Genomic DNA, 240,316 nt, shown 5'->3' on the forward strand with positions numbered 1-240,316 from the left:
AATCGCAAAGCTTAGAAAACAAAAAGGCAATGCATTGCTTGACAAAAAAGGAAAAATATGTATCCTCCTCAGTGTGAGTATTAGCTTTAAAAGAGTTTGTTTGCCAAATAACCACCACCAAACACAAACACTCTTCTTACTGCCCCAAGATGGAATCCCAGGCGGCCTCACTTCCTGTACCTTTATAGCTTCCTGGTACCTCACTTCCTGGAACTATTGCTCACATGTTTTTTCCCCACAGCTCCCCCTATGATCAAACATCGTCAACAGAAAATGGATGACTATGATTTAACTACACAAAACACCTCCGTACACTATGTTTCAGGGTTAAATTAAATACTCAACCATAGTTTAACCAATATCTTCCCTTGTTATCCCCCAGTATGTTTCGTTTTCTTTCAATACTGATACAAGGACAGGAAACACATTATTTCACACATTTATGTGGCAGTGTCACAAACAGACACAAGAGAAAGGAAAACAGGGTAGAAACAAAGAGGTTCCTTCCTTGTAAAGTGAAGAAAAAATACATACTATACTAGTATACTGTTTAACAGTTCAACAGCAAATGCAGATGTGCAGCAGTAGAGACAGTAACAGATATAGAACTTAGGCCTTCAAGCTAATATTATTTCATGCAGGTGGAACACAAGGAAGTAGACCCACATAAGGAAAGTATTCCATATGAGGAAAGTAATCCGCAAAACAAAATGATCCATGTGTAATACGTACTTTAAAGGTTGGGTTATCTATCCTCTTAAAAATATCAAGTGAGGGGCACCTGGTAATGTTGGATTAAAGTGCTCTAAACAAACCACCACAAAGCCACATGACGTAATCCCAAAAGTCGTTCAGGTAGTTCACAGGGGAGTTTGGACTCACCAAATGTATTTCTTGATGCGCTCGCCTCGCACTCCAGCCTGGTTATATATGCTAGTTTATATACTAATGAATTTCTTTATATTGAATGTTGGGTTTGTTCCCATTTATTCTTTCTGTAATACCTTATTTTGTAAATCACCAGTCCCTGGTTCCAGCTCGCTTTGAGACTCGTACTGTGACAGGACTTGTGAAGGGCCATGCTTACTCTGTGACTGCTGTAGATGAGGTAAGCAGAGAGGGTAACGCTTGCACACCAACTTCACAAATGCAAAAGTACCGGTATTGTTGATGATTAATGATGCATAGTGTTATATAAAACAAAAAGTGAGGTGAAATACAGAAACATTTCAGATAAAATCTTTACTCTGTCTCTGCCTATATATGTCCACACACTTGTGTCTTATTTATAGGGCATTGGTAGTCTCCGTATTCTGTCTTCTTATGTCCATTTTTCTATCAAGTGCTTTGTTTTTCCTTCCGTCTGTCTCAATGAAGAAAGAAATAAGTCAAGTGAGCTGCCTTTGATTAAATGATAATAATTTCTCAGTGTAAACAGACCCAGCACAAGGAGAATAAAGTGCGACTGGTACGTCTCAGGAACCCATGGGGTCAGGTAGAATGGAATGGACCTTGGAGTGACAAGTAAGTGATATGCAAAAAAATAAAGATTTGTTTTTGTGCCTATATTGATAGTTACAGTGAAGATGGACAGGAAAGAGGGAGAGAGATGGGGAGAGACATGCAGCAAAGGTCGTCATGAACGGGACTCGAACACGTGACACGCTGTCAGGCCAGAACCTATATGTGGCATGTGCCTGGACCACTAACTAGGCCAGCGGGCGCCCCAATTGTTTTTCATTTCTAACTTACGACAACACATTGACTTTGTACAGTGAGTGAACCACCATTTACTCACTAATAATGTAATGAATGGCAGCGTCTCCGGTAGGAGACTCAAGGCTTCATGGGGTGTGTAATTGAAAGTACGTATCTTTTGGGGTGAGCTACTCCTTTAACCCACACATTCCAATTTTGGGGATATCATTATAGACAACATTTTAAATGACAAAGATTGAATCAATTCCTTTGATAATAGCTGATCTACAAGCAACACATCAAGTTGCAAAGCATTGTTAGCTTGTAGACGAGACTTTTGTGGTTAATTGGCTTAGTCATGGTTCAAGGTTTCTTTATTGTTACATCGTGTGTACAGGTACACTGGTGTTCTCCGTGGTTAAGTGGATAAAGCTTCAGTGTCTGTATAATTGTATAAAAGGGTACTTTAAATACAGGGACATATAGTGTGGTTTGAACCTGGGAATTGTTGCATCATAGGATTACCACTTTGAATTACATATTTGCCTGTGGTTGAGTCACCAATTATTGAGGGGCGCTATCCCCTCCAATGTCTGACTTTCACTCGTCTATGGACTTTTAATGTTTGTCTTAAGAAACGAGTGCAGTCACTATGTAATGTGTCCTCAAGAACCACCCGTAAATGTCTCTATGGAGACCAGTTTCAGAGAGTCCTGAAGTTTGTTCTGAAATTTGTTTGGAGAATAATAAATGAAAGCAGTGTTTCTTTGATATATATTGATATATCTAATGTGTGTCTCTGAACGTGTTGAATTCTAAAAGTGAGGATAGATACAAAGGAGGCACACCACACAAGGCCTTGTGTGGTAGATTCACAATCAGAAATACTTCATAACTAAGTGCATTAGCAGCTATCAAGAGTCAAAGCCTATTTTCATGCTTTCCAGACACCCATTTTCTGTTAACTTTTCCAACAGCTCTAAGGAATGGCAAAATCTGTCTAAGTCTGAGAAGGAGAAGCTGCAGCATCAAAATGCTGAGGATGGCGAGTTCTGGTAAGTTTTACTGATTGATTAACCTGTTGTGATTAAGGATGTCATGTCACACACCAAAATCGGCTATTTGCGGTGTGGTGCACAGCCATGTATAAAACAGGCATTGCAGTGAAGAAGTTGTTCCTTCTACTTCTTTCGTGTATCATCCTCAAATGTCCCCCTTCCACTCGGAAGAGTTGTTCCTTGAAGGATTAGTTTCTTGCACCCATCAGAGGTATATGTGTGATCGAAGACGAAGGAGATCTGAGCCAGATACTTCATCCTGTACCCTGCGTCTTCCGTGCAGGATGTCCTTCGACGACTTCAAGAAGAACTACACCAAGATCGAGATCTGCAACCTGACCCCCGACGCCCTGGAGGACGACAAGATCCACAAGTGGACCGTTTCTGTGAACGAGGGACGCTGGGTGAGGGGATGTTCTGCTGGAGGATGCAGGAATTACGCAGGTACACAGTGTGCACGGTGAACTCTAGAGTGGATCCATTTGGTGTGCATGAGGGCTTGGTCAGGTTCAGCTTCATGTAAACAGTGGTGGAAAAAGTACTCACAGGTCTTACATAAGTAAAAGTATCAATACTGCAATGTAGAAGTACTCTACAAGTAAAAGTCCGGAAAGTGTATTGGTATCAAAATGTACTTAAAGTACCCAAATTAGAAATTACTCATGTAAAAACTATCAAATTCGACACCCGCGTTCCACACACCCGCAGGGAGTGCAGTGCCCGGCCTCGAGTCGGTGGCATACACCGTTGTCCAGAAACACCACAAAAGGCTCTGCCAGTGGGCCTAATGAGGCCAACTCGTCTCACCTGTGCAATTTCCAGCCTCTGCCTCAGCCAATTGATTACTTAACCAGTCCACTTTTCACAGTCAGTTTGCACTCTTCAGACACAGGCAGACAGACAGATACAGAGATCTCCATGTGGGGCACAGACATACAGTATGACAATGGGTATTGCATACTACAGAGATCTCATATACAGTATGGGCACAAAAGGGACACAGACAGATAGTTAAAACGGGTGCTATGACAATGGGTATTATTAGGTTACCCAAGTTGCATCGTTCCTAAGTACTGTAGGCCGGGGCACGTATAGGTCTAGTTAGTAGTTATGCAGAATCAAGGTTCAAGCTTTATTTTGTCTCCCGAGGAAGAAATTTGTCTTAGACAAAGGGCCGCATGCAAGCGTAGCCCTTATGCCCATGTCGCCGCAGAGCAGCGCCACATGTCCCATTTCAAGTCTTCAAATGTATAAAGGATTATTTTGAAAATAGCCGATCTACAACCTCCACAATGCGTAGCATCACGATGCATTTTGAGCTTGTAGAGATAGGCTACTTTCAAATGGCCTTTATATAGGGCTGAAATACACCAGTAAAGTAAAAGTAACGTAAAGTAAAACGGTTTGATGCTTGATGAATTTATGATTTCTGAAGGGTTCTCTGCCATATTTTGTACAGACACATTCTGGACCAACCCTCAGTACCGCCTGCGTCTGCTGGAGGAGGATGATGATCCAGAGGATAACGAGGTGGCCTGCACATTTGTGGTGTCTCTGATGCAGAAGAATAGGAGGAAAGAGCGCAAGATGGGAGCCAACCTCTTCACCATCGGATTTGCCATTTATGAGGTATAATCGGCTGTCTCACTAAACTGTCTCACAACTGTCTTTGTAGTTTTGTCTTTGTGGAGAACCCTCGCCTCTCTGGTGCTGAAGAAGTCTAAAGTCAACCATATGCTAACTATTAACATTTAACTACTTATTCAGGCAATTGTTCTATAATATAACATTGAATACTTTATTTTACATATACTTTACACATTACAGAAGCTTTATACAGTTATACTGTACGTGTATGGCTTTCCTGTCATACTGACATTGTCTCTGTCTGCCCATAGGTTCCAAAGGAGGTAAGGAGGAAGCCTGACTTGCAGTGGAGCATCCGTTTGCCAGCTATTTCACACCCTGCACTATGTGGATTTCAGTCTTTATGACTAACTTTATGTGTATCTGTATGACGTATGTATTAACCCCTTTAGGCCTGAGGCAGATTCTAAAAACCACCTTCTATGGCAGGGGTTCTCAACCCGTGGTTCGCGAACCCTCTGGGGGTCGCCAAATATAAAAAAATATATATATAATTTTGCAACTGAAAGGCTGGAAAATGGAAATGAAGAGTTTACATAGTACATGCATACATTTTCTTAATGATTATATCTGGTTTCAGTATTTATTTATGATGTACTTTCGCTATTATTAATTAAGGTTATTTTTGCAGTCAGTTTGTATTGGGGGGGGGGGGGGAGGGGGGGGGTCGCGATACATGGCCAAAGCATTTCCGGAGGTCCCCAGCCAAAACCTTTGAGAACCCCTGTTCTAAGGTATAGTTACAAATAGAGGTCCCGGTCATTCTTTTTTATTGTGTCAAACATTCTCTGTGCTCTTTCCCTCCTCCTCTTTTGCAGATGCATGGAAACAAGCAGCACATGCAGAAAGACTTCTTCCTGAGCAACTCTTCCAAGGCTCGCTGTAAGTCCTACATCAACCTGCGCGAGGTCACCCAGCGTTTCCGTCTGAGCCCTGGGGAGTACGTCATCGTGCCCTCCACCTATGAGCCCCATCAGGAGGGCGAATTCATCCTGCGAGTCTTCTCTGAAAAGAGGAACACCTCAGAGTGAGTGGGTGAGGGAGCCAAGTGGGTGGCTGGTGGCAGGAGGGAAAAGCCGGGGCTGGATGTAAAGGGGAATGTGTACTTACACTAAAGTGTAATTGTCCCTCCCCCTAACATAAGGTCAACCTCATATAGCTTATAGCTTTGTTACTTGTAGTTATTAGAGTTTTATGCATTTCTGTTTGTGTTTTGTTTGATAGGGCTGGGTATTGAAAAACAGAGTGTATGGATACTCTACCATGTTTTGGTAGCAATATTCAATTAAAAACATCGAAAGGTCTCAAAACACTCAAATGGTTTTATTTTTGTGATGAGAATTAGTAATATATGGTCATTTGGACCAACAAAATAAATGTACGATTCTATGACAAGATTCTAAGAAACTATATGAAAAGCAGTCCCAAAACTGCAGAACCAAAATTGTATTAAATTAAAAACAATATCCAGCCCTATATATTGGCATGTAATGTAGCACATTTCAATTGATCTAAGCAGTATCCAGCTGTACTGGTGTTTCCTCAGTTAGCTTGCCCTGCATTATGTGTTTTACATTTTGGATGTGGGTGGATGTATTGATCATGGGATAGCTTGGGGATTGTTGGGAGGGTTAAAAACCACCAAGGACAAACAATTTTAACGGCGATTTGATTTGTAGAGCTGGAAGAAATCGGCCCCAGTTCGAAGCTGTTATGGAATCTTTTTTAGGACAAGCGACTTCAGATTTGGGCATGCTCCGGTAAACATCTCCTTTTAGTCCATGAATTACCCCCCTCCCATGCTGCAACCTCAATAACACCACTTAATGCTGACCTGGAGGACAAGATGGCATCCAGAGGTGGTCTTCTACCTATCTGATGGACTGGGATCTGAATTACAAGCAGCAAAATGGAGGTCCCTTTCAAGCTAGCTATGAAGTGGAAGTGCCCAGCAAACCAAGCACTTTGCCAGTTTTTGAAGAACAAATATTGGCTTTTAGAGCATATCTGCTCATAGGTTAAATAGTATTTGCAATTAATTCTTTATCCTGCTTGGAGTACCATATTGATAGAGGCTGCCGCTAAGGACAGCGCAATGAGTGGCAGAGGGTTATTTCTGGATTATTTATGCCAATTTTGTATGCTTTTGTGATTGACAACCTGGATGCTATCAGACACTATCTTAATTGTTTACATTTTGGGAATTATTTGCAAATACTGTTTGGCCCAAGGCACCTCCCAATTAGAATAACAGAACCTCAGTGGATAGGTAAATACAAAGTGTCCAAGAGGAGAGCAGCTGAAATCAAGTGGCAATAAAAAGACATTGTTTTCAAGAGGAAAACTAACACAGTTTTGGATGGAAGGAACAACAGGTGGTACTTAACTAATGTGTTTTCTTCACAGCTCACTGACACGGTAAGAGTTTGTGGTATGATTTTGCTCGTTATGAATACGGGCCATAAGTCTTCAATCATATACTACATGTAAAGATAAATATATTGTTATAGGATGAGAAAGATAATTCCATTCAAGAATGACTCAGGACATACTCAGATTTACTGTAGTGTCTGATATCATGTCATAAAATACTGTTTTGATTAGCCATTGATAGATTTATGGTCCAAACGCAATGGTACGCCCTGTTCATGTCGCCATGGTGACTGCTGTTTGTTCGTCTTCATCCAGGGAGATAGAGAACAGGATTGAGGCTGATCATCCAGTGGTGAGTTTTTCTCATCTCTCCCCCTCTGCCTTCAGACTTTTTACATTCAATAAAAACAATTCTGACACCCATATTACATTTTATGTCTCCACACAGTCCTGGAGGCAGACCTAGTCTATTCCAGCTATTAGTAATTTATGTATTTATTGTGTTAATTTCATTCTAACAAAAATATGTGCAGATCTTTGACTTTGACGTCAGAGAATGATCTGCACATACTGCATTTACTATATTATGAATCTCATTTCTTACCAAAACGTTGCATTGTGCTGACAAAGGGTAGCCCTCTGAAGACTTGTTCTGCCTCTCAGACACTGTCTGTTTCTCTCCACATATTTCTTCTGCCTCCCATTATGGACCCACACCTTCTCAGCCGGCACCAGCCTTGGCGGGGGAGGAGAGCGAGGAGGACCAGCAGTTCCTGACCATCTTTCAGGAGATAGCTGGAGAAGTGAGTACAGTATATGGATGGGTGACAGACAGCTAGCGTTGGATGGAGGGACTACTGCTCCTAGTGTATCAAGTATCAACGGGGGCTTCATTACTGACATTATTTTCGTATGACACAGTATAAGTTAAGCTTTAGTTGATGATTGACAACAGAGTGGAAATCATTTAGAACAAATTAAAGTTTGGATTGGCTTAGGTTTGGGTCTGACTTCGTAATAAGTCGGGTTATTGTGATGCATCTAGTGTGTTGGTGGAGTGCCCAGTGCCTGCCACTTCTCACTGTCAACATAGCTATAGCAGAATGTGAAAGGCAGAGTACATAGCCTCTCTGTAGTGCCTCCACGTGTCGAGACACGGTAGCTGGTCTGCTGGATACAGCTCGGACCCTGGCTGAACTACACTGAGGACCAGGGTTTGGCCCCCAGACATATGCAGGCCCACCGGTGTGTGGACATGCCCTAGGGCCCACGAACCAAACCCTAACTGTGGGTTAATATTGCCACTGCCGGCCCAGGCCACCAGCGTGGTGGTCCGGGCACCCTAGGCTGCAATGCCAGCCTGACAGCGAGTGAGTCGCTGGTCCTGACTACCTTTGTTGCATGTCACTCCCCATCTCGCTCCCCATGTGGAGTCTGTGGGAAGGGAGTAGAAGCTAAATATTTCCAGTGCAAGGACTGTCAGAAATGGGTCCATTGGAGAATTGGAGATGCAGTGGAGTAAAAGGCAAGCAGAAGTGAAACATTCCAGTGCAAGCCAAGCAGTGCAGGTGCAGCCGAGCAATCAGGGCTTGTATTCGACAGGGAGACGTATGGTGGACAGTTTCTGCTACCTGGGACTAACTGATGGGGGGTGGACCTAGCAGTGACCACAATGTGAGAAGTGTAAGGAAGACATCCAGGGAACTCATGACCTTTATAACATCCAAGGCCCCATCCCTGAAGATGAAAGGTCAAGTGTACTGTATGTCAGAAGTGGCATGACTTAATATGTAAGCAAGACATGGGCCCTGAGGGTGGAGCATGAAGAGAAGCTGAACAGAGTGGAGAGGAGGATGATCAAATTGTTGTGCGGTGCATGTGTCACAGAGGGAGAGAAAGACCAGTGCAGAGCTGAGACAGAACATGGGAGTGGTGGCCAGGTGAGGAGTGGTTACACTGGCAGACTGCAGTAGTACAAACACGTTGTGAGAAGGAAGGAAGATAATGATTGGGTGAAGTAATGTTGATTAACTTAGAGGGGACTCTGCATCGACCATGAGATGGACTGTTCAGGGTGGTAGGAAGTCACAGTGAGAATCCAGTACAACCCAGTGGTGCCTGGAAAGCAGACTTTAAACAGATGAGGTTTGGGGATAAAGCAAGAGAGGCAAGGTTGAGATGGTTTGGGCGAAGGATGCTGAAGATGGAGCTGCCAGGCAAGAGGAGAAGAGGAAGGCCAAAGAGGAGGTTTATGGATGCGGTGAGAGAGGACATGCAGGTGGCTGGAGTGACCAAGGAAGATGCATAAAACAGAAACAGATGGCTTATTCTTTTTTTTTTTTTTTTTTTTTTTTTTTCCTTTTCCTTTTCTTTAAACAAGACAAGACAAACCCAAAAAAGAAAAGACAAAAAACAGCAAAAACAAACCCCCCCCACCCACCCCCCACCCCAACCCCAGAAAGGAAAACTACACAGCTCTCATTATTCAGTATGTACACAACACCTCTTGACAGCAACAACTCGGATAAATACATGAAAATAACAATATAAATAAAAGAAAACTCAAACTAAATCAACTCAGAGGAGATATTGAAGGTAGAGCCTCAAAGAAACTGCCCCATATCTTTTCAAAAGTGGCAGGCCTTCTTCTTACATTGTACAGTATCTTTTCAGGGGTACAGTATGATGAAAGCTCATTCAGCCAGTGTCTCTGTGAAGGTGATTTTTCAGATTTCCAATTAACCAAAATGATTTTCTTCGCAGCTGTACTGGCGAGTAACACAAAGTATGCTTTGTTGAAATTTGTGTTGATCAATGTAACGTCACCCAGTAACCAAATTCTTGGATCATGTGGTATTTCAACCTCTATGATATCAGAGACCGTAGACAAGATGAACTTCCAATAATCAATTAAAAGTGGGCAGTTCCATAACATATGTAATAGGCAGCCTTCTGTTATCTTACATCTTTGGCACATAGGGGAAATGCTTCTATCAATCTTGTGTAACCTGAGCGGAGTAAAGTAAGTTCTGTGAAAAATGTTAAATTGCATCTGTCTATGTTTGGTGGAAACCAGAACCCTCTGAGCTCTCTCTAAAATTATCTCCCAATCCACATCATCATAGGTGCATCCCAAGTCTGTCTCCCATTTATGTTTAATGTTCAATGTATTGTAAATTGGTAAATTATTGTTTAGAATACTATATATGGAGGAAGTTAATCCTTTAGTTGAGGTGATAAGGGTACAAAACATGTGATCCTCCAGGGGGGATTTTTCCGGGATATTCGGGAAATCTGTAGATTTTGCTTGAATCCAATGTCTAATTTGAAGATATTTAAAGAGGTCATGGTTACGTAACTTAAACTTGGCTGATAATTGTTGAAAGTTTGATACTACATTATTGCTGTATAAATCACCCACAGTCCTGATTCCATTATTAACCCATCTCTGCAATACACCATCAGCTATGGGGTAAGGAATATTAGGGTTTTCCCATAATGGGGTCTTTCTCATTAGAGATGTATCTAACCCCAATAATTTATGAGATTCCTGCCATGCTTCAAAAGCGCTCAAGATAATAGGATTTTTAGTAAGTAAAGAGAGGTTCTTCTTCGTACCCAAAAAAGGTATGATTTTCAGGGGAGTTAGGCCCAGGTCTAGTTGTTCTATATGTAGCCACCTAACCTCACCAATCTCAGGGTGCAACCATATCCATAAAGGACGGAATTGTGAGGCCAAATAGTAACATCTAAAATTAGGGAGATTAAGGCCACCCTTATTGTAAGGGGCTTGGAGCGTACTTAATTTGACCCGCGGCGTTTTGCTCTGCCATAAAAAGGAGGAAATAATTGTGTTAAGGTCTTTAAAAAACCTTTTAGTTATAGAGAATGGGATGCATTGAAATAGATAAATATATTTTGGTAACACTATCATCTTAACTGTATTCACTCTTCCAATTAGAGACAAAGGCAAACCAGACCACCTTAAAGTGTCGGACTTAGTCTTCTCCATAAGAATTAAGTAATTGTCTTTAATTACCTTATCCCGCTCTTTTCTGATATTAACTCCCAGATATTTGAACCCGCTAGGACATATTTTCAAAGGATCGATAAGATCCCCTACATTCAAATCTTGTGTATTTAGAGGTAAAACCTCACTTTTAGTTAGGTTGATCTTATATCCTGAAGCTGCGCTATATTCCCGTAAACACTGGAATAGAGGAGGGACCGAGTCAGCCAAGTCAGTCAGGTAAATCAAAACATCATCTGCATATAAGGATATTTTGTGCTCCGTTGTACCAAATTTCACTCCAGAAATCTCATCATTAGTTCTAATTGCAAGGGCAAACGGTTCAATGGCAATTGAAAACAACATAGGTGAGACGCAGCATCCTTGTCTTACACCTCTAGAAAGCAAGAAGGGGTCCGATAACAGCCCGTTAGTGAGAATTTGAGCTTTTGGAGAAGTAAAAAATGTTTTAATATATTTTATAATTTTTTCTCCAAAGTTCATTTTTTCAAGAGTCTGAAACAGGAAGCTAGGTTCAATCCTATCAAATGCTTTTTCGGCGTCCATAGATATTATTAATGTGGGCTCCTTAGTCCTCTGAGTAGTGTTCAATATATGAAACAATCGACGTACATTATCCGACCCTTGTCTTTTTTTAATAAACCCCGTTTGATCTGGATGAATTATTTTTGGTAAAACAAGTTCCAATCTGGTTGCTATCATTTTAGAAATAACTTTGTAATCTGCATTTAAAAGACTCAAAGGTCTATAGGAGCCACATTGTTGTCTATCTTTCCCAGGTTTAGGCAGTAATGTTATAGTTGCCAGTTCTAGAGTTGGGGGTAGAGCCTGACCATCCAATGCGTCCTTAATCATATTTGTCAAAGGAGGCAGCAATTTGTCTGCGAATGATTTGTAATATTCAATCGGAAAACCATCTGGTCCAGGAGCTTTATTATTTTGTAGAGAGTTCATAGCCAGGAGAACCTCCCCCTCCGTTACATCAGCATCTAAGCATTCTTTTTCTTCTATATTGATCTGAGGGAGAGGTAGGCCCTCCAGAAACTGCTCCGCAGCAACATTATTGTTGTTGTTATGATCAGATTTATATAAGGTTTGATAAAAGCGTTTGAATTCAGAGTTGATCTCTTTCGGACTAGTCAGCACTCCACCCCCTTCAGTAACAATGGAGTCGATGATCCTGTCTGAATCCTCCTTTTTAATCTGCCAGGCTAGAAGTTTTCCAGTTTTATTTCCATATTCATAATAGTGATAATTGGTCCTGGCCAAAGCAGCCTCCGCCTTATTAGTGCACAAATTATTGTATTGAATCCGCTTAGCAGTCAAAGTGTTAAAAGTATCCGTCCCATTGGTTTGAGAGTGTTGTTGTTCTAGCCCTCTTATCTCCTCTTCCAACTTCAATAGGATTTGTCTTTTTTCTTTTGTTTTGTGAGCACTATATGACAAAATATGCCCCCTCATATATGCCTTTAGAGCCTCCCATATATTAGCGTGAGACGCTGAATCTACATTAGCCACAAGAAATTGATCAATTTGGGAGTTCATAGAAGAAATGAACTGGGGATCCTTCAGCAGAAATGATTTAAATCGCCATCGAGGTGAGGAGGGGAGTACAGACTCCATTTTCCATGTTAATTTAACTGGGTTATGGTCAGAAAGTGCAGCCGGTAAATAGGCACAGCTCGTTACCCGTGTAAGTAAATTCCTCGGGGCTAGAAACAAGTCAATACGGGAATAAGATTTGTGCATATTACTGTAAAAGCTATAGTCCTTCCCATTGGGATTGAGGGAACGCCAAATGTCACACAGACCTAATTCTGCCATGCCTTGGTTCAACACTAGCGCCGCTCTGGATAGTGTGAATGTCCTAGGATGTGAGCGGTCAAGTGCTGGAGAAAGCACCAGATTAAAGTCACCTCCAACAAGGCATCTGCCATTGATGGCCGCCATTTTCAATAGAAAGTAATTAAAAAAGGCTGGATCATCATGATTAGGACCATATAAATTTACCAGAGTTACCCTGTTTGTGTTTAAAACACAGTCTAAGAGCAAAAACCGTCCATTCCTATCTTTTTCCACTGAGATCAGCTTGAACATTACATTTTTGTTAATAAGTATGGCAACTCCCCGTGCACTGGAAGTATAAGAAGAAAAAAAGACATGGCCAATCCAATCCCTCCTAAGCTTCATATGTTCCAGATCTGTAAGGTGGGTTTCCTGTATAAAGGCAACACTAGCGGATGATTTCTTTAAATAGGTAATTATCTTCTTCCTTTTAACTGGCGAATTAATTCCCTTTACATTCCAGGAAATGAAATTTAGTTCACTAGCCATTTAAAAGTGTTAAGAGTATATTATCATGGATAAGTTCACTCAGGAGTACAGCGCAACAGAATTCCAGTGTATTTGAATAGTATTGTGCTGTCAATAAGGTGCAGTAGTTTTTAAGATTCATTAGAGAGCCAAAAAAGTAACCTTTCAAAAACCCAGAAGCCCACAAAAGAAAACCCCCCAAAAAACATCCAGTACAAAACAATAACAAAGACAAGAAAACAAACATCAGATGGGCTACTCTTACCTAGCGTAAGGTTGCCCTCACAGTTACTATTCATATCTCTATATAACAACCTCAGTATATGAGAGAATATAAATATTTCTCATAATTTAGTGAACAGAGGCCCCCCTCCTATAGATCCACATATCCCCTGCTATATTTTTTTTACAGGGCAAAGAAAGAAAAACTGCAATACACCACTAGATGGGGCCATCCACCAGCCTATATAGGGGACGCAAAGATCCAAGAGTTTAAAACAGCCCAAAATATTTTGAAATAAGTAATATATGCATACTACCGTAAGGCGGCGCCAGTTACCAGTTAAATTAAATAAATGCAAATTTTGACCAGCACCCCCAAACCACAGTTTAGCGTGCAGACGTGCAGGCACTCTAAACACCCCCGCCCTCAATAAACATACCCCCGCGGCAGTGCAAACTCACACAGAAGCCCATCAGAAAAAATAAAACCAGCCTAAATAAAGGCGCGACGAGTGAGCAAAACGGGAGGCGGCATATGATAATAATCATTATAGGTCTCGGGCCTGGCTAATGCCGTTAAACATCCAAATCAAGCTATTATCAAGTGGATTATATAAATTAACAATTTGGAACGCCCGTAGTGTATCAAATAAGAAGTGGATCAGGATGGAGGCGTCGCAATCACCAGTATAATTCAGAAAACAAACTATCGCGTCGAACATTCCAATCCCCTCTCCCCCCTCCAAGAGAGGAAAAAAGGAAGAAAGAAAAAAGCAACAAAAAAGCAACAGACGTATCTGGTATTACACGTTTAGATAATAAAATCAAAAGTGCTCAGTATAAAGAAATGGTCCAGAACGAGCAGCCCAGCGGGGCAATGACTTGAATAGAAAACAAAAATAAAGTTACATATTTTAACGAGATGTGAAACCAAATTAAAGCATCGGGCAGCGCCAGTGTTGAAAAAACAAACCAAAAAAAAAGTGTCTAGGCTACTTGTTTCTTAAAAATAGTTCAAAAAATATCCCCGTGAATGGAAGGGGTCTCCTTATACGTAGTGTAAGTCGCATATATGCCTACATAAAAAAAATATAACAAATCTATATAAAAAAATATATGCAGTGTATAGACGTGATGATGACTTACTCCCACTCACTGATCACGAAGAAACGATTCGCCGCTGTCCTTCGATTGTCCGCTGAGTTAAACATGCTGGGAAAACAAATCTTGATAGAAGAATCTAATCCAAGTCCTTCAAGAAGATCTCCGCTTCTTCTGGAGAATAGAACCACTTGACGGCTCCTTCGTAGGAGACACGCAGCTTTGCCGGATGATACAGGCGGTAGTCCGTGATGTTTTTATCCAGTAAGGCTTTCTTCACATTTTTGAATGCATTTTTCTTGCGTCGGGTCTCGGCACTGCAGTCAGGATGGAAAAATATTCTTCTTTTCTCAAGGAAAACCTCTCCCATCTCCCTGGAACGGTTGAGGATCAATTCTCTGTGCTTGTAGTTGAGGATTCTCGCTATCAGTGGTCTAGGCTTGTTCGCCGCGTCGTAGGTGGGTTTGCCAAGACGATGACACCGCTCAACAACGAATGGGGTATCAAAGGCAATAGGAGCGAGGACTTGTGGAATAATGCGTTCAAAGAATGCAGCCGCATTCTTCCCTTCAGCTTAGATGGCTTATTCTGATCGGAATTATCCGCAAGAAGAAGTTATGATGGCTTGTGTAAACAGTAAAGTAATCTTCTCCTGTTTTTCTCACAGGAAATGGAAATCACAGCAAATGAACTCAAGAATGTCCTCAACAGAGTGGTCTCCAAACGTACGTCTACTCAACTATACACTCTACCACAATACTTTACTTATACAGTAAATCTAATTAGTGTTTTTCAGTATTAATCAGGCAAATATATCAACATTAATTAAAAAGGAAAAAATGTGTTTCTAAGATGCAGTTACTTGTGTGTTGTACCTCTCTCCTCCAGACAAGGACTTTAACACTGAGGGTTTCAGTCTGGAGAGTTGCAGGAGCATGATTGCTCTGATGGACGTATCCTTTGTATCGAGCGCATCGGGCTGGCTGTCTCTAGAACGCACAACCTGCTGAGCCCCATGGCAGGGTCTATGATCCACATTGAAAACACTTTAAAATGCCCATGACTTTGTTTAATTTCCATTTAAAGCAATATTTCTCTTTGCTGTCTATTTTGATGTTCTATTTTTTTTTACAACATGTTGACTCTGCTAGGTAAATGTGATTGTGGTCTTAACTGCCTCTGTTAGATGGATGGAACAGGTAGACTCAATCTGCAAGAGTTCAGACTTATGTGGAACAAGATTAAGCAGTGGCAGGTGTGAATACCTCTATATCTTTCTTATTCATCCTTTACTGTGCTTATAGCTATTCTAGGTACGAGACACAGCTAAGCATCATCTGTCTTCTCAAATTACAGTTGAAGCCTTGAGATGAATTACTGTATTGTCCGCTTTGGGGCTCAGTTATGCATATTTCATCTGCATTACACACTGAAGTCTTTTACAGTGAAGCACATATTAAGTCTAAGATCAGATCAGGTGTATTGAAAACAAATCATAATCACCCTTAATACGGATGTACACAATTCTTCTGAAGGTCAGCTGTGAGCATTACAAGGTGCATTAGATTTACAACTTCTCTTTTCCAGGGAATCTTTAAGCACTACAACTCCGACCAGTCTGGCAGCATCAACAGCTATGAGATGAGAAACGCCGTCAATGATGCAGGTAATAACCAATGCAAAGACTAGTCTTGTTGATATAAGCTAAGGTCATAACATTTGGAGAGGTTGTTAAAAAATAAAAACTCTATGGGGGTCATTAAAATATGTTATAGACCAGTGGTTCCCAAACTTTTTAGCCTGTGACCCAAAAGAGAAATTCGATGTTTGCCGCGGGACCCAAACTAGTGAAAATAGCAGATCTACATGCTCACAACTTCTAAATGATTGAAATTGTTTTATTCATGGAATTTCTTCGATTGGTTTACAGTGTGTGTGTGTGCTGTGTGTGTGTGTGTGTATATATTTCTAAACAAAATCTTTTGATGATTTTCTTTTATGTAGGAAAAAAAAACAGGATTTTTACTCGAGTCGTGACCCATAAAAACAGGTCTGTGACCCACTGTTTGGGAACCACTGTCATAGACCATATAGGAACTGTTTGAATTGCCTTTTCTCCATGCCTGACCTCTGCCTGTGAATGTTGTTGTCACTGTACAGTCATGTGTCTTGTGTCCCGCTCAGGCTTCCGTCTCAACAACCAGCTGTACGACATCATCACCATGCGCTACGCCAACGAGAACATGAACATCGACTTTGACAGCTTCATCAGCTGTCTGGTGCGGCTGGAAGGAATGTTCAGTAAGTCTGTAGTCGTAGTAGTCCAGGAACAGGGAATCGGGTCAATAAAGGCCTCATTTCAGAACAAAAACTGGAAGATGGCTTTTTGCTTTTATAGCAAAAATAGCCGATCTACAAGTTCAGAGTGAGCTCGTAGATCTGCTATTTTGGTTATTTTTGAAAATATAAAATGTCCAAAATCGGGACACCAGATTGAAAGTGGCGAATGAATCTACGGAAGAATCTATGACAAGAAAACAACTATATGGATAGTTATATGCCATCCTGGGACCCCAAATGACGCCCCTGCAGGTCAACACAGTGCACCGCTAAATGCCTGTGTTTCGATTACTGTTGGAAATCCAGCCCAGTTTGGCTACACATGTGAAGTGACCTTTAGTATACCAAATTGAGTATCCCACAAAATAGAGGTCAAACTATATTTGACACAAAAAATCACTGTCAACTGTATTTTTTAGCATCCATTGTACTGAATGATTTACCTAGATAGTCAGATTTGGTCGTACCACATTGTTGGGAATCCAGTACAGCTGCTGTATCATAGTATGTATTGTTTTCCTTACAGGGGCATTCCAGGCCTTTGATGTGGAGGGAGATGGTACGATCAGACTCAGTGTCCTGGAGGTAAGCACTTAACTAGCTATTAACTGTACCCAATGCTATTGTTTCATGTGAATAAGTTTCAATCTTTGTTATGACATAAATTACATCTGTAAATATCTTCTCTGACATGTGCTTTTTAATATTTAGAATGAATGCTTGTGGCTCAGACTTCAGAAAACATAAATATCATAAGCCTTTGTTTGTTAGTTTATTTTATTAATTGCAAAAGTTCCATTGGAAATCTGTGGTGGGATCCCATGACAGATGTAACTTCTAGATTGGCCTACAAAAATACTTAGACAGTATCTTTAACAGAAAGTTTTAGTCCACTCCCTCTTTCCAAATAGTCAGTTTCAAATGATAGATATCCCATTTTGAGATGCCATGCACTTATTTTGTTGAGCTAACAGCTGTTGTGTCTCCCCTTTGCACGCAGTGGCTCCAGTTGACCATGTATGCCTAGAGCAAGGCTCATCTTTTCCCAGGTGAGCCCCACTCCACGAGGACCAGAAACTGCCAGCCTTTACCTCATTATTCACTGTGCCTGAACGCCGTTAGGAGCTCATCCATTTCACCTCCACTTCCTCCTTCAAGCTCCCACAAAAACTTTGCTCTTTCCCACTCCCAAAATGTCCCCTTATTCTGTATTTTGCTCCCTCAGTTCGCTCACACTTCTTTCAATTCTCATCCCTTCTTCATCTTTCTTTATACTTTATACATGCCTCCTTTTCCCTCTCCTGCCTTTGTCCCCCAAGTACCAATCAGTATCACCCTTGAGTCATCAGCCCTGTTTTACCTTTTTAATATATATATATACACACACATACACACACACTCACACACACACATAATACACCCCTTCCCATAACGCATGTACCGTACTTTTCTCAGGCATCAAACACACACACAAACCTCTCTTTTTCTGTCACGATACCTCACAAAGACTCTCCCTAAGTTATCCATCTCTGTAGTATGCATTGTTCATCTTTCTGACTCAAAGATCCACCTGGTGCTCTGGTTGTCGCCTGCTTCTCCAGCCCCTATCTATACAGTTAAAATAAAGCAGACCACCAGTGGTGCGAGGCCCCTTCCTTCTCCTCGTCTCATGGACAGGCGACTTGGTTGGACAATGGATGATGACTTGTGGGAAAGAATCACTTTAGCAGTAACTTGCTCCTCCAAACCCTCTCTATAACTAACATTTCCATTTCCGATATTAAGTTAACAAACCCATGGTCCTACAATACCCTTTTCGTACAACAGTGCAGCAAAAAGGGGGCTCTCAGTGGTGGACAATGGATGAACTGCTGCATTGCGGGAAAGGAGCACAGTACTTCCAAACTCAGGCTTTCTGTTTCCAGCCAATGGTCATTCCCCAACTCCTACCCTCCCCATCCATCAAATCTCTTGACAAACTGTACAGTCTACCAAGTCTTATAGCTCTGCATGTGGATCCACAGAAGACCCTGCCAAAGAACACATGACTCTCTACTATGAGAACATCGTCATTACTGTGGTTGGAGGTTGGACTTTTCTTTAAGGCAGAGTTGAGGGCGATTTATGCTTTGTTGCGTGCAGGTCTGGGCGCACCGAAAATAGTCGATCTATGCGCACAACACGTCGCAGCGCGAAGCGTTGTGAGAGTGTAGATTGGCTATTTCCGTTGCGCAAAACAATGTGCGATGAAGTATATCAAGCCCTTTACCATTATGACAAGTTATGAGGTTCTAACAGTGGAGTTGTGGATACAGCTAATCGGGTTGGACTTCAGCTTTTTCGTGGTTTCCAATTAAACCTTTGGGTCAAATGAGTGTTCTGCATTTATAATGATTTTAAACCAATAAAGAACTGTGTAGTTATGGTTTGTCTGCTTTAACAATGGCTTTGACATTAAACAAATTATCTGAAACAAATGCATGATACAGTACACACATCTTGACTAAAACTGAAAGAAACTCAAAACGATGTTGCAGAAAACCTTTTTATTATGTTATCACTTTGTTTTTACATTGTGTTTTCTTATAAAATATCTGTTTATTAGTTCACAATGTCTGGTAGTAACTAAAAAGGAAAAAAAAACTGAAGAAACTTGGGAATGCCAGGCAAGAGGTACACTGCATGCTTTTCCTTATGTTTGAAATAACAGGGTCCAGATAAGGCCTGTTACCGGAAAAACTCTGAAGATGGTGATTTGTGAGGACTGCCGGGTTAACTGGGCAGAAGACAAACCCCAAACATGATTGTACACAACCAATAGCTGCTGCTGCTGCCATCGCACAAAGGAGGACAGGAGCATAGAGCAAACTTTTACTTTAAAATTAAAAACAAAAATCTGTCTGTTAAAATATCGCCTTAAATCTGGGTGAGGTATGGCATGGGAGATGAACCCTAATTCTGTTCTTCAAGCTCTACCCTCAAACACCTCCTCTCTACACATCTCTTCACCTCCACGCAAATGCCTCTTCTTCAAAAACCAAACAATGGTAAAAAAACACCCAAGCTCTCACGCATTCTACTTGATGCTCAGTGTATGAAACATAAAAACAACCGAGTTCTTTAGAGGAATCACAGGCATCAATATTATGTCATACAGACTAGTACACTCATTCATGAAAAATATATAACTTACATCCCTCTTATGTTGACTACGAACATCAACATGTGTTTACACACATAGATCCACAAACACCATTTCTCAGCTCTCCTTCACAGCAAACACAAATCCTCAAAAGGAAATGTAAGACCAAGTCACACCACACCATAGCCCTTCAACGCCATTATCGATGAGCAACACAAAAATAAATAGTAAATGTCAACCTTACATTTACTTTATTGCTATATTTACTATTGCTAACAAAAAAGAATGTTCGCAAAGGGTTCTGGGAAGGAAAATAAAAGTTAACACTCAAAAGAAAACCATTTCCACATCATTTAACTCCTTAAAACGGCCAACTATTAAAAATGTCACACCATATGGCATTGCACTGAAATATGGCCCAAAAACTGCAATGAAATCTCAAATTGTTTCACTCCCTTTTAAGGCCAGTACTATATTTGAATCTGAACTTATCTGAACCTTGAGTGATTAAATGGCAAATGAAAAAGAAAACCAAAGAAAAGTTGCTCAAAGAAAAGTTGTTGTGCCACGTCACAACTTAACTCACACTTAATAAAAACATCCCTTGACCCATGCCATATAGTAGCCAGCCAGCCTGTAAAACAGAGGCTTAATGTACAGTAGTCAGTACTTGCAGGCAGTGAAAAAAGAAAAGCGATGCAATCCTTCAGTTACCTTACCGACAACTGCCCAAGTTTCTTCCACTTAAGAAAAACAACAGTTCTGTGTTTCCTTTGTCTTATTTGGTCAGTGATTAGAAAGGAACTACTAGTGGTGTACATGAACAGAGAGAGAAATAGAGCAAAAGATGTGATTGCCAAAGTAAGAAAAAGTCAGCACACAACCTTTGCTTTATTAACAGTAGTAGTGATATCACGGTTGGATTCCAACAGAGCAGGTACTGGAATCGACAAACAGAACAAAAACACTCAACAGCATCAGCATTAACGCTGTCAAGTTGAGTGGGTCCCAGTAAGATATCCCCCCAATATGGGAGGTTGAAAGTAGGGGGTGAACATGATTAGATGACAGCCTAACACTCACGGCTCCAGTTCAACCTCCTCGTCAGCATGTTTCTGCATGTGCATGGGAGTTCCCTGCAGGTCAGAAGGATCAAGTCAAAGCAAGATAATTGTTATCTTTTTTATTTTCTTTAAAATAAAATAGGTTTGATACAACACAAAGTACAGATTGGTGGAGATGAGATCATATTTAAAGAGCCACATTTCAACATTTCATACCTGCTTGGAGCAATTGCGTCCGCCAAAAAACTCATCACAATTTTTCCAGCGACATTTGAGGAGGCTGGCATTGGAGTGATCATTGACCAGATGCTGCTGCAGATGTTCTCTCACACCAAAGATCAGCGAACAGCCATGCCACTGTCAATACAATAAACAATAAACACAAACTGGAAACTACCCATCTGAATCAAGTTATTTGTAGTATGTGCCTTGACCATCGACACCAATAAAATACAGTATAAGCTTTTATGTGGGGAAGAAATGTAATTTAATTACCGGTAACTTCTATTACGGAACCTTTGCCGATTTCAACCTAAAGCCCATTGTTCTGATGTGACGGTATCAATAACATTAAATGCGATCTGGGTGTTTCTCTGCTAAATGTTGATGTCACTATTAAACAACAATAATAAATACTCAGAAGGCAGGGTGTTTTTTGCCACACTAGATTATCTCTTTACATCAGAACAATGGGATTTATTTTTTCAACAATAACCACATTTACTCTTGACGAATTCCATGTGATGTGATTATGCACAATAATTTGTTGTGCACCCCACTCCCATCTCTCAGTTCCTTGATTCCAGTCTCTTCTCTTACCCAACAGCGGTAGTTCTGCATCAGGTTCAGCCTGACAGCCTGCACACTGCCATCATAACAGCCTGTGTAGATCTGAAGACACAAGGACACACGAGTGAAGAGTAAATTTTACTCATGTAACCATGGCTCTATGAACTAAGTTACTACGCAATTCACATGCTATTGGGACACCTTAAATATGTGTCTAGCATAGACCTTAACCCATTTAGACCTGAGGCCAATTCTAAAAAAGCCTTCTAAAAAGGTTTCTAATCTTCAAATTCGTATTCAATTATTTTTTTAATATGTTGCTACTAGAGACCTGTGGATGGAGTTTTTTTGTCACCCGCAACCCACATGTACACATTCATTATCCGCCCGTTATCCAAACGCATTAATTATATTATCCTATTTATATTAACCGCAACGCCACCAACCGCAGCACAGGGAAGCACATGGGATTCTATACTGCAGTCAGTTTAAACAAACAATGTCACTCACCACTGTCATTCAAGAACGTTAGTGATTGTATATCCTTATCCAGGGTAACAAGCCGTCCGCTCGGACTTCATTCACGTTCTCACATCCCAATTCCTTTTCATAAGGCATATCCAGCCGTCGTGGGCACGGTTTAGAACTTAAATCACTCTCAGCTCACGCCAAACTTGTATTCCTCCCTTCTTTATATAGTTTTAAGTTTCTATCTCACTATAGCTGCTTGTAGCTGTCCACCGTGTTGTTGTTTTTCACATTAACCCATTTTGACCCGAGATCAGATTCCAAAAATGTCTTCTACATCCTGACAGTTTTCTGAAAAAGCTATGTTTCTATGTCAGTGGTTCTTCGATTTTTCAAAAATAGCAGATCTACAAGCTCGTAGAGTGCCACTCGGTGGCGAGCTATGAGCTTGTAGATCTGCTATTTTTCAATAGCTAAAGCATAACATAATGCTAACACCAAAAGGGGTTCCCGCCCAAGGACCCCAGCCAACGTGTATAGGCGACTAATTTGTGCCAGATGGACAATGATGTAATATTAAAATACTAACACACGCACACCGATATATTGTGCGTTTTAAAAGCTATAATAAGCCTATAGATAGATAGATGCCATTAATTACATTTTCTACTAGTTTTAACAATATCTTCTGAAACAGGTATAGTGGAAAGGTCAGTCTTACCATGCTCTTGTGTATGGCCATGCACATCACCATGTCCTTGTGTCCACCATAGACCTGCAGTCGGTCATGGGACTGTAAACAAATGAATCAATATAATCATGAGTAATACAAATTACAAATCTCATTTTGTATAAATCACATCCATGTACTATTATTTAAACCGATGTCATGGTTAGAATTATGGTTATATTTATCTATTTTTTTTGTTTTGTTTTGTTTCTGTAACAACGTTCTTTTGACGGGGTGGGGTTGTTAGCCCCACGCCCAACCCCCAACCTGGAGGACCAGGTGCTGCTTTTCGTCTGGCCTCTCCCCTGAGACCTGCCCGGCTTGGTTGAACCTGCCGGGGGTATGAACCCCCTCCGGTATAGCCCTCAGAGTCACGGAGACACACAAGCCTTCCTACCGCGACAAGGTAGCAACACAAGGAAAGGTTATATATTCATCTATAGTGAAGGTTTATCCAAAAATGAGACAAATACAATCCCAGATCTGAAAACGTAATTTGCTAAAGAAAAACATTATACAAATGTTGTATAGTGTTAACTCCTCAGTCACATCAGAACAAAGGGATTTAGATTCAAAATGAGCAAAAGTTTGCATGAATGGCCATAAATCAATTTCTAAATCCCTGATGCTGTCACAATTTGTTATTATTGTTGATATAAGCCCAACAAACCTACGGTGAGGCCTTTAGGAGGGCCATTCAAGCCTCAAGCGGAGCCTGCGGTACCACCAAGGGCAAGGTGGAGCCTGTGGAACCGTTGCGGCTCGAGAATCCACCATTCCTGAATAAAGTGCCTGGTGCTGGGAGTCTGGTGCAACGCACAGGGCCTGACCTGGTGAGAGCAGGAGTGGACCTGGTGACGGTGAGACGTAGGAGGGGCCCGGACAGGAGTCAACCCACAGAGCCTAGTCCTTCCACGCGCAAGAATGGTACCTCCCAGTCCCGGCAGAGTAGTTCAGGAGGAACGGATTGTGTGGCCCTGGTTTTTCCCTAATGGGACCGATCGAGGGAAGCTACTGGAACGTAAGTCGGGACTTGATCACCCCGGCTGGGTCACCTGAGTGAGGGGTATGATGTTGGGAGACCCGAACCCCTGATGACCTTGGGATACATCACTGAGGATACGTCCCAGGTGCATCCATGTATGTAATATGTATGTTTTTTGTTTTAGTTTCATGTTGTAAGTGCACCCTTAAAGAAGACTGACCTGTAGCTCATAGATGCGGACCAGTTTGTCCAGACATGCCGTCACCATCACCTTCCCCAGTACGGCCACCACAGTCACTGCGTGGCTGTGGCCTTTGTAGATCCGCACCAGCTCACCAGTCTGCAGTTGAAGAAATAAATATAGAATGAACATTTTAGCCACCATTTTAATTTCAAGAAATGTTATATTTTGATACAATGTGTCATAATGTGTGAAAAGGGATTGTTGTCTCACATGGATGTTGTGTGCATGAACGGACTGATCGCTGGAACCGCTAAACACCAGATCATTCACCACCTGAGTGTGGAAGAGAGTACAAGGGAGTAGAAACTTCAGATAACATTGAATAATCATGTCAAAGTGTTTTCAGTACTTCCCAGGGTCCCCCCTTCCACTGGTTAGAATGAATAAAATGAATAAACATGAACTTCTACATCTAATACAAGTTTCACAACAATCCTCACCTTCATGCAGAGCACAGTCTTGGTGTGTCCCTCCAGGGTGCGTAGCAGTAGACCATTCTTGGCGTCCCTGACGCTGATGGAGCTGTCATAGGAGCCCACCAACAGGACCTTCCGAGCCCCCTCCTGAGCCGTGGCCAGGCAGCTCACCGCCCGCGGCCCGTGGCAATCAAACTCATCCTGCTGCTTGTTGGTCTGATCAGACCAGGGGGAAAAACACATCGGTTTAGTTATGAGTAGAGATAACATTTGCTGTTAATCAAGTACATTTCTGGCCTGGGCCGTGGCTCAGTGTTCCAGGCACCTTGGCTGGCAATCCAGTCTGGCAGTGTGCCGCGGGTTCGACTCCCGATCCTAACGGCCTTTACTGCATGTCAGCCCCCCCATCTCTCTCCCCATTTCCTGTCAGCCTACTGTCTGTTTAAAAAACCCATAATTATTATTTTTTAAGTACATTTATGCAATTGTTTTATGTTAGGATTCCAATTAGCTGTGCCCTAAAGCATAGCTAGTCTTCCTCGTGTCCACATTTAAAAGCAATACATAAATTTGAAAACATTATTATTGTATTAAAATACAATTCATTTAACCTATATATTAATTTGGTTGTGTGATTTGTTTATTGTTATTAATTGACTTTATTTTTGTCCTTGACTTGTGTAATCTGATTCCATCTGAATAAAATTTCTTTAGATTATATTTTTACGGCATGGTAGTAAGATATTTTACTTTGTCAACTCTTTTGGATTTGTATAATTATTTTGTCTCTACTTGCTATGTTTTATCGTTACCTAAATACAAAACTATGTATTCTACAGTTTCACAGTATCGTATAAGTGTGTCACCCTGAGATTGAAGGTGACCACGGTGCCATTTGCCAGGCCAGCATACAGAATCTTCCAGCGACTGTGGAGACAGAGGACCCGGTCTGATAGAGAGAACTGCTGCACACACTCCATTGTCTGTATCGGAAATAAATAATGATGTTAAATAATGGCAGTTGCAAACTGCATTTTTAAGCTGGAAATTGTGTCAGCAACAGCAACTCAAAGGTTGATTCATACGAGAACCATACATCTGCACTCATTAATCAGGTTACCTACAGTATATACATCATTCAAAGACTCATTTGCCCCTATAGCAATTGATGCATATGGTAACCAAGTACGAAATAGTTTAATCTTCTGTGATGACCAATTTACTTAATTATCTATCCATGCATTCGCTGTTGTCACCTTGAGGCTGTAGCAGCGGATGGTCTGGTCACTGGAGCCAGAGTACAGGCGCTGTGGCAGGGTTGGTCCTGCTGACACCAACAGACTGTTGACCTTGGTGCTGTGGCCCTCAAACACAGCCACACATTTATGGCTCTGGAAGACATTGAGAAGTTAAGGAGACTGATGCTGCTCTGAGATGACATGGGACCAAAATCTTGGTTAGTTAATTTTAAAAATAAAAAAATTCAAGGTATTGGAAAACGTAATTCTATTCTTTACCGAGGTGCCTGGTGGCTCGGCCAGTTAGTGCACAGTCCACATGCTTCTTGTGAGCACGAGGAGCAGCATTAATAGGACCTTAAGACATGTCTTATCTTGCATGTCTCTCCTCTCTCTGGCCTTGTTTTTTTGTCCATCTAATCTATACTGACCTAAATGAACTAATGCATAAAATTGCCAAAACACTTCTTTAAAAAAAAAAGGAAAATAATCTATACTACAAATAGCCATTCAACACAATTCAACGTAAATTTAGAAAACGTGACAAAAGACCAGCATCAGTGTTTATTTTTACTTTTGTTTTATCTTTGTTTCACAGCCCATCTATACTTGACATTGACACACACATTCAGTTAGCACAGTCTGCTTCTAGACAAACCCAAACCAATATGACGTGCAAATAAACTGGCAACTTTCCATTCATTACCCGTAATGCTGTGGCCATGCTTCATGTGATCCATACTCACCACCAGGTCGAAGGCCTTGACTGTGCGGTCTCCAGAGCAGGTGTACAACAGTCCATCATGGACCTGCATGGCGTTCACTGCCTCCTGGTGGCCCTCAAAGCTCCCCTCAGTAGGCATATAGTCGTCCCCAGCATCAGACGACACATCTGGAACACACACACGCACACACACGCACAATTTAAATACCTCACATCACTTTTTACAACCGAGAAAAAGAAGGAAAAAAACCATATATATATATATGACAAGGAGAGATGTTTGTATAGCATTCAATTGACTTCAGGTTATATACAGTACCTCCTCTCAGAAACCTCCATTAATCACTTCTCTGAGCACACTCAGTGTAAGTCATCTATCAGTTCTATGAATATCTTTCCCATAAGAAGTAATTTGGGATCTGTGAAGAAGACTATTTCAATCTGTTCAAAGAGTGCGTGGAGTGCTAATTCTGTCCCCGGAGAATGTGAGATGTGAGAGAAGATTTATGTTGGGCTACACAGGAAGAGTCACAGCATGGCTGTGGTCTTCGTAGAGCGTTTACGTTTTAATACACAATAAGGAATTAAGATTCTTGGATTAAATTATAGTTCTGTATATAACGTTTCTATATCAGCTCTAACGTTTCTTATATCAGCAGGTTTTTTTAAATGAGCTATTTATGTACAGTGTAAAACACCAAGCATACCAGTGCTATGTCTATACATATCATGGACTGTATTTTTTGCAATCTCTAAAATAACTCCTGTGGGAAAATCATCCTGTGTGTTACCTGATGATGCCTTGGGCATCTTTGGCAGCATCTGGATGTCACTATGGGGAAAACAGACATACAAGAGTGAGTGGAGTAAACAAAGTGATCAATTAGAAGCTTAGAAGTATTATAAAAGTTTGATGCTCTCCGTTATGACACTCAATATTTTTTGTAGCACACACACACACACACACACGCCAATACACAGGATCTGATATATAGGATCTGAAATAGAACTATCCATTGTGCACATGTAGAAACCTGGCTTGGGTGATAGGGAAATGCAAACATTGACTTATGGCATGAACCAATCTGTTCTTCATATGCAGAATGAGCACCAAACAACAAAGACAATCATCATTTTCCTGGTGAAAAGGTTTCAGACGGCTATGGTTATGGTATAGTGTCTGCGTTTCAAACTTTAAAGATAAAAAATTTAAATACGGTACATAATCAATCTTACCCGTCATGATGAGGCTTGACAGCAGTGGATACATCCATCTCACTGGTGGAGGTGACCTCGTTGCAGGCCAGGTTCTGTGTGGGTCTCGAGGCTGGGGGCGGACCTGCTACTGGCGTCTGGACTTTGCTGTCCATCTGGGCCTCCTGGCTGGCAGAGATGGCCTCCATGCCTGCCTCTGCCTCAGATGAGTCAATAGTCACCACGTCAACAGCAGTCGCCTGGGTAAGCTCCACCATGTCCAGGGTAGAGTCTGTGTCCACCTGCTCAGGTTTGGTGGCTGGGGACAGAGAGTCAGACAGAACTTCTACCACCGCCAAAACCTCCTCATTTGCTTCCATCTCCCTGTCACCATCCTCGTTCGCGACTGGCGGAGTGGAGGTGCTAACGTGAGAGCCACAACTGGGTCTCCTGCGTGTGCGGATGCGCCTCGGCTTCATGGTCATCGCTTCAACCTCTGTGTCACTGCTTTCAGGCTGGTCTGTCCCCTGGGCCTTCTTCAACACCCTTCTCTTCTTCAGCTTCCTCACACGCTTGCTTGTCCTGAGCTCAGATGGCGAGAGAGGCACCATGAGGGCAGCAGGGACAGAGGACACTGTCTCACAGGACAGTGAGACAGTGGCACCAGCAACAACACTCGCATCATCGGAGCTCCTTCGACTGGACAGCAAGGCATCTAAGGGGGGTTTGCAGTCGGACGATGGGCTAAGAGTGTCTCTGGTAGCCTGAATAGCTCTCTCCATCACCTGAACCGTGCACGGGGAACTCTCTTTGGCTTCTGCAGGGACTCTGAAGCTCTCTGGCGTGGGCTCCCTGGTAGTTTTGTAAACCTCCAGTCCTTTTTCAGGAGATACCTGGTAGTTATTTGCTGGGTCTACAGAATCTGCAGCAAGAGGCACGGGTAGTTCAGGGGTGGTGCTGTGAGCACAGGGGGCTGGAATCTCCATGGGGTCTGGCTCTGAGCTGACATGAACTGGGGAGAGAGGCTCCTGCTTTATGACTACAGGTGTGATGAGGGGAGCGGAGGCACAGTGTGGGGGCTGAGAGGCCTGGCTGGGGACAGCAGTGTCTGGGACAGAAGGGAGCAGTGAGGACTGCTGGGACTCGAAGGGAACTGCATCCATCTTCTCATCCTTGACTTTGACAGGAGCTGCTGTGTCTCCAATATCACCTGGAGAAGAAGATGACAAGATAAAACTGGTTAACTCTTGGGAGATATACAGCAGTGGTTCCCAAAGTGGGGTCCAGGGACCCCCAGGGGTCCCCAGCTAAATGATAGTTTGGAACCAAATGGACCCTTATGGGTCTGTAACTCTCAAGTTAAATTAAGATTTTACAATATAAACTGGGGTCCCAGAGATAGAAATGCCATTAAATGGGGTTCCGTAGCCATGTCAAACTGTGAGTCCTTGAAATTAAACGGGTTGAGATTCTCTGCTAGAGCCACAACAATCTGCTCTTATGGGGGTCCCTGGCATATCTTTTCAAATGGGGGGTCCGCAGGCTAATTAGTGTCAATTTGGGGGTTACTTGACAAACAAAAGTTTGGGACACTGACATACAGTATGTGAGCTTGTAGGTCTGCTATTCTCAGCTGTTCTTGGCGAGAACACCATCACGCAACGGAGCATAAATGTAGCTGTAGGCACTGCACTGGTGGTCATTACAGTGGTCACCCAATGTGTTTCATGTCAGGGGGAGATCAGCGCTTCTTACCTTGCATCCCTTTGAGCAGCTCGATACGCTTGTTTCTCAGGGTGGTCATCTCGCCGTTCATCTGAGAAAACGGAAACAATGAAATTCTCAAGACCATCGAATACCAGGAAAGTTGGAAACAAAATACATTGTTTTCTGACTATAAGAGAAGTAGAACTATACGTATCACAGTTCCCCCCACTGTAATCTGGCCCTTTTTTCCCGTAATTACATGCATATACTGTAGCATTAATGATGATGTTAATAAATGTATGCAATAAAGAGACACTGGATACAGAGTGTGCTACATATAAAGATGGGCAAACAAGTATATTGAGAGATACAAAATATATATACTTCATTGTAGGACAAATAGTGTAAATATCAAATCTACAAGCTCACATTGTGTCACAATATGCTGTGATTGTTGATCTGCTGTTTGCTTTTTTTATATAATTACATTCCCAAAATATGGTCAAACAACAATAGAACAATTGTAACAGAGGAAGGACAGATACTTCAGGTCTGGTGTCTGAGGTGCTACCTGCTGTTTGACCACCATGAGGTGCTGGACTTCAATGTAAGCAGCCTGCAGGGCAGCTCTGGCATGGATCAGACTGTTGTCCAGCGCCTGCAGGGAACCGCTCAGCTCCTCCTCCCTCAGAGACACGGCCAGCAGCTGGTCCACCTGGAGACGCTCTGCCACGCAGACAACACAGACACACGCTCAGGGATGGAGTACAGTTATTTAAATAATCTTTAACACCTTGTTTTAGATGCTTACCTTTCTTGGACTTGATTTTCCTCCTTTTATTGGTTCTTTCCAAACTAGGAATCTCTGGGTTTGGAATATCCTAAAAATGAATGAGAAATGTGTGAGACATGTTGTTGCTCATGGTGTACACTGCAGGGTGGCTTGTAAAACTCATGAGGACTTAATAAAATACTAAATAAAATAAATCGGCCGGCCAGACAGACAGTCAAATCAGTATCAATTCATGACACTGTTAAATAACTTTGAACTCTTCCCATCTCAAAGAAAATAAGACTCCTCACTTCCACCACTTACCCCGGCTGCTCTGCGTTTCTTTCCAGCCCCCTGAGCGTCATACAGCTCAGGACCGGAGCTGCTGTCCCCAATCAGTGTGACTGACCCCTGGAGAGCCTTCAGTGTCCCTTTCAGTGACCCTTCTGGCTGTGTCAATGGTCTGGCCTCACACTGGCCAAACAGCTGCACCTCATCTTGCTGCAGACTGTCTTTGTGTAGAGAGGGGGGTTCCTCCGAGCCATGTCTGTTAGGCCACTGGAGGGCATCTCTAGGTGATGCCGTCTCCCCCAAAGTCTTTGAGGGAAACTGTGAGCAGTTGGGAGCGATGCTGCTCTCGGATAGGCAGCGTTTGCGGGCGGAAGCGACCGGGAGGGAAGAGGTGTCCGAGTCGGCTAGCGACTCCCACTGGAACCCCTGGAGCAGGGCTATGTCTTCCTCCTCCTGGCTGTGATCCTCCTGGTCGCAGGACACCATCTCTATGCCAAACCTACACACGGGGACACATTACTTTGAATGTGATGTTACATTAAAGTAATTATATGTTACGTATTTACTACAAAACAAATGTATCTGATGTTCATTTAGTTTCTGGCAGTTAATGCATGTAGTCACTGATATTGATGATATTTACCATTTAGAAGTGTGAAAAATCATATTCGACATTCAAACTATCACCTCAAAGGACCTTGGTATACTGTGATAAAGACAGAATGTTTTCTCACTTTTCCTCTTGAGCCACACATGTTTAATTGTTTTTCATTTTCTGTTTGGCATAACCTCATTTCATACTCAGCATTCTCACATGTCAGTATTCAGTCATTATCAAACAGTTTGCTAACTATGCATGCCGGCTAAGTTAGCAATCAGTTGATCTTGACTTCTACCGTTTTATCTGCATATATTCATTCATTTCATTTCATCAGTTGGATAGAGACCATTGGTTGGTCAAACATACTTTTATTCCTTTCAAAGTCCAACAGTTTAAGTTATCATTACTATGTTGTCAAACACCCACTACTCACACCATCCTCATTTCCTGGTCAAAGTTTCACAAAAGAGTCACTACTGAATCCACTGCTCCTTTTATAGGTGGAGGATTCAATTGGGTTGCACCATGTTGCAGGGGTGCATGGGTCTGGTAATACATACTATTTAGTATGATTACAACGAGACGGGTTGTTTAAAACCTGGTTTGTTAATTACTTTAGGATTGACAAGTATACTGTAAAGGTTGGGAAATGTTTTCTGTGTTACATGTTCACTAGATTTGTAAGTGAATGCTTTGGGGAAACCTGTCTCTAGACAGATGGTATGGGCCAATAGTCAGAGGCCTGGGTTTGAGTTGATGTAGTCAGTCCATGGTGAGACATGAGGAGGAAGGGGCACAATGCGGGAAGCTCTGCCCTAGGACAGTGTTGGGACTGGTAATGTCCACACACACTGGATGCTTGAATTTAAGCATGTCATTTAAGTTTGTTATTTTCATTTTATTTGGAAGTTATATTTTAATTTTGTGAAAAATATTTTCCTGTGAAATTATTTTGAACCTTAATTTTTGGAAACCTTTGAAGAAATAAATCTTTGGCAACGATGGAGATTTTTGGTATGTCCTTTTTCTGTGCACCTAGCCCTCATCAAACGGACTCATTTACATATACCCTGAATTGCTACTTTAATCCTACTGGCCATTTACAGGTGTAAATCGATGTACAATGTCTCACCTTGGCATGCCTTTGCCTTGCTCTTGCTTCTTCCTGACTTCCTGGTACACGTGCTCCCAGTTCACGTTGCGCGATCCAAATGAGCTGATGAGCTGCCGCACGGTTGGCTTGAGTCCTGACTCCTTCTCTGCCTCGCCCCTCCGAGACTCGTCCACGTTTCGGACCCGCCTGGCGATGTTCAGGTTGGGTTTGTTCTTGGAGACTGTGTGTTTATTCAGGTCATGTTTCAAGACAGGAGGAAGACTAACTTTGGACAGACCGAGTGCAGCAGTGGATCCTGAGGTGGAATGTGTTGCTTCACTGCTTCTGGAGGCATCACTCTCTGACCCATGGCTGATCTCTGCAGTCTGCATGGCTTCATCTGTGGCAACAGAGTTTGTTCTCTCCTCTGGCCCACACTCCAACCTCTTACTGTCTCGGTCTTCTTCCCTGGTTGAGACCACAGGCTCTGAAGTGTCCATGGTGGATGTACTGACCTGCACTGACTGCAGAGACTGGCAGTTAAATGGCAGATTTGTTTCCCCCTCTTTACGAAAAGAAGACCTGACCATGGTAGAAGAAGGTGCTTTGGATTGCTCCTGTCTACAGTTATTTTCTTTGTTGGCTCCGACCAGGCTGTCTGAACCTCTGCTTTGCTTTTCCTGCACGACAAATCCCAGCCTGCTCTCCTTGGAAAGCTTGACAGAGCTCTTCTTGTCTGACACTGCCTCCTTAGACTTTTTCAAGATTTCCAATAGTTGCTGTTCTCGCACCGATTCTCGCACACAGACTCCAGTGGGTGAGAACCTAGGGCTGTGGCCACTGTTGCTGGGGATCACCGTGGATTGCTCAGGATCTTGACTGGAGGACTTGATGAGCTCAGGATCAGGAACTGATTGCACCTTCCTGTCTCTATGCTCTGGCAGTTTATCCGACCTCTCTTTGGATGGCTCAGGTGAGGAGGTTTGTGGTCTGTCACTGTGAGAACTGCAGTTACTTTTATCTTGGTGCCTTGCGCCCTTACTACTCCTCTTCTTTTTATTTTTCTTACCATCACAAGGACTGTTGTGGGTGCAAACATCTGGTCCATTTTGTTGTTGTTGCTGTGTTGTGGGGATTTTGGGGGACTTCTCTGAGGCTGAGGGGCTGAGGTGGGTTTCTTTTTGGGGGGCGCAGTCAAACTTAGTTGGCGGGTAGGGGGACCAGCGACAGGCTTTGTCCAGTTTGGGGTTACTGCCAGAGGCTTTAGGAGCCAGACTGCTGTGGCGGTCACGCTCTGCACTTGATCCTTCCATGTGTTGATACACATCACCCTGTCCACTTTCCTGCCCTTTGTCTTGATTCTGTCCCATTGCTCGAGCAAAATAACTTGGTGGGGGCGGACAATGAGGGACATCTCCAAGTAGGCTTAAAGGCCTGGTTGGTTGTGGTGGGCACTGAGAAATGTTGTTCCATCCATAGATACCATTACTGCTACCTCCATTGCTCAGCCAGGGCAGTCGACTTCTTGAATTGTCAGGCGCCATACCCTGGTCAGACGTCATGTTCTGCCTAAATTCTGTAGTACGCCAAGTCCTACCAGGTGCCCTCTGTCGGACATCCCAATTCTGGAAGTTGGGGGGTTCCTGGGCGTGCCATGTGGCGCTCTTTCCCTGTTGGCTGTAGTTTGAAGGTCTTGAAAATGGACCCTCCCACGGTCTGCCCCCATAAGATATGTTGTTCCGGTTCAACGCTCCCTGGCCACTGAATGATCCACCGATGCCCCTTGACTGTTGCCATGTGTAACCCTGAGAAAAGCGTTCCTTCACTGCTTTCAACCTCTGCTGAAACTCCTGCTGCTTCTTGCGTGCCGCCTCCTCTTTTTCCTGCTTTGCAGCAGCTGCAGCAGCAGCCAACTCTTCTTGCCTAAAGAAAATACAAAGCACATGCTACCTTCAGCAGCATGTAATGCTTTCACTTTTCATGAAAGCATTACATTACTTTTTTATTTGACGCCATCATGCCTGCTGCCATGTCAATGGAACCAATGGAAGTGGTTTGTCTATTTTTTAAATGACACTCAAGTTATGACATTCTCATAACCTGAACTACACTTATTGTTTGTACCAAACAGTCTAGCTAGCAACCTTGCTGCATAGCTGTGGAGCTGCCACTTTGGTTCAGGCTATGACCTACAATGTCTATGTCGGGGATATGCTCTGGTATGTGTAAGCAGAGGACAGCTGTATGCCAGATTTCGCATGTGACGATCTCAACTCTTGAATCACTCTGCTGCTGGACATCCCTCTTTTGAGATAAGACATCGAAATTGACCACTAATTTGATCACTAATAATTTGCCATTTATGGGATATGATCACATTGATCAGGAACACAAAGGCGGGCTAACAGTAATGAAACCATGTCATCATATTTCACCGTTTTAGACACAATGTTACACTCAAAAGTTTGGTTCTATAGACTATGTTTCTAGGCAGCAGAGAGACCTGTTAATTTGAGAAGAATGTGTCTTAGCTTTTAGTGAGCAAGTGAGAGTGTGCAGTCATGCTTTTTTTTTAGATTGTAGCGCTGACATATGACTCCAAGGACTCCAGGCCTCTCCTGCTCCATGTGCAGCACGGGCAGCTCAGCTAAATCAGAACTGTGAGCTCCTCTGAGCACAGTGTGACTATACATGGTTTAGAGACCGGGATGTCTAGTAGGCTATCAGCAACATTTGTGGCTAAACCTTACCGGTGTGGAGCACCTTTCATTGATAAAATGCAGCCCTGCCTTATATACTCAATTGTGGATTATGGCAGACAGATAATACTAGATTATCATCAAATAGTCAAATACAAATATTGTTGCTAATATTGTGCAACACTGAAATGTTAAGAACATTAATGTTATTAGTACTCCCAGCCTCCCACCGCTCCATTTTGGTTGAAAGTAACGTACCTGAGCTGTTCCTTTCTCTTCTCAATCAAGGCCACCAGCTCTCTGTCAAAGTATTCCTCCTCATGGTCATCTGTGCTGTTCAGTCGCTCAGAAGCCTCCACGTTCTGTTTGTGCACAGGGCTGGAGATGTGGTTGGCATACTCGGTCAGGCTCACCACCGTCACTCGGCAAACTTTGCACTCATGTCCGCAGTCCCTGGGGAGGGAGGGGGACAGTGGGCGTTCAATGGTTCCTTCGGGCATGGTTCAGGTAAAAGCTTTTTGAAGTCTGGTTCGATTCTTCTTGCCTGCAGAGCCTTCAACAATAGAGAGGCTCTACTTTCTCGTTACATTAAAGTAAAAAATTAATCAAATTAAAGGACAGGAGATTACTCAACAATCCTTTGAAAAAAATGTATAACTCAAAATTCTCTACTCTTCACAGATCAGGAGGTAAACTAACTTAGAATTTTCCCTTGTTTAAAAACAAATTACAGATAGGAGCTTCCTGATCTTTCCATTTTCTTCAGCAGGGTATAGGTGGTAGGGTGATGGCAGGAGGGACAGCCAGGCTGTACCTAGGCAGCATGCTGGATCTAGTTTGTATCTGTCCAGCTACCACAACCGGCCACGGCAGCTAGCACAGCGCTGGGACGTGCATAAGGGGAAGGTGGGCGCACCCTCAGCTTAGCACGCTCTCATGATGTTGTCCGCTGTGCTGTGAGACTGTATGGACAACTGTGTTTGTATTTAATCACAGACTCTGCCCCCAAGAGCTAAGAATCACCTCCCCCCTCCATATTGGTGTGTGTTACTAGCACAGTCCTCACATTAGTTGCAGAGATCCTGTCAACCAATCTCTGAAGCCTGTGTAACTGGAGACTTGTGCAGCTGCACACAATCCACTACCCTGCTTAAAACCCCTAACACCCAAGAATGCCATGCTGTGGTTTCTCTGTGATGGGCAGTGACTTGCCTGGCTAAAGCCATGGCATTCTGCCATTCTATGACAACTTGTGCCGTTGGAAAAGCCTTCATCTATTCTATATCAATGGTTTTCAACCGTTTTCATATCAAGGAACATTATTATTTTGTTGTCGTTGGATAAGATTGTGTCCACAATTCAGGCAAACGTTGATTTATTATTTCACATTTACAAGAAGTCTACAAAATTTCATTTTACACTCAAGAGTTAAAAATCGAATAAAGGTAAATTTTGTTACCAACTCTCCATCATTTAGCTGGGGACCACCTGAAACCCTCTCAAGGACCACTGGTGGTCCCCGGACCACCGGTTGGAAACCACTGATCTATATGGTTGGGTTGCAGTTGTGTTCGTTCTCAACTCTAACAGGACATTTGTAAGTTAGCATATGATGTAGAAGTGATTATAAAGCCAACTTGTAACATAGAATAGATGGTAATTAGACAAACTATAAGCATAAGGCCTTATTAGACTGCAGCCAAAGTGTGATGACTATATTAACATTTATATTGACTCCTTTGGGATTATAGGCATCCTTTTAAGTGACATTATGTTGACGGTAGCATTAATATAACTAACAAACACAATTTCAAACGTTTCTGAAAAAATGTGGAAGAGTTACTTCGCTACTACACATATATAGTTTTTCATTTAAAACTCCTGGACTTTTGGTAATATTGGTAAAATAATAATAACAATAATAAATATTTATTTGAAGTCCCGATACTCTAGCAACCACTTGAAAGTTGCAGATCGTGTATCTCTAACCTACATTTCACTCACATACTTCACTAATCTATACGAGTCATGAGACAGCCAGTTGCCTTCAGTCGGTCATGACCGTTGTTCCGGGGAGATTGTGTCTAAATATATATGCCACAGTTGAGACAGCTGCCCTGCTGCTCATCTTCCATACAGCACACGTGATGGTGCATGCACATGCCTGTGTGTCTGAATCAAGATCTTGAATCAAATCGACCACAAATAAGCGCAAGTTTGCATTTGATTCATTACATTTTTGACTGATACCTGTTATTTGGTTTGTATGCATTACATTCATTTGAGCATATTAATTATTTTTGGAGCAGACAGATTTATTTAAGTGGAGCAACCACTTCCTTAAGCGACTGTGTGTGGGTGGCTGCCTGCCTGGGTGCGTCTGAGCACGAAAACAGCATGGTTGTTTTTCACCACCTGTGCGTAACCTAACACACACACACACACACACAAACACACAAGCACTTATTAACTGTATATATGGTGATTTCGGGTGTGCCAGTATAGTACAGTACAGTGCAGTAGAGGGTACAGTAGAGGGGCCCCACACGGTAACTCTGTCATTTCTCAACCGTTTCGGACACGGGGCGGCTCGCCCGAATCGGGTCGGCACCCTGGATGCGTTCCTGTGGGTCTGGAACTCCCACGGAGTTGCACCACTTACTTCACACGGGTGTGATTTTTTTTAAAGACAAAAGATTTGCCTTTCATGATTAGAGAGAACTCACCGGCCTTTCAGGTTTTCCAGCTCTCTGTGGTGCAGCATACTCCTCATATGTTCACCCATCTCCTGCACAACAGTGATAAAGATACAGTATAGACTCGGTCGGGACCCATTTGTGGGTTGCGGAACAATTTGTTTGTGTTGCGAAGAAATATACATTTTTCCCTGTTTCCTACATTAAAAAATGTTTAAACGAAGAAAATAATCACAACTTTGTCAATTAAAAAACAATTCCAACTTTTTCAAAAGTATTTGATGAATAAAATGAAAACAATAAAAATAAACATAGTAAAAGTAGTAGTTAAAACAGACGATATACCAGCTTATAATGTGGTTCGAAGAAACGTGTTGTGTTGCTATTTTCACTAGTTTGGGTCCCTCTTTCGGGTATTGAGCTAAAATGTTTGGTCATATCATATAGACATATCATTTTACTTTTTATGTACCTGCTATGTTAGAAATAGAATAAGAAATCATTTAAAATCCATGCATCATTTTGCTATATGACACTATGCTTCTTGAAACATGGATGTTTGTGTGGCACACTTTATCCTGTAAACTGGGAGAAGTGCCAACTTGCTTGATACTGGAGACTACGGTTTTGTTTGTCAACTGCTGTACAAGACATGAATATGCTTCTGGAAACGTGTGTGTGTGTGTGTGTGTGTGTGTGTGTGCTCGCGCGCACGCAACTTTATCATGTAACTAGGGAGAAATGCTAGCTCTGGTCCATAGCCAATGCTGCTATGATTCTGCCCTGCATTGGCTATGCTACTTTCGCTTTTAACTCTCACATGGAACTCAGACCAGCCTCTCCTCTTTAGCGTAAATAAAAATAACATTTTTGCTACTCACCAAAACAAAGGTGGGTTGTGTCATTAGAAAGCCTACTTTCCTTAGTGGACGCACTCTCCCACCACACGTATAAACGGTACTTTTTGGCCAAAAAGGGATTTTGTTTCCACCGGGGGAAAAAAACTTTTAGTTACTCCAATGCGCCCTCTAGAAGAACCCAGAGAACTGCCTCATAGAGAATATTTTTCCTCCGGTGAAAGATAATCCCTTTCTGGCCAAAAAGTACCGTTTATATGTGTGGTGGGGGGCTCATAGTGCGTCCACTAAGGAAAGTAGGCTTTCTAATGACACAACCCGCCTTTGTTTTGGTGAGTAGCAACAAAAAAAAACGTTCTTTTTAAATACGCTAAAGAGGAGAGGCTGAGTTCCATGTGAGATTTAAAAGCGAAAGTAGCATAGCCAATGCAGGCCAGAATCATAGAAGCATTGGCTATGGACCAGAGCTAGAGAAATGCCAACTTTCTTGACACTTGACTTTCTTGGAGACTATGGTTTTGTTTTAGACAACTGCTGTAGAAGACAGATGAATACAAATAGAACTATTAACATGTTTATAAATTACCTGCTTGGAGTAGCAGACCATTTCACAAAGGATGCACTTCCTGTCTTTTCCCATCTTGGAAGCAGGTGGATGTTAGGATATTACTGTCAATGAAAATAAGAAATTAATTATTGAGCACAAAGAGATGCTGAGAAAAAGTTCATTCATCTTGTCTGAAATGAACGATTGTGAAATCAAAAAGTCAAGCTATCTGCAATATGAGGCTGTTTTCCCCCTGTGGCAAGTATGCAGCAAAGGTAGCATCAAAAGTCAAAATGTGGCCCAGGCCGTAGCGTAACGGTCTGGGCACCGGACTGGTGATCCAGTCGCGGTGTGCCGCGGGTTCGACTCCCGAACCCGACACGGCCTTTACCGCATGTCATCCCCCCATCTCTCTCCCGTTTCCTGTCAGCCTACTATCTGTCCCTTAAAAAATCAATAAAAGGCGTAAGCCGCAAAAAATATCTTAAAAAAAAAAATGTCATAGTATCTCATTAACCGCTTACATAGAAACATGGTGTAAAGTTCTGCTCATTATGAAAAAACACAGTTGAATTTAAGGCGGACAAATGTAGAACTGAATCAGCAATCATCTTAGTAGATGAGATATCATTGGCAAAGGCAGGACATTTACATCCAAACACTATTGGTGAGGAGTGGTGACTAATGCCTGAATTATACTTGGCTGCATGCCGTTGTCTCACAACGAAAAGCATGTGAGCTTGTAGATCTGCTATTCATGTCTGTGATACCGGCGTGTAGCTACGTATATAGTGCATGACCTTTACGAGGGTCAGTTTCCCAAACTCTACTGCAGCTCCACAACATAGGTGTCGTAGCCAAACAAACAGGTCTAATTCTAGCCTGCTGAAGTGCTGATGGAACAACATCATGGCCAGAGGACAGTGTCACTGGAGCGCTAGGGCCTATGTCTGGACTTGTTCAACTTTCAGAAACAGTTTGGGGGAAAAAGCCAGCAAAGAAACCAGCGAAATGCTGATAAATTTTCTCAGCATCCATTAAGTTTATTAGCTCTAACAGCAATCTAATTTTGGAGGAAATTGTCCAATATCCCAGATCAGTTCTAGTATTCAACAACAACGCATCGTGGCCCAATAGAAAACAAAACAACGTTCTTAGCCCATTAAAAAGAGCTGACAAGTCCTCTCCTGTGTAGCAATAATGGCAAAGTATGCATTTTATCTTCGCAATCACTTTATTTCAAACTAAACCACATAGCACAGGAGAGGTGTCATTAAAGTTTGTGTTGTTGTTATGGTGTGAAACAATTTGAGGGCTTTCATAATAACATAAAATTACACCTAATATATACTTATGTAAGTGCCGGTCTCTCACACCAAGAATAGCAGATCTACAAGCTTGTAGAATGTAGATTGTTTATTTTTGTACACGACACTGGCACGCAACTAAGTATAAATCAGACATTAGTGAACTAATTTTAAAATCAACATTATGCCACGTGTAGCCTAAATTGAGAGCCTTGCTCAAGAAGACGAATACGTTATATGGACATGGACTGAATAGCCCATCATCGTCATCATAAGCAAGTTAGGCTTATATTCTGTGCATGATGTTATAAGAAAAACACCTGACAATACCGCGACATACCAAAGCCTACACGGGTTGTGCAGTCGACGTGCTGTGATTGGCCAGTCGCTGTGATTGACAGCCTAACCCTAACCTCAGTAAAACTATACCTAAACCTAACCCTAACCTCAGTAAACTTAACTTGCCCGGGGGCGTGGTTATAAACACAACCTGTGTAGGAATTAGTATGTGACAATACCATACCACCATCATTGGCTCTGTTCATGCCCAAGCTACTATGAGTGCAGATAGATATTTATAGTATGTTGAATGTAACACTGATAGTATGTTTGGAGGCTCGTGCATTCCTTCAACAGTCAACACACACAGTGGATCCCTAGAGGGCAGCAGGCTGCCAACCAACGAATACAAGAAGACTCACCCCGTTTCTGTTTTCCTCCCAGAATTTTCCCCAGAGTCCTTCCAGAGTCTAGCATTGTATCCTCATTCCTCAGAGATGTTAGCTAACCTGTAGATGGATACAGGTTGTTTTAATGGTTAAAAACAACACCATTGTTGTATCAACATACACTATAAGAGTCCCTCTCATATGTTATTCACTACATCTCTAGACCACTCTGGCTTACCATTCTACACGTCTTTAAGATAATCTAAGATAAAGTGGACAAAAATCAATCCCGCCCTGGCAAGTTTTGCAATCAGTTAACAAGTTACCCAACATAACATTAGCTAGCAAGTATCAACTTCAAGAAGTTGTCGCTAACGCTAACATTAACTTGTAGCTGTTTAACGTCAGCCAGCCTAGATAATAACGTTTTCTAAACGTTTAAATTAGGTGCCGTATGTTTAGTTGTAAAATATTAGATGTTAACAAAGAGTCCAAGACACAAGTTGTCTGCAGTTAGCAAAAAGCTATTTAGCTAACGTTAGTCACTGCTCTAGCACACAGCTCAAGCGCTATATATTTTTTCATTCAACAGCAAAACAAAGCCAAACAATCAGATATAATAGTTAATTAATCCGGTTATCATGAAAGATGTATTTAGATTTAACGTTAACTATAAACCCCCAAAACATGTTAGCAAGCGAACTAAAGAAAATAAACGTTGCCATTGTTGTGCAGTGTTAAAGCATTAACAACGTGGCTGTTTCGTTAAAACGTCAACGAACGTTAGAACAGATGCTTAAATGTTGGAAATGTTAAGAGATTACTGTTCGGATACCTCCACAATATCCAAATATTTGTACATGTACTGCATTTTCATCCACCGCTGAAGCCTACAAATACAATAAGAATACCAAGGATTTGTCCGTGATGTCACAAGTAAGCGACATAGCATCCTGTACGCTTGATTGGACTTTGACCTCAACTGAACTGAACCCGAATTCTGGAATGATGTACAACTAAGTCCATTTTTGCCCAATAATACCGAAAAGAGAATCCGCTGGTGTACTGTTCATCACCGCTTTGAGCGCTTTCCTCTTCCTTGGTCTCTTTCTTTATTCTTCATACAAACAAAGGGTCCAAAGGGCCCAATCTTACCAGTAAGGTGGCATTTATTTGGAGGCGTGGCCAAATCCCTTTGGAGGTTGAAACCTAGAACCAACAAGTATTCCCCTCGGAGCGCAGACCCCCGCCATGGCTTGTTGACTAGTATGCCTACCGCACTACCTACCCAGTGCCCGCAACTTTTGGAAAATCATTAAATCAATCAGTATCAGTAGTAATCGCTATAGTAGTGGTAGCAAAATGTGTATTTTAAGAACACAAAGTGGCAGAAAATCTTGTCTCTCACAAATGGCCAGTGGTTTGATTGATTGATTGATTCAGTACTTTGATAAGTTTGCAGAAAAAACAGTTCAATACAAGGTCTGCTAAGAGTATTTAAACCCAAGAAAGCAACGTGCCGAGGGGGGCAACAAAATGTGTCAAGCCGGCCCTCATAATAACAATTTTCTCCGCCACGTAATAATGCACGCCCATGTGTGCGTCCTCGCAAACTGGATCTGCATGAGATAAAGCAGCGCTCATGTCAGGAGGGGGGCAGCACAAGTATATGCGAGTAGGGCAACCAAATCGTCCGCGACATATCCCTGACCCTGTCCATTGGGGTTCTCATGAATTCATCCAAACATTTAATGACATACAAATATATAGGCCATAGCCACTTTTCCAGGTCATCACATTTGTGTCATTGTGTTTGATGTGATAGATGTGTCTCCATAGGGAGTATAGGGAACTCGAATGCGACAAAAACAAAAGATATCCATGAATTCAAGTCTCAGTAATCGATAGGAAAAAAAACATTTTGAGGGTGATTTGGAAAAACCCCGGTCCACCCTAATAAGATGTGCACATGCACACGCTGTGGGGGCCCCGCTCGATCATGATTGGGGGAAGGCCCTAGGTTAGGTTAAGGCATGAGCAATTTTAAACTGAGTGATATTGCCCTTGACAATGATCAACTGTAGGCTAGATCTACCGGTAAATAAAGCTGCAGGTAATTAATCTAAATAGCTAGTAAGGACTCAAGAATTTCTGAAATGTTTTTTTTATTCATATAACATCATTTAGATCAATTCAAGTACATTCCAGATGATGAATCAATGCGAATCTTTGAAAAGAAAATCCAGAAAACAACGGGAAGTAGTCTTATGTGTATAATAATCACATCTATACTCTTTACGTTCAGTATGTCACATGACAGTAATAGCACTACCTTAAATATAGACCAATAATGTGACAATAATAGCACTACTCTAAATAGATAATAAACAGGTAATTCTCATAAAAGACTCCTGAAAGTTAGGCCCTTATAGAGTTGAACATTGTCAGTAGTTTAAAAGCCATAATTTCACAGTTATGCACAAACAGTGTGATAAGAAGTTGCCATGAATGCTACATTAACAAATGTAAGGTACAACAAGAGATGTGATAGTCCCTTTATAATCCACCCGAGAACAATCCAGCAAGGCGATTTCAGCAATATTTTGACACAGTTTCACTAAATCCCTTACCAAACATAAACCTTCAGTAACGTTTTCATATTTACATATACATTATATAGGCTATAGCATAGTGCAACTACATATACAGTAGCATAGTACAACTAAAATCCAGTCCCATTTTCTTCCGCAGAACTGTCTCAACCTACAACATTAAATGTATTATTAAAAAAAAAAAACACACACATAAAAGGCACAGAGGTTCAATAAATCAATCGTTGTGAATTTGACCTTTTTTAGAGAAATGATTGAGACAACTTTAAAGCTCTGTGAGAAATTATTGTTAAAATGTGACCAGAATGTAAATGCTGGCATAATATGACATACATTTATCTCCAAACAATAAATTGTGTCTACAATCCTTAACAATAATTGCAAAACACTGCATGTAGTGACGTTATCCCAAAAATAGTCAAATCAATGATCACAAACTAACCATCTGGTGCCATCTAGTGGCTGGATTCATACTCGAGAAAGCCATAATGTGAATGGAGGATCTTATTTTGAAAGCCGGAAGACCGAAAAGACCGAAAGTATAAAATCGGCTATGTAATGTGTCCCGCGAATGTTATTTAATTCACCCAAAACACATGTTGCAACTGCGATCATCAACGCTTTAGTTATGAGCCGCAAATCAAGCTTGTTTTGATCAAAAACGCAGCCTGGAAAAGATTCTAAAAAAATCCGTTCCCATAGACATCATACTTGTCAGACTTGTCACTTCTGTTTTTTTTCCCCGTTTACTTCCCTCGCACGGCAACTGGAGCGATACAGACTGGTGCAGAACAGAGTTGTGAAACGTAATCGATAAATAAAATAATAAGACGTCAAAAGAGAATCTCAGCGTTCTAGGCGGTGAATGAGTTAAATAATGGTTTCTCACGGCAATTTCGTGAGAAATGCAAATGCTTATTTGCAGTATGCGTCAGCCAATTTGGTTAAGTTCCCTTGTTCTGTTTCTCAGGTGTCTTTTGCGCATCTTGATGATCCATCTGATAGTAAAATGAGCAAAGTTTGCAGCCTTAAAAAGAGCCATGAACACCCCACAGAGAATGGCTATGGAGTTCCAGGGATTCGCAGTCACAATCTGTTTGGAAATGAGTGTTGAGATTATGTTTAAGGCTCTGTTTTGAAAATCACTATGTACCCTGTATATTAATTATAGTTAATATTTTGTAAAACTACTACTGCTGAAACTAATATTAGTAAATAATTGCCATTATATTATTTTCTATTACTACAACTACATGGGAGAGAACGGGGGAGGGGTAGAACATACCAGTCTGATTTCTTGCATGAACGGATCTCTCCATTCGAACACCACAAAGAAAAGTTGATTGGTCCTCTCCTGTTCAGGCCTCTTGTCAATGAATTTTACCACACCCGCCTGAAAGATATTAAACATAGATTATGACATTGTTTTTCTTTTAACAATTAACCAAAATGAACACTAAAACGATGTCAAACTTAAATGATACCTCTTGCCGAAACTCCATAGCTTCGCTGCTTTTCCCAGCGGTCTTCACCAAAGACATCTTGACCCAGGTTCTGAATCCTCCAGAGAAAGTCCACATGGAGTAATTCTTCTCACAGTCTATCATGAACTTTGATTTATCTGCACTAGAGAATCAGAATGGCAGAGCTGACACTTTGGTCTAACTGCATGTGTACCTTACCTACTGCATGAATCAATAAAAGAGCAAAGCAACTATCACACAGACGGACCATTGTCTTGGCATAACAAATTTGTGATTATGATAATCAGATGATAATATTTTTACTAAGAACTTAAATAATTCTGTGTTTGCTTTTACCATGCTTATAGCATCAAGCCCATTTATATTGTGTCAAATCACATTATTCTAAAACAGTTTCTCCCTGAATGGAAACGGGTCTTGCAAGGACGGGTCATGCGACAAGGGCAGCCGCGAGGTTGCAGAAACATACAGGTTACTAAAATAGTAACAAGTAAGACGCGCAAACGCGTGAAGCGAACGCAGCTCGTGTGTGTGTGGTTGTGTGTGTGTGTGTGTGTGCTACAGCTGCGCCCTGTGTGTGTGTGTGTGTGTGTGTGTGTGTGTGTGTGTGTGCGTGCGTGCGTGCCACAGCTGCGCCCTCTGGTGGCGGGCCGGTGGTGTAACAGCGTGACACCACACAGCGTGACACACACACACACAGACACTCAGCCCCTGCTGTCATAGTAAGTGGCTCACTGCGTTCGCAATAATAATAATATGGGGGGGAAAACAAAGACAAAAAGGGGGACGGAGACAGCGCCTTTCACTTGAAACATTATTACTAATTTACTATGTAATAATTTCTTGTTTTTTACCTTGAATTCAAATCAGTGTAGTTGTTAAAAAGCATGTAAGTGATGGCACTGAAATCCTCCTCAGTTTCATTTTGACTGAACTGCATGAAGATCAGTTCTTTGTTCCTGACATCAGATGGGCCACGGACCACCAGAGCTTGCTTCTACAACACAAGACACACAAGAGGAGGAAGTATGACAGTATGTTTTTTTTTTCTTAGCACAATGTTCTGGTTTCTCAAGCCTAATTTATACTTCGCCACACGACGTTGTCACATGCCATGAATAGCAGACCTACACTCCAAAACAAGTTGCCTCGATTACAACTTGTTGTGAACTACACTACACCATCATGCAACAAGGTATGAATCAATCAGGCTTAAGTCACTCATCTAACTGAAAGATATACCACAATCAAGGAGACGATTTTAGTAGGATAGACAAAGATCCCATTTACACTTTGCATGGATATATCTTCTGAATAATGAGTGATCCGATCTCGACTGTGACTTTACATTGATAACCGATCATAATGTGAGCCGGACCACCTCCAGGTGTGTTCTGGCAGATCTGATCCCATTCTGATTGCAATGTTGAGACTACATTGAGCAATAATCATTTTTCCATATCCAGATAACATTATCCAGATTAAGCTCACATAATGCAGTGTAAATATCGTCATAGAGAGACATTAAAAAAACTCTACACATTCATGGTCAAAGTAAATATTAGATTCACACCATGGATTCCACCCATGACAGTGAATCTTTTGACCATACCCACATGGTGGCCATTTGCGTAAATACTTGGGGGTGGGAGTGTGGGAATGGCATTAGGGATTCCCCGGAGAATAATGTAAAAGTAAAATGGGCAACAGGAATATGTTCAATGTCTATATGAAACTCAGCTAAACATATCAAATTCAGGAATGCTCGCCCCAAAACACACTCGCCCTGGTTCAAATCCGGCAACCTCGGAATAATCAGAATCACATGTTTCTGTCCAGCAAATTCCATTCACCCCGGTAAAATCCGGTGACCTCGGAACAGTCGAACCCACCAGGTATTTCTGGCCATTTGGCCACTTTTGACGTCTCAGGGTTAACAAGACTAGTGGGTGGGGTGGGGGGTTATTATTTTCTGTCGTAACTCGAACTGTGCTGCGTCGGCTGAAGAGGACTTTGTCACATTCGACTCACTTGCCGGCGGTGCCTCTCGTGGCTCAAGTCTGTTTCAGACGCTGTGTCTCCATCGTTGTAATTAAACTGTTTTTTGCCTAACTGCTTCCTAGGGCTGTACTACTACTGTAGTCTGTTCTCACCAAGCGGGCCAATTGGTCCGCCTCGCTGGGGGCGAGCGCTCTGTGCCAAGTGGGGCGAGTGGTCCACTACTGGGGGCGAAAGTTCAGTGCAAAACATGGGCACAACAGTGTTTGGGGCGAGCGTTCCTCGTTACCAATAAATCATAGGAGTGTGTCACTGACCTTTGTTTGATTTGTGAATGGGCCTATGTAAGTAACGTTTTCTATCACACAGTCACTTTCCTGAGGCTTCCCTGGCTCCACTAAAGGAGGTATATAGTCATGGTAGTGATGCTTGCAACCGAGCAGTTGAGCCTTCCCTGGATACAAAGCAATGCCTGTTCAAAGAAGAAAACATGGAATACATAACATGTAATAATGCCAAAACCACAAAGACAAATAAGCTGAAGCAACACTTGCTTATTGGCTTGCATGCACTTCACTGTGTTGCACACCATTCCACATGCTGGTGTTGTAAGTCAGTAATTACTTAACATTGAGTTGGGACAACTAAATCAGGGAAGACTTTTGAAAAGCAAAATAATTAGGCTACATGCAGCCGTTCAGACTAGCGGCAAAAGCTTTACAATAACCAAGTATGGTTATTGCATTTACAATGGTTATGGTTACTGCATAACCTATACAGTACATTGTTATCAAACATATTAGGAAAGTATTCAATCTGATTTGAACTATTTAACACCAATATGAGTTGTTCTTCCTTTTTACAGAACAGAGTAGGAATTGTGGGGAGGGGGTAGGAGAATCTAAATTGTGAAATAAGACATGATTAAATGATGCTTCCCTGCTTTATTGGAGCAATGAAAAAGGTTGAAGCCAGCTCAACTATTTTTGTGATGCAGCAACACATTTTGGGTGTCAACTTGTAACTTTATATCGCTGGCTCTATTGAAAATGACTTGTAGGCTGTTGGTTTGTCGCGGCTAGGGTGAAGGTAGAATGACATTTAGTCTTTCTGTTTGTATAAAAAACATTTATGATCACTGTATGCTCCGACAGGTACACATTTTCCAAGTTATGTCCATAATTTATACCCAAAATTATTATTCAATATTCATACACACCAGGACGACAAAATGAGTCCATCTCTTTGTAAGTTACGGACATGACAGGGTGATTGAATTTCTCCAAAAAGTCAGTGATGGTTTGGTAGGCCAGGAAGACAGCCACCGCGGTGAGCAGCAGGTAGATAAAGATGAGCACAACCGTGAATACATTTTTCAGGCATGCTTTGTTGAATTTCATCGATGGTGAGCCATCTTTACCGTCATCCTCTGCATTGAAAGGAAAGAAAAATAGGTTATTACAATTAGTGAACCGAGGCACCTTTTCAATACACAGAATACAAGGGAGTGCCTAGAAAACAGAAAAGGGGGTACAGAAGTGAGCAAATGAGAGCACCTTTTAGTTTCTACACATACTAAACTCCTTGTGGAAGCAAAACCCCAAGGAGGAATCTCTAGTCAATATAAATAAATAAAGATCTGAAAACTACCCTATTTTGAAGTGCGAAACAACATTATTAATTTGTATTTCATCTATATTTAATTTTCTAAAAGAAAAAAATAAACATATTTTGTGTTCACAAAAGGTACCACATTAGTAGGTAAATTAATCTACCATCCACCACATCCCTGGCCATATCAAGGCCTTGACATAGTACGACAGAGACATGGTTCACCTTGTGAGATACTGCCATTACACTCCTCTGGGTCTGGATCATCGGTAACGTCTTGGAAAAGGTCTGGAGACTGGTTCTCTTCTTCATCATCAAACTGTAAAGTCAGATATTTTAGCACTGTATCATTAGTTGATCTTTATTTAATAGGTACATATGAAACTGGTGTGCAGAGAGTTTATATGGCTAATGTTCAACTTCCATTATCATAAAACCAAAATACACTTAGGAGGTACAATAAAACAAACATGATCACAAACAAATACACACGTGAGGTGAAACAACTAAAACAAAACAACAATACAATGATAAAATGGTTTGCTTTTAGATACCTTTGTTATGAAAACAATCAAAACATGTATATCTGGAATTATTTTTATATCAGTTTGGCAATGTGTTCCATATCATATACAGTCCATTAAGAAGAAAGCTGATTGTCAAAATGTACAGATGTAGTTTTTTTTTTACTAGTTACTCTGTTATACTGTCTTGTCTTTGAATATATCTTTTTTAAAGCAACAACAACTACAGGGGTGCCTGGTAGCTGGAGCACCCCTGAAGAAAATAGGAACCCCTGACAGTTATAAAAAGAATTCGCCCCTGATTGCTGCTATATTTGAAACCCACATTTGTGAAAACAAAATCAAGTAAAGCTCTCAAAGCAGAGCAGCCTATATGGTATTGGTATAGTACAGAGTAGTACGACTAGTTTTGTTGATTTGTAGGTACTATAGGCTATATTACATTAAGATGAAATAGGGTGTATAGTAAAACAAAATGTATTTGCACAGCCTGAGCAACAATGAGAACTATATATATATCTATTCTATATTGGAGAAGTTGTACCCAACACATGGCAAGAAACCCAAAGCCACAACAGCTACGTCACTATTGCAACACCCACAACACCATCTTACACACTACACCCACACACACTCACACGGCAGTGACGTCACACACTTACCTTCGCAGTGTTCGGGACCCATCTCCTCCTATCGCGCCCAACGCCAAAACTCGACACCACCCGCCAAACACTGGCACTGGCACTGCCACCAAAAATGCCTCCCGTCCACACTCATGCCGCCAATGCATTTGTTTACTACAAACATTATCGCCCGAAGCACCCACACCCCCGCAACACTGTTGCCCTTTCACCACGCTAAATTCGCCAGGTCTATGCAAGTGAGCACAAATTACATGTGAGAAAATTCATTCACAAGCCCACAAATGCCATTCAACACACACTACGACTCGCTTACAATTCGCGAACCTTCGTCTTCTAATAGGCCCACACTAGCTCTCAGAATCTGATTTTGATCTCCCGCAGGAGAAGAGAAACGAGGAAGGAGAGGAACTTTCGCCTCACGATTTTGCTCATTCCTTCTAAATCTCTGTATATTAAATATCGCTCTCTCAGCGAATCTCTTAGTTACATCGACATTGCTCTTTCACAGTTTTTGGTTTGTCCCAAACTATTACAATTACACCGTTCGAATTCGCCATTTCGCCTGCCAGCCATACTGCCGAGTACATTTCATTGCGCCCACACACACACACACACACACGCCTGGAAGCCACGATCTCTCTCTCTCGCCACACACACACACACACACACACACACACACACACACACACCACACACACAGGAATAGCCGTGCAGCCTATAGACCGATTCCATAGCGGTTTCATGGTCGCAGCCTATGTATTTCCTGTAGACGGACTCGACGTAGCTGCAGGGTTTAAACCACCAGGCGCATCTCTTCCACTACAGTGAACGGCAGAGTGACTGATGTTAGTATGCCTCAAACTTTACTCTTTTACCTTCTTTTTACTAACACTAACATTACAAAGATGTCCAGAACATCGAGATGAACCTGTGTAGTTTATGGCTGCTCCAACAGTAGTGGCAACATAAAAAATAAATAAATACGGAATGTCAAAATATCCACCGTGTTGGCTGAGACCAGAGCCATTGAGTAATGGTTGAGACAAAGCATGTGTCATGTGCTCTACCTGCAAAGCCTTTGTGATCTATAACTTTTGGCCACCGCTTAACGTCAGATCAGGGGTTTTGTCGGCCAGCGCCAAAAATGCTCCCCGACAGCATAATCGGAGCAAATACCGGGCAGTGTGTATGAGCCATAACGTGTTGACTACACTACACTAATAAGGACACATAATAATAACTAATAACCCATCCATTACTACATGTGGAGTCAACTCCCGCAATTTCCTTCTTCCCATAGTGCGCGGCAACGTAACTCTGGGATGGGCCGCGAAATTCTAGTATCACACAAATGGTTTTGAAAGAGTGTGCATCACATGCTACTTAAGTAAAGTATACTGAGACAGCATAAACGCATAATTATCATGAGATTCATGACCTCTATGACGATTTCTAGCCCAAACATTTAGACTCTAGAGGTTTTTTCAGTCAGAATAAAAAAAACCTCTACGGTCTAAATGTTTGGGCTAGACGATTTCCTGTTTTTGGCTATATTTATTTTTCTCTATGAATTGAACATGGCGGACCCTGTTGTAAACAAGTGTAATGCTTTATGGTGTCGTCCACAATTAACAGGCTAGTTGTGTTGAGTTGTACTAGAAATGTACTGTAATTCTCCAAACTGTTAATACTTCAATCAATCAACAGCAACTCTCGTGGTCTGGTTGGTACAGTATGATTACGTGCCGAAGAAAGCAAACAAACAAAACATGCCTCATCTCTGAGTCTGTCAGCTGTAAAGCATGACTGTATACTTCGTCGCATGACGGTGGCGCACCCGAAAATAGCCGCTCTACAAGCTCACAACGTGTTGTGTCTGAAGCATGTCTGAAGGCGTTGTGAGCGTGTATATTTGCCGTTTTAAACGCGCGACACCATCGTACCTGCGACGGACAGTTCAAGCACTGCTGCTTACAGTCACATGATAGAAACGTTCTTTCTATCTTCGATCAGCTCACGCTAAAATGCAATGTGCACATTGTTTTTGTTCTGTTAACAATGGAAAGGAAACCTGAAAGATAACAGAGCATTCACTGGCAACTGTGTAAACAGTAACACTACTTCAAACACTTAGCTTCAAGCTCACCTCCTGGTATGTAGGGGAGCGCTCCCTCCTAAGCATTCCGATGGACTTCTTTCAATGAATAATTGATCGAATACTCCGGCTCGGTATTCATTAGTTAAAGGTCAGAAAATGAACTGTAATACTAAAATGCTGCATTTTGGGGGGATAGTGTTTCCCTGCTTCTTCACCCAGTGGCGGAGTCACAACAACTTATTTTGTCACGACACGTCTCTACTCCTTCCCAGGCTTCCCTTGGTTAATATATTCACTTCCCTCCTGGCCTGCATGCGTCCTCGAAGAAAAGCCTCCTAGCGTTAAACCAGTTTGTGTAGCCTGCGACTAGGGCACTATAGGCCCTCGATCCAAGCCTTGAAAAATTTGTTTGTGAACTGCAACAGCGGCCAGTGCACCTTTGGGTCAAGTGGGGACTGCATACCTGGGCAGTGGGTACTTAATTGAAGTGTGCACATCTTTGTTCTGTGATTCTGTGTCTTACATCAATCTTTGTCTTACATAGAATCCTGAATCCAGAGTATTTTGAACTGAGAAATTGTGGAAGTGTCTGTCAAGAAACATACCTATGCTATAAATGTTCACGTAGCAATGTTTTGTTTTAATATAAAGGGGTCTGTCCGTGCATGTGACTGAGACACTGATTGATTATGGGTTCTAAATGTAATACATCCATCAATGATTTGTTTCACACAACAACTGTGGCTTGCTGTGCTGTGGCCAATCACAGTGTGCTAAATGCACACATGACTGTAGTACACAGGAAGGAGGCGCAATTTCCGCGTTAGGCTCAACTTCAGGGGTTAACCATGGCAACGCTACAACTCTGTGTCATGTTAACCATTCTACTGTATACGACTTTGGCGGAAGATATTAAATTGAAACATAAACCTGCCAGCAAACCTGTCCGTTTGTTCACTGAGAAAGAGCTGACAAAATATGACGGGAGCGAGGTAAGTTGCCATGCAAGTCTAGCGCGCGAGAGCGAGCGAGAAAGAGATGGCTGTGCGCGTCCCGGTTTTATATGGAGTTGCCTTGGTAATGATTCATCTATCTGATCTCCTGTTTTAGGAGGGACAGCCTATTTACATGGCAATAAAAGGAGTGGTGTTTGATGTTACCAAGGGAAAAGGTAAATAACAGAAATAAGGTGGGCTTGCGACCTTACTGAACTGAACCTGAACATGAACTTATCACTGATAACTTCATGGGTGAGGTCACACAGCTCTGTCACCCATGATGAACAATAATTTGTAGGACCTCGTTATTGGCGTGGCATTGGTTGTTAATGTTTAACATCCCAGTAGATGTAACAAAAATACTATGTTTATTATTATTACCGTATTCATATCCCTTTGATTATTAGGCTTGCTCTAATGCTGCCTCAGTCTTATCTAAATCAAAAGTTAAATAAAATGTAATTGACACATTTGTATTTTGTTTTCTGTAGAGTTCTATGGTAAAGATGCGCCATACAACGCCCTGGTTGGCAAGGATACTACAAGGGCTGTGGCTAAAATGTCCCTAGATCCTGCAGACTTGACATCTGACACTGTGAGTTGATGAAAAGCAGAAATAAGTTGGAGCATGAACAAGTATTACTTTTATTTGACATAAAAAGTGCCTCTAAAGACGCCAGTGTTGTAACATCCTAGGCACTCACTCTAGTTAAATAACAGAGAGGATGATTACAACTGACTACCCTAGTGTAGTGGTTAGAGCTTATGCCTTTCATGCGTGGGTTCAAACCCTGCCTGGGGTCGACATTAGCAAGGGCATGCGGTCCCAACGGGTTCCCAACGCCAAATCAAGTGGGTTCAGAAACTTCAGATCTGAGTCTCCAGAGGAGGCGTGCCTGAAGCCTGTCCTGGACGGGCTATCCGGATGTAAAAACAAATCCATGATTACAACAGATATTGATATGTTGCATCTTTAATACACGTGATTGTGACTACATCAATATTAGTTGTTTTGATGGTGGTAATCTAGTAATTTAAGATAATTTGATCTGTGTGCTCATTGTAGATCTGCTATTTTCAATATTTTGGGTCGCAGGCAAATGTCTAATCTCTCTTTTGGGTCTCCACCTGAAAAGTTTGGAAACCACTGCCCTAACCTATTTCCTATTTGAGGAAATGCCTTAAATTAGGGCCGGGACTAATTGCGATTAATTACGATTAATTAACTACAGAAAAATGTATGCATTAAAAAAATTAACGCATATTAATCGCACTATTCTTTTCACCGCGGAACGTTGTCACTGGACAGTTTTCAGACGGACCTGCGCACCAAGTGTCCGTGTCCTCTTCAGACAATAACACCACCAGAAACCACAGATAGTTCACCAGACTGGGGGAAGCCGCTGAGATCACTTTGCTTGTCCCCGTGGATTGGAAATAGGATTTAAAAGGCTATCCGATGGTAGCGTGGATTACAGCACAGTTGTGTGCAATTATTCAATAAAGAATTATTACCCCTATTACTACAAAAACAATGTTTTATTGCTTAAACTTATGTATTCACTATTCATTGATTCACTAGTATACCAAAATCCATTTGAAAAAATTGCTTTCTCACTGTTCTCGGGTCAAATAATGATATGCGATTAAAATGAGATTAATCTAGATTAATTCATCGCAAAGCCTCTGATTAATTAGATTAATTTTTTTAATCGAGTCCCAGCTCTAATTTAAATGTTAAAAATGTAATTTGAATGTTTCAGGAACGTTTCTTCCCTTCTATTGTTTGACAGACGGGCCTGACAGAAGAGGAACTGAAATCCCTGGACAGTGTATTTGAGGGAACATACAAAGCCAAATACCCCATCGTGGGTTACACTGCGTCTTGTATCCTCAATGAGGATGGCAGTCCAAATGAGAACTTCAAACCTGAGGACCAGCCCCATTTCCAACTCAAGAGAGATGAGTTCTAATCTATTTTCACATAGAGAGACGAGTTAAATATATTTTCACATTTTGAAAGGACCTTTTTATATTACACCTTTTGAGTAATTTATCGTTAAAGGTACATTTATCAGGCTTTATATTACATTTACACAGTGCAAATTGTAAAACATACATTCAGTATTTGTCCAACAGTGAGAAAGTTATCACCAATACATAAGGAAACATAATGCAGGTGGAGGAAACTACTACTACTAGAAATTACTAGTTTATTCTTATGGATTTTCATATTACTTCAGCTGATTAAGTTGAGTAGCACCTGTGAAATCCATTCAAAGCACACGTTATCCTTTTTAATATACGTATATTGATGTGGAGGCTTCTTGATTCTTGATTTTTTTTCAAAACAAGGATTGTATTTGACATTAGGGATTTGACCATACAGTAAGTGAGCATAAATACTCTCCTCCCTTTTGTTGTGATTGAAAAAAAAAGGTCAAATGAAGGAAATACAAAACAGTATGTATGTTTAAAGTATATAATGTCACTGTGTGACAACTGTTTTTTCTGGAGATCTGCCATTTCATTAGTAATGTATACAATTAAAATAAAAGGTTCCAAAAGATATGAACAATGTTCAATGACATTTACGTACAGCCTTTATGTTTGTAATTAAGTTGACAACTGTACTCAAATGCTCTGAATGTGTAAACATCCCAAAGCACTCTGTTTATGGTTCTTTTGTTATGTGTATGTTTGTGTATATAAATATCATTAATACATTGTCTTTTTATTCAAAGATAATTAGAAGTAATATCTGAGCACAACAATGTGTCAGAATACAGGGGCTATATTAATCTTTTTTTTTTTTTTTTTTATCTTTTTTTTTTTTTTTTTTTTTTTACAGTTCGTAAATCTCTTATGTCATCCAAATCAAGTGTCAGTTGCAGTAGTTAATAATACTTATGTTATGTTATGGAACATTTTCTTAATCTATTTTCTTGACCTACCCTGTTGTTGGTTGACTGGGGGTTCATTCCATGCCGCTTTCTTTCAATCTTGCACATTTTATGTCGCTCCGGATGAACACGTCTGCTAAATGCCAAATCATAATGTACATAATGTACTTACGGTAATTTTTCCTATGGTTACAATGGTGCAGAAAATATTGACTCTTTACATAAGTAAATACTGACAAAAGGACGTGGTCATGTGACACAGTTGCTGTACAACAGAATAGATAAATCTATCCGTTACTCTATATTTTACAACACAAACAGGCAGGATATATTCTAAAATTGGATATTGGAAACAGTATACCTCCACTATAAAGCAGGTATCACATGAAAAATATATACTAGTTCCTTGTCAGTGCTAACTCTTACAGTTGGTTCTAGGGAAAGCACAGACAAGACAACCACTTGTCTCCTCTGACACGTGTGATGTGAAGACCAAAACTTTTCTCCTGAGGAAGTAAATAGTAATGCATGCAGAGGTACATGATATTCCTCCTAGATCCACACCCTGCTGAACAGGCACCGGCCCTGTCCAATCTGTAGTAGTCGCTATATTGTATGGACAGAGTTCACCCTCCCTGGACTTTTAATAACAGTTTAAATATATTCTGTTCCAAAATTATGTCAGGTTGTATACTTATGTCAAATATAATATACTAGAGCAGTGCTTGTGGGGCTTCTACAGCGGTGCCCGTTGGGCACTGGCCTACTTGGAACGATGCAAGTAGGAAATGAATGCCCCACCCTTATATGTCTGTGTCCCTTTTATGCCCAAACAGTATATGGAGTTCTTTGTCAGGCAAATATGGAGTATATGCAGACGTCAGAATGTTGTCAAAAAAGGCCAGCTCCATATATGGACTGGGCAGGGGCCCTGTCCAGAGCCCGGTCAGAGGCCTTTTTGGGGTGGTTCCGGACAACCGTGGGTCCGACCGACTCGACACCGGCCACTGCACCCCTTGCGGTGGCGTTTGAACTCGGTTCTCAAGTTATGTGGATTACACACAGACAGAGACTTGGTGCATTTATAGATAGATAGAAGATAGATATATTTCCATTATTATTATTATTATTGTTGTATTATACAACAGGACAGTGCAGCAAATACAACAGATGCGGACAAATATACATATGTATAGTATATCAGTCTATATAAACATCAAGTTGTTGATTCCAATGTGCAGTCAGGCAATAATCACCAAATAGGATACATAAATAGAACCTCGAGGCTATATAGCCCAACATGCTCCGATCAAAGTTCACAACAGTTAAGTCACAGTCACAGGTGAACATTTATGGGTGGAAGCATTCGTCCACCCAAGCCTATACCTGTCCAGAGGAACTGGATGTGTAATGGAGGTGAGGCCGGAAGATGCCCTGTTAAGTCACACCTACCACCGACAGTGTTAGAGTCATCTACAGCGGAGTTCAAAGGTCAGAAGCCCTACCCTTGAGTGTGCCGGTGGGAGTTGTGCAGGAGCTGCAGTGTTCTTTATCAGCTTTCCGCCAGGGGGAAGGCCACTGCACTCTCAGTCAGGTTCGGGAACGGTGTTCTTTTTGGTTGGAGCTGGTGTAACATTCGGAGTCAAGATGCCCAAAACGGTAAGATGTTCTCATTTTGAAGATGTTTAAGTTTAAGGTAACCGAATGTGTTATAACAATGTTTCTTACTTATGTGAATGTTAAACTTGGCGCACTGATAAACAGAATTCTGAGTGAATTTATGCTCAAAAGAAATCGTCTTGTATTGTGACTGAAATATACAGTATGTGGACAGCACATTTTCCTAATTGACTGAATAATAGCCTATTTATTAATAGCTATTGTTAATATTTCAGCGAGATTTTACCATACTTTATTTTAGTTGCTTATGTTATTAAGTAGCTGTCTTCTAGATTCTTTCATTCTCAAACTTGTGAATCAGAGAGATCTGGCCTTCCGGGAATGTATTCATTAACCAAACTCAGTTTGACCTATACCCCTCACATTCATGACGATGTCATACTTACTTCATGGTAAGAATTAGGTTGTGTTGGCTGTGTGTGTTTGCATTTTACTTGTGAATTGCCTGAATGGCCTTCCCAAACAGCTCATAAATTCATGGTTTAACCTTTTTACTCAAATTGACTTTATTCACATTCTCTTTTGATTGTGCATATATGGCAATTGTAATTAATTCTGTTACCTTTCCCCACATCAGTTAAGGGAGAGCCCAAAAGAAAATAATATTTGCTGTTAGAATATCCACAATAGGAATTCTTGAAATGTGGCATAGTATAGTCTTTAGAAAACCTTGGTGATAAGAGACCCTGCAACTATACCCTCTATATGAGCACCTAGAACAGGCCTCTTATCGGCATTCCAAGGAGAAAGCAACCCACACAGGGGTCATTCTTGATACGGACACCTGACTCCGTTTTTCTGACATTTCTGTGGCATGAGAAACAACTCACATTTATGAGTAATGTGGACACATTAATGACAGAAATAATGTTTGTATGAACGATTGAAGTGTTTGATGTGTGCAATTGTTAGGCCCTTGTTTAAAGAGGTGGATAAAGATATCACTTGTATAAAAGTGAATGTGAAGCAGCAATATCACTGAATCCTGCCAGTACACATTTGGATAACTGTTTTGATAAAGGAAATACTCCAACTCATTGAGTTTTTAAAAATTCAAAGGAACAGTGGTTACTAGTAAAAAGGAATGCATTATCAAGATCTGAAACTTTAAGAGTGAAAGATAGTATATTGTGCAAATGATCATGAGGGTGGAAACAGTTGGAAAGTAAGACTGTGGTCTTTATAAATGGATATTGGTTTTGTGACCTAAGTTTCAGTGAGTTTATCTTTATAGCTCCCGGGGCGTGCTCTAGTGTAAGTTCATAAAAAGATTGTGTAACTCTGTTACTGGTCAATGCTGTTTCAGAGCTGTCAAAGGGTCATTGCACACTTTGTGCAATTGTTGTACAGTATCTCCAATTGTGATTCATTTTTTCCATTCAACAAAGTTACAATGACTAAAGTGACCATCATACTAAATCGCTAAAGTAGCTTACATAATGACGTTAGACATTGTTAGCTTTGTAAACTATGTTTGCTATTGAACAAACAAAAAATAATAGACTAATAGTAATTAGTGTGATTTGCTCGTGTTGTGATATCTGATCTTAGTCACAAGCATCTTGGCAAGCACTGACTATTTGGATATTTTAATCTCCATTTGAGCAACCTTGTAGTACTTCACAAGGGTAGTCCAAAGTCTAGTGAGATAGCAAGCAATTATGGTTTATGAACAATCCACTTCACAGTTCTGAATTAAAGGTATAGTTCAACTGTAAGTAATATGTGTGAAGAGTGTTTTGAAGGACAATGTGTCCAAGTAAAGAAGACCATTCCAGATCCCATGATGACCTTTCTCTTTGGGTAATAAATATATATGTATATATATATATGGGTCATAGAAACGATATAAACCGCAGTATCTTTGAGGGCCCCTGTCATCCAACTACCCTTGGCTTAGAATCTCCCTAACTGTCCAACCCTATTTATAGTCTTCAGGTACTGTATATAATGTCATTTAACAAGCCAAAAGAACACATGATATGAAATACACCATTTTATCTTTTGAACTAGCACAATTGCTAAATGCTTGGATCACAGGACACAGGTAGATGAGACAGTAGCGTACTAACAGAGGGCCTCAGCCATATCTCATGACTAAACAAGAATTTGTAACGACCCTTTCTGCTGCAGGTCAATGTTCGGGTCACCACCATGGATGCAGAGCTGGAGTTTTCTTTCCACCCAAACACTACAGGAAAGCAGCTCTTTGACCAGGTTAGTGTGCTGTAGCTTTCAGACCAGTTTTGTAATGCAAGGGTACAGTTAAGTACTGCCCTTGAGCAAGGTTGTTAATCCACACTTGAGTTGAGCTGTGTTTGTACTGTGAAGCTAAAGACTAGTTTATACTTTGTTGTATGATGGTGTCACTCACCAAAAAAAGCTGATCTACAAGCTTACAACATATCACAGCATATAAACTAGTAAGACACCCTGAGGGTGAGAAACGACCTCGCCCTAAAGGGTGAGGTTGCGCTAGCTTCTTAATACGGCACAGTTGAGAAGCAGGAGTAAAACTATTAATCTGGTGTCAGTGAGGTCAGATTTAGAGTTGCTGGCTGGCTCCATATATGCAGATCTAGTATGTCAAACCATGTATGGTTATCCAGGGTTTGATGAGGTCAGTGTTGTGATCTTCATATATGGAGATCCAGGTGATGATAGTCAGCTCCACATATGGAGATCCATGTGTTGTACCAACTTGGTTCATTTGCAAGTGTGACTCGCGTCACGGCAACCACACCGGTTATCATGAGACTGTCACAATATGGCAATATATATTGACATTCCCATAGGCCTATATTTCTCCTGTTTTTCATTGACCAAAATGCACAATGAAAAACAGGTATGGCCAGGGTTCATGGCCATATATGTCTTGAGTGTAGAGGGTTTGATGATGTCAGATCGACATTGTCGTGATCTTCATATATGGAGACGGCCATATATGGAGCTTTGTCAGGAGCTGGCCTAATGGACTGACCACCTTCAGGAGCATGTCACGAGGTGTCGTGATCTTCATATATGAAGACAGCCATATATGGAGTGTGTCACGAGGCGTGATGGACTAACAACCATATATGGAGGTGTGAGCGACAGACGGGTTTTGCAGGTTTTCATAGTAATCTGCGGCCTACGGTCGCAATAAACTCTATTAATTAAAGTAGCAGGTGTGAGTATTTATGGCATTGATGTAGAAGACCCTCCATGTTCATATAATATAACTATCTTTCAGTGGATAAATAAAGATTAACAGAATGAGTGTACCGGCATTTGAGGGCATGCAGAGCTACACAGAGCTACAACCACATCTGGAGTATAGGTACTTGGGAAATTGAATAATGTAGGCTCCGATGTAGCCTGACAGTGTTACATACTTTCCAATATAACATGGTCAAATATGTGACTCTACTGGCTCGCAGACTGATACTGTTGAATTGGAAACGAGCACAGGTTCCCACTCACACTACACTTATGAAAGATGTTATGCACTACTTCAATTGGAAAAGATAAAGTTTGAATTGAGAGGGAGTGAAGATAGATTTTACCAGACATGGCAACCCTTCATTGATCATTTCAATAGGTGCACGCTAACCCCTCCTACACAATAGATAACATAATAGAAAATTGGAAAGAAAAGAAAAGAAAAAAAAGGAACTGAGTTTTTTTTTTTTCTTTATTTTCTTTTCTCATTTACAAAGAAATGTCTGTAATTCAGTTAATTTACAACAACGTGTTTGTTTGAGAGCAAGAGTGTCTGTCCTGTTGTCTTTGTTTTGTTTGTCTGTTCACATTTGTCATTGTTTAACTGTTTTTTGGTGTTTATCACATTTATATATATTTTTTATTATGTATTGTATGTGGAATTTACATTACCTGTCATTATCTTTCATTTGATATAACTGAATAACTCATTATCATTGTCCCAAAAAAAAGAAAAAAAGGAAAAAAAGAAAAAAAGGTGTCAGCAGTAGACAGTATTGGAACTGACAGAATCCAATCCGATACCATTCTATGTAGTTTACCAAATGATTTGGCTCAAGTATATCTGCACAAATTATGCCAAGACATTAAGACAATATCTGAAACATTTAATGTACTTGAATTAACTTCTTTCAACTCAGCGTCATATAATAAAGTATTATATAGGGATTAAGTTATGGTGTTTCTGATGCTCATTCCGCCTGTTGTTACAGTACACCTTGCATTTTCTCTGGTCTCCCCAAGGTTGTGAGAACCATCGGCCTGCGAGAAGTCTGGTACTTTGGACTGCAGTTCGTGGACAGCAAAGGATTTTTCACATGGCTGAAATTTGACAAAAAGGTCTGTATACATGTATTGCTTCAGCATTTCATACTGTAAGCTCTTTTGAGTTCAGTAAAATAAAATAGATATACCTTATGATAATACATGTTACTGTGGTCTATTCTGCTGTATTCTTCTCACAATATCACTTGACTACATCTCTATCCTCTCCTCAGGTCACTGCCCAGGAGGTGAGGAAGGAGAACCCCCTCCAGTTCAAGTTCCGGGCTAAGTTCTACCCGGAGGAAGCGTCAGATGAACTGATCCAGGACATCACCCAGAGGCTGTTTTTCCTGCAGGTGAAAGAAGACATCTTGTCAGATGAAATCTACTGTCCTCCTGAGACCGCCGTGCTACTGGCCTCCTACTCTATTCAGGCCAAGTTAGGGGACTTCACTAAATCTGTGCACCAGTCTGGCTACCTGACATCTGAGCGCCTACTGCCCAAGAGGTGAAATTGATCTTGATGTTTTGTGTGTGTGTGTGTGTGTGTGTGTGTGTGTGTGTGTGTGTGTGTGTGTGTGTGTGTGTGTGTGTGTGTGTGTGTGTGTGTGTGTGTGTGTGTGTGTGTGTGTGTGTGTGTGTGTGTGTGTGTGTGTGTGTGTGTGTGTGTGCGTGCATGCGTGCGTGCGTGCGTGTGCGCGCGGGTAATGTATGCATTGGGTTTTATTACAGTAGCTCCTCACAACTCAAACAAGATAATCTTAGTTTCTCCCAACCAGTCAGGGAATTTCAGAGTGAAGTTCCAATCTGAAGGCTGCTATGTTAGCCTCAGGGCTATATTCTGTGTATACATAGTGCTGTAGTCAGATATCTACAGTTGGTTTCTGGCCACTGAGTGGCCCCTTGATGGCCGCCACTCTATTATTCATTCTCCAATGTATTACGTGAAACTCATTCACATGTTGCAAGAAAGAACCCAAGACATTCTGTAAGTCACAACAATGTACTGTATGTGTTCGAGTTAGCACTATGTATACATAGACGGTTTACATTTTGACCAAATGGTTACTGATAAGCTTTCTGTCACATCAGAGTGCTGGACCAACACAAGATGTCCAAGGACCAATGGGAGGAGAGGATACAAGTTTGGCATGAGGAGCACAGAGCAATGCTGAAGTGAGTCAACACCAGTTTACACACAAACTCAGGGTTGCTGTAATGCATTAGGTTATAATATTACTTTCATGAGTAATTAAGTCATATTAATCCATTACTTTTGCAAATTGGGTAATATTATTATTATTACTACGTCATGTTGTAACATTACTTTCAGAAACAGTTTTGCAGGACCACATTGGAAACTTAAATAGGTTTAAGTTATATTGTGTTCTTTAACCAAAATCAAATCAAAGCATTACTTGGTAATGTATTATATTACGTTCTGACGTAATTTGATGATGATTTTAATGATGATGGTAGTGAAATGCATTGATTGAATGATGATTCACTCATTCACTCAATATCAACAACAAATCATTTTCCATTTCCTTTCTTTCATGGCACAGCGATCAGGTAATCTCACATGCAATATCATACATTTCAAGTTGACTACAAAGGTAAATAAATGATAGAACATAGCTTTTGTTTCTCTTTCACTTTTGACTCATCTTTGTTGTTCTTCTGAACAGGGAAGATGCTGTGTTGGAGTACCTGAAGATATCCCAGGATCTGGAGATGTATGGCGTGAACTACTTTGAGATTAAGAACAAGAAGGGCACAGACCTGTGGCTGGGAGTAGATGCTCTTGGACTTAACATCTATGAAAAGGACGACAGGTAATTCAACGACTCAGTGTCCCAGTTTCTAACAAATGGGACGTTTGGTTTGGCCCTGCACTTGAAATGTTGTTTGGTCAATGCTGACCTAGCCGATGCGAACAAAAATAAAAGCCTGGCTACCAAGGCTAATGCTGACCCATGTAATATGACTCATCCACTTTCACTCTCCTCTTATTCTTTCTTTCTCTATCTCTCATAAACAGTAAACACACACACAGATACTCACACTTACTGTCTCTTTTCATTGCATTATATCAAATTGATACTGTATAAGGAGTTTATAAATTATAGCATATTATTTATGCAAATATTATTATATTTGTGATATTCTGTTAATGACCTCATATATGTATTGAGATTGATACCTGAAGCCCTGTAGACGAGACAAGGCCAACAGTCTGGGAGTCAATCTGAGTCATTGACCCCTGCAGTACTACTCTCCAAATAACTATCACTTGTATGCTATCATGTTTGACCGCAAACATGACTGTTGTTTTTAAGGGGCCATTGACCTAATTCTTCTGAATCCACCACAACAGAGGGGTGCTTCATTCATTCCCTGCCGTTGTTGTATAATGTGCACCAGTACATGCTGTGCATCCTACTAAGCTGTCAGGTTATCTCAGGCTATGCAGCCAAATTTATTGTAACTGGTAAAAGAAAAAAGAGAGTGCCTCTTTTTATTCTCATTTTATTTGTACTATCCACTTTTTAGATGTCAATGACTTCATCCTCCAAGGTCTGTTACAGCATGAGAATGCTAAAGTGTGTTTCATTCTTTCTGAATGAATGTCCTGTTCACTGTCAAATGACTCTGTCTGTTCTGTCTTCCCTACTTGTTTGCAGACTCACTCCAAAGATTGGATTTCCCTGGAGTGAAATTAGAAACATTTCTTTCAATGACAAGAAATTCATCATCAAGCCCATAGATAAGAAAGCTCCTGTAAGTGCTTCATGACAATGGTATCCTTCCCTTTGAGGAATGTTCAGATGAAAGTTTATTTTGTCTTTAAAAACATCTTAAAATAATTGTTTGTGAAATGTAAACATTCAAGGTTGCGTAAGATGTTTGACACAATCAATACATTTTTTATTATACAATTGCATTGACATTGACTGTCCAGCAAAAGGCCAAAAGAATCAACTATAAAGAACACACATTTTTTAAGACATGTTTTAGTAGTCACATATTTTCTCTCAAATATATCTTTGGGCTTTTTTACTATTGCAAAACAAATCATATTTAATAATAATAACTTAAATGAGCAGTGAAAGTCTCCACACAGGACACCACAAAACTGTTGTCACAAAACAATTGCCATTGTGTACTTTTCAGGATTTTATATTCTTAGCACCTCGTCTGAGAGTTAACAAGGGCATCCTGGCGCTGTGCATGGGCAACCATGAGCTGTACATGCGGCGTCGCAAGAATGACAGCATTGAGGTGCAGCAAATGAAGACCCAGGCCAGAGAGGAGAAGCAGCTGAAGCAGATGGAGAGGTGAGATGCCATTATTGGAACGCATACGTTCCACACGTGTGTGTGTGTGTGTGTGTGTCCGTCCATCCGTCCGTCTGTCTGTGTACAGCTAATCCCCGGCACCGTTAACCCGGGCGATGCAAAACTTTGCACACACACTCCCTGGATGCTAACAATGAACCTCTGCCCCAAAGTTTCCAGAACGGCCTGTTATAGTGCCACCAGGAGGCCGACTTTTGAAAAAACATTTTTTTTTATATTACTCCTCCAGATTCTGTCCAAACATCCCGCAAATCGTTACACACTATCTCTATAGTCATGTGTTCAAGACGGATCTTTACGATATTTCACATTCCACTTTAATTGGCTAGTATTGGCTTTCAAAGTTTGCAGGATTGGCCCGTTTTGAACAAAAAGCCTCAAATCATGAACGCAGCGTGCAATTTGCGTGAAATCGTTTAAAGACTTTCCTACTAGGCTGAGGAATATATCCCACGCTTTTCACATTGGCCTGTTATAGCGCCAGCAACAGGTGGATTTTTCCAAAACACATTTTTGGAACAAAATGCCTCAAATCGGCCCAGGCCGTAGCGTAACGGTCTGGGCACCGGACTGGTAATCCAGTCGCAGTGTGCCGCGGGTTCGACTCCCGGACCCGACACGGCCTTTACTGCATGTCATCCCCCCATCTCTCTCCCGTTTCCTGTCAGCCTACTGTCTGTCCCTTCAAAAATCAATAAAAAGGCGTAAGCCGCAAAAAAATATCTTAAAAAAAAAAAAAAAAAAAATGCCTCAAATCATCCAATTGCCATTCAAGGCATAAGAAGAAATGGCACCCTTTTCACATTGACAACCAGGAGGCCACAACCTGACCTGCCCTGCATGGTGGAGACCTGTGCCCAGAGGGGCACTTTATCTAGTTTAAAACTGAGTTTTTATGGCTGAATATGTTGAATGTGTATCTATGACTATGCATGAATCCCTATTTGTCCATCTGTCTGTTTATGTCTGTCATTCTAATAGATAAAAAAGAAAAAAATGCCTATTGCTTTTGTCATATTGTTCAGGGCTCAGCTGGAGAGTGAGAAGAAGAAGAGAGAGGCCATAGAGAAAGAGAAGTCGGAGATGGAGACAGAGAAGCAGGAGTTGATGATGAGGCTCTTAAAGTTTGAAGCATCAACCAAGAAAGCAGAGAGAGGTAAATGCCTAATTTATAGGCTACATAATGCCTAATCTTTTCACCATCATGACACGGTAAAAATGAGGCTCAAGAAGTCATTCCATTGCTTAAGTAGCTAAACATTTGGAGCATCAACTACACAGTTTCCTGTTTGCTCATAAATTGAGTATAAATGTCTAAAAACAAAAACAGCATTGTTTTGGAGTTACATTCTAAGAGCTTGAGACTGACTTTAACAGCTGTATTATATTACAATTATTCTTAGTGGTATTGTAGAAAAGGATTTTTTTTAATTCTAGATTTAGAGCGCCCCAAAATGATTCCATGGTTTTGTCGTTTAGTAAGTAAGTTTAGTATATTAAGTAATATACTAATGCTTAACAATCATCAAGCATTTTGGTCTCCTGTCCAAAATGCAAGAATACATTTCTGAGATGCAGTCTTGCCATTACCATTATTTATTATAAATTAATAATCATCCTCATAATGCTTGATCTTGAGTACTCAAGAATCATTTGCTGCCCCCTACTGTTAAAGAAATACCACTCCCAAAAATAAATGTTCTTGATGAATTACTGTGCCTGAAACAACTGAAGACCTACAGTTATGTCGCCCCCCCCTCCACATGACTTCATGGAGAACAGGGAGTCCAAACAGGATTTGCAAAGAGTGGTTTATCTTTGTCTCTTTGATCTCACTGTTCTTCATGAACACACGTGGAAGAACAAGTCTTGTTGCATTGAGGTTACTTGTATCTAATGAGTTTGGTAATACGTGGCTGTGGACATTGTTATAATTTATGATATTGAGCGATTGAATAAAACATATGACTATGTGAAAGGGGAAAAGCTACAAATGGATGGAGATAGAGAATTACTTTTGATGGGATTGGCCACACTGGGACTGCAGTCAAATCAAAACCCATTGCTATTTGATGTTGATTTGCCACTGAAAATGTAACGGATGTAGCTTTTCTCAAGCTACCAACTACATAGTGAATAATGTCTAGTAAAAATGATTATTCTGAAAGTAGTGAAGCACTGACGTTTAGCTGCCCACAAGCTGGGAAAGTTACATTTACTTAACTATATAATTTCACAAGAGCAATGTTGGTGTAACTAAGTCATTCACTTTCCTTGTACAAAACATAGATTTTATCAGCTGTAGACTGATGCACAGACCTGAAACATCTTTGTCATATCTCTATGTTTCACTGATTGACTTGACTTGAAAAATGTTATCTAACACCACCATGTAACACAAATAAATCATAAATCACTTATTTTGCTGTTTACGTTAGGGCCAGCACAGCAGGATATATATCTGTTTGCGTATTACGCAAGTGCACAATGATACACACACAAGATGCCAGTATATATATATACCTCCTTATGCAGTGACTGTGGCTTGAGCACTAAAGTAGTTGGCCATACGTTTTGTGCCTTGTGTCGCCTCAAATGTGAACGCAGCATAACGTTGATCTTCATCTGCATTGCTTACTTTAGACCTACAGGAACAGCTGGAACGGTCCCTGAAGTTGGAGGAGGAGAGGAGTAGGGTGGAGGAGGAGGCAAGTCGACTGGAAGCTGAGAGGTTAGAGGCCATCGTAGCCAAGGAGGAGCTGGCCAGACAGGCTGAAGACCAACTCAAGGGTCGGGAACTGCTGGTGGGTAAAGTAGTAGTAGTATTGCTGCAGTGCACTGGCAACCATGAGTTATGGAAACGGTTAATACGGAAGTAGTGTTTTAGCGACTTGAGAGTTTGAGTATATGTCTGAATCTGAGTTCATGTTCTAGTAATGGTCATACAAAATAAACGCCACAACACAATACATACTGTGTAGCTTAACCATTAACCGTCACTGCAGGCCTTTGGCTAGGGACATAATGAAGTGTCGGAAAAAACAAGGTTGCTAAGTTAAACAGGGCTGTGTGGTGACATGGTTTTCTTCTCACTCCCCCAGGCGGCAGAGCTGGCCGAGTACAGTGCCAGGATCGCTGAGCTTGAGGAGGACAAGCGAAGGAAGGAGGAAGAGGCTGAGTCATGGCACAACAAAGTGAGTTTCTTACAACACAGCAGCTGAGCGTGAACAATGGGAAGAGTCCTTGAAATGCATGTATAACTGCATTATAGCCCTCCGCTTACCATATTTAGCACAGTAGCTGGTGATGTTTGACAATTGTATTTATAGTTTAGTCTAAATAGAAATGTTCCCGTCAATGTGACATCTGCACCTCTCTGTCCTACTCCCAAGGCACTGGAGGTGCAGGAGGACCTGGAGAAGACGAAAGAGGAGCTGACCATGGTGATGACTTCCCCGGCACCCACCGCCACTCCTCCTGCCAGCGCCTCGTCCTCCTCAGACAGCGAGAGCGACCATGAGGAACACAGCGAGGAGCACAGTGAGGAGAACAGCACCTACAGCGCCGAGCTGCCGTCGCAGGGCATCGACGACCACCGCCAAGAGGAGGAGCGCGTCACGGAGGCCGAAAAGAATAAACGTTTGCAGAAACAACTGAAGGTCAGTACCAGCAGTCAGCCTATAGGGATATATAGGTGGTTCCCTAAACTATTACTATTTAGATCGATGCTGTAAATACTGAGAATTAGCACTCATGATTTTACAGTGTAGTTATATAATTTTTTTAGATCTTTTTTCTCTCTCTTGTAGACAGTATATTACATTGAGAGTGCTCAGGTGTGACAGGGGTAAAGAACCTGTCCACCATGTGGAGTCTTGGAGTTTGAATCCATCAGGTTGCATCTCTGGCTGTCTGTATAAACACAATTGCTTGTGTTCAGGGTAGGGAATCCTGGTGGTGAGGGGAGTCTTTGTTGCTGCACTAGTAGTCTCGCATAGCCAGACCTTTAGGCTGGCTATGCAGCACTACTATGAGACTATACTGCACCAGTTGGGGCGGCTGTGGCTCAGGAGGTAGAGAAGGTCGTCCAATGATCCGTGGGTCGGCAGTTTGAATCCCGGCTCCTTCTGTCTACATGTCGAAGTGTCCCTGGGCAAGACACTGAACCCCACATTGCCTCTAGTGGTAGCCACCATTGGTGTGTGAATGTGGGAAGTGAGGACGCTGGCGTCGACTGTTCGCTGCTTCACGTCCCAATGTATGAATGAATGGACCAAAGTGCATTAGTGCATAAAGCATAAAGTGCTTTGAGTAAGCACTCTGTGCATAGAAAAGCTCTATAAAATGCAATTCATTATTATTAGTCACTCCTACAGGCTGTGAAGGCGCCTGTCAGCAGGGGGTGTTAAACGGGAGGATTAGGACGAAGGCACTGAGTCCTCCCAGTGGGGGCTCCTCACTGACAGGTGAACCAGTGGGGTACAGCAGTGACTAACGCAGAAATGTGTGGGGAGGGTTAGGGGCATGGATCTCTAACTTCCATCGTTTCCGATCAGCCGGGCACCGGTCTAGTAATAATGACTAAATTAGGGGGGAAAGGGTCAAAAAAAGTATGTTGACAGATGCCTGGTTGTTATCCTAATAGTAATTATTAGTTCCTCAGGTGACCACCATCATCAAGCAATGCTGTAAAATGTGGTCTCACTTCCTTCCTGGACTACAAGTGACACCTTTCTAGCTCCACAATACTAATGCTGATAATATAAAGAAGATTAAGTACGAATTTAACTAGCCACTGCCGACCTTAGCACACACATTCAACAGATGGTGATGATGTTAAATGGTAAATGGTGCATTTATATAGCGCCTTTATCCAAGGCGCTTTACAGAGATTGTGCATTACATTCACCCATTCACACACACATTCATACACCGATGGCAGCGGAAACCATGCAAGGCACCAACTAGCTCATCGGGAGCAATTAGGGGTTCAGTGTCTTGCTCAAGGACACTTCGACAGTAACTCTGGGGGAGCCCAGGTTCGAACTGGCAACCTTGCGGTTCCCATCCAGGTACTCTACCCCTGAGCCACCGCCGCCGCTGTTGAATATAATCTTACTTTTGTGACTTTATGTGTCACTTTGGTGACTTTGTGTTTAACCTCATTTGAATCTTGACAGCACCCTGCATAATATGTGCTCAGTGGAGTCAGTTAGTTTGCTCACCCTTAATTAAACACTCTTCACTTCCCACAGGACCTGAGCACAGAGCTGGGCCAAGCCAGAGACGATAACATGAAGACAAAGAACGACCTGCTACACACGGAGAATGTCCGTGCAGGTCGTGACAAATACAAGACCCTGAAGCGGATCCGCATGGGCAACACCAAGCAGAGGGTGGATGAGTTTGAGGCCTTGTAAACAGAGCTTAGTGATCCAAATATCTCCTGGTAACACATAAGATCCAATGGAGGCTCTAATAAGCACTTGATAATTGAAGTGTGATCTCATTCCAACCACAACTTATCTCAAATATCCAGAGGGAAAATTCCTGATCTCTCTGATGAGTGTTGTAGCCACTAATATGAGCTGTTATCTTTGTATGGAAGAGAGCATTATATCAGACTGTATGCAGGATATTGGTTGTTTAACCACATGCACCGTAGCATCCGTATTCTGGGTATGTCATAATAGGCAAACATTCTGCGAAAATAGCAGATCTACAAGTTTATGAGATTGTAGATGGGCTATTTTCACAATTTTACCTACAAAGAAGTATACAGGGTTTAAGTGGTTAATGTCTCCTGGCAAATACTCATATCTCGTACAAGAAGACATGAGTCTATATCTGAATCATCAGGTTCTATTACTCACTTGGCATACAGTCAACCCAGAGACTACGTAGAACAGGATATTTTCAAGAGGGACAGTTTATGTGCTGGTTAACACACAGATTTAACAAAGATGTAACTGCCAAAAATGCCAAATATGCAGCTACATTCTCACCTATAGTAGCAGCCATACAAAGATAGAAATGAAGGATTGGCCTGCATCAGGGCCATGAGGGATGAAAATAGCATGTCTAAAAGTGCCTCCACGAGGTGTTAATTGGCTGGTTTCTTGGAAGTTTTGCTTCAACGCTCTGTGGTTATTATTATTTTGCAGAATGTCTCCAACAGCAGTGAAGCACTACTGGACTTAAAATGATCTTGTTCTTCTCATTTAGGAAACCATAAAAGTACTGTTTTCACCACAAGTTTTCTTACTGGTGATCAAGTTTGTATGTTGATCTAAGAATACAAATGTATGTATAATTTTGTATGAGAGCAGAATGAGCGGTTAATTCAATTCGTCTTCAGTTTCATTATGATACCAATGTGTTTTTCTAGTATATGAAAATGTGATTATACATATGTGACAATGATTTGGCTTATTTGACTAAGGATACTTTTATCATGTTGTCACCTTGTTTTGAACATAATGGGTTTTACAATTTTAATTGTGTTTATACTATGATACACTGACATTTGGGTAAACTGTGGGGAATGGCATATGAGACTTGTCTCACTCAACATTGTTGCATAGGAATATCGTATTGCCACTTTTGATAGCCCTTTAACAATTAGTCTTCATAAGCTAGCCTACTAGAGCTATATATGTTCTTGTTAGAGATCATTTCACGGCCACAATGAACAGAGCTTTGTTGCAAATTTACAGTATGTTCAAGAGAACAATGTTTGACAATGATGATGACTTAATTATAGATGGTGCTGTTTTAAGGCATGTATAATATCTCGTAGATGTTTTCTCTTTCATACTATAAAATAAATTAAGAAAGGAAATCTCAATCTTTTTCATTTTGAATGTATCCGTTTTTGTATAAGTAAAATTAATACTATCATCATCATCCTTCGAGTGCCCTCGAGATCTGCGACACAAGCTGCCTCCACTGGTCTCTGTTGCTCATTGCCACACCAAGTTCATTCACAGTCAGTCCTGTGTCCCTACTCAGAACATCTGGAAATGTAAGAGGTCTTGTTCCTCTTGATGGGCAGGGTAATACTATATTCAGGTGAAATACTGGTACATACTGGAAATACTGGTACAAGTACAAGTCTGACTTTCAGAATTGACTGTAAAAAAAAAAGTAAATGAGTTTGTACAAAAGAAATTGGAAAAACTACAGTAAACTAAAAACAAATACTTCAAAATTGTACTTAAATAAGTAGGCCTGCAGTACTTGAGTTATTACAAGTGTACTTAATTACTTTACACCACTTGTGGCGTCTAATAATTATTTGCAGACAAAAGAGCAAATTGTGTTGCTTAATTGACAACTTGTGAAACCTGGAGACCGGTTATCTGTTTGAACACACAGAGTAAATATTGTACATCCGTACTGAACGTTATTTGAAAACGTGATACGTGCTAGCTTGTTGAAAATCGACAGTGCTAGCATTCTCTGAGTAGCGCTCTTCACATATCGAGGTAATATTTATTCAGGCTTCAGGAAAACTATACTGTATAGGGCTGTAGGCTATCTGCCTATCAACCCCAGCATCAAAGTGCTCAACTTCGTTCAACAGCATTTTTCTTACAGTAAAAAGCATTCTTCGAAACTAAAACCATTGTTATCGCCCTTTTTTCCCCCTCCACGAAGTCTAAATATATGACGATGACAAATAGTCCAAATAACCCACAGAGGCACCCAACTGTGGTGTGGGGGTGGTGCTGAAAGAACAGCTCCCAATCAATGTGCACTTCGCCGCAAGTCCCCCGAATGTTGGATCTCTATTGAATCAAGAACGCTTCTGTTCCAAAACGACAAGGATAAGAGTCTTTAGAGCGTCTTTTCTATCATGAAGAGGCAGAACGCCAGGACTCTTGCTCTCATTATCAGTATTTTAACCTACCTGGTGGTTGGAGCCGCCGTATTTGACACGTTGGAATCTAAACAGGAAAAAAGTCAGAGGAGGAAGCTTGATGCAAGAAAATATGAACTTATGCGGAAATATAACTTGACCAAAGTGAACTTTGCTGAGTTGGAGCAGGTCGTTTTGCAGCTTAAACCACACAAAGCTGGGGTGCAATGGAAATTCGCCGGATCCTTTTATTTCGCCATTACTGTGATAACGACAATAGGTGAGCAGTGAGCTTTGATCATTATATTTTACACGAAGCAGATGAAACCAACGCTGTTTTGTTGAGTTTTAAGCTGCTCTTCGCCTCAAAACGTTAAGTTGAGAGTGACACTATATAGGTCTATGACCACTTCAGTTTATCCAAGGACAAACACAAGGACAATAGGACATAGCATTTTTATCCATTGTAAAAGTACCAGCTGACACAGCGACAGTAAGCTGTGACACAGCTTTGCTGGAACTGAAGTGTTGCTTATTCAAAGTCAATTTTAAAGACAGTAGTCTACTTATAATTATATATATATGGAATTATTTTAATTCCTCAATGTTGGAATTATACTCGACCACACTTTTGGATTATTTTACGATGTGTACACAATTAGGCTTATTAATTAATAAGACAATAATAATCTAATCACATAAGAAACAATAGCCTATTTCATGGCTTGTGTAAACTTGAATATAGGCCTACACAAATCTGGAGGAAAATTCGAAAACTATACTTCTTATTTGCCGGTTTCCATAGTTTCCACAGTTTCCATCAGAAACTTACAATTATTTTTTATAAACATTACATGTACTGGAGGTGCTATATAGCCTACATGATGTTTTGATTATGCCAATTCTCAGTTGCTCATTGTGTCTGTCTTTAATTGAATTTGTCATGTTATAAAGCTTCTGTTTTACTCTTTTCAATGCAAGAATAAATTGTTATTTCTTTGTAATCAGGCTATGGACATGCTGCCCCCAGCACAGACTCAGGTAAGGTGTTCTGCATGTTCTATGCTCTCCTGGGGATCCCTCTCACCCTGGTCATGTTCCAGAGCCTAGGAGAGAGAATAAACACGTTTGTCAGATATCTGCTGCACCAAGCCAAGAAGTGCCTGGGAATGCGCAAACCTGAGGTCTCCATGGCTAACATGGTGACCGTGGGCTTCTTCTCCTGCGCCAGCACATTGTGTGTGGGGGCGGTGGCATTCTCCCACTACGAGGGCTGGAGCTTCCTCCACGCCTACTACTACTGCTTCATCACGCTCACCACCATCGGATTCGGTGACTACGTCGCCCTACAGAAGGACCACGCTCTGCAGAACGACCCACATTATGTGGCCTTCTGCTTTGTCTACATCCTCACGGGCCTGACGGTGATTGGGGCCTTCCTCAACCTGGTCGTTCTGCGCTTCCTCACCATGAACGCTGAGGATGAGAGGAGGGATGCAGAGCACAAGGCGTCCCACTCGTTGACCGCAGCCGCAGCCCATCTGCTCCCGGTGCCAGCCTCCACCGCCATGTCCCCCATGCCTGTGAGAAATGCCAGGTCTAAGGGGGGCAAAGACTTCAAAAGCGCCTACACTGAGGTGATGCATTTCCAGACGATCTGCTCTTGCCTGTGGTACCGGAGCAGCAGGGAGAAGATGCAGAGCTCCATGATGATTCCTCAGGAGCTGTCCTTTTCAGATGCCTACCTTCAGGAGAGCAGCTTATGTCCGCACCACATTGAGCCTGGATCCACAGGGTGCGTGTGCAGCCCACGCCAATGTGCGAGTATAAGTTCCATAACAACGGGTCTACACATTCTGTCTCCATTCAGAGTGTTCAAGAGACGCAGCTCTGTCTAGCCTCCCAAATACAATACATTATTGTTTTTACGAGTGGATTATAGACCAAACTAGATGTTTTCAGTGCTGTAAACCGTAGAAGACAGGAGGACATGAAAAACGGGCAAGCACAAGGTGAAAACAAAAAATTACTATGCTTATAGTCAAACTCATTAAAGCCAGACCAGCGTCAAATGTTTTGATTCTGTGACCATTTCGGAGTATTGTTTGGTCCAAGGGTTTAGCCATCTTCTGATTTCTGATAGTTTATCTATTAATGGAGTATACAGTAGATGCCTGCCACTGGAACTGGTGGTGGCCAGGGCACACAATTGTACTCATGTCTTTTCTAATGATATCAGGATTAACTGAAGTCATTGACACCTTTGATGGATACAAGTCAATTTGGATAACATCATGACAAGCTAACGAAAGCACAGCACATTTCAATATTGTTCAAATACAATTTAACAGTGGAAATCAAAAGGTTGAGTACATGTAGGCTACCCCATTAGTATGGTTGTTTTTCTTGTTTTGTTCCATCTTTGCATTTCTCTCCACACTGCACTCCTTTGACCTCAAGGACTGTGTGAAGCTTCACAACATTTTGTGCCTAACAAAACAGGTCAGTTACCTGGATGTAGTCTGTAGAACAGGGTCAAACAGCACAGGCACATAATCCTTTTACTAACTGCTTGGATTCAAGACGGATGTGGTGTATCAACTCAGAAGAGAAGCCACAGGAAACTAAACTGAAAAATAAACTAAATTGACTTTCAGAGGATATACAGTACACTCATTGAGATGCTCTTTGTGACAACTGACAAGCCTCACCTTTCTCATAAACCAATGAATGCTACTCAGGCCTGGCCTCCATTTACAAACCTCAGAAAAGAAGTAAACGTTATTGTTACCTGTGATTTGTCTGAATAATTACTTAATTGTGTTGCACTGCACTGATGTGGATGAGGGACCACGGACCAGCACAGTAAAATCCTCAGTGTTCATTTATCATTTGTAACTCTAAGAGTGTACAAATGTAAACACATGGAACCGTATTTAATACTCAGGATGTACTACAGCTACATCATCCTTGTACACATTATGTGGAAGAGAAATAATTGGTGTGTATGGTGTTATGTTTGGTTTGCTGGTATTGATTCATAATAGCCTATATTTTCTGCAAGTACTGTAACAGATTTAATGGAAACCGGTTTCTCCGCATTCTTTCTTGTGGAAGGCGCGTCATTAATGCTATGTAATGTAAATTACATTGGTTGTTGGCTTTATCACTTACAAATGTGTATGAATAAGAATATGTGTCTAATTTATGAAACTGGAGACGAAGCAGCAATGTAATGGAGAGGCACACAGTAAAATGTTAACTTAAAGTTAACACAAGTTAACATTTTGTTGTGTATGAGGAAAACACAGAGGAAAACTATAATACTGGACCAATTAAAGATTGATTTCTAAATGTCAGTCTTATAGTCTAGAGACCATTGATGGCCATTGAAGGGTTCGGGTTGACAATGAGGGCACTATTTTTTGAGAAAGTAGAACAAAATGAAATACATTGAAGCTGTTCCTGCATCTCAAGCATCTCGCTGATATTCAGCGAGGGAGTGGTTTTCTATAATTCCACCAAAATCCACATCAATATTGTTGATCACTGTGAATGATTATTGCAATGGTTAGAGTACTGTATCTACAATCTACAAGATTTAATAAGAGAGAATCGAACAGCCTAGGAGGATTATTTATACAACAATATCATATTGGATCTTAAATACATTTCTAGTGCTTATATTGATGTATTAAATGCACACAGAAAAATTATTGTGGTTAAGATGTAGTCATTCCAGGAACCTTTTATCAACATCAATATTGTTTATGCCAGTGTACCACAGGAGAGAAAACACTCATCATCCTGAATATATAGAAATAACAGTGCGGCCCAGATGGTGGCCCCATGGGAATGTTGACCAAAGTCCAATTTTGACTCCTACACTTTTCCTGTTTAATGCCATAGGTTAAAGACAAATAATGCCAAGAGAAGACTTTGACTTAGACTGGTGCAAACATTGGTTTATTCATGCAATAAGGCACAATACTGTAAATGGGGATGACTTGAAAACTCATAAAGCAGAAAATAAAAGGTTTAAGTTGCACATAATTAATAATGCAAAATAAATGACAATTTATAAACTTTAAATAACTGATCATCTAACTAACACACTTTAGTTTCAGTTCCCGTTTCATCTTCTCTATGCCCTGACATTTCTAAATCACACATCTGTGACCTGTCTCTTCTCAGTTGTTGAGCATGTAGAGCAATTAAGATTGTACCTTGTTATGATAATAATGTGCTTGCCGTTGCTTCATGAAGACAGCCAGCTAGTTCTGGCGTCATTCCTGTGAATGTGCCTTCAGCCATTAGGCGTGCACAGGACTGCAACAGAAGGAGTATCCATCCATTCGACAAATCCCTGTATTGACTCCCTACCGTGACAGCATCTGCTGTTTTCTACTTTGGCCATAAACCTGGGTATCTATGTCAATGACAAAAATAGTTTCACTCAGAAGGTCAGCTGAGCCATTACATCACCCAGGCCTCTTCTCTGAGAGCAACTGTTTGTTTATTTTGGGACACATTTTGGGGTATTAAAGATTAAACTGAGAGGCCTCTCTGTCACTGGTTAGTCAGGCGAAGGTAAGCACAATTATTGGACTCTGTGTAAGTGCTTAGGCCTATGAGTTACTTCTCAACCATGTGTTCGCTTGGAATTTTAGTCCCTATCCCCATGACAATCAATCATCGAGACTGGATCCCCAATAAAGTCTTTAGTTGCGTGCAATTCATTAATGCACACACAGTGCATCCGCTACAATACATTTGAATACCAGGAAGTTAATTGATCCCTATATTATCATAGGGCTTAGATCTTTGCCCCAGATACAGTATAATGCAGTGGTTCAGTTGGGGTCCTGGGGGGAGAGAGGGGGTCTCCTGCTAAATTATTGGAACCAAATAGACCCTCACAAGACCATTTGGTTCCATTTGTACACCAACAGAGAATCTATTAGTATAGATTAGCAGATATTACAATGGTGTAATATTCTGCCATTATGCTCAAGTAGCATGGTGTATTTATTGTATGGTATGATTATACTGTATACACTTCTAGTCTTGTCTCTTGTAACTAAGTCAGACAGAAACATCTCTCAAGGACAGACTCAAGAAACTTTTACAGTTTTTAATATTTATTTATACATATCCTACTCAGCTACATATCAAGGCATTTTTGTAGCCTACTTTTTATTCACTACAATAATTTGACAGGAAAGTAAGGTCTATAGCCTACTAGGATTTAAAACCCAAGAAAGCCTATGGCTTGTTTCCATTGGGATCCTTCATCAGAACATTTAATGCCACCATTATACAAATATGCAAAATCATCATGTAGGCCTACCTGTTACTTGTAATAGCCTATTTCTATTTTTACTCAAGTAAAACATAGAGTAGCCTACTTCTTCCACCACCACTGAAAAAAGTCAAAGGGGGGTTCAGTGGCCTAATGCATATCAAACTGAAATATAATGTAACCGGTTAGAATCACTGCCGTGTCAACAATGAAACGTCATCTGTTAGACCAGTTTAGCCACGCCTCCTCTCTTTCATAAAGTTCAATGTCCGCGCAACTCTTTTACGTTTTGAGGTTTAAAAATGAACTTGAAGGGAGTATTGATGAATGCATTTTCGGAAAATAAAAAAGTTGCTCTCTTGGTCGGGGGAGCTGGTGTTGCTGTTCTAGGCCTTGGTCTCGGATATAAATACTTTCTAAAGCCAGAAAAAGTTACTGCAGTGGGTGTTGTGTCGCAGCTGCTTATTCACCCCCTGAAATCTGGAAAAGCGTTGTCCGTCGCTCTTGCAGAATGCCAAGAGTTTGGATTAAAATATGGAGAACTTCAAGATCGGTAAGTATTAGCCCAAACATTTAGATTCTCGTAGAGGGGTTTTTTCGATTCTGACGAATCTCTCTACGAGAGTCTAAAAGATAACCCCGCCCCTAACGTCGAAAAGGAACGTTTGTGCCTCAAAATCACTCTTACCTTGTACAAATGCTAAATCTAAGCTGCTTTAAATGTTACCCCACTTGTTTGTGATCTGTACGCACCCATATTAAACACCGCACATGCTTATTCCGAAACAGAGTGGATTAAAATACCTTTTGTATTGAAAAATAAGCATGTGCGGTATTTAATATGGGTGCGCACAGATCACAAACAAGTGGGGCAACATTTAAAGCAGCTTAGATTTAGCATTTGTACAAGGTAAGAGTGATTTTTAGGCACAAACGTTCCTTTTCGACGTTAGGGGCGGGGTTATCTTTTGGACTCTCGTAGAGAGATTCGTCAGAATCGAAAAAAACCTCTACGAGAATCTAAATGTTTGGGCTAGGTAAGTATATAGCTACTGTACAGCACAATGAATGAATTCAGTAGACCAGGGACTATATTCACAATTAACTAGTTGATAAAAGGTGATTATCTGGCTCGCGAGCACGCTATCCAGTTTATTGTTCTTCATTATTCCGCTCGTTGTTGGTTTTTGGCAGCTATTGGTCCAGAAACAGGATCGTGTCCAACCGACAACAACAACAGCAGGATCTATGTCTCAATAGAAGCGCAGGGAGACCACCCTAATTGTATAAGTTATAAATAATATTGTATTAAGAACACATTATGGCCTATAGCTGTCCAGTCAGTGCAATGGGCACCAAAACCCAGTCCCCATGCAGTCTCCGGAGTGAGAGGTTCCGTTTGGAGCTACAAAACATTTTAGGCACCACACAACAAAAAAACAACGCCTTCGATGGCAACGATTTTTCTATGTACCAAAACCTACTGGTCCCAGGGGCAGGGGGCACTGGGCACCAAAACAAAGTGGGCACCTGTATTTCTGGGCACCAAAACCTAGTGGGCACATTGGGCACAAAAGTATTTCTGGTGAAAAAACGGTGCCCGTCCAGTTCTATAATTGAGCTTGCTGAATAGAGCTTTATCCACGTCATTAGCCTATAGCTTATTGACAATAACTGAAAGGGTGTTGTAATAATTATGATATAATAGCCTTATGTTTAGAGCTCAGTATATGGACCTGATAATGCAGTTCACTACAAGAATAGTTATTCTCCCTTAACAACACTCAAAGGGATATTTCTCTTTAAAATAAACTTTTTCTTATCTGTTGTTTATAAGCATAGGCCTACATTTTGCATTGGCTATGTTGGTGTCATAGACTGTGTTGGTGTGTTGGTTATTGTACCAAGCTGTAGATTCTGAACATTTATTTCACAATTAAATACAAAACTGAAAGTGTTCATAAATAGTGCCCATATAACTATAAATTAAGTATTTTTAACTCATAATTATGCTCCCCATTCTAAAGTGAGGTCTTGCTCATAACTAATTCACTAGTAGTTTGACACTTATTAATCCACATTCCACATTGTTTCCCTATTCTAAAGTTGCCTTTCTAGATAGTCCATATCACCTTTATGGACCTTTTCAAGACTAGTAACAAATGTCCTGCTTAACCTTGCTTAATAATAATATTTTTCAGCTTGCAGAGTTTTTGGTATGCATAATTGCATATAGGTCAGGATCACACATATTTTCAAAGTGTATGCATTAACTGTATGACATGCTTTTATAAATACTGATGCCAGTTTTCAATTATTCTATTTCTCAGAGACGGGCTGAATTTTGCACCCAAAATTCCACATGACAGGCCAGGTAGCAGCATAAAAAACAGTTTTCTGCCTTGCCTGCGTCATTAGGCATAGGGATTCAGATGTTAAACAGATCCAGCAGCATCGAGATAGTTCAGGCAGTAAAGTTGGTTCCCACGCTAATTCACCCTCCAATCTCATTCGCCCACAATCAAACACACATCCCCTCAATCCTAATGGTTCAATCTAGGCAGTCTTTTTAAGCAGAACGCCTCTCACTCTTTCATGCTACACACTCAGTATACAGTAGGTCACTGGCACCTCTACTGTAGCGTGTCAGTGAGCAAACTCCCTCCCCTTCCCCTCCCATCGAAGCATTTAGCTCCACATGCTGCTGTCTCAGCATGCCAATTCAGGGCTAGACATTAAGGTAAATTTGCCATTGGTCACTGGCAACACCACCGTATGACAAAGTATACATTTGTCTCGAAGGCTCTGACCAGCCTTTAGTAAGGGTTTGGTTAAAAAGTCCCATATCTCTCAGTACTTTTCTCCATCTATCCTTTTGTTTTGATGTAGACACTGGCTTGTGATCACTGAGGATGGACACATGGTGACAGGCAGGCAGGAACCCCGTCTGGTCCTTGTGTCTTTGACCTGCGAGGGACGGCAGGTCTGTCTGAACGGACCTGACATGGAAGAGCTCAGGTTCCCCCTTCAACAGCCTGAAAACCGTGTCATCGACTGCAGGTTCCTGTACCATTTTAATAGGGGTTCAATAAACTACATGGATCAATCAGTTGTTGATCATCTACCTTGCTGATAAAGTTTGTATGTTTCGTCATAGGGGTGTGTTGCAAACGTGTTGAAACGTTTTTTTTTTCTTTACAATGTACTATGCATTTGCAGTATCTAACAAGTAAATAGTAATAATATTACTGTTTTGGCAGAGTAATACCTTACACTACTATATTACAGTAATATATTACTAGTAACTAGTTACTAACTTACTGCCAAACACTGTATATTACAGTTGAACTTATGATCATCTGCGGTGAGCACCTGGTTGCTTCGTTCTCTCTGAACTTATGATGATGACAGAAGTTGGACAACAACGCTTCTTGTAATTATGTTTCTCCAACTCTTGTGTTTTCAAACTCTGTGTTTCAGAGTGTTCGGTGCCGACATTCAAGGCAGGTATTGTGGTGACGAAGCCACCAGCTGGCTCAGCCGTTACCTGGCATCTGATAAAACCTTTTGCTTGGTGCACTTTGAACCCCACATGAAGCCCAGGAGGCCAGTGGAAATTGAGCCCATTTTCCCACAATATGAGGTAAATGGGGGAACCTTGCTCTCTATGTTATTGGTTGCTTATAATTTTGGTGAGCAAGGAGTAAAAAAATCTGCTGTTGCTTTGATTTTTACCATTGCTCTCAATGATTAATTATGCAGCTACAGGCTGAATATTTCTATTGGGAGATGACTGTTTTACTGTTTATTGGCTTGCTTTCATCTTCCTTTATCACATCCCATCTTTTATATCAGTGGCATGACATAAATACTAAATGCTGACATGACATAAGTCACATAACCTCTTAAAGCTATTCTACTTTCAGAAAATGTCCCTAACAAGTGTTTGTAACTGTGTCTTGCAAGCCATAACAAATAAATAATTAATGCCACAACACTGTTAACACCAATATAGTTTATTTTAGGCAAGCAACACGGTCATACTTTGTAATGTGCGTCATTGTTGCTGATGTAAAATCCGGTAGCAGGTGGCTTACCCTGACGTTGGACCGGTGATGCTGCTGTCGGAGGCCTCAGTGAGGGATCTAAGCACCCGGCTGGAGAAAGATGTCACGGTGGAACGCTTCCGTCCAAATATCGTCATAAGTGACTGTGAAGCTTTTGATGAGGTGTGATTTTGGCCCTCAATCTTTATTATCTTTATTATCTCACTATTGCATTATTTCCAAATCATTTTGTCATCATTGTGACAAAAAAGTAACCCCCAAATATTGCATACATTTTAGGATTCATGGGAGGCGATTCAGATTGGAGATGTGCGAATGCAGCGTGTGATGTCATGTGGAAGGTAACATGGTTGACACAAATTGTAATTTGTAATGTGCACATCTGCACAGTTCACAATTTAATTTAGAGATTTTTATATCATTGTCAATATTGTAAAGCTTCTTAAAAATGCTCTGAAAGTAGTGACATAATAGCAGTGTAATTAATAATAAGAATAATGTTGCAAACGAATCTGTATTTATAATAATTAGCTCATCTGTTCTGTATTTATCATTGCCAGGTGCATCTTCACCACGGTTGACCCAGAAACGGGTATAATCAATAGAAAGGAGCCTCTAGATACACTGAAAAGGTAAGAACAATAAAACAAAATCTATGCACATTTTGTGGTTCCAAAATGTGCATGCATCCATGTCCAATAACCCTTTTCTCTGTTGGAATCACAGCTTAATGTGTTCTAATTGTTGTCTTCTTTTCCAGCTATCGCCAGTGCAAGCCTTCAGAGAAGCACATTTACAAAACATCACCCTTATTCGGACAGCTGTATACTGTCAAAAAGTCTGGAGTCTTCCAGGTTGGGGACATTGTGTACAAGATCAGCCGTTGAGAGAGAGAGAGAGAGAGAGAGAGAAGTAGGTAGGTAGGTAGGGAGAGAGATATAACATAACCCAGGGCTTAAAGTTCTCAATCCTGGGGACGGATTTCAGTCCTGAGGATTTCATAGGGGTTATTTAATGAGTCAGTGCAGATTTTCAAAACGTGATTTTCAGTCTTGGGATTCTTTTTGGCTTTAAAGGGATTGTGACATTTAAAACACATTTTTGTAGTTTGAACATTCAGTGTATTCTCTGCTGTCTGGACTTTTGTGAATAATTATGCAAAAATGTCTCATCTGGTTGGACGGCAGAGATATACGTAGATCTCCGCTAAACCTCCGCCCTCTGCTCCCTGCCTAGTGCCTACCATCTCTTCTCCGCTTCCTCATTGTGAACGCGACTTTGTTTCTTTGTAATACTTACTAATAATGGCTTCTAGAGAAAAATCAATCTGCTCTGTTGTTGGCTGTGTCAATCAACACAAGTCCTTACACTGGATACCAACTGGCCTAGATGACTCTTTTATTTTTGACGACGTTCCTACCAAGTTGTCAAAGTAGGCATCTTGGGTTGACAGGAAAGGGGGAATTACCGACATCTACAGGCTAAAATAATGTGTTTTTCCATGGCTTCTCAGGATGAACTTTACACATGCACAAAAACTCGTGTCAAGAAATACTGGAGTGGAGTTGAGTGTTCAAACTTTTTAGACACGTTTGAAGGACCATGGCCAAGACGTTTAATGTTTTTAAAATTATGTTATAAATCATGTCATAATACCTTTAAGCCCTACATAAGGCACACACCAACATTTCACTATGAGTGTGGCAAATAAATCTCTTGAATGCTGAATCAAACCCAGTCTCACCGAAAAATGAAGTGGAATCTGATCATCAATTGCTAGGATCACTTTCAGAACACCACACCAAAACAAATCAGACTACTTGATTCACAGACGTTACTAATTAATTAATGCAACTATTTTCTGACATGTCCTTAAGTAATTCAATGTGTGTTGGACTCTGTATGTTGGACTCCAATGATCTGCGCGATGCATATAGCTTCAAAACATTCATATTTTGCAGTCGTGTTTGTTGATTAAATAATATAAAAGAAGATCTGTGTGCTCCAGTGTCTTTCTGCGGTCCAGTCCTTGTACAATGAAGTTACCAAGAGTCTTTTATCAATTCAATGTGCACTCAATATTATGATGGTTGATGGAGACTGCTTATTATTGTTGCTCTGTTGAGATAGTGGTTGGAGTAAGCATAGCCGTTCAGTGTTGAAAGTATCTACTGTAGTTTATAGTTAGTCCTTTTTCATCTTAACATTTGGGAGAGCCATAGAGTAAGTTTAAACACATGTATTGCCTCTCCAAAACAATGGACCATAGGGCAGTGTTTTGCTTTAGTGTGCTCTGTGCTGTTCTACAGCACTACCAGTAGGGAGCAATAAACCATCACTTGACTTGTGCACAAAAGCATTTATTTTTATGTATGTACAGGGACAATACAAAAAAGCAATGTATCAAGTTGTAAAAACATGAAACTGTTGCATTGTACATACTGTAGGGTTTGTAGCCAAGGCTAATTTGCAACCCCAGTCCCTGACTCCCTGGTTAGGCCTTTCTATACAGCAGCTATACATCTACCTAAAACAATATTTTACAACTACACATCTACCTAAAACAATCTTTTTACATACAAATATAAATACATCTAATCTAAGTACAAGCAATAACTGTTTTAAAATGTGCCTAACGTACTAGTGTACGTAACTTAATTATTAAACATTTTGAGATCACTTTGTCGTTTTATTTCAGTTGGTAGGGCATTCCACTAGCCTGGCAACAGCCCCTGAATCGCTAGCCACATTAAAAATTTATGTTCAGGCAAGTGTCAGGCTAGCATTCCACAGGTGTATCCCTTCATTCCCTTGTACTGAGTAAGACGACTGACATAATGTGGTGTTACGCTTTGCTACCTTGAGGTTGCCGGCTGCTGATCCCCTTGTGATCCTACTAGTTGGTCTATCTGCTGGGGCAAGATCATGAACACATTTGAAAATTACCGTAATGAAAGATAATTTTATAAAACTGTCAAAACAGAGGTTCATCGTTGGCATCCAGGGAGTGTGTGTGCAAAATTTGGCATCGACCGGGTTAACGGTGCCGGAGATTAGCTGCTCACGGACACACACACGGACGGACGGACACACGGACGGACGGACGGACGGAGTGCAAAACATACTCTCCCCCCATGCCTTCGGCCATGTTACTGTAGTGACTTTCTAGGGACATAATTCACCCTAAGAGAGTGGGCGGGAGTTTCGGGGGAAACAAGGAAGTGGGGGTGTGTGTGTTGTGTTGTCAGTATGATTGAAGAAAGTTAAATAAACAGATGTGCCGTTCTGCATATTCTGACTCAAAGATAGAAGTAGCATTCGTCTTACTTGCTATTCCTACAGAACTTACGATATTGTAAGACAAAAAATCTGTGATTACTATTTGTTTTATTCACTGCACATTAAACTAAAGTAACAAAAGAAAACAGAAAAGATGAAAAATAAATAAACAAAAGGACAAGATACAATATATTAAGTATAATATTAAACTTACCTTCTCTTCATTTCCTTTGTCACGTTGAAGCCTTATTTATGCAGAGAACATTGAATGAGCAGTGTGCCATATGGCAACGGCTTAGTGAATCCAGATAAATATAAATTTCAATTTAGTTTAATAAGCCCTTAGTGATGGTTGAGTAGCTGATGATATAATTGTAATCCAAATTATTGTTTTAGAGAAAACAAACTTCTTGATTGATCCCAGCATTAATATTAGTGGTTTCTGTTTTCTGTCTTTAATTGCAAACACTTTTTCACTACATTTTGGGCATGAGTCTGTCAACAGGACGCTGAGCAAGGCATGAGCCTTGAATAATGTTGCACCTTAAATAACGTTGCACCTTGAATTATGTCCTGCACCTTGAATGATGGTATTATACCAGTAAGACGCAAGGTCGCACTGAAACTACAGGTCTGGGAATGCCATATGGAGTTTTTTTTTTTTTTAGTGGTGCAGCCACTCCATTGCCCAGCAATGTGTGTCCCTGGCTGGGTCCGAGCATGGAGCGTTATAGCGTTTGTTCACTGTTACTTACGCAGCCACACACACACACACACACACACACACACACACACACACACACACACACACACACACACACACACACACACACACACACACACACAGGCCAGGAGGCGTGACGGGCGGACTGACTGAGGTTTAGCAGGTTTTCATAGTAATCTGTACTCAATAATGCACAGAAACCATCCTATAGTATAGAACATTTATAGTAAGTACATGACTACAGGAGCTCAGTGGGCCTTGTTAGAATGTCTGCCCTGGGACTGGAAGATGGGGGTTCAGTCCCTGTCCAGGTCAGACCCAGTGCTTCCATAGTTTCGGTCCCAGACTTACTCATCTGCGAAGAGTAAAGGTGCCTCCTTGCTTGGCACACAGCATCAAGGGTTCAGTTCAGTTTATTTTCGGAAGGAGGACATACAGTTCAATGAGTTCATACATAGCACACATCCATATTTTTTTATTTTCTTTTTCTTTTTTGAGTGTTCGTAGCCGTATGTCCTGTCCGATCCGAAAAGGGGCTAGGGAGAAGCCATAGGCTTGTCGGGCCCTACCCCTGGAGTCCATTTGTGCACGTGTAGCAGATCTATCTGCCTACACAGTGCATACATGTTGTCCTTAGGTCGTATAGGGTTGGATTGGATTGCAGGTAAATTCCTGCAACACAAGCGTCATGTCCAGGGGGTGTACTTTTACATCAAACCTCTGCAGCCTCACGCTACAGAAACAGGAGATAGGCTCCTATACCCTACTTGGCAAAGCTTACTTACGTGACTACAGCAGGTATGATGTTAGTAGACATTCAGCTGAAAATGTAGCCTACCTGTAGCGATGAAAGAACATTCCAGTGTTGAGAAATGCAACCTGTCTATTAGCATTTTTGCCAAGTTTGCACAGTTGTGCGCAAATCCATCTGGGGATACATACAATTGCAGATGTGTGCAGGTAGCCTAGCTGGCCTGCAGCATCCCTGGGTATATGGAGTTGTGATGAAATCATGGAATGTGGTAATTGTGATATGCGCCCCATGTGGCTCTGTTTCTGAAGCTTATTACAATTTACAATTTAGGCATTTAGCAGACGCTCTTAATCCAGAGCGATTTACATTAAGCAAAAACAAAAAAGCATGGGAATACATCACATAAAAAGCATTTATCATGAAACATGCGTAGCCTAGGCTATGAACGTAACAGTGGAATATATATATATATAATGAAACTATACATATAAACTATAGATATATACTATACTATGCTATACATATGTACTATGACGTGCTATGACTACATACAAGGCAATTATAGTGCTGTCTACATAACATGCTATAAGTCTGTATCAAATGCTATCTAAGTCTGCAGAAATGCTATCTAAGCGCTATGGGCCATGATGGAGTCTGCAAAGGTGGGTTTTCAGACTACGGCGGAAGATTGGGAGTGATGCTGCAGTTCTGACTGCAATGGGAAGTGCATTCCACAGTTTGAGCCAAAAGGGAGAAGAGTTTGGGACGTGTGGAGCGTTGTCCCGGCGTTTTTAGTGAGGGTACTTCCAGCTTCCCTGCCCTTGGTTGCCATACCCTTGGTTGCTTTGAATGCCAGCATCAGAGTTTTGTATTCTGTGCGGGCAGCGACCGGGAGCCAGTGGAGGGAGCGGAGCAGGGGGGAGACATGTGAGAATTTTGGCTGGTTGAAGACCAAGCGAGCTGAGGCATTTTGGATCAGTTGGAGAGGCTTAAGTGCACATGCTGGTATGGTAGGCCAGTAAGGAGGGAGTTTTGACAAAACTGGATTAGGCGCTTATTGTGATCGTCATCTGAAGATATAGATTACGTGGTTGGAGAACAAAGAGGGTTGATTTAGAGGCAAACGTTTTGCTGTGACAACACTGGCAGTGGTCCTGTGTTTTCTTTCCAAAAATAGATGTGTAGCAGATGCTAGCAGAGCTGTGATAAAGTCATAATTCACTAAACTGCTGGGTTGCTGCAAAAGGCACACATGAGAGGCGTTTAAGAAGGGCCAAGCGTTCACTAGCTGTGATGAAGGCTGATATTCATCAACCTGTCTTAATGTTAGTCATGCTGACTTTCACATTACTAGTACTGTACCATCATTAGTGTTATGATACTATAATAAGTACTGGACCCTCGTCTGGTTCTGACAGACCGGTCTTGTGTGTGTAGGCTGAGGTTGGCGTGTGACGACCCGGTAGAATATTTCATTGGTTCGGCGGCAGACGGGCCGGCCCGGGAGAAGCAATTAACATGACACGAGACTGCATGGTCACGCTAAGACGTTCACAAAGTTTATTACATTAATACAGCGCGCACGCACGCACGCACACACACACACACACACACACACACACACACACACACACACACACACACACACACACACACACACACACACACACACACACACACACACACACACACACACACACACACCAGTAGTATTCAGGATTCAACAGACAAAATGTGAGAGTTAAGACAGTATTAAGTTAGACCAATATAAAATAACAGAAAGAACAGAAGATAAAAATGTCAAATGAGTGTCGAAAAACTGTTTAGATTGGACAAAGGTGTGTTGAGTCTGTCCAGAAAGGGGCAGGTCTAACTGGGAAGGGTAAGTGCAGGCTGCTTAATTACCAATAGCCTTACAATTGCTTCAGTTACCATATACAAGTGCCATTATTTTATTATACTGTACTTATATATGTATGTACTGTATGTTATTGTTTTGTTTTTTGTTTGTTTTTCATTTTAAGTAATTGTATTGTATTGTCTGTATTATGTATTGTTTTGTTGTATTGTCTGTTTGTCGAAAAAAAGAGAAATGCAATAAATATATTGTTAAAAAATAAAAAATGCTTCAGTTGGGATAGTGGTATTGAGAAGTCTCTGCAGGGTCAGAAAGAGAGGTCAGAGGATCTCAGTGGCCCCACTGGCCTGCCCTGCAGGTGTTTTGGGACAGAGGTGTTTGGAGATGAATGGTGGTGCTAAACCATTAACGGCTTTAAAAACATATACGGTAGTAAATAAAGGTTCCAAGTCTGACTGGGGGGCAATGATGTGCACGGATGTTATTTTTGTTGCTTTAGCACAGTAGCTAGCAAAGGCTGCAGTTGCTGAAAGTGAAGAAAACACTAGCCAAAAAGTGAAGACTTGTCGCCAAAAGGGGAAGTCATCTCGCCCCGGGGCGAATGGCCTTCTGCTTGGGCCGAGTGGACTTGACGTTTTGGCGAATCGCCTAGACCACTCGCCCAGACCACTCGCCAAGGGCGAGTGGTCTTGCTACCCAATGGATCATCCAGTGATGACTGCCAATACAGGAAAGGAAAGGTGTTTAGTATGATACAGTACCTGTTGTTCAATCTCACACAGCCACAGTATCAGCTATTTCCAGTAGTAGATCTCTACTGTAACTGTATGACTCCACCATGTGTAAAAGGGGTTATTTCACAAACATGTTTGGGGTAATTTTAACAATTAACAATTTAGGCATTTAGCAGACGCTCTTAATCCAGAGCGATTTACGTTAAGCAAGAACAAAAAGCATGGCAATACATCACATATATAAAAAGTAGTTATCATGAAAGTGTAAGCTAAGAACGTAACAGTGGAATATCTGTCAGGAGTGAGGTTTAGATTGAACCCAGGATGCAAAGCCACAGTAGACAGAGTATATTTAAGAATTTAATAACAGAAAATAGGCTAATCTTACAGTAACAACCAGGCAGGAGAACAGTAGTCCAAACATGCTAATCTACAGAGCAGAATGCAGGCAGAACAGTAGCAGTCCAACAAATACAAGGCTTACTGTGTAGAAATGCGGGCAGTAAAGCAGGAAGTCCAAAACCGCAGAGTCCAAGAACAAGCAAGACCAAACACAAGGTTGACAAGGTATAACCTGACAATGAGTGTGTGAAATGAGCAGTCTTATAGGAGGTGGGTTGATTGGGGAAATGTTCTCAGGTGTGAAAGGGGCTTGGCACTGTTGGTCTGATGAGGGAGTGTGAGCAGGTGTGAGACAAGGACTGAGAGAAGGAATGGAATGTGGGAGTGGCTGAAGTGGGGACACGGTCTGTGGACAGACAGACGGTGACAATATCTATATAATGATACTATACTATACTATACTATACTATACTATACTATACTATACTATACTATACTATACTATACTATACTATACTATACTATACTACTCTACTTTTGTGAGGATAGTCAGGAGATGTTAATACAATCTGGGAATAAATTCCTTACCAATATATTTCTTCACCAATGTGTTTATAAAGGTGTCTAGTAACACATCTCACAAAGTGAATTCAGTTTCCCTGGGAGAATCTGTGACAGCTTCTGAAAGTTGGGGTACCATTTACAACCTATATATGCAGGCAAGATTTACACATTTTCATTTCGCTTTAAGTAGCATTTGTTTTGGCATGAAAAACACAAATGTGATGACCTCATCACAGTTGTGATATTGGAAATTAATGGCCATAGTGGTACTATGGATTTATAATTCTATGGTGAAGCCGGTCCTGCTGTACGGAGCAGAAACCTGGAGAACAACTTTAAACAATAAACACCATGACAAGAATCCAGACATTCATAAACACCTGCCTCAGAAGAATCCTCCGAATACGCTGGCCAAATAAAATCAGTAACCGGGAACTGTGGCAGCGAACAAGTCAACACCCGGTGGAGGAAGAAATCATCCAAAGGCGCTGGCGATGGATCGGCCACACTCTTTGAAAGCCTGCATCTAGCATCACACGATATGCCCTGATCTGGAACCCACAAGGGAGAAGGAAGAGAGGCAGACCACAAAACACCTGGCGCCGTGACCTGGATGCGGATGTGAAGAGATCTGGCCACACATGGGGACAGCTGGAGAAGATGGCCCAGGACCGGGATGTCTGGAGAGCTCTTGTTCGTGGCCTAAGCCCAAAGTTGGGCTATAGGCGTAAGTAAGTAAGTAAGTAAGTACTATAATAGGGCAATGTTAAAAGGGTGGCATTTGATTTGTTCATCAACGTAGCTTGCAAAGCATTTAGATCAAGGTCAATCTTAGCCAATCAGAATCTCTGCCATGCCTTCGGCCTGGCGGAGACAATAAATGAAACTGGAAGTGATGACACAAAAAACAAATGAACAGACAAAACTGGAAATGGAATACTATCAAATTGAAGCTGATAAATGATACATTTTGGTGGGGTTCTCTCTTCTGTTAGGAAGATGCTCTATTTTCTGTTATTTAAGAGCTGGAGAGAGCTGTTACCGAATACTCTGGCAATAGCAATGATTACTAGAATGTAGCTTTAATGATCAGAAAATATTACTTACAGCACTCTAACTAATATCCATCATCTATAGATAAGGTAGCCACTAGCCAGCATAGTATTATTACTTTAAACTCTAGAAATGTGAATATCTTTCCGTTGTCAACTTTCGTAGATTTTAATGCAAATTATGAATTCCCCCAAATGTGCCAAAGAGCTTTCTTCAAATAAGGAACAAAAATAACAAACAATTGTAAGCCAAGCACATCCTCTTTCAAGTCAGAAAAACGAGCTTGCATGTTGTTGCATGTTAAGTTTGTTAACAACGCCCCCCAGTTCATCAAAGCTAGTCAAGCTGTCAAGCCGCAGGTAATGACAAACTACAGTACAAGAAATGCTGTTGTTTAACAAGAGTCCATTCTGAACCACTGTGTTGCCCCTGTCACCTTCACAAAATGGATAATTTGAAGGGAAATAATGTCGGTTTTTGGACAAAGAATGTGTTCAAACACTGACTACTGTAGGTAAAATGGACATGGTTGGTGTAGAAAATCTGGCTGAATGCTGGTGCAACCATGTCATCTGAGTTTAGAACACCTCAGTACTCATGCGTAATTATCTCAGTCTATAATCTTTCTGGAGCCCTGTGGTCTGAAAGGGCACTCGAACCACCACAACGAACACGCTATAAAACATACAGTAGTAGAGATGTGGCAGTTTATTTATTTATCCTGTTTTCTTTTTTTTTGTGCTAAACTTTATCTTTTACTCTTACTTTGTTTAATAGGTTGTGTATTTGTTATGAATTTATTATTTGTACAGCACTTTGTATCTCAGCACTTTGTATCTCAGTCTATAATCTTTCTGGAGCCCTGTGGTCTGAAAGGGCACACGAACCACCACAACGAACACGCTATAAAACATATACAGTAGTAGAGATGTGTCAGTTTATTTATTTATCCTGTTTTCTTTTTTTTGTGCTAAACTTTATATTTTACTCTTACTTTGTTTAATAGGTTGTGTATTTGTTATGAATTTATTATTTGTTGAAAGTGTTTTATATACACCTTACCTTACATGAAATGTTTGTCCCAATGAGGACATTATAGCTACATGTGCAAAGAAATGCACTCCTGAATCTAGCATCACTTTATAACACTCAAGAGGTCATGCAGTGTGTTTTTTATTATGATCAGTGGTGTGGGGAGAATTAAATTACAGGCGGCATCTGAGGCACACACACTTAACAAGTACATAACCGTTTATTCTTATCACTTAATTGTGTTATAAAATTTGAGCTTTTTTGCAACACTCGACATTGGTTAGATAGAAGTTTCAAAAGTGAAGTTTTTCCCTGTTTGCTGCCTATAGTTCTACTTCAAACCTTTTTGATATGGTTTAAAAACAGACAGCAGTGATTAACTTGGATCAATGAGCTCACGACAGTCTAAAATAAGTGGCAGAGGAGGAAATTACATACATTCTTGCATGCAAACAGCTCTGAGTCTCACTGGACCTTTGTCAAGAGTATTTTAAACTAGAAAAAGTGCCCTTCTGGGCACAGGTCTCCACCAGGATAGGAATGTAGGACATTGCAGCTTGCCTTCATCTGGTGGTTGGATAAAAGGGCAACAAAAGTAAATTAGAGGTAAAAACACTTTTCGGCCAGTTATAGCGCCACCTTGAGGCTGAGTTGAAATTGTTCATGTGGCATTTCTTCCTCGGCCTAGTGGGAATGTGCGTGCACAATTTCACGGAAATCACGCGATGTGTTCATGATTTGCAGCATTTTGTTTGAAACTGAGCACTCCTGTGAACTTTGGAAGCCAATGTTAACCAATCAGGATGGAGTCTGAGAAATCTGAAAGACCCGTTTCGTTGAATGGCTCTAGAGAGACTGTGTACCAATTTGCGCGATGTTTGGACAAAATCTGTAGGTGTACTGTGCAAAAACTTGTTTTGCACAAAGCGGCCTCCTGGTGGCGCTATAACAGGCCGTTCTGGAATTTTTGGAGCAGAGGTTCATCGTTGGCATCCAGGGAGTGTGTGTGCAAAATTTGGCATCGCCCGGGTTAACGGTGGCCGAGATTAGCTGCTCACGGACACACGGACGGACGGACGGACGGACGGACGGACGGACACACACACGGACGGACGGACGGAGTGCAAAACATACTCTCCCCCCATGCCTTCGGCCTGGTGGAGACAACAACCATGATTCAGCCCAGCTGAGATATAGATCCAACATGAACAGGACCCAGAAAGGGCATCTGGGTGGCACAGAGCTAAAAGTTTATGTTCTCCATCATGGAGATCATAGGACGGTCAATCAGTGTTGCTCCATTTGCGACTACTACAGATATGACTGTTATACAGGTAATGAAACTATAGGAAAGTTACAACACATGCATTGAATGTGTGAAGCTCCTCATTGTCAGGTGAAAATAAAAATCTGAAGCAACATGTCATCTACACTCCCTAAAACAAAACTAGCAGCGAGTGACAAAGTGGAGATTTGGCAAGTTCTCTATAGAATATGCTTTTAATAGTTTATTTTCTGGATATGTGGGTTAGAACAGGTCTGGTACAGTAGCCTACACTATGACTACTGACTACCCTAAAAAAAAGATAGCCTACAGATCAAACACCTTAATAATAAATTTATAGACAAATTGGTAGGAAGCCAGCTGTGAGCCAACTGTGAAGATAGTGTTCAGTGCCGGTTTAATACTTTTTTTGCAATGACAGATGAGAGTGAGCACAATATTGGTCTGCATTGATTCAGTTCAGAGGGGTGGGTTTTCTTGGGGACAGGAATGGTTGGTGCAAGAACTGGCTTTTCCTCAGATCAATCAAGAATGCAAAACTTGCACAATGACGACAAATTAGAACAGGACTTCAACAGCATGGACACCAGGCTGGCACCCAACTCGTTGTCCACTGACTGTCTTTATGCCAATTGCCACGTATGATGATCTCAACTGATTCACTGAGTGTGTTTGGGACTGGCACGGTACAAAGCAAGGATGAGATGGGAATCACATGGAGGCTGCTTCATGTGCCTTGGAGCTCTTCCCTGTTTTCCATTCCATCTTCAGGGAGTCGCTCCAGTCTAGATTGCAACTTAACTCATAAACCACCAAAGTGGAAGTACATCAACCACAAAAGCACATCAAAGTCGTGCTGACATAGAGATCCCTCCAAACCCCTTTCTTTGTGAGTTGCTCAACTTGGTTTTATCCAAAAATTATTTCATGCATGAAAACTAATTCTACATTCAAACACTAGGCACAGCCATGGTGCTCATGGCTGTAGCCCCAAACATTGTTTACAATTTACAATTTAGGCATTTAGCAGACGCTCTTAATCCAGAGCGATTTACATTAAGCAAGAACAAAAAAGCATGGGAATACATCACATAAAAAGCATTTATCATGAAACATGCGTAAGCTAAGAAAGTAACAGTGGAATATCTATATAATGAAACTATACATATAAACTATACATATATATATACTATACTATGCTATACATATGTACTATGACGTGCTATGACTACATACAATGCAATTATAGTGCTGTCTACATAACATGCTAAAAGTCTGTATCAAATGCTATCCAAGTCTACAGAAATGCTATCTAAGGGGGTAGGGTAAGTGCTATGGGCCATGATGGAGTCTGAAAAGGTGGGTTTTCAGACTACGGCGGAAGATTGGGAGTGATGCTGCAGTTCTGACTGCAATGGGAAGTGCATTCCACAGTTTTGGAGCCAGAAGGGAGAAGAGTTTGGGACGTGTGGAGCGTTGTCCCGGCGTTTTTAGTGAGGGTACTTCCAGCTTCCCTGCGTTGGCTGATCTGAGTGCGCGGGAGGGTTTGTAGGGTTCAATCATACTTGCAAGATATGGGGGAGCCATACCTTTGGTTGCTTTGAATGCCAGCATCAGAGTTTTGTATTCTGTGCGGTCAGCGACCGGGAGCCAGTGGAGGAAGCGGAGCAGGGGGGAGACATGTGATCATTTTGGCTGGTTGAAGACCAAACGAGCTGCGTCATTTTGGATCAGTTGGAGAGGCTTAAGTGCACATGCTGGTAGGCCAGTAAGGAGGGAGTTACAATAGTCGAGTTTTGACAAGACAGATTAGGAGCTTATTGTGATGTCATCTGAAGATATAGTTTGACAGTGGTTGGAGCACAAAGAGGGTTGATTTAGAGGCAAATTCTTTGCTGTGACAACACTGGCAGTGGTTCTGTGGCAGAAGATTGGGAGTGATGCTGCAGTTCTGACTGCAATGGGAAGTGCATTCCACAGTTTTGGAGCCAGAATGGAGAAGAGTTTGGGACGTGTGGAGCATTGTCCCAGAGTTTTTAGTGAGGGTACTTCCAGCTTCCCTGCGTTGGCTGATCTGAGTGTGCGGTAGGGTTTGTAGGGTTCAATCATGCTTAGAAGATATGGGGGAGCCATACCTTTGGTTGCTTTGAATGCCAGCATCAGAGTTTTGTTGTTGGTGACTGGGGAAATTTATTTGAGGATAGCCCATTTCTCACTATGGAAATGTTACATCAATGATACTAATGTTACTACGGTTTACTTAGGGGGGCACGCTGGCGCTTAACACGGAGCCCACCAGAAGCGTAGAAAGCGTAGATTAACTTTTGTCTGGCAGCCCGCCAACAGCGTAGCCTACGTTTTCTAGGCTATTTTAAAGATGCACGCACATCCACTTGCACTCTATGTGCTGCTTTCAATGGCCTGTATCTACAAATCGGCGCAATGAATGAATGAACAAGGTTTTTTAACGGCCGACAGCAGGCGCTGTGATACTCGCGGTCTGGTTTTTTCTGCACCGAGCGAGAGAACAACAACCGGTCAAGACACCACACACAGCATTACGTCATCGTAACACCCGGTTACGGATATTTGGCTCTTCAAAATATGGGTTGAAAGGGGGAAACCGTGGCAATGCGCGATAAATAGATTAATTAATCCTGGCAGTGTTAAGGTCACCTCACCCGATCCATTCCTTTCCAATGGCGGGGCTCCCCCATCTGCCCCGTTCTCACTTCTTGCCAATAAACGTCCACCGAAATAATTTCTCTCCAATCGAATATTTCCCCCCGCCGATTTCTTTCCAATCCGTCGCCCGTCCCCTTTTCCTGCCAATAAAATCGTGTTCCTGCTGTCCATTTCCCTCCTCCCTCCCCCGATGTAAACAAATCCTCCCTCCTCCTCTCTGCAAGTTGCCGAATGTCGATCCGGTCTGTGTCCAGAGCGGATATGAAACGGTGTAATTGTGTACAGGTCATGAGAATACATTGTCTCTGCTGAATAATTAATTGGATATCACAGCACTTTTAACTGTTTTACAATTAGTCAAAGAAACAGAGAGGGACACACGTTTTTGTGTGTGAAGCCTCTGAGGAAGATCGACGGCTGTCGAAACTGCAGTTTACAGGCTACATAGGGGACATATATAGCCCCTTAGATAGCACTTCATGTAGACTTAGCATTTTATACAGACTTATAGCATGTTACATAGACAGCACTAGAATTGCATTTTATGTAGTCATAGCACTTTATAGTACTTATGTATAGTGTATAATATAGTATTGTATGCATAGTTGTCTCCACCAGGCCGAAGATATGTGGGGAGAGTATGTTTTGCACTCCGTCCGTCCGTCCGTCCGTCCGTCCGTTAGCAGCTAATCTCGGCCACCGTTAACCCGGTCGATGCCACATTTTGCACACACACTCCCTGGATGCCAACGATCAACCTCTGCCCCAAACTTTCCAGAACGGCCTGTTATAACGCCACCAGGAGGCCGCTTTGTGCAAAACAAGTTTTTGCACAGTACATCTACAGATTTTGTCCAAACATCACGCAAATTGGTACACAGTCTCTCTACAGCCATTCAACGAAACCGCTCTTTCAGATTTCTCACACTCCATCCTGATTGGTTAAGATTGGCTTCCAAAGTTCACAGGAGTGCTCAGTTTCAAACAAAATGCTGCAAATCATGAACACATCGCGTGATTTCCGTGAAATTGTGCACCCACATTCCCACTAGGCCGAGGACAAAATGCCACATGAACAATTTCAACTCAGCCTCAAGGTGGCGCTATAACTGGCCAAAAAGTGTTTTTACCTCTAACTGCACGGATCTGTGGATAACTTTGTATGCCAACTCCCTAGAGGCCAAGGAAAAATCTTTGTCTGGAATTTTTCACATCTGCTCTTTATAGCGCCACCAGGAGGGCGACATATGTAAAACACATTTTCTATTATTACTCCTTCAGATTTTATCCAAATTTCACGCAAATCGGTACACATCATCTCCATAGTCATGTGATCAAGACAGGTTTGTTTGATTTCTCATATTCCATCCTGATTGGCCACGATTGGCTCCTACAGTTTTCAGGAGTAGCAAATGGCCACAACTCCTCAACGCAGCGTCCGATTGCGATGAAACTGTGCATGCATATTCCCACTAGGCTGAGGAAGAATCCTGGTGGAGACCTGTGCCGATTGGCACTTTATCTAGTTTATATATAGTTTCATTATACTTCACTGTTACGCTCTTAGCTTATACCCATGTTAAACTACTTTTTATGTATGTGATGTATGCCATGCTTTTTTGTTATTGCTAAGTGTGTAAATCGCTCTGGATTAAGAGCGTCTGCTAAATGCCTAAATTGTAATTGTAACATATAGGCTACACTCTGGGGAAGCCCCACAATTTTCATTTGTGTGTGTGTATTAGGCTTTACCTCCGTTTTTGTCCCCCATCAAATAATATATAATATATAATATAATTGTGTACTGTATGTCTTGTGTTAAGTCCGCATGAAATAGAAATTTAAAACGCATACTCAGTGGCTGATGTCACCTCACTTACTCCATCATCAGTCACACATTGGAAATGACATGTTCACTTGCAACATTGAAGGACATCTGTTCCAGCTGAATTCACTCAATTGAACGCTGACAACTTGACAAGTGAAAGACTGCCCTTGGGTGGGTAAATACGGCCCTGTCCATAACCCAATGTATCAAGGATCTTATTTGTCATATCATGCCACACATTTTAACCAGAATCAAACAGGAACCCATTCAGCATGCAAACCAATAAGGACCGTGATGCCAAGCTTAATTCTCACCTTAATGCAAAAGCTAAAGGCATAACTCTTTCTGCAGCAGCAGCTTCACTATCATTCACTACCCCCGATTGCTAAACAATATTTTATGGTATCTCCCTGTCTCTGTCTGTCTGTCTGTCTGTCTGGTTACTACATACCGATCAATGAAAAAAATAAAAATAAAGCTGTTTATTTCACAAATAATTGTTTAATAATTATTGGTATTTACAAATGACCAATATTTGTACAATACAATCCAATCCCAAATCAAAAGTTCACACACTGTCAGCCTGGACTAATCAGTCACTGGACTTGTTTGAATGGGGAGTCAGGGGAGTTAAGAATCCAGAATCTGGATCAGTTAACAGTTAAATCAGCAGGGGCACTGGTGCCTTGTGGGCTGGGCAACAAGACCACTGTGGCTTTAGGCGGGCATATGTTTTGAGGGACATAATGCCACACTGATTTGGGGCACGGTGGCCTCTATGAAATTCCTGCCCTGGTCTGGAGTGTATTATTTTTCAAGTTGATAGGTTTGTTTTTGTTTTTCAAATTCTCTGTAGATGTTTGATTTTTGCCATTCTTCAGTTTGTTCTTTGTTGGCAATTTCTTTTTTTGGCTTTTGGCATTTTTTCTCAGAAGGTTTTTCACAGGGGTCTTCTTTTTAGTCTGTACATTTGATGTCTGTTTTAACTTGACCTTTGTTTGTGCCACCTGCTTGTTGATCACTTTTGTTTTCCTCAGTTTTTCCAACTTCTTTTTTTTCAATGCTTTCCTATCCGCTGACTTCCATCTAGGCTTCAACGCAGTAGTGGTGGTAGTAGTAGTGGTTGTGGATGAGGTAGCAGTTGTAGTGGTCACAGTCCTCGTGCTGGCAGTGGCTGAGGTAGGGCTGGTCTGTGTCGTCGCTGGCGGTTTGGTAGTCAGCTTTAATTTTTTCAGGGGAGGTCGCGTGGGTTTCTCATTTGTGTCCAGTAAAGTAACTGAAATGGCACACATGTTAGTAGGCTATATAAGTAAGTAAGTAGGCCTACACATCATTGTCACATCTTCTATGGAGGATTTATCCCAGTAGGCCACATATGGCATTTTAAATCTAGGATTACTTTGCTCCAAAAAAGGTTCTGCTTAACCTGACTCCGCCAGAGCCTCCTGCTCTCAGGGAGCAGGGGGGGGGAACCCTGTGTCCTCTCTGCTGCCCCATCTGGCGGAGTCAGGTTAGCTTCTGCTGAATGCCTGAAATGTTTTCCTCTTTTGTGTCTTTCTATTTTAAATATGTTTGATCAGCACTGCCTTCTATAATTGTTACGTATATGACCTCAGTCTCATTATACGAATTGGCAATTTATAGATGGATGAAATGCAGGGTGAAGAATAGTTTTTCTGAGTTTTACAAGTTTACTTAAATATAGTAAACAATAAAATTGCTTGCCAGAACTGATTACATCCTCCCAATGTGTTTTTAGAACTATTCCATGCTCTCACTGGACAGTACTGTATCTAGACTTTATATGCCTCTGGTGGCAGACAGCTGTGCTTGAGGCATTTTTTCTGATGTCCATACAGTAGGTCTGTCCATACAGTAAGTAAAGTACATAAGCTTGTCCATAGATACGTTCGTCCCAACCTTGTTAACACGATATCTCAGGAACACCTAGCCCTGGTTCTCTCGTATTCATACAAGAGTCAAGGCTTAACTGCACCCTGTTTTTTATTTACAACGTTTACGTATATATAAACATTCGGAATTCAAATATAAAGTACTCACAATTTGTCCCACGGGTGTTAGTTAGTTGCTGCTCCAGCGATTAGAATTGCTGCATCCCGTGTTGTTTAATAAAAAGCATTTTTATCTGAGCTGTTATTTTGTCATTGGCTTTCAACTACGCGCCCCTATCGGTCGGGAGGAGGGTGGCACTCGGTGTGTTCGATATAGGTACGCTGACCGCCCTGCCAATACAGACTAATAGGCGAGTGCGCTCCCGGTGTGCAACTGTGGATTTCCCAAACGAACTCCGTTTGAAAAAAGTAGCCGGGGCGCTCGGATAAAAATGCTTTTTATTAAACAACACGGGATGCAGCAATTCTAATCGCTGGAGCATATACGTAAACGTTGTAAATGTAGCGAGCGCAAAAAACAGGGTGCAGTTACGTCATGACTGTCATGATAATCATCATGGCAGTCATGTTTCAGGGCTAAGGAACACCTTGAGGGATGAATTGACTAGGTTGGTAAAGGTCACTGTGACCTCATAAAACATGTTAATCAATTCGTTCACTTAATTCACTAGTATACACTAAGTCTGGACAGACAAGGTAGTTTTCATTTACTTATAAATTGAGTACTGGCAGCCATGGAAAATAAATCACAAAAAACTAATCACAGTAAACTGTAATTTCGAAATGTGTTTTTCCCCATCATCAGGTCTGGTATGTGCAGTTATGAAATGAGCTGGCATAAAGGATATAAAAAAGGCAATAAAAACACAAAGGTAACTCAGGTAACTTACTTTCCCTGGGAATGAATGGAACCTTTTTCCCTCTCACTTTCACAGGGAGTGGTTTTTGCTTGCATTTTCCTGGAGGTGCTCTCCTGTACATTTTTAGATACAATAGCAGGGATAAGGTTTTGGTTTAAAAAAACAAAAACAAAACTATTATACATAAATACAGTACTGGTAAGTCAATGCTAGAGACCTAACATCGCTTGTCTACATTATGTGCTGTATTGTGAAACATGTGTGAGCATGTCCCTGGTGAAGATACCTGATGCACTATTACTGCTAATAGAAAAAATGTCATTGCTTTTTCTTGCATGGGTTGAAAGTTGCATGGGTTAAAGTTGTTGAAAGAATGAAAAAATGTGTTGTATGCCTTTACTGTCATAAATCTATGTATTAATCAGGCTTTATGTTGCCTTGAACAGCAGGCCAGTCGCCTACTGGGCAAGTAGACCACTTGGAATCTTTCAAATGCAGTACAATGAAATCATGATATCCAGATGGCTGCTGACATAAAACCTAGGTTTTCTGCATGAGGATTTGAATTTGAGGGAGAACTTTTTTTGTATAATTTCTCTTCCACAAATCTCAAATCTTGTTTATTTTTTAACAATACTTTACCCGCTTTTCAATCCCGAGTTAGATAAGCCAACTGTACTATCCTCTTTTAACTCGATCGCACGATCCCTCTGCTGTTTGGATCGCGATACATGTTTTTATTAAATCGATTTAAATTGTCGCCAGTTTATATCGACATATATATTGATACTGTATAAGATATATCGTTACATGCCTAAATAGCTCAAAGTTCAGACACGTTTATTGGTGGCTATCTAGTGTAGAAAAACAGTAGATGTGACTCAGGTCACCAAGGAAGGAGTCCAAGATTGTGAATGGAAAGAATGAAAGACATCTGACATCGGAGCCATCTAATGATTCTGTCAGCCCTGCCGTATTATGGATGTGTCTAATAAAATGAAGTAACTTAAGGTATAACTGCAGCCTTTAGGTCATTCAATAAGGGAGATTCAATAGGAAAAAAAGAAAATGAATCGGATTGGTTGACAACAATATGTGAAGGAAACCTGCCTATGTGTAGAACTGTAGATCAAGGCACCAAACTGAAGATATTTCTGATAGACAAAGGGTCAGCATTTGACTACAGTTCCTGATGTTTTGTGTGTGGCTGCAGCAGAAGACAAATTTCCCTTGTGGACAATAAAGTTTACCTTGACCTTGACCTACAGTACATATTGGTACAACTAACATAAGTTTTACATTACAGTTGCATTTCAGGCATTCAACAAAACTCATAACCAGAGCGACTTGAATTTAATTCAACATCAAAATAAGTTTACCGCCACAATTATTATCTGATTATTATAGTGGCAAGTTTGACTGCGCAACTGCAGTATCTGCATGCACAAGTCATGGCTTTATAGTATTGACATACCTGGATGGATCCACAAACTTGAAAACTGTCCCAAATGGAGACATGGTACTAGGGTACGAGGTAGCGAGAAAATACAGTTCCCCTGTGGAGAGAAAACAACCAGAAAGACAACACAACTCATCAAAGCAATGCAAGCTCATTTCTATAGCACATTGCATACACAAAGGCTATAGGCTATATGACAGGGGGAAAAAAACATGTAAAGAGAAATAAAGAATAGAATGTATAATATAGATAAATAAAGGAATAGAATGGCATAAAGAATAATGGCCAAAGTCACACTCATATCATATATCATTATTCTGCAAGGATATTTATCCTTGGCCTGGGCCGTGGCTCAGTGGTCCAGGCACCTTGGCTGGTAATCCAGTCTGGCAGTGTGCCATGGGTTGGACTCCCGATCCCGACGGCCTTTGCTGCATGTCTTCCCCCCATCTCTCTCCCCATTTCCTGTCAGCCTACTGTCTGTCCCTCCATAAATTATATATCAAATAAATTTATTTATACTTAAATCCAAACTATTTTTGAATGCTCTAGTCTAGCGACTTAAAATATGTGTCAGCTTAGAACTGACAGGCACAAACCTGTCACATTATGCAGTATAAGCACCAATCTCTTTATTATAGACTAATATGATATAGCCTGGTTAATAAACCAGACCGAATCAGCCATTGGCAAAAGTAAATTGCCTGCCGGTGGATTACGGTCTGGAGAGGCTCAATTGTACGCCCATTTCCTACACCAGAGAAATGGGGCGGCCAATCGGGACACAGTATGCAATATGGGCAGGCTTTGGTACAGTGACTTTCAATGCTTGAGACCTTTGACTGACAGTAGCTCTGACCAATTGCGTCAAAGAGAAAATGTTTCAACCCGCCCCCCTTGGAAATGAAATCCAAGCTGAGCCTCCCCAGACTAATATTCCGCGGTCCGTGCGATATTAGTCTGGTTTATTAACCAGGCTAAATATGATAAACACTCATAACACTGTGTTAAAAAAATCCACACCAAAACATTAACATATCTACTTGTCTTCATTCTAATGCGGGCATTTTAGTAGCTCCAAACTTTATTTTTCTTCATGAATCGTCTATTAATAGTGTTCTGGTACTCACACATGCACTGTTTGTCACCATACAGAACCACGGCCTGGCCCAGGCCTTAATTTTGAGGCCCGTTGAGAACTCTACCGCTGGGTTCTGTATGAACGGCAGCACGATCGAGTGTGACAAACAGGACACTATTAATAGACGATTCGTGAAGAATAAATAAAGTTTGGAGCTACTAAAATACCCACATTAGAATGAATTAAGACAACTAGCTCCATTCTAACTGCATTTTACTGTGGGAGGGGTGGGGAAAATGGAAAACAGGGGGCATCTATGAAACAATTCAAGGTCAACATGTATGTTGGGACAGGATTATAGGCTGATTCAGTGTGGATTTCTCCTTTAAGGAGGAACATGGTAAGACATTAGCGTGTGTCTCTGATTGGTTCTCGCCTCTCTGAGTTCCTCTATATAATCTTTACCTGTTGCTTTTGGAAACAGATACCCAATGAAGGTCGTGAGAGCGAAACGTTGTAACCTAATAAAGTAGCCTAATAAACTACTGCTATATAAGTGAAGACAGTGTGCGGGACCTTTTTCTCAAGGAGGAACAAGTAAAAACAACATCCAAACTATCCATCAACACATTTGTACATGTTTAATTTCTTCCTACAACACAATGCTCCACAAGAATCAACAATAAATGATTCACAAAATTAACAAGTTTAATGCTAGAAAATGATCTATGATGAGTTGATGAAATACTGAATTACCTGCTTCATCTTCAGCAAAGGAAATGATAAACTTGTGGTAGTGGTTGATCAGTCCTGGAAATGAACATGTCTTTGTGTTTCCCATGCACACACTCCTTTCCTTCCAGGTCCCTGTGGTCCTATCCTCTTGCAAAGCCATAATTCGACTGGTTGGACAGGTTAGCCGTTAGAGTACAGTTTATTTCATGTATAGTGCATTGGTATTTGTTAAATGCTATCAGGATACCATGGGTAAAAGTGTAATATTAAAAATAGGAAAAAGGAGAGAAGAGAGGAGAAGGAGCGCATCTCTTTGGTACAACTGGGTGACAGAATTGCAAATAAAGAGTTTCGAACATACCCACTCATGAAGTCTCCAAACACGTACAGGCCATTGAGATTTGGGGATTCACATCCTCTGTACACATAACCTCCTGTCACAGACTTCCCAACATGATGGCTATAGGCAAATATAGGGAGGATGTCATCTGTTATGGTGAAGAAAGATGCAGTGAGTTTTTCCATGGAACCAGTGATTCTCAAAGCTTTCCATATCAAGGTCGGATCTCCAAATTAATTTAACCCCTATCTGACAATATGTTGTGCCAAACAAGGACCCCTGACACAAGATTTGTGTTATTTGCTATTTCCAAATAGCCAATTAGCCATTGTATATAAGTGGTTTTGAAAACTTTTGATGCTATATTAACTCATTTTGCTGGGGAACCCCATTTTGAGAACCACTACTCTAAACAAGTATTAGGGAAACATAATACTCACTCAATGAGGAGTTGTGGCAGAGTTTGAGATCATAACATTCAAAGCCCTCCTTGGCTCTCCATCCGTAGTTTCCCCCCTTCACAATAATATCCACCTCCTCATAGCGGTTCTGGCCTACGTCTCCACAGAAGATCCTGCCCCTGCCATACTGGCTGACTGGGTCTCCACGATCCACAGAGCAGCGCCACATGTTCCGGACCCCGAATGCATACACCTCCGGCAGAGCATCCTGCTCCCAGATGAAAGGGTTATCAGGGGGGATTCTGTAGTGCTTTCCATTAGCATCGCTTCCGTCTACATCGATGCGGAGGACCTTCCCTAACAGCGCAGTCCTATTATAGGTGTGAAAAGGAGTGTGCAAGATTTAAGTGATGTTACATTAAGCATTTCTGTGAGGTTTTACTGTATAATTCTATAACTGTTGAAACATTGGTTATGAAAGGAAATATGGGTTTCTGCACAGTATTAAACTTGTCCCTTACTTGTTTTGAGCATTACCATACTTCCCAAACGGATCCCCTGCTTTTCCACCATCCCCAGTAAAGATGTACAAGTATCCATCAAGGCCAAAGAGAATCTGACCTCCATTGTGATTGGCTGCTGGCTCTTCAATCTCTAGAATGACCCTTAATGAAGGAGGAGGACAGAATTAGATTTTTCTTTCACGCTCATCCATTTCCTAGAAAAGAACAACATAATTATGATATGCAGATGTTTTTCTTGGAAAATGTAGTCATTTTTAGCTGATGTCAGATTCACAGTAACTTTTAGCTAAGATTTCACATTGGTTTACCAAGTGCAAAATAATATCTGATTGGTATGAAAACCAACTCAGTTCAACTTCCACCAGTAATGTTACTAGACCACCCTGTTGATTTTAGTGTTGTCTACACAAGAAACTTTATTCATCCAAAGTCGAGATTATAGAGACATCAATGTCTGCTTTCAATCTTCTGAGGGTTCCTTTGCAGTATTTCAGGCCCCCAAGCAACTCTGTCATCTGGCTTTAACCTTTTCAACACAAGCTTTGCCACATGTCACTGATTTTAAATACGGTGGCAAATTGTCAAACATGCTCATGCAAGTTACTGGTGTTGGGAAGTACTAGGCCCTATAGTCTTCTAGGTCATATAGGGTGGAGCGAGGAAGTAGTCTTTTATAGGCTTGTTAGAAGAAAACACTTTGATGAGTGAGTGAAGGGCAAGGCAGGCCCCTCGTCAACCTCGGGAAAGAAGAGGATCCCCGCAGCATATAAACTACCTTTCTGAATATGGATTAGCCATATTCATGTCATAGTCGGAGACCCTCATCTCACTGATACGGATCTTCTCAAGCCTGCCGTTGACCACGATGGAATAGTAGATGAAAAAGCGGCCATTGTCTCTGTATTGCGGGTGGAAGGCCATTCCCAGAAAGCCCCTTTCATCCCCAAACCATGGTGTGGTCAGTACCTCCCCGGTCATGTCCAGAAATGGCTTCTCCAGGCGGCTGCCATCACGCAAATAGACCCACACGAAGCCCACTTGCTCTGCGATAAACATGCGGTGCGTGTCGTCACGGCTGTGGATCATGAGCACAGGGTTCCGGAGGTTGTTCGCGACCTCGACCAGGCAAAGTTGGAGACACCCCTTAGGGTCTTCCACCACACTGCCCAGGTTGCTGTTCAGGAGTGTGTTCTTCAGGACATTGGGGTAGCAGTAATCTTGGTCAGCTAGTTCAACCATGCTGCAGAAGGTCGTTGCATCCCGCTCACTGGTGTCCCGCAGGAGTTTGTTCTCCGTCAGATACTTAATCACGTAGCCACATTTACCATGGAAGTCTGAGCAGAAGGCAAAGCACAGCCCGGGTATTTCTCTGACAGGGGTGTAGGGGTCTTCAGCATCGTAGAGATGAGCTGCATAAGGAGAGCACTCCTAAGAGGGATGAGGAAATAGTCAGACTGTTAATACCCCCGCTCAGGGCTGTGATTTTAAGAACACAACATCAGTTGTCTTTCAGTTTCAGGTGTCAGTATGCTGTCATCCTGTTATTAAGACTGTGTAAAGTCAACAAAAGGAATACAATACAACCCCTTTACCAACTCTCCCCGGGCGTACAGCCCACGGAACAGCGCGGCCTGGTATTCCTGAAGTAATCTAAGTAAATTATGCTTTAACGGTTAAACCTAACCTTATTCCTAACCTTAACCTCAGTAAAACTATGCCTAAACCTAAACTTATTTCTAACCTTATTCTCAGTAAAACAAAATAAAGAATACAAGAACCGCCGCACCGAGCTGTTGGCGTGAGGTCGGTGGAAAAAAGCTGGGGCGAGATGGAATTGGGGCGACCGTACCTCGTACCTGTTACCAACAAAAGTATAATAATTATGGAAAGTTACCATGTTAGTCTTGACTCTAGTTTTTCCTACTTTTTTACCATGATGTGACAGGTAGTCAAAGTTAGGGGAATGTGAGGGGGGAAAATTATGTTTAAAAAAAAAAAGAAATAAAATAAAAAAACTTCCTGGTAGAAACAATTTAATGCTTCTATGCTAGAATTAAAATTAAAAAAATGTATAAATCAATAAAAATGTAGGCTATGCATAGCCTACATTTTGAGGTGACGCTTTGCCCCCTGCATGACCAGTGTCATACTGTGCGTTGTGACACATCTGGACGTGCAGATATTACTATTATAATGTAGGCTATTATTTACCTGGCACAAGATTTCTTTCAACATGTCACTGCAGAGCTCATATCCGGGGATATCCTCCAAGAAGTCAATGATGTCCCAATACCTCTCGGCAATGATATTGTCCGTTTTCTGGTCGCAGCAGCCAAACTCTTCATACTGCCGACAAAACTCCAGGTGCCAATGAGGTTTGAAAGGTGGTGCAAAGTCCAGACACTGGGGGTGAGGCGATACCTGTTGAACTGGGATGAGCAGAATAAGGACTAGAAGCATGATGAGCTGGGGAAAGTGCGGTGTTTGTCTAGCTGATCTCGATTCCCCGCGTAATAACGCGCGGCAGGCTCCTCTTGCATGGAGAGCCGCATCCTGCACCCTTGACATCTTTGCCGTCGGTCTGCCGTTGACTCTTCTCACACACTCAATGATTGAACTGCGCCGCGCGTGTGTATGTGCATGCCTGTGCGCGCGTGCATGTTGTATAATTTACGTAGCATATGGCTACTGCATACAGCCACCTGCGTCATGAGGACAGTCTCACAGGCTTCTGCCAGAAAGGTTTTTATAGACTAATTTAATCTTAAACTTAAAGTTTTGTTAATGGGACTTTGATTATCTGTTGATTGTTGACGTTTTTCTAGTCTATGCCATGAAATTGACTGAGCTGCAAAACCTGCCTGCCCAGCAGCAACACCATTAAGTTATGACAAGTATGCTAATGTGGGAGATAATTTATGATTCCATAAAGTGGGCTACCTGAAGATAAAAAATATGAATAGGCCTAATAATAATCATGGACATAATTGTTTTTCCCATGGTGTTTCCCTATATTGCGCGCGCACGCACACACACACACACACACACACACACACACACACACACACACACACACACGCACACAGATGTATAAAGGAGTGCAAACTGATACCACAAACTATAATTTTGTTTGACATTTTTGTAACCGCAGTCAGAGATGTTTTCTGCTCCACACTTTACTGTCACAGCATGTCTTTTCATGATTTGAATATAGACCTATAGTAGGCTAGCGGCTACTGTCAACGCACGTGTGTCATCATTCTGATCCGATGCCAAGTTTTGTGATTACACTTACAGAGCGATCATCACCAAAGATTCTAAATAATTAAGGGACTAGGCCCTAGTGGGGGTCTCCGTAGGGGTATGTAATAATGTTCATGAATTTATTTCTAAAATATACTAAGTTATTTGAAAATATTTTGTAAATATGTATTAAATGAAAATATTTATAGATTTAAATAAACCCGTAATATATCTATTAAGAAGAGGAAGGAGAAAGTGCACAAGTTGCACAGCCCATCTTAAAGAAACTCAAACTAATAAAACAGTTTTGCTTGGATAGAAAATATCTGCTCATATAACTTTTGTTTAAAAGCTCTATCAGGCTCAGCACCGTACATTCTCAGTAGGTGGCGGCATACAATCCACAAACCCAGAATCCCCCCTCCCCCCAAGTAGAGAAGGAAACGGAAAGGCGTCACTTTTTATTTTGCGATGCATTTTGTTTATGCTGAGGCGCTCTCTCTGCTCCTGCTAGCAGTAGCAAGTCTGTCTGACAACAACACAATACAGTTCGGCTAAACGCAGCGCGGCCAGCCGAAGAATCGCAGCCATGGCGTGTTAAAAGGGTTGGTGAGTGAGAGTTTGTCATATTATGTTCGAAAGGTAGCCAACAACGGTAACTCGTCGCTGATCGTTGTCACGGAGGAGGAGACGCTGCAGCAGCGGCGCAGCCGACCCGACAGACGGGTCCGCGGACCCTGACGGAGCGACAATGAACTCCGGGCACCGAAGCGACAGCGAGGACGCAGACGACCAGTCGCAGCAGCAGGACAGGCCTCCGAACAGCAGTAGTGCCTCTGCTGACAAAGAAGAGGAGGAGGAGGACCCCGACACAGACGACTCGGAGGAGGACGAAAATGATGACAGTTCAGGGACCACCGGGAAGAAGAACCCTCCTGCTGCTGCACCGGAGAGCAGCGTTGACGATGAGCGTGAAGACGGCACGACCACCGCCACCGAGAAAGATGTCCGCTGCCCGGCGGCGGCGCCCAATGCGGGCTGCCCCGGTGCCAGCGGCACGGTGAAGGGCAGCAGGAGCAGTCTGTTCTCCTGGGTGCAAAGCAGGACTATTAGAAGGGGTCTTTTTGTCGACCCCGCTCGGGATAACTACAGGACAATGACAAACTTGTACTGCTCAATGAATCCCGCGGCGGACTCCGTCAACCTGAGCACTCAGACACACGGTGCTGTGTTCAACTTGGAATATTCTCCAGACGGGTAATAAGATATAGACATTACATTTACAATTTTGACATTTACATCCGTCAATGAGAGTAAAATCTAAGTATTGAACTACAATTGTCATAGCAGTGGAAGTCAATAACAACAAGATGTCACAGACCTGTCTGAAGAATTGCATTTGTGTATGAGAGCCTGATCTGGTGACACTGTGCCAAATGCAGGGTCATCTGACTCAAAAACGTACTATATCTGACAATTACTACTTGTACTTGTTACTATTTTCAGGATGGGCGCACGCACACTGTTTCCGGTCAGGTCATCCTGGATTAAATATCACTACTAGTGATTCACAGGGTGTTTTGAGCATTCAGTTCCTTGTGTTTTGGTGTGTGACTCATTGAAGCCGAGTTTATCCATATTGATTGTCATTTGACCTCTGTGTGATTGATTGTCCTCCTCAGGTCTGTGCTGACAGTGGCCTGTGAACAGACTGAGGTGCTCCTGTTCGATCCAATCTCCTCCAAACACATCAAAACCCTGGTGGAAGCACATGAGGACTGTGTCAACAACATAAGGTAAAAACTATCTGTAATCTTTAGAGGTACTTACTGGAGTCAGTGGATAGTGTGCCAGCTAGGGCTGCAACTATCAATTATTGTCTTGGTGATTTATCTATCGATTACTTAATCAAAATTAATCATATAATCGAGAAGCGTAGCTTTTTTGCCTTTTTTAAAGGGTTGAAAGAAAAATGTACAATCCCCCCAAATGTATTAATTTGTAGTTAGCTAAATTGATTATTTATTATTTTTTTATAATAAATTGAGTGTCAACTGAATAATAGCAACATCCCTGTGGTCCAGTTCTGACTGGAGACCTGTGTGTTGCCTATCTCTCCTCTCTATTCTCAGCTGCACCTGTCTCTACACGTATCAGTCTACATGAAGCAAAAACGGCCTAAAAATCTTTAGCCGTAAGTTCTGCTGAACCAGCGGCAGTGTACGTTTTGAATATGGTCTTGTCTTGATTTTTGCACTCTAGGTTTTTGGACAATCGTCTGTTTGCCACCTGTTCGGATGACACCACAATTGCATTATGGGATCTGCGCAAGCTGAATTCAAAGATTTGCTCGTTGCACGGTCACGCCAGCTGGGTGAAGAACATAGAGTATGACACCAACACACGTCTCCTGGTCACCTCCGGCTTTGATGGAAATGTTATCACCTGGGATACCAACAGGTATGTGTGTGTTCTGTATGTATTTGTTGGTATTATGTGTGGGTTTAAGTGTTATGCGTGGGTTTAGTTTAAAGTCATCTCCATTTGAGCATTTTACAGCCTTTAAATCTAGATTAAAGCTGTCTGTGTGTGGGCATGTTATATTTGTGATGCCCTCTGTCCACCCAACATCCAACATTTTGTTGACTAATCTTTTTTGACTATCTTTTTTTACAGAGGAAAATAAAAACTAAGCTATGATGACTAAAAGTAAACTAAGACTAAATATATTTCGTTAACAAATGAACTAGACTAAAATGTTGGGGAGGGACTAGTAATGGAGAAGAGATCCATAAGAACTAAAAGACAAATCATTTTATGCTTGGTTGTATTGCATGCTGAAAATAGCTGATCTACAAGTTCAGCTGGTAGATCTGGTAAGACAACTGCCATAAATAACCAAGTCTAAAATCAGCCATTACGACGCAATCAAGGCCTGCCATTGCCAAAATACATTTTAGTCGACTAAATCAACTGTAGATGTAGTCCACTAAAATCATTGATATTTAGTTGACAAAAACTAGATTAACACAAAAAAATTTCAGATGACTAAAATGTGCCGTCAAAATCAACACAATTTTAAGTATAGATAGAAAGGGGTGGATCACTTCTTCTATGACTTGAATATTAATCTAAGGCACCGTAAAAATGTAAAAGTAGTAAGTACACTGCTATCGTAAATGTAGCACTTGAACATTGGGTCTACCCTGCACACCACCAGTGTAGATCTGGCACTTGAAGGCCTTTGTTAAATAATTGAACGAGAATAATAGTATAGCTGCATTAGCTTGGTGTTGTATAGCTGCATTAGCTTGGTGTTGACCAGCCCAATAGAAGCTTTATTAACCTGGGTTGCGATCGCGTCCAGAGAAGTCCTGTATTACAGCCAATGAGAGCACAGGACAGCTGTGCTCACTGCTCACAGCACTGCTGTCTGTCTGTCTGTCTGTCATGTCAACTGTATCGATAGATGATCAGATGATAATATAACCTTGTCTTTAGATGATGCTAAAACATTGGTCCATGCTTTTGTCTTTTCTCGATTAGATTATTGTAATGCCCTCCTCTCAGGCCTGCCAAAGAAATCAACGGACAGACTCCAACTTGTTCAAAATGCGGCTGCTAGAGTGTTAACTAGAACTAAAATGAGAGAACACATTACCCCCGTTCTATCATCACTGCATTGGCTCCCAGTGGTTTTTAGAATTGATTTAAAAAATATTTTACTTGTTTATAAATCCCTAATGGTCTTGCACCTTCGTACCTCCGTGACTGCCTACCTAGATATGTCCCTAACCGCCCCCTCAGGTCCTCCACTGCTGGCCTGCTTGAAGTGCCTAAATAAATGTGCACAAATAAATATGTTGAGGCAGCTTTTTGCTTCTACGGCCCAACAGCCTGGAATAAATTACCATTCCAGCTCAGACACGCACCCTCCATAGACTCAACTCAAGACTCACCTCTTCACTCTTGTTTTTAGTTGAGTTTTAATATGTGCGTTCCTACCCTGTCCTAACTGATTTGCTGCATGTGGTGTTTTTACTTTTTTTTCTCAGATTTTGTTCTTTGCCATTGTTCTATCATTTTAACTACTTGTGTTTTATTGTATTCTATTTTTGTGTCCTGCCCTGTGAAGCACTTTGAGCTGCATTTATGTATGAAAGGTGCTATATAAATAAAGTTTATTATTATTATTTAATCCTTGGGTAAATCCCTGTCCTGTGTCGTACATGTTAGCAATATTAGCCCAATGTTGCTGTTAAATAGTCTATAAACCCATAACCAACTCATTTCATGTTTCACTTGAATAATGTTGATAAAACCGCATCAGAGCAAACCTTTGGACCTCGTGTGTGTGTGTGTGTGTGTGTGTGTGTGTGTGACGGAGAGTTATTTCATGAAAATCAAGATTGAATGTCCTGTATCACTGCTGCCCACGTAGGCTACACTACACGCTGTCACAAACATTTCGCCGTGTAGCCTGGCTATTCCTGTGTGTGTGTGGCATGCACAGAGAGGCGTCCTCTGTGTCAGTCTCACGCTCGTATCACGGCATCCTGCACATGCGTGATATGTAAAAATGAATAAAATAAAAACAAATTAATATCGGGTCTAGATTGCATCTTGGTGAACTCAACGATATAATGACAGCCGATTTTTTTTAAATGACGATCTGATTACTCGCAGACAACTTTAAAACTCCTACAGTGTGTAGGGCCCATAAGGGACCACCATTCTTGATGATGATGATGTATGATGATTCGAGCGCCCCTCACTTCACATGGGTGTGATTTTTTTTCTTTTTCTTCCATGCCACACTGTGTTCTTCACCAATCTAATCCTCTGTCTACAGGTTCACAGAGGAAGGGTGCCCGCACAAGAAGTTTTTCCATACTCGCTACCTTATGAGGATGCGCCTGACGCCCGACTGTTCAAAGATGCTCATCTCCACCTCCTCAGGGTACCTGCTCATCCTCCACGACCTGGACCTCACCCAGTCCCTGGAGGTGGGCAGCTACCGCATGCTCCGAGCACGACGCACGTCCCTTAGCTCGGGTAAGACAAAATTCTCCTTTCAGTAGTATTTTGAATGTTATCAACTGCCAAATACATTTTAACACTTTAAAGACACTTTTCCAGATGTAGTTTGTGTTGTATAAAGTCATTATTTTTCACTCATTAAATTCTGATTTTTAAATTTGATCCCAGTCGCATTCGCATCTGATTATGGGTTTTAAAGGTATAATGCGTAGAATTATGCCACTTGTCATTTTTAAATACAACTCATAATGTCCAGCAGAAAACACCTCGTTCTGCATCGCCCTTAACCTCATCATCCTCATCAAATTCCACCAATGGGGGAAAATCCAACCCCAGATTCACTCGTACTTGGAATCTGAATCAGCATTAGTGTTTTCAGTGCTGTGTCCGCCATATTTGTTTGTTCCCTCTGTTAAGCTGTTTTGAACCCCATGACTCCATGATGGTCACATTTTCTGCTTCGATCCTATGACCCAGAGAGACGGTTATATTTTTATTGGCTAGTTAGTTGTGAAACAGCTGCTGTATGCTTACACTATGTTGCAAGCAGTGGTATTTGTTGCAGGTGTGACCAAATATAATTGGCGCCACACAAAAGGTTGGCGCCCAGAAATGTTGTCAACATTCAAACATAATAAATACAGACAGAAGGCAGGGTTTCTGCAGACAAAGACACTGACACAGAGATAATGATAGAGTAGGGTCATCGTAAGTTTCCGAATTTTACAAGGGGTGCCTCTTAACCATTTAAAGGGATATTCCACTTTCAAAATAACATTTGGTCATTTTATCGTCTACTCTACTCGGGCTTATATGTGAACACCCCAGACCGTTTTTAAGTTGCTTGATTCAGTATTTAGATCATTGATATTCATTTTCGCTGCCCAGCCCCCTTCCTATACAAACCCGCTACAAACTGCTCCGTACAGCAGGACCGGCTTCACCATAGAAATCAAAATCCTGATCTTTGTGTTCATGGGAAGATCTGAGGCTCCCCAGACATTCTTCAGCTGATGGAAAGCTGCTCTTGCCTTGCCAATCCTGACTTTTACGTCGGCATCTGTTCCGCCCTGTTTGTCGACAACACTGCCTAGATAGGTGAAGCTCTCCACCTCCTCTAGTGCTTCACCTTCTAGTTTGATGGGAGTAATGTCTGTATTTATTTTGAGGTGACTAATACTGCCCTCCTAATACGTGAGGGGCCGTGTTTTTTTTATTTGTTTTCATTTAATTTGAATAATTATTTAGTGTCCTCTGGCCTTCTCCTGCTCCTTATTCTTTTCCAAAACAATTATTAACTAGAAAAAGTGCCCTTCTGGGCACAGGTCTCCACCAGGATAGGAATGTAGGACATTGCAGCTTGCCTTCATCTGGTGGTTGGATAAAAGGGCAACAAAAGTAAATTATCCACAGATCCGTGCAGTTAGAGGTAAAAACACTTTTCGGCCAGTTATAGCGCCACCTTGAGGCTGAGTTGAAATATGGCATTTCGTCCTCGGCCTAGTGGGAATGTGGGTGCACAATTTCACGGAAATCACGCGATGTGTTCATGATTTGCAGCATTTTGTTTGAAACTGAGCACTCCTGTGAACTTTGAAAGCCAATCTTAACCAATCAGGATGGAGTCTGAGAAATCTGAAATACCCGTTTCGTTGAATGGCTCTAGAGAGACTGTGTACCAATTTGCGTGATGTTTGGACAAAATCTGTAGGTGTACTGTGCAAAAACTTGTTTTGCACAAAGCGGCCTCCTGGTGGAGCTATAACAGGCCGTTCTGGAAAGTTTGGGGCAGAGGTTCATCGTTGGCATCCAGGGAGTGTGTGTGCAAAATTTGGCATCGACCGGGTTAACGGTGGCCGAGATTAGCTGCTCACGGACACACACACACACACACGGACGGACGGACACACGGATGGACGGAGTGCAAAACATACTCTCCCCCCATGCCTTCGGCCTGGTGGAGACAAAAATAAAATAATACGGTAAATGAAAAAACACGGCCCCTTCACGTATTAGTAGGGCAGTATCAGTCACCAGGTTGGGTGTTTTCGATTAATCTCTCATGGTTAAAATAGAGTTTGAAGTTACAATGGGTTTGTATAGGAAGGGGGCAGGGCAGCTAAAATAAATATAAAATATCTAAAATACTGAATCAAGCAACTTAAAAACTGTCTGGGGTGTTCACATAAGACTGAGTGGACGATGAAATTACAACGTTTAAAAAAAATGAAATATCCACATTTTAACCCCCACAATTTCCCACATTTTGCAAAGGTTTTATAAAAGTTCCACCTATATAAATGGCCAAAATAGGGAATAATGTGTTTCCTATTACTTTGCTGATAAAGGCCTTTTGAAGAAGCCTGAGCTTTACGTTTAGAAGTCCAAGCTTGTTTTATCCATCTATATTGAAGTGGGGGAAAAACAAACACATTTCTCTGTCTCTCTTGGTCTGTGTAGATGGCGGTACATCAGCATCCAGGTCTACTGGAACTTCCCGCCAGGGAAATGACTCCAGCAAGATCCATCCTCACAAAGAAGGTATTTAAATGTTCTACTTACTGTCTAATCAAAATTGCATGGAAAATGTTAATTACAGCTTATCTCAACAAAATAATGAGGTTTTTGGTGGTACTCGGTCACCATACAATACAGTATAATTATGAACTTCATAATTAGTTCCTGATATAGGCCACATTTTATAACCCCTAAATGTCATTAGTTTCTTTTTTATCTCTCCCATTTGATTTATTTTGTCAAAGAAATGTTATTTAAAAAATTATGATTTTGAATAAAGAATATATAATAAAACAAATATATATAATAAAACTATAATATAATTATCCTCTCCCAGGTCTGTCTCCCAGGAATAGCCTGGAGGTGCTGACCCCAGAAATACCTGGAGAGAGGGACAGAGGGAACTGCATCACCTCCCTCCAGCTCCACCCTAAAGGCTGGGCCACACTCATCCGTTGTTCTAGTAACATGGATGACCAGGAGGTTAGTGAACACTACTAGCCCGAAGAAGGGGGAAAAAAGCTCATGGCTTTTTAAAACTACTGTCTTTTGGCTCAAATTAGCAGTTTTAATTAAAGGGCACTGTTTTTGCTTTTTTTATTGTTTAGTTTTTGCATGATTTTGCTAAATAAACTTTGATGGAAAATTGCAATGGAGGTCTCAATGATCTTCTGGGACTGTAAACACAGTGCTATAGTCGATCCAAAATATGTTTGTCATACATAAATGGTTGGACCATTCATCTCTAATAATCTGACTGAAGATTCCCTCTGAAAATTAGCAATTTGACAGACTTTGTGTCATTTGGCAGACTTTATTTTGTATCCTAAGTAATACACACATTCCCAACACATTCCCAACACATCCCAACACATTCGTATGCCACTGCCCAAATAACTAACAAGTTCACTGTAATTAGATAAAATCCTAGGCATTACTTTTAATATCAAATAGCTGGCAAAAAGCCAGTCTCATTATTAGAAGAGATGTTAAAGAGCCTTGGCTCATGTAAATTCAGCTTTGGACACTTTCCAGTCTGGTGAAGAGGGCAGCTAATTAAACCAGAGGTTCCCAACCACCGGGACATGTGCCACTGGTACCTGAGAAGGGAATCCCACGTTTTCCCGTCGTATTTTCAAATCCATTTGAAAACACGACCGAGAAAAAAGAGAGGACAAACGCATTAGTGGGCAGGATTGGCCGTTGCGCTTAGAGCGCGACCCTCAATCACCCATTGGAATGCAAATGATTGGCTTTCAGGCAGCCTTTGTATCCTACTCATCTGGCAGGTATATCTCTTTGAAAACCTTTTGTGCTTACTGTGCTTCTGATTGTGCGTGTGTGGGGGCGTAGACGACGACGACACATCTTGCTGCCCAAAATGTAATTCCTCTAAACTGTTTCCCCACCTAAGTTCACAAGGATTCCAAACAGTGGTGAAAAGTTGACTGCTCAGCCGCGGAACAACAGCTGTAGCCTATTTTATCACCATCGCACTAATGAAACAAAACGGTACACGGTTGTGGTACAGGATTATTATTCATTCATCATCATGTCAAAACATTCAAGTATCAGAATATGATGTTACCCAGGTAAAGTAAGCCAATGCATGTTTAGCCTATGGCCAGTCTTCCGTGAGAACGTTAGGTTTTGGTACCAAACCCCCCCCCCCCCCCCCACGCATCTGTGTCGCCTTATTGCACCATAACTACTTTAACCATTATGTTAAACTTTAGCTGTTGAATCGTGAATATGTGGTGCAAATCTATGAATATAATATCTTTCACAGCGAACATCTACACTGTATAACTCATATCTTTGCTTCTGGGGGGACCTGGAACAACCTATTTTCACATGGGGGTCACATGAGAACCACTGACATAGTAGTTTTTCAACCACATAGGTTGAACATAGGTTTTTCAGAAAACTGTCATGATTTAGAAGACGTTTTGTAGAATCTGGTCTCAGGTCTTAATGGGTTAAACCCGCTTTCTTCTGCCTCCCTCCAGTGGACGTGCGTGTATGAGTTCCAGGAGGGGGCGCCATCGCGGCCGCCCGTCTCCCCACGCTGCTCCCTGCGTCTCACCCACTACATTGAGGAGGCCAATGTGGGCCGAGGCTACATCAAAGAGTTGTGTTTCAGCCCCGACGGCCGCCTCATATGCTCGCCTTACGCCTATGGCGTCCGCCTGCTGGCCTTTGACGAGCACTGTGCCGAGCTGGCTGACTGCCTACCCGTCCAGACCAGCGTGCTGAGGGAGGTTCGCTCCATCTACTCTCACAGCGACGTGGTGCTCACCACCAAGTTCTCCCCAACACATTGCCAGCTGGCCTCTGGTTGCCTTAGTGGCCGTGTGGCACTCTATCAGCCCAAGTTCTAGCATCTGTTTCTGTCCCACAAGTGGACCCATTTACCTGTGCTTCACCTAGGTGAACAAACGTGGACGTAATATATGGACCTGGGATAAATAGTAGTTCATATTTAGACACCACCCCCCCCCTCTCCTTTGTTTTCTACATAATTATATAAAAATAATAGTAAATTGACTTTAAAAACATTTTATTTTGGTGGTCTCAAAATCCTATGTGGCAAACAGCTCCCATCTGTCATCGAACTAGTTTTAAACAGTGTATTCGAATACTATTTTCCCAGGTCTGGTATACTGACTGCAGCTACTTACATCATCAGCCTGTAGAGAAAAGACGTATGGGGAATACTGGCTGAAGAATCAATGGCCTTGTGGTGAAACTTTAAGCCTTTCAAATCCAAAACTTTAAATAGGAATTAATCTATGGTGAAAAATGGGGGATTTAGAGAGTCAAAGAATGGCTGTGGACTGCAATGAGTACTGATGTGGGCCGCAAGATCAAACAACATAGCCTTGGTTTGGTCACTGTTGCGTAGGTCAAGGTGGAATAATGGCATCACTCACAAACATATCATTAGATTTCTCATCCAATCATTGTTTGGAACTGTGTGTTCTTTAACATTAGTACTAGTAACCCACCATGAGTCTTGTTGAGACTAACACCCAGAAGTTAAAAGAAAAGTAAAAAAAAAAAAAATGAATTAAAAAAAGGAATGATGCTGATATTTTACATTGTTGTCAGAACAACACTAATAACAAAAGTACAGTCATTAGTCTTCACACGACAATTGAGAACCGGGCAGCAGTTCTTCAGCATCCTCCATTCTGGAACATTTCATCGGGAAGCATCAGTTCACAGCTACATTAGTTCACGGTTGTCATGCCTTCTCATAGGTGCTGCTTTTCTGCTCATACAATCTGAACTTTGACCCCTGCGCAAAGGTCCTCATCGTTGGATGCCTTCCCGCTGTGGTTATGGATGGTGACCTCCTACCTACCTTATTAACGTTTGTTCTACACCTCTTTTTCTAATTGTCCGTGTCTTTTCTTTGTCTTTTGTGGATTTTAAATGTTTTTTATTGTTGTAGTTATTTTGAATGAATTTACACTAACTACATGTAGCACGGTTTATACATTGGATATTCTTTCTCTCACTGTGGTCTGTGAGACTTCCTATTTGGATGTTGTTTTCACCTTATTTGTGCATTTTAAAATGTAGGGCCCTGAAAGGGAAATCCCATACTCTTATAAAAGAGATGCAAATGTATTTGAGACAAAGTATTTGAGGAAATGTGTGGAGGAGCAGTGCTTGGAGAATTACTTGAGCATGTTTGCTATAATCACACAGGAAGGTATTGTTTCTGGGAAGTATTTGAGAAGATTTTTGAAATAATTGCTCATTTTGTTGGTTGCTGCTGAGAATGTTACCATCAGCATTTTCTTTTATATTGGCCAAAACAAGAAATTATCCAATTTTGTTTGTGGTGGCAAGGCACTCAGATTGTAGTATAGAGTGAAATGATATGGCAGCATTTCTCTCATTAGCTTTCAGGGAAGGGAACCCTATGTAGTGTATAGCGTGGTCCCAAAAACCAGGCAAATGCCCCCAGATATTCACCTTATTATGACAGTTAAAATACTTAGTGATTTAAGTTTTGTTCGTTATAAGCAAGTGATAGGCAACATGAGCCTATACAACTATGCACACCAGCCTTGATAAATATCCTCCTATTCTTATTTCTTATTTATGCGAGAGGCGTGCTCTGCTTGGAGCTGTCTGATGCCAAAACATGTCTTAAGATTGTTGGGTCTGGCGTATGGCTGCTCCAGTCCTTACCTGATGTAGCTGTGCAGTAAATGTGAGCTTGGACTTGTAAGGTTTCATTTGGTGATGGGGTTTAGTGTTTGTAAGCATAAGCTGTCTCAGCAATAAGATAATTTTGTAGATAACTGAAGTTGGATTTTTGAAAATGTTGAAGTGCTTGATTAATAGAAATGTACAAAATGTTATTAGCTTTGTTTATATAGGATGTTTAATGGTCAATGTGGGAAAAACAAACATCTAGATAATACACCCTACTTTCTGCCAGGGAAGTTACTGTGCCCTGAAAGTAGAAGTGGCATTATTCTTGTTAATTCTAAAGTTATTGTATATAATTAAAAGTGTTGGATAAGAACATACTAGCTGTGAGAAGATCTTTTTATATTACTGTCGATGAGACCTTATAATTCTAAGCTCCCAAAATGCTTCATACTGACTGAATCATGTGTTTCGGGAGGAGAGAGGGAAGGAACGATGTCTTTTGCACTCTGTACCTCAGTTACATGCTCACTGTTCTGCAAACCAGAAGTGGGTTCAATTCAGTCAATTCAAGAGACGGATAAAAACAAATATATTTTTAAAACAGGACAAAGTTATAATGTACATCGGGAAGAAAATACTGGAGCATTGGCAAGATAGTTGTAACCTCTAGTCTATTTGAATTATTGCATTGACCTCATCTCTGTTGCTGCTTTTCTTTGCTTGCTCATTTGTGAGAAATGCCATATTACATAAAGCAAATATAAACATGGTATTTGTTACCAAATTACAAATCTTTCTTTTTGTTTTGGCAGCCCTGTCATGGTTTTTACCTGCATTCAGATTTGATTGGTTGAACATTATTGTTTAATAATTTGCGAGCACACTGTTACCTTCTGTTTTCATTTTGGAGGGCGGGACAAACCTGTTTTGACAGGTTTGAAGCTCACAATGTTGGTTCCTAAATGGCTCTAAGTAATCCCAACAATGAAATAACTAAAATGGTACTTATTATCACTGAAATAAAAGTGGCTTTTTGCACTGCCTGACTATTTATTTTACTCAACAACCTTGCAATGCTTGGGAACATCCACTAGATGGTAGTCAAAATGTCAGTGAGCACAAGACATTCCCCACTGAATAACAAGAAAACAACCAGCAGTCTACTGTAGGCTTCAACACTAATACATTTGGCTGTCAGAACTTTTGATTGTAACAGATTCCCTGTGTGGCAGTGTTCTGAAGAGTGTGAGGAGGGGGTGTTTCAAAATGTACCACAGCATAGAGGCTTATGGAACATAGCTGAGCATGGATACTGTGTACCGACATAATGAACTACCTTCATTGTTATCCAAACTGATTCTCCCAAAAGTCATAATACGTGGCCTTGAGAATAAAGATTAGACAAAAACGGCAATGGATGTTGTATTTGTCTGTGATATTTATATGGTTCTGGTGGACTAATAGTCATTTTAAAATATAAGTACAGTGTTAGAAAAACATTTCATTTATCAGACCAGCTGATACTCAATCACTCGATCCTCACACCTCACCCCCAAAGCCTTTAGCAGGAGGATAACATGGATACTGCAGCGCGTAAACAGTTCATTTCCGAGACATTGTGCTTCATTCAGAATCCACTCCGTACAAGAGTTTTGAATTAACACTGAGGATTGTGTTGTATACATTCCTGAAAAAAGCACCAGTATTGTGTTTTTTGCATTGCTTCACAACTTGATTAACAAAATCCACTAAGGCTGCTGTTTACTTGCCTAAATATACTGAGAGCTTGAGCACAACTCCAGTGGTTTTAATAGGGTTATGCTTACTGCGATCAACACCTTAATTTAGTGTAAGGCATTTGCAGGACCACTTTGGTGTGTTGCCTCAATAAGGATATGACAACTTTATTTCTGTGCATGTAAATGCTAAATGCACTCCTTCACCCAGACACTCATCATGCCCTCTTGTCTCTTGCAGAGCGGGCTTTCCTTTGCTGCTGTTGCTGGCTCTGACGCCTGCGATTGATAGCCTTGGTGCTGACACGCAGCTTACGGAGCCTCAGGGCACGAAGACGCAACTGAAGGTCCTGAGAAATCTTCCCTCCTTTAGCCCTGATGTCCTTCAGCCTCAGCCTGGGCGTAAGGGTTAGATTGAAGTCACAGATGGTGGGGCGTGGATCCATGCCCACGCGGCAGCGCCGCATGGAGGGGAAGTAGCCCTCAGCCCACACCACCACCTTGTACTCTCCCGGGTTTAGCAGGCGCCAGTAGTCCCCGTCACCCGCTACAGAGATGACAGGCAGGGGACACACAAGATTTATTTAAAAACAAAACGTAAGGAGAACAAAGCTGCAAAAAATGGATGCCCAACATCCCATACATAAATCATTATGAATTATCTTTGGCAGATGTATCTTTTAAAATGCGTCACAATTTTAATAGAACAAAGAGGTAAGGTAGGATTCTACCTGATCTGATGTCATGGTCGTGGCCTTCAACCTTGATTATAGCATCTTCTATTCCTTCTTTGGTAATCTTGTCTCTCACCACACCCTTGATTCCTCTGTGAACCTAAGTGGAGAGTAAATATTTGAACACCAAACGTTGGTGAAATGCAAGTTGGTAAGGAAAGGGTAGACATTGTACCGACTGACCTGTTCCATATAAACCAGTAGAGACTCTTTGTTGTTCTCCCACTCAATGGGAAGCTCACTGACATGAGGGAACTTGTCACAGGACAGCTCCACTGTCACCTCAAAGCAGTTGGTGTGGAGGTAGCTGAAGTCATTCATACCTGCGGGAAACATACACTCAACCATCACATAATAGAAACGCAGGGTACAGGCTTAGTACATTAAGCTTTGAAGAGGGTTAGCGCGCTTCAGTTGTAAATATTGGTTTCGCTATAGCACTCTTGTTTATATAAACCGGAAGGCGAGTGTGGAGGAGAGTTCTTTTAAGTTCATTCCAATTCCTTTTAATTTAGTTCAGTATAACAGTCTCTGATCTAAGTATATACATCTATGACATATAACTGTAGTGAGAGAGTAAGCTTGTTTTGGAGCTGCAGCCTGTGTATAGGGAATTATTTTTACAGCCAAGTTGATGACAGAGAAAAACGTTTAAACAGATGTCTGGAATTAGTTCATATTACACTCGTCCAAGACAAACAAACAAGAATACACCAGGGATCCCTATTTGAAAAACATGATGAAGTTTGTACAGTACATGTTCCTTACTGACTGAAGATTCTTAAGAACCAGCACAGTACATACAGTACATTCCCTTGTTTTAAGAAGGGGGGGATGTTCTGTAATGCACTCTTTGTGACCCCCAATGGAATGATTTGTTTCATTCCAAAATGAGATATCCATCATTTAAAAAAATACAAACATGACACACATTTGGACAAATGTAAATTAAGCAACATTAAATCTCACTGTTGACTACGATCTTTCATTATAAGATGTAAACTCCTATGGGTTCATTTCAAAGTCAGTTAACCCATTAAGACCGTAGGCCGATTCTACGAATGCCTTCTAAATCAGTAGTTCTCAAACTTTTTCGTGCCAACTGCCAAGGACTCCCAAAATGATATGTATTTGGTCGCAGACCCCCATCTGAAAATATCTTGTAACCCCGGGCCCCAGAAGAGAAGATTGCAAGAAGATATACAAGCTTCTATGTACAAACTTGTATATGTGCTATTTTTCCCCCAGGTTTTAATGGGTTAAATGAACCTTGAGGTTTTGACTGTGTTTAATGGGTTTTAATGGATTAAATGAACCCTGAGGATTTGACTGTGTACTGAGGTACTCACTCCCAGGGACAGTGTGCCAGGCCCCTCCGTTGATAATGTTGTGGTGCTGCTGGAAGTCTTCGTAGTGACAGTGGCGACGGTCAGGATTGGCCATCACCAAGTTGGTGGAGGCGTAGACAGTGGCGAGCCAGCGGAAGAACCCGTCGTCGCTTGACGGGGTGTCTTCCTTGGGGATCCAGTCGCGAGTGCAGTCAAAGGGATAGGTGACCACCAACTCACCACCATGGAGGTTAGCGCTGAGGACAAAGGGGATGTTCTGCATCCAGTTGATGACTGCACGGGTCTCAGGCGCGACCTGAGAAGAGTAAGTGTAAGCGTTAAACTGATGAAGTATCAGCTTGAATTCTGTTTGTAAGGTTCTGCTTTATTGGAGAAAAAAGGGATTGGATTCCTGCCCTTGAAAAAAATAAACCTAACAATTTCATAACAATAGAACTGGACTGCAACAGATGTTTGGTATTAAAATTTTAACTCTTACTATAAAATAATCGCTTCTTCTTGTTTTACCAGCAAAAACATAAAGCAATTTCTTCAGCTCTGAATAGATTTCCTGTTCGAAATATCTAATATTGCTTGCATGCCACAGAGGGTAAGCACACATGAGAAAACATTCTCTGCATGAGCGGATTCATTGTTTGTTAGTGCCTATTCTTATATGGCATCTATTGTATAAGTTTAACTGTTTGCTGCCAGTACTACTATTATGACAGCAATACGACTTCAAGCCAAGCCATGCTCCTTAAATAACTGACTTACAAAGGCATCTTCTTGGGTGTAGTACTCTGGAATGGGGATGTAGTGGTTGGTGACTTTAGATTTGTCAACCGCCATCTCCTGAGCGTCCCACATTATGTTGTTGAGGTCAGGAAAGTTGTGGTTCATATCAATCCCCTCAAAACTGTACCGCCCATGGGCCCAGCCAGCCAGTTCTGAGCCCTACGATCAATCAATCACAAAAATCACAATCATGATTCATGTTACATAACAACTTAAATTTCTGCATACGATTTTGACTTGATGCCCCAACTTGGTAGAGAGGCATATATTGACAGTTTAAATAAATGTACAGCTCATACATTGTGCAAACATCTATCTATAAATTGGCTGTTTTGTTGCTGTCTCAGTCAGGACTGAATCTCCCCAAATATGTCTCCCTTCCTCCACATATTTTCAATGTTTTAACCATGAATTAAATAAATAAATAAAAGTTGACTGCCCTCTCATTTTGTAGAAACATCTCTACTGTCCAACTCCTAAAGTCTGTCTAATACATTCATTATTCACTCATTCATTATCTCCTTTGTGTACCAGCTCATATGCTCCTTCGTAGCCATCAGGGTTCATGGAAGGCAGTAGGTGGATCCGTGTTTTAGTCACCAGGCGCACAATGCGCTGGTTGCCGCCTTTGTATTCCCGGCACATGTACTGCATGAGGTTGAGCAACAGCTCTCGGCCAAGAGCCTCATTCCCATGCATCCCTGCCACGTAGCGGAACTCTGGCTCACCTGCCAAGAGGGGCAATAGAAAGCCAGTTACGGGATGTTTTTACTAGTGGTTACCTACAATGTTAGAAAGGTGGCAACTAAACAGAATATTGTGATCTTTATGAACTATTCCTCTGTGGCAAAACAAAGAAGATTCCTGATGGGATCAGTGTTCATTTGATTAGACTATAAAGGGCTGAAGAGAAACAGAAGAATCTCTTGATTTACACTCCTGGGTGAGTCACTAGTCCAACATGAGTCTCTGTTTGGATTGTGGTTATTGGCCATGTGTTTTAACTGACGACGCCATCTTCCACTGAATTCTACTTGAAATGAATGTGCCTTGCTCGAATTGTTGCAACCATACAAAAATAAACTTGCACAGTAATTCACTACATAATGAGACACAAGTCACACGAAACAACGAAGCATCTGAAAGCCGGTCTCTTTAGCTATTGGCAGAAGCCCAGGAGCACATTGGGAACGCATTCAAGGATTCAGATAAGATTTGGAAAAAGCGTCAACTACAGCAACTTGCCAATGATTATAAAAGGATAGGCCTAGCCTGAATATCCTGAATATTGGCATATTATGGGCCAAGCAAAACAGAAAAAAGAAAGAAAATAAAACTGGTATATATATTTTTACCCTGGGACAATACAAAAACAATGACACAAGATTTTGATGATTCACCTTAGTTTGGTGTGCAAGGTAAACTCACATGCAATCCACAGGTGCACATTAATGCAACCCACTTAAAGAAGATAGGGTTAGGCCTTAAACTTAGACATACAGTATGGTTAATTTGTCTTGGCCTTTACCGCTGTCTAGAAACTGTCAGGACAGTTTCTAGAGACAATTCAGACCTCTCTGTAATTCAATAAGATTGGTGGACTCGTAAAATACAGTATAGTCCTGTAAGAATCAAGACTCAATAACATGCCCATGAAGACATGGGTCTTTTATTGATTAAACCTTACTGATGATGCGGAGAAATAGTGAGTCCAAACACTACCATTGCCCATAAAAAGTCTGCACTGGGACCTAATTATCCATGAAACCACTGTGAATGAGACTCAGCTGTTTTCACATACTGAATAGCCTACATTCTCATTCTCTCAGATAGAAAAGTAAATGTAAAATGTGTTCATGTCTTGCCAAGTAGACTAGCTGTACTTCTATTTACACTTTGGCACAAGTCGAGTGACCACAACTAGCTATCAGACAGAACAGCCAAGTTATGGCGATAATGCATTTTTATTTGAACTCAGTTTAACACAGGAACCTTCTTGGTTTTGATGGTGTATACATATTCTTGAACTATTGAATTTGAAACCATAATCTGTTTGTTTATTTGAGAGGCCTTTTCAACAGGACACTGCATGGTTTGTTATCCAGTCCTGCTCTAGAACTCAGGCTGTATAAACACAAGGGGAAGTTCAACTGGGGCCCTAAACAGCCACTATCAGGTTAGCATGAAGAGAATGTAGGAAGCAGTTCATCCCAGGGGCTGTTGAACTTAAAGCAACATGACTGGATAACCACTGAAGCCATATTTTATACTTCTTCGCATAATGGTGTCACATGGTGAAAATAAAAAACGCATTAAAAAAAAAATGTTTGTCTTTGTCTATAATGCCCAAAACAGGGACACCAGATTGAAAGTGGATAATGAAGTCATTGGCAGAAATAAAATGTTTGCACATAGAGGGACAACATTTTTGACTGGTTAGGAAGTGCTATCAACTTGCAACGAAACCACTCAAACATTAGGAGTTACTAAAGTTTGAAACAAATTGGTTATGGATAAATGTGGAGTATTAGGGAGCTGACAATTGATTGAATATAGTCTAATCGTTTATTTTGCAAAGGGGAATACCACTCAAAATTCCCCCCATTCTGTGTTGCCTAGAACTGGAGGTCTGAAAGAAATCATTCAGTACATCTTGATGAAATCTTTTTCACAGAATGGGGGGGGGGACTTTTTTTATTATGTCCACACTCCACACAACAACTCTAAGGTATATTAATGACATAGTAAAATGTTGAAAATTAGTGGTATTCCCCTTTAAGTCTTTTTTGTTTTACTTTCTTGTAAAATTTTGTTTTATGCCGTTTATGACAAACAACTTTGTAAACAACCCATGACTTTTAGCCTTCTGCAAGAAATAATATACTACTAAGTGTCAGCCTGGCATTGTTTTTTTGGTCCCTGTTTGTACTGCAGTGATCTTGCCTGAGGTTCCTGTACATCCTCCTGCTAAGAGAAAACAAAATAAACAATCCATCTTACCAAGTTCATGCTTGCCGGGGTTATCTGAGATCTCCATAACGTAGAGTTTGAGGCCCATGTAGCTCTTCCCTATGCTGTAGATGCGGGTGATGTCAGGACACTCATCGTTCACAGACTTCATAAGCTTCAAGTGAAAGGAGACAGAAACCCTGTCAGTGGGAGGGCTAATTGGAAATGGTAGTCTTGTTTTGTTCGAGGATCAAAGAAGCGGATCCCAGACAATTGAGCTTGCAACTTGAAAATGTATTGTCTCCACCAGGCCGAAGGCATGGGGAGAGAGTATGTTTTGCACTCCGTCTGTGTGTGTGTGTGAGTGTGTATGTGACTGTGTGTGTCTGTCCATCCGTCCGTTACCAGCTAATCTCCGGCACCGTTAACCTGGTCGATGCCACATTTTGCGCGCACACTCCCTGGATGCCAATGATGAACCTCTGCCCCAAATCTTCCAGAACGGCTATCATTCTATCATCCATTCTATCGTCCATACGTCTATCTAATCTACAGCAGATGTAGATTTGTTCCGCAAATCTGCAAACGCTCTGGACTCTGAGTCAAAGCTTTGGCATTATCTTTATGGTCGCAAACCATGTTAATCATCATGCGTGTTTGGTCTGTGGTCTCTCTGTGATTGAAGAGGAACTGACTAACCTTTCGCATCTCTTTGTAGTTGTGATGCCTGAAGTCCAGATCGTCTTTTGATTCCCGTTCTGTGTCTGAGTAGTACATGTCATCTGGATCTATGAGGAAGCATCTCTATATCACTGTTCAATGGGATATCTTCAATATAAACAGAGATAATCCACATTTACCAAATCATTTCATTAGCCAAGGACTTAAATTACCAACTATATCAAATTCATACCAGAGCTCTGAAGTTGAATGTCTTAAACAAAAAGGGTTTAAAACTATACCAGGAACACGACAGCCAAGTATCTCAGCCCTGAGGCAGATGGTGCCATTAAAGTACCAGGTCTGAGGGTTGATGTGGATAAAACGGGCCACGGTGGGAACAGGGAGTAGTGCCAGCACTGGAGTCTCCGGGTCCTCGTTCCCTTTAAATACCTGCACAATGCAATGTTACATCATTAAACACTATATGACTATTGAACCAATTGAAACCTAGTGTTCCTATTTTGGGGTGAACATTCAGCAAAAATAGCATATCTACAAGCTCACAACATGCCGTGTTGTGAGCTTGCAGATCAGCTATTTTCATTGAAAATTACTGATCTGCATATTATGATGTTCATTAGAGGGGCAGACCAAGCCCTATAGGTTGACCACGGTCAACTAAGTGAATAAATAGTTTAGGTGATTATGGGAATATTCAATGTGGGATACAAAGTATATAGAAACTTAGCATGGTTGTTGCAAATAGTATGGTGGAGGAATAGTTCACAAAGCCAATAAGATAACTATATATGTACAATAATAAAGAGGTATTCACACATACCGCCTCCTCTGTCCCATTCATACAGGTTTCCCAGTTCGTAGAGTCATTACTCAGCTGCACCTTGTATGTATGGACCCAGTCCCAGCTGTAACCACACCAAGTCCAAGAAATTAAAACCTCATTAAGCAAAATAAAAGCATTTTTTGTGATGGGCTCTTTCCACTAACTCGTCTGTGATTGTACAGTACCCTACAGTGCAGTACTGCTTGTATAGTCAGTGTTGTAATAGGTAGTAGTCGAGTTCAATTATATCAAATTGCTAAATATATTTTTACTATGATTAACGATAACAACCTTATGTAAATAATGAGCTAATTTCCTAAATGTCATATTGGGAAATAATTATCATCATTAAATTTGGTCAATGGAAAGTTTTTTTTTCTCTCTCTTTTGTTCAAAGTGTTAACTCTATTGAATGCTATACACTTGCGATAGATTTTTAGTTTGTTTGATTGTTTGTTTGTATTTACAAAAAACATTATTATTACCCATAATAATTGATCATTGGTAATATTACTCAATATGAACAGGTTTCACTGTTTTCAAATAGTTTGGGACTTTGGGAAATCAACTCTTTGCATCTTGACCCTGATAGTACCTGACCTCCAGATGGAGTTCCTGCCCTGCAGGATGACTCCGGTGAACATGGTCAGGTAGATGGCGTCCAACTCCAGCCACTGGTTCCGATCTTTGTACTCTGCACACCAAGCTCCATCATACAGGTCCCCGTCTTCAATGCCTGACTACAAATGCAAAGTAATGATTAAGTTAAACGTATATTATTGATTCCCGGGTCTTGTATCACATGTCTCTCCTCTCTCTGCCATTGGCTTCCTATCTTTCTCTACTATCCTATCTAACAAATAAAGAATATGAATGCTGAAAGAAGTTACTTAAAAATATAAGTAAAGTAAGTTCAATGAAGATTACCATGGAAATTGTTCTGAGAAAACAAATGCATGTATTGTGGTGATTGACCAATGCATTGGGGCATTGTTGTGTTATATGTAGGCTACTATAGTCGACAGTACAGTACAGTACAGTACAGTACAGTACAGTACAGTACAGTACAGTACAGTACAGTACAGTACAGTACAGTACAGTACAGTACAGTACAGTACAGTACAGTACAGTACAGTACAGTGTATATGTAGTAAGTAGTAAGTATTTCTTTTCTCCAACCGAGACAATGTATGTGAAGTAATGTAATGTGTTCCCAACATCCCTGTCTTTGAATACTTTTGATAGACTATTTCTCTCCTGTGCCCCCCCTCTCTCACACACTATACCTCTCCTCTCTCTCTCTCTCTCTCTCTCTCTCTCTCTCTCTCTCTCTCTCTCATGCACTCGCACACACACAACTTTCCTGAGAGAATAGCTTAGACAAACCTGAATGTTTAGCCTGCCCCTATGAGGGCCCAGCCCTGACCGTTGGAAGGAAGATGCCTGGAGCTGGCTGTCCTGAACTCGCAGGGACTCCAGGCCAAGTGGAGGGCAGTCTGGAGAAGAATGAAAGCATTTAGCAGATACCATCTTCTGTGTACTTCTGTATTTTTATGTTGTCTTTCTGTGCTTGTCTTAGGGATGCAATATTTGGTGTCAAACAGAGGCTGAAAAACAGCCAAAAAGACATCCACAACCTAATAAGCTTTGTGCCGGATCAAAAACAGCGATGTTCAATAGAAAATAGTCTGCACACCATTTGCTGCAAGTATGTGAAGTAAATGCAGAAAATGGTGTGCAGACTCTTTTCTCTTGAACTAGGGATGCAATATTTTACATTCAAGTAAAAACTATTCTGGTCAGACTGCTGAAGGGTTAAATACCATCTTTTGGTTGTTCTGAGTAAGCAACCTCACAGTCTGATAGTATTAGACCATTATGTTCTCACTCCCCACAAGGTCTTAAGTATAATACTACTGGGTGAGTTCCAAGGTTTGAGGAAACCACAACGCCCCCCCCCCCCCCCCCCCACCTCTCTCACTCTCTCTCTCTCTCTCTCCATAAGTTGGGAGTCAAGGAAAGTGGACTTGCAGATAAGTGAGCCTGTGTGAAAGTATGGACAGTGTATGCATGTAATGAGACACCGCCGCTCAGACATGGGTCAGGAGAGTCAAGTCTAAGCAGACTGTGGAGAAAACCGACAGATTTTATGGCTTTTAGATCAATAACAGGAGGATATGCTAACAAGATCAAAAGCATTTTGTCTCTTTCAATGAAGAAATTAGTTCAGTTGCATTCATTTGAAATAAAACTATTGTGGTACCCGGAATCCTGTTTGCATTTGACATGGGTAGGCCTATAGCATGGCATGTGAAAATCCTCTCTCACACAATCTTGATGAATTGATTCAATATGCTTTGAATCCAAGACAAATATGTATTTGTTGGCTGACCTGCACTGCATGCCTTTCTAAGTTGTATAATGTATTGTTTATCTTATTTTGAAATAGGCTACATCTGTACAATTCCAAATTCTGAGGATTTTACATAAACAAATTGACTTGAATGATTTAAAATATCACAGGCCAATAACAAATACCAAAATGAATGCTTAGGCTGCAGGCAGCCAGGCAGGCAACTATAATAATATAATATAATATAATATAATATAATATAATATAATATAATATAATATAATATAATATAATATAATATAATATAATATAATATAATATAATATAATATAATAATGTAGCTAGGTCTCTGTTGCCTCACGTTTTTAATTCAGTAGGTTTAGGCTGTAGACAGTTTTATCATACTATATAATGCAAAAATGTAATTAACGTAACTTAGGCTAATTGCTTTTATAAAATAGGCCTATATAATATATCAAATAGTTTCATTTTCTAGTTTTCCCGAAAATTAAACATAAATACAAAACAAAACACAAAAGGTCAAATATTAGTCCCCTGCGTGTGACCTACCCAGTGGTTTTGGCGCATCCTCTGTCTTGCTTTCAGTAGTTTCGTCTTTCTCCTTATTTTCAGGGGTTTCTTTACCATCTTTTTCAACGTTTATCTTGACGGTTTGATTATCTCTGACAGTAGTGGCGAGCATCTCTGTCGCTGCTGTAGTAGGTATCGATGTCCATCCGACTGTGCTGGTCTCTTCTTGATGTACAATGGAAGAGTTAATTATTGTGACAGAAACAGTCCAATCTGAAGTTGCAGCTGTAGGTCTACTTGTGTTAAAAGAATATCTACCAGACGTAGCATTAGTGATCAGTGCTCCTGTCTCGTTAAAACTTGTCAGAACAAGTATTGTAGTCCCAATGCACAATAGCTTTTCCATCTTTCTCTTTGTTTGGTGCAGGCTCAGGCTGCGAAAACGGTTCAACAGATGACAGTCACAGTCAGACCCGAACCGCGCTGCATCAACCTCCCCAACCCCACCCTCCCCAAAGTCCTGCAAAAACCGTAATCCATAAAAAAACAAGCGCATGATTGTAGTTTACATTATGTCATGTGTGGTTATAGGCTTGAGGACACGCGCACATCTTTCACGTCAAAGCTTAACAGTAACACATTATGTATAGCCTATAGGGTTTTATGGGTAACAAGACAACTCACCCTTTTTACCCTTTTTGGTGAGTTGTCCGGTAGAGTAGGCTGGACACAGCCTGCAGTCAGCGCGTCGGCGCGTGATAGACGCGCCGACCACGGCAACGACAACCACAGTGTTGCAGATAGTAGCCTAGTGTAGCAAGCAACTCTGACAATAGTAGGCTACAGTATTGTAGGCTCGGGGATCGTTTGCTGCAGACAGCTACCATTTGGATAGATGCACCAACGCAAAGGCAAGTAGACAGGTGCCAGATGGGGGTAGGATATTTCCAGAGCACTTAACCTGCCAGTTATAGGTAAAGGAACGTTGAATATACATGTGTTTGGTTCCAAAACACCCCAGAATTACCTGCAGGAAAGTGAAGGCTCGTTTGAGAAATATTAAGAAATAAGAACAATCAAAGCATTGATGTCCATTTATTGGAAACACCCAAGTTGAGCTCTTCTATGATTAAAGCGCCAAACGGAAGGATGGACTTGGAAGCAAAAGGAATGCCCATAGCAGATGTACCCGTCATAGGGATGGATGCAATGGAATTAGGAGTCCTAATTGGCGGAGACCAATATTGGAAAATGGTCACAGGAAAAATGGAGACTGAATGAAGGACTAGTTGCACTGGAAAGTGTATTTGGATGGCTGGTGCAAGGAGCTGCAGTCACCACGCTAAATATCATAACTGAAGTTGTGGCCATTGAAGTGATGCACATCAGCGTCGGAGAGGAACAGGCACTGTCAGATCAGTTACGCAACTTTTGGTTGGAATCCACATGAAAGAAATGCATTCTCTGAGAAGGAAGACATGACAGCCGTGCATATCCACAGCTTCCCAAGCCGTGCATGCCTATTCCCACTATAGGCTGAGGAAGAAATGCCACTTGACAGTTTTCAAATCAGCCTCATGGTGGCGCTACAACAGGCCAAGTTGCGTCTCACACACACACACACACACACACACACACACACACACACACACACACACACACACACACACACACACACACACACACACACACACACACACACACACACACACACACACACACACACAAAAGCATGTATTTTTTTGTATTGCCATGTTTATGTTTTGTTCTTGCTTAAATGTAAATCGCTCTGGATTAAGAGCGATTTACATTGCTAAATGCCTAAATTATAAATTGGGTACGTCCACTGTCTTCTCATTATCGCCTTTTCCTTGATTCTATGTAGAAGCCACATTAAGACATGTGTCTAATAATGTATTAATGTATGTGTTAATTAATTAACCTAGACCAGTCTTTGCTGGTGGGTCTGTTAGGTTAATTCATTTCACTGCAGGAGTCACCAAAATGGAAAGTTTTAGCAGTACTAGTCCGTCAAATGCATTCCTTCAAATGCTGTTTCCACATGGGATTTTGGTCCCAACTTCTATGGTCCCAACTGCCTGCCTCTAGTGTTATGGAAACCTTCAATGGTGCTCAGTCTGCAGTGCAGTCTTTGATGCCACACACACAGCCAATTTGCCAGCCTTGCCTCTGCTCTGCAGCTTTTTTGTAGATTTGATTTATAATTTATGATTATTATTTATTTTCTATGAATTATGCCTGAGAAATGATATTATGAAATGTTGAGTTATTTTGTTTGCTATTTGCTGCTATTATTTATACGATCTGCTGATTGTTATGGTAATATTGTATGGTAATGTGAGGACGTCACGTTGATTTATGGGTGTCACTCTGTGATGAAGCAGGTGACGGCATGATCATGATGTGATCAGAAACCAGAGCGGCAGGGACAAACATTTAAACCACCACCACCACCACATACTACATAGCATAGCACATTTGTACAACGGAATATAGCCTTATACGAATGATTTTGTTTTGTTTAATCTAAAGACGGGCTTTTCTAATAAATGACCTGAAACTACAGACTACGGAATGCTGGTGCGTTATTAATCCGAAACCGCTCGTACAGATGGCCTTCTCTGTGTTTGATCGAAATTACAACAAATGATCGATGAAGAATAATGTCTGTGTCTGTCACATTTCAGGAAGTTAATTGATTGAATTGATTATAGAAGTTATTTCATAATGGAGTTTATCTTTTATTTTGACGTTTGAATTACATTTATTTTGAAATGGTTTGTGTATGGTTGACATGACGTGTACACACAGGAAATAGCCACGCAAGCGATGCCCTGGAATCACAACATTGCGTGTCAACTCTGTTTTATGTAATTTATTGTCTTCTTTATCTACTCTAAGTTTAGACATTCTTCATTTCATTCTATCGCAGAATGTCGGCATATGCAGATTTTCAAATAGTTTGCGCGTAACCAAATGTTTCTATTATTTGTGCACCGCGTTAAATGGCTGTCCGACTGAGATGCGAGATGCTTCGCAAAGTAGGTACAGTATAGTAGGCTACGAATATCTTGATCTTGAATGTGTTGGATTTTGCACGCCCTAATTATAATGGCTATGATGTGCATTGCACCTCTCCAAGAAACAAGGATAAGTCTCAAATGGAGTTTATATTTACAACATATGGCATATGCATGGTTGCAACTTCATAAGAGCTCTTCCTGTAAATAAGAAAGAGCCTTCTCTTTTGTCCTTCCATCAACAAAATTAGATACATTTTATAATGTATTGATTCATCTGGTAGCGGTTTAAGCGCAGTAGAAAAACAATTAAAGGGTGACCTAGTAAGTAAGTAATCAATGACGACGAGTGACAGTAATCAGTAAGAGTGGGCACCTGAGAAGACAATGTTAAATTTGCAATGTGTTTTCCAAAATGTAAAAAAAATAAATAAATAATGTATTTTGTAAAACATTTGCCATTTAAGGTCTGATTAATTATCTTTATATTGAAGGCTAAATGTAGGTCTAATAATTATGTACTGTGCATGCATGTTCAAATCATGTATACACAATCACATCACATTATTTCATTTTCAAAAGCATACTTTTCTTAATTTCACTCTGAGGTGCCCAGACTTCTCTGGTAAAAAAATAATAAGATATGCACATCCCCACAGTTTTTAGATACGGTACTCAGCTGGACCCTCAAATGAAGAAAAAAGGGAATGTCCGCACACAATATTTTTGCTCCCTGTCTTCTCTTTGAGAAAGCCCGGACAGGCGAAACGTTGTTTGGTTCAAATAAAGAGAAGATGGGGAGCAATTAACATATTGTGTGCGGACATTCCTTTTTTTCTTCATCAGAATCATCAGACTCCATAATCATGCGTGTATCCGTGAGTGACAATCCCTTGTATTTTGCAGATGACTAGAGGACGAGGCAATCATGATGGTTGTAAACTCTCCCATGGCACAGTGACAACATCCACTGAGCTCAGCATGTGACACAAGCTTCCTTCTTTCCAAAAAGTGGATCTCAAGATGCCTCGCCTAGAAGAGTTTGCCAATGTTGCCCTTAGGGTTCCAAGCATATTAGTGCTGGACTTATTGTATAAATGTGACATTGATGGCTTAACAGACCACCTCAAAGCCAAAAATGAAGACATGCTTTTCAAATACAAATATGTCATTTGGAACATGTATTATCTGGGTATGTATGTAATGTAATCATAATTCACCTTTATCACTTACACAGCTGTATTCATGAACATATTAGTCTAACCAGTCTCTAGGTGATATTAGAATTACAACAATATTAATAGTCTAACATCAGCAGAAGCTGAAAAAAGAAGAAAATAGTTGCTTTCCTAACTAGCTAAAACAGATTGAAATATATTGTGTTGTCGAGTACATACTGTACATCACATGCTATATCCTATTTGTTTTATATTTTGTTAACATTTCTCCATATGTATATCCTCCAGTTGACACTCCCTCTGACCTTCAAAGGTAAAAAAAGGTAAAAAAGGTAAAAAAAGCAACATAATATGAACATCCTTGTTTCTCTTCCAGGTCACCTCATAAATGTTATAGTGTTGGTTCTGCCACTGAGACACATTGTGACACTCTACCTCCACATCCTTGCTGCCCTTCTTCTATACGTGGGACATCAGATTTCCAAGTACGGTGACATACTACTACTACTATTTACTACTATTACTACATTTCCCATAATTCCCAATCATACTGACAGAATCAGTTGTCTCATAATGTATGATGATGCTGGGCTGCACGCATGCACACACCCACAAAATGCATCTCTCTCTGTATCCTGCCAAGATGCTGAACTTGTGAATTAATGTTTTGAATCAAAGCCCCTGTTCACTTGTTTACACTTATTTTAGAAGCATTGCACAACCTCAAAGCCAGCATGTGTCGTGTTCATGTCATTGACAGGGATTATGTACGTGAGGAGGTGATGTATGGTTATGAAGGAGCTTTGTACCTCGATTCTCTGGCTTTCAACCGATTTGTCTCTGCACTGACAAGTGGGTCCCAATGTCACATTTGTAGCTCTAAAACATGTCTCTTTGTAAATGTTCTTTTTAATTTGTCTTAATTACTAGTATTATTTGTTTGTTTTGTAAAACCTATTTTAGATGAATACTATATGAATTCAGAGTCAGACTATTATTGTTGATATCACTGAATTGTATTTGTACATTAAAAGTTCAAAAGGCTTTACAGCTCTGTTAATCTGCCTTGTTTTTTCATCTAGGTCAGATTATTCTCAGCACTTTGTGTGCCTTTCTATTGAAGACCAGAAAGGTGTGGCTGTTTTCTGCCCACATGCTGCCCCTGCTGGCCCGACTGTGTGCATCACCCCATGCCACGCTGCTAACTGTCAACTCCTTCTCCATGGGTCTGACTGGAGTTGGAATAGTAATATTCCTTCTTTCAAATCTCTTTGTGCCATATCGCCTAGCCAGAGCCGCCTACTCGGAACTGCTTCAGTTGGAGGTAACTGTAGTCCCACCCCTTGTATGTTTTATTTAGGGATGCACGATTAATCTGTAGCATAATCGGAATTGGCCATATCGGCCATAAAAATGCCATATTGGTCTTTCACCAGCAAAAGATTATAAAAATGAAAAAAAGTCTATATTTAATTTAGATGTACTCATCTCATTCAGTAGTCAATAGTCATTCAGTTGTGAAAACAGACACTTGGAAAAGATTATAGGCTATTTATTGATTGATTGAATACTTTATTAACAGGCTTTGTGCCAAGCCAATTGTGGTCCTCTGTATAATATCGGAATCAGTCAGCATCTGTATGGTATGACCCTGCAAATAATCGGATATCGATCATAATTTCATAATCGTGCACCCCCAGTTTTATTACTCAATAGGCATAAGCATTAGGGGATCAGGGGTAGAGTGTCCGGTAGAGCGGACAGATCCCGGGCTTCCCCAGAGTTGGTGTCGAAGTTTCCTTGGGCAAGACTCTGAACCCCTAATTGCTCAGCGGATTCGAGTGAAAATCAACTGATAATTCCCAGTAGGTTACTTATCAAGCCGATTTTATCGACCTACTGCATGTAGTCTGGCATTGATAAAACGCGAATATGCGTTAAGGTTGGGACCGCGCTGCTACGTGCTATGTTTAGGTGAGGGTATGAGGAGGCTTGTCGTTTCTCAGTAGGCAGTAGACCAAAACGACTGGATTAAGGTTGGCGAACATGCGTTAAAGGACCACTTCACCACTTTTCAACTTCTCTTCATATAATAGGTCCTCATTAATAATCATGATAAAAAGAAAATCTACTCAGTCTGTGACTCATAGGAGTTCAGAAACCTGTCCACCGGTGACATCATCGTTAGGCAGATTTATTTTAAACAAGTTTTGTTTTTTACAATTTTCTTTTTGATTTTTATTATCGTGAGAACGATGGCGTCCATTTTCGCATTGCAACTTTTCAGGACTAGAAAGCCTGCAGTTTCTATTAGCTTGTATTCACCATCGATGATGTCACTGGTGGACGGGTTTCTGAACTGCCCACAGCCCTCCCATGAGACACAGACTGAGTAGAAAAAAACTTTTTGTTCATAATTTTTAGTGAGGACCTATTATATGAAGATAGGATGAAAAGTGGTGAAGTGGTCCTTGAAGGTTGAGACGCGCCGCTACGTGCTTGCGGTTATGTTTAGGTGAGGGTATGAGGAGGCTTGTTGTTCTCAGTAGGCTCCCAGCATGTGCAGTAGACCGATAAGGTCGGCTTGATAAGTAACCTACTGGGAATTATCGTTTGATACCATTCGAAGCGGGTGAATTGCTCCCGATTTGCAGGTTGGTGCCTTGCTTGGTTTCCGCCGCCATCGGTGTATGAATGTGTGTGTGAATGGGAGAATGTAATCTATGTAAACCTCTTTTGAAAGAAGCGCTATAAAAATGCACCATTTACCATTTACCATTAGTCCCGTGTAGCCAGACAACTACTATCTCCAAAATAAATGCTATATAGAGTCTGGAACGACACCCCCTTAATCCTAGAGAGGAAGCTGTCATCTGTTCGTCATAAAATATCTTATCATATCTTTACATTGAATTTTCCAATTTCTATTTCTGCTAAGCAGCAAGCTGTATTATATGCTTAGATGATTTTGATTTATATTCGGATAAATTTGTGTGACTGTAAAGAGGAAACAGAAGTGGGAAGGAGGCTTCACATCCGTTTTAATAATTCACCATGCAAAAAAGCCATGCTTACCGGTAGTTGAAGTGCAAGTATTGTATAGTACTTAGCATCATACTGTTTAAGTGCCAGGGACGTCATCCCGTATCTAAATCAACTATGCACTGAGTGCCATGCCCGTATAGACATATAATTTTCTTTTTTTTATCTGGCAGATCTGGCACTCAGAGCCTAAACTGGTGACCACTAGGTGGCACTGAAGGAGTTAAGGCCAACAGTACTTTTCTTTTCGATTTGCTTTTGTCTTTGTTTCATATTCCATGGAAGATGATGATGATGATTTTGTCTTTCTGGGATGTCAGTAGTTTGTGGGACATAAACAAAACAATACAATTATGTCTTATCAGATAATATTTATCTGTCCCTGGCTTCTCTTTTCTCAGGTCATAGAGCTGTACAGGCTCCTGGCTGTGGCAATCTCTTTGTGGAACCAGTTTGCTGTCCCAGTTCTGTTCAGTGTTTTCTGGTTTGTTCTATTCGTGGTCCAGCTGGGCTCAGACACCATGTCTAGCAGCGCCTCAGCAGGTCATCAGGGAATTATCTTCATTGTGCTAACAAGGTATTTTAAGAAGATTTGTATCAGGAGTTGCGTTTGACTTCTTTTTAGACAAAGGCTAACGTTTGGGATGGTAAAAAAAAGAAACGTTTTATTTTACTTTGCAATATATAATACATCAGCAGAGACATGCTGGGGTTATTGTGCTGACAACGTGTCATGAGATTATCGTGTTCAGCATTCGGTACATTGGTCGTGTTATTATATTACGTGTTTTCAATAGGCTCTCCATCTCTCTACTTCTGCCCATCTCATCCCTCCCTGTTTCCCTCTCTCCGTCTCTTCTCTCTGACTGATAAAGCTCTGTCTTTAACTCTGTATCTCCACCTCTCACTCTGCTTCCCCCTCTCCCTCCCTTCCTCTTTCCACCCCTCTCTCTCCAAATCCCCTCTGTCTCTCTTTCTCTCTCTTGCTGATCGAGCTCTGGTCTGACGTCACACACAACAGAAGCCGTTGCCTAACAATGGTGATTTGCTCTGACATGAACTATTGCCATAACTTTATAGAGTAGATGCCAATGACGACAGCTCTGGGGCTATGGAGGATTAAAATTTAAACAAGCAGACTGAATGTCCCCCTGTTTATTCTAATATGGATATAGACATGAACAAATGAGTGTGCACGTTATTGATGTTTTTTCTCCTTTGCGTCTCTGCACCCCCGCTCTCCACAGTGTCTCCGAGTGTTGTTCCACTCCCTACTCCCTGCTGGGCCTGACGTTTGTGGTATCATACCTGGCTCTTGGGCTGCTTAACCTATGCAAATTCTACTTGGGGGGTTATGCAGCTGTTCAGAATGAGAACGTCATGCACAGGTGAGTCTGAAATTTGTGCTACCTTTTCTGTTTTGGCTTAATTCATTCTCAGGTCACCAGCTGTAGTCAACCAGGCAGTGTCTTATTTCGACCATGGCAATGCAATGAGTGTACTGGACTGGTGCATATGATAATCTCTTAACTCTGTAGAAACCCCCCCCCAATCAAAACTCGGCTACATGCATTATGACATCACAAAGCAGAACCACTCCTGACCGAAACAAGGACTGGCCGCAAACAAGGAAACCAGGTGAGGCGTGGTTATGCAGGAAATTAATTTTCATTTCATTTGTTTGTGTCTCTCATCAGAGGTGTGACCGAGGGTGTCACGTTGCTCCTACTGGCACTTCAGACGGGTTTACTAGATATGCAAGCCCTACAGCGCACCTTCCTTCTCAGCATCATCCTCTTCATCGTGGCCACTTCCACTCTGCAGTCCATGATTGAAATCACGGACCCAGTCATTCTAGCACTGGGTGCATCCCGCAATAGGTAACAGAGTTCATTTCAAAAAATATATCCATTATTTTTGTATTCACAAAATACAACAACCTGCAGTAAAATCATTTCTATAATCTTTATATAAATATAATGTTTGAATGAAAGGCTTCAAGTCTAGACTTTAACTCTGCTACAAAGTTAAACAGTGACACTATAGTGACTGCAGCATGTACAGAATACATACTCAACAATGTTCACAGTGTTTGTAATGCATTTGCTTTAGGAGCCTGTGGAAACACTTCCGTGGCCTCAGCATGTGCGTGCTCCTGCTGGTTTTCCCAGGATTCATGGCTTATAAAATCGGCCAGTTCTTCCACATGGACTTTTGGCTTCTTATACTGGTGTCCAGTTTCATGCTCACTTCTCTTCAGGTAAGAGAGTTACTACAACTACAAGACTCATTCTAATAAGGAAACCTTATTTTGTCTTTCTGTTGCTTTACTCATGTTCTATATATCATCTCCCAATTGCATGTTCGATTTGCATGTAAATTACTAAAAAAAAAATCAGCTGCATATCCAGTTCATAGGAAGCGAAGTTGTAAGGCTCCTTGAAAGGTGTTATTGAAATACAGGAGAGATGGTTCGATCAGGTTTTTTGGGACTGATCACCGAACACCTTAAGTCTGATCGCCCGATACTGATCATCACTTCTCATGTGGCAGGGCATTTTGTTTTCTTTCTTACATTCCTGTTAATGTCCCTCCACTTCCTGGTCCAACAGCCATGCCATCATACACCCAAAATCACACTTGTGTGAAGTGAGGGGCGCCTCACTTCTTTAAACAAACATCAAACTCTAAACAGATATCATGTGGGGTGCTGGGTTTTTTTTACGTCATTTTATGTAATTTAGGAAAGCCAGACGTTAGAGCAGCTAGCGCCCCTCAAGAAACATCTCTTACCTTATAACTTACCTTACCCTCTATCTAGAAAGATATTGTATAACTATCTAATAAATCAATATTGTTTTATTTTGGTTTCTTTTACTATTCGATTCCTCAGGTTACAGGCACCATGTTGATCTATTCCCTCTTCATGGTGGAGCTCTTCCGCACCGACCCCATCGACAGCCTGGACGAGGTGATCTACTGGGTGAATGCCATCAGCCGAGTGCTGGAGTTCATGGTGGCCCTTTGCGTGGTGGCGTACGGAACATGGGAGTCCCTCTTTGGGGAGTGGAGCTGGATGGGTGCTTCCGTCATCATCGTCCACTCCTACTTCAACGTGTGGCTCAGGGCGCAGTCGGGCTGGAAGAGCTTCCTGTTGAGACAGGAAGCGGCAAAGAAAATCAACTCCCTGCCACAAGCCACACCTCTGCAGCTGCAGCAACACAATGATGTCTGTTCCATCTGTTTCCAGGTCGAAACATATTAATTAACATTATTCATTATTAATAATAATTATGCTTGTATTTATTTTTTTAATAAAAAAACATCTGATTTCCACAGGAAATGAGCTCTGCTGTGATCACACACTGCGGACATTTTTTCCATGGAAACTGCCTCCGCAAGTGGCTGTATGTTCAGGAGACCTGCCCCATGTGCCACCAGTCGGTCCGACCCACATTGACCAGTCAGAATCAGGGGGCTGGCGAAACTCAGGCAGCAACACCACTTCAAAGAGATGGACAGGGGGCAGAGCTAGCTGCAGAGCAAAGAGATCTTTCCACAGGGAACGATCCCTCACAGGAGGCCCAAAGTAACCAAGCAGCTCCTGAACCCACAGAGGAGCAGGAGAGGACACTTGGGTCTGAGGCGGGAGCCTGTGGCAATGGTATAGTTGACGGTGACTGTCCGGACAGCCCGTGTCGGAAGGCTGTCCAGGGCCTCCGTTTCAGCTCCAGTGGTGACTTTGTTGGCTTCACTAGCCCAGTATTCAACTGCCCTTCAGGGAGCAGTCCTAGTTCTCACAGGCAATGGGATCAAATGTCTCCTGTTGAAACGCACAGCCCGAGTGAGGAGGAAAGCAGAGAGATACTGCAGACAGAAGACAAGCTGTGTTCTGGAGCTGTGGATTCTGAAATTTCAGGTTTGTCCTTCCCAATGTACTCTGTGGACACTGTAAACCAGGACAATGTGGAGAGCATGTATGCTGAGAGAGCTGGACCTTGCATTCAGCTTGAAGGACACACTGCTAACTCTGTTGTGATATCTCAAAATAATGACAGTTATGATGAGAGCTGTGAGGAAAATCCTGCACCCATTGTAGCCAAATGTGACTTTATAAACAGCAATGAATCAAATAACTCATCTGACTTGGAAGAAGATCATGCCCTTTGTTTAAATGGCCCTGATGCGCCACAGCTTGAGGAAACCGAAGAGACCCATGTAATTCACAGCAGGGCACAACGTTCTGACCAAACAGCTGTCCATAATATGATACCTGTATCATTGGTATCACTGTATAATGCTGATCCAGCATCAACTCAGCCTCCTGATCCAGGCCTCACATGTCCCAACTGTGGCATGATATGTGATTCAAAAATCGGGCTTCATGGTCATCTGCAATGGCATAGCCGCCAGCAGAGATGACCACTGACAAACTCTTCACAGCACAAGGTTCAAGGAATCTAAATACTCTTCGACAACAATGGACTGCCAGAAGAAGTCTGTATCACTAAACGTAAGCGGTACTGATTCAATGGAATGGAATGGAAAGGCACTGACCAACCAACTCCTTGAGACCGTCTCATGGCATATGAACACTGCTGGGCAAACATCTAGCATCAAATGAAGCAATGAACATATTATATAAATATAATGTATTTGGTAACATGGACAGTGCTGATATTGAGTGTCCGAAGAGACCGTACAGACTCAGACAAGATAGACTCAAAGAGGCCAAATAATTTCAATCGCACTTATTTCCTGGCCACTAGTGGATATCTACTCTTTCACAAACACAGTGGAGTAGTGAGTGCCATGAATCAGTGCCTTGGGTGTGACGGGAACAATCTTTTTTTAAGTGGACAGAAACATATTTGCCTTGACGCCATGATCCATTGTGGGAAATTGTGTTATTTTACTGACAGAATGAATGTGCTGTTATTTTACTGACAGATTAATGAATGTGCTGATTATAGCTGTTTGAAATGTCTGTCTGGGATTGAATTCACAGGCATAATGGTTCAGGGTTAAAGTGATTATTTATACCACTACATTATTGTAAATAACTTTAACATAAATTTAACAAACTCACAGGTTAGGATAAAACGTGTTTAAATGAGCATTTATTTAAAAACATTTTCATTTTTGTGGGACAAAATTGAAGAAAGCAGGTCCCGACGCTGTAGTTTGTAACCACTGGCTCTGTTCAGTATTAATTCACTATTGTGGCTCTTTATAAAAAATCATTCTGTAGTCCAATATAAATTAAACATTACAAGTGGTGATTGTCCTCTGAAATAGGCTGACACTTATGGTCTTAATTAACCCATTCAGGCCTAAGGCCGATTCTAAAAACGCCTCTAAATCCTGACCTAAGGTTTCTGAAAAACTTCAAATATTGATATAGCAGAATCAAAATTTTTACATTTTTGAATACTGTACATACTGTACAGAACCCAAATATGGGTTCCCGGCCTGAGGGGGTAAGGTACAAATAGGGAACCCCGCCCAGAATGGGTTAAAAAACAACCTAGCCAGAACCTAGCCACATTACAGTGGGATGGCATCCCATTCCTCAACCAGGATTTGTTGCAAATCAGCCAATGTCGTTCTGTTGGCCACTCTAGCTCTAACACATACAGCATTTGTTCAGAGATGTGTCCGTGGTACCGCTGAGCAAATCTTGCCTGTAAATCTCTGGAAGAAAGCCTGCGGTTCCTCAGTCCTTACCAGTCTCACAGAACTTGGTCTTAAAGTTTGGAAATGGTACCAGGTCTGACACCAAATAATGCTCCTATGTACTATGCTGGAATACCAGCTTCCAGTTGCCCTATTGCATATACTATTGCCTTGGAGTATACACAAACTCAGAACCCCCCCCCCCCCCCCCCCCCCCCAAAAAAACAAACAAACAACTACTGTACTGTATATGCAATATGCACAATAAGTGAGGCACACTTCCAGGGCTTGGAGGGGGCTGTCGCTCAGCTGCTCGACCCGTCCAAAAGGCCACCCTTCCTGGGTACCAGATGGGACGAGTGACACCCTCCTCGCCCTGGTCCAGAGCGTTAACGAGTTCTCCCTAACGCCCTGCCAGCCACTCCTCTGCTGCACATGGAAAGAAGATTCCATTGGGATCCCGACTTTAGTCAAAATAAACCAAACTACACTACTCACCGAGACAGACTGTTTTGTTGAAAGTCTGTTCTCCAGGGTGGGAATCGTCTCAAGACCCCACCTTCTCTGTATAATATACTTTTTTGGGTTAAGGTTAGGTTTAACATAGTTTTACTGAGGTTAGGTTTAGGTTAGCCCTCCAAGCAGAACCCAATGGTACTGAAGTTTCTGACATTTTTGACGACCCAGACCATGGGGTCCTGTTCCAGCAGTACCATGCCACCTGGTACGCGGACATAAATACAACATAAACACTGTGAATACGGCCTGTCTGCGCTCTTTTACGGCTTTCTTTCCTCTGAGGGCTTCTGAATCTGTGAACTTTAAGTACCTATACATACCGCTGCGAATATCTCCTGTGGCGCGGAAGCCGTTAAGTATTTTTAATCTTTGTTTGACCGATTTGGTCGCTTTGATTCTTCTCTTCTTTCCTTGTTTATTGACACCTCATTGTACCGCCTATCTGGCTAGCTAGTGGCGCTATAGCTATGACAGAGCAGATCAGAGGCAGGGACGTAGCCGACACAAGCCAACGGCACACCGGGAGGCGGTACAATAAACGGTAAATAAACAAGAAGAATCAAAGCGACCAAATCGGTCAAACAAAGATTAAAAATACTTACGGCTTCCGCGCCACAGGATATATTCGCAGCGGAATGTATAGGTACTTATAGTTCACAAATTCAGAATAACTCAAACAAAAAAAGGCCGTCAAACGCCGCAGATACGATGTTACCGAGCAGATTTATGTCCGCGTTCCAACATACCCATACGAAAATATAGTTATGGTCAGGGACCCTACACAAAGCGACATCCACATTTCAGAAAAGCTTTATGGAGGGTTCCGAGAGGGGCTAGGTTTAGGTATAGTTTTACAGGGCCCTAACCTCAGTAAAACCCTAGGGTCCATTAGGGTCAGTGTTCTATGGCTTATTGTGTGTATTGCATATCAGGTTTTTTTCTTCTTCTTATTGCTTGGCCCCTGTTATTTTTTACCATTAATCGAAAATAGATCTAAAAGCTCACTTGTATAAATCAGATTACTGATGCTGACTAATGGAAATTGCCAACCTCGACTCCTACCTAAATAAATTCTACTTTCTACGGTTTCTATTTTGTGTACACAATGTACATTGTTACTAGTAATTGAACAATATCTAAATCTAATCTAAAACTGAGTCTTTAAACATTATTAACCCAGTAGTTCCTTTCTTGTTCCTCTGCCTAACAACTAGCCAATTAGAGCGCCATTGTGTCATCAATGCTCCCGGGCTATGGGATCTGGTACGTGTAGTAAGGTAACATTCTAGCCCGTTAGCCGTTAGCTCAGAACTCAACTGACAGTATCGGAAAGAAACCAAAGGAGAAGCGGACCTTTTGTTGTCTGTGTACTTTCGAGGGATAATGCGCTCACCTAAGCGCTGTCGGATTTACAAACAACCGAGAAGAATTACACGCAACGACACAAAGTAGAAAGCTCATCAAAGCGACTTGATAAAATTCAAGTGGCAAATGTAAGTGAGATAAATAAAAGAAAACAGGTAGCATACGTAGTTTAGCTTGCTACCCAGTTTAGCAAAGCACCGCGCTAGCTTGAGAAGTGAAGGCCCGTCATTCTGAAACTAACGCAAGTGGTGACATTTTGCCAACAATCCTGGCATATCACGGTCCCCAGTCATTGCGCGGACCTGAAAACATTCACCACAGGGAGAACATCGAGCGAGGATGGCGCTGAAAAGGATCCACAAGGTAGGACCTTCTTCTAGCCTGCCTGGTTGGCAAGATAGAATAAAGAGGGATACGCACGTCGCAAGTGACGTCACACATATATAGCCTGTTGGTATGCCTGAAATAACGTACATTGTACTGAGACGGGCAATGATGCTACACAAAGTACGTTGTTTTCCTCTAGTTAAAATAAATGTCCAGCTAATTTTAAATAAGTAAGAAGTGACAGGCGCACGATCCGAAGAGTGATCATTTCCGCTAGGTCTGTCTGACATCACTGACGAACCCTTGGTCAACTTGAAACTAGACCCGATCGAGCTAGCTAGCCTCCCATGTACCTCTGCTCTGCTGACAAACACAGCTGTGTGAGTGTGACATTACATGTTCATAGTCTGTTGTTCACTTGTCATGACGTGTGTACATTTGGCCTAGTAGTATTAGAAGTGTTTTGGTGGCATTGTTTTCATCTAATCACCGACTGTCACACGGATGGAGGACAAATTTAAACACCGGCGTTTTTCCCCACTAGCTAATTACATAACTTCGCTGAACGACTCCACAGACGCTTTGTTTGAACAGGAAGAGGACACCTGACAATTGCCCAATTTATAATACCTTTTGCATACGAACAAAGCCGCAGCCAAGAGCTGCCTGGCGCTGACAATACTTTTAAGTTTCACTTGAAAACCACACAGACAGACGTCATCTGGCTGCCATTAAGGATTAAGCTCTCATATCACACTAGTTAATAAAAAGTTACTGGAAGTCATGACTGGCTTGATATTATAGGAGCAGTCTTTAATGATACATTTCCTCTGTATAAATGCCTCTGCTCCCCTCTGGCCCCATTCACATCAGACTGTGTTGACACTTGACAGTACTTCGGCAGCACAGGAAATAGGTTGCAAAGCAACAGCTTACATTATGCCCCGTTGCTAGCTTGAACCTTCCAGGGGAAAAATCCATAAAGTGTATATGTAATAGTGAGTGACAGGGAGGCCCAGGGCTGGGCATTGGCCCCCACCTCTGTCTAACATAGCTATAGACCTAAAAATATAGTTGCCTTTTGAGGCGAGTCTCATCTTGCTATCAGTCGTTGTTCGAGATAACTAGTCAGCCTGAGTAGATGCATGACATAATAAACTATTTCTTTAGCTTTTCATACATCAGATCAAAATGCTGTACAGTACATAAGGGGGAGGGCAGATAAAACAAGTATACCATTGAAACTGTCATGACTGTAGACCAGAGTATGTAATACCATGTATCTACACTAGCATCCCTCACTCCCTGGAGTATCTTCTTGTGTTTCTCTATAACAAGGCTGTATGTTAGCATCGGATTCAGAATGAATGACTGGGACCATAATGTTAACCAGTTCAGGACTCCTGTCCTTTGTGTTATGTTTGACAGTCATATCATGACAGCAGGGGTGTCACGATTCTCCAAATCCATGATAAGATTCAACTTTAGATTTGGTACTTGCATAGATGGAGGACATTGTAACTAGGGAAGCTGTTACTTGACAGTGGGAGAAGTTTTTCATTTCAATTCCTCCACCATCTCTGACAGTGTCCATGTTTTCTCAAAATGCAGGGACTAAGGGCAGATTCACACTATGGTCCTGGGTGCGCACTCAGGACCACTTGGCAGATGATGTGGTATTGTGAATGCTGCGTACTGTTCCCCCGGAGCGGACCATGCGGTCCCGGGACTGCATGGAGGTAGTCTCGGGACTGATTGAAGTGTACTCGGATACGGATTGATGCAATGTAAAAGCATTGAATACAATGTACTCGGGTACGGAAGAATCAAGGCCAGCGGGGACCAGGCAATTGTAATCGGGAACAGTTTGAATCAAACTGACTCAGTGTGAGTCTGCCCTAAAATACACAGCCAACAATAGGGTGTTAGGGATTCCCAGCAACGTCGGCTTGGTTTTGGTACATAATTTAATTATTCAAGTACGGCCTTTACCAGAAATCGAATGTTCAAAAAGATTGAGAACTGTAGAGAGGGGGTTATTTGGAGTATCGCAAACTAGTTTGTAATTTCTTTCGTGTGCAATATTGAACTGAATCGTGACTCCCCTACATGACACATGATGGGTATTTTTTATTTTTTTTACCTCTTTAGATTGAGTCTTATCGTTTTGTCTGTAAAGTAAATTGTCTCAGGCTTGATCAATGATTGTTCCTTTCTTATTTCATTCTTATTATTACAGGAGCTTAACGACCTGGCCCGTGACCCTCCAGCCCAGTGCTCTGCAGGTCCTGTAGGCGAGGACAGTAGGTGTCTCACAAGTTCAAATATGACACACAGAACTAGAGCTAGTTACTGAGAATTTATATTCTGTAACGATATCGGAGAACTAGCCTACACAAATTATTTTTTTGTAAGTTTTTGAAAACTAAAATAAACTAAAATAAACTCCTCCACATGACTGAAACAACTTGACAAATATACTGAACGTGAAAGCACATGGAATAATAATAATTAGGCAACAAATATGTAACAAAAGGAAGCACAATACAGTATTCTGTTTACAAGAGAGAACTACCACCGTTTGAGGAAAACGACCCTAGCTTAGTTCTAAAAGCATTTTATTATGATAAAGCATCCAAATAAAAAAATGAGCCCTGACAGCCATAGCTGCAAAACAGACATGTTACTGACTGAGAACATGCAGCCAGGGGAAAGGGAAATGGTATCAGACATGTTCCAAGGGAAGTGTTTTTCAGCCTTGTTAATGATTTTGTGTCTGTGTTCCTGACAGATGTAATGCCTCTTTTATGTGGGTTCAGCTTAAGATAACTAATCATAAACTCTCATCTCCTCTATTCTCTTTCAGTGTTTCAGTGGCAAGCCACAATCATGGGACCTGTACGTATAAGCTATTCATGTTGTTTGTTTATTCAAAAACACAGTAGCATGAGTTTCAGGTTATTAATTTGTGCAGAAGAAAAAACTAAGTTTATAAGATGGACAGTAATCGAAAGACAAGTTAATAAAGACTGTTGAATTGCATTACAGACAGAGAGTGTGAATAAACATGGTATAATGCAATGTGCATCTGGGTGATTGTTGTTTGTCTTGCAGGGTGCATCAAATGTAATCATGATATTACGGAAGTATATTTGATAAGACAACGTTCATTATTGCCAAAGAGATCCGATGTTGTCTAACAGGTTTTGATACCTTTTGTCACCTGCAGAATGACAGTCCATACCAGGGAGGTGTCTTTTTCTTGACGATTAATTTTCCAACAGACTACCCTTTCAAACCACCCAAGGTAAGTCTGCACCACACAGAAGATTGATCACAACTAAAATGTATGCAATTATTAAGTAGAATTATCTTTTTAGGCAAAGTCAGAATCACACAGATAATACACCAATCTGAATAATATCACTCACCCTCTTGTACAGTATGAGCTGTGTTCAGAACAGATGCACAAAGTACTACACATCACCTACTACATAAGATGAATCTTTACACTATTATTATATTATTATATATTATATATAAGTATTGCTGTATCACTTAGGTATGGACTATTGGCACAGGGGTTTGAAATCTAGAAGGTTAACTTGTGGCCCCGTGCAATGCTCCATGTAAATATCTATTGGGGTTTGTTCTGATATCTCTCTCATTTGTCTAATTCACAATTAATTGTATATTTTTCTGTCACAATGTTGGTTGTATACTGTTTATTTGGAAACGCATAATTTCAGTTGAAAAAATGGGATTGCTGTCAATTCACAATGTAATGGCTTGTTAATCCTTCTGTTCTCAGCTTGCATTTACAACAAGAATCTACCACCCAAATATTAACAGTAACGGCAGTATCTGTCTGGATATTCTCCGATCACAATGGTCTCCAGCTCTTACTATTTCAAAGGGTAAGATTTCTGAGATTTAACACATTCTCTCACAAAATATAATGGATGTGCTGGAGTCTTAATTCAGACATGCAAAAGTGTAGCTTTTTGGCGCGATTCATGCAAATCCGTTAAAAAAAAGCGTTTGAGGGGGGTGAGGGGGTCATGTCGATTTCTGGGTCATTGGAGCCTATGGGTGGAGCCCAGAGAAATCTTTCTCCGCTGCCTGTATCTGCACACTGCACAGCACGGTAATTGTCAACAAGATGCAGCTGTGAAAGCTGTGAGATGTATCTCTGCTCCACAATGTACTGGAGGTGACCTGGCCAAGCCAAATGCTGCTGCACTCGCCTGTGCCAACCACTGGAAATACGTGATATAGAGGATGGCCGGACACGAAGAAGAAGCTGTGAAAGTTTGCACGTGAACGCTGCTCAGTGCGCGGGAGCTTAAAAATCAGCAGCACATACATGCGACAGCACCCTCTGAAAGTCAACACAACTCCTGCAACCTGCTGCTGCCCGTCGGGTCAAGAAGCGCGAGTTCGAGACGAGAGATATGAAAGGCTGGCCACATCATCGGCGGCGCGCATCGCATGTAGTATGAATCCACCCGTGCCGTGCACTGCAGAATTAGAGTAGATCTACAAGCTCACAACACGTCGCAGCACGACACGTTGTGAGCTTGTAGGTCGGCAGTCCAGTCGGTGTCATGATTTCACTGTGGCTGCTGAATTTTGATCGATCACAAACTGTCTGCAGGCAATCATGCAAATGTGATACTTAATATATATAACAAATAACAGCAACACAAGCAGCTGTTCATTTTACTTTGAAAACCAGTCATTTGAGCTGCACTGCAGGGCAGACTGGTTGGGTGGTGGTTTCTGATTATATCAGTTATATGATCAGGGCAACAGGGTTGTGTTGATGTGTTCCATCGTTATTTGTTGTAGAGTAATACATAGACATAGGGCTCTATTTTCATCCATCTTATAGGAGCTTGTAGATTGGCTACCGGTATTTTAACTATTCAAAGATGTCTTTCAAAATAGTAAAAGGTAGTTATGGATAAGGGGTTTAGCATGGATGAAAATAGAGCCCTAATTGTACTATAACCTTGTAGTGTCCCCCATGACCCCCCCCCCCCCCCCCCCAAATGGGTTAGGTACCAATAAAACCCTCAATATTTCGCGCCGCGGTGATCTCAACGCATCACGTCCCCCGCACACTGTCACCTTTTTCACCCTCGGTCTGTTTGCATGCCTGTTAATATCCTGGATGTAGCTGAAACATTGACTTTGTTGCATACAGTAATGCATACTAACACATATGGTATGGAATAGCAGGACAATGGATGACAATGTAATAGATATAGAACATTATTTGAGAATATAGAATATAACTTACATTGTACATCATTATATATGCCATTAGAATCATCAATTCAGGTCTGGATACAATGTTTTACAATGATGATAATCATTTGGCTACAGGTACTCACAGTTTTCCTTTTTCATCCCACAGTACTTCTGTCCATTTGCTCTCTCTTATGTGACCCAAACCCAGACGACCCACTAGTGCCAGAGATTGCACGAATCTATAAAACAGATACTCAGAAGTAAGTACTGTGCAATGTGCATATAGCATATAGCATATTATTTATAATTTATATAACCTTATTTTTGTCTTCTAGGAAATAACAATGTAATGCAGTGAGTGTAGTGTAATCTATATATACATACAGTATCTGTTATTGCAGGAACCTTCTGCAATAACATCATCTAAAATCTCTAGAAATTAAGCTATATTATCCCTTGTATATGTTATGTACAATGGTTGCAAGGTAAATCTCATAAATCCTAGTGTGAATCATCGTTTGTGTAACCCAGTTTCACTCCATCAGGTATAATAAACTAGCTCGGGAGTGGACAGAGAAGTATGCCATGCTTTAGGGGTAAGGCCAAGAGTTAGCGTTGCACCCTTGGCTAAGTGTTATGGATGTGGTCGATTTGTTTGTGATTTGTGATTCTCTGGTCACATTGGTATAACTATAACCAGAGGCATTTGCTGGCTGCCTCCCCCAATGTCCCTCTGCATTCTATTAAGTGTTAGTCTTGGGCTTTGGCTCTAGTTCACCAAATTTTGTATGGCTGCAGTGTGGGCTTCTGTATATCATGGTTGTTTGGTTACTGACTGACAGACAGACTGGGGAGAATATACTAATCACTGTTTGATGATGAGTAAAAGGAATGTCCATTGTTTGCTTTGTTAGCATGAAATGTTTCTCTTTCAACTTTATTGAACATGTTCCTATGAATGTCTGTAAATGGCTCAATTTCTTGCTAAATAAGTTCCTTGAGAAACATCAAACTTTATTGCAGTGTACTTTATATGCTAACACTTGAGATAATGCTAAGCTTGTGTGCACAATCCATTATAAATTTAGTGTGCTAAGGTGTTGGCATGCACTGCAGCAAATTTTGAATAGGTTACCAGTCTTGTGGATGCATAATAGTGAGATGATCCAATAGCTTATTTTCCACAAGAAGATTTTGTTTTTCTGTGGTGAATGTCTAGGCCTTGGCTGATTTTTGTCTTCCTCTCGTTCACAGATACAGCAGAATAGCAAAAGAATGGACACAGAAATATGCTATGTGATGCCACATCCTTCAGAAAAGCTGGTGTTTCGGGGGGAAAACATTTTGCTGGATCCAACTTAAAATTCTCAGTTTCATCTTTCCCCCCTTTACCTTTTTGGTTCGTTAATTACAACATTTTATCCCTGTTCCTCCAACTTTCCCCCACGTGCTCATAAGAAGATAGTGTTTTCTAAGTTGGACACGTGCCAGGATCGGTGAAAGTACAACAAATTCAACAATTGTTTGTTTAAGGAGCACATTGCCACAGTTGTGGACTCTGTTTTGATTATGCACCAGTAAGAGAAGGCCTGGCTTGCCTGCACTGACACTTGTTCATTCAGCCCATAATTAATGATGTCACTCATTACTCTGAGACTGAACACAACTGAGATGCTTACCCTGCCTCGTCTCCCTTCAACAATAGCCTGTATGCCAGCTCCATGGAGCCCTGCCTAAATGAAAATGTCCTGGACTAGGCTTCCAAGTGTTTTCATAGCTTTAAATAATGATTCAGTAATTAACAAACATCATCAAAAGGATCTCTATTGGGAAATATGTCCTCACTCAGTCAAATAAGGATTGACCATTGACCTGCAACTGTGTGACCGGTTTAAGGCAAAATGGACAATTTGTTAAAGCTATGAATGCTGCTGGATTCCTATACCCTTGACTCCTGTATAAGTAGGTATTTGAGTCCTAAGGACTGGTGTGGCTCTTCTAATTAGTATTAGAAAATCCATACAGCAGAGAACGTGTGTGTGTGTGTGTGTGTGTGTGTGTGAAATTTAAGGAAAGTACAGTATAAGAAATTCAATGTATTTTATGCATGCTGATTAAAAGGTAGACTATTATGTTTTATCTGCAAATGAATTGGATTGTAAGGCTAGGTTGTTGGAAATTTGGTGCCCTCAAACGCTTTCTATCATTTATTTTGATTATTTAGAAGTTAGTAGAAGATCTATTAGTTATACACGGCTTGAACACTGTCTTCTTGTAGCCCTGGCATTTTTAGGCAAAGGTTGATAATCAACTTGTGCTGATTTAAGTTTTCCCTTCAATAAAGTTGCTTAAAACATGAAATCTATAGTGATGCTTTTGCCTTTTCAGTGTGTGTGTGTGTGTGTGTGTGTGTGTGTGTGTGTGTGTGTGTGTGTGTGTGTGTGTGTGTCAGCCAACTCCCAATAAATCTAGTTTGGCCCATGTGTGTGAGACTAGGTTTCTGCCATTGGCTACGTTTACATGGACAGTTAAATCCCCTTTTCATTCAGAATAAAAGTTAAATCCTATTAAAAGTTCTCATGTAAATACCTACAAAAACTTAAATCAGAAAAAATGGTCAATCTGATTTAAACTTAGATCTGATGTAACTGACCGGTATATTCCATTTTTAAATCCTATTGAAACAATTGTGGACTCATGTAAACACTCATTCGGATTGAAGTTCATTCTGGTCTTTCTGTGCATGCTTGTTTCCATGTAATTGGTATGGCTATATTATGCTCTTGTTTTGCGATTAATTATATTAGAAACCTCTCATAGGCTAGTAAGGCTAAAGGATACATCAAATATAAAGTAATACGGCATAAAAGTGTTTTTCTATTATTATTATTTTGTTTTACTGAAATGTAGTATAGTAAAAGTAAAACAATTGGAAAGTAAAGTAGAAATATCTCAAAATTGTACTTTAGTACTAAAGTAAATGTACTTTACACCACTGGACGTAAACATATCCGCCCGCCCCCTATCCAATCAGAAGCCTTCCCAGCCCCAAACCTGATGTGGAATGAAATAATGGGATTTAAAAGTATTGTCCATGTAAACAAAACACTCATTCGGTATGACCTTTCCCATGTAAACACGCAGCAAAAAACATTACTTCTGAATTAATTCATTCTGAAGTTTTCATTCTGAATGAAAAAGCCCTCATGTAACCGCAGCCATTGTCTAGCTCTAGCCAAATATCTAAACTCGGAGCCTCTGAGTTTAGATTTCCCCAGGCTACCATACTTTTCTAGTCAAATCCACGAGTCGATAGCAACATCTTGCAGAATGCAGACGTGTAAGATCACGGCATTTTAGAAGCACCTATGGGTTGTTCAACTTCGCCTGCTCTGTGCTTAGACTAGTATATATTAATATATACTCAATACTCATATACTTAATATTAGATTATACTGAGTCTAGAGAGAGTGAGTGAACACCAGGGCTCCACTGGGCGCGTCTGCAGCGCGTCTGCGTCGCGTCTCCGTCAGTGTCGGGAATGTGCCCTTTTAATCAATGGAGGGTGGCTCCACTGCCCGCGTTGCGTCGCGTCTCCGTCACCATAAAATTGAACCGGTTCGTTTTTTGACGCACGCACGCGTGACGCACGCGTGACGCAACGCGCCCAGTGGAGCCCTGGCGTAAGGTTCTTTGCCTCCATATGATATTTGTCGGATCAGCTGACCTCATATCTTGTCACATGACAAGGACCTTTGAAAACAACTGCGGACTCGGGAGTGCGGATGTTAACTTGGTAGTTCTTTATTTTCTTAATCACCTACTCTACTGGCCATGACTTGAAGTTGAACACAAGTTACACAACGCTGATGAATGACTGAACGAGAAAACATGTTTATGTATCTGTTCTCTGTGTGGTGCATTCGCGCATTGTCGGCGCATTTGGTAACTGCAGAACGAGACCAGGAATTCAATCTGAACGGCAAATGGATGCTAACAAACTATAATGGATCGCTGTCGTTTCCCGCAGAGGTGCCAGGCTGCGTGCATTCAGCTCTGCTGAAACAGGGTTATATTCAGGTATGCTGAGTCGTGGAGAGGTCATTTTGCCTAAGATTTAGAGTGACTCTCGTAGATGTATTTAATCGATTCTTTCTTACAAGAATCGATAAAATACATTGCGAGAGTCCAACTAGGCTAGACGTCATTCATTATCTCGTGCGCTAGCGGGGTGAGGTCTGGCATTGGCAGCAGGTGACAGGTCACTGAGGTCAGTGTTTCCATGCTAGACATAATAAGTTAGAACTGATTAACTGAAGGTGTTTCCTTTACCAACTTTCGTTTTGCTCTTCCACAGGACCCATATTTCCGGTTCAATGATGTGTCCTACAGGTGGATTTCACTTGATAACTGGACCTACACAGCAACATTTACCACGTCTGCTCAGATGAGGTCAACATAACTGATGTTTTTTGGGGGGAGGGGGGGGGGGGGGGGGGGGGGGGGGGCAGCACAACCAATGTCAATTTATTATTTTTTATGTGTATGCAATTAATACTTAATTGTATATGACGTTTACTATACCCACAGGGTCAGAAAGATGGTACTTCTTGTTTTTGAAGGAGTGGACACCGTGTCTTTGATTTCACTCAATGGAATTGTTGTGGGGAAGACGGATAACATGTTTCGGAGATATGTATGTATCAGGCTCCTGGATTCAAATCACTGATCTGTATTCTGTAATAAATGTGTTATAGATCAGGTTTCAAATGCAGTTGAGAGGACCATGCCCTCCTTTTCCCTTTCTCCCCTCCACACTCCACCAGGCCAGCCAATAAAAAATAATTTACAAATGTATTTTAAAATGACACATCATTCACTGAATTTCACTTCCATCCATGCTGTTGTCACAACCGTCTTTCCACAACCACAATTGAATGGTCATAGCTTATCATTCATACCAAATAGTTATATCGTTCCCTCTGGTGCATAGCAATTCCCTGTCAGAGACTTGCTGAAGGATGGGGAGAATGTGTTGCAAGTCAGCCTCCAGTCCCCTGTGCGTTATGCATCTGAACAGAACAAAGGCCATTCTGCCTACAGGGTTCCCCCAGACTGCCCTCCAGCTGTTCAGAAGGGGGAGTGTCACGTCAACTTCATTAGAAAAGTGAGTGGCACATGAAAATTGCCTGTTTATATGCTCAAGTTGAAATCTGTATTTGAGCATTATTCCTAGACGGACTCTATGGATGTTTCTTTAAATTGATCAAACTTAAAGATTTATCAGATTTATAGTATCAGCTCCTGTTTTGCAGCTTTGTTTTAAATTATTATAATCTTTCTTTCCTTTCTCCCCCCACCCTCTGCCTGCAACGTACTTGAGCTTTTGATTTCCTCTTCCTTCAGGAACAAAGCTCTTTCAGCTGGGATTGGGGGCCTTCATTTCCTACCATGGGACTATGGAAGGGAGTACATGTGAAAGGCTTTGATGTGCTCCAGTTGATGAATGTTTCTGCAGTTCCATTCTACAGTATGTGTCTCTCAGTTATTAGGTTTATTTGTTACTATATTTATTGCTAGGCTATAGGCCTATTACTATTTTATTTTCTCTTTTGACATTGATAAGTCAGCTTTTATGTCATTGTCCTAATGTTTTCCCATGCACCTTCCCATGCTCCTATGCAAATTGTCATAAAGAGTAGATCTTATATCAACATCCTAATACATCCTGATACTGGGGGGTCAAATTATGACAGGCAATTCCTGTTGTCAAAATATGACACCCCCCCCCCCCCCCCCCAGTCAAAAAACACTTTGTTTGAAATAGACACTCATGCTTTCCAAGGTGTGATTTGGGCTGGGAGGAGGAGTAGGACTAAGGCCCAATACGTCCTCTCTTTCAAACAAAACACTTTGTTTGAAATTAATTATATATTAATAATATAAACATAATCAGTCTTCTACACAAGTGTGGATTTTTTGTATTCACATAATATTTTTGGATCTGATTAGAGTTAAAATGCTACTCTGTCTGCCTACTACCAGCCATCCCTGAAGTCATTTCTAACATTTGACTTGTCTTCATTCCTCACAGATGCCACCCTTTCTCAGTGGAGTGTTCAGGTGGAGCTGCTTGTCAATGCTCTTGAAGAAACACATGGGCAGGTCACCCTCTCCATACCAGACTTGGCATCGGAACAAGCTTCCCATGCATGGTTTCTCCAAGGACAGACTAAGAACACCTACACCCTAGATATTAACACGGTACTACTGAAGCTAAAAAGGTTTGGAGTTTGGAGCAGTTTTTACTGCTGTGACTTTTGCAACCTTTGCTGAATGCCTCCAGTGTTTTGTGTTTATTCCAGTCCAGGCTTGTGAAGCTTTGGTGGCCCAGTGGACACGGTGAGCAGGCCTCCTATGTCCTCAGTGTGAAAGTCATTTTGGATCAACCCTTTAACATTAATGCAGATACCAAGGTCAGTGGACTTGTTTTTACATTATATTATATACGCTTTTAGTTGAACTCAAGTTCAAATTCATTATTATTATTATTTTTGTGATGTGCTGTCGTGGCTGTTAGCCCGACAGTTAGTACTTGATGTATTAATGTGTGTAGAGGGGCAGGTATAAATAAGATTTATCTTCTTCCTGTCCCTTTTCATTTATGGAAAATGAAAAGAAGAAAAGTAAGATATGCAAAATGAATGTATGTAATGCTATCCATAAATGAAATAAACATGAACATGAACATGAACTTACATTACAAAGTTGTCTTGGTCCACACTATATGAACATAAATTGATTGATCAATATTTCTCAGAATGTTGTTTTACATCTCAGGCAAGGAAGTCACAGGGATGTCTTTTTGTACAGTATTTATTGCCAAGTACACTATTCAGCACAATTCCAGTTGCCCTAAATGTCATGGCTAATCTCTGAGACCATGGGCTAGATGTTTACATCCCTGCATGCCTGTGTAGAATACAAATTAATGCAAATGAGGCACAAGTTGTCAGTGTAGTGTATATAGTGCTACATCTGAGGATTTAGTTCTGGCTTTTCTTGACTTTACTTACTTTTCTTTACTTTGCTATCGGTGTCCCTCATGTACATTTCTGCATGTGTTTTGCTATCAGTTCTGTTTACAGTTGTGGACACCCCTATGTATCTGACTGCAGGTGTATTTCCGCACAGTGGATCTTATTCAGGAGCCTATCACTGGGTCCCCTGGCTTGAGCTTCTATTTTCGTGTCAATGGGAAACCAGTCTTCCTCAAGGGCTCCAACTGGATCCCAGCCCATGCCTTCCAGGACATGGTCAACCCTGCTGTGTGAGAGAAATTTAGAAAAGCACCTTTTGCTGGGCCTTGACCTAATGTAGGCAGTTGTGGCTTATTAAATTACACAATGCAGACTGGAGACAGGGGTCCAGTTAATCAAAAAAGACAAATGGTGTCACTGTTGTGTTTTGACATACCATGTCTGCTTTTTCCAGTCACTAGTGTTACAATTTTGACTACATTAAGCCCATTACAATTACTACTACTAATAAGTAATAGTGTATGACATTAATTTTAACCAGCTCAGTTGCCTTGTGATTAGAGTCTTGAGACTGATCCCTGGTTTTACAGTCATACCAAAGACTGTAAAATGGGACCCAGTGCATCCCTGCTTGGCACTCAGCATCAAGGGTTGTATTGGGGTAAGTCCCCATACTAGCGTCATGTCCAGGGGGTGTACTTGTTCATCAAGCTGCCTCACACAGAAACGGGAGATAGGCTCCTGCCCTATGGGCCTCATGGCTCGGCAAGGCTTACTTATGATATTAATTATAATGATAATAATTTCATAGCACTTTACAAAACAAACTTACAAGGTGCAGGTCATACAATTGCCCAAATGCCCTGTTCTGGTATAACATGTTGAATTATTCTGTCTTTCTGTGTCAAATAATTTCTTTGTCTAAATTATTTCCTTTTTGTGTCTCCTGAAGCTTGAGGAATTTGTTGCAGTCAGCTGTGGATGCCAATATGAACGCTCTCAGGGTGTGGGGTGGAGGCGTGTATGAACAGGATCTATTCTACAGTATTTGTGATGAATTGGGAATCATGGTATTTAATTTAATGTATTGTTTATTTAGCATGAAGTAGGCCTATACAATTATTAGCGTGCAGTTATGTAAATACAATTATACATAATAATTACACCAGAGTTGGCTACAAGCTTATTCTTCTGCAGTCCCTGGACACGGGACAGCAGAATATATCATATACTTGCTATAATTTATTTTTAATAGCTGTCTAACAGGTGTTAATTACTATTTGTATGCAAGTTTATGGTGGGAGTAAGTTACTGTGGGCAACGCAATAATTCAACACAGTTCTCCACCCAGACAGTGTTTCTGCTAAGTGGACCGCTAGTCTGAATCTGATGAAGGTCCATGAAGCTTTGCCTTGTTGTTTTCAATCAAATATGTTTTTTTAATTGGGTTTTTGGTTCTGTGACTGTCTACTCATCATTTCCACTCAACACATTGCCAATGTATTTGGTTGCTTTTGTTGATTGATTGATTACTTTATTAGCAAGGTTGAAAATAGTATGGCAGTGAATTATTAATTCACTGCCATACTGTTAAATAAATACAAATTATTAAATTACGATTGGGATTGTTGATGTAAAATCTGATTATCATTTTTTTTAAAGTATTCAAAATGCCATTATAAATAATTCTGCAATTTGAAGACCAAGCGTTCCTAAACTGTATTAATATCTCTCAATACTTGTAGATTTGGCAAGACTTCATGTTTGCCTGTGCCATGTATCCAACAGAGACAGACTTCATACAGACCATTAGAGAGGAGGTTATACAGCAGGTAAGACATGATTTTACCTGCTGTGAAATAATGTGGCTGTTAACAGACTTTACATGCTGCAAAGATAAATAACATTGTTTTGCTATTAAGGTATATAGACATCCTGGTTCAACTGCTGGTATTTAGCTAAATTTGGTAATAAACGTGGTGAGTTTTGTTCCTTCCAATAGGTCAGGCGTCTGAAGTCACACCCCTCGATAGTAGTGTGGAGTGGGAACAATGAGAATGAGGCTGCCTTGGCAACAGACTGGTTTGGTATTCCCGTTTTCCAGAAGCCCACATACGTAAAAGACTACGTCACACTATATGTGAACAACATAAAGGCTCTCGTCCAGGAGGTCAGTGACAAAGCATTTATGTGGATTAATGTAAACTATTATAAAGTTATTAATTTGTATTTGATTGACCACTTTTGCTAAGTTCAGGGATTTCATACATGGAATTACTTTTAACACTTAAAGCTGCACTTTGTAACTTTCCTCTTCTACTCATGTTTTGAACCGGGGTCTCCTGCACAGTGCTGCCATTTTGACCATTGAGCTAATATACTAAATAGAGCCTAACTGCTCGCTCAGAAGATACATTTAATCCTGACCTTGTCAAAATGTATGTCAAACCAGAAACAGGATCGTGTCAATGGTCATGACTGATGTCTCACCTAGACACAGCATCTAAATGTCTCAATAGAAGAGCAGGGAGACAAAATACAACCACCCCAATTGTGTTCTATTGTATTCACATATACACTACCATACAAATTGGACAAAATTACATTTTATTCATTAAAAATAGTTATGTGGTGCCGCTTTAAATAATTGTTATACAGTAGTGCAAAGTGTGAACATTACATACTCTCAAGCAAGCTCTGAGGAAAGTATTTTATTCCTTTTGATGATTTGTGATGGTGGACAACATGAACTCTCCTCCAGGAGGATGAGAGTCGCCCATTCCTTGTCTCCAGCCCAACCAATGGGGCTGAATCTGAGCAGGAGGGATGGGTCGCAACCAACCCCTATGACCCTCATTACGGAGACGTCCATTTCTATAGCTACACCCTGGACTGTTGGAACTGGACCACATTCCCTCGCACTCGCTTTGCCTCGGAGTATGGATTCCAGTCCTGGCCGTCTTTTTCTACTCTTGAGAAGGTATAGTGTTACTAATGTGACTCAAAGTCTGTTTATATGCATGTCACTTTTTCCCACACATCTGTTCACCAGAGGGTGCTGCAGCTCAACTATGCACACCTCTGCAGTATGTTGCCTTGTTTCACAGGTGTTCACTCCTTCTTGGAAATCTCACCTTTCAGTTTTAAAGACCCATTTGAGGTCTACAATGAAAATGTTTCACAAAATGTATCTTGGAAAAAGGAAAATAGGTTGTACAGCTCGTAGTCACGATGCAAAACACTTTTCGGCAACAAAATGCCTTCAGGGTATGACGGGAATAGTAAAACTGCTCAGAATTGTAGGGATTGGGAAATATTTAGCATAATATTTAGTATTTCTTGTGGTGCTTGGATGTTGCAGGTTTCCATAGCAGAAGACTGGAGCTACATCAGTAATTTCACTTCCCATCGACAGCACCATGAGTCTGGAAACCATCAGATGTTACAACAGGCAGCTCTACATTTCCACCTGCCAAACTCCTCAGAGCCCTTAAAACAATATACAGATACTCTCTACATTACACAGGTAAAACAATGTATAGAAACTCTCTACAGTTCACATTTGAATCAATGTACTCTCTAATACACACTTAAAACCCCTTTAAATAATATAGTGTTAAGACCCGGGCCAGGCCTAGGGGTAACCATGGTACAACATAATATGTTATATTAATAACATGATACATAATGGTCTTCCCTTCTCACAAGATCTACCAGTGACCAGTGTTTTTATGGGTTTTATTAATTCATTAAAAAAAATCAGGGTGGTAGCCAAAACAAACTAAAAACATGAATGACTTAAACTTACCTAATCAAACCTTAGGTTCTACATAACGAGTTTGATGTGAATGTCAAGGTGATGCAGGCACAGTGTGTGAAGACACAGACGGAATTCTATCGCAGAAGTCAGAGTGAAATCCTTCAGGGCAAAGGTCACACCATGGGTGCCCTCTACTGGCAGCTGAATGATATTTGGCAGGCCCCATCCTGGTCCTCTATTGGTATGCGTGTCCCTCTCTACTTGTTTATAGAAAATGTTGATGTCAACAATGCTTAATCCGTTACTTGTCATTTTGATTGACTAACACAAAAGTAAATTTAATGCTTAGAGAACTAAGTTTTACTTTTTCAAAGACATTAGATGGTGGGCCAGAGCACAATCAATGGCTAATTTAGGACCTGTAACCTTATTATATACACAATAATAATAAGAGTAATAAAAGTCTCAAGAGGAAAGCATAATGAACTACCCATCCACGAAAAAGCGGACCCACGGTGATAGAGCCTTCTATGTGGCAGCCCCCACCTGCCCTCTGGAACTCTCTCCCCTTGGAGATTCACCAGACTCTTTCAAGTCTGCACTGAAGAGAAATTTGTTTACTATGGCGTTTGTTTTGTTTTCTGTTTTGTAAAGCGACCTTGGGTTTCTTGAAAGGCGCTATATAAATTCAAGTTATTATTATTATTATTATTTATTCATCCTACACGGTTTCATCAATTCAACGGTATTGCTGTCCATTCCTACCTGGACTGTCAGTCAGCTATTGAAAATTATTTACAAAATTATTTGTCTGACCAGATATCGCTGGCGGGCCATTTCTGGCCCACGGGCCACCTGTTTCCTACCACTGGCTTAGAGCATCAATCACAATTAAGGGAGACAGATTTGAATAATGTTATTTACCAGGGGGCCAGACATTACTGTCATGACCTTTCCTTAAACGATGATCAAACACAATTAGGTTAATAAGATTTCATTGCATCAGTACATCAGTATTGGCCCGGGCTGGCACAGCGGTCCGGGCACCTAGGCTGGTAATCCAGCCTGACAGCGTGTTGCTGGTTCGAGTCCCGATCCCAACGACCTTTGCTGCGTGTCTTCCCCCATCTCTCTTCCCGTTTCCTGTCAAGCTATCTATCCTGTCAAGCTATCTATCAAAACAAAAATAGCTTAAAAAAAATACATCAGTATTGTATCAGTACTGTCAAACAATCATTGACAGTGGTACTTGACAATTGTTAATAACTAACGAGTAACTATAAGCATTCTGTGCAGTACTTTTAAAATAAGGGAACACATTTGTCTTTTTAACACTGTTGATCTGTAACACATTTATAAACTACCCAGTGGAAGAAGTTAATTTTTTTAGATTTGAAAGCAGTAGAAAAAATCGGCATATCCTAACTGTGTTATTATTATAGATTTCATGTGCACGAAGCGGGTGCAGTACTTAGTTTAGACAGTTTTTGGTTTAGACTAGTCATTGGTTAGACCAGTCATTAGTCCTACAACTAAAATTGCATGGCAAATATGCTGTATAAACATTTTCATAGCCTAGAGATTTGTTCTCTCTAAGATCATTTTAGTAGTAGATTATCTGGTTCTAGTAATGGTAAAATAATTGATTAACAAAATGTGTGCGTAATTGGCGTGCGTGTGTGTGTGTATTTTTTTCTTTCTATTATGATCTGCTATACATTTTGAATGTTGCAACATAATGATGTTGCTTATTTTCCACAATTTCAGAGTTTGGTGGGAAGTGGAAAATGCTGCACTACTTTACTCAGGACTTTTTTGACCCTGTGCTGCCAGTTGCCTTTGAAGAAAATGGCTCCGTACTGATCTATGCAGTTTCAGACTTGAGTAAAGACCTGAAACTCAGGGCTGTGGTAGGCAACTTTTGATTGATTGAGCACGTTATTGAAAATTAATTTGAATTCAAAAGGATAAAAACACAGGAAAGGCAGAAGGGCTTGTTTCCATTGTGGTCCTTTTGAGGAAGGGATACAAAATCCACCCTAGTGACTAGGTTATTAGCTTATTAAACACCATTGACTAGGGCCTAGTCACTGGTGTTTAATAAGCTAATAAATACTACAGTATTTATACCGGTAGAAGTATTGAGAACTGTGTGTTGGCAATATGTCGATACCGGTATATCTATATCATGATCAAATTGTCTGGTATTTGGGATATCTTAATCCTGTCTGTGTATGTATTTTTTTTTGTAATACTGATAGTAAAGACTCCATTATAATTAGTTATGTAATACTATTGAACTTACATGACTATTCTAGCTCTTATTATATTGTATTTCCCTTTACCATTTGTATAATTACATTACATATGCATTACTGATGATTATTTATCAAAACATGTATTCTGTAAATAATTTGTGATGGCAGCAATAGTTATCCCCACAATATCATCACAATATTGATATCAATTTTACTACTTTGTAAACCTCACTACTGTCAACATTTATTACCATTGGCTATATTTGATATTTGATTTGAGGCGATTACCTAATTTCTTGTATAACACGAAAATTAGCTACAATTAGGTGATAAAAAAAATCTACTGTGTACTGAAAATTCGAGCATTAACCACAGACACAGTTGACCGGGGTTCTCCAGAGCTCTCTACTTGGGAAGCTCTACACCTAGCCCTATATCTTGCCTTACCCCTTATCCCTAAACTTCTTTGCCATTTTTGTTTTTAAATATTTCAAACGATCTACAAGCTCACAACGTGTCGATGTAGCTCGGCTAGTTGAACAATTTCAAAATGTTTTTCAAAATAGTCAAATATGGCTACTAAGTTTAGGGCTAAGGTGCAAGGTGGTGCGCAAGATATGGCCCTAATCTCTTCACCAAAAATAGTCGATCTACAAGCTCACAACGTGTAGAGCTGTGACGCTTTTGTGAGCTTGTAGAGCAGCTAATTTAGCTAAAATGTTCACCCCAAAATACAGAGGCTATGATTCATGTGTGTTCACAAATGCTTTAAAATTTTTAACCCTTTTAAAACGTGTCCTGTCATCAGGTATCTGTGTACGCCTGGAGCAGTTTGGACTCTGTGTGTGCTGTGAAGTCAGACCTGACTTTGGTGCCAGGTGGGAGTGCTTTGGCCATTTTCAATAAGCCAGTCAGTGCATTGCTGTCAGGATGTGGTGGTTGCACACGCCTCACATGCCTTCTCGTCTTTCACCTGGAGGACAGCAGCAACTACCAGCAGGGACCCGTGAACCACCACTTCCTGAGCTCACCCAAAAAGGCTGAGGGGATACAGAGGCCTAATATTTCGGTAAGAAATCACACTCAATGGTCTTCTTTGATTTAGGCTAGGAAAATGAATGGTGAAATAGACAAACAGAGAAAGAAAAATCACACCTGTGTGAAGTGAGGGGCGCTAATATATTAAAGTCTAACTCATGTTGATTAGGTGATGTAATGGTGATATAAAACAAACGGTGCAAACACAAACATTAAACGCCATTAATAACTAGAACTGCACTCTGTCGAGTGCATACTTGCTTGTTGCACACTAGTAGGCCATAAATGGCCAACTAGTGCGCAAGCAGAGCGCGCAAGTCCTTTCGACCGCTGTAAACTGTCAAATCTCAGTATCTCTGTGAAGGAACGTTTGAAATGATTAATGTTTAGATGTAACTATTTGCTACCTACTTTATACATATAAACATCTAGTATTATTAAGTATGATTCAAGTTTCTATCTATATAAGAAATACTGTTTTATCGTTGTAGATATATTCTGGATCCCTTTTTAGTTTTTCAGAGACAAATAAATCATTTATATGTGTTGAAAATTTGCGCCAAAAACCGTGACAGCTGTTCCGCCATTTGATGTTTATGCAAGAAAACAGCAAATCTGTGCCTGGTTTGCTGGGGCAAATGACCACAAATGACCATATTTCTTACGTCATACGTATACTATATACATAATCAGTAAAAATAAAATAGCAAATTGTGCCTGATCTGCTGGGACCAGAGTACGTGGTGTGTATATGTATGACTAGCTCTAAATGATGACGTAAGTAATATATATAGTATATAGGCATATACTATATACGTATACATATACACTATATACTCTATAGTCTATACTGTATAAAGTGTGTAGTTGTAAATTGATTAGCGGTATACTGTGGTTACTTTGCGCCAAAAACCGTGACAGCTGTTCCGCCATTTGATGTTTATGCAAGAAAACCGCAAATCTGTGCCTGGTTTGCTGGAGCAAATGACCACAAATTACCATATTTCTTACGTCATCATTAAGAGCTAGTCATACACATACACACCACGTACTCTGGTCCCAGCAGATCAGGCACAATTTGCTATTTTATTTTTTACTGATTATGTATATAGTATACGTATGACTAGCTCTAAATGATGACGTAAGAAATATATATAGTATATATATAGTATATAGGCATATACTATATACGTATACATATATACTCTATACTCTATACTGTATAAAGTGTGTAGTTGTAAGTTGATTAGCGGTATACTGTAGTTACTTTGTGCCAAAAACCGTGACAGCTGTTCCGCCATTTGATGCTTACGCAGAAAAACATCAAATCTGTGCCTGTGTTGCTGGACCAAATGACCACAAATGACCATATTTCTTACGTCATACGTATACTATATACATAATCAGTAAAAATAAAATAGCAAATTGTGCCTGATCTGCTGGGACCAGAGTACGTGGTGTGTATATGTATGACTAGCTCTAAATGGTGACGTAAGTAATATATATAGTATATATAGTATATAGGCATATACTATATACGTATACATATATACTCTATACTCTATACTGTATAAAGTGTGTAGTTGTAAGTTGATTAGCGGTATACTGTGGTTACTTTGCGCCAAAAACCGTGACAGCTGTTCCGCCATTTGATGCTTACGCAGAAAAACATCAAATCTGTGCCTGTGTTGCTGGACCAAATGACAACAAATGACCATATTTCTTACGTCATCATTTAGAGCTAGTCATACGTATACTATATACATAATCAGTAAAAAATAAAATAGCAAATTGTGCCTGATCTGCTGGGACCAGAGTACGTGGTGTGTATGTGTATGACTAGCTCTTCATGATGACGTAAGAAATATGGTCATTTGTGGTCATTTGGTCCAGCAACACAGGCACAGATTTGATGTTTTTCTGCGTAAGCATCGAATGGCGGAACAGCTGTCACGACGAAGGAGACCGGGCGAAAACATTACTTGCGCGCTCTGCTTGCGCAAGTAATAAAGCGACAATATGACGTAAATTTTCCCTTCATTGTCAATGGCGTTTACAACTGAAGAACTAAAGACACACATTAAACCTGTGTATAGGAGGGGCTAGCGCCCCTCAAAAAGCCAGTTGTGCAGGTGAGAGTAACCAAGCCCTGAACTGTGACTGACAGTGCAACCTTGTAGGTGCACATTAAGAGTGTTAATTTCACCCTGAGAGAGTGCAAATAGAGCCATACCATTTGAAAAATGAATATTCAACAGTGAGTGGGGACAGGAGGTGCTGCTTTTTCTCAGGTCTTGTCTTGAAATGAGAAAAGGAAGCTTCCCACAATTAGCAATCTGAGAACCCATCGTCAAAAAAGAAAGGAAAAACAGTGCCCTCTTTTCCTTTGAATTTTGACAGGCGAGAACCAGTGTGATTTCATTTATTTTCCCCTTGTGCAGGCCAAGTTCCAGCAGGATGATACAGGATACACTGTTGTCCTGCAGACAGACTCTATCGCACTATTTGTTTGGCTGGATGTGGCTGCTGTCCCTGGAAGATTCAGCTCAAATGGCTTCCTCATGATTTCTCCGAACAGGACATTAAACTTTTATCCATGGGCTCCCACCACCGTTAAAGAACTGTCCAGAGCCTTAACAGTCATCTCACTGACAGATGTGTATTGACTTGATTTGGATGTTGACCAGGGCAACAGAATGGCAAGGGCTGGTTCCCAGTAGGGTGCCCAAATGGTTAGAAAGGGTAATCCTGTAAGCTGTAACTGAAATGCCACATGTTTGATTCTCAGCCAATGTGTTGTCCTGTTCAAGTGTACTTAAAAGAGACTACTTTCCTACACATTGTAAGTTTCCCTGATAACCCCCCAAAGGGGTAAATAAACTGAACTTTTTCTTTATTTTGGTTTCTTGAATAGCCTAGCTACTTTATAATTAATAATTTACATTTTGCACTCCATTGACAGTAAAACTCAAAATGCACATGAAAGGGAATGTGATAAATTAACTGATAAGCCCTATTTTGAAAAACTGCACAAAATAAATCAAACTGGTAAATCTGTGTTTTTCAAACATGTAGGCTATGTTATGTATGTAGGGTATGTTATGCATTGCTCTTTAGTCACCACGTGGAGGCAGCCAGAACAAGCAATCTTGCGTATTGTCATACACGCTCAATTATGTTGAGAATGTATATTAGTTTCATGTCCAGCTCTTTCATAATTGATTGATTCCACAAACAAGTTGAAACAATTAACTGCCAAGTGGCAGCGTTAAAAGCCGAGTCATGTCATTGCTTCTTTTCATCTAAATGCCAATACCCCCCCCCCCCCCCCTCTCCACCCACCCACCTTTAAGTCTGAGTGAGCACGCTGAATGCCAAGTGAGAAAGTCACTCACAAAGGAACCCATTGAAAAAAGTCAGTGTGGCTGTGCGCGGCGCTATACTAGCCTACATGTGGTCGGTACGCAATGGGTCGGTCACTTCACATTTCGCTTCTCCGTCTCTCAGCGTAGCTGCCGAGGTGAACTTTGAACCAATGGGACGTAAACTAATCTAACCCAGATAGCCCTATACTGATTATTTTATAGAGTGAATATACCGGGACGGGATTTGGAAAATCTGCATTTGAGGAGGTAGGACATGGTGAAGCTACGATGGACCTGGACTATATAAGAACTTCAAGGACAGTATGTGCTTGTATAAGTTTCTAGTCCAAATAAACGGTATTTAGCAATATTGGGTTAACATTAGCTGGCACCCACCGCAGGATCACAAACAAGATTCAACGAGCCATTTCACTGCAGACCGGTAACAATGTATCCGCTCAGATGTTTGATCACATGCGTGATACTTTTTATTTCCAAAACGCAAGGTGTAGATGTGGACGACCAGGATGGTCATAGATATCTTGATAATATCCTGCGCTTTTATGGCCAAAACAAGTCCATTTCAAACAAGAATCTTGAAAACTTAGTGCAAATAATAGCAGCAAGAAGACCAGAATTAATAGCTGAGGGAAATCCACTCGCAGATTTAGAGGTAAGTGCTTCCTTAAAAAATGTTTTTCCTCCAGTATTTTTCTGATTTGTAACCTGATATAAATAACAGTGATCGAGGTTAATACGTTATAGATTAGTCATGTTTACTAGGCTACAGGTTGTTTGCTTTTGTTTTGACAGTAGTTGACCAAGCAAGAAAAACAAATGCTTACACTATGTTAGAACATCTCGTCGCCTATATCTTAGCATTTTTATGTTTTTCACTATTCATATATAGACTAGACATGCTTACTGTATATTGGAATGCATGCGTACATGAATCTTACTTTGTTTTAACTTTCCTCTATCCAATTTTCTATCAATACCTCTCCCTCCCCTCACCAGTGTCCTTCGGTGAAGCAGATCTTGTCCCAGTATGGGCTCAACAATGTCAGCCAGGCGCTGACAGTGGAACATCTGGAGAGAATCTGCCCTGCTGTGTTGACTCAGGTGCTGCTGCCCTCCTGTCCCTATAACGCCCCCACGTTGCTGGAGCCTGGAGATTACACTGGTGAGCAGTTGCTTCACAGTGCAGTGACAGTGGTTTTCAACCCTTTTTGAGTGGTGCAACCACTCCAAGGAACAGCAATGTCCGTGTTAACCTATGTGACTATGTGTGTGACTATGTTACTAAGAGTACCAGTAGGGGCAAAAGTGGCGTTGTTGTGCCAGAGAGAGAGAGAGAGAGAGAGAGAGAGAAGGGGGGGGGGCAAGGGGGAGAGGGGAGTTTCACTACTCAGTTCACACGGGTGTGATTTTTATATTATGGCCCATCATTCATTCAGCATTTGACGAGATCTTTCCTCCAGACCTCAGACCACTGGTTGAAAACCACTGCTGTAGGAGCCTACCATAGATGTCTCCAGGCATTCCAGTTTTCACAACATGGTGGTTTTATTGGTTTTGGCACAACTCACGTAAAACCACACACATCCAGTTATCAACCTGAATACGTGCTGGGCCATTAAGAGGACAAACAAACTAAATTGATTATTTGTAAGACCACCAAAACAAATATGTTGTTGGTGCTCTGTGATCTTGGCACAGTGCATGCTTTCACGTTGGTTGGTTTTACGCCTAAGAGAAATGGGCTATGAATATGATACAACATGTTGGGTCATTATGACCGTGGATAAATAGAAGACTGCTTACTTCGTATCCCCCCCAGTGGTAAACTTTGTGAACAAAGCAATAAACTCAAATGGAAACAGCTTGCTGCTCCAACTTGTGGTCAGAACTCAGAACGTTGTGTTGTGTTTGTGTTTTGCACACTAAACGTAGTGGAGCAGCAAACCTGTGGAGACTTTTCCTTTTGATCTTGCACTGCAAATTGTTTTGTCCAGCACTGCCAATAGGGCAAAAAAAGAGCTGCATACTGTAGCACTCTTTTGAGTAACTAACAAAGCAGTAAATTCATATTTTTGTAGGCTGTTTGATTTTTTTAAATGTTTGTGTTTGCATTAAAGTAAGCATAGGGATAAATATTTATTTCTATAACAATGCTCCCCAGCCCTTTCTTCCACATTCTTGCATGTAACCCTAATGTAGCTTATGATCCTCAGGTTTTGAATATATAACCCAGACAGAGAGATAAATTGCATTCTCTTTATTCAAGCTCAAAATAGTTAGGTGTAGTACCGATGGAGAGAAATATTAACAACTTACAGAATTTCACATTACATACCAACAAATGATAAAAGTACAATTTCACATGCAGTGGTACTACCTGTGTTGTTTGATCTCACAGTCTGCCTTCTAAACAAGCCCTGCCATTGTGTCCTTATGGAAATTGGCAAAGCATAGACAGAGGGAATGAAACAATTGTTCTTTTATCTCTCATTCTCTCTGAGAGAAAGGACATCATTCTGTCTAGCTGGGAAGCAGAGACTGTACATGCATGCAGCTGATGACAGCAGTAAGGTTTCAGTGTCACATTCCAGCAGTGCTCTCCTGTGGCGGAGGAAAATTAAAGCTTCACAAATGGCCTCAAATTGACTCTAGGACCCATTGATCTGCCCTCAAATATCACATTCCCTGCTTCAGTTCTGTTGACTGTGCAGGTTATACTTAGATATGATCAGGGTTTGATTTGCTGGGTCGGGGGGGGGGGGGGGGGGGTATTGTGCAGTTAATGATTTACAGACATCATTTAATACTGTGATCATGATTGAATAATTGGGATTTATGGTTTATTTTTAGGTATGTTGCTATTTCACAAGAATTCGATACACATTTTATCGCTGGTGCAGGACAAAATAAGTAAGGTCAAGTAAAGAAGACTCCACAACAGCTTGCTGCTCTACCACATTTACTGTTCAAAAGCAGGAAATAACTAGGAAATAATCTAATGAGGTTATTGTCTGTTTTTAACTTTTTGCAGGTAAACTGTTAGTTTCTATTCTATTTCAAAGAGAGATTTGGCATCAAAGTCATCAACGTGTGCTGAGCCCCTGTGCCAGGAGCATTGAAACATTATTTGGCCACACTGTATGACTGTACCATTCATCATGAAACTCTTTTGTTCTCGTCTCCCTGACAGTGTGGGGTTATGGGTTCCTGTCTGTCACTGTGATAAACCTGGCTTCACTGCTTGGTCTCCTGCTGGTCCCCTTCACAAAGAAATCCTATTTTCCCAAATTGCTTACTTACTTCATCGCCCTTGCCATAGGGACACTCTTTTCCAATGCTGTTCTACAGCTCATACCAGAGGTTTGTAGGATGGCGATACAAATGACATTTATTTGAAGTTATGAGACTAGAGCTTGTATTTATACTTTTGATTCATTTAAAATGCATACAGATACAAGGCTAACATTGTCCTGAAATCACACAGGCCCTGGGTTTTGATCCAAAAACCGATAACTACGTGGAAAACGCTGTTGGAATATTTGGTGGATTTTACCTTCTATTCTTCGTGGAGAAAATATTGAAAATGGCCTTGGGAGTAGAACACGAGGTATGTGAATGTTAAAAGAGAATTCCATGCTAGAAGGCTTTCTTACCTTTATTTCTAGTTGTTACGTCCCCACCAAAGAGGTCCAGGTGTTATTTTTGGCAAAAGCGCATTATTGGCTATAGAGCACCGAAGTCTGACGTCACTTTCAGTAGAGGGCGTCAGTCCCCAGGTTCATGTATTTTTTTTGTTGCATTGAAATCGCCATAGGGGGATTTTAGATCGCTTCATATAAGAACTGTGTTTGGTCAGGGGGGTGGCTGTGTGTCGTTAATGATGTTCATTAATATTTGATACAGCCAGTTTCTGGAGAAAATTGAATTAATGTGGCCGCAAAAGCCTTGAAACTACATATGAAGGCAATGTCGCTGCTAATATACGTCACGCCCAGCCGTCAACACATTGCGTTCCTGAGATTCTTCGTTGACATAAGCTCAGCTGGTGGTGACTCAACTCGTACTAATCAAGCATTAAATATCAATAAAATAAAAATAAACGTAATAGTAATAGTATCCCAAGCGGCACAAAAACCCAACCCCCATTGAGGGCTTATACTAGGGAAAATAGCCAATAATGCACTTTTGCACAAAATAACACCTGGACCTCTTTGGTGGGGACGTAACAACTACAAATAAAGGTAAGAAAGCCTTCTAGCATGGACTTCTCCTTTAAGGATTGCATGTTCATAATTGTGTCTGTGTGAATGTATGGATCTTCGAAATGCTCTCTGTGTTCGCATACGTGGGTTTGATTGTGTGTGCGTTGGGGATGGAATGGAACAGTGTGTGTGTTGGGGATGGAATGGAACAGGGGACTGCATATTATGTATATTTTAATTTATATATTCTCTCATGACTGTTTTATGTATTTGTACTTTGGCCACCTGAACCCGTTTACAAGGGGTGAAGAATTCGTAATTAATGGCATACTTTTATTGATTTATAGCTGACATATTGATTATATATGTATTATCAATCTATAATTAGGCACTAAACTTTGATACTGAAGAAACTACCCTCTAATACCCCCCCCCCCCCTCTCTCTCTCTCTCTCTCTGTCATACTATTTCACTTTTCCAACCAATTTCCTGGTGTAATGAACTTGCCTCCCTTTAGCATGGGCATAGCCACTTTTCCCCTCCTGAACTGCCGCAAGGGAACGCCTTCCATAATGGGGATATACTGGAGAAAAAAGAGTGCATCACCCTGACCAACGTCAACACCATAACTACAGACAAGACCTGTTCAAATCCTGCCCCTCAACATACAGAGGTGACACCCTCTCAGGTACCAATGAACTCATCCAGGGTGTATTCACTGATGATATAATATTAGAAAATGTTGGAAGTGGGATAATATTACGCATGATTTTTTAATCGCATAGGAAACTTGCCTTGTTTCTTTCTAGCAGTCTGCATTTCAGTGTAATCTACTACAACATTACCTTTCTCTATTTTGTATCATCAGGTGTCTCAATCTCACCACATAGAATATGCTTCTAAACATTAGCCAGTAGCCACTGAGGTGAGAGCACCAGCCCTTCCATTAATCTGCATGTTGAAAACATAAAGCATTTTGTTTATATAATTTTATCAGGAATCTGGGTGTGATGCGTGATGTGGGTGTTATTGGGTCCTATAAATAAGTACAATGTTGCTCAATGCTCACCCCATAAAAGGCTTGTAAAACAGCAAGTAAATATGGTGGCTCAAGAGGTAGGGTGGTCGGCGGTCGCTCAAGCATTTTGGGGCACAGTGGCACAATCAGCACTGTCATCTCACAGCTAGGACACTGGGGGCGTGTTCTCTCCTTTGCGTCATCAGTGCCCATACCCTAGGTGGGGTTGGCGAAAGGGCCTCTCTGTGCGGAGTTTGCATGTTCTCTCCATGTCCCCTAGGCCCTAGGGTAGGTACCGTGTGAATCTTTTCTACGTCCCAGCATAGACATGGTAACGCCCAGCCTGCCTCTGATTGGCCTACCGACACTGCCAGTCTTTCCCCCATGGTCTCACCAGACTGTCCTCCGAGAAATGGGTGTTTTCTAAATATAGTGTTAGTGTTGATTATCGTGTATTAATCTATTTATAGTAAACTAATACTATTATACTAAAATAGATAAAGAATCAATGGAAAAGAGACCTTACAGTACAATAATGTTTCAAGTGTACACATACAAGTTACGCTACAAATAAATTACACAATAATCAACACACTTTATTTAGAACACATCAATCATTCCATCAAAGCAAACGGCATAACCAATATTATCGCGGCAGACTATCCAGCATGTATCCTCCACCTCAGAGGAAAGTCTGGTGCGGCCGGCAGTGTCGGTAGGCTAATCAGAGGCAGGCGGGCGTTACCATGTCTATGCTCTGATGTAGAAAAGATTCATGCGATAGGTACCCTCACTGGGCCTCACAAAAAACATGCAGTAATCATGGTCTATAATGCCCCCCCCTGGTCAGCCTGATGGAGGGGAAAGGAACTGGTTGGAATAACATGTTCCTTCCACGCGCTACATCCTACCAGGGAAACTCCCCCGCCAGGTGATAAGAAGCGGCATTCTCACTCCTCATGCATTGAAGGAAGCATGAGCTCAGTTCAGGCCTTTCCAAAGGTTGGTAGAGGGAGAGTAGTGCCCAGGGTTACAGTTTAGAAATTGACACTGGGTAAAAAAAAAGAAATCTTTTAATTAAAAAAAATAATTGAATCCCTATCCGAGTGGATTTTGGGTAGTTAACCAAATAACAAGCAAATATTATCTTTGGCACCCAAAATCCTAATCTGCTCCACTTTAATAGGGATTAAAACTTTGAATTTTGGGCCCTGGGAATTGGAAGGTTTCTGGTTTAATCCTGACTCCTCTGGGCAGTGTAATTGGGTGTAGACATTTAACCCCTAACTCCGGGTGCTGTTCAATAACGCTTACTCCTCCCAATGCATGCTATGAGTTAAAGTCAGATATGCACATCTGTTGAATTCAGCCCAAGTGTATTTGGCCTTCCTCTAACTAAAAGCAAGTATGCATAACTAGTATCATGTTGCTGTCTGCTAGGGCAGACCAGTTAATGTTTTTGACCCATGTCAGACACGAAACAAACACGATGGCAAGTGGGTATTCAGAGTTATTGATTGAACTGTTATCTGTGACATGGAACGATTAGAGGAGTGGCGTTAATGTTTAACTGTGAATTCTCCCTCCCTGTTGTCACATTGAGAAATAAGTCTCTTTAGGATCATACTAAACAAACAGAGGGAGTGGTGTCACACAGAAGCTCAAGGAATTGAACCAAGATGAGACAGAGACTCCCTCACCACCACAAACTGCCCCCTTGGATAAATGCAGGAATTGTCTGGGTTGCACACAAAGACCCCTTTTTGGCAGTGGGCGATAATGGGTTGGTTTGTCATGGCGTGTCGCCAACTGAGTGCCATTAGCCCTGTTTGGTTCCGAAGAGTCTCAGGTTTTGCTTCAAGGAAAGTTATGCCATTATGTTTGTAATTCGAAGAGTTCTGTTTTAAATACCACAGAACTGCATCTGAAAAACAAGCCGTACTTGAAGTTAAACTTTCCAAGGTCTCTCTAAAATATAGAAACGCAGTGTTTAGCTTTAGTTTCAGTTTTTCTAGGTTCAAGGTTTCTTTATTCTTGCATCTTGTGTATGCGTACATAAGAGTCAAAGGAAAGAAGAGAGCTGCACACTGTTGGCTCCCTTTGTTGGTTACATTTTTATTTTGCAATTATAGAGTGACATTTCGAGCCCATGATCTTGGGTACATACTGTAAGAGTAAAATTATTTTGTTCTGGTTCCCTCAGACATTATAGCAGCAATGATAGAGATAATAATAAACATGTATACAACAACAAAGAGATAACGAAAAGAGGAATAGTATCAAGAATCAAGACAGTTTGTCTGCTGGTCCTGAGTCCATTACACACTGCACACACTGCAAGAGTTTACCAAGATGTGATCCAGACCTTATATACATATATAGGCTACAGGTGCAGGATCCTGTGATGTATGCGTGAGACCGACAGGACGTCTCTCTCTCACTCTCTCTCTCTCTGCGCACGCACACCACACACACAGGAACACAGGGCGAAATAGAGCGATACAGGAGTCAGGAAGCTAAAATCTTGATTTTCATGAAATCATTCTCTATCTTTGTGTATCCCTCACACACGCACACGCACACGTCACACACACACACACACACACACACACACACACACACACACACACACACACACACACACACAACGTCAGGACTTCGGCACTCTGTATTGGACCGACCCACTGTTTCCAAAAGATTGGGACTGACACCCCAGCAACTCATTTTAAAAGGTACCATTTCAAACCGCACACTGCATACAAACTGACTCGTTTTTTAACCGAAAGGAGTGCATATATTTTCCTTTTCCATTAAGTCAGTTACCATTAAGTCACAATCTCTGTCACACACACTGCAAATCCTTGCATGACATCTCCAACAGTGCATGCATTCAAAACACATGCACACAAACTCACACATCGTGTAAGCGCGACACACACACACACGCACACACACACACACACACACACACACACACACACAGAGACAGAATATCGTGCAGTGTGTAGGGGGCATTAGGTGCTTGAAGGTACTATGTACCAGGTTCTTATTCCTAAGTTGTAAACATCTATCTGTCCTTAACATTGTTTATCACTACTACTACTACTACTACTTGGAAGTAATATACAATATTATTATAGATATCACCTGGGATACTTGCTGACCCTTGCTCTTCCGTCTTTGTCTTTTAAATCAGTTGGACCAACATGCAATAGACTTGACACTGCCAGGTAGTACTGAATTTGTGAAATGTTGGATGTGTGAATGCTCGCAACAAGCAAGTAGTGGGCCTGTTGATGTTGAAGTATTCATTCATTTGGCAGCTTTTATTAGTAGTAGAGTGAAGTTGGTAATATGTCCACAGATTCAAACTTGATCAATTAGCTCAGAAGCAAAATGTAACTTTTATCAGCATAGTTGGTACTAGTAATTGCAAGTTTCAGAACCTACAGTAGATGAATACAGGTTTGTTGTATTTCAACACTGTTCATGTCTTTTTTAGTTAACCATGTTATTTTTCACAAATTGTAACATTTGAGCTTGTGAAATTTTACAAATTCAACAATGGTTTATTTGATTATTATTTACATAGTCCTGACCTGACTGTGCATGGTTGGATTTATGGAATTAGGAAATATGCCTATGCACATATTTCACATTTCATTTTCATATCTGTCATGTTCTGTGGAAGGTAAAACAGATTTAGTCTCATCCAGGCATCTCTCCCTCCTGTCATTAATTGGGAGGAATGAATGCATGCCTCCTGTATGCTTTACTTAGGCACCTAAAACAAGCAGGAGCAGATGGCACATCTGATACGGACAATCACCTTTTATTTGCTACTGTGCATGTATGAAAGGGCAACTCCGGACAATGTCCCGAGATTCCCGACCGCCCTGATTCATCTCAAAAACGGCTTCTGTGTCACTTTTATGGTTCAAGTCAAAATATTTTATTACAGCCTCTTCCTGGATCCGAGTAGTTGCAGCTTGTATTGCATATGGACAAACAGAGTTTATATGATACACAGGAAATGGAACATTGCAGATTTTGCAAGTAATAACTTGGCAGTTCAAACGGGTTGTACCGCCTGATGTGTCATCCACTGATAAGAGTGGATGCCTTCTGGGGAGAGACTACTGGCTTATATAGCCCATATGTATGTGGGCTAATCAGCTCTCCCAGGTTTAACTCCCAGGTACTGATTCAACTTGGTATTGAGACATACCTTCCTTTGATCAGGATATGCGCTGTCCGTGGTACTGACATCTCTCCCCAGGCCTCTGCTCCGCCTGGTGGTTGGACTTGGAGGTTCAGGCCACAGTTTACCTGTGATAAAAGTCTATGACTGTTCTGTTGTCAATCTACCTCAGGAAACTATTATTAATAAATGCATTCTGCTTTTCTATGTTGTTACAATTTACATGTGTGAACTCTTTATTATAAGTTTCAAGTTATTGGCCCATCACTCGGTTTAGTACGTTGTTTTTACGTATGTGTAGCTTTTTAACCTGCTCTCTCTCCTTTGGGAGGTCAACCCTACAGGAGGTCCAGGTGTCTGGTGTGATGTGCCACTGGCTTAGAGGGCAGCGTGTTTCCAACATAAAGACAGTGGCATGGATGATCACCCTGAGTGATGCTGTGCATAACTTCATAGATGGACTAGCAATCGGTGCCTCCTTCACAGTGTCTTTGCTGGCGGGATTCAGCACCTCCATTGCAATTGTGTGTGAGGAGTTCCCACATGAGCTAGGTGAGTTTAGGAGCACTGGTATACATTGTTGTTAGTGGGAATGAAAACATAGGCGCCCCACCGGAAGAGGAGGGCCTAAGCCTGAGCAAACGGTCAACATCCTGCTATCCACATTCTGTTTGGCACTGCCACGGAAAACAGGGTGCTGTTTTTGGGGGGTGGGTTCCCAGATTGTTACACGACTGACATCACAAATTCTACAATATATTTTTCAAAGGAGATGCCGATTTGTTCCAAAACTTCCACCATCAATCCTTGGTTAATGTACTGCTCTCTTTCTGGCTTCAGGTGACTTTGTGATCTTGCTGAATGCTGGTATGAGTGTACCACAAGCCATATTCTTCAATATGCTATCAGCCATGTCTTGTTATGCCGGCCTTGCCTTTGGTATCCTGCTTGGAAGCAACTATGCCCCCAATGCCATTTTTGCTATTGCTGGGGGCATGTTCCTGTACATTGCACTGGCAGACATGGTAAGAAATATGATTGTCATACATGGGGAATTGGGTTTGCTGCAAGGCATAACAAACAATGCCAACAATGACAAACTAAACAAATCACACCCATGTGAACTGAGTGGTGCAACTCCCCTTTCCCCCTGCAGTATATCTAGTGGCACAAGAATATCTTATATTTAATATATAGGCAGTGTTTTCACTCTGACTCTGACTGCAATGACGAGGGTCTTTGCTGAAGGAGTGCCAGTGTAATGCCTACAATGTTAAACTGTAGAAAGTCATAAACACATAGCCCATAGTCCATAATTTATCATTTACTTAGTCAGATCAGAAGCAATTCTATTGCCTTTCTTGGAGCTACAGTATGTGTCTCCAGAGGGTGCACACATGTCATTACTCCCTAGGTAGGCTGATGTCAAAACATAATGGCTGTATGTTGCCCATGAAAGGTGTTAGACAGGAAACTGAATATTAATTATGTCTTTTCAGTTCCCAGAGATGAACAGCATAATGAAGGAGCAAGAGCGAACCAGTTCCAAGATCATCTTCTTCCTGATTCAGAATGCAGGGCTTCTAACTGGCTTTACTATCATACTGCTGATAACTTTGTTTGCTGGGGAAATCAACCTGGGTTAAGGAGAAAGGAACACAGAGGAACATATGACCATACAAAGAAAGAGCATTAGAACAGAGAAGTGGCCCTGAGCTTCTGAAAGTGAATGTAAAAATGCTTGTTTTGTACAAAACCAATGTATTTTTGACATAAAAGAAAATAGCTAAGTGTTTTCTATCTTTTGACTATCATTGTAGCTGAAAGCTTAGTCCAAGGGAATTAATTTACAATCATTTGGTATGTGGAATAAAAGCAAATTTGTATTAAAAGGTAAAAAAGAATATATATATTTATATTATGTTGTGATCTACATCTTTAGTTTACACTACACTTATTGGCGTTTCAGTCATTGGCCTTTAAACAAAACGGTCTGTTTGATGTGACAACACTGACTGTTTTGGCATCGGTCATTGAGCCTGGGAGTGGGACTGATATGTGCTATCATAATGGCATTCTGATTCAATCACTGGTGGTTTGTTATTGATTTGATTATTTTCATTGTTGAATTCTTATGTCTGAACTCTGAAGTAAATTCCTGCTTTTATCTTGTTGTCCTCCTATACATATTATACAAACAAATGTCAGACAAAATACATTTTTTTTTAAACTTTTCTATTGCGTCATTGCTGTGTCATCCAATCCGCTTGAAGTATTCACTGCACTCCAACAACCAGGAAGTAGTGTACAGTGGTGGTAGACAGTGGTCATCTGATCTATGCAAACTGCAAAGGAAGAGTCTGATTTACTTACTAATTTATTTTTAACAAGGTAGGTCATATTTATTCGCACATCATGTTCTTACCGTCTCTTTCCCCGGCGAGTAAGAATTAAATCTCAGTTTAATACTGAAAGAATGGATCGTCTAGCTGGCTAACTGCGCTAATTTGCAACCAATCGAATGCTTAATATATGGGGGTTTTAAGTCTGTGTGGTTTTACATGAGATTTGAACCCAAGCGTTCCTTATTTGAAGAACACAATAATTACCTACGGTTATTATACGATTATCCCCAGTTTATGGAATTTGAATCTCGACAATTATGTGTCAATGTTAGCTAACTTAGCTCTGGTCCATAGCTCTAATACGTTGCAACGCATTAGAGCTATGTCAATGTTTAACTGTCTGGCTGGCTAGGCTACTCATTACTCTACTCTACTGTACTCATTGATGGATGCATTTTAGCCTGGAATTGGATAGACTTTAGTTTCTATAATCTGTTGTGTGTAAAACAGATTACACACAACACTATTTCTAAAACACTCAGCAGCACGAAGCTCTACTTCTAGAACGTCTCTCAACGTTTTTATTAAACTTTATTCACAAAATGTAGGCCACCACATTGAAACTGCTATTATCCACCGTATGTTGGCCGAATGTACTGGGATTAAAGCTCAGAATGTTATGAAACTAAATTAACAATGTATTAAGAAAGATGGAGCTCTTTTAGATCTTGAAATCTATTTAAAAAGTAACTATGGAGCAATTTGAGCTCAAAGTGAAAAAATAAAAGTCAAGAGGCTGCTGCAGGCTAGCTCTGCCCTGTCCTCTTCAGTCTTCACTTCTGGACTGGTCATCATGTTGGATAACTAGAACAATATGGTGAGGTAATTCAGTTACTGCCCCCTAGCTCTAATCTGGGGTTAGTACCTCCAGCCTAGCTGTTCCTTGGATGGAGCATGGAGACAGACTATAGGCTATTATTTAGTAGCCATGGTTCACATGACTCTGATGACGCTCTTGATTATGACATGTTTCAGGGCTAGATATTAAGAGCTGATGCTTTTATTTTAAAGGAAGGGTAAGTCACAGTGATATGTAGCCCTGCTCAGAACCCCTACAGTTTGTTTACACTACACTTTACGTAGGGTCCCGTCCCATCTGTCCCAGGCTAAATGTTACACAGACGTACATACATTCGGAAACGTCTGTGCTGCGGCTTTTGAGTGATTGTGATATGTTTCAAAATAAGCATATAGGAGCTATAGGAGACAACGGAAATGTCTGAGAATTTTCCTTTGGCGCAGAAGCTGTTAAGTATTTTTACTTAACAGGGTTGGCTAGCTGCGTGTCCCTACGTTCCTGCCTCTGATCTGCTCTGTCGCAGCTAGCCAGTGTCGGTGCTGAAGGCGGTACAATGGGATGTCAATAAGGAAGTCAACGAAGGAAGGAAGAGAGAATTTCAGAGCTGCCAAACAAAAATACGTAACGGCTTCTGCGCCAAAGGAAAATTCTCAGACGTTTCCATTGTCTCCTATAGCCCCTATATGCTTCTTTTGAAACATATCACAATCACTCAAAAGCCGCAGCACGGACGTTTCCGAAGGTATGTACGTCTGTGTAACATTTAGCCTGGGACAGATGGGACGGGACCCTACGTAAAGTGTAGTGTAAACAAACTGTATGTGGGGCTAAGTGATATGTTTTGGTTAAAGGTATATTCAGTGATTTCACTCCAAAAACCTTAGGTTTCGTTTTTGGCTGTGGGACCCAGCCTTTCGTCCAATCAGGATAGAGAGTCAAAAACGAAACCTAAGGTTTTTTGACCCCCAGGGGTTAACTGGGGACAGGGAGGAACTCCTTATATGGTCAGCACACTCTATAGTAGAGAGGATTATCACAACAAAACAAAAAAATAAGTGATATTTGAATTAAGTGAAATCACTGAATATACCTTTAAAACAACGTTTTTTTGTTCCAAGAGCGTAAAATGAAACCAACTCCATCTGTTAACTGGGGGCCACCTGGAATCCCCTTAAGGACCACTGGTGGTCCCCGGAGCACTGGTTGAAAACCACTGTCCAATCCGAATATATAGCTATTTAACCAAAGAAAATCACTTATCCTACCTTCTTTAATCCAGGTCGAGTTTTACTTTGTTATATATTTTTTACAGTTTATTAAATTAGTTTGCTAGCATCTGTGACCTATTAGAGATTGCAATGCCTTCATCCAGACTTTATCACGCCATACTATAGATAATGAAAGCGATATTTCACTTTCAAACATGTTTTGGGTAATTTTATCGTGACCACCCCAGGCTGTTTTCAAGTTGCTTCAGACACCTATTTAACCCTATTTTAACCCATTCTTGGTTCTGGTGACTGATGTCCTTCTTGTCCTAATCTAATGTGTGAGGGGGACGTGTTTTTTAATTTTATTTTTGTAATGCTCACAAAAGCCTGAGTAGATAAAATAACACGAAATCCCTTGGAAGTCTGTGCATTGAGTGTTTTTGATTGCTCTTAAAGCTGTCTTCACTGTTGTATTGAAAGGCAATTGCCACACTATGGCTGGTGTTCAGATCCGGAAGTATCAGGATGACGACGCTGAGGCCGTCAAGGAAATCTTCACAATGGGCATGAGTGAGCACATCCCCTCATCCTTTGTGCACCTCCTGAAACAGCCACCGACACAGCTGTTGCTGATGATGGTTGTCTGCGCTCTGCTGACCAGCGCCAAGTCGTTCCTGCTTCCCATCCTCGCAGTGACGCTCCTCCTGGCAGGGATGAGACAGTTTGTCGCCTACATGTTCACCAGCTACATCGACATGTCCCTCAAGAAGGACCTCAATCACATCCAGGAAACTTACTTGACGAGCAAAGACTCGTACTTCTGGGTGGCTGAAAGTGAAGGTCGGGTGGTGGGAACAGTGGCCTGCCTGCCTGCAGAGAATACGCCTGGCTACCTGGAACTGAAGCGCATGTCTATAAGCCGTAGTCACCGTCGTATGGGTATAGCTAAGGCTCTGTGCCAGACAGTGGTAGACTTCACCCGTGAGAGAGGCCGTCTTGGGGTTGTCTTGTACACTTCTATAGTGCAGACAGATGCACAGAAGCTGTATGAACACATGGGCTACACAAAGATAAGAGAGTTTGTCATGCCAGATCTGGCAACCAAAATCACTAACTTCACCCTGCTGGAGTACAGACTGGACCTGCAGCAAGACAAAAAGATGGACTGACTGAGTGGAACTGAAAGAGAAAACAGTAACACATTCTGTCTGATCTAATTGACAGTCATTCTGAAACGCCTACTTACTCACACACACACACACACTGACTGGAAAGCAAGAAGAATGGGTCCGAAGGCAGTCAATAAATGTATCATTATCGGTGGCTTTATTTTTTGATTCATTGTATATTTACATTTTTAACATAGCATTTAAACGTTACTAATACTGATTGAGTCGATGTTGGCTTTTATGTGGATTGTCTCCCGGTGGAGAAAGGTCATTGATTCATCCTACATCATTGCTTGCTTAATGGCCATATGGAACATGGCTTTGTGAAACTTTGTTCTTTTTAACTGATCGTTTCACCATGGTTGTCAGTGGCACCTTCTGCAGTACTGCCTGGTGTGCACTCCTCCCTTTGTTTTCTAAGTTTATTGTATTAACGTACCGTACCATAAAGATTGGTTAAAATGTTTTCTTTAATTAAAATGAGTCCCAGATTTCAGCTTTATTATGTTTTTATTTTGTTCATAAATCAATATCTAACATTAAATGCAGTCATATAACTTTGAACTAAATAGAAATTAAGGTGACAGTTTATTGTGTAGGGGTTACTTATCTCATTAAAGTTTCATAACGCAAGTCGATGATTCATAGTACCGTATTGAAATCCAAAAAAAGTTTTTAGCTTTGGAAAATAGTTTGACGGTAATGACAAGTAGGCTGTAGCATGAGTCATTCTGCTAAACATGCTATAGTAGATCACATGTAGTCCTTGTAACTTTCAATTCCATGATTGAATCGTCTTGCTTATGATGACTATGTACTCTACTACAGCATCTTTTAGTTTGGATTTTTATCCAGATGCTGCTCTATTTATTTATTTTGCTTGAAATGTTAATGTAATATTTATTTTGTTTGCATATTGGACAGTTGGACACTTAAGAGACTAAAGTGTGAAAGATGATTTACACTATTTGCCCTATTATGTTTTTTTCTAAAAAGTTTGAATGTCTATTTTTTAAATAATTCTTTAGAAAGCTTATACGTGTGCAGCTGACATGATCACTCAACAAAATGCAAAGTAAGGAAGGAACAATGATATTAAAAAAACAGATTTATTGGAATCACTGGGCACTATACAGTAATTAAAACTGTTCTTGACTGGTCTGTCAACTTGTTTTCTAGAGTTTATTAATCTCTTCATGGCACTTTGGCAGCATAACATATTTGATCCTATAATTTGAAACAATCTAATCTTTGTGCCTTTGTGCTAGTAAGCTGTCCTCTTCCTTCCAGGCCACGTCAGGGAATGAACAGATGGCCAGTTTTCAGATTCGTCAATACCAGGACGAGGACTATGATGTGGTCAGAGAGGTGTACTCCACAGGTTTCTCCGAGCACCTGAATGCTGTGTGTGTTCAAGCCTTGAAACAGACCTGGGTGCACCTTACCGTGGTCATCTTCATCTTGGCAACTATTGCCTTGTCTGGGTGCCTCCTAACTACCTTACTAGCCACAGTTCTCCTGTTACTTGGAGCCAGAGAGGTGGTTAGGTACCTGTTCAACCAGGGGGTCCAACTAGGACTCCGGGAGGACCTCTTGGATATTAAGGCTAGCTACATGAAGGAGGGACAAGTGTCTTGTTTCTGGGTGGCTGAGAGTAAGGGCAACATCATAGGGACAGTGGCCATACTTCCCTGTTGTACACAAGTGGGAGCTTGGGAACTGAAGCGTATCTCTGTGAGAACGGAGTTCAGGGGTTTGGGAATTGCTAAAGCACTTTGTCAGACGGCGCTCGACTTTGTTTTGTGTCATGATGTGCAGAATGTTGTCCTGTACACATCTATGCTCCAAACTGATGCACATAAACTGTACCACAAATTGGGATTCTACAAAATTGACGAGTTCATTTGGCCATCTCTGCCAGCCAAGCTGATCAAGTTCATGGTTTTTAAGTATGGCTATAAAGTGCCTCAGAAGGAAAAGTAAATGGCTGTTACTTCTGAAAAGTATACTATAATATGTTCAGTAACGGATCTCCCCATCTCCAACTCTTTAGTTAACAGAAAATAGATTTTCAGGTTGGGACACCATCCAGTCAGGAGAAAGACTTCATATAGTACAGGAAACAAAACGTAGGAAACAACTGACATTGGAAGTGATGAAACCAAAATAGAAGACAAAATTGGTCAAAGGAAAGAATACATAGTTCTCACTTCTCTCTCTTGGTTGGATGAAATTGGTGACCAGAAAATGTGGCGGTATACCAGATTATAGAGCTTGTTAACTTTAACAAACATGTTTGTTTTAACCAAATATATCGGTTACCTATAGCACCTTTTGTTCATTTAAATTCACTACTACTACTAAGATAGGCCTATTAATATTTGATACATTATGCAACCTTCAACCAATAGGCCTACAAATTATTGTCATAATATAATTAAAATGCTGTAATTATCATGCCTTGTCTGCTCTTATCTTTTTTTATTTACCCCTTTTGAGGGATACAATCACGTGCATCATCATCCCATGATGCCTTGACCATGAAAATGTAATTGGCATGCACAATCAATGATTGACAGTTAGCAGTTACCATGTGTTGCCTCATGCTAGCTCAGTCAGGCAATTCGACGGACACCACAGGATGTTGCCATTGTAGAAGTACATGGATGGATTTCCCTAAAAACAACGTGAGGGACGAAGCATAACATTTACACAAGCCAACGAGGTAAGAACCCGCACACAATCTCATGCGTAATCGGTGTACACGGGCCACGTTAAGCTGCTGACTATTATGTTTTGCATTCATAAAAATGTCCTCAATTAGTAATTGGTCATTATAAAGCAGGAGCGAGCTAAGGCTAGCTCCGCTAACGCACTGGCGCTAGCAGCTGATCAGGGAGTGTCCCTGTCCCACTGACAGCTCAAAATCAGCTGAGAGGGCAGAGGGGCCAAATGTCTTTATGGAAATTACTAACAAAACGTAATATGGATAAACAATGAGTGCAAAGGGTGAAAATGTGTTCCAACAATCACACTATAGTTTGGAATTGTTTATTTGTGATATTTCTTTTCTGTTTTATAGGCATTACTTATGGGGGAAGGTCGGTATCATAGAGTTATATATCTGGTCGGTATACGCGGTTCACTTCACGTGGCTGAAATCTGATACACATTTCATATCGTCCGCAGTCTTGGATTGATTATCTCATTTAAACCTAGGCGAATATGTACTGTAACGTTAACGATATTACGAATACGATACCCTAGCCCCAGTATGTTCCCTCAGCACTACGCTCATTCTCTAGCTCTCGGAGCTACAGAATGAGCGTCGGGAGAGGGCACATATAATATGGGGCTAGCGATACCACAGGTCCCCAGCCTAGCCCCTGTCGTTTCGGGACCTTTAATACAGAAAAGGTAAACAAGGGCCACGAACGGGGCTAACCGATGCCCCAGTGCCCCACCATGAGGCCAATGGTTTCCGTGCTTGTTAAAACGAATTATTTCTGTTTTTGCTATTCGACAGAATACATACATAATCAAATGGAGGCCTTTGTAATCGCTAGATGGTGCCAGATGAGATCCCTCTCGCATCCCTCTCGCCAAATAGAATATTATACCGTTAGCATTTCGGTTTTTTTAAGAGAAGGGAATTGCATTTCTTTGATTTAACTACTTTGTCATTGGTGATATCAGACCATAGTGTAATAAATTGTGATTGGTTACACACGTTTACAATTACCACCTTTTCATGTCTTGATTTTATATCAACATTTATATAAACATGAGCATTTTATTCTGGTGCTTTTTAATGTATCCAATTTTACCAAACTATAGGCCTACTTCATATTTTGCACATGTAAAATGTTGGCCCTGTTGGGTCACTCATTGATGTCACTCACTACAGATATTTTAACTACATTTCTAACATAAATTCATAACATAAAATAGGCTACTTTCGTTTTTTTTATCCAACATTGGCAATGGTGGATATATCACTTACTGTGCTGATCTGTTTACAAATGAAACACTTCCCTTTCCCTGCCTATAGATTTCCCCCATCCCTCTCTATCAATCTTTAACTTGATGCTGTGTGAGCCATATCAAATGACATTGGTGTTACTGTCACAGGAACTGCCATTTAGCTCAGGTGTTCTCAAAATTAACATTATATTCATTACTTTAATTGAGGCTATACTTACTACTTCATGTTGGAACCACATGGGTGGGTATAGTGGCATTATCAGTACGCAAGTTATGATTGCTCTTCCTCCAGCTGTCTATCATGCAGGAGTGCAGATCCTCTGCTGTTGTGAGACCGGGTGTCCCTCTTGAGCTAGTCTACACATACAGTACTGTAGGTCAGCCTTCTTCGCCTCAAGACAGTGGCCAGCAGGCTTCAGATGAGTCGACACTCATTGATCATGTCTATTATTCTCAGGGTGTCATCGAAAAGGTCCATGTTGTGCGTAGTCCTGCCAGGGTCCGTGTGCATTGTGCTGCGTGAGGGCATATAGCAGCCATAATGACTTCTCAGACTTGGTCATGGGGCTCCACTCTCTTAGCTGAAGAGTAGGACTGACTCGATTGTTTAGTGAAACAGTGACCCTCTTTGAGTGTTGTGCTTACGGCCGACGTACGTCCACACTTAATTAATTCTGTGGAGTGTTGACCATGCAAGTCCCCGTCTGGTCTTGACTCTTGAGGTCCTTCTCACTGGAGTCGATGTAGTCGCCAAGATGAATGTCGGGCACAGTTCTTAGCAATGTCATCTCTTGGTTTCCTTGGCGTCGAGATACTGTCCTATCCTCCTACACTGACAATAGTAGTGAGTAGTGTGTAGACCTGCTTCACTTTATCTGAGACTAGCATTCTGTCATCAGTGTAGTCCAGGTCAATGACATTCACTCGCAGTCTCTTGCATGAGACCATGGTGAAGTCCAGCTCTTCCTCTCCCTCCGATGTCTCTCTCTCTCCTTATCACGCAGTTAAGTGCTCAATAGTGTCATCGGGCTGCTGCTGACCTGCCTTGGTGTGTGCATAGGACAGCCACAGTTTTCACAAGCTTATCAGATATGTATCCCAATAATCCCATATCCCTGCGTATATCCAGCATATTTCTCCTGTGGACGGAGTCAAACACGTCAATGAAGGTAACTCGAGCCTAATAGACATTTTTCCACATTAAAGTTTATATTAAAGTTTCACTAAGCATTTAGCCCACACAATATCCAGAGTGATTTTCACCCAGGACAGCAGCAGAATATGCTTCAATAAGCTCCTACGTTATTTCCAGCAGTCTGTAGTATCACGTAATGTGTTACTACATTGCCCATACATGCAGAGGGCATGGCAGTGTTTTTCATTCTTACGTTACCTTGCAAGTGATGTAAGAATTCAGGTAGACCTAGTTGCAATGTCATTCCCTCTTGAAATCCCAGTTTATCACCGCTGTTAAAATGCTCTGGTGCACCACTCAGTTTCTACGCAATAGACGGTACCCAGCTATTTTCTCTGTCATTGTCCTCTTTTTCTGTGATGAGACAGCTCTTTTGCTTTGTGCTGTCAGTTGATCCCACGTGTATGTCATGCCTATTCCTTTGGCTGAAAGATAAGCCCCCCCCACCACCGCCACCACCACCACCATTGCCGCTAGCCCGCTACCACATCAACCAACCCCCTCCATCCCGCTCTATCCATTCCTCATTTGCATAAAGGGGTGCAAGGAAGGAGACTGCAGATATTTCATTGTATGTCCTGAAATATCCTCAGCCGCTACTAAAGTTAGCTCTGCATTGTCTAATAAATAGACTGTATTTTCAAAAGTTGGCTTAGAAAATACAATATTGTCACATTACCACATAACCTATTCTATGTGCCCTACATGCATGCACTAATAAGGCTTAGAGCCACTTGGACAGACCTATGTGTGTAAGATATAGACAGGCCTAACAACAACCTAGTATGTGTAACCTAATGTAGGTTAAACTCTATTACCGATATCTCACTCAACTAGAGGTTTGTTCCCTTTTGTTTAATAGCTGAAATGTGAGCAATTAAACAAAACATTTCTCCTTGTTATCCATGCTGAACCCTTTTACAAACAGAATCCCTGCAGCATTTGCTTCCATTGCAGAAATACTCAAATGAATAGAGTGAAAAGCCCCCAGCTACAGTGTGCAGTTGATAAAAGACTGCTAATCCAACCTCTGTCATTTGCCAACACATCACATCATCCTCACCTGGATCTTTTGTGTTCCACCACAGTTAAATGTATTGGACAATTATTTCCAATACATTTAATTTACCTTTCCCTTAATGATGAAGGTTCTCCACTCTGTGTTTTGTATCATGTGGCCAAATTTAACAAATTCACCCTTTCTCCCATCAAAGTTTTTCCAAGGAAAATCTATTTTTGAAACATTTTGAAAAATAAACAACTGTTGTAGCATATACATTTACCACCCAATGCATGTTGATTAACTCTTTACAGTAATCTGAAACGGTGACAGGTTTTGTCTAATGTTGAATTGTACAAAGCATTTGTCAATGCATTTTATGTGGTCCATTGATCCCAGTTGATTTAGACGTGTCTATTGATCACCGGTGACTTTCTGGCAGCCGTCACTCAGGACATCGATCTGTGTTCTTCCCCAATGGACTTTGATCATCAGACATAAGGTGAAAACAGACAAATGACTTACGACATTTGTAGAAAAAGGGTATAGGCTTTAGTTTAGACATAGGCTACTATTGGTCCAACTGTCATTAGACCAACAACCTAACCCTAACCGCAAGCACGGGAACAGCGCATGTTCGACCACATGTCCGACCGTTGTTTCCGCATGTCCGTTGTGTGTCTAATCTGCGTGTGCATCTCGTAGAAAAACGGGAATAATGACAGAGATGATTCATTTGTTTTTCTTAAGAGATATTTTGTAAAGTAATACGGAGGGCTTTAGGGCCCAGTGGTGCTTGTCAGGGCCTAAGCCACACTCCCTCCTGCAGAAAGAAGCCAGTGCAGTCACTAGCGCAGTGCTACCACTCAGCTGATGCACTCTCACAGCAGACAACCCCTGGTCATTAGTTTATGTTTTATCTTTTCCCATCCCCTGCCTTTGCTCTGTTTTCCTTTGCTCCATTCACCCCCCTGAAGTCACCGTGGAACAGGAGCACCTGCCCAGAGAGCCCCCTCCCCTGCTCCTAACCTCACCCGTTCCTCCTCCTGTTCTTCCCTGACAGTCAGTTTTCTCAGGGATTCTCTAATGTCCGGCGGGGTGAAAAAGGAAAGGAAGTTTTGAGAGCCCAGGCCGGTGTTGGGAGGATTAGTGAGAGGGATGTGGTGTTGTCGGTGAAGAGGAGAGACGCGCCTCTGAGAGCATCACTGAGCTACCCTCGTCCCCTCCCTCTCTCCTCCGCTCTCGTCTTGCCAGCCCTCTTGTGTCTGGCCAACACTTATCCTGATAACACGCTCTCTCACCTCTTGAGTCTAGGCAGCCCGTTGTGGGCTGCTCGGCGACTAGGAGATTATGTCTCAGACTAGGAGGAACACATACACCCGGGTGAGTGCATGCTAGCGCACCCAGAGAGTGACTGAATCGGCGAGACTGTTGCGTTAAGTTACTGCTGTTTTGATCTGTACACCAGCGTTTTCTGTCTGGTGAATTTGTTTCGCTATTGTGGCGTCTGCCTGATGTCGATTTCCAGGCTGAATGGTTTGATGAATGACACGGTTTGGCTGTGCATTCCTCTGCTTGAATTGTTGCTTCTTTGTTTGGCTCAGATGCCCCCAGGGCTAGACATTGTTTGGACCTTCACGCTGATTGTGCTGACATGCATGCTAAAATGGTTTGGTATATGCTATGAGCAAATTACAGAACTATGAGGCTATTGTTATCATGGGACTGTCATTCCTTGAGAACCAGGAAGACTTCCTTTTTGTCATCTGTCTCTGACTCAGGCAACCCTTATCATCCGGGAAGGATGACATCAGTGTCCGTCCTCAGAATTAGGTTACTTCTCCTTCAGCATTAGGTCTACTTTATGCTTCCAATGCAATATAGTCTTCAGTAGTCATGGGCCATTGCATATCACTCAAGGGTTTTCACTTCTTAAAAGCATCCTACTTGTTTGTTTTTTATGTGAGATAAAATATGTATATGGTGTAAGGTTTTATATAGCTATATTGTATATAGCTTATACAAATATCATGCCTACTTTTGCAGTCTGGAAACAGGCATACCGTACCTGCTATACAGTCTTGACTCTGTAGAACTGTTTGCATCCTCTCCTGAGCCTTGTGGTGGGGTTTGCGTGTGTTGTAAGAGTAGAGTGGCAATACATTATTCAGCATACCCTCCTCTCTGCTTCTAGCACATGGCAAGCAGGCCTGAACATTGTATTAAACATAAATGAATGTTTCATTACAGATGCAGCATTTGTGGGATGGTTGTGTAGCCTACCCACAGCACTTACTGGATTGATGGCTCCAAAAACACAGTTAATTAACAGTTAATTAATGTTTCATTGCAGGCTGTCGTATACACTGTATTTAGTTTTAGTTTGATGATTTTATAAAACAATGTTTTTTTGTAATGGTTGGCAGATGTGCTTGTGACTAAAATCACAAAAATTACAGACAAAGTCATACGTAAAGTCATAGCCTTATTTCCCTTTTAGCCGTTCCCTCATCATGCACAGTTCTGACAACCAAGGTATTTGAGTTCTGTATTTACAAGATAGTATAGCTCATTATTTTCAAGTCTTGAATATTAATCAAGGTAACAAGGCTGAGCAATCAGAGTGATTCAGGTTGTGTACAACAGTGCAGGTTGACATTTACTATTGCCATATGGGTGAAACTGAGCATTACATTAATGATACCATTGTTCTTGTATATTATTTGCAGTTTCCAAACCTACTTACCGGTAGTTTATTGTTCTTTCTTTTGTCATTTGATGTTATTAACAAACAAATCCTCTGGGCACCACCTCCTTTTTGTGTAGAAACAGGTGCTGCTGTGTTTATTTCTACTAACAACAGAACTACGTGTTTAGGGCAGTGGTACTGACAGATACTGTATCTGGGCCCTATTTTGCGTGTCTTACTCTAAGTACTAGGTCTTATAGAGCGTCGCAGTCCTGCCCCCTTTCATGACGACGATAGGCCCGGAAAAGCATTTCCCATGCATCTTTCCCATAGAGGTTTCAGAAAGTATTTCTTTAAAGACCTTTAAAGCCTCGGACAAAGCCAACTCGGATCAATGTTTGTGGCAGGCCCTGCCCTCTGGAACTCTCTCCTTGGATATTCGCCAGACGCCTACATTGGACTCTTTCAAGTCTGCACTGAAGAGACATTTGTTCACTCAGACTTTTGGCAATTATTATAAAAATATTTTTTAAAGCATCCTTGGGTTTCTTGAAAGGCGCTATATAAATTCAAGTTATTATAATTATTATAATTATTAATTATTATTAATTAAGAAATAAATACTTGACCTGGAGGCATTGGGGCGCATGCTGGCCTAGTGGTCCAGGCACATGCCACATATGGGTTCTGGCCTGACAGCGCATCGAGTCCCGTTCGTGACGACCTTTGCTGCATGTCTCTCCCTCCCTCTTTTCTGTCAGTCTTCACCTGGAGGCGTGGCCAATGCTGTTTGGATACTTAAAACCATAGACATATAAAGCCTCCTTCGGCTCTGGGGCGTTTGCTCTCAAGTGAGGGCAAGCTTCCGCGTTGGTGCCAAGGAAAGTAAGGAAAATAAGGGACGTGAGTCACGTGACGACGCTGGGGATGCGCCACATAACAATGCACTTCCGCCCTCAGTGCGATACACGTCTCTCCAATGAATTGCAGCGGCGAATGAGGCGTCTACCTTTCTATGTCTATGCTCAAAACAGCCAAACAACATTGGCCACGACGCTGGTACTTATAAAGACATGCAAAATAGGGCCCTCTGTCTTGAGAGATTATTAGAGGAGTAATGAATTCTCCCACAGATTCCCATCTCATGTTCTCATGTTGTAGCCCTACATTTTCAGTTTCCCTTTCCTAGGTAGTTAGTAGTTAGTTACTGATGGGCCTATAGGCACAATAAACTCTAAAAGTCTAAATGTCTATTTAGCTTTTTAAGTCTTGAGGTTTTCCAAAAGCTCCTGGTCTTAAATGTAATTAAAATTCCCCAGGGTGTTTTCAAAGGGGCCATAATTATGCTCATGCTGTAGGAATGAGAAAACACACATACTCCTTTATGTTTCAACATTCCTATGTACAGTATACAGTAGTTATTATACTTATGCAGTGGGTGAGTGACCACTGATCACTACATTTCCATTGTGTGGCCGAGTTTTAGAGTCTAATGGTGGGAAACATCGATGATGGAGAGAGCCACTATTATTTCCTCACTCCACATGGCATATTCTGTCACACAAAAGTAGCAAAAATCGCCAATCAAAAAAAAAGAAAATATAGCAGATCTACAAGCTCAAAATGGTTTGAGCTTGTAGATCTGCTATATTTTCTTTTTTTTTAAATTGGAATCCTGAATAAATTCTTTTTTAATTGGAATCCTGGCATTTAATTTCAAATGCATTTAGTTATACTTATGTTTATGAACTTAAATACAAATACATTGGACAAGACAATAACATTTTACCAGTAATAGTCATTAAGCTACTAATAGACTGAATTTAAGCGTCATGTTTGCATATTTGGAATTGTATCGCGGCTGAAATCAATTCCGATATTAACCTGTGGGCCGCATTAAGTGAAGGTTGGGGGCCGCATGTCGCCGCCAGTTGCCCATGTATGCTCTAAATCTGTGTAGTCCCACACGATAGACTGCAGTGTTCTTGATTTCCTCTGGTTGGTTCTACATCGTTTCATCTAGCTTTAAATGCAGATGTCATTGGAATTGGAGTCACACAACCTAGTCAGTGCATACCATCTGTTTACATTTCATTTATTTTTGTGGGCATCGAAGTTCAAACCTGTGGCACTGTCTTTACAGTGCTGTCTCTGTGACCCAACAGGCCCCTCCCCATGCCCTGTTTACATTAGGCACTAGGCACACACAAGCCGGGGTGTGCCAGAGCCCAGAACACCATCACTTATTTTGTGATAACATCAAGAATGCTGTTCTGCTGGGTCATCTTGCTTTTCTAGGATGGCACTATCAATTGCATTAATAAAGAATGGTTAGATTACCAAATATTAGAGCTTGGGACTGTTTCCCCTGCTCTAATTACTGTATCTAGAATGTGGGTATTTCTCTATGCTTCAGAATTGATTTATGATATTTTTCTTTTATTGATAGAAGAACAGATTTATGAGGTGAGAGAGGTGTGTGTTTGGAACGCCAGTAGTCCTTGACCAAGTAGTGTTGGCTGTCCCTCATAGTCTAGACTCTCTAAACTAGACTAAAAACAAAAAGTTTGAAATCTGGAACTGCCGACCGTTTTACCCATACAGATGTGTGGGTCTGTTGACATTGACCAAGTGGTTAAATACCCATTTGTTCTGACTGACCATAGTCTAATTATATTTCTATATTTTATCTGTGCCTCTAGTCAGTCATGCTATTGTTAATGCAGCTACTGTATATCATTAGTTACTAACCTATATCCTAAATGTTTCCCACACTGCTCCCACAACTTTGGCACCACATAACGTTAATGTACACACACCAGCTTCATCAGGAATCGTGTGTGTGTACCTTTCTCAAGACATACTTGAAAAGGGTATACTTACACTTTTAGTGCATACATGTGTACAGCAAATTAAGTCAGTTTCAATCAAAATATCATTATCACAGAATCCATCAAATGAATAGCTACCACCATCCACCAATAGCTAATACCAATAGCTTCTCTCACCACAAAGTTTATGCATGTACCTGTAAATGAGCCATGCCCGTTCCTGCCAATAACATTTTCTTCAAAACTCCTTTAAACCTGATCTCATCATATACATTCTGTCCAAAACTCAGAATGTGGACACACGCAATCTCTGGAGTGATGATGGATCTTTGATAGTATGCATGGCCAAAAGCAGCTTAACTTGTACCCATACTCTAAGGTTGCCAGAGATGTGATGAAGTGAACGTATATGATTTGATTTCTTCTCCCACGGATTCATCAGGTCATGATTAGTTCAGTTGAACATACATATTACATTGAGGTCAACCATACTTTACAATTTCCCAAATTTGTCTAGTTTATTTATTTCATTTGATTGATTGTGAAGCACTTTGTGACTATAGAAGGTGTTATAGGCTTACAAATTAACTTTCTGTGAAGCAAGCAACCTATATAGACCCAGCTTTGTGTGTGTGTGTGTGTGTGTGTGTGTGTGTGTGTGTGTGTGTGTGTGTGTGTGTGTGTGTGTGTGTGTGTGTGTGTGTGTGTGTGTGTGTGTGTGCGTGTGTGCGCGTGCGCACGCGCACGCCACAGTTTTCTTTTACCCGCAACACAGATTAGTTTGAACCCGCCACGTATGTCGGGAACCATGAGTGATTTGAACCCACAGCACGGGTGATTTTTAACCTGCAGCATGGGTTTGTCTGAATAATGACTGTAGGACTGTTGGTATGTCTAACGTGTGTGTGGACTTGTAGCTCAATGAGTTGGGCATGACACTGACACTGTCAGGATCACATGTGTGTTCATTTATTGACTGAATGGAAGCATTCATGTTTTAGTAATGACTTGTCCTTATACGCGTTCGAATATACTGTATGAACACCACGCACACGGCAGCATGTGTGACTGCAAGACACACAGAAGCAATGTGTGTGCAGATGTTCGCTTCATCGCGGTCAGTGCAGGAGAGTCTGTGTTTGTTTTTTTTGGGGTGTGAAATGGAGCAATGTAGAGAGTAGAGACGTTAGCATCCAAAAACATACAGCTGTGACTGAGTGCATGTGAGTTAGTGTTGTTATGAGGTATGAGTGTACAGCGGCCCGCTGCAAAATTCTATAGGCATCGAACGATGGTGTAACGAAACTATGCATGCGCAATAAAGCAACCTGAACCACGCATGCACAGTAAGGGTGACGCTGTGGCAACCACGCATGCGTAGTAAGGGTATAACTGTGGGAAAAATCTAATAAACGCAAATAAACAGTGTTCAGTTTGTTAATTTGGAAAACGGGCTTTGTGATGCCCTGCATAAAATGATGGTCGATGGTGCAAAATGCAGATGAACTGTGCAAGGTAGGGGGAGCAGAGAAACACACACGCAAACACACACAGATCATGTGCTTTTCTTCATTTATTAGTTTAGTCTGACACACACATAAAGGCATTTAATTTGTCAGGGAAATCCACACATAGTCAATGGTCATCCACACTCTATTTGTAATAGTTGAAGAACTGTAAAGAGTTCTATTGGCTGTGAATTGCAGTCATTTCTTTTCTGTATCCGTTGTGAAAGCTTTTAGAAAGCAATTCCTCATTATCATGGAGCAACCTGCCTAAAGGCTAATTTGGACTCAATTGTACTACTGTGTGGAATTCTCTCCAAATAGAGATTTGCCATGCTCCAACACCGGACTATTTTAAGGCTGCCTTGAAAAGACACTTATTCTCTCAGGCTTATGGCATATGTAGTTGTTGATTGTTGTTGGTACATTTTGTAAAGCATCCTTGGGTTCATGAAAGGCGCTATATAAATTCAAGCTATTATTATTTGTGTCTCACCCTAAAATATTTATATTGTGATTATGTACATAATGAATTTCTTTCCCTGTATATTGTCAAAAAAAGCATGTGTTGTTTAACTGGTTTTGCTGCTACTACCTGCCCTGACACGAATATGTGGACCCAACATTGAATTTAAATTAGTTAAATGTCAATTCTTCTATTGGTATCATGTCAATCTTGAATTTTAATAATGTTCTGCCAGAAACAGTTACAAAGTTAAGTCTTAAAATGACAAAAGAGTGGCCGCACACACTGATAGCCAAAGTGCTGATTATTTAGGATGCAGAAAATTAGAAACCAACTAAACGTTTCGGCAGACAACTGCCATATGTGTCAAAAACATTTCAAATCATCACACATGAGCTAGAAGATGCAACCAATCACATTCTGATGAATGCTGAGAGCAATCATCGGGATCAGCTGTCTCACATTCCTGGGTCATTACGGACATTAGGAAGGCAGAAACAGTGGCAGTGATGACATTATTTCTTGGCCATGGTAACATCAGATTTCCGAGACTCTCATGCACCAAAACTATGCCTATCTCCCTGGCAACGTTATCAAATGTTTTATGATTATAGTATTCTCAGCAAGCTGGAAATGCATGCTCCACCAGGTTATGCAATATCAATTGTACCTGATATGGGGTACTATAGATTAGGCTGGGGGCCACAACTGTAGAATGATCGTGTGTGGGGGGGGCGCACAGCGTTCACATGAAGCGCGAACATGTGTGGGTTCTCAAAATGCATTTTGTGCTCAAACACAAAGATTTATGTATATTTCTGCACAGTAATGGTTATTAGGGCTGGGCGATATGACGATATATATCGTATTTTCGATAGAAAATGTCTATCACGAAAAAAAAGCTATATCGCTTATATCGCCGTTTCGCTTTACGGCAGTATTTTACGTCACAGCGCTTATATACGGCATTCCCAGCAGCCCACCGCGCGCACTGAAAACAGTGAGCCAACACCTTTCGGATGTCTTCTCTATTATATACTCTAAGGCCAACACGACCACAACACAAGCCGAGGTGGTGCTTGCACCTAAAAGAGGGGCAACGTCTTCCATTGTATGGATATGGAAGTGGTTTTGATTACATGAAGGGAGATGATGGCTGACGAGATTCAGAGCGGTGTAAGGGGCACGTTCGGAAATACCACACCGGAGCGAACTCATCTATCAGTTTGCATTGCACAGTGCGCCTAGTGCGCTATTTCCGAACGCGCCCTAAAGTAACCGGTCATTCACTGTTATAAATGCAGGTTTCATGTTGGGTCAAATTGATAAATTGCGTGAGCCACGCATGTTTTACACAGTTGAACAATAAGCTTGTCCGTCGTCGGGTGCACTGCAAACTTCTTCCAAGACGAAGACGTTCCTCTTACCTGTGCAGTCCTCCTGCTGCGTGCGTGTCTGTCTTGTTTTATTGTTCCAAATAAATTATTCCATTTGAAAAGTCCTTAATTCAGCAACAGCTTACAACAACAACACAAGACGCTGACTTTGTTGTGATCATCAAAAAAAAAGGAAAAGAAAAAGCCCCACTCGTCCCAGACTCCCATATACGATCGCGTTCTCTCTCACTCTCTCTCTCACTCTATCGCCTGTAGTCAATTAAACATCGTTAAGCTGCCCAACGTCTTTAACAAACTAAACTATAACTACAACAGAACATGTTGATTCCCTATACAGAGCTTAAATGAACTGAAACAACTGTAGTGACAAACTGTGACATGAGATATTTATTTTTTCCTTAAGCCAATTTAATGCAGACACAGGCCTGTAATTCTGTGTCTGAATGGCAACGTCTTATTTCTTTCTTTTTTCTTTTTAATTGTCATAATAATAATTATTATTAATAATACTAATAAAACTTTATTTGTATAGCACCTTTCATGACATGAAATGCAGCTCTCAAAGTGCTTTACAGAGCAATGGAGAAAAAAAGAAAAGCAAGGCAACGACATTAAAAAACAAGCAGTGATGCAATACAGTGAGGACATGAATAACAAAAAATAAAAGATCAATTAAAAGCAATGTTGTAGAAGTGGGTCTTGAGCTGTGCTTTAAAAATGTCTACAGAGGCTGAACAATTGAGTTCAGCCTCTATTATTATATACATTTTATTTTGTAATATTTTTGTACTTGCTTTGGGCCTGTCTGTGCATGGGAAGGGCATCAGTATTATATTCATATAAGTAGAGTGGATAATGTGAATTTAATTGTTTTTTGAGTGGTGCAACCATTATAGACAGCTATGTGTGTCCCTGTCCCTGTATCCGAGCACGGAAATAGCATAACTATTGTCACCACCAAGTGTCACTGTTGTGCAGCCTAACACAGACAGAGGCCAGGGAGGAGAGCTTGTACAGTACAGTACAGTACAGTACAGTACAGTACAGTACAGTACAGTACAGTCCAAGTACAGTAAAGTACTCGACCTGAACAAAAATCAATTATTTTAGATAAAAAAATAGGTATCGTAAAAAATATGCTATATCGTGAGTATATCGTTATCGTGATAAAATAAATTCTATATCGTGATATGAGATTTTGTCATATCGCCCAGCCCTAATGGTTATGTCTATACAGGTATATGGATATGGATATGTCTATACAGGTATATGCTACCTTAGGCCATTATAATGTCTTTTAGCCCTGAAACAATACGACCGTCATGTTTCGTCATGTTTCACCGTTGTAGGGGATGTCACAAATTTAGGCGAGGAATTGCATGATTCTCACATCCATGTGGGGTGCCCTGGTGTAGCTGTCAGTCTAACTTTATGCACGAGAATATATAGTTTCACATGGCTGCACACGCCACGCGTTATCCACAGTTTCTCTCTAGGTCCACAATTACCGTAAGTTCGTAACCTATTCTACCAAGCATAGGTTACCGTAAGTTCGTAACCTAACCTACCAAGCTTCGCCCTCCGCACCAATACAAATAGCCTACAAACAGCTAGTAGGCTGATATTATTTATTATTGGATGCAGCATGTAGAGCTGGTGACGTGCAGTATCCGTACAGTAGTTTCCAGGCGCAAGCTGCATTTCTCACCTATATATATATATATATATATATATATATATATATATATATATATATATATAGGTGTAGCCCAGGCCTTAGCACACACACACACACACAAACACACACACACAACCTGCCCTTGAAATTATGATTAGTGAGTATTACCATTATGAGTATTACTGTCATTATGGTAATCTCACATTTCATAATGCACACACCATACCTGTAACTTGCATTAGCCCTCTTATTCCCAGAATGTAAAAAAGAAAAAAAAAAGCCAGTTGAATACCACTGTGATAGAGTAACCAGTGTGATATTAATAAGATATTACAAATGGGTTATTTATACTCGGGAATGATGTAAGTCGGGACCGATGCAAATTGAGAATGCATGTCCGACCGTTTATACAATACTCGTTGTACTGCATTTGTTGTGCTTGTTGTCAGAGTATGTTTTATTTGTCTTTCTCCCATTTATACCCATGTACAGCAGTGACAGGTACATGGGCATAAATGAGGAACGGATAGACGGATACAGGCATGTGGCGTGCCGCGTACTACCCTGTAAAAGAATAGCATACTATCATGCACTCTATAATAAACATGATGTGTTTATTAGCCAATCTGTGAAGCTGATTTGCACACGCACTGGGAATCAACCCCAGGCCAGGATGTTGCACACAGTACAGTGCAGTACCAGGTTATACGATGATGAATGGTACTCGCTGTTAACCCATTTTGGGGCGGGAACCCCTTTTGGTGTTAGCATTATGCTTTAGCATTATGCTTGCCTTTAGCTATTGAAAAATAGCAGATCTACAAGCTCATAGCTTGTAGGTCTGCTATTTTTGAAAAATCAAAGAACGACTGACATAGAAACATAGCTTTTTCAGCAAACTGTCAGGATGTAGAAGACATTTTAGAATCTGATCTCAGGTCAAAATGGGTTAATCCTCTCATATCATGTCTCCTCAGACCACCAGCAGTGGTAGCAGCAGGATGAGCTCCGATGGTGGAGGCCGACCAGCCAAGGTGGGCTCCCTGGTGGAGGTGATCGGCAAGGGGCAGCGTGGGACAGTCGCTTATATCGGCACCACGCTGTTTGCCTCAGGAAAATGGGTCGGCGTCATCCTGGATGAGCCTAAGGGGAAGAACGACGGCACGGTGCAGGGCAAACGCTACTTCACCTGTGAGGAGAACCAGGGGATATTTGTCAGACAGTCACAGGTAAGGCATGATTGTATTCCTTAAGCATGACTTTATATATAAAGAATTAATTTCCAAAAAAATACTGTAGAGTCTAGACCTGAGGTTCATCTCATCAAATTCATAACTTTCCCAAAAATGTAATATGGATTTTTAAAGTGTGTGCTTCTTGGAGGGCAGGGGGGTGGAGGGTGGAGGGTGGTGGGGGGGGGGGGGGGGGGGGGGCTGGAGAATAAAACTGAATGAGAGAAAACATGTTTCACGTAGGCCACCTGTGCTCTGAACACACACACACACACACACACACACTGGGCTGGCTCTACACAAGTACTAGATGTTGCCGTGGGAACTAGGGTGGTTAAGATGATGGCTAATTAATAAAAATGATCAATAATGAAAGACTATAATGGAATGTATCTCCTTTGTCCCGATTGTTGTCTCTGTCTCTTGTGTTTATTTCTGTTTCTCTGCTGGCCTCTCGCTGTCACGGTCTATTTCATTCTGTCTTTTATCTCTCTCGTGTCTCTCTCTTTCTGTGTGTCAGATCCAGCTGGTTGATGATGGAGCGGACACAACGTCCCCTGAGACACCTGAGCCAGCCACTGCCAAGGTTCCTAAACGCGGTAAGGACACACACACACACCCACACACACACACACACACACACACACACACATTTTAACAATTTATTTATGTCCACACAGAGGAAATTGCATACAAGGACATAAATAGTTCAGGTGCAGCAAAGTTACATCCACAAAATCAAGGAATATGTCGCGATACAACAAGAATGTCACCCAGCATTCCATGGGCACAAGTAGTGTAGGCATGCAACCTAACTTTTAAACCCCCGGCCACCAACATCCAGTCTGTGGGTATGTCTCAGGCTGGACCACCAGAGGAAACAATTTCCCAGTCCACTCCTGCATTGCCGCCCGGTGTCATATCGTTCCCGGTAGCGTGGCTAATCCCATGGGCCCAAAATCCACCCGCTGTTGTTCCGACAGGGGATGGACACACTAGAAGGCCAGGTCCAACGCCTCTCTTCCCAGTAGCTGCTCATGGGAAGGTCCACCAAGCAGCTGTTGGTATACTCGGTGAGCAGTGCCTTATTGTATGCAAGCTTGCGATGGTGTTGAAGCACACAGTCCACAGAGGTTGCAAATGCATCTTAAATCTGCACCCACTACATTAACGATGGTAGTTACAACACACAACACAACACAAACACACACACACACACACACACAAACAAACAAACAAACAAACAAACAAACACACTCATCAATCATTCATCAGCATTTTATGTTGTATCTGTACTATTATTACGGTAATAAAATATAGTCATAGAATGACATGTGGTCAATTGTTAATTGTATTAAAATCCTGATATAAAAATAACAACATGCACGCACATGTGCATGTTGTATCAGGTAGGCTCAGGTGTTATCGACAGGACATAAAGACATATAATTCATAACTGTGACTTACACACACAAACACACACACACACACACACACACACACACACACACAAACACACACACACACACACACACACACACACACACACACACACACACACACACACACACACACACACACACACACACACACACACACACACACATCACATTGTTTCATATCAAACTAGAAAAAGTGCCCTTCCGGGCACAGGTCTCCACCAGGTTATCCACAGATCCGTGCAGTTAGAGGTAAAAACACTTTTCCGCCAGTTATAGCGCCACCTTGAGGCTGAGTTGAAATTGTTCATGTGGCATTTTGTCCTCGGCCTAGTGGGAATGTGGGTGCACAATTTCACGGAAATCACGCAATGTGTTCATGATTTGCAGCATTTTGTTTGAAACTGAGCACTCCTGTGAACTTTGGAAGCCAATCTTAACCAATCAGGATGGAGTCTGATAAATCTGAAAGAGCCGTTTCGTTGAATGGCTCTAGAGAGACTGTGTACCAATTTGCGTGATGTTTGGACAAAATCTGTAGGTGTACTGTGCAAAAACTTGTTTTGCACAAAGCGGCCTCCTGGTGGCGCTATAACAGGCCGTTCTGGAAAGTTTGGGGCAGAGGTTCATGGTTGGCATCCAGGGAGTGTGTGTGCAAAATATGGCATCGACCGGGTTAACGGTGGCCGAGATTAGCTGTTCACGGACACACGGACGGACGGACGGACGGACACACAAACGGACGGACGGAGTGCAAAACATACTCTCCCCACATGCCTTCGGCCTGGTGGAGACAACTAAGCAGTGAATCCATGTCCCACCTTCTCCAATAACATGATTTACCACAGGCACCTCTTTCTCTGGCTGAGACCAGAGTAAATAGTCAGGAATTCGATTCATAAGATTGAACCTTTAGGCCATAATCGTCTATTTGTCAGAGCCATGAAGAGCTTCCTTAAGGACAAAATCACTCGCAACAGGAAACCTGAGACCGTTTTCCCCAAAATATTATACAACCTATTCACTCTATTCATTTCAACAATAGACTTTGGCCAGGTCCACATGAGAATCACAACGGTGTCTGAGATTCTGGCAGGGACACACTCTGCGGAGTGCGGACTGTCTCCATGGTTACCGATCACTGCTGCTTTCAGGTTGGAGGGAGGAAGAGGGGGGTGCCCATTTACTCTGTATATGAAAGTTGCTCTGCTCTTTATTTGGAACAGCTAGAGCCATTGGGCGGAGAGACAGATTGGTGACAGTTGGTGTCCCTGTCAAAACAAACAAATGGCAGGGCAGTGGCCATGGAGGCTGAGCATCTAACGGGACATGTACCATAGGTTATCGCGTAGAATCTTAGATGAAAAGCTCTTTACAGGGTAATCATAGGGTATGTTCTGTACAGTGTACACGCACTGGTCACCTGGTGAAAAAAATAATGTAGCTTGTTTGCTCTGCTCTGTTTGCCTGATTGGTTCACACCAGGATCTTGGGCAGACTTTAGACTTTATGAAGGAGGATAAATGACAGTTGTGATAAACGAGTGTTTCTCTCTCTCTCTCTCTCTCTCTCTCTCTCTCTCTCTCTCTCTCTCTCTCTCTCTCTCTCTCTCTCTCTCTCTCTCTCTCTCTTTTTTGCTCCTTAGAGATCCTGGAGACGCCCAAGTCCACTAAAATGGTGAGTGAGATAGTGCTGCACTGCTGCAACGTGGCACCAAGCTCCCTTACAGGTGTTCAGCAGGAGACATGGTGGCCTATATGTGGAGTTGACACACCCTTGCACAATCGGATGCATGCAGCACTGCACATACTGTAGTTTCAAACACAGAGACACTCATAAACTCTGTCTGTCTGACACACACACACACACACACACACACACACACACACACACACACACACACACACACACACACACACACACACACACACACAACCTTTTCTATCTCATATGATCCAGTCAACTCTTGGAGGATGTACTTTCCTTTCTTTACACCTGTTCTCACCTGTTGTTGGTGACAAACCAACAACTGTGTGACTGAAGATTGTGTTTTACTTGTAATAATTTTTTTCCTTTGGAAAATATATAAAATGACATGCATGCATGCATGCATGCATGCATACATGCATACATGCATACATACATACATACATACATGCATACATACATACATACATACATTCATACATACAACATACACATATTAATTAGAGAGGTCGTTTTGTTGACTGTCCTCAGTGTCCTGTAACTATTAGAAATGAGCTCAGTCGAATTGTGACCACTGACTGATCACCCTCATATATTATTTTACTATACTATCCTACAATAAATGCAGGGAATCTCTGTATGTATGTATGTATGTCTAATCCACGTATCTCGAGAACCGTTCGACCGACAGACTTTCGCCACACACATTGCAGATGACCCGAGGGAGCGCTGTCACTCTGTGAATTCTTCTTTACATCTTTCTTTGACCATATGATGTTTTCTGTCTAAAGGAAAAGTGTTTAAGAAAATAGATAAGACATAATTCTTTTGACTATTAGTATGCACCCTAATTTATATAAATGTGTAGGTTAATTTTATTCTTATCCACTAGAGGGCGGTGTCTACTCACCAAAGCCTTGTACTGTGATTCATGTATTGCTGTTTATAGTTAAGTGTGAAAGACCTAAGCTCGAATTTATTCTGGCGTTTCGATTTGAATTGATGAGAAGTATATCATTCTGACATTTTCATTTGGGTTATATGCATTTAGTACTGGATTATTTGGCTGCTGTAATTCTGATCCGTAATCATTTGACTATTTTATATTCTCTTAAAAAAGAAAAGAAAATATTTACTAAATTATGTACAGTATATAGAGAGATGAACCCTTATTGATCCCTATGGGGAAATTCAGATGTCGTTGCAAAAGCAGTAAGCATGAAACACAGGATACTGGTAAGAGTAGACAGTAGAGAGATACAACAAAGTTTAAAAATGAAAACAAAGATGGTTTTCTAGTTAAAAAAAAAAAAGTAGTAGAAAAGTAGGTCTCTGCCAGGTCGGTTTCCTACGCAGGGTCTGCAATTTTGGAAGCCACTCATAGCCGAATGGAATGTGAAACTTGATCACATAACCACATAGATAATGTGTACTGATTTGTGTGATTTTTGGACAAAATATACACGAGTAGTAGCAAGTCTGTTTTTAAGAAAAGGTACAATGGCAGAAGGCAGGAATGGGCATTGGCCTATGTAAGGAGTTACATCATGATCCAAGGAATCCAGGGAATTATTATTCTTTTTTTGTATGACCTATGGTTCAAAAGTTATAGGCCAAAACCTGAAGCTGCCTATTATATTGAATATAGTGATTTGTTCCTCCTTTGCCCACTGGGAGTGTGTGTGTGAAAAGTTTGATGCTGATCGGTTCAATAGTGCTGGAGATCACCTGCTCAAAGACAGACGGACACTCACATGGACAGGAGTGAAACCATAGTCTCTGGCCTTCGGCTGTTCGGCCTGGCGAGCCAAAAATTAGGGAAGCAGACTTGAGACCCTATATGTATAATGAAGCATCCGTGCGCACTGTGCATTTTGGAGCCTCAGAGAGGGAGAAACATCTTCAGGCAGCTTATAAATATTCTCCAATAGCCTACCGTTATGTGACTGTCAATATGCCAGTCTCTCTAGCTACAGTAAACCTACAGGATATTTTGCACTCATTGCACACAAGTTTCACAACATTGAGAAGTGTTCAAACTGTTCATTTACATGGGCAGCTACCGTAATTGATCATACTAAACATGTAAAAAACATAGAGGCTGCTGTTATTGGCGTTCAAAATGAGTGCACATTATCGTCTTGCTGGCATTTCTGAGACGGATATCTAACGGAGATCAAACCAACCCCACCACCAGATTAGAGTTGCTGAGTCATGTTGCTGTCTCTGTGGACTCCTGGTTTTCACCTGATACCGTGTGTCCCCCCTCTATCTTACCCTCGTCCCCAGCCAAACCTCTGCTAAAAACAGACAGGATGGCAAAGGGGCCCCTTTGCAATTTTATTGTTCCTAGGATGGCAAAGGTTGACTTATGAATAAGGAATGAGCCAAGTATCCTTATGTTAGGAGTCATCCAGTCACGATCGAAACAAGGCATTCTGGTTCTGAGGGCATGACAGAAACTCTGTGCCATCCGAGTTGCAAACTGAACGGGTGGAAATCAACTATAATCTGTTTATATGCACATAGTACTTATATATTTTCAGTTCAGAATCATTCTCATTTAACATATGTGTTTTGCAAAAATGTAACATTGCAATGTCTTTGTCCGCCATTGAAACTAAACTGAAAGGGAACATGATTGGAGATCTCCAAACACAAGGTCCAAATGAAAAGTAGGTGAGATTGGATTTATTCATAAGTCTTCCCCTGAGATATATATATATATATATATATATATATATATATATATATATATATATATATGAATCTAGGACTTTGTCTGCGAGTTCACATTCTCTGCATCAGCCCATGGAAGCAAATGCTGGAATCTAAAATAAATGTAACCTGACACATTCGGAAATGTGTTGGGTTGAATTTCACACACACACACACACACACACACACACACACACACACACACACACACACACACACACACACACACACACACACACAAGATTGATTTGATTGGTCACCAGTTCTGAACTGTACTGTAACTCCACTGTAATCTGTCATTTGTTTAGGTGCAGTCACCAAAACGAATGACTTGTTTCACGGTGCGAGAATGAACTTGGCTGCAAGTTTTGTAAGAGTTGTGCATAATTTGTCTTCAGAAAGAAGGTTTATTAGAAGATCAATCTTTTTGACAGTTTGTTTGTGGTCTGTCCTCATAAAAGTAAACTTAATAAGAGCAATGAAATGTGTGAAAGAGAGCGAGGCTGAGGGCTAAGCAAGACTGTGTATTGTTAGATATCTGACCTCTGATATCACCAACGGAGAGCACCAACTCACTATAATTCCCATCATGCGCAGCATGCCACTGATAAACTCTGCAACCTTGACCTCTAACATTCACCTTTACACTCCCTCCCTTCCTTCCCTACTTCGATCACGCAGCGAGGAGTGAAGCCCAAAAAGGTGGTGCATGTTTCTCTAACATCGGTACAGTGGCAATGTTATGATCACTGTGGTATCCGTGGCTCTGAATGGCCTATAGCTGCTGCATGGCATCAGGGTCTCGCTATCTCCCATTGACTCATATTTCTTAATTCTTATCAAATGCATTTTCATCCGGCGTGATATTATTCTGTGGTTATGAGAGAGAGACAGGCGATTTTGAAAGAGTGTCCTCACATCTGTGTCACCCATGTGCAACTCCATTATTTCATTTAGTCCCACCATGCTCCTTGCTCTCCTGTGGTTCAAAGCTCTGGCTTATTGTATGTGGCCTCTACTGTACGTCAGTTGCTGCTTCCTACAGTATATGCGCCATGTCGGTAGAAAATGCATTTCACACACAGGCTCAAGCTTACTCCGAGTATATGTTTCAAAATATACAAGAATAGTCCATATCATTTATTTGGAGAAATATCTTGTGGCTTGGACTATTTTGGTCTGGCTACAAATTTGTTTTCTTCCCCCATCCGTCTCCCTCTGTCCACTTAGCTGTTCCAATTAAGCAGAAATGTCACAAGAATATCTTTTTTTATTGCCTAAATTATATTCCCAATATATTTGGGAATTACTTGCAGGTATTATGCTTTTATGAAGTAACTGAACAGATTTCCAGTTCCGCCTTTGTGATGTGAGATATATATATATATATATATATATATACGGTAATGGTCCAGCAGTGGTCGCTTAACATCCTGGAGCTGAGTCATTATGGGTTAGATATCAACCTCCATGGCTGCTGCTGCTGCTGCTGCTGCTGCAGAGAGTCGACTCAGAGAGACTCCATCTGATTATGGATTTGCTGCCAAACTCTGATTTACTCACTCCATGTGATCCGTTTCTCTTGCCCTGTAGTCTGTCTGTAGACCTCCAGGACTTCCAGGTCTTGGAGGCTCTGTCATATGAGCCTGCTCAATGGATGGCTGTGTCTAGTGGATGTTTCATAGTGTTGCACCTCAGAGGGTGTTCGAAAGTGGAAGTTATAAGTGGAAGAAAATTTCCAATTGGAAATGTATGGGATACATTATTGTTTATTTTAAGACACCTGTGAAATCTCAAACACCACGGTAAAATAGTAATTTCTTTGAATTCTTATTAAATGTTTCAACTTTAATCTTCTTGACATTTAATATAGACATTTCAATGCTACTAATATTCACAAACTGTGCAAATAAACGTTGGTAATAAAACTAATAAAAGTAAATTAACTTTGAGCCATTCAGAATGTTTGTAGTGTTTAACTAGGTGATGATTAGTATTTTATCACATCATCACTCTGCGGCTATCCCTTTAGTTTAGGCATTCAGCACTGCTCTGTTTATTACACTATATATATATATATACATATTATATACACACACACTCACACACACCGCTCCATAGAAAGTGCTTTATGTTGTCCAAACATTTGAAATATATTCAGCTGCTGCCGGTTTGCCAATAATGCAAGCTGCCTTCATTATGTTGTGCTGTGCTGGTGCTGTTGGGGCAGAAATTCTATCTCTCCTTTGTTATGTTGCTGCAGCCGGGCTGAGGACCAATGCCCTTACAGTCAGTGAATCACATCTGTCAATGCTGCTCTAGCAGGAACTTGAAACCTCTCTACATCTCGTCATCCCACTCCACTCCAGTCCCATCTCTCTCTCTCTCTCTCTCTCTCTCTCTCCCCCTCCCCCCAACCCTTCATACCCTGCCCTTCCTGTGATGCAACACTTAGAGCTATTGTGAATTTGGGAAGAAGGAAAGATCGATGAAGATGGATGAAGAGACAGTGATAGTGCGAATGAGATGCTGCTTGTTTTGGTTTAACTTTATCTGCCCGGTGTTATTAACAGACAAATGCTCTATGATTTATACAAACTTTCACTCCCCTCATGTTCTTAATTGACAATGTACTGTAATTGACATCTCTCCGTATCCACGGTACTTTGGGTGTAAAGCTCACAGTTTAGCAGTAGTGTCCCAGAGTGGAATTAATCCTCCTCTCTTCTCACCATGCTGTCATTACTGGCTAGGAGATTAGTGGGAGCTGAGGTAGCTATTACTGATAGGAAATAAAAAAACTCTTGGGTTTAGCATAACCACTTAGACAGGAATTATCCCAATAATCAGGTTTGGAACTGATAAAACTGCTTTATCATTCCTCTCTTACTCTTTTATTAAAAATGACTATTTATTGAAGTCTAGAAGAACATTTCCAAGGAACTCGAGAACGAATAAAAAATGTTATTATTTATTATCTTATTTTTGGTTTGGAAAAGTGATAACCTGCACCATTTCGTGTGTGTGCGTACGTGTGCGTGCATGCACGCGAGTTCCTTTGTCTGAGAATGGCAGACCAGAGTTTGTCGAAGGAGTGTTGTTGGCAATAACAATGTGAACATAAACTATTAAACTTGTGTTTCAATGTCAACGCACAGCAGCAGCATCCATGCTCATCATGTAACAACTTAGATGTCAGAGCAGCCTCCTTGTTTCTGTATGTCATTCTAATAAGTCCATTGGAAGAAACCAGGACAGTTGCTAGGATACAGAGAAGGCTTGCATCAGTGTTGTCACCCCGACCCCTCCACCACCGCCCCGCCACCCCGACTCATTGCCCCTCCTTTGTTTTTTCCTTCCACATCCTCTCCCCTCCCTCTCTCCTCTACCCTCGCTCCCTTTTCTTTTTCCATCCTATTCTCCTGCCATTCTTTTGCTGTTACACCCCCCCCCCCCTCCCCTTTCTCTCGTTTGTCCCCATACATACACTCACAGGCACACTCACACACACTAGGGATGATGGGGAAGAGTGTACGTGGTTGCGGGTGAGGTAATGCTGGACTAGGGAATTGACTAGGCTGGGAAAATCACAGTGAGCAGTGACGGAGAGAGAGGGAGACGGAAGGAGACAGAGGAGAGGGGAGTGAGCGAGAGAACAGGGAAGAGGGGAGGTGTAAACTGAACGGCGGCTCATCAGAAACCGTGTGTCAGCGAGATGCCTGCATCCTAACAGGGGTGTCAGAGAGAGCGAGAGAGAGAGAGAGGGGCAATCGACCTGAGGACAGTGTTCGCTTCGGCTCACCACTGCCGCTTGACACCGCTCACGTTATGACAAGAGAGGCTGCTTCACTGGCAAGCCAGCTGAAAGGACATAGAGGAGGACGGGGTGGACTGTAGCAGGAGGGAGGAACCGAGTGAGAGGGAAGCCGCGGCCATTTGCACTGCTGCAGCTTCCGAGTCTGAGAGGAACAGAGTGGCTGGAGCCAGTCTGCTATCTTGTCTGTCTGTGTCTGTCCGCCTGCCTGCCTCACTGGCTGCATCTTTGGAGCTCATCCATCCGTCTGTCTGTCTGTCTGCCTTAAACGCACCTTGGCTGCAGTTCTCTTACTGTGTGTCTACCTCTTGGTGACTGTGTGATTCTCTGTGACGCTGTGACCGTGTGTGTATGTGTGTGTGTGTTTCTCTGTGACGCTGTGACTGTGTGTGTGTGTGTGTGTGTGTGTGTGTGTGTGTGTGTGTCTTCTTCAATTGCAAATATGATGAGACAGACTCCTGCTCCCCGGAAGGTACACAACACAATCTGATGTCTCTGTGTCTGTGGGGATATGGTTGTTGTTATGTCATCCATTAGCGTAGTGACCGTAGTCATTACTTCCTGGTACAGCTGCTACTGTAACGGATCATATCCAGAAGTTTTAATCCATGCTTCTTCATTGGGTCATGTGTGTGTGTGTGTGTGTGTGTGTGTGTGTGTGTGTGTGTGTGTGAGGGGGGTGAGTATTTGAAGTTTCTGGTGCTGAATATAGAAGTTGAATTGGAGTAGAAATCTTCATTCATACATGCAGTGTCTTTCTTGTCATGTCACTCTCAGTTTTTCCGGCTGTTCATTTTAAAGTCCCTTTTGTAGGCCTGTCATAATTATTACAGAATCGCCTGATGACACTTATTTTAGCTATTCTCAATTTTCGCATAATCATTAGAATGCTTTCCATTATAAAAATGGCATGGTGAAATGAACAGAACTGTCATTTTCCATCGTTATTTCCACATTTTCTCTTTTAACCACTTTCAACCTGCCATCTGTATCTTGGGCATATAGGGAACATTTTTTACCAACGTTTAATACATTTTCAAAATATTTAAAAGATACCAAAAATAGCAGATATACAAGCTCACAACACGCTGTGATGCATTATGAGCTTGCCTTGCAGATGTGCTATTTCCTATATTTTTATTTTGAAAGTATAAAATGACTAATTATATGGCCTGGGCTAAAGTTATTTGCCATAGCTGCCCTGTGCAATCTTTGTTTATATGTTCTTTCTAATGTTCAATGCCAAAAACACAATTAAATCATTAATCGCAACTGTATGACGAATAATTAATCGTCAACAAAATTGTAATGATTGTGACAGCCCTATGTAGATGTAGTTGATACTCTCCCATCTGTCCACAACAGTTATCTATTGGAACAGTATCTTTTAATGAACATAACAGGCTGTGTGTTATTCTGATTTTATTATTTGTTATATGACGGTGATGCTCAATGAAAATATGTTTCTTGGAAAGTGACACGGTTGCACAGCGAAGCATAAATTAACCACATGATCCGTAGCGTCCCTATCCTGGGGGCGAACAGTCACCAAAACTAGCCGATCTACAAGCTCACAGTGGTTCACAACACGTTGTGAGCTTGTAGATCGCCTATTTTCAGCAAAGGGATTTTGTGTAGAGGAAAATACTAGCAGACCTTGTATAGAGCCCTGGGGAACACCTGTCAACTTAGTATACAGGGTGTAAGTGGTTAAAGTATATGACTCATACGGCCTCATTGAAGCTTTGAAAGCTTTATCGTGCAGAAGTCTCACCATTGACATACTGTATGATGAGTGCTGTTCTGACAGTTACACCTTGATGTTGTGTTCAGGAGGTCAGTGGCTTTTAGTCGTCAGGGAGAATCGATTTCAACTTGTGGGTGCAGTTGATAAGCGATAAATGTTCCTGCTGTTATTACAGTACAGTACAGTGTGTCCTGTTCACAGTAGCATACCATCATGGCTAGGTTGTCTGCTCTTATTTGGCACAGCTGCTACCTCTGTGGCTAATTTCTTTTGAATGGTCCAACACTAATCCAATAAACCGAGCCCAATAGCTAGGGCGCCCAGTCTGAGAAGAATGAGAATGCCAGGAGGTGTATAATGAAAGAAATATAAGCTAATTTTACAGGGTCAAGTGAGAGGCAGTAAGGATGTACCACATGAGTCAAATAGAATTAGCAAATAATTATATTTGTTGTAATCTGCTCATAACACCAGAGGGGTGGGGTTTCCTGCATTAATTCAAAATCATTCACAAAATATCATCAAAATAGTTTTTTTCTGTTCTTTTTTTTCTTCTTACAAATCCCTTTCTGGCACTCAGTAGATTAACACAAATATTTATTTGCATATATGCTGTTTCACTCAAATCTGACATGCACACTTAAGAAATTAGATTATAGCTGAGCATGAATGTTCCCCCGCCGACAATCTAGTAAACCCTCATATCTAGGCCACTTATAGCATGCTGCATGCCTGAACCCAATGACTTACCAAGATAATGAGCCACTGCATTCAGCGCTTCTCAATAAGCAAGCCAGTAGAAAAGAGCAGAACTGGCCACGTGTGAAGCAGATCCACCCTGTCCTGTGAGACACAATGCATTCATTTAGGCCAGTCGGTGGCGGTACCAGTCACTGTGTTGAGGTAGCGGTCACATGGCCAGGGGACAAGGGACAGAGCCCCTAGAGACTCGCTAGAGTAAGTGAGATAGAGCTCCATGGGAGCGAGGAAAACAACAGCGTAGGTAGGGCCCATATGGCTAGTGTTAATCTGATCCTGAAAATGGGAGTCTAGAGCACTCGGAGGGACATGGTTCTTTTCTTTAGAGAAAGTACAGTACATACAGCATAGATATTTAGGAGTTACAGTGAATTGCTGTGGAAGGCACATACATTTGCAATGCATTTTGGGGTAATTCATTTGTATTTAAGAAAGCAGGCCTGTTTACAGAGGTTTAAGCTTAAATTATACTTCATCATACGCCAACGCCAAAACGGTTATTTTGTGGGCGAGCAACACCATCGCTTTAGAGTCCCACTAGAGAATCCATCAATGTGTGCTGATATGAAGTTTGGCTTGTATTTCTAACCCTGCCTGTTGTGTGTTTCCTCTCCTTTGCTCGTTCCTCTCTCCTTTCCTCTCCTCTTCTCCCTCCCTCTTCTTCAGACCACGGCCAGAAGGCCCAAGGTGAGGCCAGTCTTGTTCAGAATCTGGTGACAGATTGCTTTTGCTTTGTTTATCCGTGGCTCATTTATTTATATTTGTATTTGTATTTTTTTGTGTGTGCGTGCGTGCGTGCCGCCCGTGATTATATCAAAATACAAACCAGACCCGCCGCACCTGTCAAATAATGAACCAGGTGTCTGCACGTTACCAGAAACGGGTAGAAACAGTGCTCTCTGATGGTCACAATAAAGTGTTACCCCCCTCACACACATACGTTTAGTTCATTACCGCCCATCCCCATAAACTTATAAAAGTATATTTTTCACCCGTCCCTGTGACATACTAGTGTTATGTCCAGGGGGTGTACTTGTACATCATGTCCAGGGGGTGTACTTGTACATCAAGCTGCCTCACGCTACAGAAACTGGAGATAGGCTCCTGACCTATGGGCCTCATGGCTCGACAAGGCTTACTTACTCTCACCCGTCAGACGCCGACCAGTTGCAAGATTCTGAGCTACAGTAGTGGATTATTCAACAACAAAAGTATACTTCAGTCTTTCCAGTTATACACTGTTCATGCTGATTTTGTTGTTGCTGTTGGTTTTTGCTTTTGCCTCATGTTTTTCAATGACAATTTTGACAGTTGCAGCGTCATAATCTTTGCTTCCTGTGTTGTTTGTTCTTGGTTTTCCATTGCAAAACATTCTGTTTTGTTCTCCAGAAATCACATCATTTTCGGATCAATGGGCGCTTTTTCGTCTTCATTCCCATTTCCATATCCATGTCCAGTTGTTCTTTACTCACTGTCTTCTTCGGTCGTCCCCCAGCAACCCAGCCGGCCGGCGGGCAGTAAGGGCGCTCCCTCCGGGTCTGCGTCTGCCTCTGCAGGTGAGATGAGCAGCAGTGAGCCCAGCACTCCGGCCCAGACCCCGCTGGCTGCCCCCGTCATCCCCACCCTCCACTCTCCAGGAGTCCCTCCACCACCGCTCCCCAGCAAGGTCAGCAGAACCTTTAGCCTTGCCCTTTGTTCTATTCTGGGAATAGATATACACGAGTGAAATGTAATGTTAAAAAATGCCCCTTAAATAAGAGTAGTAACAAGAGTAATGGTAACTGTTACCCCATGTATTTAAAAAAAACTACACTGTAGGGGAGTGTGTGTGTGTGGGGGGGCTGCTTAAAGCAAACGTTGGAGTGGCTAGCGCCCCTCAAAAACAACCCCAAAGAGCGCAAGTAAACCTGTGATGTAATTTATACACTAATGACGTGAAAACAAATGTAATATCTTCCACTACTAGGACAGATGGTCAATCAAAGCTCTCTGCTCTTGGCCCAGGCCGTAGCGTAACGGTCTGGGCACCGGACTGGTGATCCAGTCGCGGTGTGCCGCGGGTTCGACTCCCGGACCCGACACGGCCTTTACCGCATGTCATCCCCCCATCTCTCTCCCGTTTCCTGTCAGCCTACTATCTGTCCCTTAAAAAATCAATAAAAGGCGTAAGCCGCAAAAAAATATCTTAAAAAAAAAAAAAAGCTCTCTGCTCTTTTACAGAACACTCCTGGTCATGCTTACGCGTTACACACTGACACACGTGGATGTACACAGTAGAGTACACAACACAATCACACAAGGGTGGTTTAATATTGTTGTCCACTTAGTAGTGCCACTGTAGCAATTGGAGGTCTGAAGCAGAGCAGTGCTGTAACACTGCCATGGGCTCTCTGAATTTACAACAAGAACATTAGATTGCTTACCTGTCCTAGAATGACCCTCCAATAAGTGCAATGGATTTAAGACTATAATTAAACCATTAAGGGGTTATGATTGCAACTTTGAAAGCCGTCCAATTAGGCAAAAGTCCAAAGGATAGCATTATCACACACAGATCATTTTGATGATAAAAACATGCAGCCTTTTGTTATGGAACGATTTAAAAGGATAAACAAAATTAAGCTACAGTTTTCCGATGTAATATAGTGTATGATATTATATTTCACTGACTAGGAATTGTAGGAAATAGAAATGCCATTTATTTTCACTGTTAATCATAGATACATGTAAAGTGCCATCCCGTGTTAGACTTGATCCATGTGATAATGAAGTTCACCTGTTTCTTTCTCAGGAGGCTGTTGCTATGGAAACACAGGTGCACTGGTGTGATGTGGTTACGCTTGGTTTTGAAGTGTTGCTGTTTTTTCACACTTAACATTCGACACTGACAAGTGTGTGTGTGTGTGTGTGTGTGTGTGTGTGTGTGTGGGTGTGTGGCTGTGTGGGTGTGTGGGTGTGTGTGTTTGGCGCGCTTACACCCATGTGTGAGTTTGTGTGCATGTGTTTTTAATGCATGCACTGTTAATGGAAAAGGAAAATATATGCACTCCTTTCGGTTAAAAAACGAGTCAGTGTGCGGTTTGAAATGGTACCTAAATTAGTTGCTGGGGTGCCAGTCCCAATCTGTTGGAAACCGTAGGTCGGTACAATATAGAGTGCCGAAGTCCTGACGTCACTCGCTCATCCCCTGGTTCACGTCCTAAGTCCTGACGTCACTCGCTCATCCCCTGGTTCACGTCCTAAGTCCTGACGTCACTCGCTCATCCCCTGGTTCACGTCCTAAGTCCTGACGTCACTCACTCATCCCCTGGTTCACGGAAGTCCTGACTTCACTCGCTCATCCCCTGGTTCACGGAAGTAGTCTCTTTGGAGAATAACATTGGCTCATGTTAAAATCGTCTCATATAAGCATTGTGGTCCAAACACAGTTCTAATATGAGGCGATCTAAAATCCCCCTATGGGGATTACAATGCAAATAAAAAGTACTCTACCGATATTGACGTCAGACTTTGGTGCTCTTTAGTATTAATATAATATGTACATTGAACTATAGGAAACCAAGTAAACAATATACCTAGCATCTTTCTAAATAACTAGATTACATTTTACCGTATGGTCAAGAAATAACAAGCCTAAATAACAAGCATGGCCATGGTAAATCGTCATATAACTTAATATGAATTTAGATATTCAAGTTTATCTTGACCTTTCATCACATCTGTCCACCTTTCTGTCCCTTTGTCTCTGCGGTCCGTTCTACTTTCTCTCATCGATCTAAATCTGTGGTTTTCAATCCTTTTCATATCAAGGCTATTATTTATTCGCCATCTGAGCCACAGACCACCATTTGATGAGGTTTAGCCTCCCAGACCCAAAACTAAGGGATATTTTGTGATCGTTAGATAGTTCCTAGGACGTCTGTGGATGTCTTGGGCACAAATTTTGTTAAGGTGTTTCCACAATTCCATGCTGTATTGATGTTGGTACCAGAGGAGAGATAACAGGTGTTATCTTTCATTTTACATTCTTAAGAGTTAAAGATCTATAAGGGTCCATTTGGTTACAAACTCTACATCATTTAGCTGGGGACCACCTGGAACACCTTCAAGGACCACTGGTTAAGAGTTAAAGATCTATAAGGGTCCATTTGGTTACAAAGTTTACATAATTTAGCTGGGGACCACCTGGAACACCTTCAAGGACCACTGATCCAAATGTCTGTTGTTCTTTCTCTCCATCTCCCTCCTTCTCTCCGAGTCCAGGAGGAGGAGGCTCTGCGAGGCCAGGTCAAGGACCTGGAGGAGAAGCTGGAGACGCTGAAGATGAAGCGCACGGAGGACAAGGCCAAGCTGAAGGAGCTGGAGAAGCACAAGATCCAACTGGAGCAGCTTCAGGAGTGGAAGACCAAGATGCAGGAGCAGCAGGCCGAGCTGCAGAAACAACTCAAAGAGGCTAAGAGGGTAATGACGATGAATGGATGGAAGGGTGGTGGAGGGCTGAGTGGATTGATTGATGGATGGACAGTTTCCGTTCACCTCCAGATAGGATTGCATCCAGGTCACTGATGTGCTTCATAGTCCATTTCTTTCAAGTTTGTCATAGAGTGTCATAGAGTGATTTACGGTACAGTGACCGTTTTCGCACTGCCATAGGACACCCCAGCCCCCAGGTCCAGAGTATGACATAAGAGCAAAATGGCCACTATAATATGAATATTATGAAGATGGTTAATTCCTGACTATGCACCGTCCTAAACGATCATCCGTGCCTTCACAGGAAGCTAAAGAAGCGCTGGAGGCCAAGGAGCATTACATGGAGGAGATGGCAGACACCGCAGACGCCATCGAGATGGCGACGCTGGACAAGGAGATGGCCGAGGAGAGGGCAGAGTCACTGCAGCAGGAGGCCGACAGCCTCAAGGAGAAGGTGGACGAGCTGACGATGGACCTGGAGATCCTCAAACACGAGATCGAGGAGAAAGGTTCGAATATGAAGGCTCCGAGATGGAGGAGTTTAACATTTTGTCACTGGGAACTCGGATTCATATTTTGGAGACGCATAGCCAAAAAGCAATGATAGATTTTAAGGAGCAAGTCGGAGCAAGTGAAGCTTTCAGTGGCATTGCTGCTGATGTGGTAAAACTGCACACCGTAGCTGCGGTTTTGGTGTTTGGTGTGCTTATTCAAAGATTTATTAGAAAAGCATACCGGTATGCAAAGCACTAAATGCTTCCTTTGACATTGCAGTATACGTATTGGTTTTGATTTTAAAAAGAAGAAAAAAAGCAACATCTCCTCTTCCACATGAAGAAAACCAAGTAATATTTCTGGTTTCTACTCAGGTTCAGATGGCGCTGCCTCCAGCTACCATGTCAAACAGTTGGAGGAACAGAATGGCAGACTGAAGGAGGCACTGGTCAGGTACATATTCTATTTGTTAGATACCCTCATCATTTTCATACATTTTCAAAGCCCAATTTTCATTTCATAAAGAAGCCCACTTGTTTTATGTAGGTAGGTGTCCACTTCATTTACTTAGGTGTTCCTTTGTGGAATGTAGAAATATCTGTCTACTCCATGCAGACATGAATCGTCAAATTGTGTGTGTGTGTGTGTGTGTGTGTGTGTGTGTGTGTGTGTCTGTGTCTGTGTCTGTGGTCAGGATGCGTGACTTGTCCTCGTCAGAGAAGCAGGAACATCTGAAGTTACAGAAGCAGACAGAGAAGAAGAGTGTGGAATTGGATACCCTGAGGGCCCAGAAAGAGAAACTGCAGGAGGAGATGAAGATGGCTGAGAGGACCATTGATGAGCTCAAAGAACAGGTCAGGAACTTCCTGCTAGCTGATGTCATAGCAGAATCAGAACTAGAACTGCACTCTGTCGAGTGCCTACTTGCTTGTTGCACACTTTGCGCAAGCAGCAAATGACGTAATGACTACTTGTGCCTGATACGGCAGTGGTATCAGGCACCAGTAGTCATTACGTCATTTGCTGGGATCGAATATAGGGTTGGGGACATTGCGGATCCGGAGCCGGTTCCATTGTTTTTTTATTAACGGTTCCCCAAACGGATCTCATCAGTTGTCATTTAGCTCCGCTGTGTCTGTGTATGCATGCAAGCAGAGCCTGGGGTGACGTCACCCCACCTACATGAGTGAGTGGGGTCGGGGAGGATACGCCCACTGTTCTGTGCATTCAGCGACCGCTGTGGAGCGAGTGGGACAGTATGTCGCCAAAGTGTGGTTAACGGAGAGGGAAATGACTGAGGCTGAGCACGCAAAGTGCAATAAATGCGATAGTTGCCAACAAAGGTTGTTGCAACTTGTACCACGTCCACATTGAGGAAACATCTCAAAATCAATATGCCTACACATCGCATTTGTGAGCCATGCGGAAAGCCGTGCCCGCTCTCCCTGCAGCTCCACCACAGCCGCCGGGGGACGATCTGATGTGAGGCTGGTTTACTTTCCCCAGGCTAGTAACGTAATGGAAAATAAAAACTACTAACGTCTACAGAGCTTTTCATTAGGCGTATTGTACAACTGTATTTTATGAATCACGTTAACTATAGAGCCAAATCAATTTGTCTGCACTTACTTTTACAACTTATAAGCAACTTATAAGCAATAAGCAGGCTCTAAATTAATCACGTGGCGGTTGAGAGCCCAGCGTTTAGGTGCATATACCTCCATAGATTGATTACTTTATAAACAATTTGCAGAAAAAAGCACAGGAACGTAGCCTACAGTTCAATACAAGGTCTGCTTGAGGATTTTATAATCCAAGAAAGCACTATGGCTTGTTTCCATTAGGGTAAGGGGTCCTTCATATTAAATTAATTTGAACATTAAAGACATTTGTCACTACAACAATATCATTATTGTGTACTGTATATTTATACAGTACAAATTGCAACAATGATATTGTTGTGGTGGCTAGCTGCTGCTGCTGCTGCTGCTGCTGCTGCTGCTGCTGCTGCTGCTGCTGCTGCTGCTGCTGCTGCTGCTGGTGGAGTTTAAATAATAGTGCCACCTCATAATTGTAAAGTGCATTTTCAATAATTTAATTAATGAATTTGTGTTTATTGTACTTTAGTTAGTTATAATATAAGCATAATCTATGCCAGAAAAAAGGGGAAATAAATAATATTAGGATCCGTTAAGGGAACCGTTAGGAACCGGAACCGTTAAGAGGGATCCGGGAAGGATCCGGAACCATTAAAATCCTAACGAATCCCAACGCTAATCGAATATCGTCCTCGGCTACTAGTACTACTAATAATAATAATACCTGGGACTTATATAGCGCTTTTCTAATATCCAAAGACACTTTACATGTGTGGTGGCCGCCGGGGAACGTGAGAAAAAGACAACTTTATTTTTAAAATAAGAGTAAAACCAATAAGAACAGTACATGTAACAGGTTAAAAACACATCAGCTCTGGAATTCTATTCTGAACAGGTGGGTTTTCAGTGCGGTTTTGAAGGTGGGGAGTGAGGGGGCATCCCGGATCTGTTTAGGGAGGGCATTCCAGAGGGTAGGGGCGGCCACGGAGAAGGCCCTGTCGCCCCAGGCGTGTGGTGTGTAATTACTTGCGCGCTCTGCTTGCGCAAGTAATTAGTTCATGTTTACCTTACTTGAAACTGAGTGGAATGTGGAATGTGGTGGTGGTGATGGTGATGGTGGTGGTGGTGGTGATGATGTTGAAGATGGTGATGGTTTTGATGCTGATGATGCAGCTGTGGATGGTGAAGATGATAGTCATGATGATGATGTATGTTCTGTATGCCAGGTGGACGCGGCGCTGGGGGCAGAGGAGATGGTGGAGACTCTGACAGAAAGGAACCTGGACCTGGAGGAGAAGGTCAGGGAGGCGAGAGAGACTGTTGTTGACCTGGTGAGTAAAGATCTCCAGTAGTAATCCTATGTACAGATTGTGGAGATTGACATGATCCAATTGGCTCATGTCATGCTACTGTCAATGTTATTCGACGCTGTTTTTATCTCTCAACATAACAAGTTCTTAGCTCGTACTGTTTGACAGTCCGTTCTGAGCAAATGTCAAAGATTTCATGGCTGTAGAAAAGTCAACAAAAATATGTAATGTAGGAAGGTGTTGATGTCTCTTGATTCACCTACAATCCAACGCAATGAGTTCCCAAACCTTTCCATGCCAAGGACCCCCAAATAGCCTGTGGTCTCCCTATTGTGAAATACTGTAGGTTAAGAAATAATAATAATTAGCCAATCTATCTACAAGCTCAAAATGCGTCACTATTTTGGAGGGACGCCATGTTGAAATTGGTTAAACTGGCACATTAATCTTAAGAATTTAATTAGATTCTCACCTTTCCCCTGGAGCGTGTGCAGTGTGCGGAGGGTGTGCCACTTTTAAAGCATTTTTTAAACTATACATGGAGGATGATTGTGCACCTCACTAAGGTGTCCTCTGTGTACCTTATTTAAAAGTGAGTCATTTCATTGTTTATACTGTTTAGGCCAAGGTCAACAATATGTGCTGCCCTCTGGCGTTTGTGTCACTGCCTTCATTATTGAATTATTTTAAATGAATTCAAGCATTTCTCTGTGATTGACTGATCCTGCTTGGCACAAAGGTGACGAATCGATAATATAAAACTGATCTATATTCCATTCATAGCAGACAAAGGCAATCCTTCAAGGTAACAAAAAATGTATAATGAAAACTTGAACAAGGCTATCAATGCCTAATTGGTCGAGTGACACTTTTGAGTGGCTACAGCTACAACTGTTTTGTATAAACTGTACACACGGTAACAGTGTTTATAGACCTGTAACATCTGTTGCTTCCTTGATATGACTAATAATCAATCCAAAACTTACATTTTCTACCTATGAATCAAACCCTGGGCCAACATTTCTACTATTACTTATTCCTGCAGAGGCTAAATTGCGTTTGGACCCATTTAACCAGCACTCGGGTGCCACGGTGGTAAAGTAGCTGCCCACCACCATGGTGCATCCCACTTTGTCGAGTGTATACGAACACAATTGGCCCGTGTTCGAGGGAGGGAAGCCGGGTGGGGATGGTCAAATTTGTCACTATATGTACTTCTACGGCCTGGGGCGGATTGTGTGGGGAGGATTCATATGGCATAACAACTAAATTGGGGAGAAAAAAGGGGTATAATATTGCATTTGGTGTCTACCAAGGACTGGTAGAAACCAACTACAACCACCACAGTAGTTGTAGTTATACTGTATATATCCTAACCCAATCCTGTGTTTTTGTTGTGTTAGGAAGCCATTAATGAGATGAACGATGAGCTGCAGGAGAATGCCAGGGAGACAGAGCTGGAGCTCAGAGAGATGTTGGACCTGGGTGCAGGACGGATCAGAGAGGCTGAGAAACGCGTGGAAGCTGCCCAGGAAACTGTGGCCGACTACCAACAGACCATCCAGAAGTACCGCGAACTCACCGCTCATCTGCAGGTATAGCCAAAAACAACTTTTTACAGCATGGCTGTGTCCCAATTCTTGCTATTGACAATCTCAGTTGACTTTGGGTGTCTTTAGCATTTATGGTTCTTATTCTTGATGAACATTTGCTATCACCTGTGAATGTTCTGTGAGAGCTCTTGATTTCTATCAAGTTATTTCATTTTCTTAATTAACCTTATAAAAGGGACACAATAAATTATATAGATTATGCAAATGCAAATGCAAAAAACCCCACCTAAATCTACTTTCAAAAGGTTTTATAAACAAACAAAAATGGAACTATACAGTATAAATTCAATGGCAGAAAAGCTCAACAAGCAAGACAACGGCTCTCCAAAACTCTGAATGTCTTCCTACACGGTGTGTTGTCGTTTAATGGTACAGGAGATGAACAGAATGAAACTCAGAATGTCTTCCTACACGGTGTGTTGTCGTTTAATGCTACAGGAGATGAACAGAGAGCTGACCAGCCAACAGGAAGCTTCAGCAGAGCTTCAGCAGCAGCCCCCTGCAGAGATGTTTGACTTCAAGATCAAGTTTGCTGAGACAAAGGCCTACGCCAAGGTCAGTCCTGAGGATGGATGGTACAATCTACTGAAGTGTAGTGGGGGGGGGGGGGGGGTGGGGGGAGTACGATGTTGAGGTATTTATACTTTATTGGAGTATTTCTAATTTTCTGTACTTTTTTACTCTCAGAGGCAAAAATAAAATGTTACTCCACTACAATTATATGAAAACTTTAGTTACTCGTTATACTTTGTAGATGTCGATTATTGTTCCAAAACAGACCTCTAGAACCGTACTGGTCCCGGAGCTCATTTATTGCTAAAATCACAGTGGTATACCTATTAGCCATGTGTGTCAGTCACCTCCTGCTGAACCCGCCTCAGCTGTGGTGTTGTGCTCTCTGCTCTGTGTTGCAGACAGACACACAGTATGTGAGAACAGACTATATGGATTTGGGAGCGTAATTACAACATATATGTCTCATTTCAAAACCGAAGGTTAAAGACATTAATATAAAAATAATAATAAACAGCTGGTTGACACTATTTATGAGACCTATGTCAACTGATCCGATCCATGCCCGAGAGACAAGTCAATATTTTGGCCCTGAACCGGCTCGGTTCTCGGTTCGGGGCTAGGATCTTCGGTTCCTTGCGGACCACTACTACCCTATTGCTTGTAGATCTGCTATTTTTCAAAATATATTTTATACGTACATAATGCATTTGTAAACTTGTGCAGTATTGATACTTTAACTTTTTTTTTTAAGAAAGAAAAAGTACTTTTCAGACTACTGGTTGTCATTCACATGGGTGTGTGTCCCCTCAGGCCATAGAAATGGAGCTGAGGAAGATGGAGGTTGGCCAGGCGAACAGACAGGTGTCTCTGCTGACCTCCTTCATGCCAGAGTCCTTCCTGCGACATGGAGGAGACCATGACTGCATCCTGGTGCTGCTGCTTCTGCCCAGACTCATCTGTAAGGTAAAGTCTGTACTAAAGTTTAGTTTGTGTGTGTGTGTGTGTGTGTGTGTGTGTGTGTGTGTGTGTGTGTGGGTGTGTGGGTGTGTGGGTGTGTGGGTGCGTGTGCCATTGGCATCGAGGCAACCCTAGCACAGAGGCAGCATGGTTGGCCATCTCATCCAGATGGCTGGCTGCCGTTTGCCCCATTGAGTGCTTTATGGACAGTTCCTGTCAGCCAGCAGGAAGCCAGGTGGTCCAAAACTGCTGAAACAGACTCTAAAAAGGTGCAACAGTCAGCTGCAGCAAGTTGGCCACTCTGGTGTTCTTTATGCCACGATGGGGTCACACACCTCGAGGAGAAACGCCCCCATCAAAGGACGGTGTGGCGCCAGCAAAGACCCCTTCATGCTGATCCTACATCTCAGCCTCCTGTTCTAGGCCTCACATGTCCTAACTGTGACAGGATACAGTATGTGGTTCCATAATAGGACTTCATAGTCATCTACAGTGGCCTCGTCGTCAGCGAATAACTGACAAACTCATCACAGCGCAAGGAAGCTATGTCATGTTTGACATCGATGGACTGCCAGAAGGAGAGAAGTGTGTGTGTGTGCGTGCACAGTGGGGGAGTCTGTTCTAGTGTGTTAGCCTGTGTAGTGTGTACCCAATAAAAAAAATCCCCAGTGTTAATTTATCCATCTGAAGCGTTGTACTTACATAGTGTAGACTTTCAGAATGAAGTGAACATGTGTATCTGTCCCTCCTCAGGCTGAGCTGATCAGCAAGCAGGCCCAGGAGAAGTTTGACCTGAATGAGAGCTGTGCGGAGCGGACAGGACTGAAGGGTGCTGCGGGCGAACAGCTGAGCTTTGCTGGTGGCCTGGTCTACTCTCTCTGCCTGCTGCAGGCCACACTCCATAAATATGAACAGTATGTACACTCTAAAATACTTCAAAGACTAAGACTGTGCAAATGGAACACGTTTTTACACTCTTTGGAGTCGAACAAACACTAATGCTTTTGCTGTGTACTACTGTGCTTTCAGTAGAGCTAAAAGAGGTATGCCATTGCATGAAACTGATTATCATTCCTCTACTTTAGGCAGCATGAATGCAGTTTAGTCTTGTGACTTATTTCTTTACACAGGATTTATAATTTTCTCCGCTGCATTTTTATCATGTTTTGGTTGTTTTGTTTTTTGTTGAGTTTGAACTTGTCCTTCAGTATGTATGCATTTGTACTTATTGTGAACAACTTTGTAATTATAACTACTGTATGCTATATATGGTAAATACAACTACGGTATGATAATTATGTTTATTTTGGGATCCACATATTGGCGTGGCTCCAATATGGATCTAAGACGTAGAATTTGCGCAAGATTTCAGCAGGATCGCAGCACTTTAGGCTTCATTAAAAATATATTAAAGTGAAATTTATATATATTAAAAAAAAGTATAAAACTTATATATATGGTACGGGTAGCGTGCGTACTAAGATTTGGTGCTGATTGGTCCAGCCACTCCAGTGGTTAGCGTGATTAGCTGAATACGTTTTACTATTACTATTATGGTAACATCAAGTTCATTAATCTGACTATTCAAATCTGTTCCCTGGGGAATAATTGTAAGTCCAAGATGTATACTCAATCTGTGTGTGTGTGTGTGTGTGTGTGTGTGTGTGTGTGTGTGTGTGTGTGTGTGCGTGTGTGCGTGTGTGTGTGTGTGTGTGTGTGTGTGTGTGTGTGTGTGTGTGTGTGTGTGTGTGTGTGTGTGTGTGTGTGCGCGCGTGTGCGTGTGCGTGTCAGGGCTCTGGGCCAGTGCAGTGTGGAGGTGTATAAGAGGATTGGGTCTCTGTACCCTGAGATGAGCGTTCATGAACGCTCCCTGGACTTCCTCATTGACCTGCTGCACAAAGACCAGCTGGATGAGACCGTTAACGTGGAGCCTCTCACCAAGGCCATCAAATATTATCAGGTAAGTACTCACTCTATATGTAGTCATATACAAAGCACACTTACTGTAAGTGTGTGTTAATATTATTGTTACTGTTTTAGCACCTGTACAGTATCCACCTGGTAGACCAGAATGAAGACTGCACCATGCAGCTGGCAGACCACATCAGAGTAAGTACTCATGTTACTACAGTACATGAATACATCATAATACAGAGAAATGTGCTTCCTTCATGCTCATTGATGGAATAGTCAATGGTTAAGAGACAGAGGTTTTCAATGTGGGCCAATCCTCATCCTCCATGCTGTTGACACCTAACCTTTCCTGCAGTCTGTCTCAATAAATAAAATAAAAATGCTACCCACCTTTCCTTAAAAAAATAAGTTTTAGTTCTACTGAGGGTTTCCTTAGAGCAGTGGTTTTCAACCAGTGGTCCAGGGACCACCCGTGGTCCTTGAGGGGGTTCCAGGTGGTCCCCAGCTAAATGATGGTGTTGGTAACCAAATGGAGTGGACCCTTATAGATTTTACTGATGAGAGCGTATATTCGTATAATGAAAGTATGAAACCATTATACGAGTTAAGTTATTGTTAACATCTGCATTACAAAATGTACAAGAGGTTTCAATTCTGAGGTTACAATTAGGGAATGTAGAAGAATTGTTATTCTGATCAACGTTTGGAACTGTGGCGGAAATCGTATCCAGCGACGAAACAAAATATTAAAAGTTTTAGGTCTGAGAGGCTAATCAAATGGTGGTCCGTGGCTCACATGCCAAAAACAAATAACTGTCCCTGATATGGAAAAGGTTGCATATACCACTGCCTTAGACTAGAGGAACTGTTCGCTCAGCAGTATCTTTGCCTCGTTCCCCGTGCAGTTCACCCAGAGTGCCTTGGACTGCATGGCCGTGGAGGTGAGCCGCCTGCGGGCGTTCCTGCACACGGGTCAGGAGAAGGCCGACCTGGCTGTCCTGCTGAAGGACCTGGAGACGTCCTGTAGTGACATCAGACAGTTCTGTAAGAAGATCCGCCGCCGTATGCCGGGTACGGACGTGCCCGGCATCCCAGCAGCGCTCAACTATGGGCCGCAGGTATCTCCAGCTATTTATTTTTTGTTAGTAGTTTTTTTTAGTTGGCTAACTAAATGCCCACTCTTAATTAACCCATTTTGACCTGAGATCAGATTCTAAAAATGTCTTCTACATCCTGACAGTTTTTCAGTTTTCTGTCGTTCTTTCGATTTTTCAAAAATAGCAGATCTACAAGCTCGTGGCGCACCGCTCGTGGCACGCCGCTCGTGGCACGCCACTCAGTGGCGCGCTATGAGCTTGTAGATCTGCTACTTTTCAATAGCTAAAGCATACATAATACACAAATTTGAGAAGGACACTATCCTCTCTGAACCCATTGTACAAGGGTGATGGTGATGATGGAAACAATGCTGTTTGATGCCGCTAAGTGACATTGTGACGATGACTGATCCTGACGAGGTGTCCCGTCGCTCCCCAGGTGTCGGACACGCTGTCAGACTGCAGGAAGCACCTGACCTGGGTGGTGGCCGTGCTCCAGGAGGTGGCCGCCGCAGGAGCCCAGATGATCGCTCCGCTCGGCGAGCAGGAGGGGCTCTCTGCCCTCAAACTGGAGGACGTTGCGTTCAAGGCGGGAGAACAGGTTAAGATCTCTACTGCGATACCTACAAATAGAATGTCTCTGTCAGTGGCCATGTTTAGCGCCCCTGACACTACAGGGGACAGGAGACATTACAGGGCTGTAATGGAGTATTGTGATTGTTCTTGGTCTCAAGATACGTGCTGCAAATAAAATGAATGGATTTTGTACCCCTCAACCTAATCCCCAAACGAAAGCTGCATGTCATCCAGTACTATATAGCATGTTCCACTGTTCTTCTGTATATTGTACACGTTATCATGTCCACTCATTTATCTGTGCCAGATCTATGGAACGCCGGGTACCAACCCCTATGAGTGCCTGCGACAGTCCTGTGGCTTTGTCATAGCAACCATGAACAAGATGGCCACTGCCATGCAGGAGGGAGAGTATGACTCAGAGAAGCCTCAGAACCAAGTAATTTGAACATGTACTATATATATACAGTACACTACATTCAACAGGTTACTATTGAGGTAGAAGATGTTTGAAATGGTAGTATTGAGACATGCAGTATGTTTATTCAATATTTCAATATGTTTTAGGAATTCAGTTGAGTCACTAATCCAAAGTTACTACCAAAGTATATGGAGTTATACTCAAAAGTTAAAAGTGAACAGTCCCATGACTACAGATGTGTTCAACATGGCTTCCCCTTAATATATACTGACCTGAGTCCTTTAATGTGTCTTTTAAAACTTTTAAAACTTTATACTTAGTATTGTTATTTAAATTTTTACTTATGTGTATTGTGGAGCATCACCCAACGAAAGTTTTTCACAATGCTGTACCTGTACATCTATGTGACAATAAAACACCTTGAACCTTGAGCCTTGAACCTTGAACCTTCAGTTTTGCATCATCTAATTATTGAAGCAGGGGCCTTGTTTTTCACCCCAGTTTTAGATGTTGTTGTTATTGTCATTTCCCAGAACCCACCACCAGTGGAGATGCGTGCAGCGGCTCTGAGAGCAGAGATCACTGACGCAGAGGGTCTTGGTATGAAGCTGGAGGACAGAGAGACCGTCATTAAGGAGCTAAAGAAGTCTCTTAAGATCAAGGTGGGGACAGTCTGTGGTTACAAATAGTGTTTCAATGGAAATGTGTGTTTTAATTAGTTGAATCACCTGACTCACTAGCGTAAGTTCATAAGTGGGACTTGGCTCACACTCACTACACAATCCTGAGCGTTTCCACCCTCAGTGGACTCAGGATTTTGTTATCAGATAAGTGAAGTAAACGTCCCAAAGATATGGAGTCATTGTGATCCCAACGCTACATGCAATCCAGACACTACACATAATAAGTACAGAACTTTGGAAGAGTTGTTTAAAAATGCAGTGTAAACAAATGGAGGTGATTTTGTGTGTTTCCCAGGGAGAGGAGCTGAGTGAGGCCAGCGTGCGCTTGAGTCTGCTGGAGAAGAAGCTGGACAGCTCGTCCAAAGACGCAGATGAACGAGTGGAGAAGATACAGACGCGACTGGATGAGACCCAGACACTGCTCAAGAAGAAAGAGAAGTAGGATATTGTTTCTCAAAACATGCACTTGCATGTGAGCTGTAGTAATTGTAAAGCTGCGTTCAAACCTGAAGATATATTATATTTGTTTCCAGTTGCTTCAATCGCTTCACTTTGGTCGCGCAGGTCAGAGGTGGAGAAGAAAAAGTCCCGTCGCTCCTCGTGTCACGCACCGATTGTCTGTAGACACAGTAATTTAACTTTGGAGTGTAACCAAATGGACCCGCTCGTTCACCCAAGACGGCTCGGTTCAATATATTTAGCATAATTCCTGCTACTATCATTGCTATCATTTATCAGCTAATGATCACGGGCGCCGTGCCCGTTCACGCAACTTCTCGTCTTGACTGACTTTGTATGTAATCACGCCGCTCTAACTATCCAAGTCTGAACACAGCTTAACACACACAGGGCTCCATCTTGCGCCACCCTTATCCCTCTTCCCTAAACTTATTTGCCATTTTTTACTATTTTGAAAATCATGTTAAAATAGTTCAACTAGCCATCTACACGTTGTGAGCTTGTAGATCAGCTATTTGAACTAAAAATGTAAACGTAAAAAATGGCAAATAGGTTTAGGGATAAGGGTTAAGGGGTGGCGCAAGATAAGCACACTCATAAATGACTGAAGGCAAAGGTACGTAATAACCAAATATTAATCCATATACAAGCCGCGACTAGAAGTAAATGCAACACTAGAATATACGCTTTAAAGTAAGTAATTCATTCTTGCCACTGATGGTAGTGATTCAGCATTTTGGACATTGTTCCATAATGGCATCTTTTTTTCTTAAGGGAGTTTGAGGAGACCATGGATGCTCTGCAGGCCGACATCGACCAACTGGAATCGGAGAAGGCGGAGCTGAAGCTGCGCATCAACAGCCAATCAAAGATGACCATCGACGGGCTGAGAGGAACATCCCCATCAGGCATAGCTTCCATTGTAGGGATGTCGGGAAGTGAGGGTAGGTTAATCTCTGATATTCATCATTGTATTGTCTTACATACAGCACAAAAACTTAGTTTAAAATACTTAAAACAGTGACCTTTGTATGTTTTCTTTTTTTTTTGTTGCTTCATTTTGAAACAAAATACTTTAAACTTAGTTATGTGGTGAAAGATAATGTCAGACCCAGGTGCTGATTAAACCCCTATGTGAACAACTTCTGATTCCCTCACCGTCTCCTATAATCTCTTCTTTCCTTTCCTTTCTGTCTCTGCACCTCCTTATAATTTACAGAAGAACAAAAAGGTACCTGCACACTGACTGAAGTCATGCTGGCTTCTGTCTCTGACCCTGCATGTTGAAGTTGTCTATTCTTTTAAATCGGATTACCTCAAATTCTAACCAAGTGTGTTTTGTTCTTGCATGCTTTGACCCAAATATTCTCAATACTTAAAGGACCACTTTTCAACCTATCTTCATATAATAGGTTCTCATTCATAATCCTGATAAAATGGCACAAATCTGTCCATCAGTGACATCATCGTTAGGCAGATGTTTTTTTTAAACAAGATTTATTTTTACAAAAATGTTTAGATTTTTTATTATCGCATTTCACCTTTTCAGGACTAGAAAGCCTGCAGTTTCTATTAGCTTGGATTCCCCATCGATGATGTCGCTGGTGGACGGGTTTCTGAACTGCCAACAGCCCTCCTATGAGACAGAAAAAAATTGGCACATTTTATCATGATTATTAATGAGGACCTATTATATGAAGAATTGACGATGGGTTGAAAAGTGTCTTTTAATGCTTAATTCCTAGATGTATTGTACACTGGATTTTGCTTGAACAAACTAATGTCAACACGGACTGTTTTTGCATAGCCCAAAAGGCATTATTTCTGTTTTTCAGTGTTTTTCCAGGTCTTGTGCTGATAACTAATGTCTTATCCCCACAGCAGGCATCGTCCAAGGTATGGGTACAGGATCAGGGGTGCAGGTGATAGACTCTCCACTGCTGACTCAGCAGATTGAGGCTCAGAGACTCTGCATCAAACAACTGAAGAATGAGAACAACAGGCTCAAGGTGAGTCAATGTCTTTCACTTGTCTTCTTTGTTTAACCTTTATTTAACCAGACTGGTTATTAAGAACAATTTTGGTCTTAATAAACGTTCTTTCACCCGAAATTTGTGTGTTCCATAGTGATCCTGTAAAATGTGTTTGTACAGTGCCTGCAAGCAGCCTCTGCTCTCTCCTCTCTCACACAACAATACATGAACTACTACCAAAAAAACTACCCAAACTGACAATAATTATTCCCCGGAAAGGGGCAAAGATTTGAGTGTCTACCTGGGAGTTATGTTTTCATCACTCTGCCGATCAGAGCTGGAGCTCATAGATACTGTACCTACTGAAGAGTCATTATGTCCCACTCCCAGGAGCTGATTGTAACCTTTCCCAGTAAAGATAAAAGCTAGATGTTAGTGGGTGTCAGTGGAGTTTTGGTACAATGGGAGAAGGGGCTTAAGTGTATCGAGGACAGAGTGCTACCTAACCAGAAGCCAAGGTATTTGTAAACTGTATCTACCTCAAGCTTTGAGCTGTTGTAGGCGTTTAATACAAGCTTTAGTATTCTGAATTCTGCTTGTGACTTTAAAACAAATATGCTGGTTGGGCCAACTGAGCACAGGACTGTTTCAGCATGTATAAGAAGTGGAAGCACTGGTACTGGCTGTAGTTTCAAGTTTCAGGTGTATATAACATGAATGTTGCTAAATAGCCATTCCAACTTAATTGCTTACTAATTAGGGCCTGAGCATGTTTCCAAATTACTAATTGCTGTGGCAACAAATATGACACAGAATTAATTTTAAGTGTTCTAATGCAGATTAATATTCATGTAGCAATATCATGATTTGTTCTGTTCTATTCTCCATCCTGAAGGCGGAGAAGATGCGTGCCCAGCTGGCCTCTCTGCCCCCCCTCCATGTGCCCAAGCTGCCCTCCAAAGATGGAGGCCGACCAGAGGTGGTCTCCAGTGCTCTGTACCGTAAGACTGACCAGCTGCTGGAGACGCTGCTGCAGATGAGCGCTAACGTCAAAGTGGTGGACATCACCGGGAAGTCTCCAGGTACTCGTTGTGGAACATGTTGGTGTTTTAGAAAGGACCGTACAGGAAAGTGTTGTATGGGAGAAATCAGAGGTGCATTCAGGCTGCTGTAGGTTCAGCAAATGCAAAAATCTGGGAAAGTCTGGGATTTTTTGACTGTGTATTTGATTTTGTATAACATACATACATACAGTAGATACAAAGACATATCCAGTCACATTTAAACTCATAGTTCACTTTGCAAATCCATCTGATTTGTTTTGATTTGCAGTTTCTCCCAGTGCCCAGCTGCTAGAACAGACTGCTAGACTACAGTCCCTCAGTGACACACTGGACAGACTGAAGGTACGCATGCACACACAGCAAATGAACATTAATGTGTGTAGCACAGAGAGACGAGACTGGCCATGCCTGCACCTAGAGATGTGGTTTATCACCCACTGAGAAAAAAAGAAGAAAAGAAAACGTGGTGCACACCATAGACTCCGCCCACTCCACTGAGTGAACGCTTCAGGATGGAGGTTTCAGTGATCAGGCTAAGAAAGTAGAGGAACATTTTAAACAACTTTAGAGGGTCTGTCTTTTTGTCACTTCTGTTTATTCAAGGAGAGTTTTAGCCTTATTGTATAGAAAAATAAAATGGCTTTTCTTTTATTGCACCTCATTGTCAGGATGAGGTAGCGGAGCACGTTGTCAACCAGCAGCCAGGAGCTCGTGTCTCATCGGACTTTGCCACATTTCCCTCAAACGCCTTCGTAAAGGTAAGAGCATGAAGCCAACGCTGAATTTCTATCAACAGACACTTGAAGGTGAATTTTCTGATGTGAGAAGATGGCCGATGTATGCCCAGTTACGTCAAACACGTTCCGTGTCATTGGGCATACATTCCTAACCTGACTCCGCAAGATGGAAGACGCCATGTTTCACAACCGATTTCCATCTGGAGTCACTGTAGCTGTAGCCCAATCGCTGAAGAAGGCGGGCCCTTGTGAAATGAGGGGCGGTCTTACCATTATACATCATCATACATCATCTCATGAACAACTGAATTTATGTGATGGGTTAGCCGATTTGTTCGTCTACATATGACCTAATTTCTCCTTTCATTGTCAATGGCAAATATGAGACGTGTGGGGACAAAAGCTAAATGGAGGAGCTAGCGCCCCTCAAATATAGCTAAATTGACCACACCACACCATACCACACCAAGATTCTACACCAAGATATTACTGTTAATACTTCACATTATTGACAGATTAACATTGGCTGCATTCTATGCTTAAACTTGCCTTTATAACTCGGCCTCCTCTTCCTCTCCCCAGGCGAAGGAGGAGAAACATGGGGACACAGTGTTGGTGGGTCGGGTTATGGTCCCGTGTCCCCGGGGTCAGGAGCAGGTCCACCGGTTGGTTCTGTCCCAGTCCCAGCTCCAAAGAGTGCACAGTCTCCTGCGGAGCTAGACGCCCTGCCTGCAGCCCCTCCTTCCTGCTTCCACTCCAAACTTCTCCCCTCCTCCATTTATGGCTTCCACTCCAGGGCCGAACAGGGCTTCACTAGTCTACTGTAACACTGTCATCACTGTTGGTAGGTGAAACGGTAGGTTTTTATCAGTCAGTTGTCACTAGAATAAGTGGGTTTACACATTTAGTCATTATGCCAATTCCACAGAGGATTGGGTTTTCACTCTTATGAATTTAGACGTTCAACTCTAAATGGAATAAAAAGAAAGGAATACGACTGAACACATCACAAACATATCAGAGAACAGAATGCAGATTCAGAATGTATACCTTTATCTACATGACCACATGTTACAGTACAGAACTATCTACAATATTTTCAATTACTTTTTTGGTGCAAATAGAATGTCAAATTAAAAGATTTGGTCCTGGAGTGGATGGCATACTATGCTACTATGGATTATCCACCCCCCCCCCCCCCCCCCCTTGTTTATATGCTCCACAGCTACTGCTGTTGATGCCACAAGCGATGTGACTGTGTCTTAAGTATAATGTGTGTTATTATTTTATAATGTCCCATTTTATAAACTTGACAGTAAAAGGGAAAGAATATTGGTGAGATTTATTTCACCCAGAAATAATGGTTACTTATTTTACTGTGGTATGCTAACTGAACAAAATCCTCAAGGCACCTGAACAGGCCTTTGGACTGCACAGAAAGAGAAATATTATTCAATAATTTCGGTGGATTTGTTTTGTTAACTTTTTGCTATTACAGATTCTATCATGTTTTATTTAAACAGCTTGAAATTACTTTGGAAGTCGGTTGTCATTCAATTATTTAGTATTTATTACATAAAGTAAAAAATGCCAGTAAGTTATTATTACTGTCCACTTTTACATGCTTAGTATGAACCATCCTACCAGTTGTGTAGGTAATGTTACTATTTAAGACACCTCAGAAATATATTGAATTGTTATTAATTATGTTTGGTAAGAGACTCCTTTTACTGTGTAGAATTAACTTGTTTCTTTAGCCTTAAAACATGCAGAGAGCCTTGTGGTAAAGACTTGTCACCTGCCTTAATTGTTTGCTTTTCCATATATTTGTAGACCTCAAAGCAAAACAACATCTTTGCCAAAAAAATCCTTGCTTGACATCACCACATTTTTTAAAGGATTTGTATTATTTTGTATTATTATTTTATTAAACTATACTTTAATGCATCATTAAAACTATTTATTCATGTTTACACAGTATTGTAGTACCACAATATTTTCCTGTTTTAGAATTTCTTATACAATATACTGTATGTTAGGGTTGGGTTGTTTATTTCCCAAATGTAATCTACAACATTATTTAAAATAAACCAACAATCAAGCTAAACATGTTTTAATTACAATGAATGAGTAACATAACCCACTGTTATTGAAATTCAGTTATATTTACATTTTGTGAGTTTAGGCTTATTGTCCTAAATGGTTATAATCCCACTTTGCAGTCAGTTTGTGTGAACTTTTTGTATCCATTGTTCATGATACTCAAATGGTAATCAATTAAGCAATCTTCTGTTCTATTCAACAGTATTTTTTTATAGTTTGTTACATACTCATATTACTGTAATCCTTATACAATATGTTTCATCATTACTACCCACCCAACCCTGCACCTACAGTAATGCGTTGACAACTACAATTAGAGGAAAGCTATACAGACTTTGCACATTTTTGTTTTCCCTTATTTGGATGAAATCTGTTCTCTGGAAAGAAGCAATTTAGGGATTAATTTCTGCAACCTGCGTTATCTGTCTTGGTCTTTCCCAGTGTCGCTTCCTGCTCTTGCACCAATGTAAAACCACTGATTAATAAAAGACATTAAGGCTAGTTTCTGTGTCAGTCCTCGGATTTCTGTCTTTTCCTGTCAAGGTTTCCCTCAAGTTGTCCAGGTGCCCAGTTATCCTACCCCTAGTTGCCCAGTTGTCCCACTGAGAATTACTACTGAGAATAAAATGTACTGAGGTCAAAGGTAATCGACCAAGGTGCCAGAAAAACTACAACCCTGTTTAAATGTACATTTAAATATGTATTTAAATACGCATTTAAATGCACATTTAAATGTGCATTTAAATGTATTTCAAGCTGCTTTTCCCAAAGATCTATTTCATGAACCATCATGAATGAGGGGGTGGACCTTGATGATGTCACTCACTGACGTAGTAAAGGTAAACAAGTGATAGTGTACAATGGTGTGCAAAATGCTTTAAAAAGTTAAACCTTGACATCTGAAGAGCACTTACAAAATGTCTGCATTAATATGTTTGCCTGGGCATACACATACAGTGTGCAATCAGAGATATGATGTCCAATTTAGGCCAAAACTTAATCTCACTGCACACAAGAAGATGTTACTACTGAGAATAAAATGTACTGATGTTGTCAATGGTACCCGACCAAGGTGACAAAAAACTGCCCACCTTTACCCTGTGCAAAGTTGTCCAGGTGCCCAGTTATCCTACCCCTATAGGTGCCCAGTTGTCCCACTGAGAATTACTACTGAGAATAAAATGTACTGAGGTCAAAGGTAATCGACCAAGGTAATGCCCACTCATCCAAGGTGTACAAGTGACCTGTCGATCCACTAAGTGTCCACTTGACGTGTTACGTGTAACCCTGTTACCCATCTTTCTGATAAATTGAAAATGGAGGACCCTGATTGTTAAGTTATGCGTAGTTCTGCAGCTTAACGTTGCATTCGGAGAAAACACGGAGATGTAATCCATTTAGCCAAGCCTGGCATATTTTATTGTAAGGGCTCCCTGCCACACATCAGTCTCACGGTGACAGACCCAATACTATTACTGAATGAACTGCTCCACACACCGGTAGTAATCATGTGACCTGATGCATCCTATACCTTGCGTCTTGGCGCCTCACAGCGGCACAAGCATAACATTGCACATCATATAGATTATAGAACAGTAGTATTACACAAGTGAGGACATATATCCCATCAAATCTCAACACTGATGTAAACAAGTCTTCACAGCAGTTTTTGTCCTGTAGGCCTACCCATATTCTAGCTCTGGTCCATAGCTTTCTACTTCGGTACTGCAGGGCAGAATCGAAGCTATGGACCAGAGCTATCCATATTCTACAAACTGTGAATACAAATTTCAATCAATCACCCTTGTGTTCAATATTTTTAGCATTGTATTTGCAGTGGTGGAAAATATCTAAGTACATTTACTTAAATATTGTACCTATAAGTAGGCTACAAGTTTGAGGTATTTGTTGAGATATACACAGTTTACTATGAAAACATGCATATCCCGTCAGATACATGCCATACATATGTGCCCTTTCCCTACGCTCATTCTGTTATGAAGATATAGCTCACCCATTCTTGAGATATGGGGCAAAACAGGTTTGAAAGTTGAATTTTATAATCTTTGTTCTACCCTATTTTCAAATTGATATATTTGTAGAGAAGGGTCTAAGCTATCAATCCATGTAAAGGTGCAGGTAATTCATAAAAACACATTTTCTTAAAATACACATTATTCACATCATAACTTCATTTTTTACAACTCCAGCCGAAATACAAAAAAAAATGTTAATAGTATTTTTTCCACTCCAGCAAGGATTATAAGTTCCCAGACAGGTAATACTAATGTTCAGTTGCCTTAATGTGTAAGAACATTCAATATATACACTTCAATACAAATTTCACAATAGTCTGAAAAACCCAACTCTGAAATCCCTTAATTTCTTACCTTTGTTTTTCATATTAAGACAATAAAAAATGGTTTATTTGAATAAATCAATCAATAAGATGTATATCACGAATAACCTTAATAGATAAAGACTATCATTTGGACATTCAGTTAACAAAGCTTTT

The 240,316-nt window shown here is 41.4% G+C and overlaps 16 protein-coding genes across 30 annotated transcripts in view; 12 read left to right on the forward strand and 4 right to left on the reverse strand.

Annotated features, from left to right (window-relative positions):
* The window catches only part of capn3a (calpain 3a, (p94)), a gene marked incomplete at its 5' end in the record, with an annotated part of 23,560 nt that extends 4,463 nt beyond the window's left edge, over positions 1 to 19,097 (forward strand). Inside the window, 16 exons of one of the 2 annotated variants that reach the window (XM_083791956.1) lie at positions 1,025 to 1,108; positions 1,430 to 1,524; positions 2,676 to 2,753; positions 3,040 to 3,200; positions 4,216 to 4,385; positions 4,655 to 4,666; positions 5,222 to 5,430; positions 7,092 to 7,128; positions 7,502 to 7,600; positions 15,110 to 15,167; positions 15,331 to 15,395; positions 15,629 to 15,697; positions 16,030 to 16,108; positions 16,627 to 16,743; positions 17,309 to 17,367; positions 17,783 to 19,097. In XM_083791956.1, the coding sequence (XP_083648082.1) occupies positions 1,025 to 1,108; positions 1,430 to 1,524; positions 2,676 to 2,753; positions 3,040 to 3,200; positions 4,216 to 4,385; positions 4,655 to 4,666; positions 5,222 to 5,430; positions 7,092 to 7,128; positions 7,502 to 7,600; positions 15,110 to 15,167; positions 15,331 to 15,395; positions 15,629 to 15,697; positions 16,030 to 16,108; positions 16,627 to 16,743; positions 17,309 to 17,367; positions 17,783 to 17,809 (1,419 nt within the window). In that variant the 3' untranslated portion in view covers positions 17,810 to 19,097. The remainder of the gene's footprint in view (positions 1 to 1,024; positions 1,109 to 1,429; positions 1,525 to 2,675; positions 2,754 to 3,039; positions 3,201 to 4,215; positions 4,386 to 4,654; positions 4,667 to 5,221; positions 5,431 to 7,091; positions 7,129 to 7,501; positions 7,601 to 15,109; positions 15,168 to 15,330; positions 15,396 to 15,628; positions 15,698 to 16,029; positions 16,109 to 16,626; positions 16,744 to 17,308; positions 17,368 to 17,782) is intronic. The other variant, XM_083791957.1, reaches the window with a different exon arrangement.
* A 1,694-nt stretch (positions 19,098 to 20,791) lies between these two features.
* znf106a (zinc finger protein 106a) lies at positions 20,792 to 39,161 on the reverse strand. The gene is made up of 20 exons (XM_083792592.1): positions 39,079 to 39,161; positions 37,666 to 37,727; positions 35,198 to 35,392; positions 32,280 to 34,163; positions 30,580 to 31,045; positions 30,295 to 30,364; positions 30,055 to 30,209; positions 29,532 to 29,592; positions 27,819 to 28,986; positions 27,374 to 27,414; positions 26,605 to 26,750; positions 25,877 to 26,011; positions 25,487 to 25,603; positions 24,645 to 24,836; positions 24,415 to 24,477; positions 24,181 to 24,300; positions 22,967 to 23,038; positions 21,808 to 21,879; positions 21,205 to 21,345; positions 20,792 to 21,060 (listed from the first exon to the last, which is right to left on the reverse strand). The coding sequence occupies exons 1-20, from the start codon at positions 39,130 to 39,132 to the stop codon at positions 21,004 to 21,006; spliced, it is 5,271 nt and encodes a 1,756-aa protein (XP_083648718.1). The 5' UTR covers positions 39,133 to 39,161; the 3' UTR covers positions 20,792 to 21,003.
* A 4,027-nt stretch (positions 39,162 to 43,188) lies between these two features.
* Positions 43,189 to 52,233, reverse strand: pacc1 (proton activated chloride channel 1). Of its 3 annotated transcripts, none has more exons than XM_083792882.1 (8): positions 52,034 to 52,233; positions 48,945 to 49,038; positions 48,328 to 48,537; positions 47,426 to 47,580; positions 45,965 to 46,104; positions 45,111 to 45,252; positions 44,912 to 45,019; positions 43,189 to 44,719 (listed from the first exon to the last, which is right to left on the reverse strand). In XM_083792882.1, exons 1-8 carry the CDS (start codon positions 52,067 to 52,069, stop codon positions 44,558 to 44,560), a joined length of 1,047 nt encoding a protein of 348 aa, XP_083649008.1. In that variant the 5' UTR covers positions 52,070 to 52,233; the 3' UTR covers positions 43,189 to 44,557. The 3 variants fall into 3 exon arrangements, with proteins under 3 accessions (XP_083649008.1, XP_083649009.1, XP_083649007.1); XM_083792883.1 differs by having other exon boundaries at positions 45,111 to 45,180; positions 45,965 to 46,107; XM_083792881.1 differs by having other exon boundaries at positions 45,965 to 46,107.
* A 588-nt stretch (positions 52,234 to 52,821) lies between these two features.
* nenf (neudesin neurotrophic factor) lies at positions 52,822 to 55,520 on the forward strand. Its single transcript, XM_083791152.1, has 4 exons — positions 52,822 to 52,977; positions 53,096 to 53,156; positions 53,475 to 53,578; positions 54,777 to 55,520. The coding sequence occupies exons 1-4, from the start codon at positions 52,834 to 52,836 to the stop codon at positions 54,954 to 54,956; spliced, it is 489 nt and encodes a 162-aa protein (XP_083647278.1). The 5' UTR covers positions 52,822 to 52,833; the 3' UTR covers positions 54,957 to 55,520.
* Positions 55,521 to 57,533: 2,013 nt separating this feature from the next.
* Positions 57,534 to 70,590, forward strand: ezra (ezrin a; the record flags this gene model as incomplete). The annotated part of the gene is made up of 13 exons (XM_083792698.1): positions 57,534 to 57,545; positions 59,700 to 59,783; positions 61,791 to 61,886; positions 62,045 to 62,319; positions 62,904 to 62,987; positions 63,500 to 63,646; positions 64,496 to 64,592; positions 64,986 to 65,149; positions 66,196 to 66,326; positions 67,814 to 67,974; positions 68,272 to 68,364; positions 68,563 to 68,829; positions 70,426 to 70,590. The coding sequence occupies 13 exons, from the start codon at positions 57,534 to 57,536 to the stop codon at positions 70,588 to 70,590; spliced, it is 1,776 nt and encodes a 591-aa protein (XP_083648824.1).
* A 2,438-nt stretch (positions 70,591 to 73,028) lies between these two features.
* Positions 73,029 to 74,929, forward strand: kcnk3b (potassium channel, subfamily K, member 3b; the record flags this gene model as incomplete). Its single annotated transcript, XM_083791390.1, has 2 exons — positions 73,029 to 73,311; positions 74,040 to 74,929. 2 exons carry the CDS (start codon positions 73,029 to 73,031, stop codon positions 74,927 to 74,929), a joined length of 1,173 nt encoding a protein of 390 aa, XP_083647516.1.
* A 3,612-nt stretch (positions 74,930 to 78,541) lies between these two features.
* Positions 78,542 to 84,392, forward strand: marc1 (mitochondrial amidoxime reducing component 1). Of its 2 annotated transcripts, none has more exons than XM_083791207.1 (7): positions 78,542 to 78,886; positions 81,223 to 81,393; positions 81,814 to 81,976; positions 82,422 to 82,562; positions 82,680 to 82,741; positions 82,961 to 83,032; positions 83,161 to 84,392. In XM_083791207.1, the coding sequence occupies exons 1-7, from the start codon at positions 78,636 to 78,638 to the stop codon at positions 83,285 to 83,287; spliced, it is 987 nt and encodes a 328-aa protein (XP_083647333.1). In that variant the 5' UTR covers positions 78,542 to 78,635; the 3' UTR covers positions 83,288 to 84,392. The 2 variants fall into 2 exon arrangements, with proteins under 2 accessions (XP_083647333.1, XP_083647332.1); XM_083791206.1 differs by having other exon boundaries at positions 78,543 to 78,886; positions 82,419 to 82,562.
* Positions 84,393 to 89,559: 5,167 nt separating this feature from the next.
* On the reverse strand, positions 89,560 to 108,419 carry hhipl2 (HHIP-like 2; the record flags this gene model as incomplete). The annotated part of the gene is made up of 10 exons (XM_083791679.1): positions 89,560 to 89,733; positions 99,531 to 99,814; positions 101,342 to 101,424; positions 102,786 to 102,867; positions 104,608 to 104,753; positions 104,948 to 105,074; positions 105,367 to 105,698; positions 105,849 to 105,992; positions 106,627 to 107,279; positions 108,063 to 108,419. 10 exons carry the CDS (start codon positions 108,417 to 108,419, stop codon positions 89,560 to 89,562), a joined length of 2,382 nt encoding a protein of 793 aa, XP_083647805.1.
* A 1,174-nt stretch (positions 108,420 to 109,593) lies between these two features.
* On the forward strand, positions 109,594 to 121,201 carry wdr32 (WD repeat domain 32). The gene is made up of 7 exons (XM_083792021.1): positions 109,594 to 110,351; positions 110,777 to 110,890; positions 111,357 to 111,554; positions 113,947 to 114,149; positions 116,595 to 116,675; positions 116,989 to 117,134; positions 118,661 to 121,201. Exons 1-7 carry the CDS (start codon positions 109,846 to 109,848, stop codon positions 119,030 to 119,032), a joined length of 1,620 nt encoding a protein of 539 aa, XP_083648147.1. The 5' UTR covers positions 109,594 to 109,845; the 3' UTR covers positions 119,033 to 121,201.
* Positions 121,202 to 121,396: 195 nt separating this feature from the next.
* Positions 121,397 to 133,223, reverse strand: cpxm1a (carboxypeptidase X (M14 family), member 1a). Its single transcript, XM_083792020.1, has 13 exons — positions 132,800 to 133,223; positions 131,263 to 131,372; positions 130,477 to 130,616; positions 129,874 to 129,958; positions 129,332 to 129,482; positions 129,069 to 129,157; positions 128,421 to 128,544; positions 125,952 to 126,148; positions 125,400 to 125,579; positions 124,644 to 124,938; positions 123,478 to 123,617; positions 123,292 to 123,394; positions 121,397 to 123,107 (listed from the first exon to the last, which is right to left on the reverse strand). Exons 1-13 carry the CDS (start codon positions 133,164 to 133,166, stop codon positions 122,779 to 122,781), a joined length of 2,310 nt encoding a protein of 769 aa, XP_083648146.1. The 5' UTR covers positions 133,167 to 133,223; the 3' UTR covers positions 121,397 to 122,778.
* A 2,407-nt stretch (positions 133,224 to 135,630) lies between these two features.
* LOC310878393 (RING finger protein 145) lies at positions 135,631 to 145,321 on the forward strand. Of its 3 annotated transcripts, none has more exons than XM_083792716.1 (11): positions 135,631 to 135,826; positions 136,708 to 136,993; positions 137,356 to 137,464; positions 137,740 to 137,831; positions 138,062 to 138,303; positions 140,423 to 140,598; positions 141,269 to 141,409; positions 141,719 to 141,901; positions 142,134 to 142,281; positions 142,915 to 143,271; positions 143,361 to 145,321. In XM_083792716.1, the coding sequence occupies exons 2-11, from the start codon at positions 136,825 to 136,827 to the stop codon at positions 144,441 to 144,443; spliced, it is 2,700 nt and encodes an 899-aa protein (XP_083648842.1). In that variant the 5' UTR covers positions 135,631 to 135,826; positions 136,708 to 136,824; the 3' UTR covers positions 144,444 to 145,321. The 3 variants fall into 3 exon arrangements, with proteins under 3 accessions (XP_083648842.1, XP_083648841.1, XP_083648843.1); XM_083792715.1 differs by having other exon boundaries at positions 135,631 to 135,822; XM_083792717.1 differs by having other exon boundaries at positions 135,631 to 135,822; positions 138,067 to 138,303; positions 140,430 to 140,598.
* Positions 145,322 to 147,525: 2,204 nt separating this feature from the next.
* On the forward strand, positions 147,526 to 155,525 carry LOC310878327 (ubiquitin-conjugating enzyme E2 D2-like). Of its 2 annotated transcripts, XM_083792608.1 has the most exons (8): positions 147,526 to 147,944; positions 150,148 to 150,211; positions 150,775 to 150,806; positions 151,138 to 151,215; positions 151,720 to 151,825; positions 153,331 to 153,424; positions 153,710 to 153,760; positions 154,419 to 155,525. In XM_083792608.1, the coding sequence occupies exons 1-7, from the start codon at positions 147,921 to 147,923 to the stop codon at positions 153,756 to 153,758; spliced, it is 447 nt and encodes a 148-aa protein (XP_083648734.1). In that variant the 5' UTR covers positions 147,526 to 147,920; the 3' UTR covers positions 153,759 to 153,760; positions 154,419 to 155,525. The 2 variants fall into 2 exon arrangements, with proteins under 2 accessions (XP_083648734.1, XP_083648735.1); XM_083792609.1 differs by lacking the exon at positions 153,710 to 153,760.
* Positions 155,526 to 156,942: 1,417 nt separating this feature from the next.
* On the forward strand, positions 156,943 to 170,156 carry manba (mannosidase, beta A, lysosomal). Its single transcript, XM_083791909.1, has 17 exons — positions 156,943 to 157,244; positions 157,522 to 157,616; positions 157,755 to 157,860; positions 158,158 to 158,331; positions 158,571 to 158,694; positions 159,259 to 159,428; positions 159,530 to 159,640; positions 160,343 to 160,494; positions 161,157 to 161,274; positions 161,950 to 162,036; positions 162,207 to 162,374; positions 162,966 to 163,184; positions 163,566 to 163,730; positions 164,061 to 164,205; positions 165,732 to 165,874; positions 167,031 to 167,291; positions 169,702 to 170,156. The coding sequence occupies exons 1-17, from the start codon at positions 157,038 to 157,040 to the stop codon at positions 169,924 to 169,926; spliced, it is 2,670 nt and encodes an 889-aa protein (XP_083648035.1). The 5' UTR covers positions 156,943 to 157,037; the 3' UTR covers positions 169,927 to 170,156.
* Positions 170,157 to 170,754: 598 nt separating this feature from the next.
* On the forward strand, positions 170,755 to 182,090 carry slc39a8 (solute carrier family 39 member 8). The gene is made up of 8 exons (XM_083791451.1): positions 170,755 to 171,298; positions 171,643 to 171,808; positions 173,837 to 174,006; positions 174,131 to 174,253; positions 175,366 to 175,536; positions 180,412 to 180,619; positions 180,908 to 181,092; positions 181,567 to 182,090. Exons 1-8 carry the CDS (start codon positions 171,074 to 171,076, stop codon positions 181,711 to 181,713), a joined length of 1,395 nt encoding a protein of 464 aa, XP_083647577.1. The 5' UTR covers positions 170,755 to 171,073; the 3' UTR covers positions 181,714 to 182,090.
* Positions 182,091 to 182,361: 271 nt separating this feature from the next.
* On the forward strand, positions 182,362 to 188,082 carry LOC310878068 (N-acetyltransferase 8-like). 2 transcript variants are annotated; one of them, XM_083792162.1, is made up of 2 exons: positions 182,362 to 182,458; positions 186,942 to 188,082. In XM_083792162.1, the coding sequence occupies exon 2, from the start codon at positions 186,963 to 186,965 to the stop codon at positions 187,632 to 187,634; it is 672 nt and encodes a 223-aa protein (XP_083648288.1). In that variant the 5' UTR covers positions 182,362 to 182,458; positions 186,942 to 186,962; the 3' UTR covers positions 187,635 to 188,082. The 2 variants fall into 2 exon arrangements, with proteins under 2 accessions (XP_083648288.1, XP_083648287.1); XM_083792161.1 differs by lacking the exon at positions 186,942 to 188,082 and adding an exon at positions 184,963 to 186,145.
* A 227-nt stretch (positions 188,083 to 188,309) lies between these two features.
* Positions 188,310 to 238,302, forward strand: dctn1b (dynactin 1b). 7 transcript variants are annotated; one of them, XM_083792152.1, is made up of 29 exons: positions 188,356 to 188,376; positions 192,230 to 192,332; positions 203,374 to 203,625; positions 204,149 to 204,227; positions 206,713 to 206,744; positions 217,308 to 217,478; positions 218,604 to 218,627; positions 220,076 to 220,273; positions 220,590 to 220,794; positions 221,155 to 221,233; positions 221,475 to 221,634; positions 223,605 to 223,709; positions 225,092 to 225,283; positions 225,740 to 225,856; positions 226,628 to 226,780; positions 227,528 to 227,688; positions 228,566 to 228,734; positions 228,815 to 228,883; positions 229,594 to 229,806; positions 230,225 to 230,386; positions 230,669 to 230,800; positions 231,316 to 231,444; positions 231,761 to 231,903; positions 232,699 to 232,868; positions 233,806 to 233,933; positions 234,793 to 234,979; positions 235,230 to 235,303; positions 235,630 to 235,719; positions 236,281 to 238,302. In XM_083792152.1, exons 3-29 carry the CDS (start codon positions 203,398 to 203,400, stop codon positions 236,416 to 236,418), a joined length of 3,708 nt encoding a protein of 1,235 aa, XP_083648278.1. In that variant the 5' UTR covers positions 188,356 to 188,376; positions 192,230 to 192,332; positions 203,374 to 203,397; the 3' UTR covers positions 236,419 to 238,302. The 7 variants fall into 7 exon arrangements, with proteins under 7 accessions (XP_083648277.1, XP_083648279.1, XP_083648280.1 ...); XM_083792151.1 differs by lacking the exon at positions 192,230 to 192,332 and having other exon boundaries at positions 188,310 to 188,376; XM_083792153.1 differs by lacking the exon at positions 192,230 to 192,332 and having other exon boundaries at positions 188,310 to 188,376; positions 233,809 to 233,933.
* Positions 238,303 to 240,316: the final 2,014 nt, after the last annotated feature.

This window comes from Protomyctophum parallelum (genome assembly GCF_964188405.1).
Source record: "Protomyctophum parallelum genome assembly, chromosome: 20".
Lineage (NCBI taxonomy): Eukaryota > Metazoa > Chordata > Actinopteri > Myctophiformes > Myctophidae > Protomyctophum > Protomyctophum parallelum.

Coding starts and splice junctions, on each gene's coding strand:
- nenf (XM_083791152.1), top strand. CDS start 52,834: ATGGCAACGCTACAACTCTGTGTCATGTTAACCATTCTACTGTATACG. Junction 52,978..53,095: donor CAAAATATGACGGGAGCGAG/GTAAGTTGCCAT, acceptor CTCCTGTTTTAG/GAGGGACAGCCTATTTACAT. Junction 53,157..53,474: donor TGATGTTACCAAGGGAAAAG/GTAAATAACAGA, acceptor TGTTTTCTGTAG/AGTTCTATGGTAAAGATGCG.
- LOC310878393 (XM_083792716.1), top strand. CDS start 136,825: ATGCCTCGCCTAGAAGAGTTTGCCAATGTTGCCCTTAGGGTTCCAAGC. Junction 136,994..137,355: donor TTGGAACATGTATTATCTGG/GTATGTATGTAA, acceptor TTTCTCTTCCAG/GTCACCTCATAAATGTTATA. Junction 138,304..140,422: donor CGGAACTGCTTCAGTTGGAG/GTAACTGTAGTC, acceptor CTCTTTTCTCAG/GTCATAGAGCTGTACAGGCT.
- cpxm1a (XM_083792020.1), bottom strand. CDS start 133,166: ATGGAAAAGCTATTGTGCATTGGGACTACAATACTTGTTCTGACAAGT. Junction 126,149..128,420: donor CCCCGGCAAGCATGAACTTG/GTAAGATGGATT, acceptor CCCTCTTGGCAG/GTGAGCCAGAGTTCCGCTAC. Junction 125,580..125,951: donor ACGAAGGAGCATATGAGCTG/GTACACAAAGGA, acceptor GATTGATCGTAG/GGCTCAGAACTGGCTGGCTG.
- marc1 (XM_083791206.1), top strand. CDS start 78,636: ATGAACTTGAAGGGAGTATTGATGAATGCATTTTCGGAAAATAAAAAA. Junction 81,394..81,813: donor AACCGTGTCATCGACTGCAG/GTTCCTGTACCA, acceptor TCTGTGTTTCAG/AGTGTTCGGTGCCGACATTC. Junction 82,563..82,679: donor ACTGTGAAGCTTTTGATGAG/GTGTGATTTTGG, acceptor CATACATTTTAG/GATTCATGGGAGGCGATTCA.
- znf106a (XM_083792592.1), bottom strand. CDS start 39,132: ATGGGAAAAGACAGGAAGTGCATCCTTTGTGAAATGGTCTGCTACTCC. Junction 31,046..32,279: donor CAAGGCAAAGGCATGCCAAG/GTGAGACATTGT, acceptor CCCCGTGTGTAG/GTTTGGCATAGAGATGGTGT. Junction 26,751..27,373: donor GATGCCCAAGGCATCATCAG/GTAACACACAGG, acceptor TGTGTGTTCCAG/ATGTGTCGTCTGATGCTGGG.
- manba (XM_083791909.1), top strand. CDS start 157,038: ATGACTGAACGAGAAAACATGTTTATGTATCTGTTCTCTGTGTGGTGC. Junction 157,245..157,521: donor TGAAACAGGGTTATATTCAG/GTATGCTGAGTC, acceptor GCTCTTCCACAG/GACCCATATTTCCGGTTCAA. Junction 160,495..161,156: donor GACATGGTCAACCCTGCTGT/GTGAGAGAAATT, acceptor TGTCTCCTGAAG/CTTGAGGAATTTGTTGCAGT.
- dctn1b (XM_083792151.1), top strand. CDS start 203,398: ATGAGCTCCGATGGTGGAGGCCGACCAGCCAAGGTGGGCTCCCTGGTG. Junction 218,628..220,075: donor CTGTTGCTATGGAAACACAG/GTGCACTGGTGT, acceptor CTCCGAGTCCAG/GAGGAGGAGGCTCTGCGAGG. Junction 221,635..223,604: donor TTGATGAGCTCAAAGAACAG/GTCAGGAACTTC, acceptor TCTGTATGCCAG/GTGGACGCGGCGCTGGGGGC.
- slc39a8 (XM_083791451.1), top strand. CDS start 171,074: ATGTATCCGCTCAGATGTTTGATCACATGCGTGATACTTTTTATTTCC. Junction 174,254..175,365: donor CCTTGGGAGTAGAACACGAG/GTATGTGAATGT, acceptor GCCTCCCTTTAG/CATGGGCATAGCCACTTTTC. Junction 180,620..180,907: donor GGAGTTCCCACATGAGCTAG/GTGAGTTTAGGA, acceptor TTCTGGCTTCAG/GTGACTTTGTGATCTTGCTG.
- LOC310878068 (XM_083792161.1), top strand. CDS start 184,977: ATGGCTGGTGTTCAGATCCGGAAGTATCAGGATGACGACGCTGAGGCC.
- pacc1 (XM_083792881.1), bottom strand. CDS start 52,069: ATGCTTAGGAGGGAGCGCTCCCCTACATACCAGGAG. Junction 48,538..48,944: donor TAATGGCAGTATCTCACAAG/GTGAACCATGTC, acceptor CTTTCAATGCAG/AGGATGACGGTAAAGATGGC. Junction 46,108..47,425: donor CATTCACAAATCAAACAAAG/GTCAGTGACACA, acceptor CTTGTGTTGTAG/AAGCAAGCTCTGGTGGTCCG.
- wdr32 (XM_083792021.1), top strand. CDS start 109,846: ATGAACTCCGGGCACCGAAGCGACAGCGAGGACGCAGACGACCAGTCG. Junction 111,555..113,946: donor ATCACCTGGGATACCAACAG/GTATGTGTGTGT, acceptor CTCTGTCTACAG/GTTCACAGAGGAAGGGTGCC. Junction 117,135..118,660: donor GTAACATGGATGACCAGGAG/GTTAGTGAACAC, acceptor GCCTCCCTCCAG/TGGACGTGCGTGTATGAGTT.
- LOC310878327 (XM_083792608.1), top strand. CDS start 147,921: ATGGCGCTGAAAAGGATCCACAAG. Junction 147,945..150,147: donor CGCTGAAAAGGATCCACAAG/GTAGGACCTTCT, acceptor TTATTATTACAG/GAGCTTAACGACCTGGCCCG. Junction 153,425..153,709: donor TATAAAACAGATACTCAGAA/GTAAGTACTGTG, acceptor TCACTCCATCAG/GTATAATAAACTAGCTCGGG.